Below are 279,438 nucleotides of genomic sequence, written 5' to 3' on the forward strand. Positions count from 1 at the left end.
GTAACCCAGTTCACAACTAACAGTTGGTCTGACCCCCTTGCCATGAAAGGCCTGACCCTGGGGAGCCTTTGACACAAGTTTAGTTTCTTGCCAGGTACTGGTGCTATTTGACAGTTAGTCTCACCTTACTTGCTCTTTTGAATAAATGTAGCCCATGCTGCGCCTTGCATGAAGTGGGCACTGAGTAAATACTGACTGAATGTGGCTTATCGTTCATCATTTGGTCTGTTTGGAGCTCAGTTTCCTCTATGTAAAATGAGAGTATTAGCAAATGTGTGCTCATGTATCTTCCAGTTTGATCATTCTACGAGTCTCTCTGGATAGCCATTTTAAATTATCTCCCATCTCCAAGGCTGTTTCTAAGCAACAGAATAGTACCTCCCTGGAATCCTTGCCTGACCTCTTCAGTCCACAAATATGTTTCTTATTCAACCTGCAATAATATGCATTATCTGTGATATATATTTATTTATTAAGGGTGATACCTCTTATTAAATATTGTTATTTAGCTTTTCATATATGTGGGTTCTGTCCTCGCAATTAGAGTGTAAGTTTCCAAAGCCAGATATTATATAAAATGTGTTTTGTAAATATTTGTTGAATAAATAAATATCACATCAAGGCATAATCTTAATTTTATCTAGAGGGAATGCTGGGCTTAAGGGAAATAGACAAATCAAGACAAATAACAAGTTTGTGGGTGGGGAAACTTTGTGTATGAGGCCATTCTTCAATGTAGGGAATCCTGCAAGTGGAACGGGTTTGGAGGAGGAAAGAGAGGAGATGAGTTTAGTGAAATGCTGCATTCTAGACCTCCTTCCTGGAGATTCTTAAAGAACATTAGCCAAGAAAAGATTTTGAGATGTGAAATCCCGCCCAAAGGAACCTATTTTACTATGTTTAGCTCAGAGCTCCCCAAATAATTAAACATAGTGTCAACCTAAAGAAAGAAACTGAGGCAAAATTAATACAGGTAGAGAACTTATTAATATAGGTAGAGGGCAAATGTTGAGGACGGTAGCCCAGGAAATACTGGGAAGTGCTCTGGAAAACAAAGGAGAAGCTCAAGTATTTAAAGAAAAATGGACAAATCAGGAGAGGGGGTGATTACATAAGGTGTCTGTCAGGCATTCTCATTGGTTTATAGAAATAACATTGATTAGTGATTGGCTATACATCATTGAACTATAGGGTATGAGTTATGGTGTTTTGCTGGCACATTCCAGTGCCTCTGTGGGCCTGATCATTTAAAGGGGCTTGCATTCCTCAGATAAAAAGTTTCCTTTCTTTCTCAATAGTTTTGGAAATCCTGACACATATAACATAAGAGGAGAAGCAGAGCTAGGAAGAACTCTGCAGAACAGCTAACTTTAAGGAATTGCTGGAAGAATTTGAAAAGGAGCACCCAAGAGGTGGGAGGAAGTTGTAACCACCGGACTTTAGTTCTGGTTCAGTCCTTCCACAGATAGCAGGAAAACCCAGTCCCATCTCTTACCATATGTATATAGTAACATATATATAGTAAGTACACATATATGTATTTTTCATTTACAAAGGTGAGCACAGTAACCCATCTCTTACTATAGAACAGCAAGGGAATCTGTGGGCCATGTCTTGGAATATGGAGAGCTCTTCAGAAGAAAGAGTATATTCAGTGTATTCAAGCACGTCCAGTGAAAGGGGACCATGTCACCCTCACGCTCTCTTCTCAGAGAAACCACCTCTTTAGCTAAAAGGAAGCCCATATAATTGATAACACCCTCAACTCCAAGCACAGGAGAATAATCCAACATCCACTCCTGTAACTATAAAAAATTGTCTTAAATTGGATGAGATACAGACAAAGACAATACAAAACTTTAACAACAGAAAAATAAATGTTCTGTTCGGAGTTAGTTACCTCATTCATTCCCTATCTTCTGGGACTAGATTCAAAATTCCCTCTAATGTTTTGCTTCAATCTCAATAGTATTAGATTTTTAAAATTTCCGTATTTGTGCAGGGAAAGCTGAGAGAGGGTGAGAAAGGTGAGCAAGGGAAAATTCAAGGCAGGAGTTTACATGGTGCTCATGCTGGTGGATGGTGTAATGGCATGGCCACTTTGGAAAAGTTTGACAATTCTTCAAAAAATTGAACATGGAATTACCTATATGACCTAGCAATTTCACTCCTAGGTGCACCTTTAAGAGAAATGAAAATGTATGTCCACAAAAAAACTTGTCCACAAATGTTTACAGCAGCATTATTTACAATAGCCCAAAGGTAGAAGGAACCCAAATGTTCATCAACTGATGAATGGATAAACAAAATGTGGTACATCCATACGATGGAATATTATTGGGCCACAAAAAGGAATGAAGTGTTGATTCATACAGCACATGGATGAACCTTGAAAATGTTACACTAAGTGAAAGCCAGACGCAAAAGGCTACATATTGTTTGATTCCATTTATGTGAATCGTCTAGAATAGGCAAATCCATAGAGCCAGAAAGTAGAGTAGGGATTGCTTAGGGCAGGAGGAAGGGAGAAGGGTGAGTGTTAATGGGTATGGAATTTTTTTGGGGGGTGACAAAAATGCTCTAAAATTAAATAGTGGTGATAGATGCTCTGTGAATATACTAAAACTAATGAGTTGTACACTTTAAAAGGGTGAATTTTATAGTGTGTGAATTATGTCTCAATAAAGCCGTATATAAAATAAAAGAAAATGCAAGAGGGATACTTTTTTTCCAAATATTTTCCAAATAATATAAAAGCAGCAATTTGTCATTTTCTAGTTCTTCAGTCCTAAAAACGTTCATTATCAGCCGTTGACCATCATAGCTGTGAGGCAGCTGAGAGACCGTCAGTCTTATCCTCCATTTCTTTTTTCCAGAATAATTTTAAGTGGCAAAATTAATCTATTTCCAATTGAGATTTCTTTTTCTGCTAGTGCAAATAACATCCAACTATTGGCTTCTGACGTACTTGTACTAGCAGCTTTGTCTTAACATTTGCCCAACATGACATAGTAATGTTTGTTTATCTAGTCTATCTGCACATTTCTTAGGTCACTTTTCTAAAAGTCAGGTCTGTTGAGGTATAATTTACATTCAACCAAATTCACCTCGGGAAGGTTTCTAGTTCTATGAGTATTGGTGAACATTTATAGCCACGTGACCACAAACCTTACTTGAGATATAGATAATTTCCATTACCTTAAAATGTCCCCTCACACCCCTTAGTAGTCAACCTCCCCCCCCACATCACCTGAGCTGATTTCTGTCCTTAGGGCACTTTTCAATTCCTATTCTGTAATCTCATGATTCATCCAGAGATAAACCTCTCGAGCAGGTGGGAACCTGGTTTATATCCCTGCAGTACCCAGTGTGCTACCTGGCACCTAAAAGGGGGTCAGTGAACAGGTGCTGAATACATAAATGGATCTCTTGCTTTTTAGATTTTGCCAAATCATAGCAAACATCTGATTTCCAGGAAATGCCATTTGAAAAGGGCTACTTATGGTGGGAAAAGCCTTCTCCTAGAGTCTTAATTTATACAATCTTTTTAAAAATGAACCACAGTGATTTACAACTTCAGAGATTTTGCTGAGCACGTCAAACATTTCCCTAGACTCAACTAGCAGGTGCGCCTCTAACCTCTCTCAGCCTGGACAAATAGACAGAAATAGACGCTGGGACCACATGCAGGTGCTTTTCTCTCCCGCCTCTGCTCCCTATCTCTGATCCCTCCACCTGCACATACCATGGCCCCAGCGTCTCACCCAGAGCTTCCCTGAACAAGTTCTGTGAGATTCCAGAGCAAGTTCATGAACAACTCCAGGGGTGGAATCAACATCTGCTTGAACTTTCCTCATCATGCAGGTGTGGCCGTGTGTAAACCCACCTACATCTGGCTCATCAGTACAGCTTAGATCCCATTGGTCGTCCTCTATAATATCTCAATGTGAATCAGAAAATGAACATTCTCAGAGTGATTACAAGAGGCAGCAACCAAAATGCCCCCTTGCCCTGCCAGTTCTATGAAATGGCCTCGTCCTCAGAGAAAATTGCCCTTTCTTGAAAAGTGTGGATACTTTCTTCTAGACTGTCCTATTATTCCCAAGTAGATGGGTGCCTATGAACTCTCTGGGGGCTTGCAGCCCCCTGCTGTGCCTTCTGCCCAGCGGGCAAAGTCCAAACAGCACAGGCACTGCAAAAAAAAAAAAAAAAAAAAAAAAAAGCTTATTTTGCCTTTAGGGATGTAGCACCTTGCTTCCAAGATGAAGACTTGATGCCGGCATCAAATTGCATCCAAACAAAACCTCATTCCCTGTCTTCCTCTTTTGTCACCACACTTGTGCCCTGTGGCTTCCCCGGAGGGGCTCTGGTAGGAGACAATTGCTCAGTGTAAACCTGCACCAGGGGCCAAATGTTTCAAGGTGTGAACTCCTTGGTACAAAGGTGGGTTCTGTTATGTGCTGCTAAATAAACAAAACACCAAAAAGATTTTAATTTTGGATACATGGAGTAATTGTGTAGTTGATAACCGTGTGGACAAACCATTACTCAACCAAAGGGATCTAAAGAAATTCTTTCTACAGTAAGGATGACAGGATTGGGGATGGATAAGCTTCAGAAAAAGAAAAAAAGGAGAAAGAAAACAAGTGGAGTCTAAGTAGAGGAGGGCTTGTATTCTTCATGAAGGTCTTCTAAACCTGTGGCTATCAAACTTTTGTTTCAGTACTACCATGGTAAAACAAACAAACAAAAAACCATATTTTACTTTATCACGCGCGCACACACAGATGAATAATGGAAATCAATTTAAAATAAATTAGAAAAGAAAACGTTGTACAGCTAGCTATAAGAGGACACTGTGTTTCTGTCCTAGTCTGTGTGTGCACTGAGGGGGCTGCTTCCGGCCCTGCAGAAGCCCACCCTCGGGCTGCGTCTCCCTCCCGCACGGTGGGTCGGCGCCCCGGGCGCGCCAGGCCGGAGCCCCGCAGGTCGCCGCTCCTCCCGGCTGGCGCGGAGGAGGTGGGGGCAGGCGCGGGCGCCAGCGGGGTGGGGAGGGCGAGGGCGGCGGCTCCCGCGGCGGCGACGGCTGGGACACGGAGCGGGATGGACGCGCAGGAGTGCGGGGCGGCCGCGGCGCCCGAGCCCCCCGCCCGCGGCTGCGTGGCCGCCTGGGGGGACATGGTCCAGCGGAACCTGCGGTGAGTAGCGCCCGGCCCACTCCCAACAGGGTCACCCCCCCACTCCCGCTGGCCAGGGATGGCGCGGGGACGGCCGTCGCGGGGACGCAGACAGGCCGTGGCCCCCTTCTGCCCAGCTGGAGGCTGGGCACTTTGGCTACCGGGGGACTTCGGCAGCCCCCAGAGCCCTCCGGACTCCGGGGCTCTTTGGTTGGCCTTGTCCTCTGCCTCAACCTCGGCCAGACTCCCGGCTTTGATTTTTTCCGGGAACTTACAACTTTGGTAGGGGCTTCTGAACCAGAGATTCCAGAAAGATGGTTCAGGTTCCTGTACCAATCTCTCTTATCCAATCATTTTACTAATGTAAATGATTCTTGTAATAGTGACTACTAATAATTACAACATGTTGTAATGTTGGATGGCATCTTCTTGGGTCAAGGGCTTATCTGTGCGGGTGGAAAAGGAGCAAAAGTCCCTGCTGAGCTCCCTGCGTGTGACCTCCGCAGCCTGTGTGTAAGGAGCACACACCTCCACTGTGCTAGATGTCTAGTACCTGGACACCGTACTTGGCATTGCCTGTGCCATGTTCTCACGTTATTTAAACCTGAAATGTCTGTATATTGAGGGTGCTTTTTGGGTTTTGTTTTTTACCTTCTTCCTCCCATGAATCCTTTGTTTAAACAGTAATTTTAAGTTACCTGAATCGGTCAGAAACATATTGCCAGTCCTGTTTATACTGAAGCCAGGAGAGCCTAGACCCAGGACACTTGGGTATTTTGTTTTGTTTTGTTGATGTGGGAAGGTATTGACATTTTTGTTCACCTTTTTCTCTCTATTCCTTTTGTTTAATTTGTGCTGGTTACAGAATATTCAAGAATCACATCTAGACACAGAAGACCTCACTTCGGAACGCCCAGAGAGAGGAGGACAAACAGGGATCTTTTCTCTTCTATTCCTTTCTGTTCTCCGAGCAGTAGCGCAGAGCCCACGCCTCCCTGTTGTGTGTAGCATCTGCACACCAGGCAGAATGTGCTGATTGACTGCACTTGCCAAACCTCACATTCACAGGACTTCCCTCCCAGATGTGGTTCTGGGGACGTGGGCATCTACCACTTCTCTCTTTCGTGTTCTCTATAGAGTCGATGGCTGATTATTTAACATTTATTTGGCAGTGCAAGGCATTTATTAGATAGAGAATCAAAGCTGCAGCTTACACTCTTAGAGAACAACCCACTTTGTTGATAACGGAGTGGGAGATGGGGAGTTGGAGACCATCTATTACTTGCCTTACTAATTAGTAAACAAACAAACAAAAAAACCAGTCTGAATAGAGGCTTCCCAGAAGAGCAAAACACTTGTGAGCAGATTATTGATCTCATGTAAGATGTGCTGAGGCTGAGGCATAGACCCATTTCCAGCGTCCGGAGTCCTTTTGTTTCCTGGGACCAGGTTAGTTTTGATGAGCAAACCCTCATGGAGAGCTTGTTATGTGCCTGGCACTGCTCATGACACTGGATCCATTGTGATATGTTGTGGGACTCAAGGTGAACATTTAATCATATATTTTCAGTGATTATTAATGCCTTGGGAATCTATTTATTTATGGTACAAAAACTTCACCAGATAGAGGTAGTGCTCAAGGTGGGTGGGCCCAGGAGAGTAAGTCTCCACTTGCAACTGGTTTTCTTTAAATTAAAAAAATAGAAAACATGCCCAGGAAAGAAATTGGGGGAAACTAAAGGGGTCTGTTTTCCTCCTTATTTCCCCCTATTTCACTCCAAGTTGTCACAATCCTAGACAGTGCTTAGACAACCTCCTGATAAGTGTATTCATTCTTTCCAGTTTTGGTTCTTTACTATTCCATTAATAGGTCTTGGGCACACAGCGGTAATGTGGAACTCACATTAATTCATTTTCAATTGTTAAGTCAAAAAAGATAGTGGAGCCCTCCCTCTTTCCCCCAAAGCTACTAATAAATGTTGCTTCCTTGTCCCTTACAAAAGAAATACACTTTTTTTTTTTCCAGTTTTCAACCTGTGGGTCAACAAATATTTCCTGAGCTCAGCCCTGTGCTAGACAGAGTGGAATGTAAAAGAAGCAGTATATGCCATGATGTCCTTGTCACCTGGGGCCTGGCATAGAGTGGGGAAGACAGGACTAATAACGGGAAAGCTATCAGAGAGAAATTCAGGGTCAAACCAAAGTGAAATTATGATTATACAATTATAATTGTATAATTTGTGGGGTGGGGGTGAAAAGGGAGGAAAGGTCACTGTGGGAATGTTTTTCCAGAAAGGCTGTGACAAAAAAGAGATACTTGAGTGGGTGTGAAGGAAGGGAAGGATTTGGTTGGGAGGGTGTCACCTGGTGCTTGGTGATCAACACATGTTGGCTGAATGAATTGGCACATAGGTTGGATGTGCAACATGTCTTAATATTTGGAATAATTATCTTGCTAAATGTAATTAGATTTGGGCTTCTGAAAATTGATTTGCAGATATCTCTGAGCATGAATGATTCGCCTTGTAGCAACTCAGACTCCACCAAGTTTCACCAGCAAGAATCATGCGGTTGGGCTCTGTGGTCCCTGTGGGACACTGTGCAGTTACAGCCGCAGCTGATCAAAGGGCAGGCAGAGGAACACCAAAGCACCAAGGTGGCCATTTGATGTGGCTGGCCGTTAGCGAGGACTGGGTTGAAATTGCATCCTCCGCTCAAATAAGGTCTATTAGCTACTGGTGACTTTTGATCCCCTACTGATATAGGGGAAGTCAAATTGACAACCCCCTAGTTAAAAGAAGTGGCTTTGCATTATTGATGCTCCAAAGGATCTGGTCACTCTGTTCTCTTCCCGCAGCGCTTCCCACAGAAGTGCCTCGAGCTATTTGAGAGAAGGGTTCTGTATGAATTATTCCTTAAAAACAGAAACATATTTCCCTGTGTTGCCTCTGCTTCCCAAGCAGACCTTCAAAAGATAACTTAGCGGGAGACGACCCTGCCTACCTTCAAAGGACAGCTTAGCGGGAGGCTGACAGGCGGGGTAGCAGTGGGCGCGGGGAGTCCGGAGAAAAGACGCAGGAACCAGCTGGAAGGAGGCAGCGCAATTCAGACTTGTGTTCAGCTCTGTCCGTTCTGGCTTCATCTGTGGCTCAAAGTGGCTTCTCTGGGTTTTGATTTCTTTCTTACCTCTAAAATCAGAACAACAATGTTCTCTCCTTCCTGCTGCCTTCCTGGGGTTTACTTTAAAGTAATATGAAACAATCATTTTCATTTCTTTGTTGCTGATTTTGTGAGTAGGCAATTGCCCACGTAGGTTGTACTGGAAGAGTCATCCATTACCCTTAGCTCACATATCTTTTCCACTTCTTGCAGAACTGCTGGAAACTCATCAGAGATTCATTATCTTCTCCCTTCATGTCACTTCCAAATATATATGTATATATATATATGCGCTCTGATTTTTAAGTTATTAACACTTGAGGGAGAATTCATATTTTGGGGGGGGGGTCTTTCACTGGTGACTTTGTTATCAAAGAGCTCCTGAGCACACTCAGCAGGAAGGGAGAAGGAGGGCAAGGAAGGGACCCCGACAGGGCAAGGGTGTAGAAGTGGATCTTAAAACAAGACTCTGTGAGAGCAGCATTTTGCCAGAGGCCAGCCTTGTTGCTGGGGTTCATTTTTGCTTTCATGGGGGGCAGACAGAACTCACCAGCACTGCGACAACTCATTGGAGATCACTGTAGGGTCCTGGGGTCAGACAGACCTGGGTACATGTGGCTCTGCCATTCATTGGCTTGTGACCTTGGAGAGGTTACTTAACTTTCCAGTCTCCCCATTTGCAAAGCAAAGGTAATAATTATCTTCCAGAATGCCTTCAGTCTAGCAGAGAAATCACACAGGGGAAACAATTCATCAAAAGTAACTTCTAGCCCTCCAACCTGATGGTTTGATTACATTGAGCAGCCTGAACATGGACCACTCACGCTAGGGAAAGGAATTTATTTAACAGATGATGTGGACAAAAACTGGAAGCAGGAGATGATGACATTGACGTATATTCCTTGTCTCTCAAAGGTAGGAGACACTCGACCTTCATGAGAGATATGGCTCGAGACAGAGGTGGCATTAGTGACCCCTCATGGACAAATCATCACTTGTCTGCTGATGGCTCCCGCTTTGGGTGGTTTGTGGCACAGGGAACAGGATAAGCAAGCCGTGCGCACCCCCATCCCACTCCCTGACCAGGCTCAGTCCTGCCCTGCACAGGTCTCTCTCCTGCAGGGATCTCTCCTCAGAAGTGGGGGGTCTTCTCCCCGGCTCATTTCTTCCTGAGACCCAGCCAAAAGAGAGGGGACCTGATGATTATTTGCTCACTGCCTTAGACTAATAATAATAGCTAACATTATGTGCGGAATTTTGATGCAGTTAAAAACTGTGGCAACTGTTTTGAAAGTGTCTGAATTCTGTTTGCTGATGGCTTTGGGGTCCAGCCTCGGCCTCCTCTGGGGCTACACTAAGGGAACGAGCCCAGCTCTGGTGCATCTGTCGTCCCTTCCCCTCCCGTCCCTGTCGGGCTCTGGCTTTTTCAGTGACTGGTTGGGGTCCAGCCTTGCTGCTTTCCTTGCCTGGTTCCCTCTCAGTGCCCAGTACTGACCAGCTCTGTGGATAATTGCATGTAATTGTGTAAAGGATTTTGCTTAAATGCCAAGTTACCTGGAATTCTCAGCATTAGTCACTGAAATTTGATTGGGACCTCAAGGGAAAAAAACAACTAAGACAAAACTTGGACTGATTTTGAAAACCTTATTTGTTTCCCAATGTCTTGCAGATCTCTTCCACACTCCTGTTCAACACTCGGAAGAAAAATTGCTGCTCTGTATGACAGTTTTACTAGTAAATCGTTAAAAGAACACATTTTCCCTCCTCTGATGGAGATGCTAATTTATTTTAATTTTTGTAAGTATATACCTTCCATGAACTTGCCCATGTAATTTTTCCCAAATAAAGAACTCACTGCCCTTAAAGTTGTGACATAATGAAAAAGACATGTCAGTTATACAATTGTGGCTAGACTTAAATGGTCTGAAACCTATTTAATATTGACTTTGAAGTTGAGCATGAATCCTTGCAAACTGTTGGGAAGAGAGACAGACACATGGCCTCATGGGTGGGGTTTCTATTCCGGGGCTGTTTTCAAATTAGCTGTTAATATGGATACCTAATGGCTTACTGTAGTCTCTTCCTCTTCTTACCTGATCTCTTAAAGGAAAAATGAGAGAAAGAGAGAGAGAGAGAGAGAGACAGAGAGAGAGAAAGAAGTGCTGATATAAGGAATCTATTTTCCTGGGTTTTTCCACTCTGGGCTGCTGGTGTGACAGTCCTATTAATAGTTCTTACCTGCTTGCCTCCTGGTGTAAATCGATCCTAGACATTTCGTGGCTTATGACTAATGATAAGGTTTCACGTAAGTATCAGAATACTCATTATTTTCTTCTAGGCCCTCTTACCTTTTTAGGGAAACTGTCTTCTTTGCTTTTAGCTTGAGACAAGGATAAGGATTGAATAAACTCTATTCCTCTATAATGGGCTACCACATTGGTGCTATTTTAAAATCTAGCTTTATGTTTTGTTTTTGTTTTTGCAATTCTTCTGCTGGCTAGTCCTAGTTGATAAAATGCTCTGCGAGGAGTTTAGTGTAGTAGCTTGCAACATAGAAACCTGTTTACCTACAAAGGCTTATTCCTTTTTTTTTTTTTATTGTGATTAAAAGACATGGAATTTGATTCTGGGAGTTGATAATGATTTCTACTTTTCAGTCAAAGCCCCATTCCTTGTGGATTTAAAGAAACCAGAGTCAAAGATTCCTCACACAGTAAACTTCTACATCAGAGCTGAACCTGGGGTGATGCTGGGAGTCTGGTGAGTGCATTGATTGGACGCCGGGTTGCTCAGTGGGGCAGGTTTTCTTGTCAGAAGGGCACAGAGGAGCAGAGCTGTGCTATCTGCCTGTGGAGAGGTTGGTGCTCCTGCAGGCATCTGGAAGTTGTTCCAGACACTATCCCCTTGTATTGAAATTTGACCTGCTTGATTTTGTTTTCCAGGAATTTTACTTTGGAGCGTGCAGTCTTTCAGATATCGCCCTTTGCTTCTGGCCCCGCCCACCTGTCCTGCCTTCTTCCGCAGCACCCTTTGCCATCCTGTCCTCTCCTCCAGACTCCCTGGCCCTCCTGGGACATGCTCCGTCTGCAACGGTTCCTTCTATTTCTTGGCTTCCTCCTGTCCCTCTTTTTGCCTGGCTAACCACCTCCTCACTCATCTTGGGGTCTCACTTTAACTGGTAATTTTCGGGGAAGACTTTCCTTACTCTTCCACCCCATTTTAGGTATGTGTTCTCATGGCCACTTGTGCATGTCCATTTTGAAATTTATTCCCACTGTAATTAAATAAATGTTTGTGTGATTATTTGGTTAATGTTTGTCTTCCTTACAAGACTATAGCTTCCACAGGTGATAGACTTTGTTGCTGAGTTTTCATGGCATAGCATGAAGCTTGGCACATAGAGGGCACTCAAAAATATTTGTCGAATGAAGTCACGAGCATTCTAGTTGTCTTTTTTTCCTATGCTAATCTCCATATTTTCTTCTGTCTGGTTCTATACTGCTACTTGTTTTCGATTGCCAGGTTTCGATTGCCCCATTTTATATTTCATCTCCCTGAGTTTAAATCTTTGATCATAAAATGTTTAGGAACCATTGTGGGTACACATAATTTCTTCCTGCTCTGCAAGGTACAGGTCAGCTAAGAGTGTTGGAATTTAGAAATCTCTTTATTCTTTGCCTTTGTGCCATCGCTCCTCGGTTCAGTGAGTCAGCTGTCCTCATCCAGACCCGCTCATCCAGAGGGTGGTGGTGACTGTATTCTTGGGACAGAGCCCTGAGGATGATGGCAGACTTTCTGCCCCTAAATGATGGAGAGGACTGCAGGTTTTTCACCTCTTGGCTAGTTCACCAAGTCCCACTGTAACATGTCATATGGCAATATTTGCATTTTCAGAGTCATTCGCTGGTTTAACAAGATGGAGGAACTGGAGTTCACATGGGTGTTTAAAATCACAAGGTCATTTGGTTTCTTTTCTTTCTTTTTTTTTGAGTTAAAACAACAACAAACATTTATTATCTATCACATAGTTTCTATGGGTAAGGAATTCAGGAGAGCTTAGCTGAGTTGTTCTGGCTCAGGGTCTCTCATGAGGTTGTAGTCAAGGTATCAGCCAGGGCTGCAGTCATCTGAAGGCTTGACTGGGGCTGGAGCATTCGCTCCTCCGGCGGCTCACACGCACGGCTAGCGAGTCGGTGCTGGCTGTCCGCAGGAGGCCTCAGTTCCTCACCACGTGGATCTCTCCATAGGGCTGCTCAAGTGTCCTCATGCATGGTAGTGAGCCACTGTGAACATGGAAGTGACATGCCTCTCACCTGGTTTCTTTAGTAAAATAGCTTAGTTTTATGTTCAAGTTCTTTTCCCCTACATAAACTCATTTTCCTTCAAATTCTTTCCTACTTGTCTCTTCAGCCAAACCAATGACAGATGGCAAATGTCTATTATCTTTTACATGTTTCCAACTCTTTGTTGTTGTTGTTGTTGTTGTTTGTTTTGGTCATTTCAATGGACTGCACCTAAGAACTGCAGTCTTGGAAAATTAATAGGTACAGAAGTCAGAAGAACTAAAACAGTAAATGGTTAAAAGGGGTTGTCTCTGTGCACGGGGAGATGGTGTAGGGCGGTAATGGCTCTCATCATAAGATGTTTTGTGGTATTAGATTTTTATTTGTACCGTATGCATATATTACACAGATAAAAAAGTATATATATATATACGCACACAGACACAAAACATAAGAAGGGTTTCTGACTTTGGCAAGGATGAATTCCTCTCCCTGCACATGTTTGTTTAAACCCTCCCTTGCTCTTCAGGCACGTGGTCCCCAGCTGCCGGGGGGAAGATGCCAAGGGAAAGGACCGTTGCTGGTATGAAGCAGCCCTTCGCGATGGGAACCCAATTATTGTTTATCTTCATGGCAGTGCACAGCACAGGTCAGTGGCTCTGCTTGGATTTTTTTTTTTTGCGAGAGATTCAGAGCATTTCATCCCCATGGGGGAGTGAAGGAGGCAGGGCTCAGTTTTGAGCTCTGCAGACATGCCTTCACCTACTTCTCTTCCTTTGTCGAAATCTGAGGGTGTTCTGGCAATAGGCTTTCTTAAAATGATTATTCTCTATGTAGAATAATGTGGATCCTTAACTGAGAAGGGGAAAGGAATAACTCTTCCAAAATCTGGATATTGATTTCAAAGATGGTGATGGTTCCTCAGTCTCTGAGAGTGTGGGAAATGGATTGAACCCATAGATGACAGGAAGGGGAACAGGATGCATTATGGGGAACAGAGAGCAATTGCCACGTCAGTGGTGAGCCCTTTATTTAGAATTAGTTCTGTTAACCAAAAGTATGACTCCCTAAGAGAGATCACCTGGCATTCTGACCACAGGTACTGGGGACCATCTGACTAATTCTAGTCTAGAATATTCGTGCCTCAGCCCACTCTGTGTAGTCCCAACCTGCTTTGTAACAAAGAATGTCTCCCAGAAGTCTGGCTGTCCTTGGATGCGCTGTCAGCCTTTCCCGGCCTGTGTAATTACGCTGGGTGATGATGACCAGCGATGACTGCGCCTCTCAGCTTGGCGGAGGGGCGACGTGCCTCAGAATTCCACAGATCTCCCTCTCTGGAGGGACGCATGCCAGTGTCTCTCCCCCCACCCCCACTGTCCTTTCCTGTCAGGTGATGGCTTTCTCAAGACTCTCTTCTCGAGGGACTGTCTTGATGTGTCCATTTTGGAATCACAATTAACGAGATGTCCTGTGACGTTCAACATTTTTCAGCATTGTTTAACATTGTTCTCATTGTGTAAACTCGGGTGTGGTGTTACAATGTACTTAGTTCAAGGATCGAGGATTGTGTGGACCACTCAGCACATTTGCCCCTCTGTATAAATCTGCAATTGCCCTCAGTTATTCCAGATTTCCTGGCTCTGGGGTTAGCCACAGCTGCTTCTTGTCCTCTGCCCAGAAGTGTCAGCTTGCTGTCAGCAGCACTGAGCTGAAAGTACTGAGTACTGAGCAGTACTCCTCAAATGGGAGGTTACAGGGAACCTTGGTGCTGCATCAGGAACAGTGGTTCTAGGCCAGGCGCCGTGGCTCACACCTGCAATCCTAGCACTCTGGGAGGCCGAGGCGGGTGGATCGCTCGAGGTCAGGAGTTCGAGACCAGCCTGAGCAAGAGCGAGACACCGTCTCTACTAAAAATAGAAAGAAATTATCTGGCCAACTAAAATATATATAGGAAAAAAAAAAATTAGCCAGGCATGGTGGTGCATGTCAGTAGTCCCAGCTATTCGGGAGGCTGAGGCAGTAGGATCGCTTGAGCCCAGGAGTTTGAGGTTGCTGTGAGCTAGGCTGACGCCATGGCACTCACTCTAGCCCGGGCAACAAAGCAAGACTCTGTCTCAAAAAAAAAAAAAAAAAAAAAAAAATAGAAAAATTAGCTGGCTGCTGCGGTGCGTGCCTGTAATCCCAGCTACTTGGGAGGCTGAGCTTGAGCCCAGGAGTTTGAGGTTGCAGTGAGCTATGATGACACCACTGCACTTTACCCAGGGCGACAGAGCAAGACTGTCTCAAAAACGAAAACAAGAAAACCACAGTGGTTCTAGACTTGAGATCCATGGAAGCCCCAGAGGGTCCAATGAACTCCCTCTCCAAAACTTTACATAAAATTTGCAGCAAGAATACTTTCTTTCTGGTAAATGGGTCCATAGCTTTAATTAGATGTTCAAAAGGCTCCATGATCCACTAAAGTTTAAGAAACTTGGCTCTAAGACAAATTCAAATGGATTTTAAGAATTCTCTGCCTTTTTAATTATCTTTGACTCTTTTATTAATGTGGTTAATAGAGAGTAGACAGCATGATCATTTGGGGAAAAAAGTGTTTCTTGCACTTCACAGCAGAGTGAAGGATGCAGGCAGAATCTTAGTTTAGTGCAACTTGACCACATCATCCCTTGTTTTGAAAAACCACTTTCTGAAACTTATTTTCCTTTAGTTTCTAAAAGTATACTTAGAAACAAGTTTTGCTGTGTAGAAGTGCAAGGAGTTGGATTATTAGTTCATCAAATGCTTACGTTGAGAAGCACTAAAAGACTGGACCTCCAGTATTCACTTAGAGGAATGCCACAGCAGCGGGGAGCCGCCGATCGTTCACCCTGACATCCGCTGGCTCTGACACCGAAAAACATTTCCCTTTCTCCTAGTTATTTATGTCTCTCACCTAACAAGAAAGGCGTGAGAGCAGATGCCAGCAGCATGAGAGTGATTTTTTTATTGAATTTGTCATCGTAATTCTTAATTCTTGTTTGTTTGTTTTTCAAATCTCCTCTACAGGGCGGCTTCTCACAGACTTAGGCTGGCAAAGGTATGTCTAAAGAGGCCTCAAAGCACCAATTTTATAAGTCCTCATTAATTCTGTGTGACAGTCACAAGATTTTCCTCAGGCTCTCAGTGTGGTTATCTCCTGAGAGGTCCCCAGTGCACTGGTCATGTGGATTGTGGTGTCTGGGGCTCAAAGTCGCACAAGTGGACGTCTCTTCCTGTGTTGGCCATGGGAGATCAAAACGGATGTGAACTTCTCAAAATATCTTCGTGAACTTATTACCTCCATTGCCAGATGGAGGTGAAAACCCTTTTCTTTGCTTTTTCTGAGGGCTGGGGGATGGATTGAGAGTATATAAATGTGAAATGATCATTCCTTTTAAAAGAAGCATCCTTTTTAGTGGGATAGGAAAAAAGACGCAGAATGTCTGCCTCTGAAAGTTATTCAACCCCTGGCTTCAGCCCCATAGGAGGCTTCGTAGAGTAGCACGGTGGCCACGCTTGGGGCTCCCCTCACTGCCCTGCTGCATGACTCCAGTTTGTGGGGTCGTGCAGGGACAGCCCCTGCATTTCTAGGTGTGAGGAAGGTGGCAGGCTTTCCACTTAGCCATACCTGCCTCAGGACAGGTGAGGCAAGCTGCCTGTTTCCCCGTTGCCACACTCCAGTTAGGTAATCTCGGTTGCAGGTGGCCGGCTGCTTTTCCAGTTGCTGACCCTGGGACTTGGTCTCTCTTCCCACACTCTGGCTCCCACCTCAGAGTTCTTTCCTGATACAACAACATTAGCAGGGCCTAGAATCCTGTCAGGCCCAATGTCCCCAGTACTTTCTTCATCCTCCCTCCCCTTTGTGTGCAGGAAGCTCCTCTCCTGTCCTCCTCCCCTCTTCACTGCCTCCGCAGAGCCAACTCTTGCAGGGTAGTGGTGGGCTCGGTGCAGTGCTGCCTGGGGAGGACCATGTCGATTCATTTTTAGGTTTGCTTTCCGCTCTGCACCCTGATCTTTGCACTTCCCACGTGGAACGTGGTGAAGCTGATGTTCGTGAGAATGTGTCTTTTCTTCCCCTCCCACTCAGAGCTGAATGGCATGCCCTCATTTTCCTGGAAAGGAGCAGGGCTGTAGGTGTGAAAAACAACCAGACAATCCGGATGGGTGGGAAGGACAGCGGCTGGTAGGGCAGGACACCCCCCCAGGTGATCATGGGCATGACGTGTGCCATCATCATTGCCCAACAGGACCAAACTGCCTGAGCCCTTCCTTTCCTCCAGGAGAGGTGATTTCCTTAAAAAAATAAATCTTTATTCTTAAATTCTCGTTCATTCACACATTCATCACTGCAAGCAGCTAGTATAGCTATTTTCATTTATTTGCATTCCTACCTAGTCTTTATCTTTAAAGTTTTTGTTACTATGATTATACTTATAATTTTATGTTGTGCTCTTTTACTTAATACTGTTTTATAAACATTCTTCCATATTTTTACGTAGTCATCTTAGTTAAAACAATTTGACAGCTCTAAACTTCTCCATTGTATTTGTAAACAATTGCTTATTTAGCTATTCTGCTGCTGTCGGATGTAAGATTTTTTTTTTCTTCCCGAATTAATTTTAAATATTATTTTTACAGAAAACTGTAAGCATCTAGGTTTTTCTTCTTTTGTAATTTTTTCCCTAAATATTAATTCTTTGCAGTAGGGTTTGTTGCTGTTGTTCGTACTGTCAAGTGGTCCTTCAATATGTGCCACGACACACGGATATTCCCGTCTCCCAGGATGCTTAGCTGTCACGCCTTGGCTAATTTTTTTGGAGGGAATGTAGTTTGAATGGATATTTAAAAGTTCTATTTACTTGCTCATTATTAGTCTCCATTTGTATTTATAAGTTCCTAATGAGGTTTAGCATGCACATCTATACTGTAGTAGAGCAAGCACAGTATGTGGATGGAGGCAGACCCACGTATGGATGTTGGTTCTGCCTCTAGCCAACTGGGTGACCTTGAACAAGTTGTCTAGACTCTTCAAGGCTCAGTTTCTTTATCTGTAAAATGGGGATAATATCTATTTTATAGTACTGTTGTGAGGATTAAATAAATTTTTAAAAGTGCCTGTACAGTAAAATTTTGTTCCATTTTATCTCTTTTCTTTTTGTCCATCATTGTGTTTCATTTCATGGGAAATTATGTTTTCATATTCTTTCCTCCTTTACCTACTAGAGGCTTGGGAGTGGCTTCATATATTAAAGTTATCTCTTAATTTTTGATTGAAATTAACTCTTTGTCTATTGATATTTCGTATAAATAGCCTCCCATTATTTGATCGCCTCCACTACAACTGTGTAGAGTTCTTATTCTCAAGGGAATTCTTAAAAAAAGACATTTACTATGTAGTCAGATATTTAGTATGTCATCTCATGTGATCTTCCAACAACCCTAGTAACTATTATTGTTTTTCACTTTTCAGAATAATATTTACATATGTAAATGTTAAATAACTTGGCCAAGAGCCGGGGATGACCAGGCTGTGTGCCCAGCTCTGCCCTGCTGCTTTCCATCTTTCTCACCGAGCCTGAGCTTCTCCAGTTTGAAGTCAGACACTGGATTTCAAAAATATGTCTTTTCCCCACCTGTGAAACCATCAAAACTAGGGATGGACATGTGGAGGAGGAGCCTTTTCTGTTTACATCTTCTAATCAAAGTGATAACAGCTCCTTTGTTATCTAGGTGCTGAGCGATGGTGGCTTTCATGTCTTGTGTGTTGACTACAGAGGTATGTGTTAAGAACAGTCCACAAAGATTTTTCAATAAGCAGGAGGCTTTCGATAACCCCTCATTCTGGAGGCAGTGGTACTGTGTTTGCCTTTTCTTGCTGCCAGGATTTGGGGACTCTACAGGGAAGCCCACAGAGGAGGGACTGACTGTGGATGCTATTTCTATCTATGAGTGGACCAAGGCAAGAAGTGGCACCACCCCTGTGTGTCTCTGGGGCCACTCTCTGGGTACAGGGTAAGTGAGATCTGAATATGGGTCCTTAGATGGGTCTTTGGGGCCTTAGTGTCACAGCAAAGGCAGCAGTGAGTAGTGGGAGGAGCACTGAGCCAGGGGACAGGGACTCTTCTCTGGTCTTTCTCATACTCCGGAAGTGGCTAGAGATCTTGCCATGTCAGTATGCCAGTCTATAGAACAAGAGAGGGTCCTTTCAGCTCTATGGCTGTCTAGGACATTGAAGTTCATTCTGGAACTCTCTGAGAGTGTTACAGAAAAGGATTCTTAATTTAGGGTCTGTGGAACCCCTTGAAATCCTGTGCACAATTTTATGTCTATATGCATTTTCTAACCAGAGAGCCTAGAGCTTTTATCAGATGCTTATACAGGATGTTGCATTTTGTACTATTCACTTGACTGTTAAGTCATTGCTTCATATTAATTTTCATTGCTTTACAGAGTTGCAACAAATGCTGCAAGAGTATTAGAAGAGAAAGGTAATATAAAATGCTTAAATGATATAATTTCTTGGCTTAAGGTGGAAAGATAAAAACAATTAACAGATTATTTTATACACTTTGAGCACAAGGATACCTAAAGCATCCCAACTTTAGATAGCTTCTAACAGTGTAACAAATTTTCTTTTGCCTCTCCATTTAATATATTAATAAAATAACACCTGCTTTTTTAGGTTGTGAAATTGAAAATACATACTAAGGAAAGAGTTAAAATTGCCTCTGAAAGAGCCCTCCTTGTGAAGTGATATTAATTTAAATTACAGGAGAGGAAAATAATACCTTATGAAATATTAGGCAGGACTTGCTTTCTGCAGCCCTTCTTATATAAGATTTATGTGGGGATTTCTCAAAGTGATCTGCTGACGGCTTATATCAGAATCTACTGGGCATGCTTGTTAAAAACACAGCTTTCCTGGATTCTAGCTGGTTGGATGAATTAGAATCTATGTGAACAGGGACAGTCATTTTTTTTTTAAGATCAAAATTTAGAATTTACCCCATATATAGAGATGCTAGATAAATAAAAATATTCATTATCCTATTCTATACACTTTAACAATTCCAAAGCCAATTATCTGCTTTTTTCGGTTTTGTTGCTCTCTTTTTGTATGTCTAGTTATTTTTTATTAAATGCTAGGCATTACTTATGGAAAATTATAGAGATGATATGAGGCTTGGGGTGATGTTATCTTTTTCCAGATATAATTTACTTTTTTCCTGAAAGGGAGTTATTATGGCAGGAACATACCACCTTAACCCAATCAGAGACAGAGCTGATTTGAAGCTGAGCTTTCAGTCTTTATGAGGGCTGGTCTGTTTCTAGTTCTCTATACTTCTAAAGTGTAGTCCTTTAAGATGACAACCAAAAGCCTGAGAAATGTACTAGAGTCCTTTTCCTTTTCAGATCCTGAATTCTAATTTTTGTCCTTTTGATTCTGTGAAAATACTGAAGGCTTTGTCTAGTTTCTAATCCACTCAGCCACTACTGTTGCTTTCAGAGCTTCAACTGCTTTGAGGGGAAATTCGACTCGAACTCCCTGGGTTTCTCTCTTTTGGTATAAGCTCTGCAAATTCTCACTGATCAGTAGCCCTCATATACCTTCAAACATACACAAATGCATACCCCACTCTCACATACATTTTCCAGTTGTTCCCAGAGCGAGTATTTGCCCAAACAACCTAGGCAGCCTTTGGCACATTCTTCACGATGGACTGCAGAACGCTCTTCCTATGGTACTTTGCTTTCTTAAATTATCTAAGCCATGAAGACCTGGTTGTGTTCTTAGAAGAAGATGGTGGTTTTTCACTATCATGTGCATAGAAATCTCTGGGGACTGGGGGGAACTTGTTAAAATGCACATTCTCAGTCCCTAACCCTAAGATTCTGACTAATAAGTATGTGGGGGGGGGGGGTTCATGAATTTACATTTTTTTTTTTGAGACAGGGTCTTGCTCTGTTTTTATGGCTAGAGTTCAGTGGCAGCATCATAGCTCACTGCAACCTCCAATGCCTGGGCTCAAATGATTCTCCTGCCTCAGCCTCCTGAGTAGTTGGGACTTCAGGCACGTGCCACCATGCCTGGCTAATTTTTAAATTTTTTGTAGAGACAGGGTCTCGCTATGTTTTTGCTCAGGCTGGTCTTGGATTCCTGGCCTCAAGCGATCCTTGCACCTTGGCCTCCCAAAGTGCTAGGATTATAGGTGTGAGCCACCCTACCCCGCCAGGAATTTACATTATTAATAAGCTTCATAAATAATTTTGATGCAGGTAGTTCATGTATAAGACCTTGAGGACCCCTTATCTAGGGAAAGTGGTATTTGAATAAAGGAGATATTGATTTTTTTTAATTTTATTATTTTCAAGGATGCCCAGTTGATGCTATTGTCTTGGAAGCTCCATTTACCAACATGTGGACTGCAAGTATCAATTATCCCTTGTTAAAGGTGAGCCTCTGTTTCATCTTCACAAGGTATCAAAATGTAAGCTATTTCCACACATGTATGTTTACTAATTATCTTACTTTTCATAACTAGTTTTCTATGTTTCTAAATTATTCTAACCTGAGATAGTTTATTAACCAGTTCATAAAAGGGGATGCAAGGCTTTTGGATTTGGTGGTTCTTTTATTTTCTTCTAACAGATTGAGTGGCTTATTAAGAGTGAAACCTCTTTTTAACTGTGCCTCTTATTTTTTGTAATTTTTTAATAGACAGACTTGCCTTAGGTTTATTATTATTCCCTTTTAAAGTGAAAACAAACCTTTCATACATGATTTTTAGCCCTAAGAATGTCAGTCATATATCTTTCATGACTATCATAAGAAAGTTTCTAGAGAATTCAAGGAAGCTGCCAAATGCTTTTACACAGTATCCCAGATAAAGAAGACAATCTTGCCAAGAAAATAAAGTGTAAAGAATTGGGCCACAAGATGTAGTCTTAAAAATCTGTTGTGTAGATTATGCTAATTTTACAATTTTATTCCATGCCTGATGTTCAATTGCTGATAGTTGTACATCCCTATAAATGTTAGCAAATGAGAGAGAGAGAGAGAGAGAGAGAGAGAGGGAGACAGGTGTCTTAGAGGTGATAGATGACCCCAATTTTAAAATTATTTCATGCTCTAAGGCATCTTAGGGGTACGTTAACTATCAACTTTGGGAATATTTTGTGCAACAGACCCTCACAGAACTTTCTGAAATTTGCTTAACTATTTTCAGGGAAAATTAGCTTTGCTGACCTTTCCCCTTTGCAGATCTATTTTAAGGAATAAAATCTGAAATTCAGTCATACTAAGATGAAAACGACAGATAATAGTTTAAAGTGTATACCAGGAATATTTGCATGATAGATTCATTCCATGTTTAGCAAATATTTATGTTTATTGAGTATCTATTACGTTCCAGGAACTTTTCTAGGTTCTGAGGATAACACAGGGAATAAGAAAGTTGTGGGTCCTCCTCCTATGAAGTTTATATACTTGGTTGTGAAACAGAAGATAAGTACATAATAAAAAAAAAAATCCAATAGTGAGAAGTGCTGTGACAGCAATAAAATAATGTGAGAGGGAATGACTGGCTGGTTACAGAAAACTTCTCTGGGCCAGGCGCGGTGGCTCACGCCTGTAATCCTAGCACTCTGGGAGGCCGAGGCGGGTGGATCGCTCGAGGTCAGGAGTTCGGGACCAGCCTGAGCAAGAGTGAGACCCCGTCTCTACTAAAAATAGAAAGAAATGATCTGGCCAACTAAAAATATATATATATAAAAAAAATTAGCCGGGCATGGTGGTGCATGCCTGTAGTCCCAGCTACTCGGGAGGCTGAGACAGTAGGATCCCTTAAGCCCAGGAGTTTGAGGTTGCTGTGAGCTAGGCTGACTCCACGGCACTCACTCTAGCCCGGGCAACAAAGTGAGACTCTGTCTCAGGAAAAAAAAAAAAAGAAAGAAAAAGAAAACTTCTCTGAAGAAACATCACTGAGCTGAGACCTGCATGAGAGGAAAAGAGCCACATCGGAACATCTGGAGGTCGCAGGCCTTGGGAAAGCAAAGGCCTGGCCCTTGAGGTGGGATCAGGCCTGGCATGTTCCAGGACTCAAAGGCAGCAGGACCTACAGGTGGACAGGAAAGGGCTTAGGGACAGGGGATAAGGCTGGAGACAGAGGCTGCCACTGGATTCTGTAGGGCCTCAATAGCTAAAGTGACATGTTTGGGTTCAATCCAAGTGCCTTTGGAGAATGCTAAGCAAAAGAGTGACATGATCTGATTTGCACGTTAAAAACGATCACTCTGGTTTCCTGTGGGAACTGGATTACAGAAGGGTGAGGATGGAAGCAGGGAGCTATTTGGGATTGCTGGCACAATAAATGCACAAGAAGGCTGGCTTAGGCTGGCTGATCATGGAGATGAGAGAAATGGATGGGTTTGGGATACCGTTTGGAGGTAGGGTCCAAGTTTGTGAGAAAGGTGCTAAGTTGCTCAGGGTTTCTCTCCTGTATTCCTTATTTTCAGTTGAAATGGATGTTTTTGGGGCATATAAACTAATTTATGTGTTGACTTAAAAGCAAATTTACCTACCATTCTATTTACTGGAATTTGCTATTAAAGAAGAAATTTAGCATATTTAGAATGAGTGTTGCTATATTTCGAGTCCTGTGGTCATTAAAACCTAATGTGTCTTTGAAAGCATTGTAATATTAAATCATATTCAAGAGTTTATAATGTTCAAATTCTCTAAAATCAATTATCTCTGTGTTGCATGCTTTCATCAGAATTTTAGACTAATCAGAATATCTATCCCCCAACTAAAGTAATTAGTTATGTTCACAGTCGAAGCAATTTTTAGATTTTGCATACCACTGCTCCTTTATGAGTATGGAGAAGTAAGAGTTAATGGTGCCATTTGTATTTTAAAACAAGACAGGAAGTAAAACCAAAATGTTAACAGTGATTATCTATGATGTCAGAATTATGTGTGACTTGTTTCTTCTATGTTTCTTGTTTTTTCCCCCAAATTCCCTACGTGCATTACTTTTTAAGATCATAAAAGTTCTTTTTTAAGTTTATTATACTTACAAAGTCACTATTCTCTATGTTACTATGGGTCACAGTGGGAGACTATAACAAGTGAAATAGCCATGGGGCAAGTATTAATTTTTTTTTCTTTTTTAAAAATAGATTTACCAGAAACTTCCAGGATTTTTACGCATACTTATGGATGCCCTGAGAAAAGACAAAATAGTCTTCCCGAATGATGAAAAGTAAGCTAGTGATGAAAAGATGTGCATTATTACTGTATCTATAGGATTCTAGGGGTAAATTTGATGTGACTTACTGGATGGTGAGATGAGAAGTCTGAATATCATTCTTATTCTTCTTAGAATATCATTCTATGGTTCTTAGATGGGCAATGGGATTTGGGGTAAGGTATCTATGAATTTTTAGTATTTACTATTTTCCTCATGCCTTATTTGATGACTTCACCAATTCAGGACTCTCTCTGAACTCACATACAGCGTTGTATATTTATGGCCTATCAAGATCTTTTAAAGGTCCTCTAGGGTCAAATCTAACATTTCTTGGGGGATCTGACTTCTAGGCCAATTTCCCATATAACAAAAACCCATCTACCATCCAGCCCACTAGCTTGCCAGCAAATATGGCGACTAGAATTTGGCTAGTTAGTCTCTCACGGTTGGAGAATTTAAGAATGCTTCCAAACAGGCAGTTGTTGAAATATTTTTTTCTATTTCAACACACTTGGGGAAATCAAACTTTCTCAGGAGTAACAGGAAGTCACTGTGGCAGGGATGGATGGATATCAACATTTGGGGGGACAGGGAAGTATGTTGGAGAAAGTCATTGGAGAGAGAGACAAGTCATTCTTCAAGACATAGCCCTTTTGAATTACCAAACTAGGAGGTTGAACAGGAAGCTAATCAAACCTGTTAATTGCATGTCCATCCTCTACATTTATGGGGAAAAGTAAATAAATTGCTACAAAAAGGTGTCTTTGATTCTGTGGTAGTTTTGTTATCCTGCGTTTTTTTAATTATTTTGTTATCTTTTATAGTCTTTTAATTAAAATAGTCTAGATATTACAAGATAAGGTGCAATAAGGAAGAATATAAGGTGCTTCTAACACTTTACAAATTCAGTGTTTCAGTGTTTTTCTTCTTCAGTATTTCCATAAATCATATAGAAGTAAATTAATTAAACACTCAGTTAAATTGTATGAATAATCTCAGCACTTTGGGAGGCTGAGGCAGGAGGATCCCTGGAGGCCAGGAGTTCAAGACCAGCCTGGGCAACATGATGAAACCCCATCTCTACAAAAAAATTTAAAAATTAGCTGGGTGTGGTGGTGCGTACCTCTAGTCCCAGCTACTCAGGAGGCTGAGGCAGGAGGATCATTTGAGCCTGGTAGTTTGAGGCTGCAATGAGGTTGCACCACTGCACTCTAGCCTGGGCGACAGAGTAAGACCCTGTCTCTTAAAAAAAAAAAATTATATGAATAAATAGAAGAGAGGGAAACTTTGCCTGGAGAGAAAAAAATAACTATGTGAAGTTTTTAAATATATGATGATGTTATTTCCTAGAAGGAAGGAAAGAGCTTTCGCTTAGAAGAGGATAAATCTCAATGTATAATTCTTGAATTGACTGCTTTTCTTCTACTTGTCCCTAGTGTTAAATTCCTGTCTTCTCCCCTTCTCATCTTACATGGAGAAGATGACGGTACAGTGCCTTTGGAGTGTGGAAAAAAGGTAAACTAAGAGCTCAGTGCTGACTGAAACATACTATACTTATTTCTCCATTTTTTTCATTCAGCCAAACTTTGATTAGAGCCTAAAGGAAGGTCTCTGACATTATAGGAGATTCTCTACACCCCTAAAAAGTCTGCTGTTGTTTTATACAATGAGCATCGTGTTCTTGGCTACTAAGCTCAAAGTAGTGTTTGCGGCAGAGCCTGGTTCCTCCTCTGGGGTGTGTGGCTCTAGAAATGTAGAGAAGGTCCCAAGCTGCTGTGGGAACCTCCACGCTGTCTCTATTGTAGTGGCTCTAAAACCGGGGGAGTAGTTCTTTTTCTTTTAAATAAACCTCCACTAGAGTGGGTCCATAGCAAGTCCTTGCCCCCTTGCCATGAGATATGGGCAGGAAAGGGTGATATTTTTTCAGTATTCTATATTAGCTGCTGCCTTCAGTCCTTAGCTGTACAGGAAGCCAGTTGGGTAGGTGGAGAGTCCCCATGTCTCTGACTTAATGGGACAAACTCCCCAAGTTGGCTGTTTCAGTACATTTTTAGGACAACTGGACTAGAACATCCATAGCTTTGAATTGTCAGCCTTTGAGTCTCTGCCTTTCTGCCCTTGCAGCTCTATGAAATTGCATACAACGCATACAGAAACAAAGAGAGGGTCAAGATGGTTATCTTTCCTCCTGGCTTCAAACACAACCTCCTTTGTAAAAACCCCACACTATTAATAACTGTGAGGTAAGAGTTGCTTTGCTAAATGTATCTTCCCCTTAAAGGCAATTAGGGCTGCTCTAGCTAAACTAGACCATGAGGCAGGGAAAGTGCATGAGCTGATTGGGGTCCTTTTTCTGCAGAGACTTCCTGAGCAAGCAGTGGGCATGAGGTTCGAGAGCAGTGGACATCCTCAGTGAAGACTTGGTCCAAACACCTCTTGTGATGTGCACCTTTTAATATAAAATTCTACTGGGCTGTTTGGATGAGCTGAAGTCACTGACATTTCTACAAGTCATTCGCCAATTTAATAAGAGAAAGCGTGGATGCTAGGTGGTATGGAATGTTCTCATTTGGCTTATCATAATCTACTTTGTGAAACATGCTAAAACCTCACTGTGGAGAATCAGAATTTGATAAAATTTGGATCCCACCTAAAATTGTGCAGTTATCAAATATCTTTGGGATATTTGTGAATAAGGTGATTGCTACAGTCTGAATGTGTGTCCATCCCCAAAATTCCTATGTTGAAACCCAGTTGCCAATGTGATGGTGCTAGGAGGTGGCACTGAGCTCTGAGGAATGGGATTAGGGCCCTTAAGAAATGAGCCCAAAGGCGCTCTTTTTTTTTTTTTTTTTTTTTTTAAGACAGAGTCTCACTCTGTTGCCCAGGCTAGAGTGAGTGCTGTGGCGTCAACCTAGCTCACAGCAACCTCAAACTCCTGAGCTCAAGCGATCCTCCTGTCTCAGCCTCCCGAGTAGCTGGGACTACAGGCATGCACCACCATGCCCGGCTAATTTTTTCTATGTATATTTTTAGCTGTCCATATAATTTCTTTCTATTTTTAGTAGAGATGGGGTCTCGCTCTTGCTCAGGCTGGTCTCGAACTCCTGAGCTCAAACGATCCGCCCACCTCGGCCTCCCAGAGTGCTAGGATTACAGGCGTGAGCCACCGCGCCCGGCCCAAAGGCGCTCTTTACCCCTCCCACCATTCCAAGACACAATGACGAGTTGCCATCTACGAACCAGAAAGTGACCCTCACAAGACACTGAATCTGCCAGCACCTTGATCTTGGATGTCTCAGCCTCCAGAACTGTGAGAAATAAATTTCTGTTGTTTATATGCTGCCCAGTTCATGGCATTTTGTTTTAGTAGCCCAGACAGACTAAAACATTGGTCTTTAGTTTGGACTTAGGCAGCAGTGTAAGAAAGTTGTTCCCATGTAGTTAAATAATTCGTATTTTAGTTTAGTTCATTTAAATGGCATTAAAAAGTTCCAAGCAGTTTTCTAGCTTTCTGATTAGTTTTGGGGTAAGTCCTAGCAGTAGCAGTAGCATCAGTAGGTCCGCTTTAAATTAAGTTTTGGCAATTATGTAGCCCTTGAAAATTGACACTTTATTTTTAGCCCTAATACAGTCATACATTTTCCCTCCCCATTCCCAGAGATACTTAACTAGATTATTGGCTAACAAAACAAAATCAATGAATGTAGTAAAAATGTTCAAGTTCAGTAAAAAGCTATGTTTTCTAGAGACGTTTTATAATTCAATTTTCATTGACTTTGTTCACCCCATTGCTAGATTCATTGGATAAGGAAATCTTTATATCTGAAGGCTCCATGTTCCAGATGTCCCGGGCATATTCCTTAATTGTTCGGTCACTGGAGAATTTCCCCGAGGCAGCTATGTTTTTCAGTACCATCGTGTTCCAGGCCTTTGGATTCTGTAAACAACATATGAATATACAGCCCAGGGCTCGAGTGCCCAGCAAGCTTTATGAAAAACATCAGGCCAAGCACATCCAGGCACATTTCATGAGGAAAATTATAGGGATAAATTGTAGTGAATTATAAATACACTTGTAACTTTGTTGAGAGGTAGGTAGGATAGGCTATACTTTTCTCATATTTAGAGTATATTTCTCTTAGGAATGAAAAAATAAGTATTTTTCACTTTAAGAGAAACCATGGATGCAAATTCCCTAATTGGTAATTCCTGCTGTAGTTAACTATGTTTTGGTATGTAAGCCACATTTCCCATTCTTTATTACAAATGAAGATACCTCCCTTTAACCACAATAATATGAATAAATACTAGAGACTAACATTCATTGTCTGCTAGATGCCATGGCAAGAGACTTAGCCTGTGGCTCACAGAGTATTAGAAACACTGCTCTAGAATGTTGGCTGTAATGCAGGCAAACAATCCAATGAGAGGCTTTACTGATCTACTTAAGCTTTTTTTGTTCTTTCTAAAGGTACGTGCCCCAGTAGGTTTACACTGAATCCCAAATACTCCATTGGGCTTTCAAAACAGGGTCAACTAAGGTTTTATCCTTAATAAAAATGTCATATCAAAGTCTTATAATTCCTATATAAAAGAATGTGATAAGCTATTTATTTTATAGCCTCATGATTTTGTAAAGAACTCTATAAGTTTATTGGAAATGACTAGAATATTATTCAAAGCTCTTAGCAATGCATTATAAGCATTTAAAAGAAGGCTCAAACTGCTACCATTCCTCAAGGTACTGCAAAATAGAGTCTGAAATTAGTTTATTCAGACTTTGGAAACTTACTATAATGACAGAAGGATAAAAGCTTCCTCTTTTCATTTTCTTTAACTATTTAAATGGGTAACAAATAGACTTCCTAGCCATGTGGGTCATGTTTACTAAACTTTACAATTATTGTTAAGAGTAAAAAACTGCAATGTGCACTAATGAACTAGAAAGATTGAATCAAATGCTGGGCTTCGAGATGAGCATCCTTTAGATTTGGGCCATAATCTTAATAGAGGAGACTCACTTTACAAAATTGACATTTGCATTTGTCCGTGTCCTTGTTCACATTTTTCTTTTCTTCCCTGTTTTACTTATATTTCTTGAGGTGGCTATTCTCTTTCCTCTTTTTTTTTTTTTTTTTAATTCAAGTATGAACTCTCTCCTCTTTCTACACATTTATATTCTATTTCATATAGCCCCACTCCATGAGTAGTGCAGGAGAGGTACTTATTTTGCAATTTTCAAAGAATAGGAGGCCAGTCCTTATCCCAGCAAACCAAGGCTCAGCCTTCCAATTATCATAGCAGGTTTCTCAGATACTGGCGGTGACCCCGCCACTGCTGGTGAGACTCCCTCGGTGGGGGCTGGCATCTGTGCTCCGACGAAGCTGCCTTGGTGATTCTGCTGTGCACCTCTGGTTAAGAACCCTGGCATTAAACAGGCTTCTTGAGAGGGGTGGGGGGGGAACCGTGGCTTTGTTCATGCTGTGTTCTCAGTGTCCAGAATGCTTCCTGGCATAAAGAAGACCCCGGAGGCCTCTCTGAGGCATTCTATCCTTAGCTTCTGGGACATGCCTGCTACATGGTAGATGCTCAATAATATTGAATTATGTGATTTTTTTTTTAACTTGGATATTAAAAAATTCACAAGTGCTGCTGAAATGTTAAATCCCAACCTTTGCCTAAACCTGGGAAAAGTCAAGTTTTGATCTGACTAACCAGGACATTTGCCTTACCTTTTTTAAATTGGTTAATGGAGCCCTGCTATTTAGATTTAATTTTTAAAAAACCCCAACTTTTAATTAACCATAGTAAACTGGTTTCCTTTAAAAATATAAACTTATAAACTTTAAACTTAACTTTACTTATAAACTTACTCACCATATACAGCTGACTGACTTTTTCTTGACACTTGACATAGGCTTCGTAGTCTGCAAAGACTTTAAACCTTTTTTTTTGTGATTGGAAGGGGAAAAAAATAAAAACTTCATTATCAGGTGCATGCTAAGATTCCATTCAAAATTCTCTTTTGCTTAATCAGGCACGGCTGGTTTACCAAACTCATATTTCTGTTTTTAAGAATTTTAACCAGTCCTCAACCTTTTGTGGTTCTTCCCACATGTAAGAATGCCATATTTGGCTGCATTTGAAAATTGGGTATATCAGTGGAAGGAAAATACCGGATTTGTGGGCATTATCCTTAAACCTTACTGGCATCGTTGGTAGAGAATATCTAACTGTTTTTCTTAATCCCAGATTACTAGATCAGATCACAGATCTATGCTGATCTGCAGGGGTGGGTCGGAGTTGGTTTTCATGGTCCAAACAGCACCATCTTCTTGCGGGAACTCACCTGTCATGATAAAAGAGCATGTTGATGATGTCTTTGAAGAGGTCAGGCTGCTTGGGAGAAAAAAAGCCCTTGTCAATTTGATCAATGACCAGCTTCAGCTCTGGAAGTGCTTCGTAATATTCTTTTGCCTCGTACCTGCAGGGTAGGGGTGGGTGGGTGATAAGAATAAGGCTCTGTTAGTGTGTGATTAACAACACTCTAGACACAGTGTTAGCTGTGAAAAATGCACTAAGAAATACTAGCATTTTAAGAAGTCATTCTAGATTTCACTATGGGTATAAATGATTTTTGACTAGATCCTAAAGTCCACCCGCCATTTGATTACATTCCTTGTAACTAAAGACACTAAGAACAGTAGACAATGAACATTCTAGTCAAAGAGCAATAGTCTAATGTGGTAGAATACACCAAAGTCCATTTCATAGCAGATTTTATGGCTCTAAATAAGCATTGTGTTAACTGACCAGTTGCTTTTTGGACCCATAGATTCTCAAAATTTGTTGCTATGGAGTGCAATTTACTTCCTAGGATCAGGAAGTACATTCAACACCCTCCAGATGTTGTGATCCTTGTGGCTCCTTTGCGGAGTACTCTTTCTTTATTTCTTGCTTGAACTTGGCTTAATAAACCTATCTAGATACTAAGTGGAAAAAGATGTGCCTAAGTGCTTCTGTACATCCATATCTATTTTCTATCACATTTTAGTGCATCTCTTTGAGGTCTTAAAGGAGCAGTAGATCATGGTTTACATTATAGGCAAATACTTCCAACTAGAAACTGGTTCATCTTTTGATCAAAGTAAAAGTCACAGATACGGAGACCTGAATAGCTCACTGAGGCCAGCTCTGCCATCTCTGATCACAAACAGCAACTACTCCATGTGCCTGTCTGTGCCCAAGTGCCCTTTACTTTTACTTGCTGGGTTTACTGATACTAATCTGTGGACAGATCCTCACGGGACCTGTTCTGCCCCCACCTCTCATGTGACTCAACCTCAGTGGGATACCTGCCCGGGCAGGAAGCCCTCTGGGGTCACACGCCCGCCTGGAGTGACCTGCCTAACAAAGAGGAGCTGCTGTCTCACCCTTTCTTGTCCAAAGCAGCCACATCATCTACCCTCATGCCAAAGATGAACAGGTTCTCTTCCCCGGCTTCCTCTGCCATTTCCACGTTGGCCCCGTCCATGGTCCCAATGGTCAGGGCCCCATTTAGCATGAACTTCATATTGCCTGTCCCTGAGGCTTCGGTGCCTGCAGTGGAAATCTGCTCTGACAGATCTGTGGCTGGGATGACTGCAAGGAAGGCAAGTTGAAATTAGTGATCCTGTCTCTCTTGATCTGCTTGTATTGTACGGGAGCATTTATCTAGCTGGGCTGTTTTGATCATTAAAATAATATATGCACACCAAATATTCAAATATATGCACACCAAAACATTCAAATGGTGTCGAAGGCAGACCTTATTCTTTCCCCTAGATTCAGGCAAGCACTTTTGTCTTGTATGCTTATACTAATCTTTTCTTGATCTGTAAAGGTTTTATCTATTGACTCTGTGCTATAAATGTTGACACTACATTTCTCTTCTCCTCTTTCTTCTTTCTAACTTTTGTGGTTTTATTTTTATGTCTTCTGCTTTGTAATTTTTTTTATTTCAAAGTATTAGGAGGTACAAGTGTTCTGTATAATGTTTAAGTGAGGGCTTTTGGTGTGCCTGTCACCAGGATAATGTTCTTTGTACCCAACAGGTAAATTTTTATCCCTTACCCCCTCCATCCTCCCACCTTCTTGGTTTCACATGTCCTTTTTATTGCTTTGTGCTGTGTATACCTACTTTATAAATTATATTAAAACTTCTCTTTCCTGGCCAGGCATGGTGGCTCATGCCTGTAATCCTAGCACTTTGGGGAGTTGAGGCAGGAGAATTGCTTGAGGTCAGGAGTTTGAGACTAACCTGAGCAACATAGAGAAACCCCATCTCTACAAAAAAAATACAAAAATCAGCCTGGTGTGGTGGTGCACACCTACAGTCCCAACTACTTGGGAGGCTGAGGCAGGAGGATCATTTTGAGATTGCTGTGAGCTATGATCATGCCACTGCCCTCATATGCCCAGGTAACAAAGGGAGACCCTGTCTCCAAAAAACTCAAACAAACAAATCCCCCAAAACTCTTTCTTGATCCAGGAAATTCAGAGCTTCTCTCCTAACTCCTCATTTGCAACCTGAGATTAGATTGTTTGAACTCTATCCACTTCTCATCTCCCTCCTTCCACTTTCTCTAGCAAGAAAGAATCGAGGTGTGCCTGGGGCTAGACATCAAGTCTCTGACCTTTCAGGCTGATTTGCACACGAATTAGAGATGCTGGAAGGGCCTCCTTTAGCTACAAAGGTCAGGACCAGTCTCTGCTTTACTCTGAGAGCTTATTTGTGGATTAGAGGTACCTTCATTTGCATCCCCAGGAACCTAGCTCTTTTCTCTTTATGCAGACAGTTCTTAAACAGTCACATCAGGGGACCCAAAACACCACAAAAAGAGAAGTTCCTTTTCTATATCTTCTATTTGGGAAGTGGGTGAATACACAGTTGGCATCTGCATGTACAGTGGTTTGTGAGCCTGTGTCGCAGATAAGTAAAGATCTCAGTGGTAGAGAAAGAGGACATTGGCTTCTTGACCATCTGGCTGTCCCCATGTGGGAACTTCATGCTTGATCACAGAGTGCCCATGTGAGGCACATCTAAGCCTCGTGCTGTGCTTTGGCAGCCTGACATCTGCCCTCATTTCTTGTTGCAACACGTACAAATGACAGCCCTTCCTCCCATGCAGTGACCAGAGGAATACCTGGGGACTGGGGAATTGGTGTTCTCTTGTAAACCCGGGGCTGGGAACAGAAGACCTTTCCTCTCTTTTGTAGAGCAGGATCTGTACCACACCAAAACCTTAGGGCTGCCTCTCTAGCACCCAGCTCTCACTGGCTGGGAGGAAAAGGCACTTGCAAATGCAATTCTGTGATACTGACTCCAGGGACATCAATCTCGTTGCCATTTGCGTCACTTTAAAAGCTCTTGCCTGAGGCCCTTATTCTGCCCCAAAGTGACACCTTCTATCCTAAATTACAAACTCCTCAAGGTCAGCCAACCCATTTTCCGCACCATGTAATCTCTAGAATTTGCCTTGGTCCCTGCAAGTTTTGCAATGAGGACAGTACCTTTTTCAGCAAGAGACACTCTGTAGTTCTCCAAGAAGATGACTTTCAACTTGCTTCCAACCATGGGGTCATTGTTCACCACATCTGCCACGGAGGTGATCAGCTTTATGATCATTTTGGCCATGTGATACCCTGGGGCAGCCTTGGGGAAGAAGGTCAGACACATTGGAAGAAGGCGGCCGTGGTGGAGTGGGGAAATGGCAAGAGATTAGAGCCCTCAAGTCCCCACTGAATAGAATCAACTTACTTTACCACCAATTATAACTGTCCTTGGCACAAATAACTTCTTAGGGTCTTTCTTAATGCCTGAAAAAAATGGAGAAGTGGATGGAACAGAAGACAGTTGACAGCTAGGGTGGCAAGACCCATGCCGAGACTGCTGCTTCCACCTCCAAGGAGGCTTGTTAGTGGCTGCAGGGCTGACTCACGGTTGTACATCGTGATCACGTGCAGACAGTTCAAGAGCTGCCGCTTGTACTCATGTATCCTCTTCACCTGGACGTCAAACATGGAGGATGGGTTGATCTTCACTTTGTACTCCTTCTCCAGGAACTGAGAAAACTTCAGCTTATTCTCCTGTTGAGACAGTGCACAGTGCCAGGGCCCTTTTGACTTAAAATCAGTGGATGTCTGTTTTTAAAAACTAGAGTAAAAACCCTCAAGGCAAGTGCCAGGGAAGGGAGCCACACCTGGAAGCCTCACCTGTTTCACATTAGCCAGTTCCCGGAGAAAGACGTCATCACGCAGGAAGCTGTGGAGCTTCGTCAGCTGGCTCAAGTCTTTCACGTAGTCTTCCCCGATTTTCTTTCAATTTAAAGGAAGAGGTGACTTTAATTCAGGGTTGGGGATCAAGTCCAAATGAGCAGGATGTCGTGAGTGGCGCTCACTCACCTACATGTACCACATGTATAGTTCATGTACCACACAGTACGTAGGACGATTTCACCCAAAGAAGAGGCTATAAATTCTATGTGGGAAGAAGACTTTTGCTGGCATCTTAAATGTAGTTTCAGTGGTACTGAAGTGTTAAAAACAGGAAATCTACTTAAAAGAGTAACCAAGAACCCAAGTTCTATTAGTTTTTTATAGGAGCTTTATTATCTTCTTTTACTAAATAGAGACACCACCTTCTATCTGGGTGTCATGTGAATACGGTGAGCCACAACCAGCTACATAATTTGCAGGACGTGTTGCTCAGAAATTAAGAATCTCAAGATGGCTGCAGCAGGGAATTAAACCCGGCGTGGAGCCCTGTGCAACTGCACACCCCTCACTGGGGAAGGCCTGCTGCAGCTCGGGCTTGCAAACTGTAAGTGCACTCATATGTCTCTTACATTCTAGCCAGGCCTCCCTCCTCTCAGCACTTCCCAGTTACCTCTGCTATGAGCTCTGCAAGCCCAGGGTTGCAGAGTAAGAGCCAGCGCCTTGGAGTGATCCCATTGGTTTTGTTCTGAAACTTGTCAGGTTCTAGCTCACTGAAGTCCTTGAACCTGGAGATGGAAGAGACACATCACTGAATTTGGCTGAAATGGCAGGGTCCTGCACACTGGAGAAGTTCAGAGTTATATTCAGGAAGCCAGATATAGGCTTAGAAACATTAAATAAAGGTAGAGGGAGGGGCTGACAGTGGCTATGGCTGTCATTCTACATAGAAATTCATTTGCAATTCAAAATAATTACAAGAAAAATCCCAAATCTAATCACTTCCATCTGATTTCCTGGTACCAGCATATAAACCAAAATTTTCAGTAGAATAGTTTTTTTTGGTAGGGGGTAGGGGAGGGTCCTAAGTCTAGAATTAGGATGGTTCAGAGATGAAGGCATTTTTTTTTCTTTTCTTTTCTTTCCTTTTTTTTTTTTTTTAAGAGAAATGTTCTTTGTATAGAAGAAAATACTTTTAAACATTTCAGCAGGCCCTTTTCTCTTCCCTAAATGCAAGCTTGCAATTACTAGCATCATTCCATTAGTGGACCAGCGTCAGACCCACTGCCAGAGCAGCGGAGGCTCACACTTTCGTCTTCACGATGTCTGAGTGGATTCTAGCCACACCGTTCACAGCGTGGGAGCCCACGATGCAGAGATGGGCCATGTTGATCTTTTTGCCTCCTTCTTCTTCTATCAGAGACATCCTTCTCATACGGTCGACGTCTTTAGGAAACAAGGCCACAATTCTCTAGACAAAGGAAGAGAAAGACCTTGCTGGTCACTCAAGTTTAAAGCAACACTGGAATCATGCTGTTCATTCCCCAAGCAAAATCTTTGGTAGAGTGAATATAAAGCTTCCCTGCCATGGCGAGCGGCTGAGTTATCCCTAGGGAGACGCCATCCCTCCATTTCTGCACTTTCAAAAAGATGTTTCTAACAGAGCCCCACTCAGACTTGAGTACTTTTGATATATCAATGATTGAAAGATGTTTGTGCCTCAACTTTGGTAAGGGGAACATTGTAGCTACCCTTAAGGCCTTGAGACCTCATTCTCATAAGGGGTAAGAATCTCTGGAAATGACTTACATCTAGATGCTTCTGATTTATCTCATAAATGATTTGCAAATGTCGAGGAAGCAACTTTTCCACCAGGTCCACAGGCCAGCGCTCCAGGGCTTCTGGGAGCACCGTGTGGTTGGTGTAGGCGAAGGTCTTCTGGGTGATCTCCCACGCCTGGGGGGAAGGGAGGGGTCAGGTGTACACCCATAACATAGGGCCACACATTTCCTCAGTCCCAGGTTCTGCAACTGGGTAACTCTAAGTGTACACACAGACACACTTGAGTCTACTGGGTGCCCGAATGGTCTGGATAATGGGGAATATTTTTTTGGGGGGGAAGATAAGCTATTTGTAAAACTGTCCAATAAAACTTAAGGCAGCATTCTGATAAATCTCTACCATCCTTACATGTATTTTATTTATTAAATACACAAAGGTTGAGGAATAAAAATTTAAGTGATACTCTCAGCAGATACAAATTATATTTAAAATGCTGACTTCCAAAGTTATAGGGACACTTTCAATTAGCCGTCTTCTGAGGTTAGAGAATTTCATTTTGAATCTTTTAGACACAAAAATGGTAAACACAATATAAGCCTTACTACAGCTACCGATCTGCATCCCATTAGGAATATATTCATTTATTCATTTTACAGTCTTAATCCCTGTAAAGCACTAAGGATGGAGAAATGTCAGCATTAAGGCAAAATATACTTTTAACTATTGGAAGTTAGCAACAGTAACTTACGTTGAATAACTATTCTAGAAAAGGAGCTTTTGGCAAAGAGCCAAGAAGATATTCTGGCTAACTAAAGGAAGACGTCAAACACTCCAGACCTTGGACCAGGGCAGTTTTTCAATATCCACAAAAATCCTCAGCAGCTCAGGGATGGCGAGTGCAGGGTGAGTGTCATTCAGCTGGATGGCCACCTGGTGGGGAAAAGACATCAATGTGAAGGTCACTAGTGACCCAGGGCCTGGCTTCCTCGTCCTCACACATGTCTGCGGAAAGCACCAAATAATATGCCCACCTTTTATGAAACACTTGACACATATTCTTCCTACTCAACCTTTCCAGCATTGAGAGAGAGGCACACACATTTGACAGGCAACCCTGGTCCCTCGGTGGGTCCCACCTGTGCCCACAGACGAAATACTTGCCTGATCTGGGAAGGCATCGAACGCAGTTTCCGCACTCTTGGTGGAGCCAAACTTAGAGGCTTTGAAACGTCGGATGACATCTTGCAAGGTTGCAGCCACCACAAAGTATTCCTGCTTCAGTCTGAGCTCCTTCCCTTCAAAAAACTTCAAGCCAGAGAGACCGAATGAAAGTGGTTCGTTCACATTGTAGGTGTGGCCAAAATGTGACCGGTGTCTGCTGCCCTGGGAACGTTAAGACTAAAGCCCATTGGACATCTAGTGAGAGATGGAAGTTTGAATGCCAAACCATGGATTTTTGCTCTTTCCTGAAACCCTATTAAAATGGCAGCAAAGGAGTTTTAAAAAGGGATACAGATGAAGGGTAAAGAAGCTGGGGGAGAGACAATAGCATCGACCTTTTAAGATGAAAAACAGATGGATGCCTGGTAATGGAGCCATGAGACCCAAGGAAGCCAAATCCTGATCTGGCAGTGGAAAAGAGCCAAAATTTTAGGGGTTCCATTTATACATTGGAACCCCTAAAGGCTCAAGAATTGGTAGCACCAAGTGCCTTTGGAAGCAGGGATGAAAATATGGGGAAAAGTTAGTTGAGAGCCTGAAAGGTTAGTTGAACTGCCTGAGCAGTTCACCTCAGACCTCATCTCCAATTCCCGCAGTTGAGCAGTTTCCTTTCCCGACTCAGGCAGAAGCTGGAGTATATTCTCTGGAGATGGTAAAACCGGGGTCTCTGGACTGGGGGCAGCAGGTACAGTTGAGGACAGGGGTGCCATCCCACATTGAAAATGTGGGGGGAGGGGCTAAGTGAAAATTTATGTGATGAGAGTTGAGACCATCGGCTGCCTTCTCCCAACCAAATTTCAGAACATAGGCAGTCAGTATTAATTCCACCAGAATTAATTAATTATGACTGTTAATGAATTCAATCAGAACTATATTGTACTTCTCAGTAACACTGAAAACCAGAAGACAATGAAAAAATCTGAGTGTTCTGTATCCAGGCAAACTATTAATGTGAGGATGGAATAAAGACACTTTCTGACATGTAAGGTCTCAAAAAAATTAGATGAGCACAGCGGTCCTTGGAATCATAGGGAAAGAAGATCCCAAGATAATAGTGGAGCAGCAGACCCAAAGAGCAGCCAATCCAGGAGAGATCCAGAAGTGACTGTCCCAGATACTGAGTTGGTGGTAGGCTGGGGACTCCTGAGGAGTGCGGCTGGCACCACATCCCTGACATTCCTCCGACCGCTGCAGTCGCATTCCTGGTGGGCAGTGGATCGAAACACACCAGCAGAACCACGACTGGCCGAGCATGCCCCACCTGGCCTAGGGACAGGAGCACGGCCATGCCGAGGTGTGCAGGGTGGAGACCTTCGATGCCATGAAGGCAGCTGACACTTCCCAGTTCCCCCCACATGGATTTGTTGTAGACCAGCCCAACTATCTCAATGTCACCAAGACATTGAGTCATCACTCCTTGATTTTATAGATCAGGAGGCTGCCCTGTCTTTACCTGGTCCTAGAATTGAAAAATTGTATCTTCTATAAAAATGTGAGTCTTTGGAGCAAAGTCTTACTGAAACAAACAAACATGAGCGCAGTGGACTGCATATAGAATATCTGGGGTTCTAAACTCCCTAATACTTAAAAGTATAGTCACTAACCTTTGTGTTTCTTGTTTCTTTAGCCTGATAGGAAGATATCAGGGGTTTCCTGGGTCACAGATGATATAAAGCAGACTCTGTTCAAAAGCTGCCAACCCTGATGTGGGGTCTTTGCTTAACATGAGATACCTGATGGGACCTTGTCATGCAACATTAAGTTTGCTTACCTTCTATCAAGACTAAGTGGCTAAACTTCAATGGAAATATGAGCATTTCCAGTTAAACATGCTTCTAAAAACAGCATTTTCTCCTGGGATTTGACTACCAAAAGTGGACATTTAAATCAAGTAAAAGATATTTATGGAAAAAAAAGGACTGAGTTAACAGAATACCTAATGTGTTTGCATATATTGAGAGGAAATTTATATAATTGGTGTAGAGTGTAGAATAAATCAGGGAATATTAGAAAGCCAAGCAAGCAAACAAATAAACAATTATTAACTCCAAGAAAAACAAAACATTTTAAGGAAAGCAAAGTAATCATTGGTAATCACATATATGCACAGATTTGCTGTCTGCAGCATTTACATGGTCATAGCAATGTGAACACTGATTAAGGAGCTAGTGGAAATCATGACGTAATTGTGTTGCGAGAATTGGGGGTGTGAAGTATGTGTTTGCGTCATGGCAATGGGAGTGTACGTGAGACTGTGAGCTATGTTTTTATCTACAATGCTGGGGAGTCAACAAACAATTGCAAAAATGGAAAAATCAAAGAGTAGCAATAATTGTATGTTATTCAGAAATATGGAGGTAAGTATCTAGAAAATCAATTACATGCATGTATAACTTTGATAAAAAGTAAAAGTTATTTATAGAAAACTGTCTGGATTGATACTATAGGTTGAACATTCCCAATCTGAAAATCCAAAATCTGAAATGCTCCAAAATCCAAAACTTTTTGAGGATTGACATGACACCCGAAATGGAATATTTCAGACATGATCTCAGGCTGCAATAAAAACACAGTCAAAACTTTCTTTCATGCATAGAATTTTAAAAAATATTGTATAAAATTACCTTCAGGCTATGTGAATAATACATATATGAAACAGATGAATTTTGTGTTTAGAATTGGGTCCCATCTCCTAAAGCTATCATTAGGTATACGCAAATATTCCAAAATCTGAAACACTCCTGGTCCCAAGCATTTCAGATAAGGGATACTCAACCTGGACCAATGGAATTTATAGGTGGTGGAATTAGGAATGGTTCTTATTTTCTTCTTGGTACTTTTTATATTGCTGATTTTTTTCCTAATGGTATGTATCTTTACAAAAATTATAACGAAGTCACTATTCTAAAAAAAAAAAAAATAAAGAGCACTATGAATCCATCTATAATGAATTTAAACATTTATTGACCCACGAAATTTTTAAGATTTTAGAAATAAAGAGATTAATTAACACAATCTTTGACCTCAAGAAGTTCAAATTAGTAGTGAGAGGGAGAGGTGTAACCAAGGCTTTAAATATAATACGATCATTTAAAAAAAAAGTAAGTTAAGATATATACACAGCACTTTGGGAACCTGGGTAATCAGAAATTCTTCATATGAGCCCTAAAAGATGAGCAGGGATCTGCCAGATGAACACAGAGGGCCCGGGTATTCCCTGCAGGCACAGGAGGCTGTGCAAGCGGGGGAGAGGGGAGAACAGGGTAAATAATCCTGCACAGCTGAGGCCTCGCTGTTGGGGCAGGATCACAGAAGACGAGTCAGAGGACTGGTGACCACATCAATGAAGAACTTAGGTAACATATCTAAGATTCTGTCCTTCACTTACAGGCGATCAAAAGCCTTTCAAGAGTGTTAAGCAGGGAACAGACATCTCACTAGTTGCAGAGTGAGGACAGGTGCAAGATTCTTGGAAGAGACTAATGTCTGGATTAGGGCTAGGGCCAGGCTTAAGAAAGGGAATGAACTTGTAATTACAGTATAAGCATGATTTATCAACTCATTATTTTTAAAAAACAAAACAAAAATGAAAACAGGATCTTGAGAGCTACCTTTTACTCAACAAATCTAGTCAACTTTTTACCCTGTGCTAACTTAGTATGTTTTGTCAATTACTGCAGATGATTATATCCCAGTAAAGTTAGGTTTGGTCCTTACTAAAGATAGAAGGATAAATTTCAAGCCCCCTTCGGTTTATACAGTGCTGCAGGCCTGGGTGTGGCTAGGCAGTGCAGTCCCAGACTTGGAAGGATTCTTACTTTGACCATGAAATAGAATAACCTTTTGCTTTGGGGCTAGAGATTTACCTGAAATGTACTGAAGTCTCAATCTTTTCCCCAAAGGAAAAGTAACCTATACCATTAGGTCCCTGAAAATGCTGCGGCAAATCCACATAATCCTCCTCCCTTGCGAGGGATTTTGGTTTAACACCAAGTGGACATCTGGTCTTCATGATCACTTCTGTCTTGGTCCTCATGATTCTTTTTTTTCTACCATCTTTGCAAAGCAGGGTACTTGGCTGCTTTTGAGAATACTTTAAAAAAAAATTATTACAGCTTCAAGGAAAGGATTTTACCCACAGAGAAGTTACAGTTATGTATATTTAAACCAACTAAGAATCCAGTTCCAAGTTTGGTATTTTTCTTAAACTAAGCTATTTTTAGAATAAAGTTAGGATAATCACTTGTAAGAAAAAGTTTAAAGATATGAGTGGCATAAGAAACAGGTGTTTGTTCATGGGTCTGCCTCAAGATCTGTGACCCCACCTAGCCCAGGGGGCAGGGGGCCAGAAAGAGCCCTGTCAGCAAGGGGAGAGGCCAGGCAGGAAATCTCCGGGGGCCTCTGACTGCAGATGAAATTTCTATCTGGAAAGGAAGTAGTGCTTCCGCAGTGATTCACCTCATCTTTTATATCCAGCTTTGGTTTTGAAATACACCTACAGAGCTTCTCCATTAGTGATGAGGTCACCAGTCAAGGGCAAAGTACCAGTTCTGATTTCATGAATTGTACAAATTTGTTTTCCTTACTTGGTTGGGAGGGAAAATCTAGATGATTCTGCATGTGAAGAAAAAAATCAATTTTACATATGTGTTTTACAGGGTTAGTTAATAGGCTCTTGGGAAATAAGTTGTTTCTGTTGCCACTGAGAAAGCAAGCTTGATCACTCACATTGTCATTGGGATAGAGGACCCGGGAGATGTTCTCGGCCAGGTTTCGGTCCAGCACAGCCTGAATGTAGTCTCCAACATTAACTGAGGAGAATGTTAGACAAACAGTAAATCAACAAGCCAGATGTTGTTGGAAGCCCCTTGGTCTCACCTGATGTTTGCTGCATGCCATATGGGATTCCTAAAATTCCTAAAAATCCCAAAGGATTTCAATGAACCTTCATGTTGGGCTTTACATGAGAGTCTAAAAGGGCTGAAGGATTGTTTTCAAAATATCCTCCCTACTTACTAAGTACAATGCCTGCTTAGTCACTGAAGAGTTCAGATCAGAAGCTCAACGCTTTTTTTCAAGCTCAATTTGGTTCTAACTGGCAAACAAAAAGATTAAACCCATGCATAAAGAAACATGCCGAACTCACAGTCTCTGAGGTTAAAGTCATTCGGTGCCCGAGCAGACCAGAGGCGCATGGTGTTGACAGTGTTATTCATATACCCAGGCACTGGGGTGTCATATGGCAGAGCCAGGACCACCTGTGGGATTAAACAGAAGCAGCTGCTCACTGTTTCCCAAGTGTGATGATGTAGGTCGAACAATAGGCTGGGAGTCTGCAATGGAATTCTATCCCAGCCCCACCACCAGCTCAAACTGTGTGAGGCCTAAACCCAGAAGAAGGTACTAGGGCTGCAGAGGGTATTAGAAACCATGTGATTCCTTCCACAACTGAAACAATCTGATGGCTGGAACCATCTAGAATGATGGTCCTTTAGGGCATTTCCATGTTGGTTTCCCAAGTAACTCTTGCCCTGATATAGATGCAGTGGAAAGGATGATGTCGTATTGGTATTAGAAAAAGTTTATCTTTCATGTTTCAGATCAAGCCATCATTCTACTAATAATAAAATATGATGTGCCAACAAAGTGACAGATGTGAATCTGTATCCACCCCTCCCCCCCAAAAAATCACAATTAGGATAAGTTTTGTGTAGGTGTTTCAGTGATCTGATTTTCAAATATGATGAAAATCAATGGAACAGAAAATTTATGAAGGTAAAACATCACATATATTTAAAATGTTATGCTAAATTTTTAAAATTTGCATAAAGAGTTATTTTAGTGATTCCTACAGTGATCTGCCAAACTGGCTGATAATTAGCTGAGTCGGGTCTGAGGGGTAAGCTTTGGAACATCTAGTTCAATCTTAGTGACAGTCACTGAAATAGAGAAGAACAGGAAGATGACTGTGTTTCACAGTGCACTTAAAATCTTTGGGATGCTGGGTGTGGTATGGCTCACGCCTGTAATTCTACCACTGTGGGAGGCTGAGGTGGGAGGATTGCTTGAGGTCAGGAGTTCGAGACCAGCCTGAGCAAGAGTGAGACCCCGTCTCTACTAAAAATAGAAAAAAATCAGCCAGGCAGGAGGCTGAAGCAGCAGGATTGCTTGAGCCCAGGAGTTGGAGGTTGCAGTGAGTTGCAGATGGCGACCCCACTGCACTCTAGCCCAGGCAACAGAGCAAGACTCTGTCTCAAGGGAAAAAAAATTATGGGAGAAATGACTCATTTCTATTCTCTGCCTCATCAGACTCAAGGGCTAGGGAAGAAGAACGACAGCAAAATTGAATTGGAGGATGCTAGATATCATTTAGTGCAACCCATTCATTTTGGACATGAGGGGGTTAAAGCTGATAGAAGTGACTTGCCCAAGGTCACAGTCATGGCAGGGCTGGAACCTAAACACATATATCTTTCATTTGGCCTGCTGAATTACAAAGGAATGAAGCATTATAGCCCTTATCAATCACATATACTCAGTCATGTTTTCATGATCACTGTGACCTCAAAGTAATCAATCACCCTTATTTAAATATCTTTCATTAAGAAATAAAGATCCCTGGAGATTTTTAAAGGAAGTTGTGATCAATCAGGGAAAGTCATTTACAGAGTGAGATTGAGTCTGGGTTCAAACAAGAGTTTGACCCTGCTGACCCTTGAAACATAACTGAGGCAGCCTGGGAAGTGCACAGCTCAGCTTTCCTGCCTGAGAACTTGCTCCCTTGGGGCTCACACCAAGGCAGGTGCTCTCTTTGGGATGCTCCAGGTGACTGGAGTGCTGGGGCCAGGACTCCTCTATGGGCAGGCTGTAGTCAAGGGCCCCGTGGGCCTGGCCACTTGCTTAGAGCTACTCTGCAGTCCGAGGCTCTCCCTGAGAGTCTGTTCCCCTTCTCCTTTCACAGGTGGCACACCTGTGTCACAGTCTGAAGACTTCCACCTCCTCCCGCTCCCTTTCCCCTTCATCTTCCATAGTCATTCCCCCAAGATGCCACTTGTACTTCTCCTTCTCTCTGGAGTCTGCTTCCCAGAGAACCTGAACTGACTCAAGACTGTGTCATTTCAGTTTACTGTATGCCGTCCCATGCATGCACAGAGCATGCCTGGCCTCATGCTCTCTGGCCTCACTATCTGCTAATCTGGAGTCGACGTGGGTGATGGCTTCAATCCATGAAGCTGCGTGGCCTGGGTCAGCTCACTTATGTTACCTCTGCCCCATAATCTTGCTTCTGTGGGCACAGAAATGCACACTCCTCTAACTGAATTTCTGGATACGTTATGAAAATATCTAGGGGTGATTTGTAAATATAAGTTAGCTTAGCAGTAGGACCCACAGTGTAAACAGAATGCTTCCAGGATCAATCATGTAAATTGCATACTCTCAGATAGACCAGAAGGCACTGATGGAGTTTTAGGCACCGAAATCTATACAAAATACTTTCTAGTTTAGTATCAAATACATGTGTGAATTCTTTGGGTGTATTAATGACTAATTTGTTTGCAGCTTCTCTGATGATATTTATAACCAAGTACAAACTTCGATTGTGGTCTATTGTTTAACCAAAATAGGGGCGGGGAAGCCACTAAAATAAGAACTTATCTTTAAATCACAGCATTAGTTTACTCTTTATTCCATTATACTTCAATTACCTATTTTGGCTTCTAAGCCATTATTTTGTCTGCTAAATAAATCTATGTTCAGATGGGAAAGTTTTTAAAATGTCTTATTTTTCTGAACTGTGAATCACTCTACATGGATTAGCAAAATAAACCAGCAGTTATTAATAAAAAACAAATCAGCTATAGCATGGGTCTTGGCTCTCCTAAGGTAAAATGAAACATTTATTCATACAGAATAATCCACAAACCAACCAAGTTTAGCATTACAACCCTGAATTTTACTCCCAATTTTCATATATAAGAACACATATAAAATGGCCTTTAACATTTCTTTAAGTTTTTAAAGAATGGCCAGTGATAAATCTTTTCCAGCCTGAGATCATATTTATTAAACAAATAACTCAAGTGGCACCTCCAATGACTGGGCAGTGCAGTCCAGTATTTTAATAGAGGTTATTGATCAGGAAGTATGAACACAGCAAAGTACCCACCAGCACTGGCAGTGCCCTCGTTCAATGGCAGGGTAATACCCAAATTTAGTGGCAGGAAAAATACACGCCCATGAAGTAAGTACACTTGAATTGACACCAGCATGATTTTTGTAGAAGTGATCTGGCACAATATTGTAATATTTTGCATTATTTTTCTGACTTCACAATGAATAAGAACTTTGGTAATCCTTTGAATAAATACTTCAGCATTAAAATATTTACTCCTGAGAAGTTGTAAGTAAATGTATATATGTGGTCGTGGAGTGAGGAATTTCAACTTATTCAATTTTGCTATTAATGATGTTATATAAAACCAGAGAGCTAAGCATGCTGGGTATTATAGAACTGATAATTCTCTTATAAAGCTGATTACAAAATGATCCTGGTAAGTCACTTGACCTTGGGGAAGCTACCTCTCTCCTGGCCTCAGCTCCTTTGTCTCCAAAATAAGTGGGTTGCGTTAAGAGGAGTAACAGATTTATTCATAAAAATATACTCTATTATTTAATACACAATATGCTATACTCAATATCATATACACATTATACTATATGCTATTATTCATTGTGTTATACTATACAAAATGTTTGCCATGAAGACACTGTGAATACCTGGGTGTCAATCCACTTGGTCCCAGTCTTGGTGTGTTCGACTTTTCCATAGAAGTGCACGGGCAGCATGAATTCAGGGCGGGCCTTCTCCCAAGGGTTTCCATGCCTGAGCCAGTCATCTGCCTCTTCTACCTGCAAAAAGGATATAGTATTGCTTAGAATTTATTTTCAAGAGATGTGGACCTAGCCCTTCAATTATATCAAATTAAAAATATCTTTTACTGAAATAACTCAAACAATACTGTTTTGGCAAAATAGAATGTTGGTTCTGTCAATCTCAATTCATCTTTGTTACTGTCTTACAGCCTAAATCAACAATACTTGCCAATATAGCTCTAAAAGTTTTATATGTGTTACTGTATTTAATCTTCACAGCAACTGTATAGGAAGGAACTATGATTTCTCCCTTTTTAAAGATGAGAAATTGTAACTTCTCAAAGTCACACAGATAGTAAATGGTAGAGCTAAGATTTGACCTTAGGTTTCTATGTTCTAGTCAAGATTCTTGTGCCTAGAATACACAGTCAGTTAAGAAATGCTATTTTATAGAACACTCCCTTAATAAAGCTTATTTCAGTATAGGTACAGAACACTACTACATTTTGTAGTCTTTGATTACCTTAATCCTTATGTAATTTTGATTTGATAATGAACTAAAAATTATGATTCATTTTGAAAATAACATATACTAAGAGGTAAGGATCTTATTTTATTGACAATTTCAACATTTTCCCAGGTATTTATTTCAATTTATAACAAAATATTTCTTATACAAATTTAAAAATCACAGTTTCTATTAAGGGTATCTTGGACATCGAGTGAATTTTGGTTTGCAACTAACAAACAAAAACACCAAAACAACAACAACAACAACAACAACAAAACACATTTGGGGGGATGTATTTTTAAAGTAAATATATTAGTGAAACCTTTAAAATGTTACATATACAGTCATGTGTTGCTTAATGACAGGGATATGTTCTGAGAAATGCTTCATTAGGTGATTTCATCCAGTGAACATCACATAGTGTGCTCACACACACCCAGGTGGTATAGGCTTCTGCACACCTAGGCTATAGGGTATGGCCTCTCACCCCTAGGCTACAACCCTGTACAGCATGTTACCGTGCTGCATGCTGTAGGCAACAGTAGCATAATGGTTAGTATTTGTGTATCTAAGTATATTTAAACATACAAAAGGTACAGTAAAAATACAGTATAAAAGATTAAAAAATGTACATCTGTATAGGGCAGCTCCATTATAAACTCATGGGACCACCACCAATGTTTATGTGGTCTGCTGTTGACTGAAACGTCATTATGTGGTGCATGACTGTATGTTAAAAGGTGGAATTGTCTTCTGGCAAGAAGGTGTGTTTGGGGAATAAAGTACCCTTGTCAATGAGATTATTCCAAATGCGGTTATTTAACCTATTTGATGCCTTACTCTCACCTCTTAGAAAACTCAGCTTTGGACTTAGAAGATATTTCTTAAGAATTATGATACAATGCCGGGCACCTCATGATCACCTAAACTTGAGTGCAATGCCTGCTCCAGGCACAGTGTGAAGAGAGGGGAATAAACACAGCTACTGTCTTTGAAGATTTTAGACAAAACGTTAATGCCAATAGCTAGGCAAGCAAATACACGCTTATTTACTCAAACATCCATCATGATTTTGTATCAAGAAAGCCAGTAATCTCTAGCACTCTGGGAGGCCAAGGCGGGAGAATTGCTTGAGCTCAGGAGTTCGAGACCAGCCTGAGCAAGAGTGGCACCCTGTCTCTACTAAAAATAGAAAAAAATAGCTGGCTGTGGTGGCTCACATCTGTAGTCCTAGCTACTCAGGAGACTGAGGCAGGAGGATCTCTTGAGCCCAGGAGGTTGAGATTGCTGTGAGTCAGGCTGATGCCATGGCACTCTAGCCTGGGCAACAGAGTGAGACTCTGTCTCCAAAAAAAAAAAAAAAAGAAAAAGAAAAAGAAAAAGAAAAAAAGCCAGTAACTGCCCATTAACTACCAGCATAATGATGAATGAAAAGGGGACATCTTTAGGTAGAAGAGCTGGGAGTTAGAGAGCCGCTGGAGCAGGAGGAGGTATCCCAGGCAGGATAAAGCCCAGGGAAGGCTGGAGATAGACTTGGGCTGATCAGCAAATCACATGCGGCAGGTTCTCAGTAGGTCTGGGGAGGGGTGTGAAATTCTGCAATTCCAACAAGTTCCCAGGGGCTCTGGGCTGCTGCTGGGCCCTAGACCATACTAAGCGCAGCCAGGAGCTACAAGCTGATACAAAGGCAATGGCTGTAATTCAGAATTAAAAACTCAACTTCTGCTATCCCGGGCATGAAGAAGAACAAAAGATAAAGTCAAATTTTAACAAGGAAATGGTGGAAGTTTATCAATTGATCAGCTTGTTAAGGGTCCACTAACTGGTGTTAATAACTAGAAACTCTATAACAAATAAAACAACGTTATCAACAAAGGATCAAAGCATCTTGACTTACAAAATACTTCATGCTGCACTTAGGCAAGGGCAGATTTTGGGTTTTAAAATACTAGTCAACGTGAACACTGCTTCCTGTAACAGGAAAGAACTGCAGGCCTGTTTGCCTCACCCAGCTCTCAGGGCTGTTGTGACATGCACCTGAGGGAATTGCACGCAACAGGAAGACAAGGAGGCAGAAACAGTCTTCCTTTGGAAAATCATGTGCGTGGGAGAACGGAAAGCACATTTTCTGCTGAGAAATGAGCCAGGATCGTATGCCGTTCTGCCCTCAAGAAGCTGGGAATGCTCACGGAGACAGGACAGGCTCTGAACCCCACTGCTGCTCACTTCCTGACCCCGATGGAAGTAAAGGCTGCATCTGCCCTTTTGAGGGTACGCTCTTAAGTGGCAAGGATGGCTTAATTTTTCCCTGCCAAATAATGGTTGGTTTTAATATTATCAGGCTAACAAGTGGTTGTAGGAGACCCTATTTGCTTGCTCTTCATGGCATCTCTTACTTATTTGGCAAAGAATCAGTAAATAATTACATCAATTTTACAAGGCTTGTTTTTTTTTTTTTTTTTTTGAGACAGAGTCTCACTCTGTTGCCCGGGCTAGAGTGCCATGGCATCAGCCTAGCTCACAGCAACCTCAAACTCCTGGGCTCAAGCGATCCTACTGATCCTACTGCCTCAGCCTCCCGAGTAGCTGGGACTACAGGCATGCACCGCCATGCCCGGCTAACTTTTCTATATAGATTTTTAGTTGTCCATCTAATTTCTTTCTATTTTTAGTAGAGATGGGGTCTCACTCTTGCTCAGGCTGGTCTCGAACTCCTGAGCTCAAACAATTCACCCGCCTCGGCCTCCCAGAGTGCTTAGGATTACAGGCGTGAGCCACCGCGCCTGGCCTACAAGGCTTGTTTTTAAGGTGGATTGAGAAACATGTATTTCATAACCACAAGTTGGTCTGAGCAGATCTGAGGACAAAGAGAGAACTGCCCTGTCCAGCCTCTGCTAAATCCACAGAAGCTGCGAGATGGGGAGAAACCTCCTTTCCACCTTGCTTTCCCCAGTGAACTGACAATTTGTCCTGTGAATTCAGATTTCCATGCAGCCAGGGTTCCCAGAATGCACTACTATGCTGAGCCGTATGGGGATGGAGGAAGGAAAGAGAACTTTCACCTATATCCAAGTGGGCTGTCTGATTTGCTTCATCCCAGAGGACACACAGGACTGAAAGCAAGCGTGGCTCTGTGGAGTAAAAGAGCCATCCTGGGTCGGGGGTGGCAGCAGGACTTGATAGCTCCCTCACAGGGGTGGGGAACCTGTGGCCTTCTGATTGCAAGATTGTTCTATTTTAAGCACCAAAGAGGCAAGAAAAGCTTCATCTTTCTCTGCTGCACCGCTTTTAATAAAAAGATTGTTTCTATAAAATTTGGATTCAGTCAAAAGGCCAGACTGAAAGATCTAGAAGGCCACATGTGGCCCCCAGGCCGCAGGTTCAGCCAGCAATGCAGCAGAGGTCAGCTCAAGGGGCTCCGTCAGTGACTGAATTCTAAGAAATGCTTTTCCCCTCAACTGTGGGATACAGAGTACATGGAGAACCAGTGGACAAACATCAGGAGAGTCAATAAACTTTGCTTTCCGATGATGCAAATAATTGGAAAATGCTTCTGGGGCACACCAAGAATTCAACAATGATAATCAGAAACTCGCTGGGTAACATGAACTGTGTGTGACTGGCTATCACACATTTCTAAGAAGAGAGGGATTCTAGTGACTTCTAAGAAGACAGACTCTAGCAGACACCGATTCAACTCTGAGATACATACTGTGAATGCCTTTCTCCCCAGAACTTTGGTGTGACTGTGAAACTTTTGTGTGAGGTTGTTGCAATCACCTTTTCTCCTCTTCCTCCCAGAGGTCAGTCATTTTCACAGAGGACTATGACTGATAAGGTTTCAACAACCCCCATTAGAGTTCATGGTAAGTCTAGAATTTTAACAATATATTATTTTCCTCAGGGGCGTTCACAATGAACACTTTATGACTGCAGATTTTCCTCGAAGAGGCTAAAAAATTAAAAGCCCATCAATCTTTACAAATCTTCCCAGCTCGTGGAATTTTCATCTGCCTTCTCCAAATCTGCCTTTGCGAGAGCAGAGACGCACGTGTGTGGGGAATGTGACCACACTCTGGAGAGGCACGCTGCTTTCTTGGCAGGTGCTTTTTGTTTTTTACGGAAACGGTTTCTTTTTATGGTAAGATATATGTCAATGTTATGTTTGCCCTCTGAAATCCCATCCCAGTAAACAATGGCGGGGGGAAGTAAAATTCTGTGCCCTTCTGATTTCCATTTCAAGTCACAATGAAAGAAGTATTGATGGTTAATAAGGCTAGCTTTGGAATATTTTGAATTAGCAAAACCTAGTTGGTCTCTCTTTATTCTTTTAGAACACTGGAAATATATACCTCCTTGGTCTAATAAAAGAGAAAGGGATGGTTTTCTGGAATAAAGGCCATTAAAAGGAGCAAAAATCGGTATCATAATAGAGACCTTTCAGAAAATTTTGGGAAAAATGTACTTGAGAAAAAAAAATTTTTTTGAGATTGATTTGCTGAGTTTCTTTCAAATCTTTCACCAAATAGTAGTTAAAAGATAAGAAAAAAAAAATCCTTAAACATCATCGGGTATTGTGAGTACCACACAGTATACTTTCAAAGACTTAAAATAGATACCATGTGTTGTTTGGTCAGGTTGTGTCAAAACGCCCAGTCATGATCGTGTTGGAAGTGCCTGCTAAGCTAGGCTCTCGGCATGGAACTCTGCATTACTTGATTGGGAAAGAGAACCAATTATTTATTTTTATAACTTTTTATGATCATCAAATACACATTTCTTATGGAATATGAGACATGCAGAAGAATAAAAGAAAGTAAAAGTGATCTGTAATCTGATCTCCCAGAAATAATTACTATTGAAGCTTTGTTGTATTTTTTCTAGCACTTTTCCTTTATCTTTCTGGCTTCCTTTGCATAGTTGAGGTCATACTGTCCACATAATTCTAGCTCCTATTTTTTTTTTTTCAACTAACAAAAATGAATTCCTATTTTATTAAAATTAATAAACAATATTAGTGGCTACATTGATATTTTATTATAGAATACCACAATTTATTAAATTGTCCTCCTTTTCTTAGGCAAAATTAGCATTTTATTGAGTGCCTATTTGTGTGCCAGATATTTTAGAATTATTATTTTCATAATAATTCTATGATGTTGGTATCTCCACTTTGCAGATGAGAAAACTGAGGTTCAGAGACGTTAGGTAACTCAATTGAGGCAATTAGTTGAAATTCAGTCTCAAATTAGAAAGTAGGGCCCAGTCTTTTCTTCTACACCATGTTGCCTCCCAGTTTTTTATTTATTTGGGAGAGCTGAAGATACACAGCACTGGTCCTTAGAAAAATTTAGAAGTTTGGCTTTCACTATGTTCCTAAAATTCTCCTTCTGAGCCTTTTTCCTGGTGTATTCTCTCACCATACCAAATGTTTTAGTTCTTTCTTTTCTTGGCCCAGAGAGTGTCCAAATACTGGGGGCATGGAGCAGGGGGACTGTAAAGAAAGGGCAAAGGTGACACTAAACTTATTCTCATTGGGCCATCTTCTACTCCTCTGGCACCCCGGCATTGGTTCCAATCCCCAATCCAATCCCTGAGCACCAGGTTGTGGGACCCATCTTGTAAGTGTGGGAAGGGCTCAGAGAATTCAGGCTTTTTGGAAATTGAAGACTGATCTTTTTGTCAATGATGCATGTATGGGACAAAGATAGGAAAAGAATAAACCTAAATCACATAGTACCAGGGAAAACTGTCCACACTAGGGCTGACTGTAGACTCAAAGAGCTACCAGAGATAAAAGAAATAAAAGTACCTAAGAATCTGGTTTGGTTGTATAAAAGTAAAACTAGTGTCATTTGGATGGATTTGTGTAAATTTCTATGGAGTACTGTAATTATACATATTAAATATGTGTCAGATTTATTTGATGTAACAGTTAACAAGATTGTCTGATTTCATCTTATAAAAAAAATGAGGACACTCAGCTTCCGTATCTTGTAAGACAGGCATGTTAAAGAAGGCAAGACTGAGCACAGAAGAGAATACTCAATGTGGACCTGGAAGTCTGGGGGTGCAGACACACATTGCCAGCAGTGTGATCGGAGGTAACTTCACTTCTTAGGAGATTCTTTTTTCTCACCTACAAAATGGCAACATGCTTCCTACCATCAAGAGTTCTTAGGGGAGATCCTGAGTTAAAGATATGCTCCTTCATTGTGAATGCTGCAGAGAAGACAATGTCACACACTGCAGGTGGTCCACATTCCAGAGGTCGGTGGGCACCCCTGTGAGTCAGGAACTGTGTTCAGTGCTATGGATCTGGTGGTGGGTGATACCGGCAGGCTCTCTGCTCTTAGGGAACTTGCATTCCAAAGGGAGAAGGCTGACAGTACTCACTGATATCAACCAAATGCCAGGGGAATCAGTAAAGCTCTATGTGAAATGTCCATAAATTATAAATCATCCAGAGCACTATGACAGAGAAGAACTTTAATGGTAAAATTTTAAAAGATGGCTCACATACCTGCCATCCATCTCGGATCTTCTGATTGAAGATTCCATATTCGTATCGGATGCCATATCCATAGGCTGCAAGTCCCAGGGTTGCCATGGAATCCAAAAAGCAGGCTAAATTAAATAGAGCAGAGGCAAAAGGCAGGGTCATTCAGCTTAGTCAAAATTTCCAGTCTCTCCCTGAAAACTATGGCAGCCACAAAACATTTTTCTATGAGAAACCATATTTATATTTTAAAGCACAGAGATTGCTGCACAATGGATAGTGATTTTTTTTAAAAATAACATTCTTCCAATTATAAAATACCACATAAAAGTTAGAAAATACAAAAATGTATAAGGAAGGAAATAAATATCTGTTACCTTACCATCTCACACAGCCCCTGTGTACATGCTGGCATTTTGTTTGAGAACAGATAAGAAAGCCGACTTGCATAAGATATGTTGCTTATTATCCCCCCACTGCCCTTTCTAAGGGGAGCTGTCTCCATGGCCCCTGCTTAAAAAGACAGCCCCAGGAGAGTATAACTTACATACGACCCATTCCTTTCTAGCACATGACTGAATAGCTTGGTATCCATGGTCCACTCTTTCTTCTTGGCTAATGGAATTCCACTGTTCAGGTATCAGGTGACCACTTGCTTCAGGGAGGCTGGACCAGGAAGTGAATCTTGTTTGATTGTTCTAATACTCCAAACCAATCACAGTAATTCTATTTCCTTCACTCACGATTGGTTTTGGCATGGGCATACAATGACATTTAATCCAATAAGAGGTGCTAGGAAATTGGCTGGGTGCAGAAGACTTCTAGGAAAGAGTTTCTCTGCTGCCACCATCTTTTCTCCATGAGGGGAAACCAAAAGGATCACAGAGACCTAATCGTGCTGCTGAATAAACTAGGCTCAGAATGGCCCAACCTCTGAAGTCTTATTCTATGACAACACATGTCCTTATTGGTTTGATTTTTTTCTTTTTTTTTTTTGGTGCTAGTTTTCTGTTACTTGATGACACAGCATCTAATCCAGAACAGCCAACCTAGAGGCTACATGGGGATCTAGCTTGTGGCTGGTGCAAACTAAGGGGTTACTCTAATCAGATAGTCCCTCTCAGGCATTTGAACTGACAAATACACAGAGAATGAGGAAATATATAGTAGGAATTAAAACTGAAAATAAGATCGAAAGCAGTAGACAAAACAGGAAGGAACCGAGTTAGGTTCCTGGTGCAACCCTGAAATAGAGATCCTCAAACACAAATGGCTGAGGCCCCTGAGTTATTCTACTCTCCCCAGTCTCTGTGCCCATGTGGCCTGGCTTGACACCAGTCCTGCTCTCTGAGTTGTGGCTCTTGGGCTTTTCCTGAGCTCTGATCAGATTATCTTAGAGCCTGCCCAGAATGGGGTCCCAACCTAGATGAGATCATCTAACAAGAATTCTCAGCTCCATTCATCAAGTCACTACTGGGTCTTACTCATCAGCTGAAGGGGCAAGGTCATTAGTGTCACACACAGAGTGGGGTAAACCTAGCCGACAAATACTGAGGGTCTCTGGTTTCACATAAAAGTAAGGCAGGGTCGTTCTCATTCTTAGATGTAGATTCCATTGGCACTGCTTGTCTTCCTTTAGCCCCATGGAAAGCCTACTAAATTGTCTGATGATTAACTTCCCAAGAAGACGGCAAGTGTCCCACAGGCAGTGTTTTGTTTTGTTTTGTTTATTACTAATGGCAATGTTAAAGCCCACTGCAACTAAAGTAGCAAGGATTCAGAAAAATGAAACAGAGGCAAATGGTTTTCTAGTAACTTGAAAGTGTGTACAAAATCAAGATTTTGAACCATTTCTAAAAGAAGAAATAGATAATTATTTTCATAAAGTACAATCTGATACATGTGGCAGCACATTTTTATTATTAAATTTAAATTTAACAAGTAATACATTAATATATTCTTCTTTAAAAAATTGAAATGTTACAGACAGACCAAAAAAAAATTAAAATGCTAAACATCGCCTTTGATTACCGCTCCAGTTCTGCACTCCTCCCTAGAGGGGGTCATTTAGAGCCATTTAGTATTTAAAATTTCACTCAAATATATTTAATTTTTTAAAACATAAATGGTACCACACTATATGGCTTTAATGTAATTCGATTTTTTTTTTTTTTTTAAATTAGAGATCTATCCATGGAAGTACATATAGGTCAATTTCATTCTTTGGCAATTAGATTACTTTTAATATTTTGCTTACACAAACAACACTGTAACAATTTTTTTTCACGTCTCCTTATGTACATGTCTGAGTGCATCCTTAGGCTAGATACCAAGAAGTGAAATTGTTTGGTTATATGGATGTATATTTTTAAATTAACGGAGCTAGCATTATATTTTTAGTGTTTTCCTCTATATTTGCTGAAAAACCAATCCCTGGATAGAACAAAAAACTCAAGTTGCATCTAAACACAAAAAGGATATTAATTAACTAAATCATACCATAATATTAGTGTATCATTGCCCACTAGTCAATGCAAAAGCAAGCCGTCAAGTGCATAAAGCAAGATAATGTTTGAACAACTTAGGTCAGACCACACAAAGTGTGTGAGCTGAGCAGCTGTGAACAAATAATGGTGAAGTAAAGGGGCCACTTTGGAAACCCTTAAGTGCACAGGAAGGATCTGGTTAACTTTGAGTTTTAAGCAACATCCCCAAGGGTTTTAAGCAATGTCTCTTTTGTTCAAGTTCCCTTCTCTAGTGTGTGTCTAGAATTGACCAAACCACAGCGAAAACTCAGAACAAATACATCTACAACAAGGTTATACCTTGCACTTCTTCTAGGAGGCCTGTCTAGTTCTTGTAAGCGTGGTCATGCCTGGCATCTGAGAAGACATCAGTTGGCCAGCTAATATAACACACTCACAATGTCACTTACCAGCAAGCCTCCCAAGACCTCCATTGCCAAGTCCAGCATCTTCTTCAATTTCTTCTAACTCCTCCATATCCAATCCAAGCTGGCATGGAAAGGAAAACAATATTGTAAGCAGATACAAATGCAGGTCATTTCAGATGTGATAGCCATTTTCTATAGCTCTAGGTCAGGTACTCAGGTTTATCTGTGTACTCAATCTAGTACCACCTCCCTAGTGGCTTGTGCTGGCATTAGGCGCTGACTGCAGATACTGGCAGCTGGGGGTACCAACTATACGAGACGGTGCAGTCACAGCATGGAGAAGAGTGTGGGCTCTAAATGTCCACTACTGACTCTGTTACTTCCTCGCTGCATGACCCAGGGCAAGCTATTAAATCTCTCTATGCCTCACGTCTCTTATTTGAAAAATGTGGAGGATGACAGTACCTCCCTCAATGAGGGTTGTAGTGAATAAAATGAGATTATAAAAACAAAGTGTGCAGAACTATTCTTGGGCAGATATTCCTCCAGAAATGTTAGCTATTATTATTTAAAAATTTTTTTGTGTGTGTTTTAGAACTAGTCTAGTACCAAGTTGACCTTAACTGGACTGAGGGATTTTGAAAATGACCAAAAAGTATAAGGTCAGATTTAGTCAGATAAACTAAAGTTCATCTTTTCATGACCACAGCATATTTACTCAGTAGGGTCAAAAGTTGTTGGCCCAAAATCAGTTAGTGAATCATTCTGCCCCTGAGACCTGGGGCCTGACTACAGTCAGGGAAACCTCAGTCCTGTGGTCCAGCTGGATGGCGCTAAAATCCTCTGCTTCTCTCTAGGCTGGAGAAGAGGCTGTGGGAGGCCAAGCAGCATCTGTGACCTTGAGGCTGGATGGGCTGGATGGAAAGGGCCGGCCAGCCCCTTGCCCCAGAGCGCCGGAGATCACACAGCAGAGTCCCCCAGCACCCCCGCTGGACCCCTCACAGAGTTCTGCAGCCCTGGAGGTCACTTTGGATTGCTCATCTTACAATGGGGAAACTGCTGGTCAGCTAAATCGCATGACCTGCTCCATGTTGACTAGATGCTAAACCAGCCCATGCGTGGTGTGGCTGAAGGGTGGTTTGTTGTGAAATGACTGGGTTCTTATCTCAAAATCAGGCGACCTATGAACCTGGATATTTTTTAAAATGGAAACATAAAGCATGAATTTGAAAACACAAGTGTAAGAGGTAATGGTGCTTGACACGGATGCCCCAGTTCCCATGGAGCCACTTATTTGGATCCCTACCTTTATGCCAAAAGTTGCTTTCCCATGTAGATCTTCATAACTAAATCTCATGAGAGTTTAAAACTGGTTTTGCTTCTGCTCACTGTTGAAGGGGCTTTCAGATTTGCTCTCTGGTGGCTACAGCTTACTGGGGTCCTTGCGTAAGCCAACTGCTAGCGCTAACATTCACGGTTTTTTAAACTCTAAAAATGTAAGTTTAAAGTGTAATTATAAACTTTGAGCAGGGAGACACAGGTCACTTCATCCCATCTGGTTATATGCTACTCCAAGGGAGGTATATTATTTTCAGCTGACATTAGGGGAAGAAAAGAAAAGGGACGTGGAACAGAGTTGCAAGGGCTCTTTCACAGGAAAAACCCTAACTGATCCACATGAAGGACGCACGAGGGGACAATCCCATGTCAAGGGAAAGGAACAGTCTGAACAGGGTCTCGTGTAGAAAGACATAGGAGCCCAAAGTAAAGCTTGTGATTCTGATAGCAGGAGACTCAAGTACTTTTCAGTTCTTGTTCAGATGCTAATTTCTAAAACGTAATTTGTTGGGGAATGCTGTCAAAGACTTTGATTGGAAAAGACAATTATCATGAGTCACAACCAGTTCTCTAACTTCTTTTTCTGGTTGTTTCTCTTAAACCAGAGATAACCAGTCATGTATATTTCCAATAGGTTGCAATAACCACATCTATAGAGGCAATTTTTCACTATTATTTTATTGTGCTACGTCCCTGAGGTTCCTGAAATGAACTTGAAATTTAAAGGGAGAGGATGAGACAAATATGGGAACAGTGTACCTGGTAAATGGCCTCATCACAAGCATTTTGCAGGCCAAGGTTGATCATGGTGTTCTGTAATGTCCGGCCCATGTAAAATTCCAAAGAGAGATAATAAACCCTCTGAAATAAAGAAAAGAGGGGTCATGTTTCCTCTATGAGGGCAAATTTACTTGTCAACACAAAAACACAGAATCACGTTAGGCCACCAATAAGAAACAAATAAACAAGGCTACTTTATCACAGGTTCAAATCAGACTCCCATTGATTCATGAAGGGCTAAATAGAAAAAAGTGTTACTGACAACTGGCTTTGGGAGAAACATTTTATATACTATTTTCGGCAGTATCTTGGTTCAGTATCTTTTACCTCCAGGGAGAAAAAAGCAAACCCATCCAACTTACTAGATACAATGTTTTGTATTTTCTTCTCCATCCCGTTCACGAGCCTCATGAATAAAGCATATGTTTTGGACAAACAGAAGTGAGACTGCCAGAGCTCACCATTTATTCATAAAATATTTATAGGACACCTCGGTGGGTGTGGGTCAGGTAGGTTGACTATGACCATCCATCTCAAGTCATCCAGAAACATAAAGATTAACTCCCACACACTCCATGGCTAGAAAATATTCCTCCTTGACTGATTACTGCAAGTAGTTTTATAATTAATTTTAGAATTAAAATTATTCTAGAAAGTCTATTTACTGGCAACAGTTTTTTCTGAAGAAGAAGACTACCTATGGTTAATTGGTATTTGTTCTTGTTGAAATAGGAAATTTCCGTATTGACTTAGAAACAGTTTGCTTTTGACATGGTAAAATCCAGCTAAATACCATCAGAGTTGAAAGTGAGAGGTACAAAGGTCAGACTTTCCTAAAACCTTTTTACATACAAAGTTCACTAATTTTATTGAAAAATAGGACCAGTGAGTAGCTTCACCATTTCCTTTTACGGTATCTTACTTTCCATTTCAGTTACCCTTTTCTTCTCTATCAGACACAAAACAAAATGACAAAATTTTGTAAATGCACCAATATAGTCACTTCAAATTTTAGGGACCTTTCCCCATTTCCATAAGATAAGAAGGACCAAAAAGAAACATATTTGGCCAATCCACAAATGTAAAAAATTATCAATATTATTCAGTATAATAAAGCTCTCCTATAATATTTAACATATTAGTCACATATATAAAATATTATTTGAAAATGTCAATTTAGATATTTTACTCATCCCCACTCTTTTATGAAACAATTAAATCTTAAGTCTTCACATGGATAAACATTTATGTCATAACGGGGCATCTAACACTTTTCCAGAGCACATCATCTTCATTTTTATTCAGGTTGTTTGAATGTTTATAATGCCATTATTAGAACCCTCACCAGCCTATTAAAGCCTTTGTCTGATTGGAAAAAGGTACATTTCCCGGGACAGACATAGGCCAAACAGGGGCAGGGCCCCAGTTGCACCCATGGCTGGTGCTGTCATATATGACCACTGCTGTCACGGGAAATAGTATCTCAAGCCACAAATATCTATTTGCATAATATTAGCATAGTATTTTTTTCATTCTTCCCTATGTGTATTTTCATTATCTCTATAATTTAACCATGATGTATTGCCTTTTTCTTTTTAGTGATCTATAAAAAGCCTGTTTATAAATATATATAGTATATATCCAACACTTGGTCTTCCTTAAAAAATTTTGGTTGCTCAGAATTAAATAAATGAGAGAGCACCTCTTTGCATGACAGACTTTATAAGGACAGGAATTTAAGGTGATTTCCTATTTTTTCGCAAATAAATAAGGCAGAACCTCATTTTATATTTAGGTATATATAAGACTTTGAAAAATAGATCACTGCCATACTCTTAGTTAATGGTCTCTAAATATTTATAACCTATGCCTAATAGTAAAATATTTGAGCATTGCCAATATATCTTATAAATTATACAAATATATTGCTACTATTTTATGTATATTATACAAAAAGTGTACATTTTCAAAAGGCTTGTAGAGATAAAGAAGATATAACAATAACAGATATTTTAAAAATATTTTTTATTTTACTCTCAGCATTAATCAGAGGACCTGGGTACTTCTGGAAAGCCATATGGAACAGGTGTTAATAAAACTGAGACTTGCAGGGCAGGCAAGAGTGGGGCATAGAAACACGTGGTGGAAAGGGGATTGTAAGTGAAGCAGGGGCGCAGAAGTGGGGATTAGTTTGATGGGAGAGCAAGGTAGGTACAGGAGGGCAATGGAAGATAAGATGGGAGGAACAGGTTCACTTGGACTGAGAAGGGATTTTAAATGCTGAATTTGGGACTACGGCAGGCAATGGGAGCCCATGACAACTGAGCACAGAACAAGATGTGTTGCTTTAGGAAGCTTAATTGGACTACAGTACATAGAATGAGATGGGATAGCACACTCAAATACCTGCAGGAGCCAGGCAGAGAAGCTAAGTGTGTAATGAAGGCCATGTAAAACAATGAGGAGTACTGGGCCAAGAACAGGATTATGTAAGTCCTGCCCAAGGCCCTGAAAACCACACCACTTAAAGATGTTCTATTGGCCAAGAAAATATGTCTGCTACCCATAGGCATTCTCAGGCTGCAGTTTTACCACTTCTGGAAGCAAGGTAACCACTTAGAAGTCTGCTGCAACAGACTGGCAGCCAGGTCCTCAATGAGGCAGAAAGCGAGAATGGAGGAGAATAGGTCATTTCGAGGGAAGCTGCAGAAATAGAATTTGGCAACCTATTGAATGGGCAATACAGGAGGAAATCAAAGGTGGGACTAAAGTTTTGGGTTTATGTGACTGTCAAGATGGCAATGGCATTAAAATTAGAAACACAGAAGATAGGACGGGATTGGAAAGAATAATGACTTGAGTTTTTAACATGCTGAGTTTGAGGAAATAGGAGACCTAGGTATGTTCACTAAGCACCTGGAAATCTAGGAATGGAGTTTGAAAAGGATTTCAGACTAGAGATCCGGATTTGGGATTCATCTGCACAGTTACTAGAGGAAAGGGAGGTGGGAAGGAAGTTTGGGCACACCTACTGGCTCCCCTTCCTGCTCTATGAGGGCAGGAACCATCCTCTTTAGATGAACAACTGTCAAGGATACTTTATTAACATGTGTGGAAACAAAACATGCTCACTGTTGTACTCCCAGTGTATCACTGTTAAAATACTTGGCTTACACCTGTGCTCAAGCAGGAAGGGAAAGTCCTGAGTAGAAACTAGCCAGATAACTAGGAAAACTGTAAAGTATCAGGTAAGCCACTGGAGGAGAAACATACAAGGCTCTGTGGTGCTCTTGGGTGCTAAATGCTACAGAGGTAGAGGTGTGTGTGTGTGTGTGTGTGTGTGTGTTTCTAAAGTACGCTCATTATCCCACTCTGCAGCTTAAAATTAAAAAATTTTTTTTTTCTTTTTGAGACAGGGTCTAGCTCTGTTGCCCAGGCTGGAGTGCAGTGGCCTGATCATAGCTCACTGCAGCCTTGAACTCCTCGGCTCAAGCGATCCTCCCACCTCAGCCTCCCAAAGTGCTGGGATTACAGACATGAGCCACTGCACCCAGCAAAAATAATTTTTTTTTTTTTTTGAGACAGCTTCTCACTTGTTGCCCAGGCTAGAGAGCAGTGGCATGATCATAGCTCACTGCAGCTTCAAATTCGTGGGCTCACGTGCTCCTCCTGCCTCACCCTCCAAGTAGCTGGGACTACAGGCACACTCCACCATGTCCAGCTAATTTTTTTCTTTTTTCTCTTTTTGTTTCTTTCTTCTTCTTCTTCTTCTTTTTTTTTTTTTTTGGTAAAGATGGGGTCTCACTCTTGCTCAGGATGTCTTGAACTCCTGGCCTCAAGTGATCCACCTCAGCCTCCCAAAGTGCTAGGATTACAGGTGTGAGCCACCATGCCTGGCTAAAAATAATTTTTAATTCAAGATACAATTATGGTGTACTTAGTAGCATTCCTTTGTGCAAATAAAAAAAGATACAGTAAATATATGTATACACTAAGAGTTTTCTAAGGATACATTTAGATTTCTAAGGGTACATTTTAGCCTTAGCTATCTGGGGGTAGAGGCATAGGCCTCTGGGGCCACGGTGGGTTATTTTCCATTTGAAAAGCTTTGTTACAGCGGCCATTTCTTCCTAGGAGAATTTACCTTCTTCTACTCTCTTAAAAATTCCTACAGGAGTTCTTGGGCACGGGGATTATGGACCATTTTTTTTCTTCACACTTGCATATTTACAAAAACCCTAATAAATGTTTATATGAATTTCCCCATTGCCTCCAGGATCTTTCGCCCTTTCCAGTATGACTCCACCTGGCCTTTCCTGTTTTCTCTCCCAAGACAGACTCACACCTGGCCTCACTCCAGCTGCCAGAGCTGCTGTCTCTCACCCTCACTCTGCACACAATCCCTCTCCCTGCCATGTCCTCCCCAGTCCTTCCCATCTGCCTCTTGCCCCCTTCCCTCTGTGGGCCCAAAACTACCCTAAGGAGCTCTTCTTTCCTGGCCGCATGCCAGGATGGAGGTGGATGGAGGTGGTCCCTAAACAGCCTTCCTCAGTGCTCAGGGGTAGGTCTCCTAGGGACAGAAGGTCTTGGGGAGGTTTGGGGGGGTTATGCCTCTGGGGGGGGGGGGAGTAGGAGTCCAGGGCACTGCCTGGTCTACGCCTTCATCCCGCAGGAATTAAGGAAGTGCAGGAGCTCCACACCTCAGCCATCAGAACCGGGTGGGCAGAGCTCTGTGCTTGGGGCAGCACCCTCCCCCTCCCCCTGCACCACACTTATGCAGTCCCTCCGCAGAGCCTGGAACTTACTGCCACTCGACAACTCTATATTGGTCTCCTTTCCCTAAACACCAAGCTCCACCGAGGCAGGACTTCTGCCTGTTTTGCTCAGGGATGAATGTCAGTAGCTGAGAACGGTGCCTGACATACAGGACACGAAGCTCCTGTTACCTCTTGATTAAATGCTGAGAGTGGATGCTCCAAAAAAGTTTGTGGTCAGGCGAGGGAGGCAAGGCTTTTGCTCCCCAGGCAGCCCCTAGTGGCCGACGGCACAGTAGTTTGGGTGGGGCGCTGGTGGGTAGCACCGCGGAGACGGGAGCGGGGTGTCAGTGGGGTGGCCGGGTCTGTCCCCGGGGCTGCCACCCACAGCCCATACATGTTTCCCCTGGACTGCGGGGCTTCGGAGAAGGACGGGGTGCGAGGGGCCACGAGGGGGGTCCCCCACCCTCACCCCGCCCCGCCCGCCCCCCGCCGGCACCTTGGGGCACTTGTCGTAGTAGTACTGCTGCGTGCGGATCCAGCGCCCCACCAGGTGGTCGCGCACCGTGTGGGCCAGCGCGAAGAAGTAGTCGCGGGGGGTGGCCACGTTGCGGTCCTTGACCAGCGTGAAGTGCAGGTGCCGGTTGAAGCCCTTTTTCAGCTCGGCCACGTTCTCCACGCCCACGATGCCGCGGATGCTGATCTGCCGCCGCTTCTCCTGGTCGGTCAAGGGCTTGGCCATGGCTGCGGGCGAAGGGCGGCGAGGCCAGGGACAGCGGGACAGCCGCGCCCGCAGCGCTTTTAAGGCGCAGGAAAGTTTGGCGTCCGCCCCTCGGCCGGCACCGCCCCCGCCACGCTCCCCCCGGGCCCGGCCGCACGGGGGGGGGGCCAGGGGCAGGGCCGGGGGCAGGGCCGGGGCAGGGGGGATGGGCCGGGCCGGGGTGGGGCGGGACCCCTGCCCGCGGGGCTGCGCCGGGGCGGCCGGGGGCACTGCTGGCCGGGGATCCGGCTGCGCCCCCTTGGTCGTTTACTGGGGGGCCTCGGGCAGGTCACGTCGCCACCGGGAGGCTCCTTCCGGATCCGCAGAGTCCGGGAAGGCGGCGTTTGTCCCGCCCCCACGCTGCAGTCCTCGGCCGCGGGCCGTCTGTGTTTGGAAGCAAGTTCTTGGCAAACTGTTGTGTTACCGAAGTTTATTTGCCATGTTTTATTGTTACTATTCCTCACCTGGAACCGTAAGCATCGGAAGGTCGTGAGGGGTCAGAACGCTTTTTCTCCGGCTGACCCAGCTCCCCGGCCAGTCCGTGCATGTCCCCATCCTGGATCCTCGGGGCGCCCCGCTGCTTTCCTTTGTTTTGTGAGGACTCGGGTTCGGGCTTTTTGACTCCTAGACCCAGGCGAGCTCTGCCCGGAGCCCCCTGCCGCTTCCCTGCAGCGGTAGGTTAGTAAGAACCAGAGAGTCTGAGCCCGCAGGGGCTTTTACCTCAAGCCCCTTCTTTAAATTATGTTTTACCCGAAGAGGATGAGGGGAGAAAAGAGAAGCGTGTGTGTAAAATGGAAAATGAAGGGATTACTCACTGGGCCAGTTGCCTTGTTTGCAAAAAACAAACCAGTCTGTGGTAATCTGCAGGACAGGCTGATCTTTGCACCGTTCGCCTTCAGTTTGGGTGATGTTTGTTGGTTTATGTGTGCATGATTTTTTAAACCTTGGCAAAGTCCAAAACATGGCATTTTAGGATGTCAGAGGGTTTTCTTTTCTTCCTCAATAAGTAGCATTAATATATTATTTTAGGAATGACCCATTGCCAGAATTAAGTTTTCTGGAAAAATCTTAGTACAACTGGTATTAATATACTTTAATTTTTTTTTCCCCCTAGAGACCGGGTCTTGCCCTGTTGCCCAGGCTGGAGTGCAGTGACACAATTGTAGCTCACAATCAAACTCCTGGGCTCAAGTGACCCTCCCACCTCCGCCACCCAAAGTGTTGGGATTACAGGTGTGAGCCACCTCACGGCCCTACTTTACTTTTAATCTTAGTAATAAATCAAAGCTGATTATTTTGTTTTGTTTTTTCTCCTTTTTTAAAATTTTAATAGGATTAGGTGTACAAGTTGAATGTTATTACATGACTATGTTACATAGTGGTGAAGTCTGGGCTTTTAGTGTAGCGGTCACCTGAGTAGTGTACATCATACCCCATTGGTAATTTTCCTCCCACACCCCCTCCTGACCTCCTCCTTTTGACTATGTGTCCTCATGTAGCCATAGTTTAGCTCTTACTTATAAGTGAGAACATGCAGCATTTATTTTTCTCTTCCCAGCTTATTTCACTTAGGATAATGGCCTCCAGTTCCATCCAAGTTGCTGCAAAAAACATTATTTCATTCTTTCTTGTCACTGAGTAGTACTCCATGATGTGTGTGGTATATGTATATATATCACATTTTCTTTATCCACTCATTAGTTGATTGGCACTTAGGTTGATTCCATATCTTTGAAAAGCTGATTATTTTGAGTTGATGCATTGGTTGGAGGCAGGATTATTTGATTCAGACCAAATGCAGCCCTCACCAAAAAAAAAAAAAAAAAAAAAAAAATGAAATTTCGGCTCTCATAGGTCTGGCAAAATTTCCAGACCCCATGTCTTCCTAGCTTCTGGGGTTTGTACACTGGCCTTTGGGGCAGAGCTGTGACTGAGTTGGGCCTTATGCAATACCTGCAATCTTGATGACTTGCACAGGAAAGCATTTATAGGAGAAATGAGGATGAGGGTTTGGATCTTGATGAGGCCAGAAATATCCTGGATTAAGAGTGGGAGTAGAGCCCTGTCAAAATGATTGATCTTAAAGATAAATACAGCCCCTGTGGTTAAGTTTGAGGTTAAGGCTGAAAGAGAAGGTCTTTTGACAATTATATAGTTTAAAAAAAAAATGTGTTTCTTGGGTGGGCAGAGTGGTGCCTGCCTGTCATCCCATCTGCTCAGGAGGCTGAGACAGGAGGATCACTTGAGCCCAGGAGTTCCAGGTTGTGGTGATCTGTGATAAGGCCAATGCACTCCAGCCTGGGCAACAGAGTGAGATCCTGTCTCAAAAAAAAAAAAAAACAAAACTTTTTTTTATCAGCTTTGTATACCCTCAGGATTGTTACAGCATTAGCCTGTTTTGAGTTACTCACACATCGGTGTGAAATGGTTCAATCAGCTCTAACTGCTGGATGAAAAATAGGGTGGAGCTGGGAAGAGGGAAGGCCAGGTCTGTGTGGATCTCCCTCCCCAAAGGTCTCTGAGCAGCAGAAGGCAAAGTACTGTGTGGGCACTTGGGTGGGGAGTGAGGAATTAGGGGGTGCATAAGAGGAGATCTAAGACCCTAAAAGCAAACTCACTCTGTTTCTTAATTTTGCTTAAGTCAGTGTCAAGGAGGTGGATGCTAGATCCCCTGTCTACTTAGGTGTACTAAATTCTTGCTGGAATCCCAGGGTAATGATGAACTAATGAACATACTATTTTCTCGATACAGTATCCAGTCAGTGAGCCTGCACCCCTGAGGTGAACATCTCTGTAAGGAGAAAAACTGTGAACTATTGAGTGTTCAAACTGTAGAATTATGGAAAGGGACCATCCCACCCCATGTTGAAGAGAACATGATGGTACCAGATGATTTAGGGGTACTCCACAGATCCAGCCTTCCATGACAACAAATCACATTGCCAGACAGTTCTTCCCTTTTCACTTCTCTTTTAGTCTTTCTGGGAGGTCTTTGCTAGTCTGTCTTTTAACAGAATGCAGGTCTCGACTCTATACCTTCTTTAAGTTTTAGCATCTAGCTAGAATTTAATAACATTGTCTTCCGATTATGGTAAAGAACACTTTTAAAGTTAACATTCTGATATGAGCTTTGCTTTTTAAATTTTAAGTTAAATTGAATTTATTTAAAGAAAAACAGTATAGTTTGGGTGGTACATGGGCATGGCAAAAGAGTGTGGTATAGGTGTAACTGAAGTTTGGGAAACTTGGTGGAGTCGCAGGTTCCTTTTAAATCTTAACTTTTCATTCTGTACTAGTCTAAGACACTTGGCCCTCAAGAGGTTAAGTTACTTGAAAAAGAAAAAAAACCTTTCCCTTAGCCTCTCCCTGACCAGAAACACCAAAAACTGTGGGTCCCTGAAAAAGTGTCCAATTTAAGTTGCTCCCATGTTTATACCAGCCTTACCCACAATGACCTGCATTATCCTGTTTCTCATCTGCTGCTCCCCTGTGGCTGCTGTAATGAAGTGGCATTTGTGAACAGCTGAACAAACTGTCCAGACCTCACAGAATAAGTATAAGTTGCCCACTGTCAGAAAAGAATCATGCGGAAGTGTGTGAGTTTGGGTCTTCAGAGAAGCAAATGCTAAGACAGGATTCAACATGCAAGGGTGTTATGAGGGCAAATGCTTGCCAGAGAGAAAAATGGGGAGGGAGCCAGATTCGCCTGGGAGAGTATCAGACTGTGATGCAAGTATGACCAAGAGCCAAGGACGGACGGGGGCCAGGGTAGAAGGGCGTATCCCAGGCTGCCCGGCCATCCCAAGAAGATCCAGCAGGCCCCTGGGCAGCTGTGGAGCCTGTCAGCTGTCAGGAGTCCCTGGTGGTCTTCCCAGCAATTGGTGTGGGCCCCCACTGGGAGGCATGACCTCTGCAAGGCTACCTGGAGCCCTGGGTCAGTTATGCTCCCTGCAGTTGGGGGTCTGCCAGGCCATTCTGGTGACCACCGCAGAAAGAGGATAAACAAAGCTAGGTGAATATCCGCTACAATTCAGGCTTATTGTGGTGGCAGACAACTTTCAGATTCATCAGAACTGCAGCTAGCATTCTCCAAGGGCTCTAGCAGGGTTCTTAATGTGCATTACCTCATTTCATCTTCTCACCAGCTCTATGAGGAAAGTTCTATTTTTCTTCTCATTTCACAGATGAGGAAACTGAGGCTTAAAGAAGTTAAGTAGCTTGCTCAAGATCACTTCACCAGCAAGTGATAGAAGAGGTTTTCTTATCTTTGAATATTGTATCCCCTTCCCTGAAATAGGGTTTTTGATCTGTAAACCTAAATTCTGACTGCATGTCAGCTACTCTACTCATCCCATACACTTGGTCTGTTTTGTGCTGTTCCTTGGCTTTTTGGCCTACTCTGAGTGAGATTTGCAGTCCAGGGAAATGCCAGAGGACAAAAGTGGCCCCACAAACAGGTCATTTACCCTCTGAAGAGGGGTGATGTAAAAGGTGAGCTGAATTTTATGCTCAATGAGTGAATTTAGGTATCCTTTACTTGGTATATTTAATGTATGAATCTATCAACCGAAGTTACTACCCAGGCTCTGCTGTTTTAAATATTTAGAAAGATGACTGAGAACCTGGATGTATTATGCTTTTGAATGCCCTTAGTATCTGCAGACAGTGTGGCTGACTGCATTGCCATCTCTATAATTGGCCGTGACTGTGACCATTGGCTTGTTACCTGAGTACACTTGTCTTGTCTTGAAACAAGCGGATGTTCTTGGCACCTTCCGGTCCTGTCACATTTGATTTGCTCACTGATGTAGTAGTTTGGCTCGTTAGGTGTGGTCCAGTGGGAGTTCCTGAAAAGCTGGAAACATTTACAACCCCTCTTCTTCCTGTCTCTGATCACTGACAGTCTTAATATGCCTATTATGGAATAAGCTGAGACCAGAGAATCACTCAGTGCCTTGACCTCAACTTCTGCACAGTAAGGATAAGGCTATCTCTGTCCTTCCCACTCCACAAGATGGCTAAGCTCAAAAAACACGAGTGGAGAAATGCTAGGAAATGTTAAAAGCATCATTAAGATGTAAACGTCTGGGTTGGGATTATATTTTAAAATATTAACCAATTTTTTTTTTTTTTTTTTTGAGACAGAGTCTCACTCTGTTGCCCAGGCTAGACCATGGTGTCAGCCTAGCTCATAGCAACCTCAAACTCCTGGGCTCAAGGAATCCTACTGCCTCAGCCTCCCGAGTAGCTGGGACTACAGGCATGCACCACCATGCCTGGCTAATTTTTTTTCTCTATATATTTTTAGCTGTCCAGATCATTTCTTTTCTATTTTTAGTAGAGACGGGGTCTCACTCTTGCTCAGGCTGGTCTTGAACTCCTGACCTCGAGCGATCCTCCTGCCTCGGCCTCCCAGAGTGCTAGGATTACAGGCATGAGCCACCGCGCCTGGCCCCAATGTTTTCATTTTCTCCTGATAGTTTGCTTTTTCTCTATCTCCCCTGGGGAGCTACTCTGGCACTCAAAATGCTTTTCATCTCTGAGGAAGTCATGAGCCTTCCTTCAAGTTAACATTTAGGAGACACATTAAGAGTGAGGGCCAAGGGTCTGAGGAGAGTGGGGCAGTAGTGAGAAGATGACATGGGGGTGGGGGGCGGAGTAGAGATGTCACTGGTCTTGGAGCCAGGGGCCTGGAGCTTGCTTCCCCGAGGAGGCAGCAGAAACCCTGGGCAACTTGAGGATTTGAGAGAAGCCCAGGACTTTAATTTACCTCCTGGGAAGAGCCAAGGTTGATTGCAAGACTCCGGGGAAGAAGTGGTTTCTTGAAGGATCTTGGCAGGGTTTGGGCAAGTTCACAAAGGCTCCCATCCCCAGGGAGGCTCAGGGCAGCCATTGGCTGAAGACTGGGTGCTCAAGACTGATTCAGAGAAAACAGAAGGGGAGCGGTATCAAGGCCAGAGGCTTCCCACCCCCACCCCTGCCACCGGTGCCTTAGCACTAGGGAACCTCTGGTGAGTGGTCCCCAACTGACTGACTAATTGAGATTAAATTTTCCTTGTGGAGGAGTAAGAGCTCATGTTAGAAATTAAACTGATAAAAAATTATAAAGCTGCACTTCTTGCACACTGAGTTTATATACTGTTTGTATTTGCTTTACCCTCTGGTATGACTACTAATGCAATAAGACGTGTCTCAGGAAAAAATCTTTCAACTTTGTGTGAGAATTAATGAGGAGAGTTATTTGGAAAATTTTGAAAAGAGAGATGAAGAGATCCTGACCAAGAAAAGGAAGTGAAAATTGTGCTAAGCACAAGGTTTCAGCAGATATTTGTGATGCAACATGCACAAGGGACAGTCTCCTTGTCATCTTGTCTCAGGGCCTTTGTTATGCAAACCCCCAGTGGAGACCACATTTTGGCTTGTCCTTTCTACATGATTGATTAATTGCTGGCATTAACCATACAAAATGTATAGGCTCCTATACAAATATTGGTTTTTAGAATTTTCTTTCATTAAGAGGGTAAACCTCAGAAAGCACAAACCCCAGGCTCTCAAATGCCAAATACTTTAACTTCTCGGGCTATTTAATTATCCATCTTTAAAGCTCCAACTAGTAAGGTGCTTAGACACTAAAGGGTAGCATTTACTAGCTTAAAAGTTACAGAGAGAAAATAGCTTCCCTTTCGCTTACTATTTTCAAGGATAGAGTCTGGAGGTCTGGATGATATACTGAAAGCTGATCCTACAAATAAGTGCAGGGATTTTCTTTTTGTATTTTTTGTTGTCTTAGAAGGATTACAGTTCATTAAAGCATAGTTTTGCATAGCATAACCTACCTCTGATTTTCAAATTCAATGTTTCTAGTTTATTGATTTATTAGGAAAATATTTGCTAAGCACTTACTATGAGTCCAGCATTGTGCTGGGCACTTGGGATACATCAGTGAACCAAACTGACTATAGAGTAACCACACACATTGTTTCCCCAATACCCTGTTTTTTAGGAACTGCTTCCTTCTCTTTATTTCCCTCTTACTGCCTTATACTTAAGTATAATTCCAAATGCTTATTGTGGGAGTTGTCATTTTACAACCTGACCTAGGTTTTACAACCATGACTATAGAACACTCGTATGGTCACGTCCAGATGAAAGAAGGATCTGAGGTATTGGCCAACTTGGAACGTCAGCTAAGCAATCATTGAGCACACACTGTATATAAGGTACTGTGCTCACCAGTAATGTACAAAAAATAGAGGCCATAATGGTGTGAAAAATGGTCTCTGCCTTACCAAGAACCTTTAAGCTAGGTCAAGGCACCACATTCACATGAAGATACAAGACAGACAAGTAGCCCAAACCTTAAGTGATATCTGAGGTCACAGGAAGGAAAGAGCATCTTGTATTTGTCTAGAAGCGAAATGGTAACAGATGTTTCTCTTTCTTCCGGGAAGTTCTGTTTCCTTCTACACCCTCTTGAATGATAGTGTCTCAATCATTGAATCATAACATGTTTCCAGCTTAAGATGGAAACATGAAGTTTCACCTCATTTTAGAATCTTCATGTCTTTTATATTTTAGAACAAGATTCTGTGTGCGAACTGCAGTGACAGGCTGATGCCAGCAGGTGGAGGAATTTGCCGTTTGAATTCCCCATCACTGGCTAGCGAATAGTTCAGGATGTGACTGCAATTTTAATCACCGCTTTATGTCTCTTTCTTTGTTCCAGACATTGATGCACCAAAATACTTTCAAAAATGGCTTATAATCTGAAGAAGATAAGTAAAAACTGATTATTTTTATCACTCTAGATCCTAAAGAGATGGCATTTTCTCCCTTTTGAAATCTTAGATGTAAATAGATTGAAATCTAAAGAAATAATTTATTCTAATACAGTGCATTGGAGAAATTTTAAAAATTATTTGAAAAGCATAAGATTTTAACATTCTCATGCTATATTTAGAGAACACTCAAAGTTTGATGTACTAGTGGCTTGGGCCTCCCAGTCAACCATATGAGTTTTATAGGATTAGAATTGCAAAGTCAAGGGAGCTCGGCTGGGGTCTAGCGCAGGGTTTCAGGCCTGCCTGCCTGGGCACATCTGTGAACTGGTGAGACAGGCCTGAGTGAACTCAGTGTGCCTGGGGGAGGTGGAGTCATCTGGGAAAGACATCAGGTCATGCTCATTGCTGGGATTTAGATAGATGTGGGCATGTCTAGCAAGCTGTGGGTGGCTGTCGAGGTCTGAGGAGCTTCCTGGGTGAGAACTCGCCCTAGGGGAGAAGGATCTTGATTTTCTTGACCCAGAAAGAAGGCTTAATTGTCAGAGGGGAGCAGTAAGTCTGATTATGGCATTGTAACAGTTTCTGGATTCTGTTCCCTGGTCCAGCTACCTAGAAGCATGTGTACCATAAGCACATAGAGGGCCGTCAGCAAACACTGAAAGAATTTTCTCACTAAGCTTTATAAAAAATACTCAGACCCCAGAAACCTTGTTTAACTTTCCAGCAGGACCAGGTGAGTCATTCTCTTGTATCTACTTCTGCACAGCTTAGAGGAGGGTCTGGATGAACTGTGGTGTCTGCTAGGGCAGGGCATTGCCAGCAGGGTTGGGAGCATGTGGGGACACCTTCTGGAGACTCTCAGAAATACAGGCCATGGTATGCTGGCATGGGAGGTATGTAAGACAAGAGGGAGCAAGAACCAGTGACATTTGTGTGGGAGTTAATGGAATGTCCTCTGATTCAATGGCTCATGGGAACTGGTGAAATATGCATGACATAGATATAAAATGTGTGTGTGTGCGCGCGTGTGTGTGTGTATAAAAAGCCAGGTTCTTAAAGTTACCGAACATTTACTAAAAGAACTTTGATAAACAATGTCTTTTTTTTTTTTTTTTAATATACAGTCTCTTTGTAAACCCCCCTTTTTTTGCAGGGGGAGTAATATTTTTCCAGCAGTAAACATACAGACAGGTGTATAAATCTTAAATTTGTGTTGCAATGCATTTTTCCAAATGAATAACTCACATTCTGTAGCTCTGTGGTCCCCAACTGCCAGGCTGCAGCCTGGTACTGGGCCATGCATCCCCACCTGAGCTCTGCACCCCCAGCCCCCTGCAGTCTGTGGAAAATTGTCTTCCATGAAACTTAAGAACCAGGGGGATGCATAGCAGGAGGTTAGCGAGTGAGCGAAGCTTCATCTGTATTTATGGCTGCTCCCCGTTGCTCGCATCACCGCCTGAGCTCCACCTCCTGCCCCCCCCTACCGACCGTCTGTGTGGAAAAATTGTCTTCCATGAAACTGGTCCCTGGTGCCCAAAAGGTTGGGGACTGCTGTGGTAGCTAGACTGAGCTACAGAACCCTATGAGCAGCTCAGAGGCCCAGCCTGGGCCCCCTTCCTATCATCTTCTCTCTGAAGGGTAATTTCTACTACTGCAGATTACTTTTGCCTGTTTGAAACTTTGTATAAATGGAACTATACGGTATATCTCTATTTGTCTGACTTCAGATACTCAACATACTTCTGTAAATTTCATTTAGGTTCTTGCCAAACTGTGTATGTTTTCATCGTTGTGTAGTATTATATTATATGAATGTAGCACAATTTTATTTATCCATTCTACTGCTGTTGGACATTGGAGTCACATCCAGTTTTTGGTTACTATGGACACAGCTGCCATAAACATTGCTGTGCATGTTTTATTGCACACAAGTCCTCATATCTTTGGGGTATATAATTGCTAGATCTGACATATAAGCTTTAATGAGAATTTTTCTTCCTTATATGGGAACTGTAGTTTGGTTACAGATGTACAGTTCTTTTGAAGTAAAGGGATTGAAACAATGAAGAAAGTGAATTTGACTAGAAGGCTAGAAAGAAGAGTTGACATTACTTAGAGTAGCTGGGTACTGATAATTTTAGAATTTGTCAATGTTGATTCCTCATTAGTTATCATAAATCATAATAAATGGTAACAATGTAAACTATTGCATTGCTCATGCCAAATTTAAAAACTTGTAAGATAGTTTTCCACTGCTACCTAGAATATTTTTAGAATGCCTTGTCCTGCGAGCTAATTTTTAATATTAACTCCAGAAAGATATGTTTAGGAAAGTAAATTTTAATATTTTAAGAAATGATGTCTATCAGTGCAGATGGTTAAAAGTTGGTTGCAGCAATTACAGTTTGCAGCGTTTACCACTAGAAGCCAGGAAACATCAGTGAATCTTCTAATTTTTTATTTTTAGTTAATAAGCTGACAAATCAGTTTTAAGTGTTGACTATCATGTCTCACGAGTTTAAGCTATGAAGATCGAATGAAAGGGAACAGTGCTAAGTTTGAGTCCCAAGAGACACATGCTTTGTGATATGGTCCTTACCCAGAATGTCTGTGGCCAAAAGTATCCCTAAGGTCAAAGTTATCCTGTGGATTGTGGTCCAACCCTGCAGATCCTGCATCTAATCTACAGGAGCATCTAATCTACTTAGATTTGTTGGAAACTAACATTCATTTTTCCTAGTTTTGTAATTATAAAAATAGAATGTGTTTATTCTAGAAAAATTGGAAAGCATAGAAAAATATAAAAGATAAAAATCACATGGAATAACATCATCCTTTGTGAATATTTTGGAGTATTTTCTTTCAGTTTTTAAATTACCCATTTTTTCTTTACACAGCTAACTTGTTCAACACATATATTTTTGAGAACTTCTTATGTACTGATGGCAAAACTGAATAGAACCAGAAATTCCATAATCCCTTACAGAGTCTCTAAGACTAGAGCTTACACAACAGAATCCTGAACAACTCCAAGGTCAGCGGTAGAGGTTGGGGTGGTGGACGAGATCTCTTGGTCACTGGGTGGAAAAAGAGCTAATGTAGAAGCCCTGAGACAGCTGTCCTTAGAAAGACCTGCTTATAGGGTTGGCTCATGGCCAGCGTCTGGGAGCTTGACTTTCAGGAGTTTTCTCCCATTCTCTAATTGACAAGAATGGTTTACTCTGCCTGGACTGTTTGTACAAACAATATCGCTTATGCTGAATACTTGCTTTCCTTCTGGGAATCTGGAATTTTGGTATGTGCTAGACAGAGGGTTCCTATATGACCAGTCCCCATTAAAAACCTTAGGCACTGAATCTAATGAGCTTCCTTAGTTGACAGTACTTTGCATGTGTTGCCAGAAGTCATTGCTGGAGGAATTAAGTATGTCCTGTGTGACTCCACTGAGAGAGGACTCTGGAAGCAAAGCTTGTGCCTGGTTTCCTCTGGACTTTGTCCCATGTGCTATTTTCCTTTGCTGATTTTGCTTTGTGTCCTTTCACTGCAATAAACTGAAACTGTGAATGTAACTAATTCTGAGTCTTGTGAGTCCTTCTAGCAAATCCCCAAACATGAGGATGGTCTTGGGGGACCCCCAACACAATGACCCACTAGGAAATTATGTTACCAGATGAATCATTACCTCTATTTTCACAGTAGCTCTTTGGATAAAGCTGGGAATACAACTCTTTTAGTGGTTCTTCTTAAACGTGAGGCTTTAGGACTGTAGGTTTGGGCTGGAGAAATGATGTAATGTCCCAGGTAATTTATAGCCACAGGTGAGTCAGGGAGACTTTACCTGACTTTACCTATTCAGTCCATATCCTCCTCTGGCCTGAGCAATCCTAGTGCAGGCGGACAGTCTGGAAAAAAATGGCAACTACCAACATAGTTCAATATACCCTCAACACAAACGTAGCCAAATGTTCGTGGAAAACCAACAGCATAACAGACATGTATCCAGTAGACAGAATTGACCTACTGCAAAGGAAAAAGGGTCAATACAGGAGACAACAGAAAACTTAAAAATAAGTACAAATATGTAATAAAATTCAGACATTTTTATTTACAGAATTATCGTCACTGAAAGTGTTACATATGTTAGAAGGAATATGAGAGAAATGTGTTGCTTGGGTGCTGGTTTATTCACAGTGCGTCCTGCCTGTTTTGGTTTACTCTCCAATCCCAAATCACTTGGTCTCCATCATACGGGTGCTTCTCACTTAAGATTGACACTGGTTTATTTAAGTTAAGGAAGCTTCTTTAAAGACTTGGAAGGGAGGGTTGCAATGAAAGATACAAGATTCTCAGAAAACAGGAAATATTTTAAAATTGGAGCTCAGACATCATTGTACTCAAGGACCGTTAGACAAACACTGTCAGAGAGAATTCCTTACTGGCCGTTTGTGTCTGTGAGTCCTGTTCTGCTTTCGTGTTCCTGGAGACCACTCTTTTGGATCAGAATGGCTTTCCCCATCTCCTCTTGTCTTCAGATCCCACCCCCCCACCCGCAATCTCTAGGCTTGCCAGGAGAAAAGGGAAGTCTCTTAAAATTAAACAAGCAAAGCAACATCCACCCCCAAACCGTATCTGCACAAAATTGAAACACTCAGATTACTGCACAGAAAAACTTAGCATCACATTGTCTCTGTCGCCCCTGCTGGGCTGGGCTGGGGTTGTCCTTTTGCATTATCAGAGGTTCCATTAAAGGATTATAACAAAAAAAAAAAAAAAAAAAAAAAGAGGAAGAAGAAGAAAAAAAAGCAATTTTCTCTGACAGCAGTTTTCTACAGCGTCCTATATGCAGCAATGGGTGGAGCTTTAAAAATGACTGTCCTTCTAGTCAGCCTCCTAATTCTCTCCCTTTTGTTCTGCTACACTGGGAAAGATAATTTTTGTTCTCAGGAATGTGAGCAGAATACTGTGTGCATGGCTGGCCTCTGAAGGTCTTGCATCTCAGCCCTCCCCAATAGCAGCATCACCTCCCAGCCACAGCATACCCACTGTGTCCAGCTGTGGTGTCACCAAGAGGGACAGTCCAGATTGGGTACGAAAAGGAGGTGGGGTGTCCTCTTGGCTGCAGAGAAGTCTTCACATAGCTGCCTGGGTATTATTTTGTGCGGACCTGTGTTTCTGAGCTGCTGGGGTGACCCGAACTTCTTTTTCTCGCCTTCCTAGGTGACCATGCCTCTCTGTCCCAGAGGGCGGAGCCTTTTTATTCCAACAGGTTCACTTTGCATCTTGGCCACACTTATGTTTTGTGCCCTCTTTATGCCAACATGGCTCTAAATTTTTTTTAGGCACTGTCAAAGGGTTGACAGAATTTCTAATGCAGTTGAAACTTTTACATGTTAACAAGCTTTTATGGATTTCTTAGTGGGAAGTTGTAAGAAACTGTATTAGAGATTATCATCCTCATCAGAAATAACCCAGACACTGAAGACGGGGAGATTGGTTGAGGGAAATGGAAAAGAGATTGTGCTGAGCATGGCTCTGGGGGCGTCGGGTAAGGGGTAGCTGGGGGAGGCGTCCCACACTTTGGACACTGTATTCTTGGTGAGCATAGGCACAGAAAGGAAATGAGAGGGTACCAAAGAGACATCTTGCTGACTTGGAAATTTTGCCTGAGGTTGGCCTTGTTCTCTGTTCCCTGGGACACTAGGTGGGGAATAAGGCCCTAGAGAGGTGAGTGTCGTCATACTATCTTGGTGATCCTCTGAGCACGCCATGGCCAGTTTACAGGAAGACCAGTTCTTTATCAGAATTCTTCGGGTCCTGGGCATTAACCATTTTAATTTATTCCAGGAGATGGGAGAAGACCTATTTCCCTCTCCTCCCACGCCACTCTGATCTCAGTTAACGTTATCTTCTTTGGGTCATATATGCCAGTCTATTGAGCAGATGGAGTGGAGAAGCCTTGCACAATAGTGTGCGTTAAAGGTGTGTGTGTGTGAGTAGTGTGGTTGGTTTGTTCACATGCACATGGAACAGCTTACAGGGAACAAAGTGTGCATGGGAATGATATTGAAGAAGACATGGTCTCTGCCCCCAGAGAACTCATAGTCACATAAAGTACTGTTATGCAAAACTCAAGACCTGAAAATTCTTTAAATCTATTTTTGAGAAGCTACAAAATACACATAAAATTGGAGTTTTAATGTGTTACTCCAAATCCCAAGTAGAACAGTTTTGCATGTGAGGGAGGAAGAGAGTTGAGGAGTCCACTGGGGATGTGTGTGGCTTAGTGCTTGTCTGCTATTTGCAGAGTAGAGCAGAATGGTTAAAAGTGAAGGCCCCAGAGCTGACATGTGGGGGTTCAAATCACAGCTCTGTCACTTATCCACTGCCTGACCCTGGGAAGATACACAAACTTTATTTGCTATAGTTTCCTCATTTTTAAAATGGAGGATAATTGTAATGCCAACCCCATGAGGTTGTTGCCTAGATTAAATGAGTTGATAAACACGAGTGCTTAGAACAGTGCCTGGCACACTGTGAGCACTGAAATAACAGTAGCAGTTACTATTGTTGCCTGCCCCATGAAGTATTGGTGGGAACTGTACTCAAGAATTATAAATCTTTTAACGTTACTCAAGGCCAAAACGCTCCTCCACATCCTCACTGCAAACATAACAGCAATGCATATTTAATTATATACTGACCATTCTCCATTGCAAGGATAAACTTAAGAGCTTAAACAAGAGGAATTCCAATGAGGTCCTGCATTAGACACTTATTTTCTAACTTAATCTTCACAGCCACCTTATGGTGTAGGTATTGTTGTCTTTGGTTTATGACAAACTAAAGCTATTGAGGTGTCTAGTAAGTGGTTGTAAGGTGTCTAGTAAGGTGTCTAGTAAGCTGGTGTCTAGTAAGTGGTTGACCTGGGCCGGGAACTGGGTTTTTGTGACCCCAGAGTTCATGTTGAGACAGAGTTTTAGATCAGTAAGACTCAAAGAATGAAATTGGGTTGTTAACTGTTGTGTGTGTGTGTGTGTGTGTGTGTGTGTGTGTTTACCAGCTCTGTGGGTCTTTGTGTCATGAGAAAAAATTCCCCAGCTCAGTTTCAAGTAGCTTACAGGCAGCGATTTCTTGTGTTCATTGCTTGGAAAAGATGTATTGAATAAAATTGGCTGTGGTCCCAGTTTTTACTGAGTTGTATAAGCTCTGTTGTTTTTTGAGCTAAATCACTTGTGAGCATTTGGTATTCTGAGACATAAAGTCAATACTGAAGAGAACTTCCCCCCTCACTGTTTATTCTCTGCTGAGACTGTAAATGTCTCCTTGCTTTCTGCCGTTTCTAAAACATTTGCTTTTGTAAAAAAGAACACATCCCAGAAGTTAAAGGCACAGACTTAAGCTGCATTTGTTCATTCATTCAAACTCTATATAGATACGAAGGCACTTCAAAAGGTTCATGGAAAATGTGTATTAAGAAAAAAACTATCCATGGATTTCCATTTGTTTTTTGGCACCCAAATAAACTCATACTAACTTGTTATAACATGTCTGAATAGAATCTAGTTTGAGGCACTAAGGATAAGACACCAGTTTGAAAAGAGCTCCTATCAGAGCAACATGAATTCTGCTAAAATTGAAGCAAGAACAAACATTAAATTTATGGTGAAGCTTGGATGGAAGAATGAGGAAATCACTGATGCTTTATGAAAATTTAGGGGGATACTACCCCAAAGAAATCAGCAGTTTACAAATGGATAACTTGCTTTAAGAATGGACAAAATGATGTTGAAGAGGAAGCCTGTAGCTGCAGACCATTCACATTGATTTGCAAGGAAAAACTTAATCTTGTTTGTGCCCTAATTGAAGAGGATGGGCGATTAACAGCAGAAATAATAGCCAGCACCATAGACATCTCAATTTGTTCAGCTTAGACAATTCTGACTGAAAAATTAAAGTTGAGCAAACTTTCCGCTGGATGGGCGCCAAAACCATTGCACTCACATCAGCTGAGGACAAGAGCAGAGCTTTCAATGGCAATTTTAAACAAGTAGAATCAAGATTCTGAAGCATTTCTTTGAGGGATTCTAAAAGGCTATGGAACACGACTTTACCAGTAAGATCCTGAAGACAAATCACAATCGAAGCAATGGCTACTGAGAGGTGGAAGTGGTCCAGTCACAGCAAAAGTCAAGAGCAAAGGTCATGGCAACATTTTTTTGGAATGCTCAGGGCATTTTGCTTGTTGACTTTTTGGAGGCCCAAAGAAAAATAACATCTGCTTATTATGAGAGTGTGTTGAGAAAGTTAGCCGAATCTTTAGCAGAAAAAATGCCCAGGAAATCTTCACCAGAGGGTCCTTCTCCACCATGACAATGCTCCTGCTCATTCCTCTCATCAAACAAGGGCAATTTTGTGAGAGTTTCCATGGAATATCATTAGGCATCCACTGTACAGTCTTGATTTGGCTCCACCTGACTTGTTTTTGTTTCCTAACCTTAAGAAATCTTTAAGGAGCACCCATTTTTCTTTAGTTAATAATGTAAAAAAGACTGCATTGACATGGTTAAATTCCCAAGACCCTTAAGTCTTTAGGGATGAACTAAATGGGTGGTATCATCACTTACAAAAGTGTCTTGACCTTGATGGAGCTGATGTTGAGAAATAAAGTTTATATTTTTAATTTCTATCTTTTAATTCCATTTTCCATAAACTTTTTGAAGTTCCCTTGCATAACCTGTAACTTCACTTTGCTTAAAACCCACCAGTGGCTTCCTGCTACCCTTGGAATAAGTCCAAATACTTCATCATGGTGTGGAGGACATTGCTTATTTTGCTGCCCAACATCCATCCCCACTTTTCTTTTTTTTTTTTTTGAGACAGAGTCTCACTCTGTTGCCCAGGCTAGAGTGAGTGCCGTGGCATCAGCCTAGCTCACAGCAACCTCAAACTCCTGAGCTCAAGCGATCCTCCTGTCTCAGCCTCCCGAGTAGCTGGGACTACAGGCATGCACCACCATGCCTGGCTAATTTTTTCTATATATATTTTTAGCTGTCCATATAATTTCTTTCTATTTTTAGTAGAGATGGGGTCTCGCTCTTGCTCAGGCTGGTCTTGAACTCCTGAGCTCAAACGATCCGCCCACCTCGGCCTCCCAGAGTGCTAGGATTACAGGCGTGAGCCACCGCGCCCGGCCCATCCCCACTTTTCTTGAAATAGCATTCAGATTGGAGTGCTCAGTGGCTGGGATTCCAGCTCATGCTGTCCTGCTCTCCCTCAGCTAAGGGACTGACACAGGGCCCAAGCAAAATCAGACACTCATTCTGGAATCAGATCTTCAGCAGAGAGACAAAAAGATGAGAAAGAGCTGAGTTTTTATGCTCCCTTGCGGTGCTCTGAGAAGACCAGAGGTTCATCAGTTTCTGGTACCTCGATCCCCAGAGCTGCGCTGGTTCCCATCTTTCTAAGCTAGCCCATGTCATTCTCACACATTCCCTCTGTGCCTTTAGGTCAGCGAGAGTTAGGTTTGCTGGTGCTTGTGTAACCAGACTCCTAACTGGGGTACCCACCTGCAGGAGCCTCTGTGGTCTGGCCCTGCGGGTTCCCCATGGGGCAGGCAGAGCTCTCCTCCCTCCTCCCTCTACCCTCCTCCCTCGCACTGCACCAAAGCCTTGCTGGCTCTGCAGCTCCTTGGGCTTACCCAGCCTGTTCCTGCCTCAAGGGCTTTACCCCTGCCCTCCCCCTTGGCTTCTTCAGCCCAAATATCACCTCTTCAGAGAGGCAATTTTTGACCACAACATCATTTTCTATCTCCTTAGCCTATTGGATTTCCTGTGTAGTATTTATTACTGGTTAAAATTACCTTGATTTTAATTTGTTTATGTATTTATTTGCATTTCCCTATTAGCATATCAGCTCTATTTTATTCACTGGTATCCCTAGTAATAGTAATGTTTTAATGGTGGTTAGCACTTAATAGGTACTCATTAAATATTTATTTATTTATTTATTTTTTATTTCATCTTATGGGGGATACAGAATTTCAGGTTACATACGTTGCCCATGTACCGCCTGTCCCCCCAAGTCAAAGCTCCAGGCGTGTCCGTTCCCCAGATCATTAAATATTTATTAAATGAATGAGTGTGTTGTAGGTGGTACATTCTATGTGTAGCAAGCACAGTATCATATAACTTACTGGTTGAGAGCATGGGCCCTGGAGTTAGATTATTTGGGTTCATCCTCGCTCTAGTACTTGCCTGCTGTGTGACCTTGGGCAATTTACTTTACCTCTTTGTATTTCTGTTTCCTCACTTCTCAAATGGTAATAGTAAATATGCATAAGTAAGATGAGGATTAAGTAAAATGATTCACTAAAAACGCTTAGGACATTGCCTGGAAAACAATAAGATTCAATATATGGCAACTTATTAAGTTCAGTTATCTTTGGGTATTCATGGGAGATTGGTTCCAGAATCCTCCAGAGATATTGAAATCCATGGACGGTCAAGTCCCTGATATAAAATGACATGGTATTTGCATACAACCTGCTACCGTATACTTTAAATGATCTTTACATTACATATAACATCTAATACAATGTAGATGCTATGTAAATAGTTGTTATATCTTTAAAATTTGTATTTTTATTGTTGTATTGTTTTTTTTTAAAAATTTCGATCTGTGGTTGGTTGAATCCACCCATGTGGAGCTGGTGGATATGTATGGTGACTGAATTTCTCAACCGTAAGAAGCTCTTGTTAGAGATTGTAAGATGCACCACTGACTTACTATTAGTTCTTTTGAAGAAAACCAAAGCCAAATACAACATTAAATGTACACAACTTTTAAAAACCTAACACACAATAGCATGCATTTCTCCCCCAAATACATGCTACTTTCCTCTTTGGACTAACAAACACAGCTGGGGGCTAAAATGCCTCTCTACGAAGTATGGCTATTGGCAGTTACATGTGCTGTGATGGTAACCCCTGCATGTGATCTGGACCTTGTTAGCATCTTTGTGATGCTATAGAATAATTTAAAGAACACAGTGGGATTATGTGTGTTTTTCCATTTCCTTTTTGGCTATTTTCTTTGTATTGTTGCTGTTAATTGAATTATGAATAACTGGAAGAAAAGAGCTTTTCTGGGAGGTAGCTGGAAGCTTTTGACAGATTTGGACATCTGAATGATAGTCCTTCTTGTTCATTGGTCCCAACAACTTTTCCTAGATTTGAAAAATCTGTCATCTGTTCCTAGCATCTTGGCAATTTTATTAACATATTATCCAGTGTATGACTATTATTTCAATTGTATATCATTCAGTTTATGATTATTTTGTGCATATACAATATATTTTTTCTTTTCTATGCTGCATTATAATGGAATACTTTCAAAGACCTTTTAAGTGATAATTATGATGTGAATTTAAGTTTACCAGCTATCAATGCAAATGCAAATAACAGAAGTAACAGACTGATGAAGTGATGTCCCCCATCTTTTCAGTTTTCCAAACTCGCAGGCATCACAACTGTTCTGAGTATATGCCACCCACTTATTCCTCACATCTCGACTTTCATCCCTGAGTCCATGTTAGAATCACCTGGGGAACTTACAGAATTCCAGATTCTCAGGCTGCATCCCAGACCATTTAAATTAGTCTAGCATCAGTATTTTAAAAGTTCCCCCAGATGATTTCAGGGTACAAGGGAGGTTGAGAACCACCCCTCTACCTGTGGCTGGTGAGTTTCTTTTGAGATATGTTGTAAGATGTGTCTGGACTTGAAACTTATTAAAGCATAAAAACAAAAATAAAAAAAAAAAACGCTTGCATCTGAGAAATAAGAAAATATTGGATTATTGTTATTGTTATTATATTAGTCTAGCCCCAGGAAGATTCATGAAAAATGTCATATCAATCAGATCAATTTTGTGGGAGAACCAATGTTCCTTAGTTATTCTCTTTTTATAGTGTCTTTGAAAGTTTTTACTTGGAATGTACCCCAGTTATTATTAATTTTTTTTAGCTATTGCTAGACAACTGGCAAGATGCTTAAGGATGAAGCCTGATGCCTGAGACCTCTGAGGAAAAATAAAGCGGAAAAAAAAAAAAAGGAAACAAAAGAAAAAGCACTATGTGTAATGCATGTGAATCTACTTGTCACCAAGTGTACCCCTGCATCCTGTTCTCTCTGAGGCCTCTGATTTGGCATCCCAATTCCCCCTGAACTCAGTGTTTCATCTGACCCCTTGGGATTCTCGCTTTCTCCATCTCAAGGCATGGAGGGCAGATGCTCAGATTCTCTTAACATCAAGGAAAAGTGTCCCTTTAGCTAGGATGATGGACAGCTAACTTACGCCCAGAATATGTGTTAATGTTTGGTCTGAATTGAAATCTTAAGGGCATGGAATTTGATAGTGGCATGGAGTTTTGGCTGGACCTCAGAAGTTTTTAAGACTGATTTCTCTCTCATAAGGATATTTGTACTTTTTCTGCTGGTATACCATATCTAAGCACGTCACTCTACCTAGATAAAGTTTGCATATTCTGCAAAGCCTGTTATTTCTACCAAAATGACAACAATAAAACCAACCTCTTGAGAAGCTGCAATTAACCTTTACCTGCTCATCATGTTAAGCCTGCCCAACCAATAAGGCTGGAGACTTATTTCTTCACATCTGACAGCCACAATGCCCACCAAGCAATTAAGGGATATATTGAGATCACATGTGAAATCAGCATTACAGTAGGAACAATTAGGATCCTCATTTACTGCAGATGACTTGCTCATTATAAACTCATTAACTACTAGGTTGAAAACAGTCCAGAAACAGAGTGTAGAGTAGTTCATATTTAATACCTCCATCTTTCCTTAACAGTAGTTTGTTAAATGGCATCCGAACAATAAATCAAATTCAAGAAATCTTTCATACTGGAAGTGGGTTTAGACAAGATAAAGATGGGTCCAGCTAATTAAAGAAGAAAACACATGACTATGATACATGGGCAGGGATAACAAAGGAGCATTTAAAATGTAGAATATAAGTTGGAGAAGAGTTTTAGAAAATTGAGAAGCCTATAGCATAAAATATTTAACAATGACTTAAGCTTCCTTGAGAAAGATCAGATGAATATTTGCATGCTCTTCTGTTTATTAAGTTTTTTTATTTATTTATTTTTAATAAATTAATTAATTTTTTTGAGACAGGGTCTCTCTCTGTCTCCCAGGCTGGAGAATAATGGCACAATCCTAGCTCACTGTAACCTTGAACTCCTGGGCTTCAAGTTGCCCTCCTGCCTCAGCCTCCTGAGTTGCTGGGACTACAGGCATATGCCACCATGCCCCACTAATTTTTAAACCTTTTCATTAGAGACAGGGTCTTGCTATGTTGCTGAGACCCTGTCTGGTCTCAAACTCCTGGCCTCAAGCAATCTTCCTGCCTCAGCCTCCCAAAGTGCTAGGATTACAGGTGTGAGCTGCCAAGCCCTGCCAGGTTTTTAATATCTTATGTTTAACACCTTAATATCTGGCATGTGATAAGATTAAGAATATAATTTTGTTTCCCAAATAACCAGTTTTTGAATACTATTTTTTTACCATTTTAAAATAATCTTCATTTCCTCCTTCGTGATTCTCTGTTCAGTATGTATTAAAATCTGTTTTTGAGTTATCCTGTAGTTGATCATAGTAGAACTATACTATTCTAATAAATGTTGCTTTTTAATTGATTTTAATGTGTCATACAAGTCAAATTACTGCTTTTTCTCAGACTTTCCTTACCTTTACTCTTCCATTAATTTTTGCAGGAGAATTTAACAAATATTTTGTCAGGTTCCAAAGAAAGGTATTGTTTCCCAAGGAGAGGACAGTAAAAATCATTACTAATACTCAATTGGGATCTTGTTAATCATCAACAGATTGCACACAGATTAATAATACCTAATACTTTGTAGTACTCATGTATGCCACTGTTTGAGGATTTTACATTCTATTATTTGATTTTACTGCTCAAAACTGTCTCACACATCTCCACTTCAGAGACGTAGAAACTGTGGGTGGCTTTTCAACACTTGCCCTGGGACACACAGCTGCCGCGCCTTAGAACCAGGACCAGAGCTGAGGCAGTCAGGGCCAGCGCTGGGCTGTCAGTTACTGTGCTACTTTACTCTCAGGGTTGTCCCAGAGGCTACTTAACAATGAATACTTACCATCTAGCATGTCTTCAATCTTTATGGCACGAAGCACTTTAATTAATATATGCTTTCTCTCACTTTATGCTTCTTTTTGTGCAGAACATATACAAAAACAGACAGGAAGAGGAAGTAAATGAAAGCCCTACTATTTATTAAGGGAGAGTGTGGGGGGAGAGGAAGGTCAGAGTCAGGAGGTGGGATCCCAGGTCCTGGACACCCTGCCCTGCGCTTTGGGCTTTATCTCAGAGGACGTGGCTGTAGAAGCATCTGGACGGGTTTGGGGAAATAGGAACAGACTGTGGTGAGTAGTTTGGGGGAGGCTGCAGGCAGAGTCCTCATGAGACTCAGGGTCCTGTCTGACGTGGCCCCACAGTGACCTCGTTGCAGCACGGCCTTGGCACAGGGCTCCTGGTGGCCTCCATGCACTGTGCTCCTGTTCAGGAGAGCCTTCAGGTGTGTAATGGAAACCTTCTCTCTCTTTTTTTTTGTATTGAGAGATAATTCACATGCCATATCATTCACCTCTTGAAATATACATTTCAGTGGTTTTAGTATATTCACAAATTATGCAGCCATCACCACTATCTTAATTCTGTAATGGAAATTTCATAAAATGTTGGTCATATTTTTCCCCAGATAAATGCCCCACATACATATTTCTGTAGCTTTTCTTTTTTTTTTTTTTTTTTTGAGACAGAGTCTCACTTTGTTGCCCAGGCTAGAGTGAGTGCCGTGGCGTCAGCCTAGCTCACAGCAACCTCAAACTCCCGGGCTCAAGGGATCCTCCTGTCTCAGCCTCCCAAGTAGTTGGGACTACAGGCATGCACCACCATGCCCGGCTAATTTTTTCTATAAATATATTTTAGCTGTCCATAGAATTTCTTTCTATTTTTAGTAGAGATGGGGTCTCGCTCTTGCTCAGGCTGGTCTCGAACTCCTGAGCTGAAGCCATCCGCCCACCTTGGCCTCCCATAGTGCTAGGATTACAGGCGTGAGCCACCATGCCCGGCCGTCTGTAGCTTTTCTTAGCACAGCTGTGGCAGAGACGGAGTAAATCAAAAGGTCCTGACTGATGTTTCTGTACATTTAATTGGTGCTTCTGTTGTTCACTCATATTCAGTTCCCTAAATTCTGTGTTTATCCGAAAAGCTAGTTCTACAAATAAATGCAAGATTTAGGTAGCCTCAGTTATGCCTGATGTATTATAGCAGATCCAATCTTCCCTAAACAGCAGTCTCGGGGAAGTAGCTGGCGCATATATTTGAGGGATATATACAGGTGTCTTGAGTGTGTTCCCATAAATTATCAGGCAGTATGACCTGAGAACATATTTAATTAGGATAGTTCCCTTGATTCATAATCAGAAATCCTGATTCAACAGCAAGCCCCCGTCTCTTATCAACAAGTTGAATAAATGGGCACAAGAGTAATGTCCACATTACATGCAGGAAAAAAAAAGGGATCTCATTTCCAGAAAGTAGGATGATTTCTTGCAAATCACTTAATCCCCCTCCTATGAGGAAATGCTGGGGATCAGAAGTTCCATTAACCTCAGTATCACAAGAAGGGTGGAAAATGGGTAATGTGTTCCATTAGGTAGTGAACAGAAGAGAAGAAAACTGGGAGAAGAGAGATGGGACCAACGGGGAAGAAGGAAAAACAAGAAGCATCCCAGTAGGGGGCACGGAGAGAGGAAGGTGCAGAAACTGGAACAGACAGAGAGCAGTGGCTGCTGCCAGCCAAGTGCTGCCCCCTCTGTGGGATGGCAACCCAGATCACAGACTTTTAGGTCAGGCTTTTCTTCTAATAAAAAACACAGTTTCGGCCGGGCGCGGTGGCTCACGCCTGTAATCCTAGCACTCTGGGAGGCCGAGGCGGGTGGATCGCTCAAGGTCAGGAGTTCGAGACCAGCCTGAGCAATGAGCGAGACCTCGTCTCTACTAAAAATAGAAAGAAATTATCTGGCCAACTAAAATATATATAGAAAAAAAAATTAGCCGGGCATGGTGGCACATGCCTGTAGTCCCAGCTACTCGGGAGGCTGAGGCAGTAGGATTGCTTAAGCCCAGGCGTTTGAGGTTGCTGTGAGCTAGGTTGACGCCACGGCACTCACTCTAGCCTGGGCAACAAAGCGACACTCTGTCTCAAAAAAAAAAAAAAAAAAAACCAAAAAACACAGTTTCTTTTAAAAGGCTAATAATAATGTTAGGGAGATCAATAATGTGGTAATTATTTTAAAACAACTGTCTTGTTGAACCATTCAAAGAAATGTTAAAGGATCCAGGTTTGAAAAAGTGAAACTATATTTTCTAGTACATGTTTGTGGCTTAAATAAGGCCTCAATGCTTGGGGGCAGACCCTAAAGCATCTAAACTATGGAAATTTCACATCGAATTAGGGTTGAGGAGATAAGTAAAACCAGGAGACAGTGCCATGTTCCGAAGGAAACTCACGAAGACCACGGCTTGCAAAAGCTCATGGGCGACTTTCCAGTTACACTTTGCTGAAGAAATATTGCTCTGGCAAAGGTGAATTGTCGCCCCAAATAGGTAATAACTAAAATTCTAAAGAGACATTTTGTTCGCTCATAAAAATCATTTATTGGCACACCCGAAATGACAATTTTTCTAGTACAGTAGCTGTATGCATCTATAATTGCAATTCAGTGTAAACTACATGTTACAAGTCACTAGAAATCTAATTAGCAGGATGAATTTAATAAAGAACAAGAGTAACTGTGAGTCTACAGCGGCCCAGCCATCGAGTCTCATTGGAGAGTAAATCAAATATCAAACTGGTGTTGCCCTGCAACAGAGTTTGCCTGTAGCCAAGAAAAACCAAAATAGACATAAACAGGATAGCACCCATTCAATAAATTAGGTACACCTAACTAGAAAAACTGATTGTAACTGATAGAAATAATCTAAATAAAGAACAAAAGTAAATCAATTAGCTATTTACATGTATTACTTTTTGCCAAAACTTTAATTTGTTAGCTTTCCCATCCTATCTCTTCTATGTGTTATTCTTGTTTTTTCATGGTCAATGTCTTGGCTCACTGGAAAATATTTAGACAACTAATAAGACCTTCTTTCCAGGTCCTACCTTTCCTAAAACTTCATGTCAAACTGAAGAATCTGAAGCGTAACTTCTGTAAGTCGATCTCTACATAGAAGCCATATGTGTTATTACTCTATCAGTCATGGTAATGACATACATGTCCATGTTTTCCCAACCATCATGTGGACCACTCCAGAAAGTCAGGCTGTGACTGGCAGCAGAGTGGATGGATTTTCCATTTGTAACAGGCACAGTCTATACGGAGATAAGCATGTTTATCCTGAGAATGTGGACGCTGTGGACTGCAACTCACTATCCCCCGTTACCGAGAACGGGTCCTCTGACCTCTAACCGTGTGTTTTTAAGGCTTAGTATCATTGCAGCATTAACAAATAAGAATGCTGACATGATTTCTACCAAAGAAGGGCTCTGTGATGTGGGCAGCAGGTTCCATAATTAAAGTAGCGCAGTTGAAAAGGCATTGAGTTGGTACAGTTCTGGTGCTATGGCCAGAATGTGTGGGTTTTTAGCATCATTCTATAATAGGAAACCTGAAAGATCTTGCAAAGAGCCTCTTTGACCCTTGCCTATTTCCTTTCTACTACCTATAACAATTTGTAATTATTTTCTTTTTGCTTCGTTCTCCTACTAGAATATAAACTCCAGAAGGGCAGAGACTATGCCTGTCTGTTCACCACTGTTTCCCCACAGTGTCTAGAACACAGTGTTCTAGTGTCTAGAACAGTGCCTGGTCCTGGTAGGTTCTCAGCTAAAAGCTTGTATTAAATAAATGAACCAAATCATTACGTCCCCTGGTTTGCCTATGTCTAGAGACTTTCGCATTTATACAGTGGCCAGGGTTTCTGGCTTGTCTGAATTATAGAACCATCCTAATGATCCTACCCTGCCGTGAACCTGTGTAGCTGATAGTTTTGTGCTTCAGTGGTAGTAAAACTTCTCAATACTAGATTCACTCTGCCCACCTCCCAAAGAGTAGCTATGCAGAGCTGACACTGCATGGGAGGAACAGGGCAAGAACATTCTAGGAGGTGAGCTGCAAGCTCCAAGTTCAGCTCATTACCTCCTCCTATAACTTTGCTGTTTGCCAGAAAGCTTAAGAAAAAAGTTAGCAAGAGAATTTTCTCTTGGCAGTGACAGTTCAGTAAGTCACCAATAACCTGATCAGAAAAGAAACAAAAGATAAGTCACCTACATAAAAAATTAAGTTAAATAAAAGCAAAATCTGGGAGTGGGAAGGAAGTGACGTGGTGGGCGGTCTCGGTCCTCTGTTGGTTAGAATTGCTGGACGTGGAAGTGGACGCAGGCGTGACAGCAGAGGAGGGCTCGGAAGGAAAGGGGGCAAAGCTGTGGGTGTGACGACGGTAGAGGACCAGCTTTTCTCTCCTCCTCCGCCCTCTCTGCCAGCTCTGCCTCCCACCGCAGCTGGCTGAGCCCCTTGCTGGGGCTCCCAGGCGGAGGTAGGAACAGGCAGCTGGCACCTCCAGGGCACATCCTTAGGCTATTGACGCTCTGCTGGAGTAGAAGTCGGGGACTGGGAGCCCGGTGTGAAGCGTCACCTGGGGAACGAGACTGTGAGTCCTGCGAGGAACTCCGTATCCCCCCCCAGCCCCCAAACACAGCACACAGTGGGTATGTTCCTAACTCACAAAGGGATCTGCACACTTCTCTTTAACATCTATGCTAGCAGACATTAAAGAGGATTCTAGCAGAATTCTGCCTGTGGTAAGAGCCTGGCCACCATGGTGGGCTCCCAAATCATGGTGACACTTGATTATATGGTTCTCAGCCACTTGCCTCTTTTAAAGGATTCGGGGGAGATTGTGTTCCTTACGACTGAAGACACAGGCATTGATTTGCAGGTAGGGACACCTGCTGGCCACACCGCCGTGACCTCTGCCAAAGCCATGGACAGAGAACAGATTAGCAGAGACAGCCCTCCCCTTATTACTTGCCTCCTAGTTATTCCAACTAGGGCAAGCCTTTCTTTCTGGGTTGCACAGATGATTGCCAGCGATGAAGAAACACGGCACTTATGCTTTCACCAATTTCTGTTCAACCTCAGACCTCCATGGACAGCTGCGTGGACAAGACTAGAACCATTTCACGCAGTGCTGTCATTTCCCCCGTCTCGTCCCTATCTGCCCCTGCCCAAGTCTTTATCCACAGATACTCAGAATGTCCTGAAAGTCCCAGAAGAGCATCTAGTACAATAGTCTTTGAAAGGGAAATGGCTAAATTGTGGAAACGTTGAATGCAATTTTTCTGAGATTAATTTCTATGGCAATCATGTTTTTTTTCTTTTCTTTTCACCTAATGTAGAGGCTGAAGTCTGAAAGATTAGATTCCAGCCTCCCAGGAAACCCCATCTACTTGCAGGAAGAGTGAAGAGCAGGCGTCACTGGGTTGCAATTACTGTTATTGCACATGTTGATAGATAACAATATATATATTTTTAATAGCTTCCAAGACTGTGGTTCTGGATAGGGCAAAAGTCATCTGCAGTGTTTTGATTCTCGAGCCCTATCTTAAGGCAACTACCTGCTGAATGAGGCTCACAGTGGTTAATGAGAGGCCCAGCACAGGAGGGAAGTGAAATCTAAGTCCTAACAGTGGCTAGCAGGGCTCTGATTACCCACCCCCTACCCTAGCCCCCTGACTTCACCCTTCCTTGCCCATGCGAGGCCCCTCATGCCTTAGAAACTTTGCATAGGCTGTTCCTTCTGCCCGGAAACTTCTGCACAGCTCCCTTCCTCCCCGTCTTTAAGGCTCAGTTCACCTGTGGCTGCAATAAGGCCTGTGTACACTGCCCATCCTATTCAAGACTGCAACTGCCCTCCCCATCCCCAGCACTCCTGGCCCTCTTGCCCTACCCTTGGTCTTTTCCCCATGGTACCAACCACCTTCTGACATACTACATAATTAATGTAGTAATGGTGCTTAATGTTTACTGTCTGTCTCCTGTAATTAGGACGTAAGCTCTATGATGGTAAGATTATCTGTTTTTTTTCCTCCACTGATACATCCCAAATTACAATAGTGCCTGGCATGTTAAAGGCATTCAATAGATATTTGTTGAATGAATGAATGAGAAGAATCTGTCGTTTTATATCCACGATAAATCACAAGTAACTAACTTGTAGGTAGAGACTATCTTTTCTACCCCTTCCCATCTAACAGAGCTGAACAAGAGTGCAGAGAAGATGCTCAAATTTTCTGAGAGCGATACAATACTATCATTTCGATCTTACACCTTCACTTCTTCTCAGGCACTCCTGGAGCTTTGTGTAAGTCATTTCATTTGTTTTCATGGCAGTTGACTAAAGGCTTTCCTTTCTACTTAGGGATGAAACTAGAGCTAGAGGGAGGGTCATTAGCAAACCATGAACAGAATTCCAGTTTCTCACGTGCTGTTAACTAGACTGTGTCCAAAGAAAGAAGGGAACCGTACCAGCTGTCACCGTGGCTCCCTTTCTCTCCTCCCTTCCTCCTTGTCTGAGTCTGGGCCTCACACCGTCAGCTTGATTTAACGCCCGTGGGCTGCCTTGGACGCAGCGGTCAGCGGAAGCCGTTTCACAGGCTGGGGTGCGGCGCTTACCTGCACGTTCCTGTTCAGGCTGACTGCGGGGAAGAACATGCCCTCCACGTTCTCAAATGCTATGGGGCCTTGCTGCTCATCGTTGATAAAAAATGTCAAGGTTTTCCTATTGAAGTCGAGGAGGACCCCAACGGTGGCCCCTTTTGTGATCCCTCCCTCAGTTCTGTGGGAAAAGAAAAAAATCGGGTTTCACTTGCTTGTTGTCATTCTAGAAGCTCTTTTTTCTGTATGGTTAAACCAGCGTTTTGCAAACCTGTTTGTAATTATTGCCCCCCTCCAAGCTTTTTAAACATTTTTTCCCTTTCCACCCCTTTCAGATAAAATTGTAATGTCACAGATATACTGTATGCCTGGTAACGTACTGTTTGTATATCTGCATTTTATATACATAAAGAGTAAGATATTTTGCCCCCCGCTCCCAATTTTCACTCCCTTGGAGGAGATATGGGCCCCTGTGGAGAATGCACGGGTTGCTCTGCTGTTGCTGAGAGTGAACTCATTCGTATAGGATCTCTACCACCGAGTCGCAGTGGGAAACTAAACAGTAAGGACCAGGGGAGAAAATAGCCTTTGGGCTATCCGAGCTCTGACTGTAGGAATGTTGCACACTTTGCACAAAGGGTGTGAATTAAACATCATTAAATACAGAATGACTTAATTTGAAAGTCAAAATAAAGAAGCACTTAGGTTGAACCTAAAACATATGCATGAGAAATTAAGAGTTTGGGCCTTATGTTACCCATTAAATAGAAAAACTCATTCCAGAAAGATGGTTATTTTTTGGCATGCTGCACTGGAATTAAGAAGTTAGAGTCTCTCTTTAAAATGACATCAAAGAAGAGGGTTCTTCCCTGCAAAGTGAAATAATTATACTATAGGATATGTAGTGATTTTAAGGATACCGAATGCAAATGTCGTTTTACAAAGAACTGTGTCTTATGCTTCAGTTGATGATTTTGCAAAATACCATTAAAACATGGATAATCAGATTTGTCTTTCCTTTTTGAGATCTAGCAATATTGAACTTCATCCTCATCTCAGCAGAGCACAGAAAGTGTCATTCGTTTCCTCTCGCATGCAGGATACAGATTGTACAGTCATTAAAAGACAGGTTTACAAATTGCATCTTGTTAATTCACAGCTTTAACAATGACAGCACAAGTGACATGCAGTCGGCATGCAAGCAGATGTGTTCAGCTTTAAAAATGTGTTTCACTGCATAACGTGATGGTTGTGTTATTATTCCCTCCTTCACTCCAAAATAAAGACGCTAAAAGGGAAAAGGTAAGTGTGGTATGTGGGTGATGGCATCAGGAATCTAGTGACAGAGAGTTCCCCAAGATGTCAATCACTGAAGGTAAGTGCTTATCTACATCCTGTAGGATTTGATATCAAGTTGAAATGGTGTGTGTGTTCACTTCAAGTGACAGCGAAAAATACACACCTGGATGGAGAATGTACAGAAAATATCGAAGAGAACAGGAGGCCCTCGGAGGCTAGAGAGGGTCGGTGATGAGCATACGGAAACAGCTGAAATGGCGGAGTCCTGGCTTGCTTTCCCTTTCAGCTGATTGAACACAACTGCATTTTTTTTTTATAGACATCAATGAAAGTGTATTTTGGGGAACTTTGAGAATAAAGTGGACCAGGATCCAAGATAGACACTTCTCTGCCTAGGACATTTGTGAAAAATATACTTGAAGATGAGAACACAACTAAATGAAAAAGGAAATCCAGGGAAAAAATTATAGTATGTGTTAAATTCTAATTGTCTGTATTTTGGTGGTAGAGGAAACCCTTAAGGAGATTATTATATTCTCTTTCCTCGGCAATGGGGTGCTCTCAGTTCATATGACAATAAGAGAGTCCTTCAAGTGTGAAGCTATCCAGGTTGGCATCCATAAGATTTAATGAATCATAATGAGAAGAACAATGGCTTCTCTGTTTTCAGGTGCCTTCAATGTGAGGCATTTTCACATATGTCATTTAATCTTCAGAACACGCTTGCGTGGAAAAATATTACTACATGAATTTGGAAAGATTTGGAAACTGAGGTTCAGAAAAATGAAGTAATAAGTCCAAAGGCACTTTTCTGGAAAGTTGTAGGTTTGGGTTTTAGAACCTCGGATTGCTTTCCTCTAATGGATATGCATGAGATCTCTCAGTTTCCAGCCATGGGCAGAATACAGCAAGGAAGGGCCTGGGCAAGTGCTCACATTTCTATCTTTATGCAAAAAGTAAACCACCAGGAGGGACGCACCTAAGAGCAATAGAGCACTTGTGCTACTTGCTCAAGACCACCTGCCTGACTTCCTTAATGTTGTCTATGTATTAACGATGGGTCTCTGAACCGGGCCGTCACTCCTGACCAGAAGCCAACGTGAAGAAGGCTTGGTTCGGGGGCTGCAGGGTACCTGTTGGTGTGCGAGTTGTTGTGCATGAACCAGCTCCGGTTATTGTCCACATACATTGCCCAAGCTTTGTCGTCCTTTCCTAACATCACATCCTTCATCACGTCGATGCGAGCCACGCCAAAGGCAGGATCCGGGTGGTTGTCATAGCGGTCTACCGTTAACTCCCAGTAGTGGACGCCCTTGGAGAAGCCAGTCTTCCCCAGCACCACCCGGTCGTCATAGCTACTGCAGGTGACCGTCAGGTTGTCATTGGAGAAGATGATGTCTGAGTGCGCTGAGCCAGGGTCGAAAGCAAACCAGGCCACTGGGAACAGAAGGGAATCGGGTTATTAAGACAGACCCCAGAGGCTCAGCATCGTCACACACTCCTGGGCGGGTAAGGAGCGTTGTGTAGTGTTTTCATGCTGCCATGCGGGAAGGAGGCGTCCAGGGCCACAGCAGACAAGGGCACGTCCTGGGAGTTGGTACTCTCTGCACCGGAAGCAGACGGAGGACACACGACCGATTCAGCAGGGGTTACCTGGCTCAGACTGCACTCCCAACCAGGTGATCCGGGAGTGAAGTGGCATCGATTTTGGAAGGTGCAAGTCCCTTCACCTGGTGACTGGCAGGACAGTGCACCAGAGACATAAAGGGAGAGGGGATGTGCTAAGATGCCTGTGTAACCCCTGAGGCGGGGAGGCTAGGAGCTAGAGTCCTAGATGGAGGAGGGATAAAACACACGGAGTGAAATCAGGAAGTATCCCTTCGGCAGAAGTGCTAAAATCTAGTCGCTCTGAAAAGTTCCTCAGCTCTAGTGAAAGCTCACAAGCTTCGAAACTATAAGCAACATAAACTAATTTTTATGAGTGTGACTTGGACGTAGGACGTAAGTTAAGTTCATAACTTAAAAGCACAGTTTTGTGTGTTACTCCTAAAACTAACATGTAAGATATTTTGCTGAAGCAGTAGGTATTTTGGACATTAGGTGCAGATAGAACGATGTCTTTGCACACACTGTTATGCCCCAAGTTCTAAATGCCACCTGCAAATAATACACTTGAGAGATGTAACTGCTGATTTATTGAACCTGTGAGCCACCTCACATGCACTGTGGTCTTTGCTATTTGTAACAGAATAAGGTTATTCCATACCTGCCAACAGCTTTTTAATGTCAACTGTTGTCATTCCAAGTGAAAGGCATGGGGGAGAGAGACAGGAAGCAGAATTGACATGGATAAGAAAACATGTCTCTTGTGATAGACTAGTACTCAAAAGGGCTTCATTTAAAATGCCACATACACTACAACAGTCGCTCTGACTTCTACCCTTACCCACATTTAGTGCTTATAAAGAGTGCTTTGCATTGGTGGATAGGAAAACTGGGGAAAAAGTAAGCTCTGAGGTATAACCTTAAAAGATACAGACGTTTCTATTTTTCTAAGAACTTGAGAAAGTGTTATAATGGGGTTAGAATGACAATTAGACAATTTTATTGACAGAAAATAAGCTGCTGCCATTTATTTTGTGAAGTAAATTGAGCATACCAATCACACAAAAAGATAACAATTACAACAGGTATACTTGCCTAATTGAGAGTAAGGTGCAGATTGTGTCTCAAAATTGCATCCTATAAAGAGATACTACACATCAAAGCTATGAAACAACAACCAGGTTGATAAAAATTATTTGTACACACTTTAAAAAGCACCAGCTGAATACAGTCACCAGAGGCCTGATTCATGAAAAAACGAAGCCCTTTTGATTGTTAGTTTACTTTGCTGGGTAAAAATTGCTTCTCTGCTTTTTCAAAATGAAAAGCGCATCTTTTTACCATTTCATAAATCCTCCTCCAATGGATTCTAAAATCTGCAGCATAAGTTTTTATCATCATTCTCAGTTCAATCTTTTCCTCTAAAGTTTCCATATTAAGAAAGCTGACTTTTAAAACTGAGAAAAATTTACCCAATGGAAATGGAGAAATCACTGGATCGTGATAAAACTCTGTATTGCTGTTGTATGCACTTCTAACTCTGGTTATGCCGAAAGGTCTTTGCTGTGACTTGAGCCCAACATAAAGAAAACATATATAACTAAATGTGTAATGTAATCAGATGTTAATAAATACACCTGATATCATTAAGAATGCCAATTTGAATGTAGTAAAATTACCCCCTCTCCTAGATTGTTTTACTACCTCAATCCTTCTCACCTGAGGGAAAGGGTGTGGGCTCAGAGATAATTGGAATCACCTGTGGAACTTTTCTTCCCTTCCCTAAGGTCTGTGTGCCCCCAGGAGCAGGTCTGCCCCACCCCAGGAGAAGCTACATGGGTGGAGGAAGGAAGGCTGCCTAGCCTTAAAAAGTTCAAAGCTCTGTGATCTACAATTTCCAGAGGCGTTGGGGGCTGATCTAGAAAACGTGGTTTTGACAAGCACTAAGAGATAAAGAAAAAAATCATTTAATTTTTTTTCAATTTAGTAAGGCCCTCATATGCTAATTTCTAAAACACATGAAGGATAATGCACTGACTCAAAAGAATTTTGCAAGAATTAAAAAAAGCAACTTACCATAAAAAGGGACTGGGGTAAAATCAAAATTTAAAGATTATGACCTTACTTGTGGTTAGTTTATTTACTAGTTGGGTTTGAATTCACATGCAAAAGAATCAGTTTCTGCCAACTCGTGGCTGATTTTTATGTTTAATTTCTATCGGTTGTCACTTCAATTTCTATCCATAGGTTAAAGCACAGTGAATGTGGAACACCAGAGTTTTAAAACTGACCCTCACATCCAGCTTTTCAAAGAAATTTGTAGAATCCGAATAGGGCTTTTAAAATTTTTAAATGAATCATGCCTCTTGCAAATTGTTTTTCAAAACAAATATTCTGAAATCTTTTTACACTACTTTAAACACACTGTCATATATTTAAGATTCAACGATACAACTAGAACAATGCTGTTGAATACACCCATCAAATATTCCAAAACCCACATTTCATTTTATTCTTGAGACAATATACATTACAAAGACTATAACAGTATTTCAGTACATTAGACACAAGGGAAAAGAGTTTCATAACAAAGCATGTTGGAAAGCTAGTGCACAGAAAAACAATAAGAAACATAAAAGCACAAAGAAAAATGTCATTTTAAAGAGAGCTTGAAGTCCCTGCATCCTTTTTGCACTGTCATGCTGTGGCCTTCTTCATTCCAGGATATGGGATGAGCAAAAAGGATAAAATAAAGAGCAAAAGAAACCTCTGGAAATGTGAAATGTGCATCATGTGTATCCATGATTACAATATAGTCCTGAAGAGATCAAATAGGTCTGCATCTTAGATATTTTAGGATTTTAATTTTCTAGACAGGGTTCACTGCAAAGTTAGCACAAGTTTAGCTTCCTTGAAGTCAGCTGTAAACCCTGTCACAACAGGCTTGGCTTGGAAAACTTCCAGGAGGCCAGACTTTCTGATTGCTTGGATCTTTGGGCGTTAGGAGTTAAGGTTTCTAATTCGGCTAGCAGTGGTCCCTCCCCTTAGCTAGAAAAACACTCCGCCATGAGCCCGACTGTCCTACCAGTGAGCACAGGCTCTTGCAGAAAATGCTTTTACTTTTTGCTCTCTGGTTTGCCTGCTTTGTAGAATAGGATATATTCTGCTGTTGGTATGTTTTTACTTTTATTTTGTCAATAAAGATCTCTTGAGTCTATGTTTAATCAGACCACTCCAGGCTGGATGCACTGATCCAGTCTCCCAGACACAGCTGGTTTCCTGGATACAGAAGGGCTGCAAACCTCCAAATTACTGCCATGGCCTCCACCCAGCCAGTGCCTGTGCCGTGCCGTGCCACTGCATGTGATGACAGAGCGAATTATCCACGGTGGTACCAGCTTGTGCAAAAAGAACAACTTCACTCATCACTTTCCAATACCATTACACATAGACCACAGCTCCATGGTTGCTCCTTACACCACACAAACAGGAATGCCACAGAGCTCCATCATCCAAATGCTCCTCATACTGGAAGCAGGCCACAGACACAGAGACTAGCTCATCCCCTGTACCACAGCACATGAACAGCGAGAACAAAACACGAATTTCAAAGCTGCCTTCAAGGCACAGAGATCAAGAGGAAAGGTCTGAGGAGCTCAGCTCACCCGGTGCATTGAGAGACTGCAAAGAGGAATGCAAGCTCAGCTGGTGGGGTGAGGATCGGTAATCAAAGTAGGATCTCCCCGGGAAGCTGGGTTGTAGATTAAGGGTGGAGGAGAAAGGACTCATTCTACGAAGCGGCAATCTTTCCGAAGGCACTGGAAAAGGGAGGGTCTGTTCTTCTGAATCTGTGTCTAAATGTAAGATCAATGCAAACTAGAGATCAGAAATCTGCTACCTGCTGGTGCACGGTTCCCCAAGACCTGCCTTAACAATGCATTTATACAAAGCCTCATCTTTCCACAGGGTGCCACCTACAGGCATCTACAACACCGATGTGCCTGGGGGCTGGGAGGGAATTCTTGGCAGGTCAGGACCCAAGACCAGAGGATACCGCCAACATCACAGGCAATTGTTTTCATTTCCCCCCAATTTTTAGGAGTAGGAAAATGATTTTGAAAGGTTTCCTTTTAATTAAATGAAATATTTTTAGACTTGAATTTAGTAACTTTCGAGGTCAATTTTACCCATGATGGCTGAGAGGAAATTAATATTTTACCCCTTTCAGCTATCCTGGATGTTACTATCTATTCAACAATGGCCTCTTACAGGGTTTCTATGTAGGAGATGTTGCATCTGTTCCTGATGCATTGCTAGGTGTATGGTATGATTTTCTCTACGGGCACATTTAAGGCATGATCTTTCATTAGGAGAGGAAGCATGTGGCCCAAAGAAGATAGGGCTGGACAAATCCTCAGGGAGGGAGCCTTACCTTTGTTTCTGAATAATGATTAGACTCTAGGGACATCATTTGGCCATCTTTGGTTCTCTAATAGTTGGATAGTGGGCAGTGTTGAGGTGCACTGGTAACAAAGTGTCTTTGTTTCTTTTCAGATAGTAAGGTCTGCTATGAAGACCATTATTATATCAGAGTAAGGGATTATCAATTACTTAATCTGGTTTTACAAAAGGGCTTGTGAATGAGTTTCTCTAAATTACTCAAATCACTCCTTTTCCTTTTGTCAAACAGTAGTTGGCTCTATGCAGTGGTGTGGTCCGGTTGGAGATGGATCTTTCCCCCATTGAAGCCTTTTAGAAATTCAGCTTAATAGTAATAATTTAGGAAATACAGATGGCAGGAAGGTAATATTCCATATCCAAAACCACCAAGGAGATTTCGTCTCGTTGAAAAAATACTTTTGGTGGCCTGAGGTGTTCCTGTGAATATATTTCTGGTTTAAGTCTGTTAGCAGCTCTTCTTTGTTGAGCACACCCTTCTCCTATCAAAATGCCACTCTGTGCACATTCAGGCAAAAATAACTGGAGTGTGTGTGTGCAGAATAGGATTCTATTTGAAGAGCTCAGAACAGGGGCAGTGGCAAGTTTTAATTTAATACTGCCAAGAGTCAGCCTCATTTTCATTTCTGAACTTACAATATTGAAGTTAGCTTTTCAGGCTTTAGATTTTGTCTCTGGGGGAAGATTATTATTATTTTTTTTTTTTTTTTAAAGGAAAGTACAAACCCTATCTCAGAGAAAAGGAATTGCTATTCATGGAGTTAAGACTTTGTGTTCCCAAGAATAATACATTCAATTTTTCTTTCTTTCATTTTATTTATTTATTTTGAGAGAGGATCTTGCTCTTTTGCCCTGGCTAGAGTGCAGTGGCATTATCATAGCTCACTGCCACCTCAAACTCCTGGGCTAGATCCATCCTCCTGCCTCAGCCTCCTGAGGCATTAGCCACCATGCCTCGCTAATTTGTCTATTTTTTTTGGAGATGGGGGTCTCACTACATTGCCCAGGCTGGTCTTGAACTCCTGGCCTCAAGTGATCCTCCCACCTTGGTCTCCTGGAGTGCTAAGATTACAGGCATAAGCCACTGTCCTCGGCCCAAGTTTTCTTGTACCTAAACTTTGTATGGTTTGGATGGCTTGATATGGTATGATCATTTCTTTGTTCAGACATAATAAACCAAAAATTGTGTTATCATCTTAACGGGAAATTAGCCCTTTAGTGTAATGAAAGATTTGAAACACAATAACACAGTGCCCCCACAAACTGACATGGGCTTATCGTAGGGAGAGAGGGCATTTACAACTATATTTATGTCAGTAAAAGATTTTTTGTTAAAAAGAATTTGCTTGGAAATGCATTTTTCTCCAAGCGTGACAATTCATTATATTGAAGATACTTGATACTTTAAAAGTTAAGGGACAGGACATGTATGTTAAGATGAATTTCAGAGTATTGAACCCCCAGGCAATGATCTGAACACCAGTGAAGAATGTGTACTGGGTACAGACCTTGCGGAGTGTATCCAGTTCCACTATGAGTCATACTCACCTTTTCTATTCTCAGCACCAAGAAGAACTTAGAGTTGGTGATGGCACCCCTTGGTGAGGTGGGGATTGAGGGTAGCTACGGCTATTCATGGGATTAAGAACTTGACCCTAAAGTGGTTAATGTTTTTCCTGTCTTTTCATGTGGATCCATGGTGTATTGAGGACCCAATTTCCCTTGACTCCTCTCTCCCTTGAACTATACCCTCTACTCAGGCAAGCTTATCTCATATACATGTTATTGAACGATTCCATTTTTGGTTTTGAGGGTTTTTTTTCCCCCACCTAGGTCCTCCCATCCCTACCAGCTGGGCTCTTACCGCATTTTCTCTAGGCAGCTCCTAAAAAGAAAACAAAAAACAAAAAACAAAAAAAACATTCCTACCTTGCCATGAGAACTTTCCAAATGAATTACGAGAGAGAGAGACAGAGAACACTTTCCACCTGATCCCAGCCCAAATAAACAAGCAATTCTCCCTTTATTCCCTTCCCCATGGGCACACAGTGGTCAGTTGCCTATAAGTCATCTATGCCATTTCATATTATCTTAGATTTCAGGAGACTTAAAGGGAAGACATTTAACTGAATAACATCAGAGAAGCAATCATCAAGCTTCCCTTTGAAGTCCCCTGGGGACTTCCAGGCAGCTCCCTCCAGTTTGTAGTTCTTGCTTATATTGGTCTGGACGTACCTCGTTGGGAACTCTTCTCACCCACTGTAGCATCACCTTCTGGGGCCACAGGGAACAGATCACTAGTTCTTCAAGTATTTGAGTCTAGCCAACAATCCATTTTAAATCTTCCCTTTTCTGAGCTAAAGAGAGTCTATTTCTGACCATTTCTCTATGTATAGATTTCAAATCCTTCACTGTCCTGGTCATGCCCCTCTGCACATGTTCAAAGGCATGAGTCAAAAACAGTATGACAATATTGAGAACAGTATTGCCAGGCCCTGGTTTAACCAAATCAGACTTAACTCACATGGAATGTACACAAAACTATGCAAGTGTGTGTTCTGTATTATACTCATGGGATGCAGGAAGGTGTACATACCATTTCCTCATCTCCCCCTCGAAATACAACTATTGAGATATGGAGAAGGCTTCTTAGCCATTAATGTTCTATTAGTCAAGACAAAGAGGAATGAGGTTATCATTTTTTTCTTTAGAATACGTGATACAAAGCTATTGTTTAGGTCACAGCTAATGTTCAGGATGATGATAATTATTAATGTTTAACTTATAGATCATTAGTGAAAGACAAGTAGCTCCTTAAGAGATTTTTAATACCTCATCATGTTTCATCATATGCACTGGTCCTGTCTGGTTGAAGAGCTTTGCTGAGTGAAAGCAGCTTAGCAGGAAAGAGCAATGGAAAATAGTATGTCAGTGGCTGAAGGTGCTAACTCCAGGCATAACTATGACTCTAGGATGGAACTGTGTTTATAACAGCAATGCGTCAAGACGTGTTTTCTGTCAACTCTGTCAATGACCCTTATTTTCCTCTTGCTCTTTCCTGGACTTCTTTCCCTTCCCACCTGGGATTGGCTGGATTCTGGAGCTGGGGGTTAGATAGTGGCAGAGGCCTCTGCTTGAGAAAAGCAATCAAAAATTGCCAAAGTAAAGACTGGCTGGAGACCATTTGTATTATTGACTGGCTTTTGGGTTCAAGGAGAAAAAAAGAATATTTAGGTGGTGTACTCCTACTGGGCCATTATATATTTCTTTACATTTTTCATTAGTTAACAATAATTGAACACCTATTGTGTGCCAGACATTGTATTAAAATTGAGCAGTTGGGAAACACGAAGTTGGCAGGAGAGCTGACCATAAGAAAAATAATAATTTAGAGAAAATCTGTGTCATACATTATTGATTGGTTTTTATATTTCTAGGAGTGGAATTTCTTGATTGATTCCATATATAGAGTACTAGAGATTTTTGTAGATGTTGCCGAATATTTTGAAAATGCAAAGTATAGTCTTTGAGGTGTTATTTTTGGAAATCAAAGAGGAAAAGTAAACTGACAGTGGTTCCCTATGACAGTGTATACTAATCCAGCTTCCTTTGTGTCATGCTAGAAGTCCTGGTTGTCCTCCTGTCTGGTTGTGAACAAATTCCTAACTTAAGCAGCCCTTGAGCCCTGGTCCAACAAGATGGGTGTGTTTTAGAGTACAGGAAAGCCAGATATGTCACTAAGAATTGCAGGAGCAGTATAAAAGACGAGTTTCACTTCAACTAGAAACCAGCTGTAAAATAATCTGCTTTTTTGGGGAAGATTTTAAAAGAGACAAAGAAATGAATGAGGAAGGAGGCTGAGTTTTCTTAAATGATCTAATAAGCAGCCAAAGTCACAATTATGCTCGACTGGTACATAATTTATAACAAGAGGTGGTATTTTAAGCTTTCTTAAGTGTGGCATTAATTGCAGTTAAGAAATGAAGAACAAATGTTTTGAAAACCTCCTTTTAAAAGAATGAAACAGCCCTTGCCACCCTAGGATGGCTGCATACTTCATGGCCAAGCCCTGCTCTCCAATTTAGATTGCTATGGCATTATTTGTAAGGAAGTATCATCAGAAAAACGGGAAATTCCTATATTTTAAAGAGATACACGAAGATTCTAAAGGACTAACCTGCTCCCCAGAGTGTCAACTGCAGAGCACACTCCCCAGAACCAAAAACAGGGCTCTGGATCCAATTCAGTCCTATAGAAAAATTCCAGAAATTCCCTGGGATATCATGCATAGTGTCAAAATTAAAAGGAACAGAGAATCTCTCTTTCCTGGGGTCTGAAACCTATCATTATGCCTCTCACCTTGGATTTTGTAAATTTGGTCAGCTATGATTTTCCTACCTTGAGGATTTCATCCTGGAAATGTATATTCTTCTAATTATTTTTGGAGAGGCCAAGATATTCTGGGTCGGGAAAAGCAAAGTAGAGGCATAGAAAAAACATCTGCAGTGGATCATATACTTTTCCTTATAGGATCCTTTATCAACTATTTTCTATTAGTGTTGAATTTTCAGTATCATAGGCGAAAGGTTAAGACCCATTAAGACCCTTGGAGGAGGTAGGGGACATCTAATGTCACTTCCATAGCATTTTCTGAAGCAGCTTTCAACAGTAATTTTGAAGAGAAAAGCCACAAAAGTACTAACTGTAAAGAACTTAGAGGTCATCTGTTCTAAGTTCACAGTGTTAGAGCTAAGCAAATTGAAGTCCAGAGAGGATAAGGGACACTACCAGCTATCACTACCAGCTGTGGAAGGACAGGATAGAGACTTAGGATCAATTCCTGGTGGATAAAATTTGGGGCTGACAAGGCTACTGCAGCTCTTTGAGACCTGGAAATGTACAAAAGATCAGGTTTGTGCTACAGGCTTTGAAGCACACTCAGTGTTCTCAGGGGTGACCAAGGTTTGTGCAGATGACCTAAGTCACCCTGAACTTATTGAGGATGAATCTTTTGTCCTCTAAATAGGGTAGTTCAGTGGACTATGGTGGTTAAGGACTGTCCCCCTTTGGAAGTTTGGCCTCAGGGGTAGGTGGGCTGAGTTGTTCCCTGTAGTTGTTCTTCTGAGAGGTTCTTTTTCCCTTATAAGGTTACAACTTCTCTGAGGGTCTCAGTGCTTCAGGGTTTAAAAGTACAGTGCTTATGCTAGACTGAAATCCCTATGAAATATCTGCAGAGAGACTCTGGACAGATGCATCTGAGGCCATCTGGCATTCAGACAAATGGAAGCCTAAGTCTGTATTCTGCCTGCACCATGTAATCTTTTCTGGGCAGTGTCCTTTGGTGCCTGGAAGAAGGAGCTACCACACTGGAAGGGGCAGTGGGATGCTGGGAGGCTAATGAGGGAAAAAGAGATTTCAATCCTTATGAATAGCACTGTCTATGCCCACTTTTTAGAAAGCAATTTCCAAGATGTAATTTCAAGAATCCACCCCATTTATTGTCATTAGATAAAATAATCCTGAACAATGTTGGGTAGATGGCTACCAGGACCTTCAACTTAGGATGCTTGAGAGCTCCACGGAGCCCAAGCAGGGCTCCGAGTGCTAGACGTCATTTGGTAGTGGCTTTCAAGGGCCTCAAGGATGTGGCTCTGACTTTCCCTTTCTTTCCCAGGCAGTGACATATCATCACTGGTGACATCCACTGGTAGCAACTGGGGAAGGGCCTGTCTACATGAGCAGCTCACCTGGGGTGAGAGGGAGCTGGAGGAAACACAGAGACATGGAAAAGGACATAGGATATGAGGAGGGACTTGAATATTATGGTGGAAATGAGAGCTACTTGCACATCCCCTTCTTAAAGCAGGAATGCTATTCTTTTCAACAACACTCTGACATGACTATTTGAAAATACTAAAGTCTTATTTCTGGCTGGGGTTTCTGGCTGAGCACATGAGACAGCTACACAGGCTGCATCATTCTGACAAGATGTTTCCAGACACCTAGCAGACAGACTTAGGATGGTTTTCCTCCTCTTTCTCTCCTTTGGGTCGAGTGCAAATAGCACTTTTCTAACGTTGGCACCACAGCAGATGGTGCTGGGCACGGAAGGCTCGACATGCTGGGTCTGACATGTTACTTAAGATCTCAGAAGCTCAGTTTTCCACATGTAAAGTAGGATGATAATAATAATAATACTTATAGAGTGTGGTAGACAGGACAATGGCCCGTTCAAAAATGCCCACATCCTAATCCCTAGAACTGGTGAATATGCTGCCTTACACGGCAAAAGGGACTTTGCAGACATGGTTAAATGAAGGATCTTGAGATGAAGAGAGTCTCCCGGATTATCCGAGAGGGCCCAAGGCAATCACAAGGGTCCTTATAAGAGGAAGGCAGGAAGGGACAGTCAGAAATAGACTGGAAGATGCTATGTTGCTGGCTTTTAAGACAGAGGAAGGTGTCGTAAGTCAAGGAATGTAGGTGGCTTCTAGAAGCTGGAAAAGGCAAGAAAACAAATTCTCACCTGAAAGAACACAGTCCTGCTGACACCTTACTTTTAACCCAATGAAACCCATTGAAGATTCTGACCTTGAGAACCGTAAGGTGACAAATTTGTGTTGTTTTAAGCCACAAAGTTTGTGATAATTTGTTATAGAAGCAGTAGAAAACGAATACATAGGAGAAATCTAGAATGTGAGAATGGTGCAGCAACGGAACAGGGGAGAGGTTCAGACATCAGCCCTGGGCAAAGAGGTGGAGTCTATAACTGTTCTAGGGTGAACAGAAAAAAAAAAAAAAAAAAAAATCTCTGTTTTTTGTCTGCAGGCCCTTCTAGTGAGACATGGAATGGGTAGTTTTTACATAATTCCTCCACTGGATTTTAGTATCCTAGAAATATTTCCTGGCTTTCAGGTTGCTGTTAGTTTTCACAGAATCTTGATGAATAATGAAGAAAGTTCTCAGCAGCTTGACACAAGTGAGAAATATCATATTAGGTTTTTGACTTATTTCATACTGTGATTCCATAAAACTCTCTGAGATATACCCAATACCACAGAGAAATTCCAAGGATTCCAGAGAATATACTGACTTTTACACCTTTTAGAGGGAAATCTTCCTAAAATGTATTATATACTTTCCGACATTCTTTTTTTTTTTAGTTGGCAGCTTTCATCTTCAAGATTTCTGACTTTCTTACTCAGAACATTTGCCATGAATGCTGTCTTTTGAATTTTTTTTTGGGGGGGGTGGTCTTTTCTTAGTTTTTCCTGTTCCTTCCTTGTTTAATGCTGCCAACAGCCTCAACTCACTTCTATAACAATTCCTCTGTTCTCTCTTCTGATGTGATGCTTTTAGTCTGTTGTGGTCTTAGCAAAAGGGTCAGTGAGATCAGTGGAATTGTGGGTAAACTAAGAGTAAATGAGAACTGAGTGAGACCAACGGTTCTGCTCTGAGGACAGTACAGGAGCTTCTACACCTGGACATTGTGTGTGTGTGTGTGTGTGTGTGTGTGTGTGTGTTTTCTTGCCAATCAGAAGTCATTGTTCTTACTTCCTGGTTTTAAGATGGTAATCTAGATTGTAGGGTGGATATCTTAGTTCTAGAGAGGTGATCTGAGTAAGGTGCCATGCAGTTTAGGAAGGAGGAGTACAGCCTGTAAGTTCTAGGGCAGGGGCTGTGCCCAGCCTGGTACCTGACATACTTGAGGTGCTCAATTAATGTTTTGAATGACTAAGTTTTCCTTTCTGTGGTCAGCTCAAGGCAGATTTCTGAAGTTTTTGCCTCGCATACAGTTACTCCATGTCTGGATCTCAACCTCTCTCCCTTCTCTGGGACGTGTCCCCACACCTCACTCCCCACCGCCCCACCTTTAGATCATGTTCATTTTCCCTGCCATATGTTGTAACTTATTGCATGCAGTTATTAGATGTAAAACAATCAGAATATTACTTCTATGAAAATATAAATTTAAAAAACTGCTTTGGAAATATTTTTGTTTTTAGAAAAGGCTGCTCTTTAGTCAAAATTAAACTCTAAAAAGTAGAATTAAGGTGATATAATAAATTGGAGTGGTTCATACATTCCTGGTGTAAAGATCTATTTGGAAAGCAATTTGGAAACATAGATCCTGGGCCTTAAATAGGTTCATCCTCTTTGGTCCAGTAATTTCACTTCTAAGAATCTGTCCAAGGAAAAGAATCTTTTTGCACGAAGATTTGTGTTATAGAGTGTTTTCTATGTAGAGGTTGCGGCTCCCTGTGTTCTGACTCCCCTGAGGGACGGTGGGCAGTAGCTCCGTCTCTGCGGGGAAGACTGCCTGAGGCAAGCCTGGCTCTGACATGAATGAGGGCAGTCAAAGGACCTTCTTTTTCAGCCAGTTAATATTCTCAGTATGTTATTTGAAACCCAGAAATATTACATTTGCTCTATTTCATGTTCTTTCCAGATTAAAAAAAAAAGGCACAGTCTGTTTAGATAGGAAGAGGGAAACTAGAGAAAAATAAACAGAACATTCCCTATTCTGTTCTCAGCCTTGTCTAATTTTTTTTTTTTTTTTTTTTTTTTTTACAGTATAGTCTGTCTCACACACATAGCATGAGCCTCAGAACTCCATGGATTAAGAAGGCCTTGTTACAGAAGGTTTTCAACAGATAATCTTTTGCAGATAGTTTCAAAGACTGGCATAGCTATGACAGCTATTAAATGAATTACTTTAAAGATATACAGAACCAAGTTTTGGGGCCTTATTTCATTAAAATTCTTCATTGATTACTGTTGTATTTCTTAAGTCAGGGTAGTTTAGATCTGTGATTGGCCTTTTCTGATGGCTGTCATAGATACATCCCCAGGAACTTGCTTTCAGGGAACTAACCAAACTTGAATTCATATCATAATGCATTTTCCTTCCCTCCCTCCCTCTCTCTCTTTTTTTTTTTTTAGAGATGGGGTCTTGCTGTGTTGCCCATGCTGGTCTTTGGCCTCCTGAGTAGCTGGGACTATAGGCACATGCCACCACACCTTGCTCCTTTTCTTTTCTCTTAATAACATATTCTTTATAATTTCCACTGAATTAAATTGTTTTTCATTATTTTCCTGACCAAGTCTCCTATAAAAATTATAATTTTCTGCTGATCCTCTTCCCTTTTTTCACAGTGTTTGTCATGATTTTAAGTATGTAACTATTTACATGTTTATTTCTCTAAGGCCTGTCTAGCCTGTAAACTCCAGGACAGCAGGGGTCACATCTGTTTAATACTCTATACCCACAGTGTAGCACACAGTGGACACTTATCAAGCATTTTTCAATAAATGATAGATACATTTGCTTTTGAGAAAAAAACACTCAGAATTCATAATAATGTAGACATTTGACCTTCCCTGTTACCTTTAGGTCAGCAGAAGTTTTTGTGACAGTTCACACAGTATAGTGATTAGTGATTTAAACCTCAGACTAAATGCATGTTAGATTTCCAAGTTAGATCTGTTATCACATACGAAATTGTACCACTCTGTGATATAGATTTTTTGTTTTGAACTTTGGAAAGGGGTTAACTCTTGCTAAGAGGAATATGAAATATATTTAAAAGCCAAAACGAACCACCCCACCACCCCCAATACCAGCAAGAAAAAAAATATCTCTAAAGCAAACCTTTCCAGGAACTGTAGGAAACAAGATTAATAAAGTGTAGGTGCAGTGAATGTATCAAAACTCTGTTAATAGCATTTTTCTCACTGATTTCTAAAAAACAAAAAAAGATATAATTATTTAATTCTATAGGCTTTCTCTATCATTACAAATTGATCAAAGCTTTTCTTTTTTAAAAAATAAACTATTCACTATATTTTTTCTTGCTCTCTAAATCTTGTCTCACTGTTTGAATGAATTAGAATGAGGGAGAAACAAATAGAACAAACCAAAGTTATGGAGAAAGTATGTGTGTGAACTTTATTTCATCATGAGAAAATCACTTCTGTGCAGTAACAGAGAATACTGATATCTACATGATGATAGGTTTTCTTTGTATTCATATACATACCTTATATTTGTACACAATATATAAAATTCATGGAGGAAATTAATTTCTACAGTACAGTTTCTTTGTTGGAAGAGAACTTGTTCCGTTTGTTTCATCTAGAAAATGACCCCCAGTTCTGTGACTGTGGTACCAAGGATCGCAGTTCCAATCCTGTAATTTATTAAATTAGACACCATAATCTTGTGAACATTAAAAGAAACTGAGAAACTACATCCTCCTGCAGGATGAAACGAGAGACATAAGTGCTCAGGCTGCTATGCTAATAACTGAGTTTAGCAGAATAGTATGATTCCCACGATGTATTATGAATAGAAATAGTTTTCCCGCAGGTCTGATGACACGTGTTAGCAACATTGCTGCAATTTCTCTCTGCTCTGCTGGCATGCACTTCACTCTTCAGTCAGCCCACCTGTACACACATGGGAAATGAGGCCATCACCAGCAAAGGCCTTTTGCATTGCATCTAGGAAGAGTTCTCGGAGGGCTTTAGCATTTAGCACGGCATTTTGGGAAAAGTGGCAACTGCTCTCAAACTGATAGGTCATCCCAGAGAGAAGTTGCTAAAATGATGATTCTGGGGGAAGTTCTAACTACCAACCACATCACTGTACTCTACATGGGAATAGGTCATGTGGGCAACATGACCTAGAGAACAAATCCTTCTCTTAGATTAGCACCACTCACACACTTACAACTGCTCCCCAAAGCACTGTTTTCACAGCTAGGGGCCTCTCACCCTTGCTGTGGGATTCGAAGTTGTGCTTGATTTTAACCATGTGAACCATTTTTAGGGTGACTGGCATATGCTGAGGTTTGTGGGAAGTAGGAAAAACTGCCAACGACAGTGCTTTTAGATAACATCTTGAACTTAAACAAAATCAACATAATTCGTTTTGCAGAGGGAAATTATGGAGAATGCCATGGGAGCGGGGTGACTTTTATGATTAAAATGACACCCCAAGCTCTCAAAATGCTTTGGCACTAGCCACAAATGCCTCTTGGTAGGTTTAATTTTTCATGTGTTGCGCTTGCTTTTAAAATGAAAATGTTAAAAGCCTCAGAGGTTATACTTGGCCATCCAATTCAAGCCTTGCTTCTGAGATGGATTACTTGTGTTTGATGACCAAAATATTTAAAATGTAGCCAAGAAGCAAAAAAAGTTTTGTAGAGATTAACCTTGTACAGTACCCCCAGGCAGCCTAAGTCAGACTAGAGGGACTGGCAAAGATGAAAATGGCAGGTAATGTGGAGTTGCTGGTCTCTTCCTGTTTGGTGCCCACAGGAAGTCTCAGTCCTGGTGCCAGCGGCTGGGCTTTAGGCATGAAATGGAGGTGGGCCAAGCTGGCTGAGCCGGGAGTGGCTAATAGGCCCTCTGGGAACAGCTCTAGCACCCCACACCTATTTGAAACACATTCGGTCATAAAAATCCACAGCTGGAAAGAACCTAGGTCCTGCCCTCGGGAACAAGCAAGCACCACAAAGTAATTTAGAACCATCTGGGCAACAAGGGCACATGATGTGTATTAGTGGAGAATGGGAGCCTGTTCTAGAGCCTAGATACACTCGTCTCGCACACCGGGGCACATTCAGGCCTTCACTTTTCAGCTTCTTCAACTGCAGCTTATTTAGAGCATTATCAAAGGAACCCGACGGCCCAAGCCATTTGAACTGCCGATGTGGAATCTTTGGTTTGCTCACATCCACATACCACAGGCTCTCTAAAGGCCGGAGCGGCTCTATGCAGAATGTAGAGCAAGTCATGGAAAGACTTCAGGAATGTGGGAAGTGGTGGGGTTACCTCCGGGCTTGTCAGCCATTTTAGACGCCGCGCAGTTCTCGCTCTGAGGGATACTGCTGAAGGGCCTTACCCTCGGACGTCTGGAGGACCAGGGTCTTGCTGTACGGGCTGACTCCTGTTTTGTTGAAGGCCTTGACTCGAGCATTGTATGTGCTATTGAAGTGAAGCCCGTCCACGGTGCACATCGTCTCCTTCCCCACATACACTTCCTGAGGGGCAGCAAATAAGAGGACATCACTTAACATGAGGCCCTGTGAGGGGTGGGGGAGGCAGCATTGCTGAGCGGTTAGGAGCAAGAGCTTTGACATCGGTCTGATCTGGATTTGAATCCTGCAAGATACTGGGCCGCTTAATTTACCTTTTTTAGCCTCAGTTTCCTAATCTGTAAAATGGGGATAATAAGGCCCACCTTATGAGGTTCGTGTGAGGATTGCATGAACAGATTGATTAGCATAGTGCCTTGTATTTAGCACAGGCCCAGCAGCTTGCTGGATGGTAGTTATTAGCAGATAGGGCTTTAAAAGTTACAACTGGGTGCTTATGGTTAGGATTATGCTTATTAATATTAACTTGGCATTTATACAGCATATTATACCTACTGAGCTCTTTATGCACCAGTGTGGTTTGTAAAAAATGTTTGAAAAAAAATGAGGGTGGTCTCTATGCTGTATTTATAACTTCACTGATACCTTCAGGAACTGTCACACAGACTAAACTCAAAGCCATAGGAGTATAGGTTTTCATTACAGTACAGGGTGGGGAGGGATGGGGGAGGGAGGAAGAATGACATTTCAAAGACTTAAAATAAATCCTGGCATAACGCATCTTTAGCATAGGTTAGGCATTTGCCTCCCTCTTCTGCTGTACACTTTGCAAAATTATGCTGGTGTCATGAATAAAAATAATGTGCATTTAAAGCTCAGTCTTAAAATGACAACTCGCCAGTGGGTTACTAAGAAGACCGGGGTCTTGGATTGCCCATCAGTTCATTACTACTTCAGTGGTAACCAAAATCCCCTCTCATTTAGTGCTTCTCAAACTTTAAGAGCATGTGAATGAAGATCTTGTTAAAATGCAGTTTCTGATCCAGTAGGTTTCTGGGGTAGGAGCTGAGATTTTGCATTTTTAACAACTTCCCAGGTGAAGCCAATGCTGGTTGGCGGGGGAGACCATACTTTCAGTAGCAAGGCAAGGAAAAGCTGCAGGCACAGAGGTGCAAGTGGACCCTTGGGCTGGGACCTTTGTGGAGTGGTCCTGTGTTCTCACAGTAGCCTGTGGAATAAGAGAAGGAACCAGATGAGAGAGCCCTGGGTTGACTGGAAGGGATCCTTCTTTAATGTTACTGGGGCTCAAGGGGGAAGGTGGTGCCAGATGGTGCTAAGATTCTGAGTCTGATATCTAAGCAAGGACAACTGGGGTATAGAAGAGACAGAGCTATGTTTTCAAAGAAAATGATGGGTTTGTTTTGATTCATGTTCAGTTTAAGGCAGTTTCAGGAGGTAGAAGTGGAAATGTTTAGGCCACAGGTGGAAATCCGGGCCTGACTCGCAGAGGGAAGTCTGGGTGAGGGATAGACTTGGGGGGGTCAGCATGCATCTGGGTGGGGAGGCAGGAGAAGCAGGGGACCTCAAAATGGGAAGATAAGGGGCCATGTTCAGGCATCTTCGCGACTGCTGGCAGGTAGCAACTGGGAGGAAGAAGTTGGGGAAACCATGAGAATTACTTTCCCAGGAAAAAAAAATAACAAAGGGAAAAGAAAGGTACTAAAACAAGAACCACGGGTTGCAGAAAAGGCAAAGAGATGAGAAACTGACAGACAGGATTTTTTACACACAAGTGCAGACACCCACATAAATACACACAGTGCAAAAGACATGAATTGAAATGGAACCTGAGACCCTTATCCTGGAAAGGAAGAAACTTGGTTCTGTCATGCCAGTAAATCAATATATATGTAAATAAGGCTTCTGTATCAAAAGAGAGAACCTATGTCCTTGAGAATTATAGAAGACATGGTCCTGCTCTCAAGTATTTAAACCTAGTGGAAGATCAAAAACACATTCAAGAAAAGGAGGTCTTGACAGGCTTTGCTCTCAAAAGCTGGTCACCCACGTTTGGTCATTGATGGCCAGAAGGTAGCCTAATCCTCAGAGGCCTGGGGTTCTTTGTCGACAGGGGCTCCATCTTCATCAGTGCAGGGATTGGCCTCAGTACCCAGAAGGTTCTGGCATCAGAGCTCACAGTCAAGATGGGGGTCAAGGGAGAGGCTAGATGAAAATGGGGCTGTGTGTGTGTGAGACAGAAGCAGTCACACAGAGACAGGCAGCCACACACGGATCATCAACTTGTAGGCACCATGGCCACGTCTTACCAAAAGGCTAGGCCAGCCTACTTTTAGAGGGGATCATGAACTTCTCAATGGGGTTAGAGGCCCCTTGCTTTGAGGAGCTAATAATCTGCTGGCACCAGTTCTGTCTAATGAAAAGCTGAGGAAAAAAACCATAGAACTGGGGAAACGTTTGCTAGAAAATCTTCTTAGAATAGGGAAGCTACAACAGGAGAGCATGCTGACTAAGAAGAATGCCAGTCAAAGACATTAGAAGCTGTGGGTTGCAGAAATAAATCTTAGACAATGGTTAACTGTATTATTAGCAATAAACAATAATGGTAATAATAATAATTGCTAATAGTGCAGGCTTACTAGGTTCTAGGCAACATGCTAAGAATTTTATACAGATTATCTAATGGATTCTTAGCAACAAGGCATGATACATGCTAATGTTGTCATCCTGCTGTTTTACAAATGAGGACCTGAAGACTCAAAGAGGTGAGAAATAGGCACAAGTCACACAGCTCCACGGGGGAGACCAGATTTGAATGTAGGCAGTCCACCTCCAGACCTGCAGTACTGCATGTACTGTCTCTGAAAAAGGACAGGACAGTTTTGGAGACTCCTTCCTCCATCTTTGATGGTACAGGGAGAAAGCAGGCCTCAGTTGAAGGGCAGGCAGGCAGGCCCTGCCAGGATGGCCTGTCCCCAGGAGAGATGGGGAAGCCAGCCAGGCCTGGGACTCGCTGGCAGGTCCTTTGAGGGATGCATTTTGGTTTTGGTTAACAAGTAGAAGGTTCTCTACTGACCCGGAACTGACCACCATTGCCGTCATCCAGCTCCAGAATGTATCCTTCAGCGGGCACCGTGGACAGAGGTGGCTGTTTCCAGGACAGTGTAGCGCTGTTGTTGTGGGTGCAACATTCCTCCAGCTGTAGGATGGGCGTTGCTGGGACTGGAGAGGAAGCTAAACAGAAATTAGTGTAACCCTGGCTTCTGCTGAGTTGCAAATATTTCCATGTCTTTGAATGACAAACGTGCCCCTGACAAACACATGGTTGGAAGTGGCCTGCCTGGGGTGCATGGGGGACCTGGACTGGAATGGGACTGGCTCCTGAACTGCTGTGATGCCTTTTTCTAAGCTCACAGTGGTGCTTTCCACACTAATCATGGCAGTGGAAGGGAGACAGGCACATTCACAGAACTGCTCTGTTCTCGCCTCCCTGAGGACAGGAGACATCATCCCTAAGAGAAATGCTTGCCCAGCCCACTAAAGCCTATTTAATTCATAATGTGGCCAACGCTGTGCTAATAATTTTATCATAAAATTTATTCTGAGATTTAAAACCCAGTTTATAAGCTAGAGATTACCTATTCTGAGATATAGCTCTGGAACCACTATATTTCTAGTATTCTATCATTTTTTTTAAACCAGTGATTCTACTCTACATCTTGTACACATAAGTAGCTATAGCAGTGGATTTTTGAAAATTTGGTAACAAGTGACACAAAGTGTTCTCTCAGTTTCAAAACTTCTGAGGAACCTGCATCATGCTCCCAAGGCAGCTGCACCTTGAAAACAACAGGAGGCCGAGTGTACTTTTCCTCCAGAACAGCCGGCTCTGAGCCTGGGAACGTATGGGGGGCAGGGACAGGAGGCTCAAGGTGTCCTCACGGCCCTGCGAGAATCTGCTGTGGTGTTACCAGTCCCAACACCCCCTCCCCACATTTTATACTGAAACTTTTTTGTATTACTTACAATTGCAAATTTGCTGAGACTTCAGACACACAGACATAGAATAATCCCAGTTCCTAACATCCAAACTCAATATATGTAGCTGGGAACAATGTTTTTACCAACTGTTTAAAAATTTTTTTTAGCACCAAAACATTATTATAATTATTATTATTGCACTTCAATAACAGAGAGAACTGCTTGGACCACATCCAGGGACATTTAGACGAACACATGTTAACTGTGGAACACCTGGTGTGCTGTACCAAAACTGGACTCTGTGTCTCATGCACTGAATTAAATCTGCTCCTTTTCAGTCACCTCAACCAGGAAGAGGTTTAATTTAACAGCGGTTTAGGAAATTGGTGGATAAGCTAGAAAACAAAAGCAGTGACTATAATGTAAGAGCTATGAAGGTGAAGCAGGCCAATTCTCTCATACTTAAGGATAGACCGTGAGACATTATAATAAAACCATGTCTGAGCTATGAAATCAAATATTAATATAATTGAATCATAATTTCTGACTAGTTAATTGGAGGTGATCAGTTTAGGAAGGGAAATCATGTTTTAAGTTTCATTGACGGAGGGTTTGGATGGAATCTTGGAAAACAAGGGCTAGCACAGCCTCACAGGTTCCAGAACATCTGGATTTGGAGGAAGGGAGATAAATCCATTGCCTTATTCAGTAAATAAACCATCGACCTGGATAGAAAGAGAAGGAGACAGGAGACACCACTCCTCCTCCTGATTCTCAGGAGCATCTGCACATGAACAGGCATCACCTCGGAGTTGTAACTGGAGGGTTAACTTTAAGTCATTTTAGGTATTAGGGACTTACTCTGTTGTTTCAAATTTGTTTTCCTGCTAAAAATAATACATTTTTAACATTTACTGTGGAAGTAAAATGTGGCAAATTTAGGCAAACCATTCTTCAAAGGGCTTCTAGAAACATGAGTGATATTTCCTGGGATATGTTCTTAACTGTCCTTATTAGCTAGAGCCTCCCATGAAAACTATTCCTTGGATTCTCTTATCTCATTAGCTCCACAGTAGTCTTTCTTTTTCCCTTTGCTCATGTTTCAAGCAAGTCTACATTTCATCAATTACAAAATCAAAGAATAAGATCACAAGATAGTTTCAACTTAAATCATACAAGTGCTCACAATATCTCTGATAAGAAAGTCAAATTTCCCGTGTAGACACAGGTATAATTAAAAGATTAACTGAAATACATGATGTCATGTGTAATTAAAACATTAGAACTTCATTTATGAGTCCTTAGTGGATACACTGTAAAAGACCAAAAGGATAAAAAAAAGAGTCTAACTTCTCAATAATCTTCAGATCTTAATATTGTCCCAGATTTAAACAAACAAGCAAATGAACAAAAAACCAGGGGCGGGGGTGGGGAGAGAAAAAAAGAGAGAACTAACCCAGAGATATCTGCATGTGTCTACATCCATTCCTCAATGTTCTGAGAACTATTTTTTCTTTCTCCTCATTTACCCCCAAAGATGTTGCATATAAAAAGTAAATGTGACAAAATTGCAGCCTCATTAGCAGAGACTTAGGCTGACATTTTAGAAAAATAGATTTTTATAGTGGGTGTGTTATGTTATCCTATCTCACTTTATTAGGTATAGAATAAATGGTCTACTAGAAATCTAAAGTACTTTCAAATTAATCTACCTTTTATGATTTGGAAATGGAAAGCATTACAGTTCCTGGACTGAAGTCTAAGAAAGAGCATTTTATTTTATTGAAACTCCTGTCCTTGGGGCTGCCACAGCTATTGGATCTTTACACTCATTATCACTATGGGACATCTTTTGATGTTTCCTTAAGAACTAGTGTCACTGACCCAATCAGAATTCTAGCATGTAGCATTGTTTTAGCCTGTAAAATCAAGCTTGAGGCTGAAAATTCTCCTTTTAGATACAAGCAGGCAGCTGTTCTTATTGACTGCCTTGAAGAGGTCTGGTGGAGCTGTGGTTCAAAATTAAATTTTGCAACAGTGGCTTCTTACACCAACATTTCCAAATGTCTTCCATTTTTAAAGCCACTCTATTCCAAATTCTCTCTTACATTTTCCTTATTTGTTTAATTTTTTTTTTCTGTAATTTTTCAGATGGTGAACACTCACAACCATCCAGAATTCCTCTGTGCAAGTACATGGGAGTGTGGGGAGGACAGGCAGGAAAGGAAGCTGGGCTCCCAGCCTCAACAGCAAACACAAATCCTAGGTGATGCGTTTGGAGTGCTTACTGCATGCCAGACAGTGTGGTGAGAGGTTTATGTGGATTAACTCATTTAATCTGCACAAAAACCCCACAAGGAAGGTACTGTTATTATCTCTATCTTGCAGATGAGAAACTGAAACACAGGAAGGTTTCATGGCTAGTAAGTGGCAGAGCTGGGATCTGAAACCAAACAGCCTGGCCCAGGCTAAGGGGCCTTGGCCTTGCATTCTGCTGCCTCTCCAGTCCCATGTTTAGCAATAGCATACTGGAGGAATGTCTCCACGCCTCATTCTCAAAGTTTCTTTCTGTTTCTTACAATGTGAACGATAAACATTCCCAAGAATTGCTGGTAGATATTAATGAAATATTTCACCTTCAGTGCTATGGTGGTTGGGAATGCAATTTTACTGAGTCATCTCTGAAGCCTCATTTGTAGGCTGTCATTCCTCTTTATGGTGGCTAAACAATACAAATGGCATCTGAGGAAAGTTTAGACTTTAGTGGACTATAAGCCTTTTCTGGAAAGCTGTCACTGGTACACTGTTATGGATACATGTGAATGCATGTTTTGAGGACATGCATTTCAGGTTCCCAAACTATCAAGCATGAACAGATTACATGGCAAGCGTGTATGCTCATCCCATCCCTGCCAACCCTCTGGCAGCTTTTCTCTATAATTTACAGAAGAGTCTGTTCAGATCACACTGTCCTTGCCCTGTGACCTTGGTGCATACTCAGGGCTCTTACATTCAACATGAGTCATTAAAGATAAGTGTGGCTGGGAGCTGTGGCTCATGCCTATAGTCCTAGCTACTTGGAGGCTCAGGCTTGGGGGATCACTTGGGCCTAGGAATTCGAGGCTGCAGTAAGCTATGATCATGTCACTGCACTACAGCCTGGGTGACAGAGCTAGACTCTGTCTCTTAAAAAAAAAAAAAAAAAAAAATGCATCCTTTGGGGAGGAGAGGCACTTACTGGGATTAACAGCCAATGGTCTATGTGCTAAAAAGGCTTGGTAGAATGTTAGGTCACTGTTTAGTCCTGGTTCAGCATGAAAACACTGGCATTTCATTTCAGCACCATAACTTATGAATCTTCGGATACTTTGTGTACTTAGACAATTCTGGCAGAGTATTTTTTTTGGGAGGATGTAGGTATCCGAAATCTATTCTTAACCAATCAGTGGAACGCTTGGCAGACTAGGAAAAGACTCTTAAAATTTCCTTCCCATGACCTGGGAAAGAGTTGAGGATAACAACTTAAAATTAAGAAAAAAAAAATGTTCTTATGACTCTCTAATAAAAATAAAAGACAAAACTTAATATGTTATTTTCTATAAAAGTCTAAAAGATCAAACCCCAATAGTTGGAAATAGGGTGAGATGGTTTTCTAATCAAAATACAACCAGAAAACATGTCATTACAATTTGGGGATATTTGAATGAAGAAAATACCAGTGTTTTCCAGATAGATCTTAGTCATTTGGGAAAAATGTGCAATCAGAAAGAACAGACCAGCTAAATCCTTAGCTAATAAGAATAACTTTAGGCAGTGCATTCTTGCTGAACAGTAGCTAGCCTGACTGGAAATGTGTAAAAACCAGTACCAGATCTACCTTCTTTGGTATCAACAACAACAAAGGCATCTGTGATGAGATTTCAAAACCAGAGTGATGCTAAAATTCTGAGTCAAGAAGTAAAGAGATATTTTAGTTATCATTTTGAGTCATAATTTTAAATGCATACTTTCAAAGCATTTTAACTTTTAACTGTAATCCACTTAGCACAATTAAAAAACACATATTGAATTACATGTATTGTTAGTTTCACAATGGCCCAATTACTTTAACATCACTCCAAATGCTACTTCATTGTGGCCATTTGCATGTCGATTTTCAGGGCCAGTTTCTTGAGATATTTTTACTGGCAAGTTGTGAAAGTGCAGTTTATTAAGAAGATCTTTAAAAAATGAAAAGACTCACACTACATCAGTAACAGTTGTAGATATGTTAACAGATTTTACAGAGACCAGTAGAAGTCTTAACTACAACAAATCAAGTTCTGTTATGTCGCGACCTTTGTCTTTTTCTTTCCAACACAAGCATTTGACAGATAAAAATTATTCAGATTCTAAAAAGGACTGGGCTCTCACTGAATTAATGAAACTCAAGAGCACAAAGCAAAGCATATAAATGAACTAGGCAGAGTGATAATAACCAGAAGTAAATTAAATTACCTGTTAAAAAGAAAAGGAAAATAGAATACTATAATCCAGTATTATACCAAATGGCCTATTATATTAACTTCATAAATAATCGTTCTGGCTTTTGTGTGGTTCCAGGTGAATTTCGGCTGTGAGAGTGTTCCGCGTTTTGGCCTTCAGAGTACTTGGCATTCTCTGCTGTGTGTGCAGACTTGAATGGACTGGACAAACGGCCTTGTCCACTCTGACTTTTGTGTGCAGTCCTGAGTGGCCCAGTGACAGTGCTTTAGAAATGTGGTCTGTGATGCAGAGCACGTGAACCTGCAGTTCCCACACCCGAGGACGGCCCGCTCACTCCAACACAATCTCCACCCTCCTGCCAACTGGCCTGGCTTCCACCGTGGGCAGATGGACTTGACTCGGAAGGGCAGCAAATGGGGGTGTTGACAGCTGATTAGAGCGTTTGAAAGCCCTGAGGCTTTTACCCTCTAACTGCCCCCTCCTCCTGCTCCCTCACTGAGGCTAATTGGGTTGGTGCATTTTTTCCTCTTTTACCAAAAGCTTTTATATTCCTCTTCTGTGACATATTTTTTCCTCCAAGCTACATGTGACATACCTTTCGGTGATTTTATCTCCTTGAAAGAATTAGGGACAGAGAGAGGCTGATCTAGGGGAATTTGAATGTATCTGGGGCTCTCTATTTTACTAGGGATGGGTTTATTGTAGAAGGCTACCATGCTGGTATTAAAGAAAAAAATTTTAAACAGCAAGAAAAAATTGCCACAACAAAAAATTAGATTTATTAAGTTTAAGAGAAGAATTCAATTATTCCTTGAAGAAGCTGCTTAGAAATGGCACTAGCTTAGAAATGGTGCTGCTTAGAAATGGCACTAGTTTTACAGCATAAACTGGAAGTTGCAGGACGGGGTTCTGGAGCCCCTCTCTGTAGGTTTGAATCCTGGTTCCGCCACTCACTAGCTGTGTGAGCTCAGGCAAGAAACCCAGGCTTCCTGTGCCCCGGTTTCTTCAGGTAACTACTAGGGCTGTGAGAATAAAATGAATTAATACATGTAAAACACTTAGGAGAATGTCTGGCTCGGTTAGCTACATGCTAATTATGCTCAATAAATGCTAAACATTTTTGTTACTGTAACAAAGCATATTTATTTATAATATATACACTGCTTCAAAAATTGATTAAGGCATCTTCCCAAAGCAATACATATTAACCAACAAAAAAAGAGAAAATTGAAAATGAAAGAGCAAATATCCATTAAAAGGATGAGAGAAGTATATGTACCGAGTACAGGGGTGAATTTATCTGCATTATGTGAGCCTTAAGTGGATAGCCCTAAACTTGCTGGGTTATATGATTCTCTTTGTCTCATAAAAGGAAGGTAGATTTTTCTTAAGAAACAAAATGTCTAAAGCACTGAATGCTAAGAGTCATTTATTACGTGGATGCTTACATTGGGAGTTGTGAAGAGCAAATAATCAATTTCTTTGTTTTTTAAAAAAGATCAGAAAATGGCAAAATTAGATGGAGAACAGATCAGTGGTTTTCAAAGATATGGGGTGGTGGAGGGGAGAGGTAGGGCTGTATAGGGAGATGTTCGTGTTGAAGGAATAGATCTGTATCCTGATTGCAGTGGTGCTTATATGAGTCTACATATGTGATAAAAAGTGGCATAGAACTATACATACAACTGTGCCAATAACAACTTCCTGGTTTTGATATTATGTTGTAACTATGCAAGATGTAACCACTGAAGGAAACTGGGTGAAGGGTAGCCAGGACCTCTCCTTACTATTTTTCAACTTCCTGTGAATCTATATTTCAAAACAAAAAAAGAAATATTCTTCAAATGGATATTACATTGCCATAAAAATTTTGTTGCATGGTTGGCTTGAGTTGTTATTTTCCTTTGAAAGAGTTATTTTGTCTAAAATACTTCAAGTCCTTGTACTTCCCTTTAGTTTCCCAAAAGTCTCAAAGAGACCTTGCTATATACCATAATCATATAAACCAATTTTAAAGTTTATTTCAAATTTTCATTTTCCTTCCAGCCTCTCACTTTCTCACCAGTATTGGCAGACCGGCTGTGATTCTCTCAAATTTCCACTGATGCAAGCTCCAACCATTTGCTCACTATCTCTACCCATGTGGAAGCAGTCATTTCAATTCTGGAGTCCCTTGGGTTACATCAATATTTCTGGGTTACTTTTTGCACCAAGATTTTATTTATGTACAGTGATGTTCTCTCTCTCCCTACCTCTTTTTATGCCAGCTATTCTCTGGTGCTGAGCATGTGAAATCTCTCTCAAAGAGGCAAGTATTGAATTTATCTGACTTGGTGAAAGGTAGTTCACAGCTACAAGGAGATGTTTTCATTATATGCTAAGATAGCAGCCACTCCAGATTTTTGTAACATTAGCCAGAGAGGTACTCATCCTGCCTCAAGCATGAGTACCCACTTGGGATGTTGCTCTCTGACTCAGGGGACGCGAGCACGTACCTTTCACCTGCACGAAGTCGAGCTGGTGGATGGATTGCAGCAGAGGGCTGTTGTCCAGGCTCAAGTCAAAGTCCGTGGTCATCCTGGGCGTGAGTGTGCCTTTCCCCCACTGATCCTCAGTCAGGTGCACTCTCCTTATGAGGGCGTCAGAAATCTAATCACATCAAAGACCACAGCCTAAGAAATACAACACCACACTCGAAACACAACACTGCTCCTCAGCTCTCTGGGAGCGTTACCCCCAAACCACCCTGGGACTCACACCCTGCCTGTCTTAGTGCCGTTGGTGAGGGGGACACTGTTATGACTAGAGTGACCTGTGATTTATCCAGCAAATCTGAACACTTTTGTGAGTCGGAAGAGGGCACTATAAATAATTAGCCGGTATTAATTGATCTAATAGACAAACCTGGATATATGATCATGCATTTATGACTGATCCGCTAAAAGCCAACAACTTTAAAGAATGATTTATTGGAGATTAGTTAATTCGTATTAGAACCAGCATCTCTAAGCTTCTAGTTTGAGGTATGGGTAGCCTATCAAGACTTGGAAATGAGTTTTATAAAATAGTTTACAGAGGCTGCACATGGTATTTCTTACATTTTAAGCATATAATCTTCAGGTGACTATAGCTGTATTCTTTGGTAGAGAGCTCTTTCATTTATTTCTTTTTCTTTTTTTTTGAGACAAGGTTGCCTGAGCTAGAGTACCATGCTCAAGCAATTCTCCTGTCTCAGCCTTCTGAGCAGCTGGAACTACAGACATATACCACTACACCTGGCTAATTTTTCTATTTTTTGTAGAGACAGGGTCTTACTATGTTGCTCAGACTGGTCTCCAATTCCTGGCCTCAAGTAATCCTCTCGCTTCGGCCTCCTAAAGTGCTAGGGTTACAGGTGTGAGACACTGAGTCCAGCCTCATTTCTTATATTCAATCTCCCTCTGTCATTCTTGACCAGTTTAAAAGAATGTGAGTTGGAAGAGATCTACATGTTCCTTAACAAAAGGTTCCTTATCATTGGGATCAAAACTTAAGTAACATCCAGCTTATATCATAGCATCTCACTAAAACAATTGAAGCTGAAGAATGTAAAAAAAACTTCACTGTATTTGAGAAAACACTGACTTACTGGCCAGTAGGAGGTATCAAGAAGGTAGAAACTTTGACACTTAGACATTTCCAGCTGACAAAACTGTAAGGACACAATTCTTAGGCAAGGCAATAACTCCACTTTGGAAAAACTTTCAGGAAATTATGTTTTCATGATTAAACACAAGAACAAAGACAAACCAATAAAAGCCCATGCACTTCTCAGTCTTGTAGTACATAGTGGCAGACACCTCCAGGAAGTCAGTGGAGTTTACTTAGCAGGCATCCTGGCACACATTGCGTGTGAAGGTGGGTTCTGTTACTGAGGGACCCATGCCCAGCCAGGGCCATTGGAGGCCTGGCCTAAGCGTCCTAGGCTTACTCCCACAGGACATTCGGAATCTGAAGCAGAAACCGGTTAACACTTACCTGCAAAAAGCCACTAGGATCATTTTCCTTAATCACCTCCAAGCAGTACTCCATGAGACCCGTGGTCTGGCGCAGTTTCACTGTGCAGTGAGAGATCTGATCCCGAACCACCTAGGATTGAGGAGAGAACCGAATGGTCCAAAATGGCAGAGGGTGGAAGAGAAGCAAACTGGGGCTGTGGAAAGCTTCCTCAAACCAGAATCCAACAGAAAGGGACTAGGTTTATGAGAACATTCTGTGGCAATGTCTGCTGTAGACAATGGCTCTAGAAGACAGATTGGAATAGGCCCTTCAAGGAAATTGGTAACAACAGGACCCATCAGAAAGGGACAGATGTTGGAACCCTGCAGACCTGCTGACCTTGGTGCATCAAGGTGCACCTGCCAGAGGTTCCACTGGCCCCATGCTCTTCTAGGAAGCTGACTCTGTGTGAGCTCCCCAGTGTGTGGTTGCCACTCTGCTTTGTGACACTGCCACCACCTTCTCACACCCTCTGCCTGACTCTTCTAAAGAGCAGATGTCACCATCTACCCTCAGTTTCTGTCTCTGCCCCTCCGCATGGCCCCAGGGGCATCCATTCTGCTTCTCTTTCCTTGGGTGGCTGGGTGGGGTAGCTGGCGAGCCAAGGGGGAGCTTGGGAGAGACCACAAGATAATTAAGAGTAAGCTGGAGAAAGGAGGTGGATGCAGAATTAAGTTTCATGAATAACTCACTTATGTGTCCACACACAGAGTGGAATAACAGACACTGGACACTTGAAAGGGTGGGAGAGGGTGAGGGATGAACAATGACTTAATGGGTGCAATGCACACTATTCGGGTGATGGTTACACTATAAGCCCAGTCCTCACAACTATGCACACTATCCATGTAACAAAACTGCACTTGTACCCCCTAAATCTATAAAAATAAAAAAGTAAAAAAAAGAATAACTCACTTAGAATCACTGTGCCATTTGGGAGAGCAGTAGAAAAGACTGCTCTATTTGCCAAGCTGTGAGTCTGCTTTAACCTAGATAGGCACCTCTCCTAGCATGCATTTTCTGCCTCTGGGAAGTTGTCTTTGCCGAGTGATAAACGCATGACATTCCTTGAAAAGTTTCTTTCTTCAGAGATGTTCTTCTTCTGTGCCCTCTGCTCAGTGACCCAAATCTTGAATTTTGTTGTGTTCTTTTTCCCAGAGATGAGGTCTTGCCATGGTGCCCAAGCTGGTGTCCAATTGCTGGGCTCAAGCGATCCTCTTGCTTTAGCCTTCTGAATCCAGCTTTGAGTGATTTTTGAAGCACAGAATTGAAGAAGGGTTTTCCAGGAACCTTAATTACTTACATCCTCAATATTTATACTACCTTGCAAAAGCCTCAAAAATACACAACATTTTGGGTTTTATGGATAAAACTAAGTGGGATTTTAATAATTATTTTAAAAACTTTTCCTTGTTCCTTTTCATTTTTTATTATAAATTTATTTTTCATTAAAGAGTATTTCATCCACTTTCCAAAACAACTGGGAAACAGATGGAAAAAAAAAGGAAATAATCTCACTATCCTAATGTAAAATTTTAAAGCATTTGATTTGCATTTCTCTAATGACTAGTGATGTTGAGCATCTTTTCATATGTTTATTGACCATTAGTATATCTTCTTTGGAGATCAAGTCTTTATCCATTTTTTAAATCAGGTTATTTTGTTGTTGTTGTTGAGTTGTAGGAGTTCTTTATATATTCTGGATATTAATCCCTTATCAGACATATGATTTGCAAATATTTCCTCTTGTTCCATGGATTGCTTTTTCACTCCTTTTCACTTCTTGTTTCCTTCAGGGCACAAATATTTTTGATTTTTATGAAGTCCAACTTATCTATATTTTCATTTGTTTCCTGTGCTTTTGGTGTCATATCCAAGAAATGATTACCAAATCCAATGTACTGAAGCTATGTTTTCTTCTAAAAAAGTTTTAGGTTTCACATTTAGTACTTTGATTTATTTGGAGTTAATTTTTGTATATGATATTAGATTAAGAGTCTAACTAATTTTTGTACATGGTGTTAGGTAAATGTCTACTAATTTTTTGATATGTGAATATCCAGTTTTCCCCACACTGTTTGTTAAAATGACTATCCTTTCCCCATTGAATGGTCTTGGCAACCCTGTAGAAAATCATTTAACCATATATGTGAGAGTTTATTTCTGGACTCTATTCTATTCCAGTGGTCTGTATGTCTTTATGCCAGTACCACACCGTTTTGATTATTGTAGTTTTGCCATAAGTTTTAAAATCAGGAAGTATGAGACCTCCAACTTTGTTCTTCTTTTTCAAGATTATTTTGGCTATTTGAGTGTTCTAATTTTCTGAGAGATGATTTATTATTGCTTTTTAACTTTTAATAATTAAAAGGAAAAATAAATGGTTGGACTTAAAATCTCCTTATTGTAATTGGTAAAATAAATCAACTTTGATATGAAAATTATTTTTGTAATTTTTTGGGGGGGATCAAATTTAAAATTCACTGGTTGATTTATTTTCTTCTGACATTCAGCATGCTTTTGAAAACCATCACCACCATCTGTTGGTCTGGGTTCAAGGAATGCAAATTATTTCATTTTTTATTCAGAAAATAACAGGGAGATTGGGTTTCTGCTTTTGGAGGAAAAAACCTCCACAAATAAAACATCTAAAACTCCCAGACAGTTGATCTACAGCTAATGTACTATTCCCCTCTACTCTGTGAGTTCCCAGAAGACGTTTTTAGATTTTGGTAGCCAGTATATTGATGCTGCTAGGTAGCAGAAACCTCAGCAGTCATCATTTCATTACCCAAATGGCATCTGCCCTTTGACTACTGGTACTAAAAGTATGAATAATAAGCACAGACCAGATTTCAGCACTATAGCCCAAAGTGAGTTTGCTTCTGAGACAAAATAGACTGAATTGTTGTGTTTACTTTCCAGAGGCTTCAGCTCAATGATACATAAATGTACTGAAATAAAGACATTACTCAGTCCTCATAAAATTCTGTTTGCTTCTATAAATGTCCTTCTCAAGCAAGGTTTATTTGGTGCTGAAGGAGGTGTCTGAGTGTTGGGGCTCTCTGTCTACTCTTAAGAAGATTGATTGTTACACTGCCAAAAGGTGAGTTTCAGCAGGGGTTTGCCACTGGTTCCTATATTCTATGACTCAAGTTTCTTGGAAGGACTCAATATCCCTCAGTTCCTGGCTCTCAACTCCCACTGTTGCTATAATTCATTTAGTCCATCTTTTTACATTTTAATCAACCCTTCCACAATGATCACAATAGCCTGCGATAAAATCACTGCTAAACATTAACCTATGAGTTCCCAGAGCAGCATTTTGGAGGAGTTGTAATTGATTTATAGTTTCTGAATTAATTTGGCAAGATGTCTCACCTTATGGAAATCAGCCAGGTAATTAGATCTTTTAAGAGTATAAATATTTTTTCCACTACTTGAGTGTCTTTATCAACTGTCTTATTTGCTGCCTCCTTCAACCTGTGTTTTTCATACCACTTTTTATCATTGTTTATTTCTACATTGTGTTTTTTTTTTATGCAAAACAGTTCCTAGGAAGCCAGGTCACATCACTTTTTTCTTTGAGTGACACATTTCTGTGCTTTGGCTCTGATGCACAAGAGAACCCCTTGGCACCAGGTTTGTGGCTGGCTGGACTTAACAGTTCCTTTTCTTAGGAACTGTGCAAGTTGCAGGAATCACACGAATAGGGGCTGGGAGAACAATATTCCTGCTTTCATTTGCACGAAAGCCTAAACCAGCTCTCACAGGACAGTGAATTAATCTGTAGTCCACAGTTTCAGAGAAGGCATTTAAAATTTTATCAGCAGAGCCACCATCTGTTCTGGATGGCAAGTGCCTATCAATCATTTGAACAGTTCTATTTTGTTAAGCGGCAAATTTACAAAGGTTATTTCTTGGATTAGGATATGACATTGACACCACTTGTTAAAGGAGAGTCTGAGTAACTGTTGGGTCCCTTTGAATGCTCAGACTTTCTCAGTAGCATAGAGTAGCCCAGGAGAGTGTATACAATACAAATGTAAAATTCTGTTCTGCCCTGTCCACAACTATGTTCCCATGACTACCAGGCCACTCTCTTTCTTCCAGTCAGTTCATGGGACACAACCAGCAGCAAGACCTGAGGTTAATTAAAGGGAATTTCAATTTTTATCCAACTTTGACCTTGACACCTTTTTCCTACCTCCATTCATTTTTATGTGGCTTTTTAAAAATTTTTCTTTATTTATTCTTTTTAATAAATACCTTTTCTCACAATTCTCTCATCATAGGTTCTGAGGGGATATAATTACGGAATTGTTACTCTAGTAAATATTAATATTCCTATTTAAAAAAATTCTTTCTTAAATATTGGTTGGGCACTGAGGCTCACACCTGTAATCCTAGCACTTCGGGAGGCTGAGCTAGGAGGATTGCTTGAGCCCAGGAGTTCAAGGTTAAAGTGAGCTATGATCATGCCACTGTACTCTAGCCTAGGCAACATAGCAAGACCCTGTCTCTCTCTCTATATATATACACACATATATACACACACACATATAAACATATCTATCTATATATATGTGTGTTTATATATATACATATGTGTATATAAACACATATACACATATGCCTTCCCATCACAGTTTAAAACAATTTTCCTTAAGCATAAGGTAATCCTTTAACTCTTTTTGTTTTTCTATTTAAGGTCCGAGTACAGTTGTTGCTCAGTATCCATGGAGGATTGGTTCCAGGACTCTGCAAATACCAAAATCCATGGATGCTTAAGTCTGTGATGTAAAATGATGTTGTATTTTCATATAACCTAAGCACATCCTCCTGTATACTTTAAATCATCTCTAGATTACTTATAATAACTAATACAATGTAAATGCTATATAAATAGTTTTTATATTGTTCAGAGAATAATTACAAGAAAAAAAAGTCTGTACATGTTCAGTACAGATACTTTTTTTCCCCAAATATTTTCGATCCATCATTGGTATAATTCATGGATGCAGAACCCACAGACATGGAGGGCTGACTGTACCTCTAAGATGCAAGCCTGAAGAATTGTTCTCTATGGGTACTTTTGGTTGGGGTGGGGGGTTGTTTCTATGTGTCCCATCATCTCCTGAAGCACAGTGACCCACTGATGCTTTGAATTGACTCACGTGTGAGTTAAAGGTGTAGTGCATTGGCTGTTAGATTCGTCTGGTAAAATAAAAAATTCTCCTGTTTTTTCCTAAAGTAAAATGTTAGCTACCATATTGTTGTTACATTCACTGAGACTTAGAGGCATTTAAATTAAGGAAGAATATTTAAAATTTCTTCCATGCCACCATTTTCCCACATGGTTTCAGGCAAATATTTTTCTCATTCTCTTGATACCACCCTCTCTGTACTAATGTTATAAACTTACCCACACTGGTAACTAATCATTCAAAGACAAGTCTGAGGCTTTGAGTTTTTAATCAAGAAAAGGATCATTTAGCCCTATTAAATAAATAAAACATGCACCTGTTTTGAGGAAGACTTGAGATTTTAACAGTAAAGCTGTGAACCTTCTATTCCAGAAGTGTGAATGTCACCAACAGCCTTATCAATAAACATTGATTGGAATATGCAAAGCATGCTCTTAGTGTACAGAATACTTATCCTTGCATGAGAAGTTAATGAGGGAAGAAATACAAGGCATTTAAAGAGACAAGCATATTTATTGGTGCAGCCCCACCCACACAGGAGAACATTTACCATTGATGGTGGGTCCCAATAAAAGTGATGCAATATGGTGTTTTGTGGGATGTGAGGTGCAGTAGGTAGAGTGGAGTACTCCGCCATCTTCAAAGTATGAGTTAGGTGCCTTTTGCAGGTAAGGAGTGTCACCCATATTCGGGTTTAGGCAAAGGGCCTCAAAGAAGTTCTGAGACTGCCCTTCATGGTCATTGCCAAAGTGAGTAGGAGAGTTTTCAAGGATGTGTCCCCTAACATAGGGGAATCCCAGCTGTGTGTGGTAGCTTCCTGGTGATTCCACGGGCCCTGGGCACCCAATCCCATACAGACTATTTGTGACTTGCTCCTACAGGGTGGGAAGCAGAGGACCACACAATTTTCCAAATGAAATTCCAAAAGGAATTCCTTATTAATTATGGGCTTGTAATCAATCATAATTGTGGCTGAGAGATGAGAGTTGGCCCCTACAGACTTCTGCTGAGGGCGGTTGAAGGTTTCAAGTTGTTCTAGCGTGCCTACGTTTTCCAAATGTCTTCATTGTAATGGACTAACTGCACTCTTTGCCATTAGTTTTATTTGGATTGAGCAGGTTATTGGCTTGAATTTGTTGCTTTTTCTTTCTAGTAATGGCTATAGCTAGTCAATTCACATCTAATTATTTTTAAATTCCTCCCTCCCTTCCTTCTTTCCTTCTTTCGTTCCTCCCTCCCTTCCTTTCATTTTCTCTCCTTCTCATCTGAATCAAAAAATTTTTTGCCTGTTATGAAGCAATGGCAAAATAGCTAAAGTAAGCAGTTCACAAGCCAATAATATTCACAATGTAAATTTGCACTTTTAAGGATATGGCCCTATAATTAATTTTTTGCAAACATAATGGGATCATAACAGGCAATACCGGGGAAATAACAAAAATCATGATGAAAATAATAGTAATGATTCTAACAAAACCCCGTGGTACACTAGGACACAAAAATCAAGCGTTCTAGGTAATTATAATTGGCACATGAAAGCTCTCTGTAAATATGAAGGCTCTACAACACAGGGAGCTTCATCATTATTCCTCAGCATCCTTGCTGGGTCATTTTGTTGGTATGTTAAATTTATCAACCACACATAGAAATTAAAGATTAGATATTTTTCCAGAATGATTTTGAATAACTATCACATTTTTTTCTTTCAAAGGACCTTAGAATTGAAAGGTAACCAAGAAGATATATATCACCTCGTACTATTCAATGTATGAATGCTTTCTAAAATAGTAGAGAAAGAACACCTTTAAGATGACTTCAGAATTACTTCAAATTCTGAATGTTACATAGGCACAAATAATCTCAGATATTTCTTTGGCTTACCAAAAGAAAATGAAAAGTTTCTGAAGAAAAGCATAGATCTCACTAATGACAGATTTTAAGTTAAGTGTTGTCACAAATTCCCTGTGATGATCATAGATAGTGAGGAAAGTTTAGGGCTTTACTCAGGTAGGAAAGACCTTGGAAGGATGTTAACACATCGTAGAGACAAAGACAAAAAACCCTGGGGATCCAGTTTACTCTGCCGATTGTTGGAATATTGCCCAGGTAGTTCCAGATATGAGTTAGGAATATTTCCTGGAAGCTCAGAAACACTTTTTCCATCCAGTACCTTTCTGACATTTGCTTTAGTTCACCACATCCTGAAAACAGATATTTGGCTCCCAGCATTTTTTCAAACCACAGCATAGTATTACCTATAAATTACATTTCAAACAGTTTTCCTAAAATATGACCACATCTGCACGTGTGTCAAAGCCTTTTTGCTTTCTTACCTTTTAAAAATAGCTCACCCAACTTTGTGAACTATTTCATAGAATGTTCAATTATAAACTGAGGCCACTAAAGAATCTCTCAGATTCAGAGATAACACCACCAGTGTGTGGGCTAATCCTACACCATGAGCTATTGTATTACGGAATACAAGCCCCTGGAAACACTTCTTCAGTGTATTGAATGGAACCATATTTCCCATTATTCTCTCTCAATGATAACAACAACAATAATAGCTAATATGGATTGAGGACTGCGCCAAGCACTTCACAACGTCCTGTGAGGTACCACTCTGGCCTTATTTTACACACAGATGAAATCAACTGAGCCACAGACTTGCCCAAGGTTGGAGACTTAGTAAGTGATAAAGTGTGTCCTCTTACTCTGGTCTCTATGATGCAGAATCTGGGCTCTTCACCAGTCAGCTCTGTCTTGCCTCAGAACCAGAGCTGTTACATCTGTTCAAGCAATCAGTGCTTTCAGAGAGGGACATGAGCAGATTATAAAGACTGTGTAAATACACACTTGCTTTCCAGCATCCCCAGCCTTTTGGATTGCTCAAGGAGAGAAGTTGCCAGGAAAATGCACACACAACTCCCCTCTTTGTCAGCAAAAAGCAGGCCCCCAGAGAACTCGGCCAAAGGGAAGCGGAAGAACATAAGATTATGCCCGCGGGACAGTGAATGATGGCTTAGCCAACAAAGACAGAAAGAAGTACTGTGCTTGGCAAGTGATGTTTATAAAAGGCCAGTCTTTTCTCATAAATCTAAGTAGCAACAAAAGTGACAAGAGAGGGAAAAGGCAGGGGAAGAGAAGAGGGAGGGAGCCGTGGAGGCCTGTATCAGTGTCATGGCGGCAGCAGCATTGGTGGCTGTTTTTAGAAGCAGTGACGGACACAATCAGCTTAAAACAGCAGAGAAACAAATCGCTCAGGACAGAAAACAGAACAGCTTTGCTGCCGTGAGGGACAACCAGCCACCTGTCTCTGGTTTCTGCAGTCCTTTCAGGTCTGGGGCAGGGAACTCCAGGCTGGGCAGGGTGCAGTGAGGACAGGCAGCTGCCTCTGCTCAGCAGTCCCCAGCGCATCCACGTGCCCTGGCAGGGCAGCCCAGCCAGTGCAGGTGGATGGAAAAAGGACAAAGTCATGGGTCATGGTGTCCGGTGGTTCCTTAAGGCCTCTCCTGTGCAATCTACATCTGCATCCACAGCACAGTCCCTAACTGATTTTCACACAGTCCTGTCCTGCAGAGGTAGCGGGAGGGCACTGGGGCTTTTCATGCCTTCTGCCGTCTTTGACAGGGATAAATGACGCATTCTCATTCGTTGATTCCCTCTTCCATCCGGAATGCTGCCCTGATTGCTGTCTCTCCTGTATAGAAAACCTGGAGTTGCAATAATGGTCACCTACCACAAGCTGTCCACCATGCTTTGTTTTAAAACTGCCAGAAAAGTATTTCCAATTTTTTTTTTTAAAAGACAGGGTTTTGATATGTTGCTCAGGCTGGAGTGCAGTGGTGCAGGTGATCATCACTCACTGTAACCTTGAACTTCTGGCTTCAAGTGATCCTCCCTCCTCAGCCTCCCAAAGTGCTGGGATTACAGGCATGCGCCATCACACCGAGTCCATTTGTAATGTTTAAAAAAAAAGATTTCCATTAAGAAAAAGTTACAATTTTATGTCTAAGTACTTAAATAGTTGTTCCACTATTTAGCAAGGGAGACCCTAGCCATCCAGTTCATTTCCCAAAGACATCTGCAGTTTTATTGTACACAGTTCTATGTGATTCAAGTGATATTTTGAGGACTGCTATAACAATAAAATTCTGGGTTTCTGAAGGGTGCTGAAATTGAAGGGCCATAGTGACAATCTTTTAGTCATGTTAGAGCCAGCGACAGAAACAAAACATCCATTGGTCCTCAGGCCTAAATGGAAGGAGCAAGACCACAGTTCACACTATGCTGATTGCTGTCTTCTCCCCTGACGGCTTAGCTGATTCCTGCAGGCAAGAATGTAAGCAAAGAGGCCAGTAACACACACCTCCTGCAGTTTGGGCTATTTGGATGCCAGCTCTTTTATGAGGTGCTCTGTGACCCTTTCAGCTGCGAGTAATTTTGCCCTCCTCACAAATTCTATGGCAGTGGGCACCTTTCTCCTGGAAGCTCGCTCTCTACCCATGTTGGAGTCATTTGTGGGCGTGGCTTATCTCTTCCACTGAACTGAAAGCTCCACAGGGCAGGATTCTTACCCCCATGTCCCATTCTCTCCCAGTACCCCTACCCAGCACTCTGAGCCTACGGCCAGACATCATTCTCCCTCCACCCCAGTCCCAGGCCAACACTGCACACCCACCCACCACCCACTGGCAGCCACCCTGAGGCTTCCTGATGTGCTGCCCGGCTGATTGCCCCCTGCTGGACTCCCTTCTGCCTCGCTGGTCTAGTCCACCCACCCTGCTCTCACACCTTGCGGCCCTGCTCCAGAGGGCAATGGATGGGATATCACATGTCTCCAGGAGGACCAGCCCCGCCAACAGGGTCCTATACTTGTAGCCAGTTGATCCTGCTGTGTGGTGACAAAAGCCCGTACAGCTGTCCAACTGTAAAGTTCCCTTGAGAAGTTATGACACATCTTATTTGTTTTCTGTTTCCCAATTCAAAAATGCACTTTTGCCTCTGTATGGCCTCCCTACCTAAAATTTCAACCCCGATCCCCGGAACTCACCATCCCCTTTTCCTGCCTTTTTAATTTTATTTTTGGCATTTTTTACTAACATACTGAACATTTTACTCATTGTTATGGTTTGAATATCCCCTCCAAATGCACTTTGGAATTTAATTGCCATCGAAACAGTTATTAAGAGGAGTATTTAAGAGGTGATCTGGCCATGGGGGCTCTGCCCTCACAGGATTAATGCTGTATCTTGGGAGTGGGTTAGTCATTGTGGGGGTGGGATCCTGACAAAAGCATGAAGTTCAGCCCCTGTCCCCTCTCTGTTTCCCACGCTCACTTGCCCTTCTGCCTTCCACCACGGGGCGACGCAGCACGAAGGCCCTCACCAGATGCCAGTGCCATGTTCCCGGACTTCACAGCCTCCAGAATCATGAGCCAGTAATCTTCTATTGTTTATAATTACCTGGTCCATGGTATTTTGTTATCGCAACATAAAATGAATGAAGCTACCTATCTTGCTTACTGTTTATCCCTCCTGGTAGAATATAAGCCTATGAAGGCAGGCATTTTTATTTATTTATTATTTCTGCACCCATAGCAGTTTCTGGCCCAGAGGAGTCACTCAACAAACATTGGTTAGGTAAATGAAGGAGTAAGTGGTGAATGAAGGGATGTGCCGGCTCCTTTCTGGCCAGGCCACTGGCTGCTCACGCCTGTGTGTGTCCTGCCATCCTGCCCAGGGGAGGAACTTCCGCCAGCCTGCCCATCAGGGCCCCTGGAGCCAGGCTCCTTGGCTTTCTGCTCTCCCCACGGTGCAGCACTCACCTTCAGCTTATGCTCATGCTCCTTGTTGACACGGGCCAGCAGCTGGGCTTTCCTTCTGTTCAGAGCATCGATGAGGGCGTCACACTGGGCCACCAGGCAGGCTTCAAACTCCACACTGTTCTCCTGTGTGATAGAGCACATTTCTCAGCTGCAAGGTGCTGGGTGTCTTGGGCTGCCAGAGAGAACAGGCCTCCCCCCACCCCCCCGCCCCATGTGTGTGTGGGGTAGAAATCCCTGCTGAAGGGAATGAAAAGGAACTCTGTCCACAATGCATATTTGGTATTTTTTAAATAACTGGATAAAGTTTATTCTACAGTGGTAGCGTTTTGCTTTAAATTTAGATTGAAAAGGACAAATAATTTATCACTTAAGTTTATTTTTATCAAAAGGGAATCATCTCTACAATTTAAATTATATTAAGTAAAATAAAGCTTTAGTTTGTAGAGTCGGACATGAATCCTTTCGAGGGACACGTGTGCCTGGTGAAAGTTGGCATTCAGAAAGGCAGCCAGGAGGCAGTGGGGCATTGTCAAGGCACGAGAGCCAGGAATCAGTAAATCCAAGAGAAGAAAGAAGAAAGAGGATGGCAGTGGTCGTCAATATTAAACAGTAATCCAATAATAACAGAAGTTAATAAGATATAAGAATAATGGGCAAAAGTACTTGCCCCTTTCATTAAGGAAAGCCAATAGTGAACTGCGGAGACAGTTAGGAACCATCAATGCTTCTAATAGTCATCAACCTGCCATAAAAATCAGACATGAACCAACAGCTTGTGCAGCAAAGGCAACTACGTACTAAATGAATCATAGCTTCTCCATGATGTTTAAATGAAATGCTGACTATAACACTTTTATTTGATTTAAATCTATACATGCCATAGATATTTCTCTTAATCAGTTCTCTCACTGAGTTATAAACATTTATTAAAGATAATCCTTTCAATGAGGTACATATATTATTTTGATTCTTAAACTATAATCTGAAAAAAAATGTAATTTACAGCAAATGAAAGCTAAATACTCACATATGTATTAACAGCACTTAAAAAAAAGCACCCTATTGAGTAAACTATAAAATTTGGGGGCTGGCAAGGAAGGAACACCTTAGCCTATCAAATTTTAATTTATTCCCAAAGTCATAAAGAACTGCGTCTCTTTATATAATAATTAACTGATAGGTATTTGATAACTGTTCTCAAATTCAAGGTCTTCGTATAAGGTATGCATTAGTAATTGCTTGAGCAATGGCTTCTACACATGTAAATTTCAGTAGAGGGGAAAACTTGTCCTTACAGGCTCTGTCACTGATTTCGAGCAGAAAGAAAGCTTTGCTCTGATGAAGAGGCCAGGGCAGAGACAAGCCTGGGGCTGCACATTTCATGCCAGCAAAAGCAAAGAAAGGACTGATTGATAAACTCTTGCTTTGGAAAACACAAGGAAGTATACAAAACGGTTAGGTTGTTAGGGAATCAAAAGTTTTAACATAGGCATGCATGCCAAAAAAAAAAAAAAAAAAAAAAAGGGCAAAGAAATCAGTGTGTAATGCTTTGAAAGGACAGCTTACATTTAAAAATCCATTTCTGCCTTGACATGGGTTAAATATTAACTTAGAAAGCCAATTTATTGTAGGCCAGAGCTAAGGTTATTTCTGTGAGGCAAACCTCAAAACATAAGAATGCCAAACAGTGCAGAGGGTCATTACTTTAGCATCTCATGCAGTTTATGTCCTTTCCCCTTCAGCTATAGCGGAGAATTCATAAGCACTCAAATGTCGGTTGACCTACTGGTCATTGTGTCCAGATGAAGCGATGTGAAATTATAATCCCTAGGGGAGCATGGTTGAAAAATATTTAAGTATGTAAGTGGAGGAGAAGCATTATCATGGATCAAGAAGGAAGAAAGGAAGGACAAAAGGAAAGGAAAGAAGAAAAGAAGAAAGGAAAGAAAGAAGGAAGAAAGAAAAAAAAAAGAGAAAATGTGACTTGTTACCATTAAATAAGATATACTTGTCACAAAGTGCTTTGGAAACCTATAGGGTTTAAAAAACTTTGCAATAATGACCCTGAATTCACAAAGAAATAGGCCTCTTTCTGAATATTCAGTAGTAGAGAATTAGGACCTCAGTGTGGAAGACAGCAACCACTTGGAAAACCAGGCTGTGTTTCCAGCTGGTTGGCAAAAGGTAACCACCTCAAGAAGGGATATGTTTGAAGTTGATCTGGATTTATGTTTGTATGTATAGAAGAGATATAGCATTAAAAAAAATAAATACGAATTTTTCCACAACACATAAAAATACAAGAAAAGAAACAAACTCCCCCACTACACAGTTACACATTAACCCATGGGGTTTCCTGTGTGTCCCAGGTGATGCCAATACCTGAATCTGCTGGACCATGTTGCGAAGCTGTACCAGAAACTCCTTGGCCTCTTTGGCCCTGTCGGACAGTCCGTTCAGCGCCTGGGAGAGCTGGCTCTGCAAAGACAAAGAAAGGAACCATGGAGCTATAATCACAGGAAGCCGCAACGAAGCCACACAGGATTGTTTTCAGCAAGACCCCAAGTCAGAGAGTCATCAGCCTCCTCAGATTCCTCTTGTTGAGGCTGGGCCGTTTAGCTGACATTTGTACATGTGGATTCTGGTAACAGTGGTATCCAAACTCCTTGGGCTCCAGAGTGGTTTCTCCTCTGAAGTGGTGATTCTAGCCAGGGCAGCCAAAGGCCCTCACCAGCTGATACCTACCTAGAATTTCCTCATTTCATTAATTAATTAATAATTTATTTAATATCTATTATTTACTTAGGACTAACAAAACAGAACAATGAGTCAGATAATCTGATTATTATCAACTTAACTTAGCCCAAAAGGCTACTGGTCTGGGATTGGAGCAGAAAGAATGAAGAGAGTGAGAACAGGATGAAGGAAGGATTAGGTTCCACTTCCCAGCTTCTCCCAAGTACAGCCCTGCTGCCCTAACTCCTCTCCACACTAACCTCCTAAGCCAAGGTTTGCTCTCTCTCTGACCTCCACGCCACCCCATCCTTGTGCGGGTGCGATTCTGCTGGGGAGATAAGGTGTGCAGCTAGGCACTGCTGTCCCAACCTCCCGCCTGCTGGGGTGGCCATGGCACACACTGCTGATCTATGAGATCCAAGTGGAAACATGCTGGGGACGCGAAGGGTCTGAAGAAGCTTTGCCTTTCTGCTGATGTGGGACTGGTGGTGGCTGGTACAGCCTTTCCCCTTTGGCCCCCTGACTTTACGATGGATGGGATGTCTTCTGACTCACATGAGGAGAAGGCCCTCAGGATATGGGTGGAGGGGTGGGAAGAGAGGGAACCTGGGTTCTGATGGCATCTTTGAGCAGCTGAGCCAGCACCTACCACTAGGCTTCTTGTTAGTACCTGTTCTGGAACTTTCCATGGCTTGCAGCCATTATCATTATACTTGATACAAAACTTCTTCTCATAGCAGACCAGGCTTACCCTTCCATCCCTCACAGACAGAGACAGACTCCCCTTTCCGCACTGCCTTCTTTGGAAACTAAAGCCCATTCTCCTCCTTGCCAACACAGTGCTTCATCTACCCTTTCCTTTTAGTAAGAGGAAGGAATCCTAAAATTATATTTTTGGTCTTGTGACTGTTTTTCTTTTATATTTGCCTTATTAAATACAAAGTTGAGCACTGACTCTCTTTAAAAATATGCATGCCAAATGCTTGGTGGAAACAATGCGGGATGGCAGAAAGAACACAGGCTTTGAAAGGGTTCAGATTCTGGCTCTGTCCCTTGAGAAAGTTACCTCTGCCTGAATTACTCCAGTGGAAAAAATGGGAAGAATAACAATGCTTGGTAGTTGGATTATTGTGAGAGTTGACTGCATGAACCCATGTGAAAGCTCCTGCTAGTAAATGGTAGTGGTTAAGGGAATTATTCTGAATTCATAAATGCTGCCAGTTACTGGCTGTACAACCCTTTGTAATAAATAGTTTTACCTCATCCATAAAATAAGAATAATACTATTCTTGGGTGTTGTGGGCATTGCATGAGATACTACACCTAACACCTAGAACCCTGCTGGTGCATAGTGCCTGATGCATGCTTAATAAATGTTGGCTGTCACTGACTCATTCTCTTTCTTCATTCCTGCTCACAACACCTGCTGACTGCAGGGATTCGTAGGACAGATTCCTGGAACAGGATCATATTCTCTGTTGGAGAATATCCTTGATCACTTGTACCTTGCTCTATGTACTCAGACTCCAGGAGGCTGGACCAACACAACTGAGTAAGAAAAAGCACAAAGTGAGCCTACAGTTGCAAAAGGCCTACTCAATTCTTTATGATCAAGTTCTAGCTGGAACATTATTTGGGGTAAAAGCTTCTCCTCAAGAACTATTTCCAGGAGCCCAGGGGATAAAGGCGAAGGAAAAGGGTCTCATTTGGAAGAGCAGGCAGTAAAATAAGAGAAACATTTTAAAGGAGACTTTTTTTTTCATTGTTACTTTCGAACTCATATCTTTTTTTTTTCTGAATGAGTAAAAATCTGCTAGGCTGCCACAGTTTTCTTCCTCTTTTTATTATAACCTATTCTTAGTAACCACACAGAGGTTTGAATACAGAAGCCAAATTCCTCTGGCTACAGAGAAGTGAAGCTACCTGATTTCCTGTACTCCAAACCTTGCAATTAATTCAGTCTGTATTATGTAAGTCAGAGATCAGGTACTGCTATATACTTAGAAAAAAATTAGTCAGTAGTGACAAAGAGTGCCGGGCTCATTCAGGATTTTATATGGCAAAGCAATAAATGAAGTGCAAAAATCAATTTATTTCCAGATTTCCTCTCTTTGTATCTACATTCAGTCCTAAGAATGCCTTCTACCTGACCAGTGATTATTCTGGTATTTGATAAACAACTGCATTAGAAGATAAAGATCTAGAAACCTTTCTCTTAAGCTTTATCAACTTGTAGAAATTGTGTAGGAGACAATAAAAAACGCTGGAAAAGTATTTATTCCTAGAAAGTGCTCTTATTGTAAGAATTTATCTGTGCATTGCTTTTATAAGGTAGTCTTTTGATCACATTTATAAGCTATATCTAATGTAGAAGAACATTATTATTGATTTTGTTTCCCAGAAGCATTTAAATTCCTGCTGTGTGCTAACAGAGATGTTCTATATTCAGGACCACAGAGCAGCCCTGTAAATTTATGACCAGAACACTGAAGATGCAAATGTGTTGTGTTTGTTTTCAGCACAGCATCTCTGGCTGTACATGCAGTCATTAGAAGGAGAAAGGTATGGTTCTAAAAGCTGTTTAAAATGCCTAAGCAATGGCATTCAGATTTCTTGGATATTTGTTTTCTAATTTACTGAAAAGGTGTCATGATCTGAAAGCGAATGAGATGGGAAAATGATGCAGCCGCCCAGCACTGACAGCTCTTCCTTGAGTTGTTCTCGCATGCTGGGAACAACCAAGGTCTCCCAGAAAGATGGCAAGCTGTTCCTCCTTCCCTCCTTGCCTGGCTTTCCCCTCCGCCTTCCACCCTCACCTCAGCACCCCTTGTCTCCCTAGGAGAGATCAGGAGCTCAACCTGGAAGCGACTGTGGCAGATGTTTCAGAACCTATTTCTGGCGCTCAGCAAACAGGTAACGGAATTGAATCCAGCCTCACCAACCCCGACTTGCCCGAGCTTCCGCCCAAGCTGCTGGGCATGCCCAGACCAAACACAGCATCTCCTTTCCTTTCCCCACCATAAATATCATTGACGTGTCATTTTTCCCTCAATTTACTGTGAATGTTGGATGGAGACAAATTGGGACGGATGAAAGGAAGCGTTCTGGCTGTCTGGGATCTGAAGTTACAGGCCCCGGTTGGGTCAAAAGGGTCAGCCAAAGAATTGGTACACAACAGATGAGGTGGCAAACAAGCCAAGGCAGCTTGATGGCCCAGAAAACGACCTTGCTGCCTCCCCGTGCATCGCCCAGCCGGGCACCAAAGCCAACTCCACCTCCTTGCCGGGTTCCAAGGTAAACACAAAACATGACAGGAAAGTGGCCACTGATGCAACGGGATTCTGAAGGAAGCCCCAAAGCCCCATCCGACTCCCCAGGAGAATGATAGTTTCCCTGATAAAATACTGATTTTTGAGTCATACATAATACGTTACTGACATTGTACAATTAAAAAGTAAAAGAAATTCTAATAGTTACAGTGTATTGGTCATTTCTCATGAGCCAGGAACTCTGATGGGTGCTTTCAATGTAGATCCTATTTAATCCCAATCACCACTCTGCTGTTTGCAGAGGCACAGAAAAGATATACACCTGCGTGAGGTTTTACTGAACTCAGAGAGCCAGAACACAAACCCTTGTCTGTTACCAAAGTCATGCTCTTTGTTCCAGCCTCCCAAAGAAAGAGAATTCTTCTCTCACCCTTGCAGAAAGGCACAAAACAACCCATAGTGAGAGCGTGTAAAACCAGAGAAGGTGAGCCGATGAGGGGATTATGATCGATCATGAAGGGATTTGATTATACTTAACAGTGGACAATATGTCAACTCCAGCATGACTAGTTAACCTACAAAATGTTCAACTTCTTTTTTCTTGCGTAAAGTTTTTTGGTGAATTTGAAAAAGACCCCTGTCAGAGGGAAGTCTCATGGCAGAGGGGAAGATGCTTTGGACTGAGGTCCAATGCCAGCTTTATCAACTTCCACCCTAAGCAGAGATTGGGCTGAGTGGGGAAATGAGGTAATGGAATGAGAACTCACTGAGTGACTAGTGATTTGGGGAACCATCACGCTGAGCTGCCCAAGGGGTCTGATTTTCCTTCTAGGCAAAATTTCTGTTCTTCCTACTTGCACCTTTCCTGCCCGCATGAAGGGATCTCTTCTCTGGTTTCTCTGGTGATGGAAGATCCTGAATCTACCCCAACCCTAGCTCATGATAGTCACATGGGCAGGAATCCTCAGAGGCCAGCCTTCCCGGAGATGCCAACCTGGCTCTAGGCCCAGCAAAAAAAACAGGGTTGTGATCTGCAAAATGTGCAGCGGGGCCTGGGAATTGAAGCACACAGCCTAGGGACAACAGGTGTATGTGTATGAGTGTGAGTGAGTATATGCATGTGAGTGTGTGAAAGTGTGCGTGTGTGTGTGTGTGTGAGAATGTATGTGTGTGTGTAAGAATGTATGTATGTGACTGTGTGTGTGTATGTGACTGTGTGTGTATGAGATATCTCATCAGTGGAGTATGGGGAGGCTCTTGGCTTGGGAGAGGCTGGTGTCAGAGGGGACTTATGGATAGGGAACTGGTCCATTAAACTGTGGCTTATTGCTAACTGCTTTTGAGAGAGATTCTCTCCTTGACCAAGCTCTAGCCAGGCTCCTCTGAGCCCTCTTCTTGACTAGGCCTCAGCCTTGGCCTGTAAAGACTTGAACAAACACTAACACAGTTTCTAACAGTTCAAGGCTGAATCCCTAAGATGAGCCTAGACCCCCTTTAAAGTGCCTGCCTGAGAAAATTCAAGGCTGCTAAAGGAATTTAATGTTTGTTCCATCCAACACCTAAAGATAGAAGCTCTATCTCCCAGTCTCTGTGGGAAGGTAGGAGCTTAACTTTAATAAGCACCAGCTAGCAAACCTAGATGGGTTTCCTATAGACCAGTCCCTCCTTCCTGATTTTTGTAATTTTGCACTCCTCTGACTCTAAATCCCCGCTCCCCTTTCCTTACTCCCTGCATTTAATGTGCCCAGTCACCTCTGTGCCAATTGACAATGAGTTCAGTGCATGCTGGGCTCTTTTCCTCATTGCAATAGTGTATTATTGATTAAATAATACACTATTGTGTATTGAATTGTGCATTAAAGGACGGATTAAAATCTGTTCTTACCATTTTAACTAGCGTCTGTCTTTGACAGTTGCTAGCACTGACTCTGACCCAGGGAGAGCTGGGCACTCCCCAGGCAATGAGCTGACCCTCTGGCAGGTGCAGGTTAACTTGAAGGCTGTGTGAGGAGGCACACCACTAGTGGTACACGGTCCCCTGCCTGAGTCGGCACATCTCTCTTATCTTAAACAAATCTCACCATTTTTGTTGTGAAGCTGACTTTATGAGCTGTGCAGAGGGTAGAAAGGGGAGAGCTCTATGCATGTTTAACCTAACACACTGTTATATATAATCCCCTTTCCTTTTCCTCATTGCTGGACCTGGACACGCAAGCACACAAACATTCACACCAGAAGCTAAAGCATAATGCCATTTACCTCCTTTTTTTTTTTTTTTTATAACAATTTAAATCCAAACATGCTGTTTCATTCACTCTTTAAACCATAAAAATGTATCAGAAATGACATTATTCTGTCAGATTGTATCAACTGAATCAGATAGAAAGGGCAACAGGGACCAATATGGTATCGGAGTTAAGAGGACAGACTTTAAAGTCAGATGAACTTAGGTTTAAATTCTAGTATCTTATTAACTGTGTGATCATGGACATGTTACCTAATTGTAGCGAATACTGTGGTACCCTACCCAGAATCCTCTCTTAAAGGCTATGCATCTGTTTCCCAGCTGCTGGGATTATCAGCTGCATTGATTACACTAGGAATTGCTCTTGGCCACAGGGAACTGTCTTGCTGAAGGCCACGCCCACTTCTGGGGGTGTCCCACGGCCAGGGAATTGCTGGGGCTTCCATGCCTCAATTTCGGGACAACCCTGAAGAGCCATCCCAGTTCCAGAACTCCCCGCAGGATTGGCTGAGGCCACTGCATGCCACTTTCTGCCTCTGTTCAGTCCTGGCTTCCTCACTTCCTTACAGGTGTATCTACCAAGGGCACTTAACAACTAACCACCCCTATTCAACTCTCTCAGAGTCTGGGTCCAGGGAACCCAGTCTGCAACATGGGGATAACAGTACTTGCACCATATGACTACGATGAGGATTATGTGACATCATGTATATAAAGTTCTTCTACTCAATGCCTAGCATGTTATAAAAATTCAATAAATAGTACAGGTTGAGTATCCCTAATCCGAAATCCAAAGTGCTCTAAAATCTGAAACTTTTAGAAAACCAACAAGATGCTCAAAGGAAATGCTCCAATGAACATTTGGATTTTGGGTTTTCAGATTAGAGATGCTCAACTGGTAAGTATAATGAAATATTCCAGAATCGAAAATCCAAAATCCAAAATACTTCTGGTCCCAAGCATTTCAGATAAGAGATACTCAACTGATATTATTTTTATGACATGAATAATGTTAAAATATGTATACACAAATCATCAAAACACTGCTGTCATACCACATGTCCTGACTGGGGGTTGGTCAATTATAATTATTCAAATAGTGGGGTGGATTGTAGTATTGTTCACAACTATTTGCACCCTCCCCACTTTTGTCAAGTGACTTGCAGTGCCTCCTGTAGATGGAGCAGGTGTCCCTGCCCCATTGTCATCCTTGGCCACATGACTTCCCTTAGCCTAAAGAGGCATTGTGATTCTCTGCTAGCTCTTTTGCTGTTCCTCTTTGTCACACGAATCAGTGAGGATAAACAGGCTCTCAAAAAACCAAAAACCAAAAACAAATTTTTATTGGTAGTGTTTGCCCATTTCTGTGGTGTAAACACATAGTTGATTTTAGGCTACCAGAGATATGCTGCATGGCCTTCTTCCATCAAACGTAAGATATTTCTATGCTTGAGACACAAAGTTCTCAATCTGGAGATGCACAGCAACGTGGCAAGTTTTTTTCCTGCAATGAGATAGAAAAGCTGCTTTTCACCTCAGGGCACAGCAAAAAGAAATTGTCCCGTCACCCAGTGTTCATAGTTTCTTGGGAGAAAATTGATTTGCCAAGTCTCCGAGGCTTTCACTTAGAGTGCTGGGAGCGGTGGAAGAATTCCTGCAGCAATTGTTGTGATTGAAGGCATGAAACTTTAATAAAGTGGCAGGGATACAGGCTGTGAAGTCACCATCACTCTGCCCAAGGCTCTGTCAGAGAGCATGCCTTTCTGTGGATATTCTAAACCCTGAAATGTGTGTTGTTAGGCAGTTACCAAGTATTCACAACGGAGGATCAAAAATATGCCTTCCTTGGGCTGAGCCTTTGTGTAAATATTAGATTTTACATCCCAGAGTTGGACTACAGAATAGATCTCCTTTTTACACAGGCTACCTTCTCTTTTTTGGAGGGCACTAACCAGCAGTCTCTGAGTTCTTTCCAGAAAGCTGTTTTCTCTACAGATCCCTCTGGCTGCCTTCATGTCCACATTGGGCCACCATGTTCTTCCAGGTGGTATAGCATTTTCCTTTGTCTGATACTACCAGGGAATAGTTTTAAGATAAGCAAAACATATTTGAGATCCATGATTTTTCAGTTCTCTAGGTAGAAAATTTCAATTCTACAAATAAAGATTTTTCACTAAATAATTAAAAACATGCTATTAGGACTGTATGTGATAGAGTGAAAAATCAGAGAAATATTTTTCATATAGAAATGGTTTTACTGTGCTCTTTTAGAGACTCCGATATTAGTGCTGAAACAGGATAGACTTCTTATTCATCTCCTAAGTTTCCAGTTAGATCTACATAGTGGGAACAGACAAAAGCAGAACATGCCCATTTCAGAGAAATCAGAAAATAAAAGACTTTAAAAAGAAGAGAAAAATTCCTCAATTGCACCAGAAGATACACTATGAATAGCCTTGATAATAAACTCTTGATGTTTCTCCTTTGAAACCCTGTATACATTTATATGCAGATATGCATGTCTTTATATTATTTATATCAACAAAATTGGGGTCATGTTATGTATTCATTGCTGTCTTGAAATCTGCCCTTTTCAATTAATATGCTACAAATATTTTCCCATCTGACTAAATACACTACAGTCCCCCTTTTAATAGCCAATAATACATGGATAACACTTTCTATGTGCTAGGTATTTCTTGCCAAGCTTTATACATATTAATGCATCTTTTTTTTCTCAACCTGGCAAGATGGGTCCTATTATTGTTCAAATTGTTTATAGGTGATAAAATAGGACAAGGAGGGTTAAGTGGTCCAAAGTCACAAATCTGTTAAAAAGCAGAAAAGGGATTCAAACACAGGCAGCCTGGGGCCAGAATCCACGCTATTAACTGCCAAACTGCAGTGTAATTCACTGTATAGGTCTCTGTGATCATTTAATTAATTTCCTATTTTAGAATATTTATTAATAGTTTGATTCCGTCTTGTTACAAAGAGCTGGAATAAAATTCATGTAGTAAATATTTGAACACATTCTTGATTATTCCTGTTTCCAGAAGTGAAATTTCTTGATCAACAAATTTTCAAATTTAGAAGGGTTTTTAAAATCCTGTTACCAAAATGCCCCTCTGAGTGGTTGTACAATTTACACCCACACTGAAGGTGGTAAGAGTGATTTTTTCCTGTATCACTGTAAATATTATCATTTGCATTTATATAATCTGGTAGGCAAAGAATGGAATCTCTTTTTTTAAATTTTACATTTTAAAATTATCAGTGGAGTGGTGCAGGGAGCTTTTTTCAAAAGCTTCTTATTACTCTATTCCTAGTTAAGGTGTGAGTTGTCATTGGTATTATTTGTAAAACAATTAGGAGCGGTCCTGACACATACAGTGCTACCTAAGTGCTTATTACACAAATTTAGTTTTTTTCCATTGCTGATGACTAACTGTTGTCAAGGCCAGCTTTGCCACCAAGAATGCCTTAGGGGCCCCAAACTAGAAAACAATCTGGAAAATTCCAGTGGCCTGTTGGAGAGGAAGTTAAAAGTCATGGATTAGTAGTGGTAGATTATGGTCAGGGTGTCTGGTTCATAGAATCTCCATTCTTTAGAATTTGGAGCCACTATTTTGTGGACAGATACACGTACATGATAGTTTCCAGTAAACACTCAATGGACATAAGAGAAGGCTTCTATTAGAAGAGATATATAATATAAAGAGATATACATAATATAAACTTTGTGATACATTCATAAACATAAGTAAACTTGTTAATTGGTTTAATCAGATAACCTGTATTCTTGCTTAGTATTTGTCTACTTGATCTATTATATTCTAAAATAAGCAAATGATTACATTTTTCACAAGAATTGTGTTTTGATCATATTCTCCCTTATTTCCAGGAGTTTTTGCTTTATATAATCTATTGCTTTTTTTAAAAAATATTTTTGTATATATATATAGAGAGAGAGAGAGAGAGAGAGAGAGAGTCTCTGTCACCGAGACTGGAGTGCAGTGGCCGGATCACAGCTCACTGCAACCTCAAACTCCTGGCCTTAAGCAATCTTCCTGCCTCAACCTCCCAAAGTGCTGGGATTACATGCATGAGCCACCGTGCCCCGCCCTTTGTTGTTTGTTATATCTTCTTTGTGCATTTATTAAACCTTTTACTATTAGATAATATCCTTCTACGCTTGGACTCCATTTCATCTGATACTATTATACAGCCCTCCCTTAGTATCCATGGCAGAACGGTTCCGGGACCTCCTACAGATACCAAAATCCATGGATGCTCAAATTCCTGACATAAAATGGTATATTAATAGCATCTGTGTATAATCTATGCACATCCTCCCATATGCTTTAAATCATCTCTAGATTACTTATAATAACTAATATAATGTAAAAGCTATATAAGTATTAATAACAGTAATACTATATTGTTTAGGGAATAATGAATGACAAGGAAAAAAGTCTGTACATGTTCAGTACAGGTGCAATTTTTTTCCAAATATTTTCGATCCACAGTTGGTCGAATACATGGATGTGGAACCCAGGGGTATGGAGGGCTGACTGTATATCCTCTTCTCCCCACCCTCTCTCTCTTTGTGGCATAAATTTGCCCATCCTTGATTTTAAAACTAGATTTATTTTTAGTTTAATTTATAGTTTTTTTCCTTCTAGGGAAATTTGGGCTATCTACATTTATTATAGTAATTAATATAATTGGCTTTATTCCATCCACATTGTATATTTTCTAGTTGTAATAAACAAATTTGTTTCCTTTTTAACTTTCATGGATTTGTCACATTTATTTTAATAGTTTAATCCCACTCACCAATCAATTTGGATATTTTGCTACGCTTCTCCATTTTGCAAGCTGTTACCTTCCCATTTTTCATCACATATAAATCAAGATCTGTCCATTACTAAAGCAAAATGAAATAACTTTGACTTCCCACAACCCCACTACATCCCTTCAAATGCTTTATTAATGTTACTATCTCTTGGAAATTAAGAAACACCACTCTAAATAATTCCTGGATCAAATAGGAAATTAAACTAAATTTATAAATTATCTAGATATTAATGAAGAGAGCCACTTTATAAAAGTGTATTCCTTTTTTATATGATTCTGGAGGTTAGCTAGGAAACCCAAGCACTCTTTATATAACATTGTTCCCACTAGAAACACTCAAGCGCTTACATCCGGGATGGCTCTGGCAGATTGTTCGTAAGTTCTGAAACTTCAGTAACTTCAGAGTGTCTTTATTCCAGCATTAAGTTATAAACTGCATGGGAAGATACAGGGTCTCTTTGGCTGTTTTTTAAAAAAAATTTTTTTATAACATCAAAGAATAGCTCACCGCTAAGCAACCCCTGTATCTAAGATTAAAGCACAAGTTTCCTTTAAATTTTACTGGACAGCAAATACAACCAGCAGCGTTACCATCCATTCCTTAGCCTGCAGGCCATCTTGGGAGGGATAAAAGCCACACTTGTCTTACCTGCACCATCAAGCAGCATTGATAAATGTTCACTTCAAGGGAGCACCTGTGGCTCAGCAGGCTCACTGAGAAGGGCTTAGCCAACAGAATGAGGGTGACCAGGCTCAATTCCAGGCATTGACTCTGTTTCCTGAGGCAGTAGGCAGAATAATGACCCCCAAAATGTCCATGTCCTAATCCCTAGAACCAGTGAATATGTCACCTTACATGACAAAAGGGATTTTGCAGATATGATTAAATTTATAGACCTTGAGAAGGAGAGGTTATCCTGGATTAACTGGGTGGGCCCTATTTAAGCACATGAGTCCTTAAAAGCTGAGGACCTTTCTAGGTTATAGTCAATGAGAGAGAGCTGTGGCTACAAAAGGAGGATCAGAGAGAAGTCACATTGCTGGCTTTGAAGATGGAGGAAGGAGCCAAGGTAGCCTCTGAAAGCTGGAAAGGGCAAGGAAACGGATTCTCCTCTAGAGCATCCAGAAGGGAACTCAGCCCTGTTTGTTGGCTTCTGACCTACAGAACTATAACCTAAAAAATCTGTGTTATTTTAAATCGCTAAGTTTTTGGAGTATTTCATGGCAAAATAAAAACCCAATACACCTGAGAAGGCTGTCAGTTGAGAGCTGGACGCTTATTACTACCTTTGGCAATGGTCAGATTGCTTCACCTTATATTTTGTAAATCTGTTCAGAATATGCATTTCCTGCTCTCCCTTTGAGTTGGAGGCCTTAGATAAAAAGCAAAATGGCCACAAAGAATAAAAAGAACCCGGCCCATTGCAACTTGTGGACACATTTCAAGGTTGAGTTGAGAAACAAGAATTGGCTATTCAGCTCTTTTCATCCACTTGTATTTGAGGCATCTGATCTCCTAATAAACTAGAAATTCTGTGAGATTGAGCTGGCTCAACAGCCCCTCTGGCTAATCACTACAGGTGAGGCTTCCCCATCAGTCTGGAATCAGCCACTGAATTGCAATGACTTCTCAAAAGTAGGGATGGGGGTAAATTTTAGGGCCCTTCCGAATGAGTAAGTGGCTATTGTTCAGTTCAGAAGCTTAAACGGATGTGTTTGGATATTAAAGTGGTCCTTTCCAACTTAACTGTTCTGATCATCAGCTAATGTCTTCCTTAAATCTCAGCTTATTTGAACTTTTACTTTATCTCAGAAAAGTTATATATTTTTTCAAAGGCACGGGTCATTAGAAAAGACTGGGAAATGTCCATCACAAGATCTGAATTTTAATTCTGACCTTAGGAGGCTACTACAGCATTGGTGCAGAGATTAGCAGGCTTCTTTAAAAACAAAGGACACACAAAGGAGAGACCATCACACGTCTCCTGGACTGACAGTGTGGAGTTCTGGAGAAGATATGGAGCAGCCGGAGCCCCACACATTGCTAGTGGGAGTTAAAATGTTAAAATCGCTTGGGAAAACTGGTGCTTTCTAATAAAGTTAAACATATACCTACCCTCCATGACAGCATATGTCCACAAAAGACTTGCATACAATGCTCATAGCAGCTTTATTTATAATAGCCTCAAGCTGGAAACAGCCCAGATGTCTACCGACAGTAGCATGGATAAATAGTGTATATTCATGCAATGGAAGACTGCTCAGCAATTAAAAAGTGCAAGCTAATGGTATATGCAAAGTAGAAATGTATTTTAAAACATTACGTTAAGCGAAAGAAGCCACACACACAAAAAGTACACATTGTAAAGTTCAAGAACAGTTCCATGATGATAGAAGTCAGGAAAGTAGTGACTTTTGGAGGCAGAGATTGGCTGGAAAGTGTCATGAGGGAACTTTCTGAAGAATGGAAATGGTCTATGTCTTTATCTGGTGTGATTGCATGACGAAAATGTAAGTTTATTAAACTGTACACTTTAGATTTGCATACTTTACTATAGATAAAGTATGTTTTTTTAAAAAACGGACTTTTCTTCTGAGGATAAACACCCCTTATATAATCTGTTTATTAAGATCCCATGCTGTATAAGAAAAAAACTTTCGTTCAGATGGTCTTATTTTTTTTTCAATTGGATCTCTGAATTCAAATAAATATCCACAAAACCCTCAAGCCACTTATAAATGACCAGTAGAAATATTTCACTCAATTTTCTTTAATACCTGATATTGAGGCTAGGAGCCCTCCACTCAAAGGCCATTGTTGCCTTTGATGAAGACTCTACCATCTCTCACATCCTTCCCCTGGTTACGCTGTCAGCTTTTCTTCTGCTGTGGATACCCAGCAGCACCTGAAATCTAGTCACGTGGCAACTGCTAACTGGTCTGTGTGCCCTCCCACAATGACGTAATTTTATTTATGCTCCTCAGAGGGAAAAGGAATGATTGGAGCCACCTCTGCCTGTGCCTTTGTCCACCCTGAGAAGGGTCCTGTCCTTTAGGAAGGCACAACTACCGTACCTGTAATACCCATGTGCCCTTTCTAGTCAACCCGTTGGTGCCATACGTTTGTAAGAAGAGCTTGTGTGCAGATGTGCTTGGTTCCTGTACTTTGCCTATGCACTTGAGAGGCATGCGATCTTTTCATGTTTATGATGAACAACAAATTTTTTCTCTGATAGTCCTAATATTACATTTATAAAGCCTGAATATAAGGAAATTAAATTACTCTCAACTCCACCTCTCACTACCATTGCCTCAATTATTCTGAAAACAAACTAAAACATAATCTTATTCTAATAATTGACCATCTTCACTGGCCAAAGACAAACTCTTTGGGATATCTGAAATAGCTTTGACAATAGAATTAGATTTTTGCCTCTCAGTAGTGAAAGGTTTATTAGGATCCAGTATTTATAGGTCACTTTCCATCTACAATAAAATTAATAGTGATCATCAATATTATCCAGAAAAATTGATTTAAGTCATGTCTGATTTCTATTCGCCCTTCCCCTCAGCATCTTTGTCAATCCGTTTCTCTGCAAGTGAATTGTAGCTCCAGCCCTATTGAAAATAGGAACGGTTTCCATGGCAACAGTTTTCTCTCTGCTAGTTGGAATCTAAGATTTGACTCCCACAGAAATAAATCTAGCCGTGGGAATTGGTTGATTTTGTAAACGACTAAATAACTGTGCAACCCTCATTTCCCGAGAAAAGCCGGTGATAAGCTTGCACGAGCAAGGGTAGGTTATGCAAGGTGACTTCTGAGGCTGCTGCTAACATCACACACACAGAACAAAGTGCAGGGAAATGCCTGCTTTGAGCTGCGGCTCCCTCTGCTCCTCACCCATCAAGTGTGGGCTGCACAGCCTGGCCCTCTTCTAAATGTCAATGACGTTTTAATCCAAGGTGGAGGGAATAGATTTTAAAGCACCTCATAGCAAATGACAAGTGTTAACCCCCAAATGTCTTTCCTCTTATTTCCAGCAACTATTAGTTCCTTGAAAAGATGAGATTCCCAGAGCAGTTCTTAAGGCATCCAGTATTGGTATAAATTTCTCATTATCTATTTCTCTGTTAAGATTAGGTGCTGCTATTGTACAAGAGTACTCTTTTCTCTTTACCATCATTTCTTCTTCTTAGTAATCTGTCTTATTTTATTACTTAAAAATATATAGAAATGTTTTCAGTTTTTTTCAAAAAAATGTAAAAACCTAACATAATGTTAAATGTTTCAAATAATGTTTTATAAACATGTTTTCTTAACAACATTTATACAAATCATAATGGTTAATTCCTGCTGATAAGAAAAAACAGCTATAAATCTAGTGGTATATTAACACACTGAATTCCATGTAATCTGGTATCCCTGACTCTCTTAACCCAGGGTTTTCCTCTTAACAGGGGGACTCACTGCTGGAGGAGGAATTTCTGTGGGAGGGAAGTGGTGTCCCCAGCACAGACCTGAGAGGAGAATGAGTACACAACTTAGAATAAGGATGCATACATTCAACACTATGCTGAAGGCCCTCTACAAACTATAAAATTGACAGCTAAATCAACCCCCACCCAGCGTGATGATGCATTATGCTAAGTGAGCTGGTTTTTAAAAGGCACTGCAAGTATGGCTTTGACCTGGCCTGTCATTGTCCCGACCCAGCAGAAGATAATTATGGACAAATCTGGTAAAATCTGCACCTCTGTTTTGCGCACTTCCTTTGTCCCTTCAGCTGGTCCCCTGGTGCCACTCTCCTCCTTCTTTCTCCTCTCAAAGCTTAGGAAGGATCTGAAGCCTGTCACTTAAGAATGATTGGCCAAATACCCCATTATCCTTTCACTGAAATTCATTCACATTAAATTTTTATCTAAACCAAAGATTTCCCTTTTAAATGTTTTATTTCTAGTTGTCAGATGAAAGACTTTGTAGTTAAAGGAATTTTTGGTGATATTGAGAAGAGTGGGAACAATTTTGGTCAGGAAAGAGGACCTTGAAATTACATTAATTTTACCCTGCTGGCTACAAAGGCAAATCTGATATTATCTTTTTTAGCATGAAGTCTCTCTCCTCCCCAACCTAGCATTGGACATCTTCCTCCCTGGGGTAAGAACATCCCCCTGAGGGCAGGGGAGGCCAAGTCCTATTGACAGCTGAGGGTGGAGGAAGTGGTGTCCCTTCAACATGAACTTTTCCCAGGACCCTGAGCCTAACCTGTTCTGGTACAGACCTGCCTGCTGGAAGTTCCTCTTATCTGGACCTCTTCTCAATCTTCTCTGGGTGAACACAGGGCTTGTCGCCTCCTTGGCCTCCCTTAACCTTAGGTGCCCCCTCTTCTAGGCATATATAAATATATACATACATACATATATACATACACACACACACACACACATATATACATATTCCCGGCATAAATGCAATTATGTATTCTAAGCTAGTAGCTAATAATGTTAATGGCATGACCTGCTTATAAGAGATCCTAAAATGCATACACTGTATCTCCTATAGTATTTCTTCCTCTGAATTTCTGACTAAGAATGTTATTACTGGAGTGTATCAATTTTATGACAACTGTCTTCCTGAATGTCTTATATTCAGAATATCACCTTCTGCCCATTTCTATTATATATTTAAAAGGATAGAACTCAGGCATGCTAATGGCTAACTGATTTGAGTTAAATATGGAGAGAGGAGGGGAAGGAAGACAGGGAAAGAAGAAACCAGAGTGTGTAGAATACATGTTCTCATAAGCAGAGGACAGCTGAGACACGGAGCTGGGGGAGGGGCATCCAAAGGGTGAAGGCAGGGGACAGTAGGAACAACGGAGAGAAGAGAAGGGTCAAGAGATCCACAGAGGGAAGATGGAGAACAAGTTAGAATCAAATACTAGGCCATCTGGGGTAGCGCTGAAATGCCTGCTGACCCCATAAACACACTTGAGCAATTCCATCTGTGGCCCAGAAAGCTAGGTGGTGTGTCTTCAACTGGGGCTAACCCTGAGGGACTAGAGGAGAAAGATGTCCTCATTTAAGTACCCAAAAAGTAACATTTTTCTCCCTGATTAATATCTGGATACAAGATGCCATTTCTTACATTTTTTTCACACAAGACTCTGTTCTTAATGCTAGAACAACAAATATACAGCTACACCAAATTAAAATCCCCAATTGTTTTGTAGTGCAGAGGTTTTCAGGGTTAAATGGTTTCCTGGCAGCTTAGGAAAACCCATTGCATGGACAGTCTTGGCCTCGTGAGTGTTGACCCGTACATGATGCAGTGGCTGTGCTGAACACCATGTAGCTCTGGCCCCGAAGACCAGTCCTGAGAATTCTCATCTTATAGACCTTACGGAAAGGAACCACATTCCTTGTGACAGCCTAGGAAAAGAGCCACTGACCCTTTTTCCGAGTGAGCATAGTATCGGGATGCTGAGTATGTGTTCCCTCACACTTCCTTCTTGATAGCATACTGTTAAGGAAGTTCATGCATTGTTTGTTGGGTCAGCCATCAAATCCTTCCATTGAGTGTGGTGTCCTCAGCGAAAGTCATTGGTTAGTTACTAGGGACATAAAGACCAACATGACCCAGACTCTGCCCTCAAGAAGCTGGTGATTCAGGAGAGGAGGCAGGCATGTAAACAAACACAAAAGTGTGGCTGCGCTATGCTAGGTGTGTGCATACAGTGCCGTGGAGTCAATGGAAGGAAATGCTGTGTTCTACCTCGTGGTGGTGTGGTTTAAGAAAGACCTCAGAAGGGAGGTGAAGCTCAAGAATTGCAGCATGCCCAGAAGGGGAAACATGGCAGGCAGAGGCATGGAGGTGTCTGATGGCCTGGGTTGGTGAGGACTGTGAGCAGTTCAGCAGGGCTGGAGCAAGGCCACGAAGAAACATGGCTCCAGAGGTATCTGGATGCTTTCTGTCTCCTACAGTCAGTACTGCCATCACTCAACAACTTGTTGCTAAAATCCTTAAAATAGCAAGCAAAGGCATTATTCTTGGTTTTATTCTGCTGCCTTTCAGAAAAGGTCAGAACTATCATTTCATTAGCAGTACCATTTACCTTGTATCCAGTAATATGAAAGGCAAGACTGCCTTTAAAATCCATGATAGAATCCTACTGATGCTGAATTTTTACACCTTTGACATAGCATCATTAAGACAGCACTCCTCTATTTCAAAAAGCCTCAAAGACTTTTGAGTTTGGCATGCACGATCAACAAATTCAAAAGCAAATGGCTGGGTTAGATTCTGAATCCACAAATTAAAATTCATCCCATCTCAGCCTTTCATTTACATGAACATAGTTTAGTGTAAGCACCATTGTGGGCTTTTCTTATTCCTTTATCTAGATGGAAAAGATTATACCAGGTCTCACTGTGACTTGCAGTAATGTGAATGCTTCCTAGCAGTTAGGATCTATGCATGCAGTGGAGTCCTGCCCTTCCTAACCCTCTCGGGCACATTTATTACGGTGCTGCCACGGTGGGTCAGAGCAACTCAGGGATGGCCTTCAGAAAGAGTTACCATCCATTTGTTCCCTCCTTCAATTATTCAACAAACATATGTGTCTAAGTGTAATAATACATAATATAAACATATATATTTATATCATTATTTATAACAATCCAGGCAGGGGAATGAGTTTGGTATGTGTGAGAAATAGCCAAAAAATGTGTGGCTGGAGGGGGTAGGTGGGTGAAGAGTGGTAGGAAGGGAGTTCAGAGTGAAGAGCTAGATCATCTGAAGTTTTGTAGGTAAGTTTTGTAGGTAAGGGATTTTGGAAGTAATTGATGTGAAGCCATTGGACAGTCGTTAGCGGGGGACTGATACGATCTGATTTATCAGTTACATTAAAGAGCTATTATAACCATATGACCTCAGGAAACCCTCCTCATGAAAGTCTATTTTCCAAAGATGGCCATACCTATGTATTAGAAAGGATAACCCTTTCTAAATGTGTTTCTAACAATGTGACCCACCAACGGGAGGAGTCTATGTTCTCTTTCCTTGAATCTGGGCAGGGGCTTGGGAGTGTCCCACCCAATGGAGTATGACAGAAACAATCCTCTGTGCCTTCTAAGGCCAGGTCATAACAAGGACACAGCTTCTGCCTGGCACTCTCCCTTTCTCTCTACCTCTGTTACTCCCTGTCTCTTTTCTCCTGTTTTTCCTCCTTGTATGCTCATCACTGGAACTCAGCCAGCAGCGATTTGCCAGCATGTCAGTGAGAGACCTTGGAAATGGATTCCCCATCTCTACTCAAGCCTTCAGATGACTGTAGCATCAGCTCACATCTGACTGCAACCTCATGGGAGACCCTGAGCAGAACCGCCATGCCAAGCCGTCCCTGATTCCCTACCACAGAAACCACGAGACATAAGGAATTGTCTTTAGTAACTAAGTAGTGTCGGAGAGCTAGACCATGTAAGGCTGTGTAGGTCATGGTAAGGGTCTTAAATTTAATTCTAAGTTTGTCGGAAAGTCACTGGAGAGTTTTCATAAGAAATTCATAAGTTCTGATTTACCAGATATAAAAAATATTATCATATCCATATAACCACAGGAAACCCTCCTTATCCTTGAAAATGTTGTGTATCTTTTCTCTTTCCTTCTGTCTCACCCATTCTATCCTTGGTCTCTCTTTAATCTTTGTCTCTCTAGCTCTTTCTCTCCCTTCTCTCTTGTTCCCTTCCTTTCTTACAGTTATTCTTCATTCCTTCCCTCCTTGGCCGGCCTGGAGGCCCCCCCTGGACTCATGATTCTCTTAGCCAAAACTACCACTGTGAAGAAAGGATTGAAGAGGAATTTAGGCTGGGTGGAGTGAGAGCAGGCAGGTCTTACCTGGTAAGCCTCTATTGCACACTAAAGACGGGAGATGGAAGATTTTTACACAAAGCACCCAGGAAGAGATGCATTCATATAACTTCACTAGTGTGGGTGTAATTAGCAGAGGAGTATAATGCAAATAGTTAAATCATCCTAAATTGAGGCTGTTAGTGAGCTATACATGTGAGTTCCCCAAAGGAAAAGATGGAATAATCAAACCATCCATACTCAGGGTCTTTTATATGACAGGCACAATGATCCAGCTACTGAATTTCATTAATATCCTTATCTGGCCTAGCACTAAATTAATTCACTCAACGTATATTTTTCCAAAATCATCAATATGGTTTAAAAAAAAGACCCATAAATGTTGTAAAGCCAACTACCAACTCCCTAACACTTGAGGAGACCCCTTAAAAATAACAAAAGCACCAAAGTCTGTGAACATAATTAGGAATTACTTTTTAGTTAATAACACCTCTTCAAAACATTTTTATTAATACCTCCTATTGTGTGTCTGCTGGCATTCCTCTTCTCCTGGGAACTAAACTGGATCATCAACAGCCCCAGCCCTTGAAGTTATTTATTTTTAGCCATTGTTGCTTTTAGAAACATTTAATTTATATTTTATATTTAATCCCTACGGATTTGATTTGGAATGGGAAGGAGACAGTGATTCCGACTGCCTGAAGCAGCATAGTCGATCTGACATATCTCTTCAATGATATGAGCCTTTGATTTTTAAAGTAGAAATTTTGATGTAGGCTCAGAGGTTGCCAAGATGGTGTAACATCCAGTTTAGCGGCTGCTGCTATGCACTCGCACTTCATTAATTAAGCAGATTCCTCTTCAGCCCCCATTTTTGACTCCAGATACAGACATCATTGCCCATAAATCATTAAGTGTTGAGAGCTAGAATTCAGGAAGTCACATTACATTACTGGTGTACCATATAAGCCTCATACCTCAATGCTAGCACTGAGGAAGAAAACTTGTCATTTTACTATTTGTAGAGTAAAAAAAAAAGAAGACTCAGAAATAATCTGTCTTATCCAGAGCCCTTTTATTTCATATTTATGAAATGTTTTATTAATGATAATAAAGTGAGCTTTATTTTAGACCCTCTCACAGCATTTATCAGACCCTTAAGAGTCCCAGGATGAGTCAGGTTTTCAAATTCCCATTTTCTCCCAAGGTCCTGAGAGAAATTCTCTGCTTCTTTCTAGTACTTTCTTTTAAAGAGCTGAGTCTTTATGGAGGTGGAATTTCTGATGGATGGGGAAGCTATGCACAGTGCACACTGATAATAAGAGATACTTCAGTTCAAATGCAGAAAAGTTCATTCAACACTTGTAGTTCACCCCTCACACTCTTTGGGAATGTCTCAGACATACAAGCTCAACTGCAAAATTGATCAGAACAGGTATTCTTATGAATGGGAAAGATTACAAACTACTGCCCAAAGGTAAAGACTAATTGATTAGTGTAAAAAAATATATATTACAGGTAAGAGTGAATCTATGAGGCTTCTGCTGTCCTAAAAGCTTTAATAAAGGATGTTATCAATTTAATCAGCTCCCATCTCTAAAGACAGATAAGTGTCCAACATGAACTTTAAAAATTGAAGCCAGACAAAGTGGCTCAAGCCTATAATTCCAGCACTTTGGGAGGCTGAGGCAGGAGGATTGCTTGAGTCCAGGAGTTTGAGACCAGCCTGGGCAACATAGCAAGACTCCATCTCTAAAAAAATAAAAGAATTAGTGGCAGATGCCTATAGTTCCAGCGACTCAGGAGGCTGAGGCAGGAGGATCACTTGAGCCCAGGAGTTCAAGGCTACAGTGAGCTATGATCACACCATTGCACTTCAGCCTGTGTGACAGAGCAAGACCCTGTCTCTTAAAAAAATTTAAGAATAAAAATAGAATTGATTATCTTAAAATTTAGTACTTGAAGTCTAGCAACTATTACAGAATTAATCTTTCTCTAGAAGTCATTTTTACATCATTTTGAGAGCATGATTTATGACTCACACAGAAGAAAAAGGATTGGATCTTATATTCATTTGGTTTATTATTTGAAGTTATGATACTGTTATTTCATTAAATCCAAAAGCCATCAATTGTAGGATGCACCATTATTTTATGCTCCAATAAGAAAGAAAAGCATGGCCAATTAAACTATGAAACAATGTTTTCTTATCACATTGATTACAAGACATATCCTGATTGCAGAGATTATAAAATGTGGGAAAAAAAGTGTGTTAGGTAGATTAATGGCCCTCCAAACACTTCTACATCCTAATCCTCGGAACCCATAAATACATTGGGTTACATGGCAAAAGGGAACTCAGGTTGTAGATGGAATTAAGACTGCTCATCAGCAAACAGGAGGTCATCCTGGATTATAATCACAATGTAGTCACAAGGGTCCAAGAGTAGAAGAGGGAGGCAGAAGAGAATCAGGAGGAGATGTGACTATGAATTAAGCTCAGAGAGAAACAAGTTTGCTGGCTTTGGAGACGGAAGAAGAGGCTATGAGCCAAGGAACACGGGGTGCCCTCGAGAAGCTGGAAATGGCAGGGAAATGGATTCTCTCCTACAGACTTGCAAAGGGAAAGCAGTCTTGCTGACACCTTGATTTTAGCCCAAAAGGACCTGCGTCAGACCTCTAACCTACAGAGCTGTAAAAGGCAATCAGTTTGTGCTTGTTCGAGCTACTGAATTTGTATAATTAATTAAGGCAGGGATAAGAAAACTAATACAATTACATTTTAGAATCCATGCATACAACATAACTTGCACAAATTTGAAGCTACAATATGTATATTTTACTAGACACATAAATTCATGAGATTTATTAAGCTATTATTCATAAATAAACATTTTGGACAATCTTGAAAAGCTTAATAATGCACTCCTCTGCTGTAGGGGAAAACCTTCATTAGGATGTATAAATTCAGATAATTGTGTCCAAAAGCAAACTTCATACTCAATATTCCACTTATGTCTCTGATGTTCAGTTCACTTCTATTTATTGCTGTTGCGGGAAAGCAAACCTTTACAATGGGACAACAATCATGCCTATGGATTAATAATCTTTGATTCAAATAAGAAATTAGAATATTCTTAAAGTTTTTAAGCCTTTCTTACCAGATCAAAAATTAATTTGTAATCAGTGATTCTTTATCCTGCAAGGCAATAAAAAGTATTAATTTGTATTTGTTTTTCAAGTTTAAAAAAAGGTCAAATTCATTGTGTTAGCCTTGGATCCAGCACATTAGACATCAAGTCTACAAAAATGTATAGTTTGCAACTGTACTACTAAATCCAAGGCTGAATTTCTAAAAGCAAAATAAACTAAAAGCAAACTCATCATGAAATAATCCCCCATACCAGATATGCTATACTCTAGATCCCAGATCTCATAATCTCACATATAAAACCTGACATTCAACAAATGAGTCCAGCATTTTCCAGGCAGTTTGGAAATGTCACTTCACATGTGAACAGTGAGCTATCCATCAGAGGGCACACACTCCGAATACAAAATAAATGACCCAGGCAATTGGTTTGCATCAACAGCTCAGCAAATCATCTAAGAAAACTATTATTTGCTATTCTTAGGCCATTATCCTTCCTCCAAGTTTCACAGTTCCAGGATCTTATCACATTGATTGCACCTGGTCCAAGATCTTGATTTTTTTTTTTTTCTGTCAGTTTTTTCTATTTCTTTGTTTCCTCTATCATTGCCAGCTTGTCATATATAATACAATTTGCTGGAGCCTGTCCCTTCCCTTCCTTCAAATCAAAGGTCAGTGTTTCCAGCTTCTGGGATCAAGAAGCAAATATTTATTAAGGTGAAATAGAGATTGAAGGCATTATTTTGTACCTGTTAATATTCATTTGGCTTGGCTTAGCTTCCTCCCATCAGATAAGAGAATGGATAAATGAACCCATTTCCTATTCATTAACAAAATCATTCTGGAGCCTTCTCTCTTTTTGGAGCATTCATTGATTAGGCCCTTTGGGTACCCAGCATAGGGCCTCAGACATATTGTGCCTGCATGGCTGCTGATGCAGAATTAGAACTATAAGCTCTCTAATTCTTATTTTCATCACCATAAAACCCCACAACCCTTTGGTAGAAATTGCTGCTCACATTTTCAATGGGAAGCAAATTACTTGAGTGGCCATGACAGCAAATGACTGAGCTAATGAATTGTTCTATTACTGCTATTAGGCTGATTATTAGAAGTGCTGCTATTTTTACAGAATTAAAATGTTTGTCTTCTAAAATAATCCGAAGTAATTTACAGATATTTCCTTAATTGTCTTCAAGAAGGTTATAATGGAAGTAATATTACATCCTCTTATAGATGAAGGGATTTTTTTTTTCTTTCTGGAAGTTACCATAATTAGTATAATTAAAACTTGAGTTTTATAGTAATATTCTATATGCTAAAATAAAATACACTAAATTTAAAATACTTTTTTGTCATATTCAAAAATCTCCCTTAAATTTTTTTATTTTCAAATTCTGCTTGCCAACTGTTTATGTATGGCCTACTCAAAATATGATACACATAGAAATATTACCATACATCAGAAATTTCAGAAGGTATGAAAATCATGTTTTATTTTCTTCTCTATTTTTATTCTAAAATCAAAATCATGGCCAATTAATCTGAATTTATTCATCATTCTTCTAGTAATGTAGCCTATTGACTGGAAAAATAAGCCAAGCTTATAAAATCCATATGTTTTCATTTGTTTGAGACTAAAACATTCATACAAGAAATAAGAGGCAAGTGGAAAAAGATGTCTACAGAGCCAAGTTGACACACAAGTTTATCCACTATAGACCAATTAAAGATAATGTATTCAAAGGATAGACCTTCAAGCTCTGATTCCAAGCCAATTTACTCTGATTTTAAATTAAATTCTAACAAACTTGATTATTTGGTTTCTAAGTCTACGACTAATTGAAAGTAGTGCTTCTACAAATACAGTCCAGCAAGAGCAACAGCTGATAGCCTATCAGTGAAGAGATTGAAAAACAAGTGAAAAACTGAAGAAAAATCCCATGGTAAGCTCGGGACCTAACCTACTACAAGTCAACTTCCCACAGTAAACCTGAGGGTGTCTCTGCATTACAGCTCAGCACAGTCGTGGAATACAGAACCAAAACTGAAGTCCAGTCCAGACATAACCACTTACTGTCTTAATGCCCTTGAGCTAGTTACTCAGGTGATGTGAGCCTCACATCTACAGAATGGAGTCCTTTCTGCCTGCCTACCCTAACAACGTTATTGGTTGGGAAGACCAAATAAGATCATGTATATATTAGCTAGGTTATTGATTCAGCTGCATGTGAGTTCTCTTCACCCAGAATAAAGACTGCATTTCTTAGCCTCTCTTCAGCTGGTATGGGCCTAGAACTAACTTCTGACCATGGGATGGAGGAGGGGAATGGTACTCCATCCTCTGGGACATACCCTCCCTTCGCCTTTTCCCATCGTGGTGGTGAGAACACAGGTGCACAATGAAGATGATGGCAACAAGCCCAAACGTGGCTAGATCTCCTGGGATGGCTTCAATAGAACAGATACACTCAGCTTTACATGAAAGAAATAAATTTCTATTTTCTTTAAGCCCCTTCAATTCAGCTGCATATGGTATGACTCTATCCCACTAATTCAAAATGACAAATGGCCTGAAGAATATGGATGGGACTTGTTATGAGATATTTGAAGAATATTACTAATTCTTAAACTTAATGTGTTACATTTTTAGCTCTTCACAGACAAGCAAGAAATCTCATGCGATGTTTTACATTTTTCTTTGGAGATTGTAGTAGGAAACGAGGATCGTGGAATTTTTGGGCTGATCATAGAGTTCTCTAAGTTCTCTAAAGCAGGTTAGAATCTGTAAAGGAAGGACCGATGACATGGAGACTTAGTCTGCCAGGCCTACGACTAGCCCAATGTCAGCACAACCTTCCCCCTCTCCCCCACCCCACCATGGTCCTGGGAAATTAGCTCTTTCCTCCAAGGAGAGAAACAGTGGCACAGAAGGTCAGAGAGCAAAGGAAGGGCAGAGATTTTTTCATTTCCCCTAAACAACACTTCTACAACTTTCACTCCTGTTACTATGGTTACCACATGACTTATGAATTAGTTTCTACAGAAACTGCAATTGTGGAAGCCGATAAGCATAGCATTTACCCAGGTGCCTTCATTAATAATATGAAATGCGGGCCATGTGTTAAAAATGCAGATGATGGAGTAGTCTTTTCTTTTAACATTTACTTTTCCCCCTATTTGTTCACCAATATTCAAATTGGAGGCATATTATTGGGAGCACAATGAAGAGAATGAAAAAAAAAATACTGCCCTATTCGCCTACTAGGGATATCTAACCATCAGAGAATCTTCTCTAGAATATTGGTTACTAGCAAGGCTCTAAAACGAGGTTCCAAATAATGCATTAAGTGGAAAATATGAAGTAAATTCTGTAAAATAAGTCTTTCACCCTAATTTTAAGATTTTTGTAGGTCTTGCCAAGATGGCCAAAAAGATTTTTGTTATATCTTTCATTCCAAAAGTAGAATTCCATCAAATTGGAGTACACAGATGAATCACCTCCTGCCTAGAATGCTTCAGAATTTGTAATGGGCTTTCTAGCTTTGCTTCTTCCAAGTACAGTTCCACAAACTGTACTTGGCTTCTAGGATAATATTCCTAGACTCTAAGACTTTAAGTATTCTTACTTTGTCTTTGGTCAGTTCTCACCCCCTTAGCCTACCCTTCAAAGCCTTGTATCAGCCCATCTTCCTATTACCATCTAGCCAACCTTAGTCTCTCAGTACTCCTTAGGTAAGCATCCTAACATTCTCTGCATATATCATAATTTTCTTATTTTATTATATTGTATTTTATTTTGGAGACAGAGTCCTGCTCTTGTCACCGGGGCTAGAGTGCAGTGGCATCATTATAGCTCACTGCAAACTCAAACTCCTGAGCTCAAGCGATCCTCCTGCCTCAGCCTCCCAAGTAGCTGGAATTACAGGTGTGTACCACCACACATGGCTCATTTTTCTTCTTCTTCTTCTTTTTTTTTTTTAAGTAGAGACAGGGTCTTGCTCTTTCTCCAGCTGGTCTTGAACTCCTGAGCTCAAATGATCCTCTCTCCTCAGCCTCCCAGAGTGCTAGGATTACAGGCGTGAGCTACCACCCCACCCTGTTTTTATTTTTATAGAACCATACACTATGTATTTTGTGTCAGCTGCTTTCACTCAACATAATGTGTCTGAGATTCATTCATATTGTCACCTGTACTGTGAGACCATTCCTTCGTATTGCTGAGTAGTTAGTATTCCGTTAAGTTGATATTTTACAATTTGTTTAACCATACTACTATTCATAGACATTTGGGTTGTTTCCACTGTCAGGCTATTATGAATATGACTGCTATGAACATTCTTGTATGAGACTTTTGTGAACGTATATTTTTATTTCTCTTGGGTAAATTCCTGACAGTGGTATTTTTGATTCATAGTATAGGTGTATGTTTAACTTTATGAGAAATTGTCAGTTTTCCAAAAATCATTTTATTCTCCTGCTAGCATGGTAGAAAGTTCTAGTTGCCTCATACCTTTATAACAGTTGGTATTGTCAGTCTTTTTCATTTTAATAAGTTATATAAAATGATATCTTATTGTAGTCCTAATTCACATTTACTGAGTGCCTGTTCATGTGCTTAACAGTATTCCTATATTTTTTTGTAAAGTGTCTGCTCAAGTCTTTTGTCATTTTTAAAATTGGATTGTTTACTTTTATTACAAGAACATATGTACTGAATTTAAGTCCTTTGATACATGTCATATTTTTTTCCTAGTCTGTGTCTTGATGGCTTTATTTCTGTAAACATTTTTTAGACATTAACAAAGCTAATTTATACATTTTTTTCTTTTATGGTTATCACTTTCTGTGTCCTAAGAAATTTTTGCTCGTTCCAAACTGAAAATATATTCTCCTATGTTTTCTTCTAGAAGTTTTGTGGTTCTAACTTACAGGTTTTGGCCCATGATCCAATAAAAATTAATATTTGTATATAAATTAATATAGGAGTTGAGGTTCTTTTTTAGCTTTTATTATTTACTTATTTTTGCATATACTATACAGTTGTTTTAGTATCATTTATCCTACTCAGGGCTCTGTTAGCTTTTTGGATCTATGATTAGTAGAGAGGTTTGACTGCACAATAAATGTAATGTGCTAGAATCATCCCAAAACCATCCCCCAACCCCATCCATGGAAAAATTGTCTTTCATGAAACTGTTCCCTGGTACCAAAAAGGTGGGGGACTGCTGGTATAGATGGTCTAACTGCTGATTTGAGATGGAAAGTTAGAGTTATACTGATAAGAGTTTTTTACATCAAAGCTGCTGTAGAGACCTGGGGCTAGAATTCACTTGTGGGCATTGGATTCTAACACAATGTTCAAATGAGCAGCTACCACATTGTCCTGGCAGGGAAAACAGTTTGATTAAATAGTAATCAATTCAGCTTAGTGTGGCTCCTTTAAGCAGCTCTGCCTTCCAGAACAACACACAGGGTCCACTTGAGGGGGGCGCTCTGACATTTATAAGTTAGTTTACACAATTCTGAAATGACCCAAAGATTTTGATTAAGCTAAAGGTAAAGAATTTTGAAACTTCCCTGATTTTTCTAAGCCTGTATTCCAAGCTTCCAACACAAGGCCTGTGCCATTAACTTCGCCATCACTTTTTGATTCTTTTCATTTGGTGTGCAAGCAGGCCTGAATCTCTTTCTTTAAAAGAAGGAAAGAAAAAGCAAGGAAGGAAGACAACTTCCCTTTTCACCATATCTCCTCTAGTTACTGCTCCGTGTCTTTGCTCTTGATGGCAAAACTCCTTTAAAGGTCTGACCAAACCCAGTCTTCATTTATCATTCTCTCCTCAACTGATTCCCATTGGACTTTTGGTCCCCACTGCTCCGCAACCACTCTTGAAAAGGTTCTCACTTATCTCTATCTTGGCAAACCCAATGGTCAGCGCTTTGTCTTTGTCTTATACAACCTCTCAGCAGTCTTTGACACAGAGAACATTCTGCTCTTCCCAAAACTCCTTTGCTAGGTCCTGGAACACCACATTCCTGATTTTCCTTCTGTATCCCTGGCTGTTGCTTCTCAGTGTCTTTACTGGGTCCCCACTTGGCTTAACCTCTACACTCTTTCTTTCATTCTCTCATCTCATCTCATCTCATCTCATGGCTTTAAATCATGTATATGAACTATTAAAAGACAAAACCATAACAAATGTAGTGTAAAGATCTTAATTGGCTTTTATTCACGATTCTAGAATTGGGTAGCCCTCCCAATCAGAACAGGTTCAAAGAACTCCAGTCTGCCTGCCGTGTGCTCAGACAGCATTTATGGACAGAAAACGGAAATGAGGTTCAGAAAACTGAAGTCAGCTACAGAGATAGCTCAACTGGGTACAGCTCAGCATTTGCCTTATTTGAACATGGTTTGAACAGTTGGCCGCCAGCAACTGACTGAAGCACAGCTGCTGTGATTGGCTGAGACTTTATTTGTTACAAAAGGATACTCTTAAATTAGGCTTTCAGTTAGTTTACATACTAAATTAGGTTGCAGTTCGTTACGTAAGGACTTATACATGGAGGCGTCCTTAGGACAAATTTAGTTTAATTTAACACGACTGATGACTTCCAAATTTATCTCCCAAATCTGACTTCTTCCTTGAGCTGTGGACCAGGGTATTAGATTTTGTACTCTACATCTTCACCTACATGTGTATGAGCACCTCAAACTTAACGTGGACAAAAAGGAACTATTCATTCCCTCCCCTCCCATGTTAAACTGGTTCCTTCCCCAATATTCTCCATTTCAATAAATGGTGCTATTATTTAGCCAGTTGCTGAGGTCCCTTCCTACTAGTCATCCATGATTCTTCTCTTTTGTACTCTAAGTATATTCCAAATCTGACCATTTCTCACCACCTACACTTCTAAACCCTACTCCAAGCCACCATCATCTTTCTCCTGGACCACCACCACAACCTCCTAACTTCTACAGTCTGTCCTTACCCTAGCAGTCAGAGCAGTCTTTTGAAAATGCAAATCAGATTACATCATTCTCCTGTTTAAGACACTCCCATGGCTTCCTACTGCAATTCAAATAACATCTAAACCTTTTGCCAGTACCTACATAATTGGGCTGCTATCTACCTCTCTGATCTTACCTCTTATCAAGTCTCCCAGTTCCCACTAGCTATAGCCCACTGGGCTTCTTTCTGTCCGGTTCATTCCTGCCTGAGGATCTTTGCATTTGCTGTTAGCCCTTCCTGCAGATCTTCATCTGGCTGCCCTTCTCGTCATCATTCAGGTTTCAGCTCTGTGTTCCTTCTCAGAGAGGCTTTCCCTGACCACCCAGGACAAAGCAACTTCCTTACTCACCACCTCCTTCCAATCACTCTCCATTCCATTCTACCATTTTATTTTCTTCAAAGTACCAGCCCTTACCTGAAAATGTACTATTTATTTTATTTCGTATTATGTCTGTTTCTTCCAACAGAATATAAGCCCCATGACAGCAGAGAGAGTCTTGTGTATTGTTGTTTCCCAAATTCCTAAAAGTTACCAACACATGGCAGGCATTCAGTTGATACTTGCTGAATAAATAATTAAAGTCTTCTAACTTTAACATGCATCAAAATCCCTGAAGGGCTTGTCAAAACACAGGTTGCTGGACCCCACCCCTAGAATTTCTGATTCACAGGTCTGGAATAGTGTCCAAGGTTTTGCATATACATATATGTGTGTATATATATACTCACACAAATATATATGTATATAAATACATATACATATATATTTATATTTTAGAGACAGAGTCTTGTTCTGTCGCCCAGCAGGCTGGAGTGCAGTGGCATGATTATAGCTCACAGCAACCTCCAACTCCTGGGATCAAGCCATTCTCCTGCTCAGCCTCCCGAGTAGCTGGGACTACAGGCATATGCCATCAGGCCCTAATTTTTCTTATTTTTTGTAGACATGAGGTCTCGCTATGTTGCCCAGGCTGGTCTTGAACTCCTGGCCTCAAGTGATCCTCCCACCTCAGCCTCCCAAAGTGCTGGGATTACAGGTGTGAGCCACCATGCCCGGCTGACTTTGTATTTTTTCCAATTCCACTTCCCAGGTGATGGTCTGGAGACTACATCTTGAGAACTGCTGAACTGTATTTACTGATTGCCAACTATCTTCTTAGCACTATGCTAGGACTGTGGGGACAAAAAAGAAGTAAACACTTGTGTCTGACCCACAATAAACTCACACTCTAGGTAAAAAAAATAAGATGTATATATGTGTATGCACAAGAAAAGTCAGTATATAAGAAGTGCAAAATAGGCAGCACAAATTATAAGATCTATAAGATCTCTCAGGGGGAAATCTTATAAGGTACAATAAGATCTCTTATTGTATCTACAGTAAGAATAAATATACATATTTATTAAGAGCTTTCTGTGTGCCTGCAATGTGCCAAGTACTTTGCATGGAAAATATCAATTAATTCTCACCACAACATTATGCATATTATTTTTATCCCCATTTCACAAATGACAAAAATGAGGCTCAGAGTGGTTAAGGAACTTCTTAAAAATTTTAACCCCAGTTTGTATATCTTGGAGCCCAAGCTCCTAGCTGTTTACTGTTCTGCCACCATGGGTGGGGTAGGGCTTGAGAAGAATAAGAAGGATGGAAAGTTGGGTAGACTTAGGAAAGGAGATGTGATGAGGCTAGCCCAAGCTGCAGAGGCAAAGTTTAATCCAGGAACCACTTGGCACTCTAGAGCACCCATTTTTTCCTACTGCTATGTTGTCTTTCTGTAAAGCCCCTGCAGAAGTTGTTGGATGCTTAGCAATGATGTCTGTTAAATGAAGCATTAATTATTTAATAACATTTTTGAGTAAGGATTAGGGTGGTATGAGGTTAACAACATGATAAAAAAATAGTCTTGAAATATCAATTTGGCAATGATTGTCTGATGGAATACAGAAGAGAGACACCAGTGTGGGGTGTCCATTTAGGAGACTATTTTAATAGTTTAGGTGAGAGGACATAGGGGACTAAGGTAAGGGTTTTAGTAATAAAGGGAGAACTGAATGTAAGAACTTGTTGGCTCTGGAAATGGAACAGATATGAGAAAGGGAAATATCTATGCATTTGGAAGATTTGAGCCTGGATAATTGGGAGAGTGGCAGCCTCAGGAACAGAGAAAGGTAAGTCCTACGGTGCACTCAGATGGCGCATCTGTGTTAATCCAGGACAGTGGTTCTCAACTGGAGGTGATTCTCCCTGCAGAGGACATTTGGCAATGTCTAGAGAAACTTTTGGTTGTCACAAGTCAGAGTTGAGTGCTGGGGTGGAGGGATGAACACACTACTGGCATCTATGGGCCGAGGCCAGGGATGCCATTCACCACCCTACAATGCATAGGGTGGCACCACATCAAAGAATTACCCATTCCAAAATGGCAACAGTACTGAGACTGAGAAACGCTGCTCTAGACTGCAGTGTGAAATTGTAAACCCCAGGCAGTCAGGGCAAGGCAGGCTTGGTGAAGAGATACGTTTAGTTTGTTCCACGGCATTGTTGGTGTTTTTAATTTAAATCAACACATAAAATCAGGAGAGATCATCTTAAAATGATCCCGATGTCGGGCTTCTCTTGGAAAATCTGCCAACCCTGGGCCCACGTTTCTCCAAGGCAACAGGGACTGCAACTGACCCCAGATTCTCGGTTTGCCAGCCTCTCAACCCCATTTCCTGAGTCTCTGCAATTACTGACACCAAGCCTCCGCTGCCATTTATCTTTGTGCTTGCACTATTACCTTTCTCAGGACGGAAAAATAAAGCTGATCCTTATTATTTGTGAATTCTGTATTTACAAGTTTGCCTACTTGCTAAAATTTATTTGTAACCCCCAAATCTATACTCACAGCACTTTGGTGATCACTCATGGACAGAGCAGCAGTGAAAAGCGAGCTGTCCAATGCCTGCATTCCCAGCTGAGGTCGATCAGGGTGATGCTCTGCATTGTTGTGTCAGCTCTCAAACAGTAAACCGGTGTCCTTCTCATGCTATATTTAGTGTCATGTTTTTTTGCATTTTGGTGTCTTTTTGTTAGTAATTTTGCTGTTTAAATGCCCCCCAAACACACTGCTTAAATGCTGTCTAGTGTTCCTAAGTGCAAGAAGGCTGTGATGTGCCTTGTGGAGAAAATACATTCTTTAATGAGCTTTGTTCAGGCATGAGTTACAGTGCTATTGCCTAGGAATTCAATGTTAATGAATGAATATATATTACATAACATATCTTTAAACAGAAACACATGTAATACAAGGTTATACATTGGTTGACAAAAACGTTGTTACCAGAGGCTCACAGAAACCTAACTCTGTCTTTCCCCTAGGAGCAATATTTATTATAGCATTTGTTAATCCAGTGTTCTTGGTCACTTTATAAAACATAACTCATAAGGTTGAGTATCCTGTATCTGAGGTGCTTGGGAGCAGAAGTGTTTCGGGTTTGTGATTTTTTTTTTTTTTTTGGATTTTGAAATATTTGCATTGTACTTACCTGTTGAGCATCTCTGATTCAAAAATCCGAAATCTGAAATGTGTCAATAAGCATTTCTTCTGAGCATCATGTGGGTGCTCAGAAAGTTTCAGATCATGGAGCATTTCAAATTTCATACTTTTGGATTAGAAATACTCAGCCTATACTAGGAATCACGAAGATTGGCTATATGACTTTTTCAAAGGCGGATTAACCAAAGATAGACTAAGGGCCACATGTTATTTTAAAAATGAGACAGTCGATTTCTTTCTGAAGGTAAAAACTATTCCTATTATTCCTGTGGACTAAATATACAAACCTTGTTTGTATATCTGGCCCTTGTAGGCATATGACTCACATTCTTAGACTTTCTTTCCTTCCCTCCCCTCCCCTCTCCTCTCCTTTTGTTTCCTTCCTTTCTCTTTTTTTCTCTCACTTTCCTTTCTCTCTTTTTCATTCTTCCTTCCTTCCTTCCTTTCTTGCTTTCTTTCTGATAGGAAGTGTCCAGAACCAGAAAATGATGAATGAGAGATCCTGGGAAACGGAATACATTTACACTCTAGGGCTTCGGTAGACTGATGGGGAAGACAGAATAGGAATCCTATTGTCTAACAAAGTGATGGCAAATTGACTTCAGTTTAAACGCCAGCTCTGATAGATTGGTATTTGTTGCTCAGTGTGCTGTGTTAAGAATTCTCAGCTGCATTTGGGTTAGACCTGGACTGGGTGGGAAAGGTGCCATGACCAACAGTGATGGTCGCCTTGGGCCCAGAAAGAGGAGGCACAAGGTGCTACACATTTGCCAGTCCTAGTCACAGTGAGGGGACACTGTGAATGTGCAGCACGAGGGAAGCAGAATGCATGGAAAGGGAACTTTCCCTTCTTCCCAGTTTTGCTCTGGCTGCCCATGCTGTATGCAGAGAAAAGACACCCACGGCAGGACCGGGCCAGGACCTGGGCTTCGGAGAAATCTGCCAGGGCCTTCAGGAGGTTCTGGGAATATCCCCAGTTCTTTCTGGAACATTTCAGGAAATTTCTTTCTTCTTCCTCATGGGGAGACTTAACTATTTCTCTGCAAATAGTAATTGTACTACTTTATCTTATTATTTTATTACATAAGAAAAAATAACGAAGGAAGGTAAAGCAATTATGCTTCTATGAAAAACCAGTTTGTTATATTTGACCCACATCCAGCCATCCAACGAGAGTTCCTTAACCTCTAAAATGGTAAACTATTCTTTAAAGTTGTCTGTTTTCTTGCATAGGATCAGTTATGGATTAACAGATTGCAGCCAGGTATCTAAACATGGATTTTTAAAAAATAAGACAGCTCACAGGAGGAATTCAATTTTTAGTGGACAAGGTTTTTTTAAAAAGACTTATGGATAAGAAACAAGGTTTTTCTACTGAGATAATACAAAGCAAAAAGAATCGCCCCTGAAAACTTTCTAAAATTCATATTTAATATGAAATCTAAATTACTTTTTTGAGATTACTGAGGTTCAATTTATTACTTTTTTTACTTAGAGACTATTTGAATAGCTCTTACTTTCATTTAAGAACTGCTCTCTGTTGAAAATCTATTTGCATTTGCACTGTTTGCACTTAAGAACCTTTCTCCCTAAATTGCTTTGTAATATTTCTAAGTGAAGCTCTGAAATATGCACAATATCTGATAAAGATTTGGGAGGGAGCAATGTACAGGGTAGATGATCTGCACCGAGAAAAAAATCACAAGGGAAAGCAGAAGTGGTAAACTTTTTCTAATTAATACTCTTGCTCACAAGACAATATCACAAGGAAAAAGCAGTTTGTTTCAGAATTAGGTTTTTTTTGTTTTGTTTTGTTTTTCTTTTTAGTATTTGTAGGTAAAGAAGAAATTTAAAAGACAGTGAGTTTTTCAGAAAGGTAGACGACTCAATAGAAAAGTGGGCAAATGACTTACAGGTTAGCAGACACCACACAAAAGAAGATATTCAAATGACCAGAAAATATGAAAACATGCTTAATACTGTTGGCTATCATAACACTGTGATACCAGTATACACCCACTAGGATTGCTAAAATAAAAGGACACGTAATAATAAGTGCTGGTGAGAATGAGGAGCACTTCTGGCAGGGATATACGAAAGCACCACCATCTGGTAACACTGTTTTGCAGCATGTACCAATGCTGAGTACTTGGGTCCCCCATCACCCCGCAAGTCCCCTCCTAAACACCCAACAGAAATGTTTACATTTGTGTGCGCACACACACACACACACACACACACACAAAAGGTACTATAATGTTTATAGCTGCACTACTCCTAATATCCCAAACCTGGAAACTACCCAAAGGCTCACCAATGATAGAATGGATAAATTGGGGAATATTCATGAAAATGGAACACTATACAACAATGAGAATGATCAAAGCTATGTGAAACAATATGAATGAATCCAACAAATATATAGTTGAGCAAAAGAAGTCATGCATAAGATGTATGCTGTACGATTACATTTATATAAAGTACAAAAAACCAGGTAGAGTTAACATGCTGTTAGAAGTCAGGATACTGGTTGTCCTTGGCAGGGGCATGTGAAGGGGCTGTGAACTGGCAGGGAGCATGAGGAGGACTTCTGGGGGCTGAGGATATTCTGTTTCTTGATTTAGTGCTAATTACACAGGTGTGATCAGTTTGTGGAAACACACTGAGCTGCACATTCATAATTTCTACACTAAAAATTTCAGTACCATATCTTTTTTTTGTTTTTTGTTTTGCAGCTGCAGGCTTAAGTAATTTTAGAAATAATTTTAGGAAATTTGCAATCTGGCAATTCCTCCCATCGAATGTAAAGCTAAAGAACTAACTACAAGTAGTGGTGCTCTGGGGCTGGCGGGGACTGATCCTTCCAAACTCCAAGGTCAGCACCTCAGGTAGGTGGCTTGAAGTCACCCACCGCAGAAGTACAAATCAGGGCTTTCTGCATTCACCAGCACACCACTGAATATTAGCAGTGACGACAACAAAACAACCCCTGAATAACAGCAATGACAACTACAAAACCAAACATCTGCATTTAAAAAAAAAATCTAATAATCACTTCAAATGGAAGAATTTGTCATCGAAAATGAATAACACATTCTTCCCCTTAGACGTTTAGCTCCAAACCAGCTCTTGCCCTGAGATAACGAATTCCAGGCCAGGTTCCCATCTCAACTCAAGGAGGGAGATGGCATAAGCATATTTACCCATCTTGTTTTCACCTTTAATCTCTCTCAATCAAATCCTACTTCTCATTCTCCCCTTTTTGTTCCCTGCAAGGAAATGATCTGCAGATGAGGTGATCACAGACCCAGCAGCGGCTATTCGCCGGGGTCAGGGAGGCAGAGCACAAAGCCAGTCAGCCTGTGCTCTCCAGTCTTTACTCTGCCCTGTGCTGTCCTGCCTCCCTCTCACATGGGCCAAACAGGGCTGTGCACCCCCAGCACTTCCAAGGCCTGGGTAAAATGAGGGGAATGGAAGATGCTGCAGCAACATGATTCCTCTTCCTTTGATCCCAAAATGTTGAGGCCCCAACTGAGAAACATGAAACATGAGGAAATTTAAAGTGTTTCTTCACAAAGGCACCAGCAGCAGGCAGCAGACAGTTTTATCCAAAGAGACTTGTCAGGAACCGAGCCAGAGAAACATCAATAAATCTAGACCACAATTAAAGTGCCACTAACTGGGGCCTTAGTTCTCATTTAATTCTGCACCCTCATTTTACACACGAGAAGCTAGAGGTGCTAAGGAGTTAAGTGGGTCACCCGAGGAGATAGACACAGGACCTGAACAGGAGCCTCGAAGTCTGCATCTCTGGCTTTTTCTACTCTACTTGGCCACCACTATTCTGCATTTCTTGATAGACCCTCACCCCCACACCTACTCCATGTCAGTGTTTCTGAAATTGGGGTGTATCTTATGATTCTTTTTTTGTAATTCTTTTTCTTGTTCATTGTTTTTTCCTAGAAAAAAATTTCAAAGCCTGTTCTTAACATGTTGGTGTCCTGTAATTTAGGCCATGTGGATTCGCAACATGTATTTAGATTTGAAAAATATACACCAAAGATTTCTTTATAATGAAAATATCTCTAGCACATTTAAAATCTGACTTAGTTTACACAAACTTTCTGGGAATACATACCCACACGGGGCTGCATTTCAGAAGCATTCCTTAGCAGCTTGTTGCCTATCCATCTTTTTCCATTTTTGCTGCTCTTCTTGAAGTCATGGGCCGAATTCTTTGCAAACACCCAGAGGTGAGTGTGAGTCAGGGAGGCTTGAAGTAAACCCTGAGGGAGAAAAAAATGGCAGTGGGGATTTCTGAGCTGCCCTAACTCTCAGGACTTCCAAGGAGGGTGGTGGATCTGATCTATCTGAATTTCTCACTGCTCTTGTCCACCTTCTGACTAACCCAACTTCTACCTTCCTTTGGTGCAAAACCCATTGAATACAAAAAAATCTGTCAAGCGTTCTCTTGTTAGAGAACATACAATCTAAAAGGAGATTACACTATGAATTCAACAAATGTTTCATTAAATAAACTTTTATTTATTGTTTATTTTATTTTTCTCTTCTGCACTGCTGTATTCCTAATGCCTACAAGAGTACTGGGGCACCAATACAAATGGTTGAATGACCTACAAATAATAAAATCTATTTTTACTGAAGACCTGCCAATGCCAGGCACTTTTCAAAGGCAATCTCACTGAGCCTACTCTACAGCTCTAGGAGGTGCTATGTTGCCTGTTTCACAGATGAGGAAACTGAGGCACAGATGAGTTAAATATCTTACCAAAGACACATTCAAGTAAATGAGGAAAGTGACGTTTTCAGGCTCCAAAGCCTGGGTTCTTTCTCAGAATGTACTAATCCCTTTTTTTCAAAGAATGAAAGGTGCTCAAGGTCAGGAGTGACTCTATGGGACTGTCACAACCTCCTGCTAGAGAGTTTGTCTCCCAGACCTCCCTTTCCTCTCCATTCCTTCACCTTCTGCCTGCTCTGTGGAAGGTACTGTGTCTTTGGCTACTTCATGTCCCTCATTCCCAGGGGAGGGACCCACAAGTGAAGGGAACCAGCCAGAAGCATTTCAGCTGTTCTTTCTATGCATTTGTAGCCCTCTACCTATAATTTGCTATACACAATTATAGCAAAAACTTGGATTTATTACAAAAGGCTTTCTCATACATTCATTCTCTCATCCAGTCCTCATCACCATGCTGGGTCTAGGCAGGAATTACTAGCACCATTTAACAGATACCAATAGCTCACATTAATCACAATTTATTCTGCCCAGGCTCTGTTTCAAGGGCTTTGTGGCTACCATTCCTTTCATCCTCACAATAATCCTTGGAGGTTGGTCCTATTATCTCCATTTTACAGACGAGAAAACTGAAGCACAGAGAGGTCAAGTAACTCACCCAAGTTCACACACAGCTAACCACTGTCCCTCCCCCACACACTACAGGTCCATATTCTTAACCCCTCTCCGTTGTGTTGCCTGAATAGTAGTAGATGCTGGAATAGAACCCAGCTTTCCCAGCCCTATACCAGTAAACAGCCAAACACCACGTGGGCAGTCCCCACTATGGTTTGATTATGAAAAGGCCTCTTCAGCTGGGCTCTAGTCCTTCAGCCCTAACTCTCATTTTAGTGCTTGCTATAAAAGGGCTTAACGAGAGACTAGTTTTTGCATTTCTGTCATGCTCATTCTATTTCCTGTTTCTCCTATTTTTCTCGTCTGTTATTTCTGCTGTGTATCTTATATTCTCCAAGCTTATGAATAGTGTCAAAACGCTTGTCATCCTTAGCACTCAGTCAATAAGCACTGAATTGGCCACTGCATAATGGCATACATATTCAACTGCTTTTAAGAGCTAGGAGAATGGAATCTCATGTTTCCTGTAGGTGACACGGTGGCTGAGATAGGGTACTTTGAGGTTTGAGGTAAGGCAATCATGAGCTGTCAAACTGAATTCCCAGCCCTCAGTCTCAGCTTCAACATGCACACAGCCCTCCTAACCCAATTCTAAAGTGCATCCCTGTTAAATTACAGTTCATGGTGGAAAAGATGCTGACATGAAATCACATCTCAAAGCATAGTTCACACAACAAATCCTGTTCCAGTATCAGCTGTTCCATGACCTTGGTTTCAATGCATTATAGGAACAAGTTACTTTCAGAGGGATCGGGGAATTAAAATGATCACACATCATCACCTGTGTAACCATTATCCATTCTGCTTTCTGGGCATATAAAAGCACTTTGCTTATGTAATCAAACTAGAAATCTTCCTCAGGGGGTGAACTTCTCAACTGAGCAGCCAAATACACCTGGAGACATGTATCTGCCAGTCAGTGGTCTTCTGCTGCATCACCAGTATCCTGAACTCGAGTCAACAGCAGTGAGGGCCTCACTCAGGCAGTGTCAGGCCTTGAGGATGGGACTCTGAATGCAGATCATCTAAATCCCCTGACATGGCTGGAAATATTAAAGAACAGTAAAACAGGAAGGAATGTAGTGGGTGTACTGGGAATAGTGTATCCCTGATAAATATGATTTAATCCCTCAGGAAAATCATGAGATATGAACAAATACTAAATGAATTAATTTTCAAATCCAATATTTAGGCAAATTTTATACTAGTCTTTTCAGATACATTAATTAAAGAATTTCTCTAAAAACACTCTGGAATTCACAATAGCCAAGATATGGAAACAACCTAAGTATACATCAAGAGAAGAATTAATACAGAAAATGTGGTATATATTTCAGTACACACACACACACACACACACACACACCCCAGAATATTATTCAGCCTTAAAAAAGGAGAGCCTGCCATTTGCCACAAAATGGATAGACTTAGAGGACATTATGCTAAGTGAAATAAGCCAGGAACAGAAAGAGAAATATTACATGATCTCATTTATGTGGAATCTAAAAAGAAAGTCTAATATACAGAGACAGAGAATAAAGCAGTGGTTACTGTGGGTAGGTGCTGGGGAGATGTAGATCAAATGATACAAAGTAGCATATATATAGGACAAACAAGTCTAGAGATCTAATGTACAACCTGAGGACTGTAGTTAATACAATTGTATTAAAGATTTTTGTTAAATAAGTAGATTTTAGCGCCTCTTGTCACACAAAAAAGTAAATATGTGAGATGATTGACATGTTCATTTGCTTCACTGTAGTAACCATTTTACTACCTATATGTATCCCATAACATCATGTGGTAAATCTCAAATATACACAATAAAATTTATTTTGAAAATAAAATAAAAATAATCTTGGTTAATTTTTGATGGCTATTTCACAATAACCTTTTGTTCATACAGAGTTTCAGAAAACTTATAATCAACAATAACCCAAAAGCCATCATAACATGCAAATTAAATAGTGTAAATGGTAAATGGATGACTTTGTTCTCATAAAAGTAAATAGAAGACTTAAGGGAGCAAAATTATAATATAATATACTTGAACTATTTGGTTTCACTCAGAAGAGGGTAATTGGCTGGTCTTTGGCTAGCCTCCAAATTGGATAATAATCTCCTACTTACTAATTCATTCCTTCCCTGTTTTGCAAATGAAATTTATAAATTATTCTTTACTTCCTTCGACCTTACATAAGCAGAACTTTCAGGTTCTACTAAATATCTGTCATAGTTCATTCTGTGGTGGCTACATGTCAATGGCTTCTGTGTTTACATTTAGCTAAATCACTTTATGGCATGTTTCAAAAGAAAAGAGTTATGTGAGTACATTTTTATACATCCCAGATGTATATGCTGTAATCTTATTTTAACATTACAGGTTATTGGCCAAAGTACATTACAATAATCTACCGTTGGGATCAGTGCCAGCTTTAAAGCTACTACGAGGTATCACGAGGTATGATTTGAGGAGCTGTTAGCACTGGGACCTTCAGTGGGAATGAAGCCAGTGTGGGAAAGCCAACATCAGGCTGGAGGGAGAGGATGCACACACCCGATGGGCTAGGCAGAGAGACTTCCTGATCAAAGATCTAGAGCCGGATGAGCAGACTGGATGCACACTGGTCAGAACAAGCCATGAAGATGACCAGGAAGGAAAGTACATACCGTGGAACCAAAGCTGGGCTTGCAGAGAGGTAAACAGAAACCAGAGGATTCACAGGAGACCACAGGGAGAGGAAAGGGGAGGATCGGAGAGTGCTAGTGGTCAGTAAGGTGCCAAGAAAGTAGCAAGTAGTGCAAAAGAATGGTGAGAAGAGCATTTCGCCTCAGCCCAGAAACTTCTTTTGTGCTTTTTGCTAGGGCAGGCACCAACCAGACAGCCACACCAAGGGCATAGCCATGCTGCAGCGAGGTAGTGCCTTCTGTGTGAGGGGCATAGCAAGACCTAATATTAATATTTACAAGTTTTTTCTTTTCTATATTCATGCTCTTGAAAAGAGTAAACAAGGGTAATATAAACTTTGATAGTTGTAAACATGGAATATAGAAAAAAGCCTGTGATTATGGGTGTCTGAGGGCACGGGAAACCCCTCAAAGGGAGAACAGGTTTTTCAATTGAGCTTTATTGAACAAAGGCATACAACACACATACATGGAGAAACAACTAAAAATGGGTCCTTGGATGTTCATAATTCTTAATGTAAATTCTAAAGAAAATCAATTTTTTTGATAATATGTTCTGTATGACTTTGGTAATTTAACAGTCTTGGATTTTTCTTTTTTTAAAATGTTTTTTTATCGAGGTAAAACATACTTACATATTTTACCATCTTTACCATTTTTAAGTATACAGTTCAGTGGTAATAAATACATTTATGTTCTTTCCCCTTCCTTCATCGCTGGGATTTCTTTTTCTGACTTTGGAGAAGGCTGGACAAATGATCTCTGAGATCCAGTGTCCCAATTCTATCAGTTTATAACTTCCAAATATAGGGTAAAACCCCACCCTTTTGATACCCTAAAGTGACTTTTTTGAATACCACAATGTTAAATATTAAGTAAGGGAAACCTTACCCCTGGAACTTTATGGTATTGTACTGAAGTGAACTCCATTACCAAAGTCAGAAGTGGAACTCGGGGTAAGGAGGAGGAGGAACAGCTGCCATATCCAGGGACCTTGAAAATTAAATTAGTTCCTCTTCCTGCTTTTGGACTCTTCCATGTTTCCTGTTTGTCAAAGCCAATCCAGATGGACATTACCCAAGCTCTTTCTCAGAACTGGCTTATTAGGGATAATTGGGTAAGGAATTTTCAGTAGGTCCTGATGTGCCAGTCCTGGTAACTTTCTCCTTACACTCATCTCTGTGTCTGCTTTTTTTCCCATTGTGAGTGTCTGAGAGATGAGAGGCTCACATCTCCATCTCTTCCATTTTAAAAGTGAGTAAGTATCCAGCATATATAAAGAACTCTTACAACTCAACAATAAATGACAAATAACCCAATTAAAAATGGGCAATGGATATGAATAGACATTTCTCTTAAAAAAAAAAAAAGACATAAAACAGCCAATAAAGCACATGAAAAGATTCTCAACATCACTAGTCATTAGGGAAATGCAAATTAAAACCACAATGAGACATCACTTCATATCCACTAGAATGGCTATAATCAAAAAGACAGACAATAACAAGTATTGGTAAGGACAGGGAGAAATTGGAATCCTTTACTGGTGGGAGTGTAATATGGTGCAGCATCTTTGGAAAACAGACAGTTCTTCAAAATGTTACACATGGAGTTAGCATATGACTCAACAACTCCACTCCTAGGTATATATGTCAGTGATTCTCCAATTCTCTGACACCAGCAGGTGTCCTATAATTCAATTCTATTCTGACACAAACTACCTGGAGTTAAGACGCCACAGGTTTAAGGGATGATTCCTACAAGACAGCCCTCATTTCAGATGCCAGTTGCAAGTTTCTGGTCCCCAGGCCACCTGCACTTCTGTCTGACTTGATTATAACTTCGTTGGGGTGTGGGGAAGCCCTTCTCAGGTTCATTTGCTAGAATGACTCATAGAACTCAGAAAAACATTTTACTTTTTTTTATTTGCTCTTTACAGGTTTATTATAGAGGATACAACTCGGGAACAGCCAAATGGAAGAGACTCAAAGGGCAAAGTGTGGGGGCAGGAGTAGAGCTTCCATACTTTTTCTGAGTGTGGCACCTCCCAGCACCTCCATGTGTTCACTAACCTGAAAGCTCTCTCAATCTTATTGTTCAAAAGTTTTTATAGAACTCAATCTCCAGCCTTTCTCCCCTCTCTGGTCAGAGGTCAAGGGATAGGGCTGAAAGTTCCAACCCTCTAATCTCACCTTTGGTCTTTCTGGTGACCATTCCCCACCCTAAAGCTATCTGGGGGACCCATCCTGAGTCGCCTCATTAGCACAAACTCTAGTCTGGTCAAAAGACACTTCTATCACTCAGGAAATCCCAAGCATTGTAGGAGCTCTGGGCCAGGAACCAAGGACAAAAGATCAAGTATATTTTTTATTATACCATAATACTCAAGATAATTAAAAACATATGACCACAAAAAAACTTGTACATGAATGAATGGTCATAGCAGCATTTTTCATAATAGCCCAAAAGTGGAAGCAACTAGAATGTCTATCAACTGATGAATGGATAAACAAAAAGTGGTATGTTCAACATAATGGAACATTATTTGATCATAATGGTGGTTATAGCGGTTAAGGCACAGAACCTGGAGTCTCTGACTCTTTAAGGGGAAAACTTGTCTCTGGCACTTATTAATTATGACTTTGGGCTTCTTTGTTTCTTAGTCTTAGTTTCCTCATCTGTAACATGAGGATAATAATAGTACCTGCTTTATAGAGTTGTTGTGGCAATTCTATCAGTTAATATATAGAAATTACTTAGATCAGGGCCTAGAACATTGTGTACTTAGAATATAATAAGTGGTCAAAGATTATTAAAGAAAATTTTACTAAGATTCCTTTGAAGTCTCACTTCCTTCTCTGACATTCTAGGACTTGATGTTTTTCTTCATTAAGTGAATCTTTGTTTAGTTTTCTAATGCCTATTGTTTGGAAATATGTGTGGGTTTTAAGTATTTTATTTGAGATCATTAGTTTTAAAATACTTTGCATCAACATTCTTTACCAGTCTGTGGAGTTAAGATGCTTGTATTCTTTGGTTCCTATTCAAATGTAAGAGGAGGAAATCTGTGCATTACAAAATGGAGAGAGATGATGAATTCAGATCTGGGCGTGCTGAGTGTGAAATAGCTGTGGTACATCCAAGTGGAGATGCCAGAGAGCTTTAGATTTTGGGTTCAATGAAAAATGATTGATTAATGGATAAATACGAGCTCAATTACAAAAAATGTGAACTTTTGACACCGTGAAACACATTTTAACCAAAATAATATTTAGTGTGGTGCAATGGAAAAGAGTGTGGGCTTGAGAGTTAAACAGGTTCAAGCCTGCCTTTGTCAAGCTCTGTGATTCTAGGCAATCACTTAACCCCTCTGAAATAATAACAGCAATCTCAAAATATTGTGTTAGTATCATATCAAACAATGAATGTCAAGTAAATAAGAAGTGAAGTTATCCTCAATGCTAAAGCATTAATTTTCTTTTTAGCTTGATGGTTTTTAAAAATGTATGTGAAATATTCATGTGCTAATTTGCCAATTAATACCACCAAGTTTAGTAATATGTTTTGTATCCACACAGCAGGAGCTTATTATCAATTCGAAATTTTCCACATTTTTAAAAAAATGTGTAATGATCAGAGCAATCAGAAATCCATGTCCCACTGTAGGTGTACATGTGCTATATGTCACCATGAGGCAATGGTAGTCATATTCTGTATCCTTGCTTATTGAGCTTGGTGAAGCCAGCCTGGAAATTCAGTACTCGTACAAGTTCCTATATTCCATATTTCTTGGTCCTAAGAGGAGAGAGTGGAGAAAATTCTATTACTGTATTCAGTATTACTGAATAATGTTTTAGTTCCACCAATGATATGTTCACTTACATAATAGCAGAAAGTAGCATGTAAACAACATGCTTTTTCACACTGCATTGATTGCCTGCTGAAAGCTATTTATATTTCCTTGCTAAGTCTTGGCTAGATGATTGATGGTCAATAAAATCAATAGTAACTTCTTGTTAAAAGCACCATGGATTTATCTGTGTCATGTAAGACTTGCATGGAATTCCAATTTTACATTTGATTTTATACGACTAATGCCCTTGGGATAACATTTCCTAGGGGGCAGGAGGGAGGATGGAATTATAAGCAACACCATTTTATCGGTTTCATGAATTGATGTGTCTTGGTGATGGCATAAATGTCTTCAGCAGTACGAGGTAATGAATTATACATATCTGTAGTTGAATCAGCTGATGTAAAGAAACTAAAGTATAGACAATCAAAAGAAGTAGATTATGTTAAAGAATCATTTTTATTTGGCTTTTTGGGTGAGTTGTGCTTAGAGTTGAGCCTGTATATATTTGATCGTCCAAGATTTTGCTCCCTACAAAATCACAAAGCCTGTTATGAAGATCTGTTTTAGGTAGAAACTGTTTAATTCCCCATATTCTCATTTACTCCTCTGTAACTGCTTTGTTCAGAAAATTGATAATGACCGATACACAGCGCAGGTTAGGAGTGTTATCCTTAGGCTTTTCTGGTACATGGGGGTGAGTGATGAGAATTTGGTGTCAGTTTCTTCTTAAAATGCAGGCTGTAAGTGAAGAGTAAAGAGGGATGAACCAAGCTCTCGATTAAGCTGAACTGATGCTGTCCAGCTGGAAGGTCAGTGTCACATGAATAAATCGGCAGTAGATAGGAATTAACCATCTATGTGTACCGTGTGTACTAGCTCCTGACAGAACGTGGCTAGCGCCACACAGAAGAACAGTGTTTAGTATTCTATTTCCAAAGCCAACTCTTTAAGGAACAGTTTCTTCTTTGATCAGAGCTGTTAGTATAAAACATGCAGTTCTGTTTCTGTACCAGGTTTATGAGGAATTGTGTTATCTGGCAGTGCCTAAATCCATTCTTAAACTATAGCTTTTTCCAGTTCACATATTCCTTTTTTATTTATGGTGAAAGGTGGACCAGCTATCCATTCTTAAACTGGAGGGTACATATTTTCTTTAAACCACATAGGCAAAAGGTACAAGAAAAAAACTGAAAGTAAACATAAGACTATACACCTGCTTACAAGCTAGACATACTTCTATGTTTTCAAAAATGGACTTATAAATGTTTTAGATCTGCAGAAATATTAAGATACTTAAAATATCTATGTACCATTTTTATTTTTAAAATCTACTTATTCTTTTATGTTATTTTTGTGTGTAAATTTTAAGGTGCATTATTTTGTAAGAAGTGGGACAATGACTCCATGGCTGAGCTGATACAAGCTCACTGCCTGTCATTAGTTCCAACAGGGAGGCAGGATAGACCCCTTACAAGGTCATCTGGCCTGCACCGCTGATGATCTGGTCTGTGGAATACTCAACATACTCGTCTCTCCTTTCCTCCCGCCCTGTATTTTCTTTAAATTTATTTTGTCACAAGGAAACTTAGGAGAAAAAGGAATCTTAATTTATCAGTAATTTTCATACATGAGAATTAAAGGACTCCAGCTATTTATTAAGTCATTGTAGTTTACAAGGTCGTAAAACTGTGCTTTATAGGTCATATATTTCCTGGTCTTATCAAGAAAGTAGGACAGAATGGCAGCTAAATACCATGAGCTCCAGAGTCAGACAGCCTGGATTCCAATCCTTGGCGCTGCCACTTACAACTGGTGTGACTTTATAATCTTTCTGTGTCCCAGTTTTCTCATAGGAAGATGTGTGAGTTATAAAGATTAAATGAGAAAATGCTGTGAAGAGCTTAGAACAGTGTCTGCCACACAGTAAGTGCTCAGTATACTTTAGCAAAAAGCATGAAATACAGCTTTTCAAATGTAATGATTACTGTCAGGCTAATATGAGAAATCTAAAATATTGGGCTATATTGCTAATTATTAATTTTCCTCTTATTGATTATTTTCTTTATTAAACCAACCTTTATCTAACCTTTACTAAGTCCAGAAATGGGGTAAAAAGAAGATATTTAAGAAAAAGTCTATGACATTGAGTTATTAGGGTCCAGTGGAAGATCCTAGCATAAGTAATTATAATACAGTGGGAGGATGTTCAGTGTGAGAACACAGGTTTGGGAGCTATGGAGGGGGGTGAGGTGTATAGAAGACAGGGCTGGAAGGACAGTTTGGATCAATCGACTGAGGCGACTGAGATGACCAGATTTGTTTCGGACAATCAGGTACATGAGGAGTGGAAACCATGGAGTGGATGAGTTTCTAGAAACAGGCATGTTGAGGAGGAGAGAGAAGTCAATGATGTTTATTTATTCATGACTAGAAACTCTAGAAAAGTTTTCTTCCTTCTTCAGCTTAAAATGAATCAGTCAAAATGAAGAAAACTCCCTCTCTACAGTTAAAAAGCCCAAGAACGCCTGTGATGAAACCCAGCTGGGGTGAGGGATGCTGCTGGTGCAGGTTGAGACTCCTGTCGGGGAAGCGGCCTCCGGTTCTTGGTTGGTCAGCAGCCTGGACTGGTCGGAGGCCGGCGAGGCTGGCTCATTGGAGCCGGGCTTGGCAAGTTAGTCGGGTGATCTGAAGGTCTGGATTAAGAAAATGGTAGTGGGCAAGCCGGGTGGACATGGAGAGAAGGAGGAGCTCAGTGGGGAAGCTGGAAGGCCAGATGGTGTCAAGGAGAAGGTAGATGGGATTGCGACTAGACCTATGGCCACCATGCTTGTACTTGAAAGCAGGAAAGTTAAAAAGATGGCAAAGCCCGGGACAAACAAAAGTCAAATGATGTTGTGGTGATTTTCCTAATGCAGATGAGTAAACAGGGAATAACTGTTGTCAAATGCATTTTGCTTGAGTTTTCCTGAGTACTCTCACTTGGAGATATTTCTCAGTTTAGGGCAGGGGTTGAGTTTAGGGTTGGGGATGAAACTGCGGTAAGAACACCCTAGGGAAGTGTTTCTGGCTTTGAGATGCCTCCTAGGATGAATTAGATATGCTGCTGACAAAACCTAGATCTGGTCTATGGTAGTCTGGATGTACTGCCAGTGGCCCTTTTATAGATAACTCTTCTCCTAAGGTTAGAAACTGGAGACAGGCATTATTTTATGGAATAGAAAAAAGAAATAAAAAATAAAGAAACTGACCCCAAATGTCAATATGAAAATATTAGCAAAGCCTGGAATGTAATAGGCAAAGTACTACTCATTTAACTTTCACAAACTGTTGTGCTATGTTGTCTTAGGAGCAAGGCTAGAATTGTAACATTTTGTCTTTTTTTGCTTTATCAAAAGTATTTTTAAAACAATCTATTTCTATCTACCACAGTTTAATGAAAAACTCAATTAAACCACTCATTTGGCATCACGTATGCAAAGCCTAAATGTAGTCAAAAGTAGATCAAAGTAGTTTTTTAAAAATTATATTACATTAGTATTCCTCATGCCTAAAATCATTTTTCAGAGTTAAATTACCTGTAATAGAAAGGGAGGCAACATGTGTTCAAGTCCGTATCTATAAATACTACAAAACTTATGTTAACTGTTTTTACATCTTTAACTTCAATGTTTAAAGAATAACATAAATTTGCTTTAAGAATTAACATAAGATTTAAGGATAGGCTTACCGCAGACATTCGCCCACCAGCTGGAATTTTAGGGTATTTTACTCTGCATAGATAAGAAATTAATAACAATTAACTCCTTGCTAACTTATTCATTAATCATTGCCTGGACTAGTGTTCCCCAAAGCTGTGTGGCACTCAAAAAGAATTTCCAAAGTTGACTAAGTTTGGAAAATGCTAGGTTGAATCAAGTAGCTTTCTTTGCTGTAGGTATCAGTATATTGATATAATAACGTACAATGTGAACTTTCAGGAGTGTCCTTAGAGTGGAGAGTCTCAAACATATTTAACTATGGACAATTTGTGGGGACACAGTTTGAGAAATTCTGATCTAAAGTATGAGTCAAAAAAAAATGAATTCTGGATTTCTCATACATATCTTCAGAGGTTTCTTGCCTTTGAAAACAACAAAATTGATTCTTGGCAGCAGTTTGATTTCAGAATCTCCCTGTCCAGTCTAATGCTCTTAAAAGTGTCTTCACTGCATCCCTGTCTGGTCCAATACTCTTAAAAGTGCCTTTACCATATATGAGTAATTTAGAGTTGGTTTTTAAAAAATGCCCTTAGGCCTCTTTGTAAGCAGCCTCACAATAAATATGGTTGAAGAAACCAGCCAAGAGGCTAGTAAAGGCTGTCTACCCATACTGAATGGGTAGACAACATTAAATATTCTATGATTTCTGCTTCATTGAATCAAAACTGCCTCTCCATTTGTATTTATGGCATCAGAATGCAACCTTTTTTTTCTTTTTTGAGACAGGGTCTCACTCTGCTACTCAGGCTGGAGTGAGTGCAGCAGTACAATCAAAGCTCACTACAGCCTCAACCTCCTAGGTGATCCTCGTGCCTCAGTTTCCCAAACAGCTAGGACCATAGGTGTGCACTGGCCATGCCCAGCTAATTTTTTATTTTTTGTAGAGATGGGGTATTGCTATGTTATCCAAGCTGGTCTCAAACTCCTGGCCTCAAGCAATCCTCCCACCTCAACCTCCCAAAGTGCTGGGACTACAGGTGTGAGCCACCATGCCCAGCCAAGAATTCAGCCTTCTAAGCATAGTATTCTAAAGACAATATCTAGAATTAATAAGAATGAGAATTGTCAAAGACAAACGTTTATATGTGTTAATTTATGTGCTTTTGCAAGCAAGGACTTCTCTGTTGAAAGTGGCAGGAAACAAAGGCAAACTAGCTAAAGAAAGAAAAAGGACTCTCAGTGGACATAGACATGGGTAAGAAATTAGATGCTGTTGTTGTAATTCACTGAGATTTAAAGATTGTTTGTTAGGGCAGAAAACTTAGTCCAAGCTGACTAATATAGATAGTGAACTTAGTTTCTAGCTTTCCAGTTCCACTCTCCTTGTGAGTTGATTTTATTTCAATTCCCATGAAATCCTCTGAGACTACCTAAGTGGGTTTCTGGCCTGTATAACCAACAATCCCTGCTAAAACTGATAAAAAAATGATATTTATCTAGAACTATTTTGTCTTAAACATTTATTACACAATGGGTTCTACCCTCCCCTATGCCAACCTTAATTTATAGGCATATACACACTTTGAAAAGTCCATTAACTTGTTTAGGTGAGGGAAGTGCAATTTACTGTACTGATGGTAAGGACAATTTTTTGCCTGGACATTATTCATAGTACCCAATAACAGATGGCTGTATAATTTTCTCTTACTGTATGCAAACTGTGATTTGACCTGAAATCCCAATTAATAACATCTTTTCATAGCATATACAGGAAAAACAATTTCTAATACTTCAGAGTGGTAACAATATCTTTATTGGACAATCTGAAAAAAACTGAGTCATATCAGCTATCATTTTAGCTTTGTTATGGAAAAACAAAATGCTATTGCTTAATACATAAACTTTTGTGTAGTATTCTTATTTCTTGAGCTTAACTCAACTGAGTATTCTCTCTGGACCCATGAGGATGTGGCTCCCTCTTTTAGGCCACCTTCCAGAGTAGTCTTGGACTACACTCTACGCTCTGAAAGGAAGAAGCAAAGTACCCTAAATTGGGAGGTGAGGTTTTTATGCAGTAATTGTTGACCAGTGAGACACTGACTTCTATTTTACACAAATGGTTTATAGTTGTGCCAAACTGAAATTAGTAAATTATAAACATTATTTTCTCAAAATCCTTTCACAGATACTGTTTTAACTCCTTTACATCCTTGTGGGTGGGAAGCACACAGAGGTTCTGAGACTTGCTCAAAGTCTCCTGCAAGTAAGTGGCAGCATCAGTTCTGGAACCTGGATCTCCTGACCCCTAGTTCTTTCCATTACACCTTAGTACAAAGAGGAACAACTGTCTTCTCTGTAACATTCTCTTTAAAATCTGTAAAAATGTTTACATTGCACACAGAATGTTTTCATTGTACCAGAAGTAAAAGAAATTTTAAAACATGAACATATGCTACCTGTTACATTTACCACAGGAACATATAAATTATAATGCATTTACTGCTGATATATGGTCAACTGAATATCATTTTAGTAGCATTATATAACACATTTCGCTACACAAGTATTTAATGAGATGCCACCATAAAAGCTAAGCAGATATTTTTTCCAGAATACTTTGGAAATAAAACTATATAAACTGACAATTTTTTAAAGATGTTATTTAAATTGCAAATCTCCATTAAAAAAAAAAGATAAGAGAGAAATAACATTTGATACAAGATTCAGAATGAATAGTGTTTAGGATAGAAAGGAAAAGAATATCTTTGCTCATTAGCACAAACACAAAAGAATGGTTACAAATATATTACTGATTCAGTGATTGGTAAAACACATCAGGAATTCAAGGATAATGTTAGGATTTAGGAATGTGAACTGCTTAAAATTAAAAAGAAATAACAGTGGCTCCAATTGCCCATTTTAAATTGTCTATAAAATCATTTTTTTGCATTGCAATTATTTTACCAACCTAAGTTGAATAAAGGACTATAGCCAGTGATGATACTAAATAAAAACTGCTACCAGATATTTGACTCATAAGACCACTTCACGTAATGTTATTTTTTACGGATCTTGGAGGCCACAAATATCTGAAAAACATTTTAATTTGGTCAATTGACAACTAATGAATTTCAACCAGTTGTTTTTAAAACCACTTAAAAAATAAACTTCAGCCATTTTGTCTTGAATGTGTAAGATGATGACATATGCCTGTGGGAAATACTTATTCACAGGATATTCTTAGTAGAAATGACTAATATGGTAGAATATGAATGAAAACTATTCAGGTCTAGTAATAACCTGTGTTGATAACTAACTGCCCAACTTTGGGAGACATGCTTAGTTTAATTCTTTGCTCACTGGTTTTTGAAGGACATAGAAATTCCAGCCCAAGAGCTTTTATGGAGATAGTGGTATCATTAACTAAAACACAGACTATATGAGAAAATTAGCAGTAACACATTAACTTTCTTATTAAGGAAATAAGATGGGGGAGTAATGTTTGTTGTTCATCTAACAGATGACAAATGAATGCTAAAATCTGTCATCCTTCTGCCTTACTTATTCTTGGTAGTTTAATAATCCTTATATTGACTGAACAAAAATATGCCAACTTACTGTTTTGAAAAAAATGTGCAGAAAGTCAGAGAATAGATGGTCTTTTAGCCTATTTATCTTATGTCTCAAGGGTTTTAACAGTATTCTTCTTTAGCAGAGATATCCAGATTTTAACCCAGTCAGCACCACAGTGTGTACTCAACAACTTCTATTACCAATAAAACAAATGGTTTAACATTTCAAATCTACGTGGGGCTTGACAGAGATTTAAAGGTTCTTTTTGGTCTTAATGGATCAAGTATTGGCTTTTCTTCACAGAAAAATAAAGCTGTGGTTTGACCATGCTAATTAGCTTGTGGCTCTAAATTCTTTTTCCAGACAGGGTGGTTAATTTCCTAGTTCCAATGATACTTTTAGGGCAATTCAACATAGGCTACAGTTAGCAATTTAAGAGTGAAATCATAATATGAAGAAAAAAATTGTCTGTGAACTAAAGTTTTGAAAACTTTCAAAAGTAAATGTCATTTTTAAAAGCTGAAAGTGTTTTAAAAACAGTGGTGTGTGCCTAGTGGGTTCAAATTTGTGCTAAATGCAATTTCCATCAGTACAAACATGGTTTAATTGGTTATATGTGAGAATACAATGACTGTAAACATAGATCACAATCAATTGGGTAAGGAGCTGAGAAAACCTCCACTGATTGCTGCAAATGGTGACATTTTATTTTTTTCTGGCTCTAAATAAAATATCAGTGTTTCAGCCTTAACCTCAGGGTTGGCCACACTCAAAGGGTAGCCTTTCTATTCTCGAAGGAATGCTGTGAACTCACAGTGGGGCCGCAGCTGAGGCAAGAACACCCTCTTCAGTCCTACCTCATTCTTGGGCATGCATCACAGTGATGTAAAGACAACCTCCCTCCAATAATCCTGAACCCCTATCGTGCCCTCCACACCCCCAACTAAAAGGATCATTTAAAAAGTCAAAGTCAAATTTATGCACCTCTCCTGGAGTGCTTTCCTCCCTTCTAAACAGTATAGGCATAATATTATAAAGATCTCTTTCCTCATGAGGTTTATTTTCTAGTGTGTGTGTATTTGTAGGGGGAGCAATAGATAAAATACAAAAATAACATGATAAGTAAAATATACAGCATGCCAGATAGTGATAAGAAGTATTACTGAGAAAAATAAAGCTGGGAGGGAAGTGGGGGGTGTCTGTCTAGGTGGGTGGCACTGCAAAGGTGACATCTGAGCAAAGACCTGAAGGAGGCAAGTGAGTGAGCCATTCTGATCCAGGGGACTGGGGAAGGAGAGTCTCAGGCTGAGGAGGCACCAAATGCAAAGGCCCTGGGGTGGAAAGGTACGTGGTGTTGGCTGAAGAACAGCAAAAGGCACAGTGTGGCTGGAGCAGAGGGAGTGAGTGGGAGGAGGCCAAACCGGAACAGGCCATGTAGGTCCTGCTATTCTACCGACTGTCTGAGAAGCATAGGGAATCACTGGAGGGTTCTCAGCAGAGGAATGGCACAACCTGACATGTAAAGCACTCTTCTCTTCTTAAATAGCCATGGTGGAAGCATCATCGAAAGAGACCAGAAAGATAAATATGGTAACAGGTGTCCCAAAGTTTGCACATACAACTACTGAAAGAGGAAAAGGGTTGAATCCTGGAGGCGCGGCGTGTGGTAGTTGGAAGAAGGGGGTTTCCCAGGGAGACATCCGCCTGACTTTCAGGCCGCGACCGCGCAGAAAACTCGGTCCTTGGCACACCAATCCCAGGTCCCCCTCCCAGGAGGGTCAGGGCCCGAGCCTGCACACCACATTGCTATGGCAACTGTAGGCTCCCCTCTCCTCTCTGCTTCCTAAGCGGTGGGCACCCGGACAGCGCGTTGCCTTCAGCTGGAGAGACACATCTGACCCAGCGCGCGCTCATCAGCATTCCGCCCGCTGCGTCTCCCCCGCCCCCGCGGTGCCACACAGCTCCCGCCTATCCAGCAACTACAGCCTCCTGCTGTCAGTGAGACCCCACCGCCCCCACACCATACCCTGCCCGGGGGCTCACAGCCCACCTTGCCCTGGACCGTGCCTAGCGGCCCTGGGCACTGACACGGCTGTGCCTAGCTACGCAGGGCTTTCCTTACACTGACTGTGGCCACAGGCTGCAGACCCTCCGCGGAGAGGGGGCGCCCTGCACCCGGCTCGCAGGCAGTGCGTCCCGGTAGACTCGCTCTTAAGGCATCCCTGCAACAACTCTCTAGGGACATTCAACTCCCCTGTGAGCCGTTTTACGATCCCCTCACGCCTCCTGCAATGCACCAGACCCGGGAGGTAAACATCGAAGGCACCTGCATTGCGCCCCCGCTGGGATGCGCTGTGCGCAAAAGAGGAGACTGTCTGCGGCCAAACCAGAGAGCATCGGAGGCGCAGGGACTTAGGAGTGGGTCTTCTTAGGACTCACCTTGTGCAGTTTCCACATGGCTCCCAGAGCCTTGACTTCGTGGCTGGAATGTTTGCCCTCCTCCAAACACTGGTAGCACACGGGCATCTTGCACTGCACGCAGTACATGCTGTGGTTCTCCAGCTCGTGGTCTGTGCAGGTGGAGACCTTCCGCGGGCTCAGTCTCCGGCTCACGCGGCCCTGAGCTGGGGGCACCAGGCGGTGCTTGGCTAGGGGTCCCCGTGGCGGGTGGCAGCGCAGGCGGCACGGATCGCAGTAGAAGACATCGCACTGTTCGCACATGACCGTGGCCTCCTTGGGCACCTTCTCGCAGAGCTGGCACTTGAGGGCCGCGGCTTTGCTCTGCTGGTAGCGGTCAATCACCCCTTCCAGGACACGGTTCTTGGGGAAGCCGCGGAGCCCCCGGTCATCCAAGATGAGACTGCGGTGGCACTGGGGGCAGGTGATACAGGAGTTGCGGGGTATCGGGGCCAGGGCCGGTGACAGGTGGGTGGCGGGTGGCGGCATAGCTGGGGGAAACACGCGGACGCCGTTGGGGGACTTCTGGCACGGGGTAGTGGGGGCGCTGGCGAAACCCCCGTAGGAGCCATAGCCGCTGTCCGCCTCGCTGTACAGGCTCATCTTGTCCAGGTCCAGATAGTCATAGTCGGAGACCCCAGAGCCCGAGGCCCGACGGCTCTGAGGGGACTCAGATTCCGGGGTCTGCACCAGGATGTTGCGGGCGCACGCCTGACATAAATTGTGAGAGCAGGGCAGGATGATGGGCTCCCGATAGAAGGAGCCACAGACGGGGCATTTTAACTCCTCTTCCATCTCTTCCATGGGGACCGGTCGGGGAGCGAGGCAGCGGCGGCTGCAGCGGGTGCCGGAGCTGGAGAGCTGGCCCACGGGTCTGTCTTGTCCAGCACCTTGGCCAGCGGCAGCGGCGGCTGCTGTGGTGGCTGCTGTGGTGGCGGCTGCTGTAGTGGCGGCTTCCCGCGTCGTCTTGGCGCCGACACCCAGCGAGGCGCTCTCTCTGAGAGCCGCGGAGTCGCCGAGCTGCGCGCCAGCTCAGGACCGCCCCCTCCTCTCCTCCTAGTCCCGCCCCAGCCCGTGAGCCGCGGCCCATTGGGCGGCGGGCGAGAGAGCGAAGCTCTTATTGGCCAAACGCCCTGTCCGTCTTCTCTCCTCCGCAGGCCACAGGGGGTTTGCTGGCGTCTGGGGTTGAGGGGTGTCTTTGCTCCCGGCTGCATGATCTCGGGAGGGGGCTGGCGTGCGGAGGCTAGGGGACCGGGAAGGAGGAATTAGGCGGGATGACTCATCCTTCGCCCCACTTCCTTCCGACCTCCGGTGCAGTCACCCAGGAGCAGGGGGCGTGAGAAACCCCTCCCTGCGGCGAGTGGGCTGGCGGAGGGGGCTGGGGCTTCTCGGCAACATTTGCGTTTGGCTTACAGCTCTGATCTCCGCGCCCACCTACCATCGGCTGCTGCTGCGCAGCGCGCAGGACGCCCCTTCTTCCGTTGCTGGCAGCCTCGGCAGGCGCCTCACCCAGACCTGAGTTTCTGTGCCGCACTTGGGCTTCTCCCACCTCCAGAAAGCCGCTGAAGCCGTCCCCTGGCCCGCCGCCCCCGATCCCGGGAATCTGACGGCGCTGCTGAGTCGTGACAAGACTCTCTGCTTTGCACCCTCAGTCCCTCCTTTCTAAAAGAGGATTAATAATATCGATTTCCTAGTGTTGCCATGAGATTTAACTAGGTAACTGATGTAAAGGCTCAGCATTAGTCAAAATCTACGCCCCCTTCATTTCACGCTTTAAATTCAAGCTGGGCCCAGAGGCGTCTAGGCTTTGGTGTGAACGTGCTTCTGTCCCTCTGCCTCCTCCTGCCTCCCAAAGCTGTGCTCTCACCCTGCTCTCAGCACCTGTCTGAGCTTTAACCAGATCTTTGGTTCAATCGAGGCAGGAACAGTTAGTCTGTTTCTGGGTGCCCACAGTTTAGTAACTAGCTCTGTAAATGAATCACTGTGCCACTGCGGAGTCTCAATGTTTGACTCCAAACAGCATTATTCAGTGCCGCGTGCCCTGAGCATCTGCCACAGCTTACAGCAGGGTGTGTTTTTCCTCCAGTGACGTAGGTGGTAATGATGGTGGTGGTGGTTCTAGTGTTAGTCCATATAAAGGGAGGAAGGGAGAGAGGGAGGAAGGAAGGGAGGAGAAAGGAATGGAAGGAGGAAGGGAGGGAGGGAAAAGAAAAGAAAAGGAAAACCTTTAAGTGACTTTCTGAGGTAGTAACATTTCATATAGTACATGGCTAGCTTTTGCTGAATGATTCATGAAGTAAATGACAAAAAGTCTTCGCAAGTTCTAAGAAATCTTGCAATTTTCCATCTCTCAGAAAAGAGATAATTGATTATATGCAGCTGCATTTACAATTTAAAACCGCTTTATTACCCAGAAAGAAAATGGACATTTTAGAACCCTGCCCTTATAGAAATAGTCCAATAAACTAAGTTATCTTTCCAACACCTTCTTTAGTTGCAGTGAGAACAGTAGTTGATCATTGTTATTTAAAGCCATGTTGATCATAAATGCTATGTGATTTATTTTAAACCTGACTTTTAACTGGTTCAGACCAGAGCATCCAAAGAGGTATATGTACTCTTGTTTACAGGCATAGAATTTCTTTATTTTTTATTTTTTATTTATTTATTTATTTATTTTTTTTGAGACAGAGTCTCACTCTGTTGCCCAGGCTAGAGTGAGTGCTGTGGCGTCAGCCTAGCTCACAGCAACCTCAAACTCCTGAGCTCAAGCGATCCTCCTGTCTCAGCCTCCCGAGTAGCTGGGACTACAGGCATGCGCCACCATGCCCGGCTAATTTTTTCTATATATATTTTTAGCTGTCCATATAACTTCTTTCTATTTTTAGTAGAGATGGGGTCTCGCTCTTGCTCAGGCTGGTCTCGAACTCCTGAGCTCAAACGATCCGCCCACCTCGGCCTCCCAGAGTGCTAGGATTACAGGCGTGAGCCACCGCGCCCGGCCTACAGGCATAGAATTTCTTCAAGTGTGGTTGGGACATTATCTGTACTTGCAGGACGTATCTGTACTTGCAGGATATATCTAATTTATGGGTCTCAAGAGAATTTACTTTTAACAAGTAGTTAATTATTGAGAAATTGTTAGAAAGGCATGTCCTTCCACAGTTTTTGTATGCATTTGGCCACAAGTCACAGTAGGCTTGGGTCAGCAATGTGAGCAGCTTTTTATGAGTTTGAACTTTGCTTATCACAGTATACCATCTAAGAGGTCTGCTTATTAGCAGAAAGCTTATGCCTAGTTCAAAGTAAAAATAGCATTAGCGGATGTCTGACTGTAATATAATCTTGAGTTTACAAAGAGAACTATACAGATTTATAATACAGTCAATATAGAAAGATTTCATCTATTATGAAGTGTCTTGACATGATTTAATTGTTACATCGATTTGGTTAGGAATAAGCTAAAACAGTCAATCCTAGGAGAGCTCTTAGAATCACTCTCATTTGTTGAGAGTTCACCCTGTTTCCGGCAGTGGGTTAATTTGTTTATATACATTACTTGGTTCAATCCCTATAATTACAAGAAGAGCTAGATACAATTATCCCCAAGTTACAGATGAGTAGACTGAGGGTAAGCAAAAAGAGGTAAGTACTCAAGGTCAAATATTGGTGAAGCTGGGATTAGAATACAACCACTTGTAAATTTGTTTCTTTGTTCATGCGTTCATTCAACAAATACTGAGTTCTACTCCCTGTCAGGCTCTGTGTGTAATAAATACCCAAAATGCTTTTTGTTAACTTCTATGATATTCTGTTTACCTTGACTGAGAGTTTATTATTTTTCTTGAATTCATTTCTCTAAAATATTTTTGTGGCTTTTGAAGATTTTCCTGTCATGTTGCACTATGTGGCCGTAATGTACTTTAAAGTCCTCCAATGAGTCATGTTTAAAGGGGAGTGAAGATCGGATTGTAATTGATGATACTGTAGAAATGCTATACCATTGGGGGAAAAGCTTCTGTATCCCAGCTGGTGATCTGTGCATGCCCTGAAGCACAAGGACTGATAGCCCTGTAATTCATCATTCCTGGGGTGACTGCAGATGTTCTCATTTGTATAAAGTGCTTGATTATCCACTGAAACTTACTATTCACCCAAATGATGTTCTTTAGCAATGAGGTGAGCAAATTTAAAATGTAGTGGCAGCTTTTCTATTTTTTTTTTAAAAAAGATAAATGTTTCTCAATGAAAAATTGAGTTGCTTTCCTATTTGCTTTGGACTGCAATGCTTGATTATTAACAAAACAGTCTCTTTGAGTCTAATGAATGAACACAGAGAAGAAAGCATTCTCTCTCTTATTTCCTCTCCACATTCTCTCCTACAGCCCCTAGTTGAAGGGGGGAAAAAAATCAATGAAAGGAGCCGAGCATAGGCTCTGACTCTTTAAGATTCTCTGAAACATAACAAAAAATATTTTATTAAAGTATTTGATTAAGGGTATTGCTGAATGTGATTTATAAAAATTGCATCATTTGAAAAGTGATGGATGTGATGTTTCTATTTTCAAAAGAAATTCTGAGGAGACTTCTTTTTATAAGGTACTTTTCCCCATTAATATTTAATTTTATACTTAGAATATTTTGTTTCATCCTTTAATAACATACATTTATTTATTTTTGATGTCCTTTGATTTTTTTTTTTTTTTTTTTTTTTGAGACAGGGTCTCATCTCACTCTGTTGCCTGGGCTAGAGTGCAGTGGCATTATCGTAGCTCACTGCAACCTCAAACTCCTGGGCTCAAGTGATTCTCCTGCCTCAGCCTCCTGAGTAGCTGGGACTACAGGTGGGCACCACCATGCCTGGATAATTTTTTAGTTTTTGTAGAGACAGGGTCTTGCTATGGCCCAGGCTGGTCTCAAACTCCTGGCTTCAAGCAGTTCTCCCACCTCAGCTGCCCAAAATGTTAGGATTACAGGTGTGAGCCACCATTGCTTGGCCTCTTTGGTATTTTCAGTTATGTGATTAATATAGTGAATTAGGAACTTTTTGCCTACCTAGTACTACTGGAAGATGACCTTATTCAAATTCTGTAGTATTTCTAACTGTAAGTAATATATTGCTAAGGCTTTAGGAAGGGTAGACAGGAAAATACAAGAAAATGAAGGTTTAATGAATCCTATATTGAGGTAAGGGAGTTGGAGGATAAATCCAGGAGACCTAACTTGTGAATAATAGAATCTCAGAATGAGGAAATAACACAGTTGGAAGAAAAAACACAATTGAAAAAAATAATTTCCCTGTACTAAAAAAGACATGAGATTACATATTGAAAGGACTTTGGAATTATAGATGACACTGATGGAAAAAAACCCAATTACATATAGATATAATTCTTAAACTCAGAAGAAAAAAAGAACATTTTACAAGCTCCCAGACATAAAGAACAACTTAATCATAAAGAAAAAAGAACCAGATGGGAATCAGATTTCTTTCTGCAACCTTAAAGGTGAAAAGAATGTGAAATAAATTCTATAGCCTACTAAAAGAAGCCACCCATTTTGTGCTACTGTAACAGAATACCACAGACTGGGTAATTTGTAATGAACAGAAATGTACTGACTCATGGTTTTCGAGGCTGGGAAAACCACGATCAAGGCACTGGCATCTGGTGAGGGCTTTCTTGTTGCATCATCCCATGGCAAAAGGGCAGAGAGAGGGCAAGAGGGGCAGAATTTGTCCTTTTATAAGAAAACCACTCCACAATAACAAACTCATTAATCCATCCATGAGAGTGGTGCCCCGGTGACCCAAACACCTCTTGTAGGTCCCACCTCCTAACACCTCTGCATTGGGGACGGAGTTTCCAACACATGGAACGTTGGAGGACACATTCATACCATAGTACATTGTTAAACTTCCACTGATAGTGTCATGGTGGAACTAGTTATATTGCACCCATACCAGGGAATATGATGGATCCATTTAAAAAGAATGAAATTCGTTAGCATTTGATTTAGAGGTATTTCCATTAAATATTATTGATTGAAAAAAGTAAGATACATAGGAGTGTACACAAGATAATTTTGCTTTTGGCAGGCTGACAATGCCCCTCCTTAAAGCACCTCTATGTACATATAGAAGCTTATTAAAGCATGCTCACCAAGTTGTAAACCATGGTTACCTGGAAAGGTCAGGGGATGGATTATAGGTGGAGATGGAGAGGGAAGGTAGAAGCTATTAAAAATACACCAGTTTTACTTCCCCAGTGTATAGGAGATCCTACTTTTGTAAGCTAAGTTTATGAATGGCTATGTGTTTCAGACACACATCTATTTTAAAAGAGAAAGGCACAGATTGATAGATATTGACATATAGGGTTACCCTAAAATCCTGTCAAATGAAAAAGTGCAAGTTGCAGGCTAATGTGTATATTATGATTCTCTTTTCTTAAAAAGCAACCAACCAACCCACCCACCCGTACGTATAAAAATATTCACTTGAATTTATAAGTATGAACACGGAGAAAGAGGGCATCAGGATACCATGTCATTAGCACTGCATCTGAGTTGGGATTGGGGAAGGAATAAAAAGGGAAATGATTGGCTTTATCTTTATATATCATTGTAATAGATTATTTTACTTTTTCTAACAAAGGTGTGATATAAATGTATTATAATTTGAAAAACATCTAATAGATAATTTTTAATAGAATGTTGAACTAATTTCTGAAGGAGTGTGAGCACTTCTACTTTGGGATTCCAATTCTCCTACCTGATCTTCATTGTTACATGCTGGAATTCTGAAGCATCTCTTATGTTTCAAATCTCAATTTTTGAAATTCTACTTTATGCTTTTATAGTGTTAATCTTATTTTATATCATTTACTCTGTCCTTATTAGAAATCACAGCTGCCTGCCAATACAGTCTCATTGCCTTTGTTCCTTATAATGTTTTCTGGGGCTGTCTTCCTGGTGAATTGCTCTACATTTTTTTAAGTTTTTAAATATTTTTCCCTGGCCTTTAAGGTGAAGATGCTAGAAAAATAAATTTGTTGGTAGAATCTCTTTTCTTTAGGTGTTCACTAAGTGCTGCCCCAGTCTCCTCTATAGTGTTTAAGTCTTAAAGTCAGAAGTTATTCACACCCCAATTTCTCTTAAAGGTAGCTGTTACTGCTTTTGGGAATGCTAGCAGATGCTGAGTATAGGAATTCTTTCTTAGGATTTTGAAATTGGGAAACTGAAAGATTGAGTATCTTAGTTGAAGGGCTAGGTAAAAAGGTAATGAGCTGTACTAGAAGCCAGATTAGCCAATATGGTTTATATGGAAGCTCAAGGACATGTTTGGTGTGGTAGATATTACTAGTGCTTAGCAATATCTAGGTCTGTCTTCCTTCCTGGGCATGTGAGAGACTACACACCCCCACCCTTTGTTATTAGGCAAGACCTTGTGACCAGTTCTGGCCAAAGAAATGTGTGCAGAAGTGATGCGTGTTACTTCCAAACTGAGTCAGTAAAAAGCTCCTGCACAATGTTATGGGAGAATTAATTGAGATTTTATTTAACCATAAGATCAAAGAAAGATGGTGGGATTGCTGAATCTCCACATGGAAAGCAGTTATCAGAATCATTGAGTCAAAAAAAAAAAAAAAAAAAGAATCACTGAGTCACTGCTTGGAGAACAAGAGGAGAAAAATTAACTTTTATTGTATTAAGACAGAGATATGAGGGTTGTGTGTTACTGTAACATAGCACAGTCTAATCTTCCTAATACAGTAGTAAAAAGAGATGAATGAAAGAAATGGGCAAAGAGGAGCCATGAGTGTGGCCCTTGAGAGAGACAAAGCAGCTGCATTGCTTCTCAATGGTTTATTAGTTTCAGTTCCCCTTAGGCCTCACATTACTTTGGTTTCTCTACTTGTATGCCCATGAATCTATTGGTATCTTTACAATAAATTTAACTTTTCTTGGTTAGCTTAAGTTTGCTCTTTTTCCTTGCAGTCAAAAGACCAAAATCAAATTATTCAGTTAGTCATATTTTAACCACTTAACCTATTTGGATCTCCATTGTAGCAGACGCTGTTCATGCCCCATCTATTTTTTCCTTAGCATATACCTCTTCATACTGAAGGCCATTTAATGCAAAAGTCTTTGAAGAATTTTCCTGGCTAAAGGAGCAAGCTCAGCCCATATACTGGGCAAGTCAGGAGTTCCAGGGAGTTAATGCCCTTGGAAATAGCCCAAGCAATGGTGCTGGGTAGGTGAGGATTTGGGTGGATAAATACCAATATTCCTTATCTCTCAGGTGAGATAATTTTGAGGTATGTTTCACATTGTCTCCCAGAGTTCCCCAGTGGGATGAACTCAAAGTGGCTTGCCTAAAGTGCAACAAGTTGTCTACAGTAGCTTTATTTATTGAAGGGTGAGCCCTTTATTGGCTACCTTCTCATGTTTTCTTATCTCACTTCTTAATGTTGTTTAGGATTACCTTCAAGTGAAATATTTTCACTTAATGTCTCAAGGTATACTTCTTGGAGAAATCCAAACCAAGATAATCAATGATTGTGTGCATTTAAGTAGGCCATAAAGAGAAGTTTCATCTCGTGGAGCTGTCATTTTTCCTCCATTTTTAGTGATGTTCTACCCATTCTGGCTTTTATATTACCTATTTTGCTTTCATGATGATATCACTACACTTTGATCCTATTTTTCAGAGAGTGCTGATGTCTTCCGTTTTCCTCTTATCTGATAGAAGCCTAAATGCCCATTTGTAATTTCACACTTTCTATTCTGCTCACTCTGATATATGCATTCTTATGCTTCTTTTAACTGATATTTCCCATTTTTACACCTGTCTTGGTCATAGATATCTGTATGTTAGAGATCTTTATAGAATGGAGACATGGATTGTGGCTATGAGACTCCATTGGCATGGCTTTACCCTTGGTGTGAAAAATTGAAGGTACAAATTAATATATAATTCACACATTTATGTTTGGCCTATAAAAACTTGGCTATCAATATCAACAACAAAAAAGTTCTTAGAACTAGTAAGTGATTATAATAAGGTTGCAGGATACAAGGTTAATATACAAAAGTCAATTGCTTTCCTATATACCAGCAATGAACAATTGAACTGGAATTTGAAATTAAAAACACACCACCATTTACATTAGCAGCAAAAAATAAAAAAAGTGGAAGAAGAGAAGAAATACTTAGATATAAATCAAGCAAAACATGTATAAGATCTGTATGAGGAAAACTAAAAAACTCTAATTAATGAAAGAATATTGAAATAAATGGAGAAATGTTCCATGTTCATGGATAGTAAGACTCAATGTCATTAAGAAGTCCTTTCTTCCCAACTTGATCTATAGTTTCAATGCAATTACAATCAAAATCTGAGCAGGTTGTTTTGTGGATATCAACAAATTGATTCTAAAGTTTATATGGAAAGGCACAAGACACAGAATAGACAACACAGCATTGAAGAAGAAGAACAAAGTTGACAAACTGACACTACTGACTTCAAGACCTACTACAAGGCTACGGTAATCAAAATAGTATGGTATTGGCAAATGAATAGACAAATAGATCAGTGGAACATAATAGAGAGTCTAGAAATAGACCCACACAAATAGAGTCAACTGATTTTTGACAAAGAAGCAAAGGCAATTCAATGAAGAAAGAATAGTCTTTTCAATAATCGGTGCTAGAACAACTGGATATCCACATGCAAAAAAAATGAATATAAAGACAGACTTACACCTTTCACAAAAATTAATTTAAAATGTATCATAGATCTAAATGTAAAATCCAGAACTCTAACATTTCTAGAAGACAGTATAGAAGAAAATGTCGGTGACCTTGGGTTTGGTCATGAGTTTTTAGAAACAACACCAAAAGCATGACCCATTAAAAAAATTGGTAAGTTGGAATTCACTAAAATTAAAAACTTCTCCTTGAAAGACACTGTTAAGAGAATGAAAAGACAAATCACAAACTGGAAGGAAATATTTGTAAAACTTATATCCAATAAACAATGGACATCCAAAATATATAAAGAACTTTTAAAACTCAACAATTGGTAAACAACTCAAGTAAAAATGGAAAAAAGATCTTAATGTACACCTCATCAAAGAGAATATATAAATGACAAATAAGCATATGAAAAGATGCTTAACAACATGCCATTAAGGAATTGTAAAATAAAACAACAGTAAGATGCCACTATACACCCATTATAATGGATAAAATCTAAAACACTGACAACTCCAAATGCTGACAAGGATGTGGAGGAACACAGGAACTCTCACTCATTGCTGGTGATAATGCAAAAATGCTACAGCTATTTTTGCAGTTTGGCCATTTCTTACAAAGCTTAACAAAATCTTCCATATGATCTAGCAGTCATGCTCCCTGGTGTTTACTCAAATGAGTTGAAAACTTATGTCCATACAAAAACCTGCATAGAAATTGTCTTAGTCCATTTTGGCAGCTCCTGAAAAGCTAGAACATTGTATGCACATTTCACTCTTGTCTTCTGTTTCCTTCCTGAGGAGAAGCCTCATATTGGGCATTTTTTCTGATTGTGTTGAGCTGTGTCAACTTGGGTGAGGGACGATTGCAGGTAGAAGGCAATGGCTTTTGTTTCAACTCAGCTCTTCTCAGCCTCATGCTCACCTGGGATACTGCAACTTCTTAACTAGTTTCTAGAGTTCCAATAAAGATATTTTGGTCCATACATTGTTGTTAAGCTGGTGTCTCTATGGGAGAGTTAGGACTGGAGCCTCCTAATCCATCATATTGCTGATGTCACTCTTCCATTTTTAAGTAGAATTCATTTTATTTGTATCTCTGCCCCATAGAATATAATTGTTTTCTTTTAATCTTTAAAAAACTTTCTGGAAATCACAGGATATATAACAAGGGTTCCTGTGTTCATTCGGGGCTATATAATATATAGAAAATATCCAATTCATTATCTAACCTGTTACAACCTGGGAAGCAATCAAGGAAGGCATCTTAGTTTTACAAGTGCAAAAATTAGGATATAAAGAAATCTCATGACTTCTCCAAAGTTACATAATAATGAGAAGAGCCAGGTCTTTAAGCCCAGACTTCTGACATATAGTCCAGTTCTTATTCCACTATACTGATCTAGCAGAAAAGCAAGAATGAAATTATTATTTTTTAATTTTTGAAAAATATTCATGAGGGAAAGAACAAGGTAAGAGAATTTGTAAAGATCCTGAACTTGAATGTAAAGATCTTAAATGGACTGATTCTTTCAACTGACTGTTCCTTGAAGACAAAAAGCACAGATTGGTAGGTCTATAATAAAATTAGATTTCTCGGGATCATGTGAGCTCTGTGATCTTGTTCAGGTCCTGTACCTTTTGGGTCCTAAGTTTCCAAGTCTTAAGAATGCCTAGATGGTTTTCAGGTCCCTTAAAACTTCGCCAAACTCTGACTTTAGTACACACATTATATTTCCGGGAAGAAGGAGAAAGAGGAAGAGGAGGAGGAAGAAGAAGAAATGAAAGAGGAGAAGGAGGATGGAAGAGGAGAAGGAGGAAGAATAGAATCTGCTCTTATTCTCTAAAAACAAAAAATGTTTCAGATTATTTTCCCCCCAACCTAATGAGAATGAGGATGGGCTCTGAGGTCTACTTAGTACTTAAAACATCCTGTACATGTTTTTGCCATAGATGAAAGGTCAGAACCACTTGCTAAGTGATATCTAAAGAGGACAGAACAGAGCTAGAGCTCGAGCTCATTCAGAAAAGGAAAATTGCTAAGATACATCTGTAGTATTACTAGGCATTTCAGTATTAATTTCTGTTCTGTGCTATAAATTTTTTTTTTTTTTTTTTGAGACAGAGTCTTGCTTTGTTGCCTGGGCTAGAGTGAGTGCCGTGACATCAGCCTAGCTCACAGCAACCTCAAACTCCTGGGCTTAAACGATCCTACTGCCTCAGCCTCCTGAGTAGCTGGGACTACAGGCATGCACCACCATGCCCGGCTAATTTTTTCTATATATATTATAGTTGGCCAGATAATTTCTTTCTATTTATAGTAGAGACGGGGTCTCACTCTTGCTCAGGCTGGTCTCAAACTCCTGATATCAAACAATCCACCCACCTCAGCCTCCCAGAGTGCTAGGATTACAAGCGTGAGCCACCGCGCCCGGCCTGTGCTATAAATTCTTATTCAATTTATCAAGCAGAAGATATCTATTTATGCTTTAAAATAAAAACCAAGTTTAATGTAAGTATTTGTGAAAGAATTAGTAAATATTAGCTTGATAATGTAAGCAGAGAAAAAACAGTATTTTTTGTATGGTACCTAATTTTTCACTAACACTCTCATGTATTTAATCTCATTTGGTCCTCATAACCCTGGCGAGTAAGTGACTTTAAAGAAATGGAGGCTCTGTAAGGTGACATAGTGTGCCCAGGACAGTGGTGGAGTAGAACTTAGGTTCTTCATAGGAGCAGCCAAGTCAACTTTGTAAGAGAATATTTTGTTGCCATATTTTTTGGAAATGGCATTCTACTATGTAACAATTTTCTCAGCTTCAGCAATATTTATTGAGTAGTTACATAGTAAAATGAGACACCAAATTTTATGAGATGGCCAGTACTTATTGCTTTATATTTCTCTTCTTTAATGCTGCTAATGGACACTGTATTAGAGTGCCTTATGTAAATTTTTGGATAGTTTCATTGTTGATTTTTGAGCCCTAGCTTGTCTGATTTTACAGACCTTCTGATTTTGCTTCTGATGACAACCTGAATGAGAATGATCATTTGTCTTGCCCCAAATCCACAATTTAAATCTTTTTGAATTGCTTACAATCACCCCTCAATTAATTACCTATTAAATTATTTTATACCACTTCACAAATTTGGATGGTTCTTCACTGCAACCTCCAATTCTCCTGGAATAATTCCTTGTGCAGTGTAGGTGATAATTAATTATTTATGGATCAAATGAACATCCTCTTTTATATTTTTGCAGACTCAAATTAACTGTAACATGGGGGCTTTTGTGTGAGTGGCACGTTTCTTTGTGGTTTTGAAAATACCCGATTCTCTAAAACAGCAGTTCAAAAAATCCGAGTAAAGATAATTATGGGCTTAATTTTAAACAACGACACACTTCAATTTTTAAAAATTTGTTGCTTTGAATACACTTGAGGGAGCCATCCCTGCCCTTTCAGAGTTAATATTTTATTAGAAAGAGTAAGACAAAAGCCATTCATGATCAGAGTGCAAGACCATGAGTGTGAGGAAAGGGGTCCAGAGTGTCACGGGACTCAGAAGAGGGAAGCAGCACATGTGGATGAGGTCTGAAGCCTTCACGGTGGGATTTCAAAAGAAGTAGCTAGGGAAGGGGAGACTGTATTTAGCAGGGTGAGCAGTAAGCAGGGAAACTAGAGTTTGGGGTCTTTGAACATATAATTGTAGTAAAGGGGAGTCAGTCTCAGTCCTGAGTTATTGTTTTGGTCATATAAGACATGAGAACACAGGGATGGAAGAAGCAGCTAGACTTTTTCCAAAGGGGAAAAAACACACCTGTGAGTCTTAGCATCCTCTAAAAGACTCGGAATAACTCCTTGCTAACTAGTGAAAATCTGATATTCTCCTCTAAATAGGAAAAAGGCTCTTGAGCAATATACTTTTTAGTGACAAAAATAATATACTTTTTTTGTTTTAAAAAATAAACAATTTAAAACCAAGAATTGAAATGCTTTCACTTTTGCAGTACTGTGTCTCTTAGCGTAGAGGGCAGCTGAGGCAGGACCACGTGGCATCTGTTCAGGTTACTCGCATATTGCAGTCTTCTCTCTTTGAGCTTCTCCATTCCAGCTTCCATGTGTAGGGAAAAAAGCATGAATATTGGGATATGGCAGATCTGGATGTAAACCACTTACTAGCCACATGAACATGGGCATTAATTCCATCAGGATTTTGTTTTGTTCGCTACTTTATTCCCAGCAATTAGAACAGTGCCTAACATAATGAGTACTTCATAAATATTTGTTAAATGGTATTTTGTGAACCTCAATTTTCTCATGAATAAAGTGGGAAATATAATATCCAATTCAAAGAGTTGTATTGAGGAATTAAATAAGAAAATATTAGGAAAAGCATCTAACACAGTACCTTTTACATACTTTTTTTTCATCCTCAGATAAAGATTATACTCTACTATCTATTTCCCAGAGTCCTTGAAAAACAGATTACACTTTACTATATGTTTTAGTAATTAGTTTCTTGTTTGTTTTTGTGCCTATACATCTGGCTTTTAAAAATATGTGATTTAATATCTGTAGATTATTGTAGAAAATGTATGTAGATTATATGTAGAAAATGTGACTTCACATTGTCTTTGATGCTTTTTGCTAGCTCAGCTGCAGCCTGCCCTGAGTGAAATGGAGATAGAGCACAGAATGAATGGTGAGATGAATCAGTAACTCTCTCTTCTTTGTCTCTCTGGGAACACTAGTGGGTTCACCTGTTTTCAATGATTTGACCAATTTAGTTTTAAAAGTGAAAACAGGACAGTTGAACTGCACTTTATCCATGGATGCAGCTCAAGTTAGAAATAAGTCAGGCTAGCTCCCTTTATTTAACAAAGGTAAATTTCCTATACTGATAGTTCTGTAGAATTTTATAAAAATTCAATCCAATAAAATTTGTGCCAAGAACTATGCTAGCCAGGTATGGTGGCATGCACCTGTAGTCCAAGATACTCAGGGGGCTGAGGTGAGAGAATCCTTGAGCTAGGAGTTTGAATCCAGACTGAGCAACATGGCAAGACCCCCCCACTCCAAATAAAATAATAAAATAAAATATATTTTTTAAAAAAGAACTATGCTAGATGCTAGAGATACAAAGGTGAGTAAGAAACTTCATTCCGTTTTTAGATTCAGAAGATTTGCAAGTAACTAAGAAGATATTACAAGGCTTTACCTTAATTAGATGGCCAGGCTTCTGAGAATAGCTTAGACATGACATGAAAAGTGATGTCTCTTAAGACCATAGCTGGTAGACCTATGAGCCACAGAGGTTAGCTCAACCTCAAAAAAATAAACTCGCCAACCACTCTCATACATTAGATGGCCAGTGCAACCTCTGGCCCTAGAGAAAGGGAAAGGTGCTCCTCCATGCGCATTGCAAGACCCACCTCCATACCTGTTCAGAGATGATTGGCAATGGGCTGACAAAGGAACAATCCATTCTTTAGCAATGAATCCTCATCAGTCAGAGCTTTTGGTCCCCGGTCTAGACAGTCCAAAGAGTTGATGGTACCTTTCCTAAAGTCTGGCTTATTCAGTTCTTAATAATCACTAGAATAAACAATAATTTTCAAGGATAGTACAGCCTAGGGCTAAACTTAGTTTAAAATTTTTCTTCTAGTTATACTAAGGGCAGACAAAGACCCAATGGGTGTACACGGGCAAACCAAGCTTACCTGTGACTAGCTAAGGAGCCTAGGGAATGAGGTCACCTGAATAGTCAGGAAAGCTTCTTGTTGATTGAAGGATCCAATACAAAGGAAATCAAGTGTGGTCCTGTCTTCTGTCCTCATGATTTACTATGAGATGTAAATGTCAGGAGGCTAAGCCAAATAAACCAATTGAGTTGTCAGTTATGAAAAGTGGAAAACAAATACCGACATCTTTACTGGGTTTCGTGATCTCTGAGCAGAAATATATATGCAATAAAGGTTCACTTATACCACTTATAAAAACCACAAGTCAGCCTTTACTTTTTTCTGCTAGACAATAGGGAGGTGTCAGGGTAACAGGAGCTAAGGGAACAAGTAATGGTTGTCACATCTGATGGCAATGTTGAGGAATGGTTTTCTGCAAGTCTCATGTAAATAACCATTTACAACAGAGAATTTAACTTCGATTTAAAGGAAATTACTTTGTTTACATTCTTCTTGAAGAGGTCATTAATTATAAAAGCAGTCTAGAAAAATCCAACCTTCATCTAATTCCCTTGAGGGGAGGGTGGAGATGTTGAATTACCAGGCTAATGATATACTCTTAACAGCCATGCTCCAAGAACTCCCAGATGCCTGATATGAGAATGGGAGCCAGTTGTACCCTGCTTTCAGCCCTCTGCTCAGGATTTCTTGGGTCTGTGGCACAATACTGCCAGCGGTATTGCACAGTGAAACAGTGAATTCTTGAGAAGAAGAGGCGTAGTGGGCTGTGGGTACCAAAGAGTGGAGGAAAAGGCCTGGCAAGAAGAACAAAGGGGACAGAATAGAAGGTACAGCTGCAGGATGGCAACATTATGGACTCAAGATAAATGAACACTGGAGCCATCTCTTGCCAGAGTTGGGATAGAGACAAAGAGGAGACAGCTCATTGCTGCTGGGAAGGAATAGCCAGGTATAGACTGTCTGCGCACGTCAGAAACGCGGCTTAGAAGGAAAGCTACCTCCAGTTTTATGTTTCGATGTTGGTACCTGGCTGGTTCAATCTCAGCTTTATGTCCATTTATTGATAAAATCATGGGAAAAGACTTGAAATATACAGAGGATGTTAATGTGCTCACTTCTAAAATTCCAGAGCCCAGAGGCCCAAAGCTGTTGTGTTCCTGCTTCCTGGAGGGGAAACAAGGCAACACGACATATTTATGTTGACTGGGTAGAGTGCCTTATAAGTAATTAGCTCTGAGTGATCTGTTTCATAACGTTTTTGTAAAACTGTGGGGTAGGAGAAATGGTGTAAGTTTTAGTGATGTCTTCTCTTCCCATGTTGAAAGTTTTGGTTGCTAGAGAAGCCATTCATATAATACTAAAAATAATTTAAATGTTGAAATTCAGAATGTTTATTTGAAATGTAATGTGCCTGACCTGAAGGCACACTTATTAGATAACTGTTGTGCAAGTTAACACATTTACCTGAAAACCTATGTTTAAGAACTTTTCCTAGAAAATTAATTAGAAACAAGCTGCTTCCTTATTAGTATTAATGGTTTTATAAGCTATTGGTTTAACCATAGTCACTCACAGTTCTGTAAGTTTAAAATTTATTTCATTTGTTGGTGTAGGCATTTTCTCACAGAGTAGACTCTTCTTTGCCTATTTTATTGTAAGATGAACTTTGCTTCCATTTTTCCACTATTCTCATCTACATTTTGGATACCAAGACCACACCCATAGCTTCTGATGGCACCTATATGGGAATTAAGGGCCCCTTACGAGTGAGAAGCCACTAGTGCAGTGTGATCCGTTAATAAATATCTTTTGAGTATCTACTGTTTAAGGATAAGGGATGCTGCAGAAGCACTGATTTCATCCATTTGTATCCAGTTAAAATTCCAGTATAATAGTAATAGTACTAGTAATAATAGTACTTTATGAAGCGCTAAGTGCCAGGTACCCTGCAGGCACTATGCTAACCAATAATGTACCTCATTTCATTTAATCCTCACAACAACCCCATTAGGTAGGTGTTATCTCCATTTACATTTGAGGAAACTGTAGCTCAGACTGTTAACTGTCTGAGGTTTCACAGTTTCTAAGTGGAAGAGTTGAGATTCTAAGTTTGACTGACTCCAGTCAGTACCAGTTTGCTAGGGCTGCCATAACAAAGTTCCACATGCTGGATGGTTTAAACAACAGAGATGTATTTCCTGACAGTTCTGGAGGCTGGAAGTCCATGATCAAAGTATTAGCAGGGTTGGTTTCTTCCAAGGCCTCTGTGCTTGGCTTGTAGATGGCTCTCTTCTCCCTATGTCTTCACATGGGCTTCCCTCTGTGCCTGTTTGTGTCCTAATCTCCTCTTGTTTAGAAGGACAGCAGTCATAGTGGATCAGAGCTCACCCCGGTGAACTCATTTAACTTTAATTACCTCTTTAAAAACCTTATCTCCAAACATAGCCACATTCTGAGGTACTGAGGATTAGGGATTCAAGGTATGGATTTTGGGATAACACAATTTATCCCATAACAGTCCTTAAAAGATGAGGTCTATGTATTGTCTAGAAGAGGAATTGTCAAGCCAGCTATACATTTCCACTATGGTTTGAATTAGTTTTTCCCCAACTAATTTCCTGCAGGAAGATTTTGATGATGAAACTGATAGAGAAAGTTGGGGGTTGGGTCCTTTAGGGCTGCAGTCCCCAACCCCAGGGGACCGGATTGCAGAGCTCTGCCACTGTCCTCCACTCTCTCCCTTCCCCCGTCCATGAAAAATTGTCTTCAATGAAACTAGTCCCTGGTGCCAAAAAGGCTGGGGACCACTGCTTTAGGGAATGAAGAAAAGCCACCACAAGTGGAAACAAGGCAGGCCAGCATCTCCTAATCTGCTGTTTTGGGTAGCACCAAACTTCTATAAGTAAATTAAACACAGCATGATTTTCTATTTTTTGTTTCTGTATTTCATCTTTCTAGTTTCTTCTCATTTTTATTCTGAAAGCGTTATTGCTATCCACCCAAACCAGCAGGCTCCTCAGCTCTTAGAAAAGCTCCTTAACAAATCCCATTGTCACTTCTGAAACAGAGCCAAAAAGAAAAAAAAAAAAAAAAGTAATAATCTGCTAGATTCTCTATCATTTAAAAATAAGTTATTAAAAATTATAGACCTCTGTTAATATAGACTGGAATTCAGAAATTATTAGGGAATGTTTGGAATGTTTAGTAAGAATTCACAGGAAGCCAATCAACATCATGGATGGTTTTTCCTGGTGAACTCCCAATTTCCATCAGAGCTGTTTCATCTAAAGGAGTGGCTCAGAAAGTAAATCAGAGCCTTCCAAGAGTTCTTATTTCTATAACCTCTTAGGAGCCAAAGTCAATGAAGAAAGCAGGACCTTCCTTCCACCCTTACATCTATCAAGAGCCAGATTCTCTCATTGCTTTTTCTTTTCATATGCCATGAGTTTGTCCATGGATGCATCCTGCTGAATTTGCCGCTTGTCCAGAGGCAAAAAAAATTAACTATGATTTTACTTTTGAACACTAAGCTCAATGTTAATAATCCTGCTTGACAGCCCGTTATGTGCCTTCTGAGTCAGGAAGGGCTAATAGGTTTCAGTTTGCACGCCAACTCCAAATGATTGATTGGTAGTGACTATCTAGATGAGGGCAATATTGAGAAGGTTGTGAGGCCGATTTTTTTTTTTTTAAGAAAAAAAATGCCATAATCAGTTAGTGAGGTCTACCGTGGGAGAGGGAGTAGAGGCACAAGAATAAATTATCTTTCATCAGTAATAAATTCAGCGCTACAATTTATAGCAAGCTTACGTTGTGCCAGGCACTGAGTTAAACCTTGTATGTGCATTATTTCAGTGAATCTTCACAACTCTGCAGGATAGGTGCTAAATATCTCCATTGTAAGGATAACAAACTTGGGCACAGTGGGCTTAACTAACCAGCTCAAGGTCACCTAGCTAGTAAGAGCCAGAGCAGGGATTTGAACTCTCACAGTCAAGATATATATTCTTGGAAACAATTCACTGAGTGTGTGGATTAGGATTTGAGCTGAGGCTGCTACAGCTGAGGCTGTAGCGCTCCAATCACTTTGAGACTGAAGGACAGCACTGAGGACCCAGGAGCACCACTTCCTTAGCTGTGCCCTCAATACAGCCTTCCCGGCTTGGCAATGGCAGGCTTATCTTCCTGTAATCGAGTCCACAAATACTCAATAAGCGCTTACACTGTGCCAAGCATCTGGGGTTGCAGCAGTGAGTAAAACAGAGTTCCCTGTCCTCGAGGAGCTTATACTCAAGTTGAGAGAGGCAGACAACAAACACATACACAAACAAGATATCTTCAGGGCCAGATAAATGCTGAGCAGTTGCTTAAAGGGGGTCACTGGGTGGGACTGAATAGGAGGAATTACTTTAGCCAGGGATGAAGATGTCTCTGAGAAAGGGAAATGAAAGATGGGAAGGAGGCAGCTTTGGGAAAGTGTGGGACAAGCATTCAAGACAGAAGGAGGAGCAAATGCAAAGACCCTGCCATATAAGGACCTTGCCGCGTTTGCAGGAAAAGGCTCGGTTATTTGTCATTCTATCCTTGGTATTCTCAAGACTAAAGACACGGCCATGCTTCATTGATGGTCTGGGGTTTGGCACCCTGCACAAAACCACTGGTGGCGGAGACAGAGGCAAGTGATTTTCCCTCTGTTTTCTCTTTTCTCCCTTCTACCCTCTAAATGCCTCACAACAATAAGTCAGTATGGAGTCACACGTGCCCCAACATTCAGCACTGTGGAGAATTGAATTAATTTGCATAGAGAAGAATATGAACTTATAGCATGTCTTATAGAAAATGCCTATTGATTATATATATCAAACTAGTATTAGGGAGAATATTTTCATTAACACAATTTAGAGAGTTTATTTTTGTACGGTAGAGAATAGGTTAGAAAATTCAAGAAAAAGGAAAGTCATTTTCACTAGTCTTGATGCACCAGTCATATATTTCCCATAAAGTAGACTCTCTTTGTTGTAACCACATGACCCTTTGGAACAGCTGTGGAGGGGAGGACATCTCAGATTAAGGAATTCTGTGACATAACAGGGTTTTTTTTTTTTTTTGAGTCTTTTCAAACATTGATTTACATCAGTTTATGTATTGTTTTAAACTAAAAGAATGTACATGCATTTCATGATGTACATTCTATAAATAGGACAATTATTAGCTAAAAGCCTAAATTAACCTTTGAAAAATGGCTTAACAAAGCTTCCTTCCTCCTGGGAAAAACCTTTGTCATTACCGTCCCACACGTCTCTGCTTAGTTAACCTTATTTGAAAAGCATTTATCAAGACACAGCTATGTACTCAGAAAGTGCTAGATTCTATGGGAGATAAAATTACAAGCAGAGAAATTATTTTTTCTACCCTTGAGAAACTTGCATTTAGTTGGCGATAAATATTTGAAAGAGCTAAGGAACAAAGCTAGAGCATTCAGAAAAAGGGATAGTAACTAAGATCGCATAGAACACCGTAGATCTTCACATGCTTTTCTTTGTTTCACTTGCACATTGGTCTTTTGAGATAGTTATTGATATTTCCCATTTTACAGATGAGGAAACTGAAGCTTAGAGAGGTCAAATACCCAAGACAATGAGTAAAGGGTGGGGACAGGACACTGCAGTAAGAACATGGGCTCTGGGATCAGACACACTGAGTTTTTCATTTTGGCTCCAACTCTTATTAGTTTCGTGAGCTTAGGCAGGTTTTTTACCTCCTCTAAACCTCAGTTTCCCCATTTGTAAGGACAATAGTGGTATTGACTTCCTCCAGGTGTTGTATTAAGTGAGAAATGTATTGAAGATGCTTAGCACAGGCCTGGGACCACAATATGCACTCAATGAATGCAGCCCTTGTTATGAGGAAGTGACAGAGCTGGGATTGGATCCCAGCATCTCTGCCATTCAAATACAAGGCCCAGTGTGTCATGTGGATTCTAGCGGCTCTCTGCTTAGGTAAAAAGCATGTCTCGGTCACTTACTTACAAGTATAACCATGGGCAAATTACTTAACGACTCTGTGTCTCTGTCCCCTCATTTGTGAAATGGGGCTAATATAGTGGTTACCTCATAGGCTGATGTAAAGATAAAGTGCTTTATTACATACGCAGCACTTAGAACAGTGCTTAGCCAACATTAAGCTCCCTAAAGAAATTCATCATCAAGGAGGAAAGTTGGGGGTGGAGTGTTAGGACGGCTTTTTCCAAGCAGCACTTGTCACTTACATCCTGATGGAACAAATGCCAACAGGAGCTGAATCGGCACATGCTGCTTATCACCTACCTCGCACAGTTGGGGGAGGCATCGTGGCTAGATTTGCAAACCTACCTCCACCGCCTCTCTTGCACCTGTCAAAACTTCAGGGGCTGCTCAGCAACACATAAAAAATCCAATTTGCAATAAAATCATTTTTTTTTCCATATACATCTGTCTATACTTGAAGGAGTCAAAACAGATTTGAGAATTCACAATCCCACATAGAGGGTATGAACTTGTCAGCTTGTTCTGTCAACAGGCTTGATGTCTGAGCATTGTTGTCATTGCAGAACTGCTTGTTATCTGCCAAGCTTGATTGTTTCTCTCTCAAGTGGGAATCGGAAGGTTCTTAACAGGAGGAGAAAGCTTTATCAAGCCCCAGATACAATGAAAAGCTACAGTCCTTGACTTTGTAAAGTGGAAGGTTTCCCTCTATGTGCTCTTAGCTACATTTTGTTCCATGGCCCTAAGAAGATTCCCCTTTTCCCTCTTCCCCTCCCCTTCACTTTTTATTCCCTTTCTCCCATTCCACGGCTCAGTCCCTCTAATGGGATCAGGAATAAGGTCAGCTTTGTTTGCCACTCCACAAACATTTGTCAAATTAAGTTGCCATTTACAGTTTGTTTATCAGGTGTGTTCATACATGACCCTGTTTAGTCCTTAAACAAACCCCCTGAGGATTTGAACATAGGCTTGCTGATGACAGACCAGGAATTTAAACCACAATGCTTTCTCTGAGCATGTGCAAAGAGCTTGCCTTTCCTGCCAGTGAGCGAAGGAAGCCTTGGTTTTTGTAATAAGAGACTGAATTTCAATTGTGTTACTTACATTTCGGACAACTAAAAACGGTCAAATATAAGCAAGTTGTAGATTACATTAAAAAGAAGAGAAAATAATCCTAGATCTAGAAATTAAATTAGATGAATCTTGTTGACTTACAGGTGTCATTTAAATACAAATAGGTTTTATTAAAATCTGTGTAAGAAGTGAATAGGTCACTGGCTTTGGAGTTAGATTCACATGGGACAAAATTCTGATTCCATATATGGCCTGGGGAAAGTTATTTAATTTCTTTAAGAGCCTTAATTTCCTCAACTGTAAAACAGATATGATAATTTCTCAATTATAGAGTAGTCATGAAGGCTAAGTAAGCTAACATATATAAAGCACTTGGCTTATAAATAGTACTAAATTAGGCCGGGTGCGGTGGCTCATGCCTGTAATCCTAGCATTCTGGGAGGCCAAGGTGAGCGGATCGTTTGAGTTCAGGAGTTCGAGACCAGCCTGAGCAAGAGTGAGACCCCGTCTCTACTAAAAATAGAAAAAAATGATCTGGACAGCTAAAAATATACATAGAAAAAAAAATTAGCCGGGCATGGTGGTGCATGCCTGTAGTCCCAGCTACTCTGGACGCTGAGGCAGAAGGATTGCTTAAGCCCAGGAGTTTGAGGTTGCTGTGAGCTAGGCTGATGCCACAGCCCTCTAGCCTGGGCAACAGAGTGAGACTTTGTCTGAAAAAAAAAAAAAAAAATAGTACTAAATTAGTTTATATTTCCCTCCTTTTGAATTGAACCTCTCTTTAGTGGAAACAGAAAGAGGCATTTTTCAACAACTCAAGAACCACAGCATGAATGAAATTTTATTATAAAAGAAACAACAGTCTCTTACCATGTCCTCCCCAGACAAGTAAAAAAAAGGGAACAACAACAACAAAAAATCCCCAAAACTACTTAAAAATTTAAAACAAGGAAGACTAATGAGGCAAAAATATATATATTTAATAGTGGCATCCTGCTATTAAGCAAGGTGATTTTTGATTTTTGGCTGCCATTACAGCCTTTTAAAATTAATTTTTTGGAAAAACATTGCCAAATAACAAAATAAATTGAGTAAAATTAATAGAATTTTCAGCTTCTTAGAGGAAGCACCTTTGGTATAGAGTGTAACTGCCAGAAGTGAGTATATGTTTTGAATACTGGTAATGACCTTAGGAGATCCAGGTTGAACTTAGAAAAAGAAACTTGTTCTTAGGTCATTTTTGCTCTGGAGGGTTCCAGTTTCCTGTCCAACTGATGGAGCTCAGTGCCAAGCTCAACTGTTTATCTTAGAAAAAAATAATGCAGATGTGGGCACCCTTTGTTGCTTCGTGAAATATAAAAAGATCATACAAGCCATTCATTGGTATCCTAAGTATCATAAAAAGTTACCTGGGAATGTTGCTTTTTCCATAGACTGGCTTTGGGAGTAGTTATCCTGAAAACAGCTCTCTTTAAGTTGTTTAATTGTAGGCAAAGGTGTAATGAAAATGGCAATTAATTTCCTGGTAGAAACAGAACCAAACTTTAAAACAAAGATACATTTAATGAGGGCTTAGAAACTATTTTTCTTTCTTTAGAGTACTGTTTAGCTCTTCTTCTTGGCAACTTCTGCCAAGTCAATTTTAGCAATAACATATGGAGAAATGATAATCAAGTTCCATCCATTAGGTAAATGTGATTTACCCTTTGGTACTTAACCAAATGGCTTGGTGATTTTCACAAAGAGAGATGTTTTGTTTGTGTTACATGACTAATGGTACAATTTGTTTTACATTACCAAAAAAGGAGAGTGATTGACTTAAGAACTTGTTTGGAAAAGATTTCTGAAGAAGCATTCTATCTTCCAAGAATGGGTACCTGAAACATGGATGAAGGGCCTAATCAATCCTCCTTTATTTTGGAAAATTAAAGACTTTTTTTTTTTTTTGAGACAGAGTGCTGTGGCGTCAGCCTAGCTCACAGCAACCTCACACTCCTGGGCTCAAGCGATCCTCCTGCCTCAGCCTCCCGAGTAGCTGGGACTACAGGCAAGTGCCACTATGCCCGGCTAATTTTTTTTCTATATATATTTTTAGCTGTCCAGATCATTTCTTTCTATTTTTAGTAGAGACGGGGTCTCACTCTTGCTCAGGCTGGTCTTGAACTCCTGAACTCAAACGATCCGCCCGCCTTGGCCTCCCAGAGTGCTAGGATTACAGGCGTGAGCCATCGCGCCCAGCCGAGACTGTTTTTTAAAAAAGAACAGAATACAAGGAAAGGTTAGTTTTTAGAAAAGGCACTAAGCAGAAAGAAAAGCTGATGGATTTAAAAGTTAGGAATTTAAAATATTAATATTTGCATCTTCTCCTTTTGTAGTATCTATCTTCCATAGGCTTTTAAAGTGTAATAGTGAGGGAATTATTGGCTCATATGGCAATATCCTTTCTAGGATAATACCCAAGAGAACTGAAAGCAGGAACTCCAACAGATACTTGTACAACTATGTTCACAGCGGCATTATTCACGATAACCAAAAGGTAAAAACAACCCAAATGTCCACTCATAGATAAATACATAAACAAAATGTGGCATATATTAATACATACAATGGAATATTATTCAGCCTTAAAAAGGAATAAAATTCTAACATATGCTACAACGTGAATGAACCTTGACGATATTAAGCTATGTGAAGTAAACCAGTCACAAAGGGACAAATATTGCACGATTCTTCTTATATGCAGTACCTAGAGTGGTTAAATTCATAGAGACAGGAAGTAGAATGATGGTTGCCAGGGGCCACAGGGAGGGAGGAATGGGGAGCTATTATTTCATGGGTACAGAGTTTCAGTTTGGAATGATGAAAAAGTTCTGGGACTGGATAATGGGAATAGTTGTACAACATTGTTAGTGTACTTAATAATAACACCACTGAACTACATGCTTATAAATGGTCAAAATGGTAAATTTTAAGTTATGCATATTTTACCACAATAAAAAAAAAGTAACTTGCTCTCTTCTGGGTGAGAGAAGGGTGGAATTTATCTAAAGAATGAACCCACCTCTGAGGATCTAATCACTTATCTCAGGGAATGGTTGACATTTGCAAGCAGAGCCTAACTTCTTTCCTCTGCAAATTTACATAAAGAGGAATTGCATTAGCCAGGGTTCTCCAGAGAAATAGAACCAATAGGACACACACACACACACACACACACACTCACATGCAGAGATTTATTAGAGAAATTGGTCCACATGAGTATAAAGGTTGAGAACTCCCACGATCTGCTGTCTGCAACCTGGAGACTGAGAAAAGCCAGTGGTGTAATTCAGTCTGAGTCCAAAGGCCTGAGAACCAGAGGAGATGATGTTGTAAATCCAGTCCCAGGGCTGAAGAAGACGAGATGAGCTGGCTGGCCCAGCTGAAGCAGTGAGGTAGGGAAAAAAGGGTGAATGCTCCCTTCTTCCGCCTTTTGTTCTATTCATGCCCTCAATGGATTGGGTGATGCCCACCTACAAGGGGAAGGGCAATCTACTTTACTGAGTTTACCAATTCAAATGCTAACAGCATCTGGAAACACCCTTGAGACACATCCAGGAATAATGTTTAATCTGAGCAACCCATGGCCTGCTCAAGTTGACACATAAAATGAACCATCACAGGAATAAAGAGAAAAAGACATACCCTCTTGTTACCTTTCTGAAACAAATTCAGAGTCAAGGAACATTCTCTTATGGCATCTGGATTAGCTCTTTGTATTTCCAGGTAGTATTTCCACTATGGTAATGGAATCAGTTTTGCTATTGAACAATCACTCTGCAGTTAGAGACTGCTAAAAGTCACAGTACAACCAGAAATTTCAGCCAACTGGGCTAAGCATACATCAGAGATGGCTCACTCCTGCATTTCTTGCACAAGCTGGGAAGAGCAAGCCACATCTTCTTTGTTGCAGACAACCTTGAAGACCTGGGTCAGGGCACTCAACCAACTCGCCTCCCCAGAATTTCACCAGATAGTCTTAATGCAGACTGATGGAGGGAGTCAGAAAACAGACCGAATCTGTCTTCATTCAGCATGTGTTAGACACAGACAGCATATGGTTGCCTTATAAACTCTTGAGACAGATCTGCTTCTGGAAACCTTTCATTGTCCTGTTGCTGTTGCCATGGCAACTGCTAGGGCTTTTGGTTCTGTCTCAGCCCTTCCTCCAGCACTTAACCACTGAGGTGTGACTTCTGTTTAGTATGCAGGAGAGCCCAGTTTCGTAGACTGCACTGCAGTTTATGAGTAGCATAAGGGGAATTGCGTCCTCTTTTTGCTGCTCAGAGCACAGCTACTATTTCGGTCGGAAGCTCTCTTTCTGTGGGTGCTGCTCAGAGGATCTGGGTTTTTCCCTTCGGGCTGGGTGATTATGTAACCTGGAGGTGTGATGGGACCTGCTCCTCTTCCATTGTGTGACTCCTACAGCGGAAAAATAATTACAGTCATGGCAGTGAGTAAGTAAGGAGAAAGCAAAGAATTCAATGATGTGCAACTACTTGCTGCTGTGGTGTCATATGACAGATAGTCTGGTTTTAGGGGAGAGGCTCTCGAAGGGATGGTTGGTATCTTTACAGTGTTTCAGGATAGAAGCAACAGCCAACACTGAGCAATATCAAAGAACAATTTAGAAAATGTTGCTTTCAATTTCCAATTACGTTAACATAATTGTCTAGGTTAGTGGATTAAATACAATAGACAAGCTAACAAGTTGATTTGTAAAACCTTTCTAGACTTTGTTTTAATACAAGACAATTTCAGGTCATTGAGGTATGTGATTATGACATTTTTCCACACTGGGGGACTTTTGTTCACTAACTTTTCTTTATAAAAAGAAATAATTTTGTGGGAAATAAGGAATAAGTCCTTATATTTAAAATGACTCCTTTCTTCATATTTTACTTATTTACATAATTAAAATTCATAGAAGTATGGAAAAGGCACTGGGTCCAGGGCTGGTCAGATCTTAATATAGTAAAAAGAAATTAGTTTTCTGTGCAATAACGGTTTAGGAATTTTTAATTCATGGCCCTTATCACTTTGCTGTGCTTCATCTTTTTGCATTGCTTATCACAGTGTATTAACGGGTATTCATTAAATCCCTATGAGCAAAATCCAGTCAAAGATTGATATCATCGCTGTCTTACCTACTTTGTGAGAGGAAAGAAATGAAGATGGATTGCGTTTATTCTTTCCTTCCTAGAGGAATTTGGCTAGAATAATAATTCACTTGCCTAAAACTGGCTGGAAAACATGGGAAGGAGGAGGAAACGAGACAGGAAGGGAAGAATAAGGCATATATATTTTTAAATTTTAATTATATTCCAACCCACTGGAGATTGGAAAGCAGGGCTCTTGGTTTCATCTTGACTTTCCATCACGTTGCTTCCGTTGGCAACTATGCAAATGAATTCATAATATTTAACACATGCTAACTCACGTGCCCCTTCTGTTTTCTTCACACCACATTGCAGATCTGCTTGTTTGTGTTCTCTCGGTCTCTCTGAAGCATTTGCCTCAGATGCCATAACACCAATGAGGCCTTTGCTCAGAATGGTGGAGGGTGCAGCCCAGAAGCACAGACATCTCTCAACAGGGACATGCTAGAGTCCCTGTTCCCAGCCCAGAGGTCTCTTCACCTGTTATACAATAGATCTTCCATCACGTGACCCCTGGGAACAAGGGCTAATGCCCCTTAAGGCAGTCCCCATTATTTACCATCAGTGTATCAAACTTCTAAAGTTACCATTGCTCTTCCTGGTTGGCCTTCCTCTTTGAATTTAACTTTTTGTTGTTGCTACTTTTCAGTTAGCCTTTATTAAAGAGGTCTTTTTTTGTTATAGTCTGTATTTGAGTAGAATATCTCTGTTTTGAAATTGACGTTCAATTTCACACGTTTCCTAAAACATTCATTTACACAGAAAAACTATGTATGGATGCATACGCATATGTAGCAGGAAGAGCATTTGCTATTTTGAGGCTTGACAGAGAAATTAAGGAGGTGCAAGGAGAGAAGGGAGAGAAGTCTGTTCAGGAAGAGTGGAGAGAAAGAAGTCAGGCCTGTCAGGGATGGCTGGTGACTTCAGAAACAGTGATGTCTGAGATATATATAATTAGTCACCTGGTTCAAAAATCAAAACTTGAAATCTTCCTCCTCCCCTTGTCCCCAATTCATCCAGACCACCTCTCCTGCATTTCCTGCCCTAATAATTGTTGTTACTATTTTCTCAGGAAGATTTCCAGTTTCTCTGTGCATACACAGGAAATATAAATAAATTTATTTATTTATTTGTTCATTCAATATATTACCAAATGTCTCAGGCACAAAGATTTCCTGCCCCCCAGAAGATTACATCCTAGCTGGAAGAGACAGATGATAAACAACAGATGTAAAAATTTGAAAACAATATTTTCCATTAGATTAGTGGGGCTAAGGAAGAGGAAAGCGGAAAATGTAAGGAAGGAGAGTCAGGATGGGGAGGTGGGTTGCTGTTCTCAACATGGTGGTCAGAGGAGGCCTCATCGAGAGGGTCATATCTGAGCAATGACTTCAGCTGGGAAATGACCATGGGGCGGGGGTGCAGGAAGTTCAACCCCATTCATAGTGAGGAAAATGGTTGTCACCTGTGTTTCCTATGTACACAGTGGCATTCTAAATTACACTGGGGGGCCTGGCACTCACTGCCACACAGAAGTGGATACACATGTTCTTCTCCATTGACCTTGCTCAGGAGAACAATCTCTCTTTCTTTGTATCTCACCAGTGTCAGCAAGGGGAACCCCCGTGCATCATGTTTGCAATATATAAATTTCTTCCTCTAGGAAAAAACCAGAAGAAGTTGCTGTAGTTCCATTCTGGTGGCCACATTTATGAGTTGAAGGCAGAACAAGAGCCTGAAGGAACAGCGCTGCTCCTTTGTTTCCAGCAGTGGCAGAGGGTGGCGGGGAGCGTCACACATACTCTTCTCATTTACTGAGCACTTACTGTCCACCAGGCACACTGCTAAGGATATGATCTCATTTGACCCTTACAACAGCCCTATGTTATTGTGGGATAGGTATTTTTATTTTATTCTGACAGATTAGAATTTATTAATATTATGGATAAAAATTTTAGACTCAGGTTATGGAAAGTGACCAAGATCACATAGATCTTAAGTTCCCAGTTCTGAAACCTGTGGTTCTGGAGTGGGATGAGCTCTTTGTACTCCTTGCCTTTCAAAGCAAATATCAGGCAGAGGGGATGATCTATGTTCTGTCATTCAAGTTCAGAGAAGCTTGGCAGTGGCTTTAAGCAGTGCAAGTAAACATGTGAGCTATCTCCTCGCAGATCATTCTCTGATTACTTAGGGAATGCATGATATTTGGCATTTGGCTTGACTTTCTTTACCCCTTCTGTAATGAAATACCATATCAAACCTACTCCTCTAAGGCCATTAAATATCCTCATTGGCTGTCAGATCTCTAAGCCTACCTGCAGATTGCGAAGGCAGTTTTAAAATTAATTATAAGACTCCCATGTGAAACTCACAGAGTCATTGGTTTGTCACTCTTTATTATAAAATTGTGCAGTTGTCTATTGTCATTTGAAAGTTAACAATACCTCAGCACAGTTTTAACAACGTATCACATAGCTTCCAGAACACTGTTTGTCAGGTTACAAAATTCCTTGGCTTGTTGCTGACAGAGTTTACAGGAGAAGAAGCAAATTTGTAGTTGAGCAGATCTATTTTAGGACAAAAGGGAGTGGATCTTACACAAATGTTTACATTTTAAAATTATATCTCTGATGTTCTTCTCTCAATCTGAATTCTAAGTACTCACTAAAAGTAAGAAACATACCATTCTTTATGGGGAAAAAACCCATTTCTGTGCTATTGCCAGAGTGAGTTGCTGGAGCTGGATTTTCAATTCTGTAATTAAAACATCAACATTTAGTCCTTCAAAGTGTGGTCATATTGATATTCTTCTATTATTCTGTTTGATTCTCAGAAAGTAAGAACAAGGCTAGGGGCAGTGTCTCATGCCTATAATCCTAGCACTCTGGGAGGCCGAGGTGGGAGAATTTCTTGAGGTCAGGAATTCAAGACCAACCTGAGCAAGAGCAAGACCCTGTCTCTACAAAAAACGGAAAAAATTAGCCGGGTGAGGTGGTGCACGCCTGCAGTCCCAGCTACTCAGGAGGCTGAGGCAGGAGGATTGCTTGAGCCCAGGAGTTTGAGGTTGCTGTGAGCTAGGCTGATGCCACGGCACTCTAGCCAGGGCAACAGAGCAAGACTCTGTCTCAAAAATAAAAAAGAAAGTAAGAATTAAAATAAACTTTAAGTTTGTACCCCTGATGAAGAATTGATCCAAACACTTCTTTCTGCCATTGAAGTTGAAATGTGCCTTCGGCATTTTAGTTATTGAAATGTCAGCCTTGGAAGTATTACATTTTGTGGAAATTAAATGTCTGGGAAGTTGGTCAGTTAAGATCCTTTTATTTGTGACTGATTTATTTATCAAATACATATGTGACTTCAAAGACATGATTTTTTTTTTATTTCATCTTATTGTTATGGGGAATACAGAATTGCAGGTTACATATGTTGCCCATGTACCGCCTTTCCCCCCAAGTCAGAGCTCCAGGCGTGTCTGTTCCCCAGATAGTGCGCGTTGCACCCATCATGTAGGTATATATCCCTCCCTTCCCCACCCCCCCTTCCCGAGTCAGCACCTTCAAGTGTTACCATTCCCCAAACGGTGCGCAATGCACTCATTGTGTAGGCATACCCCCATCCCCTCCCCCCACCCCCCACCTCAGTCTGATATCCGATTGGTGTCGTTCCCAGATGTGTATTTAGGTGATGTTCAGGGAAACCAATTTTCTGGTGAGTACATGTGATGCTTGTTTTTCCATTCTTGGGATACTTCACTTAATATAATGGGTTCCAACTCTCTCCAGGAGAACCATAGAGATGTCAAAGACATGATTTTAAGAGATCTATTAATTTGTTATTTCTCAATATACTTCATATGCACTTTTCATTTTAAGATGCTTTAATCCTAAGTGATGCTGACATAGAAATGATATAGGGGAGACAGAGATAGAAAGTAAATTTCTGCCATTCTGGTGTGTTTTTAAAATTATTTGGAAGCAGTATGCAGAAACATTCTCTAGGTAGTTGTTAGCTTTCAGCCTGCATTTTCTAACAATCTCCAATTTGACATCCAAAAACACTTTTTTATAGGGGGAAAACACAAATCATAAATGTAGATATCTACTTGGCACTTTCTGGAAATTCTTATAAGCTGCCACACAGTTCTACCCTGGAGTACAGGAAACAAAACAACTGAAAGCACTCCTGTGGTTGCAAAGGCAAAAAATGTCTTTGTATGTTTTGCTGTTATCATCATCATTATGATCACTGACTCTGAGTTTAGGAACACTTTGCTTTCCATTGGGTTTAGGTGTATCTTTGGCCACCTGCACATAGTAGATGCTTGATAACCACTTTTTGAATGGATGAAATGTCTGTTTATGGCTGCAGCAGGGAAAGAGTTGGAAGATCTTAAACATTTCAGAGCTGTTGCGTGAGTCAGCTCTGCAACACCCATGCTAAAGAGACTCAGAGTTCATCTTTTCCCAAGTTGTTTCCTGCATGAATCGTTCTGAAGTTCTTCCAGACACAGTGGGACTCCCAAATGCCTGTGATGTAAGGCCTCCGTGATGTGTGAATGTGTAGGAAGTGTTTTTGAGATTTTCTTTCCCAATCATCTTGCTTTTTGGCAAATGACACAATTAAGGTGCAATATGGAGGTGGACATTTTCTAAATTATAAAATAAAGGAGGCTAGTGGGTGAGTGCAGAGGCAATGATATTCATAGAGAAGATAAAAATTTGAGAATTAGAAAAGGCAAAAATCTTTTCACAATTTATAAAGAGCCATGAAATTTTATACTAATGAAAGAATGAAGAAACTAAAAACATGCACCCAGCATTCTGAAGGAAGGGGTGACCAGAAAGGCAAAGATCATTTTATTTTTGAACTCAAACTTTTATATGCTCTTCCACCAACCTAATCTCCCATTTTTAGATTTTTAAACACACACAAACACATGCACACAACTACATGTGAAAAGTATAATCTTGTAAGCAAATGTGATTTATAAAACAAAATCAGTGCATGAAGTATCTTCTGAATATAAAAATATATTAGAAAAGTCCAGCTTGTAGAAGATTTCCTATGGCAACATGGGGCAGTTCAGTCCCAAGTCACCTTACCAGGGAGCATGAGCACTATGACTTTAACAGCAACAGGGTTTTGACCCTCAGCCTTGAAGATCAACACTTGGTTTTGCTGGCACACTAAGAGTGGATCCATCTCTCCAGGGCTCACTTACTAGAGACTGAAGAGAAAAATCAAATGACCAGTTCTTTCCTACAGTTCCATGACACATAAAACTGTCACATAAGCAGGAGTCCTCATATCCACATGCCTAGCACATTCTGTCCCTATAGAAGACCAAGAAAAGAAGTCAGGCCAGAACCAGAAAATTGTATAATCGACATGGACTCAGAATACAGAAAGTGAGAGCAGTTGATTAGCTGAAGGCATCAGGCCTGGGGTGGCCAACACAGATGCTTCCAGGGGCCAGGCGGGTTAGGAGAACTGAGTGACAGTACCCCATGGGGGTAAGGGACAGGCAGAGAGCAGTCTGCAAGGGACAGCGCTTATCAATTCTGATTGTTGCCACATGGGAATGTAGGTTTATTCAAGAAAAGTAATAAATGGAGAATGTTATATAAAACCTTTTCATTTAAAAACCATTTCCAGTATGAAAGAAAATAAAGTAACTAAGGCTAAGGCTTTCTAAAGTGGAGTCAGAAGATTGCAACAGGATTGTACTCATAATTGTTAAAGGTCCAGCCACAAAATGTTCCCATAAACGTGAATAAACAATTGAAGTCAGTAGCCACTGGCCTTCAACATCTCTCAGCTGGGAGTACCCTAATTAACTAACCAACCAGAACAGGTTTGTGATTAATTGTTTCTGTCCAGCCAATGAACTGCCTCTGAGAACAACTGTTCGTGGAAATCCCCTATAAAAAAATCTCTCCTGTGTTTGTCTTAGGAGACACTACTTGGAGGTGCTTTGGTTCAGTGTACCTGAATTGCAATTCTTGGTTTCCCAGATAAATGCTATTTCCTTTGATCTCTATGTCAATCCTTTTCTGGTTTACATCGCTAACGTGGGAAGTGGGACCTGGACCGATCTTACCTCCGAGTGGATCTCCGTTCTTTGGAATCAGGCAAAGTACACACAGAAAAAGCCCCTTGTGCTCTCTCCTTCCTCGCGTTGCTTGCACCCTTGCTCACAAGTCCTGTCAGCTCCAATCTCCTTCCCTTTGGTTGAAGTTTACTTCTTTATTTGGGAATTTGGGAGTGGTTGTTCTATCTGTGCCAGCAAAGGCTTTTAGCCTATGTGGTAGTTTTCCCAGTTTGCTAGTTTTCCAACGGTTGGGTTTTCCTAGTTATATTATTATTATAAGTATGGGATTCCTTAATTCTGAATCTTGTAATGATTGTCCCCCTTCTGGGACTCCAACTGGTTATAGGTTCAAAAATTATGAGCCCTCCACCTGCATTTATTGGGAACAATGGATCTTCTACACAAAAGATGCTTTTACAGCTGCTAAAGTGGAGTTCCTTTGATGTAACAAAATTAGGTTTTCTCAGAACTAAATTAGAAGGCTGTGTTCTAAAACAAAACAACCTGAATGGGGTGTACCCCAATTATCAGCTCCCCTTGTTCCTCTTTGTGCATGAAAGGTGTCAACCTAAATGACAGAGAGACTCTCTAAGAAAATGATATTTGTTCAGGAATGGGCATTGCAATGAGAATATGCATGTCATAGAAAACTATGTATGTATTTGAGGAGGTTGGTTGGACCAAAGGGAAGTATTTAAAGGCAAAATGAGGAGGACTACATAAGTTGTTTTGAAACAATAATCCTAGCTACAAGTATCAATAACAAGGGGGCATCAGTCCAAGGTTGGATAGGCAGTTGCTGGGCTGATGTTCTCACAGAAATATTTTCTTGTGTAAACTGCAATAGCCTTTATGCAAGCTGTGTTTTTGCAGTCTTTTGTGATAGTTCTTGTTATCAAGCATTCCTGCATAAGAACCTTCCCTTCATGGCCTTCCCCAGCTCCATGTGTCAGGGTTTTAAAACAAATGACTCCATTTGATTTTGACAATTTTCACACTTCCCCCTTTTGATCAAGATCTTTTTGCAAAAGCATCACTGATCAATCATTCTGTAGTTAGGTTTTAATTGTCCTTTGGTGCTTGGTTGGATCTGTCTCAGTTTGTGCATATGGTCCCACGTCGGAGAAAGTGGTAATGAGAAGTCAGTGTCAAAAACCTTTTAGCCACATTTGAGGAACAAGGTGGGTTTGGCTCTCAGACTAAGTCTAACTGGAGTCCATTGTTAAGTTCAATTTTGTCTGTTCCATAGGCATTGGCTATCACCTTAAAGTGCTGAGCCAGCATTATTCTGTTAGGAGTTGTATTAACACTTCTGCAGAAATGTAACAAGTAATGGGTACAAACTTTTAAAAAGAAAACATAAAGTAAATTAATAGTAATATAAGATCCCAGTAGGTATAATGGCTTTGAGCTATCAACCTAGGCTTAAAGACAATCAGCTGAATAAATCAAATATCCCTGGGGGAATTGGATGAGACCTATTGTAACCATATGACCTGTTTTTTATTTTGTGTATGTGGATCTCAGCTTCCCCAGAGGAGTTTATCCAGTACAGCATGAAGTATTAGCAATAGCACAGACATTTCCTTATTTAACTGATAGATAATGTAGAACAATTTTATCATCCAGCATCCCATGATTGGGTTGAATTAAAGCAGAGAGCAAGCAATGGTTGTATTAGGGATTTGCCAAAGTTACCTACTAGGTGGACTAAAGGATCTCTTGGGTCTCGTTCTGTCAAGTGTCCAGCAGAAGCTACTAATTGGCAAATTTCAATTGCTCCACTATCCTGCCAAGTGAAAAAGGCCTACCTCTTACCGTTAAGAGGGGTAAAAGTCTCACTGTGATATGGAGTCTTATTCTGACATCTTGGAAATCTGTCTACAGTATGAAGCCATTGACTTCTCATCCTGGTTTGCAGTTTGAATATCTCTGGTTATGGCATTGGGTTGTCTGAACTTTCTGTGTGGCCCATATATCAGACAAAAGACACTTCTTAAAATTTATCTAGTCTCAGCTTATAGGGCTTCAGAAACAGAGCAGTTTCCATTTTTAGTAATTTTATGGATGAAAGTTAGATTGGAGGAACCTAGAAGAATTTAGGATCCAGTCTAGTCTACAGGTAGATAACAAAAACTTAACGCATAGGCCTACAACCTAATAATAGGTATAGTATAGTTTTTCTTTGGAAACATAACTTCTCTCTCCACACTCTTCCCAATTTCTACCAAAGATAATCAGACTAAGGCAAATTTGTTTGTAAAATAATTAGTCTCACCAATTTTGGTCTGATTATTTGTAATATGTAAGTGCAGCAAGGATAGCAATTCATTACATAGGAATTTCAGATTTAAAAACTTCTTGAGACTAGGAAGCCAAACCTAGGCAGATTTCATATTTTACCTACTGTCTTGAGGTTCCTGGGCCTGCCAGGAAGTGACAATTTTTACTCACTCACTGTAAGGCTAAGAACCATTGAATCCAGGCATTCCATGTACATTTTCAAATATGACATTCCAGTCAAAGCGTTGGTAAGATAACCAGCGTTTCCAATTGCATCATTTTATAAAGGAAGCAGATTCTTACTGAACTTATACAAACAACTACATTACCATAAAAATAAGAATTCTTATGGTTTACAAATTTTGTAGGGATCAAGCAGAGAGAAAAAGTAAATGCTTGCCCTTTTGTTCATGAAAGTATACTTTACCAAATTACTGTAAACTATAGATAGCTTAAGAGAAAAACTTTTCTTTTTGTTATCTGGAAAACAAAACATTTAAGTAAAGAACCAATAATGTTTCAAATAAAAGTCATAAATTATCTTCATCAGTTATTTAATCTCATGTAATTTTTTGTTTTGTTCGATCTTGATCAGTATTTTCATGAATTCATAAGTTTCTTTGTTAGAGTTCTAGAAATTTTTAGTTTAGTCCATTGATCTTAAAGTTATTAGAAACCTGTATTTAAGAATACTTATTAGTCTTTTCCATGAATCTGATTGAAAATCCTTTTAGAGAAGAATCAAAGTTAGACGATAAAGACTTGGAACAGCCATGGTTAAAAATCTGATAAAAGTTCATTATAATCAGCAATTTGATAAGGAAATCTGGTTATTTCTGTGATATACAACATTTTAACATAACTGAAATTATGTCTGATAAATTAGATTTCCATGAATTTTTATAATTTTTGAAACACATATTATAATAATAACATATCCATAAATTAACTGAAATAAGATTTAGCATCACTTATCATTTGACAATGTTTTACATATAATTCAACATCTCAAGCTTATTTAGTTCAATCTCTCTCTTTTATAGAGCCTTTATAAGGCTCTGAGAAGTTCTGGGCCCCTTTAAAATATCCCAAAGTTAGTTTGAGGTCAAAAAAGACTTAATTTAGAATTTGATCATGGGGAAGCCTGCCAAAGTTGTCAAAAGAGTCAAAACTGTTGATCAAAACAGCATCACAGGTCACTGTGAAATAAGTCATTCATTTAACCAGAGTGATAAAGATTTCTAAAGTAATACAGAAAATGGCATGGATGTTAAAAAATCTTTTCAAAGATTATGAATATATACCATATGATAAAGGAATGTGAACAAAAAAGCTGGTTCCTTCAGCAGGGGAGTACATGACTCTTACTAAAAGCATGTGAAATTGCCTGATTGCATGGAACAATTCAGACACAGCAGAAAAACATGTACATATGTGTAAACATATCTAAACATATATGCAAAAATCATATAGTTTTCCTTTTAGAATTTTAGTCATGATACAGTAAAACATGTTAATATCAGTTTACCAGTTTATAAAAGGATAGTCGGATCCAAATTATATTTTTGAGAAAGTTGAAAATTGAAATGAAAATGGAAGCCATTTACATGGCTAAAATTTATTTGCTCTGATAGGTAATTTTATGAAGGATGTGGACCAAAATTTGGGGTAAAGCAGTTTAAAAAAAACTCTTTAACCCCTTTCCCCCTTTTAGTTTCAAATGAAATTAAGGGTTAAATTTTCAAATGTTTACATTTTGGCTAGGTCTGGCTGAATAAAATCTCCAAGTAGCCTTGAATTTTAGTAACAAATTTATCTTTTGTTGTCTGGTCTGGTTTGCTTGATTATTCACTGTAGGTAGGAAAGCATTTTGGAAAAAGTTATTTGCAGTTTTTCTTTTTGGCTTTCTCTTGCCCCTGCATGGTAGAAAAAGCAATTTTTATGCCAAAAATACCATATATTATTGCTCTGAGCACAAGATTTTTGACCTGTTTGATCTGACAGCCTAACGTTTATAAACATTTATATAGTTCTTTTCTTTCATACTATCAATCCTTCAATTAACTGTTCTACCATCTTAAACAATTGTTAGCCAGGCAAACTTAAATTTACACATCCAAAAGGATGACTCAGGTGTCTAGATTATTGGTTACCATGGAGCCTTTGTAATTTGTAAAGCCATTAATTTGAAAGCCCTTTAAGATTTTCTTTTTATATCTTGCCACAAGCAATGAGTTTATCTTAATACTAGCAGAAAATTCAGCAGATTCAAAGAAGGCAGAAAAAAAAAAATAGAGAACTTAGATGGGTCTACATGTTAACCCTATAGTTGAAGTTTCTTCTTCTTTTTTTAGAGACAGGGTCTCTGTCACCCAGGCTGGAGTGTAGTGGCACAATAAGTTCACTGTAGCCTCAAACTCCGGGGCTCAAGAGATCCACAGCCTATGGAGTAGCTGGAACTACAGGTGAGCGCCACCATGCCTGGCTATAGTTAAAGTTGCTAATTCAGTTCTAACAAAAATAGGCTTGGGGAGTTTGAATGATCTCTACAATGGCCAATGATTTAAAAACATGCATAAGGAAAAGCCATGTAGCCAACTGGTGTCACAAAAAGTTTGGCATGCTTTAATATTTAAGAATCTGATTCTTGTTAATCTCTTAAGAACAAAGAAAATCCTATAAGTCCTGTCAAGGAATGTCAAAACTGTGGACCAGTGTTTTAGATGGTGGTGACTGCCCTACTGGCTTTTAATTAGCCATCCTGTGCTTATCATTTAGAATTTTTTTTTTTCTCTCTGAAGATATGCAGAAACTAGCAAGGGTAAAAAAGTAAAAGGGCAAATCATTTACAGACACTGTAATGAAACCAAAATGAAACCAAAATAAGAGTGCTCACAAAAATTTCAAGCCAGGTGTGCAGACGAAACAAAATATTAAACTAGATGCAAGAAAGAACTAAAGTGAATTTTCCAGAGAAGACTTGCCTCACAGACAGAATGTAAATTCTGCTGAAGCCAGAATGCTTAAACCAGAAAGACACTTGTCTTTTCTGGCAAGCCCTTTCTGGTATAAAGACTTTTATAGTCCCAAGAGGATGCAAGGTCCTTTATTTAAGCTGGCCTTAAAACCAAATCAGATCCTGAATAAAGTCAAAATAACTCACCAAAAAGAGGCAGTCGGAGAATCTGCGAGGAGGTTCCCCCGGGCAGAAAAGGCAACTTCATGGACATGGGAGCACAACGGGCTCAGCCGGTCTGTCCAAGGTGAGCTCACCTTGGGCCTGCTTTTCAACACCACATTTGTCAACCTAAATAACAGAGAAATAGGCTCTTTAAGAGAAAATATTTATTTGGGAATGGACATTGTATTGGGAATGCACATGGCATGGTAAACTATGTAAGTATTCAAGGAGCTTGGGGAAAGGGGAAGTATTTAAAGGCAAAATGAGGAGAATTACATATTGTTTTGAAATGATAATCCTTGGCTACAAATATCAATTACAACGGTAGTGTCTGTCCAAGACTGAATAGGCAGTTGCTGGGTAGATAGCCTTGCAGAAGTATTTTGTGTGTGTGTGAAATTGCAATAGCCTTTGTGCAAAGTTGTGGGTTTTGTGATCTTTTGTGATAGTTCTCGTTATCAAGCATTCATGCATAAGAACCCTCCCTTCATGGCCTTCCCTGGCTCCATTTGTCAGGGTTTTGACACAAGTGACTCAATTTTCATTTTGATAACTTTCACAAATAGAAGGAAATGACTTAGGGGTCCTTACCCAAAAACATGGAGATCAATACAGACCCTTTGGTTACTATGGCCACAATTAGATTCAGTACCTAAGGGACTCTCTCTCTGCCTGAGAGCTGTATCAGCCACCATGGCTTTAACTAAATCTACAGAAGAAAAAGTCACGGACTCTCCTCTCACTATCTATGTTCCTCATGCTGTAGAAGCATTACTCTACTCTCATCATACTCAACATCTTTCTACAAGCAGACTCACTTCTTATGAGATCTTGTAATTGACTTCTCATATTATTCTTTCTTGCTGCAATAATCTTAATTCAGCAACCCCCTCCCAATGAGACATCACATAACTGTCTAAATCTAACTGATCAGCTACCAAAACCTGGAGTTGATTTACAAGAAACCCCTATATCAAATACAGAACTTTCATGGTTTACTGATAGATAATATATGACAGATAATGAAGGAAAATATTATGCTGAATATACTATTACCACCTTTTTTGAAGTAGCTTAAGCAGCCCCACTGCGAACAGCTGCTTTGGCCCAACAAGCAGAATCTTATGCCTTAACCAGGGCTTGTGTTCTGGTGAAACATAAAACTGCAAATATTTACACTGATAGCTGTTATGCCTTTGTGGTTGTTCATGCTTTTGGTATGCTGTGGAAACAAAGGGGATTTTTAACCTCTGGAGGAAATCAAATTAAAAATGAAACTTTTGTCAATAATTTATGTAATTAAATTCAACTTCTCTCTGCCTTGGCCATAATGAAAATTTCTGGGCACTCAAAATTAAAAAAAAAAAAAAATTTCTTTTTGCCTCTAATGAGGCTAAAAGAAACAACTTGGTTGATCATGCAGCAAAAGCAGCTGCCCTGAGTTTCACTAAGACTGAAAATCTTATAGCTAATATTATTTTCCAAAAACTAATTTAAATGATGTTAAAGATTCTCAGTCTTGAGTACCACATAAAGGAAAACTTAGGCTACGTGCAGTGGCTCATACCTGCCATCCCGGTACTTTGGGAGGCCAAGGTAAGAACATTGCTTGAGGCCAAACGTTCAAGACCAGCCTGAGCAACATAGTGAAACCCCATCCGATATGGTTTGGATGTTTGGCCCCTCCAAATCTCATGCTGAAATTTGATCCACAGTGTTCGAGGTGGGGCCTGGTGGTAGGTGTTTGGGTCATGAAGGGCAGACCCCTCGTGAATGGCTTTGTGCCCTTCTGAGATAATGAGTGAGTTCTCATTTTATTAGCTCATGTGACACCTGGTTTTTTTGAATGAGGCTGGCACTATCTCCTCATCCTCTTGCTCCCTCTCTTGCTTCTTCTCTTGCCATGTGACATGCCTACTCCTCCTTCACCTTCTGCCTTGATTGGGAGCTCTCTGAAGCCCTCACCAGAAGCAGATGCTGGTACAATAGTTCTTGTACAGTCTGCAGAACCGTGAGTCAAATAAACCTCTTTTCTTTATAAATTACCCAGTCTCAGGTATCGCTTTATAGCAATGCAAAATGGACAAACACATCTGTCTCTACAAAAAAGTTTTTAAAATTTAGCTGGGTGTGGGTGAATGCCTGTAGTCTTAGCTACTTGGGAGGCAGAGGCAGGAAGATCACTTGAGCCCAGGAATTTGAGCCACAGTGAGCTATGATCACGCCACTGCACTCTAGCCTGGGCAACAGAGTGAGACCCTGGTCTCAGAAGGGAAAAAAAAAAGAAAGAAAGAAAAATTGTGTTGGGCTGATAACGGTTGCATTTTTTGCCCAGCATGAAATGGTGTCAATAATATGGCACAGTGTCAATAACAAACAGGTATTATCAGAATCAATGGGGAATAAAACACCCTATTTGAAATGACACATTAGATGACTCATTTGGCAACTGATAAACTTATAAGTTTTATAAAACAGTGTTGGTGGGGAAATATTTCAAGGGCTGCCAAAGAGGCACAACTGTCTTGTACTATTTGTCCAAAATTCAACCCAGGAAAAGACAATTCAGACAGTTCCAGGTCATTTTGACCTAGCTAATGGACACTGAGGTTTGGCAAACGGATTTTCATCCAGCTACCTCCCTCACAAGGTTATAAATATGTTCTTCTTATGATTTATATGTTTTCCCATTGGGTAGAAGCATTCCTTGCCAATATATACCACCTCAGCTGTTGCAAAACTGTTACTAGACAAGATTATTCCCACATGGGGCATACCTTCAGTGTTACGTAGTGATTGAGGACCTCACTTCACTGGCCATGTCATAAAACAAATTTGTGAAGTCTGGCCCATATTACAACACTTTCATTTTACCTGTCATTCCTAATCTTCTGGATTAGTGGAGAAAACAAATAGCATTACCAAAATTCAATGGGTAAAATTTGTGGAAGCATTGAAATTGTCCTGGCCAGAGGTACTTCCTCTGGTTCTATCGAATCTAAGGTCTGCACTTTTTGGAAAATGTAAGTTGTCACCTTTTGAAATTATCACTCCACAGCTGATGCGTTTTTCCATCTCTGCTTTTGTCATTCAATTGAGTAAAGGAGACATTCTCCAATATTGTAAAGGAATAATTAAGGCTATAGACAAAAATCATACCCTGGTAGAACAATCTGCAGTGTATTCCTGGAACATGAAGACACCAAATATCACAACCTTCAGCCTGGTGATTTTGTCTACTGGAAGAGGCATTTACAAAAGGATTTCCTTCAACCTCGACAGAAAGGTCCATATCAGATATTCCTTACCAATCTCTGTACCACCACACTACAAGGTATTAACTCTTGGATTCATGTTTCTTATTTAAAGAAAGCTTCTATGCCCTGCTGGAACAAAAATTGGAGATTTGATGCTAAAACTGACCCAGAAGTGAAGTAGATGACAGATGAAGGTGACTGCTCACCCAAGATCCCTGTACCAGGCTTGTATATGACTAAATTCCCTGAAATATTTGGCCTCTTTTATGTTGCTTTCTCTATACTCTTGGTTTCTGCCTTTTATTCCCTTGCACAACAGAGTTACCTTGAATTATATCTTGGCTGAGCAAGGAGGTGTTTACATTATAGTCAATACCTCCTGTTACACTTGGATAAATACTTCTAACAAAGTAGAGACCAAGTTGGAAAAATTCATGCACATGTTAATTAGCTAAATAGAGCACAGAAGTGGCTAAAATCCAGCTTTCAACTTTTGTTACTCACAATTGTGGTTATTGTTGCTGTTGTAATATTTAAGTTACTCCTTACCCAGGTTTGCTTAGGAATAACAATTTAAACAAAGTAATGGTTGCTTAGAAACTCAATATAGTCCATTAAGCCTATGACTCAGAAAAGATATTTGATCTGACAACTTTTTGGGGGACCTAAGCAGACTTGAGAGCTCTCCCCTTAAAACCTCCTTGTTATTCAAATGTGACCCGGCCTAGCCTTACACTTCCTTAGACCTTTAGAACCCCCAACAAGGGACATGACTCTTGGAACAGGTCCATCCCAATGATGGGGGACAATATCAGACTCATCAATTGGATCTGCGAGTCTTTCCTGAGAAAGTTCTTAATCAAAAGGGAGAAATGTGAAAGAAGACGCAGTAACTAAGGCTAAGGCTTTCTAAAGTGGAGTCAGGATTACAAAAGGATTGCATTCACACCTGCTAAAGGTTGAACCATAAAATGTTCTAATAGACTTGGATAAACAAATCAGTACGCACCAGACTTCATAATTTCTTAGCTGGGAGTACCCTAATTAACTAACCAAGCAGAACAGGTTTGTGATTTAGTATTTGTGCTCAGACAATGAACTGTTTTCAAAAACAACTGTTTATGCAAATCCCCTATTGTAAAAAAAAAAAAAACAAAAAACTCCCCTGTGCTTGCCTTATGACAGTGATCCCTAACCTTTTTGGCACCAGGGACAGGATTCATGGAAAACAATTTTTCCATGGACCAGGGGTCGGGGGGTGCAGGGAATAGTTTTGGGATGATTCAAGTGCGTTACATTTATTGTGCAAACTTCTCTGCTAATGATAATCTGTGTTTGCAGCCACTCCCCAGCACTAGCGTCACCGACTCAGCTCCACTCAGATCATCAGGTATTAGATTCTTATAAGGATCACACAAAACCTAGATCCCTCACATGCGCAGGTTACAGTAAGGTTCTCGCTCCTATGAGAATCTAATGCTGCCACTGATCTGACAGGAGGCGAAGCTTATACGGTGATGCGAACGATGGGGAGTGGCTGTAAATACAGATGAAGCTTCACTGGCTTGCCCACCACTCCCCTCCTACTGTGCAGCCCAGTTCCTAAGAGGCCACGGACTGGTTCTAGGATGTGGCCTAGGGGTTGGAGACCATATCCTTATGAGACGCTATTCAGGGCTGCCCGGATTCAGTGTACCTGAATTACAATTCTTTGTTTCCCAAATAAATGCCATTTCCTTTGACCTCTGTGTCAATCTTTCTTTTCGTTAACACCAGTTAATTTGATTATTAAAAAGAAAACCTGCAGGAGCCAGACAAATGTCTGTGAATCAGGTTAGGTGTACGGCACTCTAGTTTGTAACCTCTGCCTTGAGTTTCCACAGCCTGTTGCCCCTGACTCACAGGAAAACGGTCTTGCTATGATATTTGAGCAACTCAGAGTCTTTGTTTAAGGCTCCCTGTCACCTGAACAATGTTTAAATGCACACAACCAACACCTGTCTAGTGACACTCATTTGTCTATGTTTCTATGATGGACCAACAGCACTCCCTCCCACACATCCTCACACACCTTTAGATGATACATTCTTTAGGTATCATAATATAGTTAGTCTTTTATAGCCCAATCTTGCTGACCCCACAGCTGTTCATCTCTAAGCAGATTTGCATTCTCAGCTCTGATTATTACATATTGAATTGCATGGTTTAACTCTTTATTTCTCTTACCTTCGAGTTCCAATGAGACAAATCATTGTACCTCCATCAACTGACAACACTGCCTTGTAAAATGTGAGCCATTTTGTCAAAATCATTTATTTTTAGTTCCGCCCCTTTGACCTAAGATAAATTAGTTCCCCTACCTTTCGATAAAAACAATAATCTCCCAGTTGGCCTGTTTAAAATAGAACCCATTAAATGGCCATCTGTATGATATCTGTATTACAGTTTTGAAAAGATAGAGTAATATTGGAGAACTGTTTAGGATGAAATAAACTGCAGAAATGGTTTTTAATGCTTTTTTGTCTAATCACAGCTGGCTCATTAGATATGTTATTTTTAAAATCAGCAGCATGGTCATAGAAACATTTTCTTCTCAATTTGCTATACCACTAGGCATATGGTGCTGATGCCAGCATGAAATTGAGGCAGTGAGGCCTTGAAAAAACCCACAATATTATGTTTTACTTTGGGTACTAACTTGAGAATTGAACAGCTATCCAATACATGAGGGAGGCTCTTCAGAGGCAGATTTTAGGTCTGGACCTTAAAGTCTGCAGAAAGAAATGGAAGGTTCTGTCCTAGAAGGTATACCAATTTGGGTATCAGTTTCTGGACAGCACAAATACTGCATCCAACATAGCCTGTACTTCATGGTCTCCAGCCCTTTATTTTGCTAGTCTGATCTGAGAGAAGCACTGGGATGTTTGGTATTCAGGAACACTTTATCTGACAAATGACACCTGGCCCTGAAGTTTCAGTTTACTTAAACAATTGTCATGTGTAGGGGAAATTTTCTGAGCAGTTAATTGAAGAGGGAGGAAGCTACTTGAGTAATCCGCATATAGAACTTACAGGCCCATCTTTCTTTTGCTTGTGAACTGCTCGTCCAAATCATGTCAAGAAAACAATTTTTTTTTCTCATGGAGATTTCCAAACATGTACAAAAGTAGAGGGAATAGTATAGTGAACCCCCATGTACCCTGCAACCAGATTCACCAATTCTCAATATTTGGCAAATTTGTCTCATTTATACTCCTACCCCCTATGGATTATTTGAAAGTAAATCCTGAATATTATCTCAAAATATTTCAGTGTATATCTTTAAAAAATAATAACTTTTTCTTTTTTTTCTTTTTTTTTTTTTTTTTTTTTTTTGAGACAGAGTCTCGCTTTGTTGCCCAGGCTAGAGTGAGTGCCGTGGCGTCAGCCTAGCTCACAGCAACCTCAAACTCCTGGGCTTAAGCGATCCTACTGCCTCAGCCTCCCAAGTAGCTGGGACTACAGGCATGCGCCACCATGCCCGGCTAATTTTTTCTATATATATTTTAGTTGGCCAGATAATTTCTTTCTATTTTTAGTAGAGACGGGGGTCTCGCTCTTGCTCAGGCTGGTCTCGAACTCCTGACCTTGAGCGATCCACCCGCCTCGGCCTCCCAGAGTGCTAGGATTACAGGTGTGAGCCACCGCGCCCGGCCAGTAATAACTTTTTCTAAAAGAAAAAATACCATTTTATACCTAAAAATAAGCAACAGTAATTCTTTAATATCATCAAAGATCTAGTCAGTGTCCAAATTTTTGATTATCTTACATAAATACTTTTAGAATTGGTTTGTCCAATCAGGATCCAAACAAGGTCCACACATTACATTTGGTTGTCGTGTATCTGAAGTGCTTTTCCTTCTTTTTTTTTCAATTTTTTTTAATTGGGATATAAAACAAAGATATAGAAAACCATACAAGACAATTGCATGACAATGAATTTTTACAAAAGTGGACACCTTTGTAACTACCGCCCAAGTCAAAAATTAAAACTTTGCCTTCCACTTCAGAAGCCCTTCCTGTGTGTCCCCATCCCTATGATGAATACTTTTATAGTAACTGCTGCTTTGAAAATAGTTTTATCACCCAGTTGTGCATCCCTGAACATTATAGTCTTGCCCATTAAAAAAAAAGATGTCTTTTGAGTTTTAATCTAATCATCCCTTTCTTTTTCCTTATATTTTATCCAGGTGCTTTGACCTATAGAGTTTCTTACGGTCTGAATTTTGCTGATTGCACAACTTATGATGTAATTCAACATGTTCTTCTATCCTCTGGTATTTCCTGAGGGAATCAATGAATTGGTTTCCTATCACATTCCAAAGGTGATCTATTCTTTTGTACATATATTATTATGAGCTCATAGATTTATGCATATTTGCTTAGTTTCAATGCATCAAAATTACTATTGTCATTATTGAAGCTCCAATTGTCCCATCTTTGGCCAGTAGGAGCTTCTTTAAGTTGGCTCCTGAACCTTTCTGATGTGACTCTAATAGTCTTTGGTAACTTCCTTGGTATTTTGGTAGACAAGATATTCCAGGCTCATTATCATTTTCTGCTACAGACCTGGAGTCAGCCATTTCTCCTAGCAGCTCTGGTTTCTTTTAGTGAGAAATAGTATTTCAAGACCATAATTTAGGCACTAGAGATGCTCTTGCTACTAGGTTGGGCATTATTTCTAAGCCTTCTCTCTCTATTTGTCTGCCTCACTATATATATTTATTCATATTTATATATGTATATAACCTCCATATGTTACATATAATATATAAAAATATATACTTTTGGAGTCATTTCTAAAATAACTTGCAAACATGACACTCCACTCTAAATGATACTCTCAATGACATTTCACCCCTGTTATTTGCAAGAAACTTAACATTGGCTTGATAATATCATTTTTCATAGAGTCCATATTCAAATCTCCACTGTCCCCAAAATGGTGTATTTGTAAAATCCAAGATGAAATCCAGGCATATATATTACATTTGATTGTTATGCCCTTTTATTTCTCTTTAATCTAGAATAGTCACCGCCACCACCAGCCCACACACACCTTTTCTTTTTTCTTTCCTGACAATGACATTTTGAAGATTGTGAGCTGTTGTCTTGTATAATGTACCACAATTCTGTATTGTCCTTTATGATTAGATTCAAATTAAACATTTTGGCAGAAATACCACACAGGAAATATTGTGTATTTACCCTTGCAGTTCATGAGGAGCAAGCACAGAATATTAATTATTAATTTGTTCTGTTATTAATGAGAAACAAAGTTTAATCCTTGATTAAAGTGTATGTGCCAGATATTCATTGTAAATGTTTTTTCCCCCTTTTTAATTAAAAAACAATCTGTGGGAGGATAACTTGAGATAATCTAACTATCTTATTCTTCAACAAACTTTCAGCCAGTGATTTTAGTATTCTTTGCTAATCCTTGCCTAAATCAATTATTCTATAAAGGCTGCAATATGATTTTCTAATTAAATCATTTCTTCTATGTTAATAGCTTTCATTTTTCAGTAAAGATCTTTTCCTCTTTTCCTATCTCTCTGAGTATCACTGTAGAAATCATGGATTTTTAAATATATATTATTCAATGTGACCAGTGGCACCAACGTCCAGCTGTCTCCTTCAAATAAATATTTTGTCCACTTTAGCTTTCTTGTCACAATCAGAAGGGCATTTTATAAAATATATAGAAATGCATAATGTAAAGTCATACATCATACGTCGGTTTCCAGGACAGTGACCAGCATTTTGTCACTTCTGTTGAAATGAACTATACTCATATGCTCCTGAACCCTGTCCCTTTTTAGTGGAAGTCTGACCAGCCAAAGAGCATTTCAAGTGGTTATTTAATCAAAGAGAGAGGGTGATATGGTGGTCTGGGAATCAGGCACAGCTGGGACCAAATTCTGCTTCTATCCCCTTAATAGCTTTAAGGTCTCAGGAAGTGATTCAACTTTTCTGGGTCTCAGGTTACTAATCAGTAAAAAGAGAGAATAATAAGACCTATCTAATAGGAGTGGTTGTGGTTTATAGATCAGCCAGTTCCTCGCAGGCATTCAGTAAATGACAGCAAATACACAGCCAGCAGGGTTTGAAAAGATGCAATGGCATAAAAATCCAATTTATTTTCCTGTTTTCTCACTTTCTGTCCCAGAAGAAAAGACTCCCCAGGAAGGGAGCCTGTTCAAGGCTGCTGCAGGGTACAAACTTGGGTGAAATCCACCTTGTTTTATCCCATCGATAATTGAAAGAAGGGGTCTTGATTTGTCAGTGAAATATTTTTTCTGTCCACAAGAAATCGCTTGTCTCCTCTTTGGATTTTTCTTTCTTTCTTTTGTTTTTTATTATGGTAAAATATATGTAACACAAAATTTACCATTTTAACCATTTAAAAATATACAGCTCAGTGGTATTAAATACATTCACATTGTTTTACAACCATCACCACCATCATCTCCAGAACCTTTTCATCTTTCCCAGCTGAAACTCTGTACCCATCAAATAATGACTCTCGATTCTCACCTCCCTCCAGTCCCTGGCAACCAACATTCGCCTTCTGTCTCAGTGAATTGACTATCTTAGGTATCTCACATAAGAGGAATCATACAGTATTTGTCTTTTTATGACTGGCTTAGTTCACTTAGCATAATGTCTTCAAGGTTCATACATGGTATAGCATGTGTCTGAATTTCCTTCCAAGTTTTACTGTGGTAAAACACTCATAACATAAATTTTACCATCTTAACCATTTTTTAAGTGCAAAGTTCAGTAGTGCTAAGTGTATTCACATTGCTGTGAAACAGAGCTCCAGAATCTTTCCATTTTGCAAAACTGCAATTCTATATCTACTAAACAACTCTCCTTTTCCCCCTCCACCCAGCCCTGGCAATCACCATTCTACTTTCTGTTCCTATGTATTTGACTACTTTAGATACTTCATATAAGTGGAATCATACAGTCTTTGTCTTTTTATGACTGATTTATTTTACTTAGCATAATGTCTTCAAGTTCTAGCTATGTTGTAACATGTGACAAGATTTCCTTCCTTTTTAAGGCTGGACAATATTCCATTGTATGTATATGTCATATTTTGTTTATCCATTCATCCACCAAAGAACATTTGGGTTATTTCTACCTTCTGCCTTCCGTGAATAATGTTGCTATGAACATGGGTGTCCAAATACCTGTTTCTGGATCCTTTCTTGATGAGTGCCTGTGGCTTTGTTCATTCATTCATCATATACATATTACATGCCTACTATATGCCAGGCACAGTTCTAGGCTTTGAGATATCTCAGTGAGCCAATCAAACAGAAGCCTCTTCCCTCATGATGCTTACACTTCAATGAGGGAAGACATTACATAAAAATAAACAAAAAATTATGTAAGATTATGATTGGTATGTGTCTTGGGAAAAAATAGGGCAGAGCTAGAATGAGATGAATGGGGTTGGGATTTTAAATGGGATACTCAAGATAAGCCTCACTAAGAAGTGACATTTGAGTAGAAATTTGATGGAAATTAGGGTGGAAGGCCCAGAAAGTAAGTACTATTCAGCCATCTAGGAGAAGTAATAAGAGTGTCAATTTAATTTCTTAACCAAAATTAGAAATGTGTAAAGAATTGAGTTTCTAGAGTTATGTCAGTGATGATCTTCTCTCTGGTAGACATCATTTAGTATAATTTGTAAACATAGTACAGCTTGTAGCAGGTGCAAGGCTCTGTGTTTACCTAACTCATTCATTCTCTTCCTGGGCTCACAGGAAGACTAATTTTGCCAGCCTCTTATGTCTACGTGGGATGATGTGACTAGTCTGGATAAAATAATGCAGATAGAATTCATGAAGGTCACAAGGAAAATCTTCTAGTGGTCCTCTACATGCCTTTATTCAGATTCTCCCTCTCTCCCTACCTTCTTCCCTCTCTCTCTTTCTCTTTCCCTCCCCACCTTCCCCCCATCTTTGGCTGGACAGAGGCAGAGGATTCAGGGAAAGAACTCCAAGGCCCTAGGAAACTGAGAAGCCACAGGATGGAAGAAGCCTGGGCCCCTGAGTTACCATATGGAACAGAGTCCCCTGCAGGATTGATTAGATTATGATGTGAGCACAAAGTAATCCTTTTGTGTGGATGTAGGCCATTGAGATTTTGGGCTGCTTGTTAGAGCAATTAGCCTATCCTAACACTTATCCCATCCTAACACATAGTTGAAGCCAGCCAGAAGCTATTCCTTTTCAGTTTACATGTAAAGCAAACATCCTAGGTTGAGCCCAGTGTATACGGCTTCCTAGAAAGGTGCTGTTGCTGCTTGTCTGGGACAACTTTCTGCTGCTACCACCTGAGGTTTGCTGGGTGGTGAGAGAATAAGGACTTCTCTGTTGTGAAAAAGACCCTAGATTCACAGCCTTTTAATGCTGTGAATGCTTCACCTCTCTGCCCAGAACCTCCCATGCACAGAGCCACAAGCCCTATATTCCCCTGAGTTGGAAAAAGCATTTTCTTCCACCTTGCTAGAGAAGAGCCATTTACTGTCCCATCTCTGCCAGTGAATGACAAAAGAACTGAGATGTATGTAAAATGACGCTCATCCTTTTCCAGATCAACCCTCACCTTCTCTCTTCTCTTGTTACCACTGGATTAATAATTAGGATCAGCTCTCAGCATAGTCCAAGCAGTCTCTGCTGCAGCAACAGACAGCCTTCTTCTGAAAGAACTGCAGGGTCTTACTAATATATACTGATAGGAACCTGAGAATATACGTGCGACTGGATCTTGACAGTGTTGGACAGAGAGAAGTGGAATGTGAAGTTCTATAGGGGAGCATTTATTGGCCTAGGAGCACCTTCCCATGAGTCAGGATTTAACTCCCTAGCAAGGACAATTAATACATTTCTGGCCAGGTTCTTTGGTGCTTAGACACGATAAGTTACAATAAATGAGGCAAAACATGGAGAAAAGAGTCAGAAGGGCAAATTAGAACTCATTTATTATATGACACCAGAGAACCTAACAAATACCTATGTTCCCCAGGAAGGTCCAGATGACAGCTCCTTTACTAAGATAATAAGGAATGCACCAGTGAGGGAGGCACTGGCATCACTGAGATGTCAATGGTGGCTGTCCTCTGTAGGTCTAGGTCCATGCCCCCTTAGCCCATCTGATTCCAACACAGATCTTAGGATGGCACACTGGAACTTGTCAGTGGACAGTCCCTGTGAATGGCCAATGCCCTGCCTCACGCATGCATCAGGGCAACTCTCTGCTTTTTGCCTTAGGACGTTCTTCAAAATTTGCTCACCCTGCACAGATGAAATCTGGAAGTATGGGGAAGTTAATGCCTTAGGGGGTTTGTGATAGTTAATTTTATGTGTCAACTTGATTGGGCATTTCCAGAAGAGATTAGCATTTGAATCAGTAGACTGAGTAAGATCTACCCTGACCAATGTGGGTGGGTATCATCCAGCCCACTAGGGGCCCAAATAGAACAGAAATGCCAAGGAAGGGTGAATTCTCTCTGTCTCTCCTTGAGCTGAGACATTTTCTCCTGCCCTTGAACATCACAGCTGCTGGTTCTCAGGCCTTCAGACTTGGACTGAATTACACCACCAGCTTTCCTCGTTCTCCAGCTTACAGACGGCAGATTGTGGGACTTTTCAGCCTCCATAATTATGTGAAGCCAATTCCAATAATAAATCTCTTCATCTACATATATATGATGCAGGGATGAACTTCAATGAATGAGGAACAGAAGTTAATGAATAAATTCCCCAGCCTCTCTGTCCTTCACTGGAACGTGCTGAGGCTCATTCTCCACAGTTCCTTTAAGGATCTGTGGTGGGAATGAGTCCCTGATGCCCACAGCAGTAACAAGTCACCCTGTATTGGCCTTTCTCTTTTCTGTGTCTCTCAGCAACCTCACTCATGTTCCCTGGGGTCCCCTGCCAATTTAACTACCACACCCCAGTCCTTGTCTAGGTTTTGCTTTCAGGGGATCCCAAACTAAGGCTCTTCTGGGTTAGAATTTTAAGATACTAAAATTCAAGTCTGGATAGCATGGTATGCTGGGCACTGGTTATTCCACAAAAATATCCTTATTCAGAAAACATATCCTAGCCCAGCATTAACTGATTAATATTAACATTGTCAAAACTCTACAACTCATTCTCTCTACCCCAAATCCATTTAGAGGAGAGGCAGTATTTTTCCTGTAAGATATTTCCCCAAAGTTCTCATGGAGTCCTTGAGGGCAAAGCCAGGTAAAGCTTTCCATATGTGTGAGCAAACAGCCAGAACTACATTTTATAAAGAGTGGTTGTTATCAAAAGCAGTAAGGGGACGTAATTAGAGGTCTAGTGCAACTGGCAGTAATTGCATTTTATCATGTAAGTATTTTAGCACATATAAGTGCTTAGCTTTAATTCTCCACACTAAATCCCATTAGATGTTTGCACTGCCATTTGCTAAGACTTGCCTTTCCTAAGTTATTGTCATTCTTGTTTATTCTGTAGCTAACTCTTTTTCATTCTGTAAAACATTAGATGGCTCTGTTTCCCCCTTTATCAGAAAGAAATCTTCACGTTTAGGTCCCAGATCTTGAAATATTCTGACAAACCCCAAGCCTTGCTACTTCATTTGAACAGCTTCTGAATCCCATTTCCTCCACATATCTTCTGAGGAGCACAAATTGCACAAACTCCAGCCTCTTCAAATCCAGATTTCCTCAAAGCCCTCCTTTCCCGACTTCCCACGAGAGGCAGCCCTTGGCAGGCACTGAGATTCAGACTGGTTGTTCACATGCCTCTTTGTCCTTTAAGCCTCTCCTCAAAGTGTTGAGGCACTTTAGTTGGAAATTCCTCGACATCAAAAATAATGTCTTTGCAATTCAGTTCCTAGCACAAGGACATGCATGGAGAAACACTTAGTATAAGTCATTTCTATGAAGATCAAGCCAGACGTAAATGCAAGGAACACAGTTATTTGCTTTGAGTTGATATTAGAAGGTTCAGTGAGCAGATTCACATGAGTCTAATAAACTTCATAACACTTATGAGCCAAAAGATATTTAAAAACCTATGGACAGAAAGTTATATGAGATGGAAAGTCACAGAACCAACCATATTCCAATGTAATGTTGAGTGTTCTTTAGGGCATAAAGCATAGTAATATCCTAGATCCATTGCCAGTGGCACTCCTTGTGTCTATACAGCCCTAAAGGGTATCCAAAAAAATGATGGCATTGGATGGAGACATACCCACTAAGTGAATCACAGGATATTAAACATGGACAGGATGACAGGGATTATCTGATTCAATCCCTTGATTTTGCATTTATGGACACTGTCATAAAGAGACTTGCTTAAGGCACCCAGCTAGTTAGTGGAATAGTGAGTCTTCTGACTCCTGGGCCCGTGCCCTTCTACCACACTATGTGGATGTGGGGAGTGCGCCTGTTGAGTCTTCCCAATTTGCAAACTTATCAGGAAGCCAGGAAAGACTTCTAAGGACCTACATAAAGGTAAAAATTCTAAAATGCAAAGTAAAGTTTTATGAATAAAAATATTCACTTTGGGCTATTAATATCTAAATGTAGACTATAAAGGAATAGTTAAGTAAATAATAGGATAATTATACAATATAATAGTGTACAGCCATTAATGATACTCTACAAAAAATTTTCTGATACCATAGAGAAAAGCAGTATACCAAATTTGTGTAGTATTATCTTAACTGTGTTAACACATATGTATCTACATAGAAGGAAACAGACAAAAGCATACTAACATGGTAACTGTGATTATTATATATCTTTGGATGCTAAAACTAGGCAGTGACTTTTTATTTTTATTTTTAAAATAACATTCACATAGTTGCCATAATGCTTTTCTAACAGGAAGAAGAAGCAAGATAAAATATACTAGTAAGAGTAATCAAAGATTATAAATTTTTACATGAAAGACAGTTTTCAATGACTGCATCAATCTTTGAATAGGGATAGATGCATTATCAGGACAAGCCAGACTTTTAATCATAGCAATGTGCTACCTTGGATTTTTGACATGTCAAGCACAAACGATATAATGTCAGAAAGCAACAACTGGTTTTACACTTAATTTGTGACCCTGATGAGAAAGCTATTAAACTTTCATATTTTCTTTTATTCTTTATTATTTTTTTTACTTTAGGTCCAGTGTTATTTTTCCCATTACTTAAAATTCGTTCATAAACTACAGGCTATCTTGATTCTGTTTTGTGTGATGGCATGAAAATCACGGTCATTGTTTTTAGTTTGAGTCTTCTGAGAAGCAGGTGCAAGATTAGCTATGCAAGAGATTGATTGAGGTCATACTGGTGGCAGATAAATAGGGAGAGAGCAGGAGTAGGCAGAAAGACAGAAACAAAGTCCTGACCCCTGTGGAAGCCAGGCCATCAGGTAGTCCTTGAGCCCAAGCATCCATTTAAGTACGGTCTTTGTGCTGCTATAACAGAATATCTGAGACTGTGTAATTTATAAAAAAACAGAAATTTATTTCACCACAGTTCTGGAGGCTGGAAAGTCTAATATTAAGGTGCTGGCATCTGGTGTTTAGGAAGGGCCTTTTTGCCATGTCCTCACATAGTGGAAGAAGGAAGAGAGCAAACCCACTCCTGAAAGCCCTTTTCATAGGGCCCTAATCCGGTCACGAGGGAGGAGCCCCTCATGACCTAATCACCTCCCAGGTGCCCCATCTACCAATAGTATCACTTTGGTGATTAGGTTGCAACATGAATTTTGGAGGGGGAAGCATATTCAAACCACATCAAGGACACTTGTATCTCACAGGAATGGGACTATATTTATGCTTCAACATGTTCAGTCATTAGCTAGGAACAGCCATGGGAATTGTGGCCTCAGTACAAACAATGGTCGTGCATTCAGAAGGGCAGGCGTCAGGATGTAAAGGAGACACCAATCGTGCTCATCACATCAGGATATCTGAGTGGCACAAATTCAGGGTTACCACAGTCATAAAGTGCACACTATAAGATAGATGGGTGGAGAGTTCCCTGAGTCTTTGAAACAGAATGAGTGACCTTGACATTTCCTTCAAGTTCATTGCTATATGCAGCTGTGCCAAGAGGCAATGCCTAAAGCAACGTAGAGTGAAGCACATTTGAATTTGTGGGCTGATAATGCATATCATTTTTAAATTGCCTCACAGACATAGAAATAGTATTGCCTGCATATTTAACTTCTCCGGATGAACTTTGGCTGGGGATAGGCAACTGATCTATTCTAATGTACTTTAGTTTTGTTTTTGCTAATTCCCTATTTCAGGTAACTATAATGAAGATAATAATTTATTATAAATGAGACACCAGTTCAAAACATTGCACAGTATTTCCTTTGGAAGTATTGGCTCAGCAGAGACTATAATTACTGGAAAGCAAAAATGTAAAGCTGTCATACAAACTGAAGTGTTTCTACTGTTTCTCTGAGGCATTTAATCAATTCAGCCAAAGCAATCAACAAAACCAGTTGTTTATGGGTGTACATTCCAAATCACATAATGACTAACTGGGTTTCTTCAGATTTAATTGACTAGATGTTGAACTGCTGTGATAAAATAAATCAGCATGCCCAAATGGCTCTTAAGGTGGCAAGATTGCAGAAAATTCACTAGAGCTAATATTAATGAGTAAACCTCTATCTTCTATCAATTATTTTATACTTGATACAAAAACACTATTGAATTGTAAAATGGTGAAAACAATCAGTAAGCCTGGATAATATAATACATGCTTATTGATTTTTCAAATTTCCTTGCTATAAGTGAGGGGTGACTGTATTTTTGAATTTTGTCTCTGGGATCCTCTTCATCAGGGTACCTTTGCTTTCCAGGGCAGAACAGACCTTGTATGCCCCGCTCAACCTATAAGCTGAATGACTATTTCTTTACTTGATATGTGTTACTCTAGAGAGACAAAAGGAGAACTAGACCATTTCAGTCTGTGATTCATTCTTGAAGTGTGGCTCCGGGACACAGCAGCATCAGCATGCTCTTGGGAACTTTTTAGAAATGCAAATCCACAGGCCCATCCCAGACCTACTGAATCTGGCACTTTGAGGATGAGGCCAGCAATTTGTGTTCTAAAAATCCATTCAGGTGATGCTGATGCACGCGAGAAGGAAGTGTGGCTAACACCATTTCCCATGGTGTGTTCTTCAGAAGGGTATTCTGGGGCATACGAACAAGTGTTATGCAATGAAGGTGTTCCTTGTTTGAATAAGTTTGGGAAATTCTGAGCTAAAAAAAAATAAGTAGAGCCAATGGACCAGGCCTCTTCACAGAGGTTCCGTATAGGACATTTCTCCTTCTACAGGCACCCGGTTAATGTCCCACAAATAGCACATCCCATGCTCTTTCTCTCAAGAGCCTCGTTCTCCATCTCTCAGCCCTTCAGAGAGAGAGAGAGAGAGAAAGAGAGAGAGAGAGTTCTCCTTCTCTCAGGCCAAAGTCCACCTTTCTTTTTTCCACCCCAGGAAGGGGAAAACTCAGTGTGGTTGGATGTCCCATCATCTCCACTAAAAGACAATTATGGTAATTGATGGGCAACATATTAACAAAAGTCTGAGTTATGCAGTCATAAAAATAATTACCCCTTTGGGACAACATTCAATTAAGTCCGTGTGTGTGTGTGTGTGTGTGTGTATGGGGAAAAGACACTTTTCTTCAAGGACACAGTTTTTCTAAAGACATATCCAGTTCCTGTTACTAAACAATCAAACATCTCAGTCTGAAGCATATATATTTGTATCACTTCAGTGGCTCAGGACTTTCCCAAATTTAATATAGAGTTATTTGCTTTACATCTATCTGCAGTGTAAAACCTAACAAGGTTATGCCCACAGAATAGATTCCGGTGTCCACTTTAGCATGCAGAAATTGGTGATGAACTCCCAGGTAGCAGTTTTTCAGTTTGGACAACTTATTCAAACAATAATTCCAGCAACAAGAAGAAACTGCAGGCAGCTTAAATATACTGGTTTGCCACTGATATAGGGGCTACTCAGTACCAGAGTCCAAATTACTTTTTCAATTAAGAAAAAAATGTAATATATTCCAATGCTGTAAAATTTTAGTTTAATTCAATAATGAAAAATGAAGAATCTAAAATAAAAAGTTAATTGTCGGCTCAGTGTTGTACACCAAAGAGCAACGAGGTCAAGCATGCAGAAGAGGGGATTATTCCAGTCTCTACAGAAACAATGTTGCATTTTTTGTTTGCCTTTGCTTGGGTCAAGATATATCCCCACATGAGGAACTATTATACAAACCTCTAATGGTCATATAGGGAAGGAGCTTTCCAAAGCCCAGACTCTAATGAAGGCTGATAAAATCTGGGTGAGATAGAACTTGGAGAATAACTCAAGCATGATGTCAGACTTAAAACCTCTTAAAGGAACATGCCCAATTATGCCAAGTTGCTTGTGCCCAGTTGTAATGAGACCAATTGAGTTCTGAAGAAGAAAGGGCATTAATTTAAGAATTGTTGGCGTGGCAAACAATAGATGACGTCTCATCCCTTTACATCCTATAATAAGTGTGTGTCATCCCAGCCTTTCGTCTAGTTCCTCTGACTCAAATTCATGCATTGTTAAAAACTTATTAAAATGCATTGAATCAGGGCACTGCAGGCAACAAAAATAGAGGCAGTTTTTGATGCCAAGCCAAATAATTTTGGCTTTCTTTCCAATGCACATGTAAACAAACTGGCAGGCATCTTTGCATACGAATGGAAAATTATTCACAAAGGGGGACGATGACTGAGGTTCTGAGAACAGTTACCACTGCAGGGGTTTAATTCACTGACAAATGTTGTCTGTGGAGGGCTGTTCCTTCGCTTAGTGTCATGTCACATTAGCAAACATTTCATTTCATGTTGTCCACCACTAAACACAAAAGTCTTATGGAAATTACCATAATGAAAACCCAAGTCTTTAAAAGGAAAAATATTAACCCTTTCCTATATTCTGTTTCCGCTTTCTCCACAAACAAAGGTGGGAAAAATGTAGGGTTATTGTCCTAAAAGTTTGGTGTCAGACCTTAGAAAATGATCATCAATCGGGCAGTCATATCTATTAGATAAGGGGTGTGAAGCACCAAAACCCCTTATGGGAATTAGGACAACCTGAACCTAGGGAAATGAGAGCAGTACAAATGTAACTGGAATTTAAATGTGATAATACATGCTAATAGTTTTGTTTTGATTAGATGAGGGGTTATAAATTCTAATTAATCCTTACAGCAAGTCAGACATTCAAAGTTTTAGTTGTAGGAGAGACTGTTAGATGCCCCCAAATATCTGTCCTCCCCATTCTGTAGTCATATATGATTTGTAGCTGGGTACATGGCCTTCAAGTTTCTTAACATATCCCAGGCTCCTTTATGAACCAGGTGTAGCCTCTGGCTAATTTCTGACTGCAGAGATTCACGAGAAACTATGTGTGCATCTTTCAGGCTGTGCCCCTAAAGAGTAGGAGCATGTTCTCTACTTCCCCTTTCTCCTTTCTACTGATTGAAATGTGGATGAAAATTTAGATACAAGTAAGGGCCATACCTTAGTGACAAGGACCAAGAAGAGAGGATGCTGGGTCTCAGGTCCTTGGTGTTGCCATAGCAGCCCTGACTACACACATATAACTTTAAAAAATAAACTACTTTTATTTAAAAAAAAAAACCTATTAGATTATCTGTTATAGAAGTTGAATGTCTATTCTAATAAATACAAGGCATGACTGTTAAAAAGGAAAGATATAAGTCTTCTAGTCTAGTCATTTACAGCAACAGTTGATAAATTATGGCCACAGGCCAAATCTGGCCCTATGCTTGTTCTCGTAAACAAAGTTTTACTGAAGCACAGCTATGTTTGTTCATTTATGTATTGTCTCTGGCTGTCCTCCCACTACATCAGATTTGAGGAGTTGTGACAAAGACTGTATGGCCCACAGAGTCTAAAATATTTATTATCTGGTCCATAACAGAAGAAGTGTCCCTGTCATAGAGAGAAAGAAAAAGAAAAACCAGTTTATTCAGTAAAAGTCAGGAAAGAGGGAGAAACAACAGCAAAGAGGAAATAATGGAAAATGAAGACTTTAAAATAAAAAGTCAAGAATATGACTAAATATATTGGTAGTTAAAATAAATGTGAGTGGGCTAAATTCCTTCACTAAATATGTTAACATTTGTCAGGTAAGACAATGAGTCAAGCCTGGAATTGTTAGGAAATTTGGGACATTTAGATAAAACATAAGAGAACTTCAGAGGAGCAACAACAGAAGGGATTTTGTGCAAGTAGAATTTTCCCAGAAAAGGAAGAACTTTCAGGAAATTCAGTGTGCAAAATTCTAGGTGGCTGTTAGTAAACTAAGAGAATCAGTAATCACTGTAGCCAAAAAGCAAGAGACAGAAAAACCAGACTTGCTCCTTGAGTAGCCACAGGGCTGTTGGTGAAGTATTCTCAGGGCAGGGTGGCTATGGAAGAAGGAGAAGTGATGTAAAAGTCAATTGTATTAAAGAACACAGGCCAAGTTCAACTGAATGAAATCAAGTGCTTGGGAATCACCTAATTAGTATATGGTGTCCACTGTGCCATTCTCGTACTTTTAGTAAAAAACTCTGTCCTTAAGTATCTCGGGAGGCTAAGGCAGGAGGATCACTTGAGCCCAGGAGTTTAAGGTTGCAGTGAGCTATGATGACACCACTGCACTCTAGCCTGGGCAACAGAGTGAGACTCTGTCTCAAAAATAAAAAATAAAAAAAAGAATTGCATGTTCTAGGGATAGCCTTAGGTGAAATGAACAAGTAGGTATACTTTGTCTTCAACACCTCTCACTTACTCATTTCGGTCCTTCTTCTCTTTTTGTAGTTACCCTTCTCCCTTCTCCCTACATTTCTTATGATCCTGTAATGGTTAGTGTATGTGTCAACTTGACTGGACTAAGGGATGCCCAGCTAGCTGGTAAAACATTATTTCTGGGTGTGGCTGAGAAGGTGTCACTGGAAGAGATTAGCATTTGAATTGGGAGACCAAGTAAAGAAGATCCTTCCCCACCAATGTGAGTGGGTATCATCCAATCTATTGAGGGCCTGAATAGAACAAAAAGGTAGAGGAAGGGTGAATTCACTCTCTTGTTTTGAGTTGGGACATCCATTTTCTCCTGCCAATGGATGTTGAAGGTCCTATGGTTTTTAGACTCTGGGACTTACACCAACCCTTATTCCCATTCTTAGGCCTTCACACTTGAACTGAATTATATCGCCAGCCTTCCTGGTTCTCCAGCTTGCAGGTGGCAGATCATGGCACATCTGCCATAACTACGTAAGTCAATTCCCAATTCCCATAATAAATCAATTTCTCTCTCTCTCTCTATTTTTTTATATATATATATATATATATACACATACATATATACTGTGTGCGTGTGTGTGTATAGGATATATTAATATATATCCTGATGGTTCTTTTTCTAGAGAACCCAGACGAATACAGACCCCATAGGCTGGCATTCATTGCCACTTGTTCCTATGACAGTCTAGCTTTTTATGTCAAATTCCCTTACAGCCCCTTTCTCTCCAAACTTTCCTGGAGCTAATCTGCTTAAGTAGAGTGAGTTAATGTGTTTAATTAATATTAATGTTAAATGTTTTAATGAATTACATTGGTGGCCTCACTGTGTTTTATTTTGAGGCTATAACTTCAGATTTCTCAAAGGTTAATATAATAAACAGCCATGTGAAGAATGAGTTTCCTCTTTTCCTAAATGTTGAAAAAAGTTCATTCTCTTGTTTCCTACATACAAAAGTCTGTTTTAATTATTTAGTACCAGAAAAATACCTTTTTCCTGACAAACTGATGTCTTTTCTTTTAAGAGGTGACAATCATATAATGAATTATAATAAAAATTTTATTTGATTGGCTTCAGGAAACTTGGAGCTCAATTAATGTTTAAGCATGATAATGATGTCAGTTTAGGTTTGAAACATATTTATTCCTTTCTATGGTCTCTATAATAATGATATAAGAGTAAGGATCTTTTTTAATATGGGTTGCCTCATATTTTCTTACAAATAAGCAGAATATAAAATACAAATTTGACTAAAATATGTTATTCTTCCCAGAGCATGTTTGCAATTTCTCAGAATCACATGGAAGCAAATGACATACCCCCCAAAGCAGTGGTTATAATGATAATCTAAGATATGACACTGCCTTGGGTGGGGATTATTTTGGGCTGGTAGTCTTTTGGTGTCCCTCAAATCACACTCTTAGGTAGTTTCTTTTACAGGCCCACCTTTAGGCCTGGCCTAGGGAGACACTGCTTATGTTGACTGTGTTAGGAAGAGAGAGTTTGGTGAATGCCTTCTGGGAGCTAGGATAGTTGGCTTTAAAGAACTATTCAAGAGAAGGTGAGAAGCATGTCAGTTTGTAATCTAGTCTAGCCTGGAAGGTTATGCAGGAAGACCCCAAGGAAGGGAGGGGATGAAGGGGAACTTATCAACAAACCCCTTTGATATAAATATTCAAACCTAGTTTTCATTGGTCTAAATGCTATTTTTGTGTCTGAAATGATGTCCTGTGGAAAAAAAAAATCAAGGCAACTAGGGCATGCCTTTGCACGCCTGGGATTTTATAATAGTTCTAGTTCTAAGTAAAGGTTCTGTTTCTTTTCTTCATCCCCCCCACAACCTAATTCCCATCTAGTTCCCTCTTAACTTAGAAGAAAACCTTCATTTAAAAAGAACCTTTGCTGTGGATCTCCTTTGCATGATGTAAAATGGCCTCTTTTAGAATTTAATTCTACACAGCTGGACAAGCAAGGGGGGGCGATGCAGGTTGCCACAGAAACTGCTGTTGGTGCTAGGATTCTTTATACTTTGCTCCTAAAAATAAGATGTGAAATGTACTGAGGGTGTGATTAGTGCAGCACAGAAGGGAATTTCTAAAAGGAGAGCCAAGCCTCCCGCCCCCACAGGAACGGGGGTGTTCTTCATAGCTGGAGGACAGGACATAAATCCGGGAGCAGATGCTCAACATGGTTCCTCCCTCAAAAGGTGCAGGGAAAGACAAATGGGAAAAGTGGCTTTTGAAGAGGAAAACAGTCTTCAATCAAGCATAATTCACATAAATTTCAAGGTTCAGATGTCCTGAAATTACCCAGGAAGTAAATAGAATTGTTCTCCCTAACCTATAAAGAAGCCATGGAAATTTAGGAGACTGTATCAGAATATTGTAGTCTAGTGTCCTGCCCAGCACAGGAGGCTGTCACAAACCACCTTTGCCAGATGGTCCCTTGGTCAGCTTGGACATATTCAGTGACCTTCACTTCCTTAGGAAACATCTGACAATTGGAATCTCTCTCTAAATATTGTTGGAGTCTGCCTTTCTAAAACTTCCACTTATTTGCCCTTGTTTAGCTTCTGAAGCACCCAAGAGTCAATTGTCACATTATTTTTTTTATTTAATATGATAATTCTTCATTTAATAACCAAAACAGAGCAATTATCCCAGGGTGTCCACTCACCCTGGAACCTGACCAAACTGACAGTTTCATAGATCTTCAGCTTCAGTGCAAAAGGAAACACCATTAAAGCTTTATCTTGTCATGGTTACATGCAGAAAATTCTTATGTTTTTCCCAAGAAGAGCTGTGTGTGATTCAACATCTACTATGTACCAGGAACTGTGCTAAGTACACACATTATTTTGTTTGATCTGGTTACATAAGCAAAGTACCTTTATCATCCCATTTGATAGAGGAAATTCAGTTCAGTATGAATGGCAGCATCCTCATGGGTGTGTCCACAAAGTATAGTGGTAAGGGTGTAGACTTCAGAGTCAGATGGGGTTGAGCTTGAATACCAGTTCTTCCACTTGTTAAATCTGTGATCTTGCATAAGTTATATAACCTCTCTGAACTTTGGGTTTCTCATCCCTAAAAACTGAGATAATAAAATGTCATGAATTATCAGAAGTAAAGAAAATTATATGCTCAAAATGTCAAATGTATAGTGGGTGCTCAATAAACCCTTGTTCTCTTCTTTCCTTCCCTTGCACTCTTAGGCATTGCACTATTATTGTATAGCAGAGCTGTCAATCAAAAGTCACCTTCGAAACATCTGCAACCAAGCTAAAAAACTACCTGTATAGGTATTAAAGAGTCAATCTGAACAAATAAACCACTAAATGAATAAATCCCTTTGCAAGCAGAATATAGTGAAATGACATGAGCTGCTAACATAAAAGAATTTACCTCCCCAAGGAAGTGATACAGATATTTCATTGACAATTAAAATGGAACAAAAAAATCAAATATGTATATACCATTGAGGAAAAGGTTGAGACAGACTTTGTGCTAGGTCTAAAATTCCCTGCTATGATTACCACCTTCCATCCTTGTATCTTTCCTAGTCTTCACTGCCCCTCACCTCTTCTTTATACCCCTGGAGGGATAGACAGCTAGTTCCTGTGCTCAAAGCCCATTGGTCCTTTTGCCCTCACTTTATTCCTACCCAGCTGGACCTCATGAATAGCTTTTTCAGTGAGACAGACTCCTTTTCTCATAGTTGTCTCCCTCCCTAGGCCCGAACTCTCGATACACAATACCAGCCACTTCCTAGTCCCATGATATTCATTTCAGTGTTAGTAGGATGACAAGGGAAGCCTGGGATGGAAAGGATACCTCCTGACCATCAGAGAAGCCCAACAAATGTTAAGTTCTCAGGGATGACAGGATTGGTTAGGGCCTTATTATTTTTATGTAAGTGTGAAATTTACATAAAATAATATATATGTATAAATAACAAACTTGTATTTTAAAACTCAGGTATAGTTCTGTGGCAGACAGATCAGGGTTTAAGTCCTAATTCTGAAACTTTGAATGTAGTCATGGGTCAGCTGCTTAATCTATTGGGCCTAAGTATTTTCATATTAAAAAAATGGGCCTAATATTAGCTAAAATATATAGGGTGCTTGCTTTCAAACCAGATACTGTTCTAAGCTATACATAAAATGTACGTATTCAGTCCTTGCAACAATTACAGTATTTAGGGTAAAGGACAGAGTTGCTGTGGCAAAGAGCCCCAGGGATGCAGAGGCTTAAAGAATAAGGACGTTGGCCGGGCGCGGTGGCTCACGCCTGTAATCCTAGCACTCTGGGAGGCTGAGGTGGGCGGATCGTTTGAGCTCAGGAGTTCGAGACCAACCTGAGCAAGAGCGAGACCCCATCTCTACTAAAAATAGAAAGAAATTATATGGACAGCTAAAAATATATATAGAAAAAATTAGCCGGGCATGGTGGTGCATGCCTGTAGTCCCAGCTACTCGGGAGGCTGAGACAGGAGGATCCCTTGAGCTCAGGAGTTTGAGGTTGCTGTGAGCTAGGCTGACGCCACGGCACTCACTCTAGCCTGGGCAACAGAGTGAGACTCTGTCTCAAAAAAAAAAAAAAAAAAAAAAGAATAAGGACGTTGATTTCTCCCTTAAACAATCCAATGATGGCAGATGGATTATTCTGCTCCACAGAGTCATGCATGAACCCAGGTTAGCAGGGTGACCCTGCCATCCTCAACATTCAGCTTCACCATCACCATTCATCATCCACAATCACCATTTCCAGACAACTAGGAGGGAAAGAAAGGAAGAATGTAAGTTCAGGATAAGGAATTTTCTTTTAACCAAGTAAAGCCAAGTTTGTATATATTACTTTTGCTTTCAGTCCACTGATTAACACTTTGTCACATAGCCTCATCTATTAATAGTTAGTTCTAAAGGAGGCTGAAAAATATAATCTCTAGTTGACCAGCCATGTGCCCAGAAAAGAGACAATGGATGTGGGAAGACAATCAGAATACTGTACTATAAAACCCTGTAAGATAGGCACACTCTTATTCCCATTTTACAGATAGGAAAACTGAACACACAGAGGTTAAATAAGTTGTCCAAGGAAACACAGTTCACAAGGGTGAGGACAGGATTTTAACCTCAGGCAATATGTCTCCAAAGGGTTTGCTCTTACCTATAACACTCTACTGCCCTCACAAGCCTATTGTATATTGTGGTTATTTACATTTTTTCCTCTCCACCGTACTACAAACACCTTAAGGACATGATCTGGTTCATCTTTAAGTTTCTTATATTGTAGGTTGCATATAAAGTTCTTAGTTGCAAGTGACAGAAATCTAAGCTAGTTTAAGCAGAAAAGAAATGTATCGAATGACAGTAGTAGTAGAAGACTGCTCAGGAGGACCAGACAATCAGCTTTAAAGGTTAGCTCAGAGCAATGTGGAAATCCTCCCACAGGAAGGCCCCTGGGAAATGACCAGATTGAGGCAATACCAGGACTCACTGCTGCCACCCCCACCCCCTAAAGCAAACTGTAGCTTGGAGCTGACCCTTGGCCTTGCCTGCCTCTGGAAGCCCATGTTTCTGCAGTCACTCCCCAGAGTGGCACTGGGTAGCACTGGCCTAGGTGGGCCACCAGGTTCTGAACTGCAGTGCTGCATGAGTGTGTCTGACTGGAGTGGCCTTCCTCACTTGCTGGTGCCTAGTCGCATGAGAGGTGGGAAGGAGTTTCTGGCTCCTGTCAGGAGTCCAGGACTCAAAAAATGGAGAATTTCCTAACACAGGAAGGGTGTTCCAGGGGGCTAAGGCAGCCAAAAATATACTAACCATCTACCACAGCTTGAATACAGTGTCTGGTTCCTCATAACATTCCTAAATCCCTGCTCTTGCCTAAGAAGTGGAGTGCCTGAAATACCGAGATGAGTTTCCTGTAGCTACTTTAGAAGAAATTTTTAGAGTTCAAATAAACCCTCAGAACTTTCCAATTCTAGAGCAGCTTTTAGGCAGTGCTTTAGTAGGACACAGGCAAAGGTAACCTAGCCCATTTAGGTGCTGTAAGAAGTAATTAGCAACTTCAATTATGCTAGAGTCCTTAAATGGACTTCAGTCTCTCCTATGTCTGCCTCACCTCACTAATTTTTTTTTTTTATAAAGTGGTTTCATTTTTCTTCTTATTGTCTTTCCTTAAGGCCCTATTAGTGATAGCTGCCTACTAATGGCAAAGATTCACTTTTCTTGACAGTTGATACTTTACTAATTCACAAATTCATCTAAAAGAAATGTAAGTGAATGAAAGAACACTGAATTAAAGTACGATATATAAAAGCTCTTTGGGAAAAAAATAAGTGATATAAATAGAAATTATTATAATGCACAGTAGAATGTTATAAAATATAGTAAAATGAGATTTATTTATAAAATGAATTCTAATAATCTACTACATTAGTCAAATATTTGGAGATACAGAAAACTTCTAAAATTCGACTGCCTTGTTTGGGTTCCCCAGTGGCAGACAACAATTCAAGTGCAAGTGGTTCATTTGGGAGGAGGAAGAGAATGAGGAAATGAGACAAAGAAGGCAAGGTAGCCAATCCAGGGCATGTTTTCATGCCAGCTATTGATGGGGGAGGCTAAACTTAATCCCAGTGTAGGACCTGTGGAGTTGGTTTAGATCCTACACCTCAGAGCTGTCCCACCTAGAGTGTGGGAGGGATTGAGGGCGACTCCCAGGGAGCATTAGTCTTAGCCCTGCTGACTTTACAAGGTGGGTTCCAGCAGCAAGAGTTCTTGAACTTACACAAGGAAAAAGAGATGCAGGTGGTTGGTAATCAGGCTAGAATCAGCTGGTGAGGCAGGGGCTCTGGGCAGAATTTAAGAGTGTCTGTCACCATGGTTTCTTAACTGGCCCAAACCTCCTAACACTTGATTTACATGAAATGTTGACCTAGCAGTTCATTTCTTTATCTGTTACGATAAGTATATGGATCAGATGTTTTCTGAAGTTTCTGTGATAGTCTTAGGTTTCTGCTTAAACTCCCTGGCTGGAGTTACACACTTGCTTGTTAATACTATTATAATACAAATGGAATGTCTATTGCTTCTGTTATGTATGAAAACTAAGTTCTAGGATATATTTGTGATACATGGTATCAAAATATCTGATTTCTTGGTAGGATCTTTTGGGGGTGTTATTATGACTCCATTCCCATACATTTTATTGTAATAGTTTCTTAAAGCCATGAATAAGAAAAGATGTTATGTATTTACAGAGGCTTATCTCAGAGAAGCTGAATACAAGAATGTGGCAGAAGCATTTTTTTGTAATAAAAAAAAATCACTCTGGGCCTATGGCTTGAATATGAAGCACAGTTCTAAGTGCTTGTCCAGTTATTCCTTCTTTGAAGACAGGACATTAAATTTTCTAAAGTCTTCATCTGACAAGCATCTGATCATGATTTTTGAGATGGGCGATATCTGTGCTTTGGAGCTGGAGCTAGCATGGCCACTTGGTTCTCTTATGGTGGGCTTTGGTTCCATTCTGCTCCTGCTGAGCTGGTGACAATTGTTACCAAAAGCTCAGCACTTGTACCTGAGGCCACATCAGAAGAACAGACAAGTGCCTGAGGCCGCATCAGAAGAACAAGGACAAGTGGTTGAGGAAAAGGAGAGAGGAGTTTCTTAATTTGCCAGCAAATGAGGAGCATGGACACTCCTGTCTTAAAATGCCATTGTCTTACTCATAAGCAGAAATACAGAGTTTTTAAAGGGAGCATTTTCAGCTTCAGGGTATTGTTGAACTATAGTCAACAATTCTTTTTTTTTTTTTTTTTTTGAGACAGAGTCTCACTCTGTTGCCCAGGCTAGAGTGCCATGGTGTCCCCAACTCACAGCAACCTCAAACTCCTGGGCTCAAGCAATCCTCCTGTCTCAGCCTCCCGAGTAGCTGGGACTACAGGTATGTGCCACCATGCCCGGCTAATTTTTCTCTATATATTTTTAGCTGTCCATATAATTTCTTTCTATTTTTAGTAGAGATGGGGTCTCGCTCTTGCTCAGGCTGGTCTCGAACTCCTAAGCTCAAACGATCCCCCGCCTCGGCCTCCCAGAGTGCTAGGAATACAGGCGTGAGCCACCGCGCCCGCCCGGCCAATACAGTCAACAATTCTGATCCCATCTCCAGGGAAGACAATCTCATGACCTCCACCCACCAGGACCTACACCCACCAAGACAATTCCCCTGAACCATCTCCTGTGCTACAAAGAACAAAGGACACTCCCCTACCCCTCCAGACCACTGGCCTGAGGCAGGGATACAGTTTTCAATTCTCAAAAACAGTGGGGGAGGTTTTGAAAAGACAGAAAACATTTTTACCCTTTTTTAGGCCATTCCTTCTGTTATACAATGGCTGTGTCCTCTCCCATGTGGCTCCATCTTCCCTCTGCTATTGGCTTCTTCCTCTCCTCCTCTATCCTCATCCTTTCTTGTTCTCTTTTCTCTTTCTTGTATTTTCTTCTATCTTCTTGGATTTTCCCTCTCGCTCTCCCTCTGCTTCTTCTAGGGTTGGGACACTCTCCTAGTCTGTTTCTCTCATTTTCTACCAGTTAATTTTGGTCTTTATAACATCTAGAACTCCCAGCTCAGTGCTAGCTGGTTTTATCTGGGTTACATTCTCTTTACTGGGTAAAGTGGTTGGGATTGTTCCATGGCTTTAGAAAAATAAGCAGATGAGATATTTTTGACTTCTCTTCTTACCTAGGGTTGCCAGATTTAGCAGATAAAAATATAGGACAACCTACTAAAATTTAATTTAATTTTGTTGAGCTCTACTAAAGATGGCTTAGACTACATGATTTAGGCTCAGGGACTGTGTAAGGCCCCTACCTCCCTCTGGGTGGTGCCAAAATCTGCACAGGGTGAGGAAGACCCCCATGCAGGAGGGCAGACCCAGTATGAGGTATCAAAACCTTAGCAGAATAAGGAGAGATTCATTTGGAAGGAAGACCTCAGGAGAGATACTGGAGTCCAGGTGGGGTGTGGAGGGTGTCCACAAAAGGCAGGAAACAACAGCAGCAACTAAAGATGTTACATACTGGGAAAGTGGTCAAATAAGTAAACTTATTGAGAATAATGGGAACCAGGTTTCCTGCTTTTGGAGAAGGGAGTTATAAATATGAAAAAGGAGAAAACTTGAATGGTGCTCATGATGTTGGATTGGAATCAAAGATATTGGTGTGAACTAATGAATTTCAATAAATATAGAAATATAGATGAAAATGAGTATGTATATACCTCAGCTCAGTCCACTGAGTGGGGATGAGAACAAAAATGTTCTGGGAAAGAGGCATGCGAATGGATCTATTAGAGTGGGAACAGAGTGTGAGATCTTTGTACTGGACATCAATGCCCACCAGAGAGCACCCATTGTGGAAGAAGCACTGAATAACCAAGTGGACAGGATGACTTGGCCAGTAGATGTCAGCCAGCTTTGGTCATCGGCCACCTAGTGCTTACCCAATTGGCTCAAGAACAAAGTAGCCAAAGAGGCAGAGATGGACACTCTGCCTGGGCCCAACAGCCAGTCAAGCCTTTCCTGTTATTGAATGTCTGACCTTCTAGCAACAGAAACCCAAATTGACACCCTGATATGGTACCATCTCTTGAGGAGACATACCAGCCACCTGATGGCAAGGTGATTCCGTTAGACACCTTCTACCCTAAAAAATTCAATCATTCATCCTGATCAGGATTGACACATAATTCAGGTATAGGTTTGCCCTTCTTACCCACAGTGCCACAGCCAGCACCACCAACCAAGGGCTCACAGATTGTTTGATGTCTTCCATAGGATCCTAAAAAACACTACCTTAGACCAAGCAAACCCTTCATGGCAAAGAAGATGTGGCAATGGCCAGATCAACATGAGATCTACTGGTCCTACCATGTGCCTCATCATTCAGAAGCTGCCAGCTTGGCAGAGCTCTGGAAAGGACACTTGAAGGTATGGGTCTTGTGCCAGGTTGTAGGCAGAAACCCTGTGAGGAGGGGTGCTATCCTTCAGGATGTGTATATATTTTCAACACCCAGTTTATGGTACTGTGTCCCAAACAAGTAGACAACATGGGCTGGGGACCCAAGAGGTAGAAGTAGGAGTACTACTTCTCTCCATCATTATCAATGACCCACTTGGGGACTTTGTCCTTCCCTTTCTCCCAACTTTTGGCCCTGTGGGTCTAGAAGTCCTGGTCTTCATCAGAAGGATTTCTAATAGGGTGCATCAAGATACCAATGAAATTTATTTCTATGGCTGCCATCTGGTCACTTAAGGCTCCTTGTGCCAGTAGACTAGCAGGCACACAAAGGAGTCCCCATGCTGCTAGATGTGGTTGACTCTGATTATTATGGGGAGATATACCTGGTACAAAATGGGAGTGGGACTCAGGTGATCTATTGAAGCATCTTGTGGTTCTCCCATGCCCAGTTTTGACTATAAATGGGCAAGTACAGCAACCATAGACTGATAAGGCACAGTAAGCTAGGGCCTGACCCTCCAGTGATGTGAGACTGGGTCACCCACCAAGCCAGCAACCTAGACTAGCAGAAGTACTAGCCAAGGACAAGGAGAATCTAGAAGAGGTGGTAGAGGATGGTGATAATGAGTATGATTATAGCTTGGGGCCAACTGCCACAGCAGAAATCTGCTTTCTTCCCCTAACCTTTCTCTAGTAAGCTTCCCCAGATATTGTGACTAACTAGAAGAGAGGTCTATCTTGATTAATCTCTGTCCTGGAGAAGTTGTGTCTAGATGGAGTGAGTTTGATGTGGGAAGCCAGTGAATCTGAGCACTGCATAGTATAGACTGCAGTAGATGCTGCTAGTGCACCCAGGTAAACTGTACCAGACCTGGGCACATATCTTCCACCCTCAAGTCCCATGCCTAGGATTTTTGGGAGTTATACTCTCCTCCCAAGGGTAGAAAATGATAATCAGGCAGGACAATCCTGCTCCGTGATTTATACCTTAGAGATCCCTCCCAACACACACACACAGACACACAGACACACAGACACGATGGATCAGACCAATGCTAGACTTTACCTGAGACCACATCCATGCTCAGTTCCTTCCCATTCCCTATGCTGCTTCTCTCATCCCTTACAGTTTTCTCCTGAAGAATACTCACTAACAAAACACATGCCCCAAATCCCTATTGCAGGAACCCAACCTAAGACTGTGCCATTGCTACTACTCTGAGAGGCAGAAAGAAGTTTACTTAGATCAATTGGAAGACTAATTCAACATAAGTGGATTTCAGAAGTGAAGAGAATCCCATAGTATATTTAGAAGAAATAAAATAATTTCTCCAAATGGAAATTTTATGATACAGAAATACTGGTTAAAAATAAACACTGGAGAAAAAAGATCTGGGTAGAGTTGATTTCATAAGCCAAACATTAATTAACAATGGCAGTGCTATTGTTAAAACCAGCGGCATACTAAAGAAATTTAATGTCTGAACAGCCAAGAATACATCTTCATTATTTATTTTCTGAATTGGTCAAACTCTTAATATAGTACTACCTCCTATTTGATAAGAGAGTGTGAAGAAACTAGAAATCATGTAGGATATGGCAACAAAATTGATTAAAGTGCAAATAGTACGATTTGCGTGGAAAAGACGTTTTTTGGGGGACAAGTATTTTATCACTGACATTGTTAGGAATTGCTGGTGAATGATAACAAAAAATAGACTGATTTTTAGTCAGTTATATGATTGTTTTAAAATTCTCTATAGACAATACAACTTCCTATTGCCTCTGCCTAGGGGGACTGTTCTCCCTGCTCTTGGAATGACAATGATGCATACATGAGATAAAATACTACGATAAAGTAACAAGAATGTTTTAGAACATTACTATTGATATGTGAGACATGGTCTACGGACTGGTACTGGTTTGCAACAAGGTAAGTACAGAAATCGAGAGTAAACTTTTAGCTGTTTTCTACAGCAATTTAATTTTGCTGATATTCAGTGTCATTTTCTAATAATTCATTTTCATTGTATTTTACAAAAACTGTTGGTCTGTGACAGGAAATTTTAAGAGACTGTCCTTTACCACAGATATTTTGAGAAATATTAGTTTATAAGAGTCCTGTTGATATACTCCAGAGTATCTTGATTAAACAAGATGGTGACATCTCATGAATCTATGAATCTAATAACATACCAAATGTCTGGGCTTGAGGAAAGAATGGGCTAGATGTCACCAAAGCTGATCATATTATAACATAGAATTATTATGTTAGGACAATTTTAAACATCAGATTCTATCCTGGAACAAACTTAATATGGTTCTCCCAGTATAAAGTTTATAACTATTGAGAAGATGAAGACGTGAATATTTAGATGGCTGGTTTCATTTATTTACCTGAAGAAAACAGACTGAAACCAGATAATTCCTTGAGAACAGTGCTCACCTTGAATTCTTTCATAAGGCAGAATATGAACAATTGGAAGGATGCCAGGAATAAAATTAGTAATATATGGATGACTGTGTGCAGAAAAGAGTAGGAGGGATTTGGTGTTCAATCCCAGAGCAGTGATAACTGGGCTAAGGCAGCATATAATGGAAGACATTTCTGACTTAAATAATTAGGGGAAGAATGAAAGCATCAATCTCTTAGTGACAGGGATTTCTTTCTACTCCAATTTTAGTTAAGAATCTTCCTTGGTTTTTCTGTCATTTGAACTCTTCTTAAAGTAGTTAGGCATTTCCTTCTCAAAAATGCCACCAGTCTTGGGATTCAGGTAGCAACTTAGCTCCACAATCTTAACTTTCTCTATGTTAAAAAACAGAGTAGAAAGAAGGAATATTTATCTCACAGGGAATTTTAAATTTGTGATTTTTATAATTTCTACTATAGATATTACAGAGTATAATTATTAGTTATCTTCACTTCATTATTCATCCATTCATTTCATACTTTATGGCGTATTTGGAAATAACTTTTTGGCAAATGAATGGAATAGATGAATAGAAAATAGATTGGAATAAGTTTAGGACTGAGGAATGCAAGATATTCTTGCCTGTGGGGGAAAAGTGATTTTTTTTTTTCCTTTTTGAATCTATTATGTTTGAAAACCAGTCTGAGAAATCCATTGTTCCATTCATTCTAGTAGTCAATTAGGCTAAAAAAAATGTAAATACATCAGTGTCCAAATGCTTTATGCTTAGAATGTCTCTTATGAACACAGGCATGTTTTACTGGCTTTTTAAAAACAGATACCAGAGATATTTCTTAGATAACCATCTCTAAGAACAATATTTTTGATCCAATAGCCCATCATCCAATCTAGAGCTCTGTCTTTAGTCAAATTTCTACTGTCATCCAACAAATATATTATCATATTTTTAATAAAAGTAAAAAAAGACCTCTACGAAGTACCTGTCTAATGACCTTGTTCAACATCAAGTTCCTGGGTATAATCAGTCTTGCCTCCATGAAATTCTTCATATGCCTAGCTTGAATTTTTCCTGTAATCATTTAATGCCTCTTTCTATAGATTTTCAGAGTATAGCCTCTTTCAAGAATGATGTTGGTAAAAGATGACAATGTGTAGGACGTACATTCACAATTATTTGGTGGCTTCCTGACTGAACTGGAAACTTACCCATCCATATACCAAAAAAGGCAAAGCAGGACTGTCCTGACTGAAGCAAGGTGGGACACGTAGGAGGAAACAGAAGGAAATAAAGAAGGCAGAGCTGGCTAAGTCTCTTGGGAGTTTGGTCTCTCTAGAAGGCTTTAAATCTCCCAGGCTTCCTACTCGTAATCTAATATCCCCCCTGTGGTTAATAATTTCTGGCTGTTTTTCTTGTACTATTTCCTGAGGGAACGTTACCCTTAACAACAAATACCCTTAACAACAAATACCCTTGTATCAGAAAAAAGACCAAGTAAAAATGGCAAGTGGGGGAATGTAGAACTTACCAATTCACACATTAATTATCCCTAGTGAGGTGAAGTGTGGGCGAGCTTAATAAAGCTTTTCAAAGCTACATTTCAAATGGCTGATAGATCTCCACAGACCCTGCCAACACATATGCAGCGTAGGCATTATTTTCATTGATCATAACGTACAAAATTTTAAGAAAAAGTTTTAAAAAATATGCAGCATAATCCTAAGATATCTTCCCATTAATTAAGTTAGAACTCTTTCATATATGTAATCTTAATAAAGTGTTCTAATTTAGTGGCATTTATTGGTACAACAAACTAAGACATAATTCTGTAAGACAATGAATTCTAAGATATGCCAATACTGTTGATGATCATCATTAATTAGTTGTCATTTGAAACTCTACAAATAAAACATATGTGGGATTTTTTTTCGCCAATTGCTTTAAAAAAACTATATAGGCTCAAATATTAGTGACAAGGCTATTCATAAGAGAACCTGGAATTCTGAAAGAAGCTCACTCAATTTTGATATGCAAAAGCTTATTTAATCTTTATTTTGTTTTTGAAAATTAAACCTTTGAGTCCAGATTTCTCCTTACACATTTGGATTGAAAGCATTATGTAAATATCTTATTTACATATATTACACTATAATGGCAGACAATAACTCATGCCTGTAATCTAGCACTCTGGGAGACCCAGGCAGGAGGATCACTTGAGGTCAGGAGTTCGAGGCCAGCTTGAGCAAGAGTGAGACCCAGTCTCTATTAAAAATAGCAAAAATTAGCTAGGCATGGTGGTGTGTGCCTATAGTCCCAGCTACTTGGGAGGCTGAGGTAGGAGGGTTGCTGGAGCCCAGGAGTTTGAGTTTGCTGTGAGCTAGGCTGACACCCCAGCACTCTAGCTCAGGTGACAAAGTGAGACTCTGTCACCAAAAAAAAAAAAAAAAGAAAGAAAAAGATTTTCAATGAAAAATTGTTTTATCTGTATAAATTTCTTTTGTTATTTAAGAAAAACCAATGATTGGGCCAGTTCATACATTTATCACATTTGAAGTCTAACACTCTTTTTCCATAATGAGGAAAATCTCATTTTTCCTGGCTAAACCACTTTGCATAGGGTGTACTTTTTGTTTAACCAGAAATTCTGGACTCTGAGGCATGGTAAGCATACTGGTGGTCAGCTGATAATCAGCTCTGTGTGTTCTTTGGTGTCGGTAGTACTTGAGCTCAGCAGCCCTCAGTAAAAGTGGGGAAAAACTTGACCTCTTAGAACCATGGTAGGAACAATGTACACCTCTGCGTGAAATGAATGCCTTCCACACACATCGGGGAGGCCCAGCACCCACCTGCTGCCCTGGTCCAGAAGGAGCCACGCCACAGGCAGGTTAGGAATGGGAGCAGATCTGGCAGTGAAGAGCAGCCTGCTTCCCATCCCCCACTGGGGCTAGTTCCTCATTACCTTTGAAAGGGGTGGCCTTGCAAAAATTAACAGGAAAATATCTAATCCTGCAATTTCCTGGTAACAGTTAAAGATCAATCCTATGAGTTCTCTCACTTATAGGCACCTTGAAGTTCTGTTTTGCACAACTTCTGAAAAGAGCTGAACAGACAGAAAAAAAAGATGTAAATCTTTCTCTTTCAAAATTGCCTTTGAGAATCTGCTTTTTTACAGTCTGAAAAGTTCCTGAGTGAACAGCAGGGTGTGAGCTTCAGGCCTCAGCCATATTTCTCGGGCAGAGTCACATCTCCTGCGATAATCCTATGTCCAAGGAAAGGTGGGGGAGCCAACTCTTGGCCTTTGACATCCTGCCATAATTTCTGTTATCATCCTGCTGCCGAGAAGAAAGAATGGAGTCGATGCAGTAGTACTCTGTTAATTTGGCTACAGGCATAAGCCTTCTTCACCCCCTAAATAAAAATCCTTAATACCTGGTTCTCTGTCAGTATTTGCTACCTCCTTCACTTCTGTGTTGGCCCTTGTCACCCAAGGAAAAGTAAACAAACTTCTTTCTATCCTAATCTTTGTCAGGAGAAATCTTTCTCAAAACTCATGTGCACTAGCTCTCACACCCTAACATTCTTTACTCCTTTTAATAGCATGTGAACATATGCCGCACCAGTGGCCATGTGGACTAGTGGTGGCAGGGAAGAAGGCTGTGGCAAGAGAAAGTGTGGGAGCTGATGAAGGATTGCATCTCCACTTTACCCAGGGAATGTGCTACCATAGGCCTTGTTTGAGATAGGAAAAACCAAACTGTTTCGCCTCCTCTCATATTCACCACTCAATATACTGTCGATACTTCATTTCTGACACCAGATGTGTAGCTTTTTCCCCATACGCCAAACAATTGTCCTGCAGACACCAACAGCGTGTCCTACAATTCAATTCTGACACTACCTACCTGGAGCTAGAGTCAAATCCCACAGGTTAAGGGCTCAGTCTCTCAAGACTCGCCTCACTTCAGATGCCAATCTTAAGCCTTGGTCTCAGGAACTTCTGACCAACCAGCTCTTCGGGGTTCCCCTGACCTCTTATTTGGGTTTGATTAATTTGCTACAGCAGCTCACAGAACTCAGGGCAACAGTTTACTTATGTTTACCAGTTTATTACCAAGGACATTACAAAGGAGAGAGATGAACAACCAGATAGAATAGATGCATATAGCAAGGTATGAGGGAAGAGGTGTGGAGCTTCCATACCCGCTTTGGATGTACCATCCTGTAGGCACCTCCACATATTCAGCAACTAGGAAGCTCTTGGAACCCTGCAGTTCAGGGATTTTTACGGCAGCTTCGTCATGTGGGCATGATTGGTTATTAACTCAATATTCAGCCCCTCTCCCCTCTCTGGAGGATGGGAAGTGGGGCTGAAAGTTCCAACCTTCTAATTATGGCTTGGTCTTTCTGGTGGCCAGTTCCCATCCAGGAGCCCACCAAGAGTCACCTCATTAGAACAAAAGATGCTCCTATCAACCAGGAAGTCACAAGGGATTAGGAGTTCTGTGTAACGAACCAGAAACAAAGACCAAATAATAGAGCAAAAGATGCACCCAACACCCTTATTACTCAGGAAATTTCAAGGGTTTTAGGAAGGATCTCTGTGCCAGGAACTGGGGACAGTGACCAAATATATATATATATTTTCCTTATTATTTCACAGCTCTATACATAAAAATGTTGATGGGTTTAGCATTTCCTACATTAAACATATGATGCAATGTTAGATATATGCATCTCTTGTGGTATCTCAGAAGTTACTACTAGTAAATAGCACCTCCTTAATCTTAGAACCCACTTCTGGATTAGTTAAAATTACCATGTCCTTAAAGATCAATTCAGATGCCTCAATTTTTCTAAACTTAAAAGTTCTATATGGCTGAGAAACAGCCTTTTGGTGGGTGATTTTTTTCTTTGAGATTTTTATTGTTTATTGTTAAACACGTTGAACACATACAAAGACAAAATAACTTTAAGTTCAGGTCAGGGAAGCTACAGTTTATCTATGTTGAGAAAATAAAAATGCTGCAACTTATTTAGTTATGGTCATTTGAGTATGGAGAGCCTGAGATGAGTATTGACCTTAAGGTATCTCACCTATTCAACTCACACTTATGTTTCAATTTATATTGGTCTGGATTTTCTGTCCTGAATTTTAATATTCACTGTTTACAGCTGTTCATTGATTACCTCTCATTTGTTTCCCAAAAGGCATGTTTTCTTCAAATGTGCCTCATAAATCACTCTCACCCATTCTCCCATTCAGGCAGGATATGTTCTTTTCTAAGGATAGATGTGGTGGCACAATTTGTTCTCAATCCAAATGATACAAAATTGGCTGTGAGACACTGATCACATTTCTGCTTTTATCTCTCCCTGCTTTTGTAAAAGATACCTCTTTTGCACACAGCTCAGATTTCTGTTCCCCTTGGTAAGATGAATGTAATATATTTAATTTTTTTTTTTGGTTTTTAGAACTAGTTTTACTTTATCTTATTTTAATAATCCCTGCATTTCATCAGGAGGGGAATCAGAATTTCTGTTAGAATTCCCTAACAAAGGATCAGCTCACAAATCGTTAAAATGTTATCTTCTCATGAATGATCATTTTCTTGAATGTTGATTATCATCATAAGCTGATGCTGTAAGAGGGAGCCCAACTGAGTTGCTGACAGATTGTGGCATTTTATGAAGAGGAGCAGGTCTTTAGCTTGGGGGTTTGGGTTTTAATTTACTCAGGGAGTCACCAATGTGCCAAAATCCGTCATGCAGACTTCACGTAGATGGGACCTCCCCTGGGGCACAACTTCCCTTCCCTCCCACATCCAGGCTCAAGAAGGCCTCTTCCTGTGGAATGTGGCTGCTGTGCCCCTCCCTCCTTCTCCTTCCCCTCCTCTTCCTCCACCCCAACTGCTGCTGCCTGAAGACCTGGACAGATTCTTGTCTTGAGGCTCAGGCTGACCAAACTGGAGCCCAGGAAGCATTTGAATAGATGGGCAAAATATCCCTCACAGCTTGCCAGAACCCCAAGGGTCTGATTACAGCTCCTGCAGCCTTTTTGAGAGGAAAAAGGAAAGCCCCAGACTATGACTTAAGTTTTCAGATGGAACTTGCGATAAATATTCACAAACCAATGATGTTACCAATGATGCTTCTGTTCTCTAGGACTATTAGCACATTATTACAATTCATCTATATAATTCCTGTGAGAACTGCAAGGTCTGACAATGGAAAACACAGAAAACTCTGCTCTGTTTTCATATAAGAATTCCTTCATGGGGAAATTTCTAATTTCACTGAAGATGACCAAGAGCTATCAATTTATTACAAATCCAGTTGATTTTCCTGCTCAGTTTATATTTCCCAGCCTATCTCCTATGTTTATATAGCATGTTCCCTTTGAAAAGGAAAGTTATAATCCAATTATGATGTTTTCCCCAGTGGTTGTAAAGTGTTTCCTTCAGTTTCTGTCAGTTGTATTTTTTTTTAAATATACATCTTTGACTTTATTATTAATCTGAAAATGACAAATAATTCCAGAGGTTAGGTTCACTTTTATATACCACATAGCATCATCATCTCAGGTTTAAGGTCACAGCATGTAAAAATGTTTCTAAATATTCTTGGTTCAGTGTTAGCCTAACCTTGCATAATTGACATTTTCTATTTCTCCCCTGTGGGAAATTATGTTTTCTTTTATTTATTTATTTATTTATTTCAGCTTATTATGGGGGTACAAAAGTTCTGGTTATATATATTTTGCCCATGCCCCCCCCATTGTCAGCTGTATTTTAAGATGGAAAAAATTACTAGTAATTTGCCAGCCTGTCTAAAAGATGTAAGAGTAGTAGCCAGATCATTCAGATAACACATAACATACCTCAAAAAAGTATATAATGGCTACAAATATTTCTATACCTATTCCCCTCAAAAATATGGACAAAAACTTCTAGGAGACAGAAACATCATTTGAAAGAAGCCAAGACAAAGTAATGCATTTTGGATATATACTACATTTATGAAATAGAATATTGACTTCTGGTGATACTATACACTATGTAAGTTTTGGGTTAGGATGGAAGAATCTTTTACTAAATAGATAGTCCGATCTTTGGGAGATGTGCTTTTGGGTAAATATTGTTCAATTGCATTATATTTTGTAGAGGAAGAGATCTTACATTTTGAAAGACTAATGTCATTTGATCTTCTTAGTATAAAAGAGAAATTACAGGTTTTATACCTTTACTCAATAGTAAGTGAATGGAAAGCATAAACTACCATATATGACACACTTTAAGTCTCACAATAGGCTACAAAAGGCAGAATGAACAAGTTATTGACCTATCTTTTTAATTTCAGCTTCATACCATACTGGGTACCATTTTCTGTAAGTATAGTGTTAACGTATTTCATGTGATATATTAATCAGTGACACCCTGATATGTCGGGCAGCCAGCTGTACCCGGCAGGTTCCCATAACCTAGCAGATGGCCTACCATTCAAGCACACTACAACACCTGTTCTTCAAGGGACTCCTAACCCAGGTCTTTTCCCTAAACTCAAAGAGCTTTTTTTCAACTGTGTTTGGAAGTCATTCTGTTTTCTTTTATTACACAAGAAAACAGTTTATATTTCAGATCTCTGTTGGGTGTCAGGGTGGGGCAGAGATAGAGAGAAATGTTTTTGAGCCCACAGTAGCAAATAAATGGAAGTACATATAAGTATAAGGTGGGGGCGAGGGGGAGAGAGAGATTGATTTGTGGCCTGTAAGCAGATGAAACCAGGAGGCAAGATCCACACAGCTGCCCTCTGCTCACTGCACCATCTGCTATGCAGTTATGACAATACCAGGGGCTGCCTAGACAATTAACTTACCCCTGCAGAGGGCCACTCATGAGCAGGATGCTGAACCACCTTTAACCTAAAAAGCAACCACATTGTCCAAGAGGATGGGTTAATGCCAATCCATAGCCTATTTAAAATGATTTGGGCAACAAAATCTTGAGATAAAATATCAATATTTAATTGTTTTTTAACTTTTAAGGAACTAGGTCATTAAAAAAAGTTTTATCTTGGAATTTCATTTCTTTATAACTATCTGAGGGCACAAGTTTGCATATTTAGATAAGTTAGTCCCAGTGCCATAAAAAAAACAGCTGGTTACAGATTCCTGAACTATTTTGATCATAAAGAGCACTAGGAAGTTCAACGGGGATTGTGGCAAAAGTTATATGCATAAGAATCCCTTGGATAGTTCTCTTTAAATTTTAGAATCTATGAATAACTCTGTTTATTAAAAGTATAATTATAAGTACCAGAACTGTAACAAATCAGTATTTGTATACACTCAATTCCAACTCAAAATTCAGATGGTACTGTTAGTTTGAATTAGGGCAAAATGGTAACCTATAATCTAAAATAAAACACAACAAAACTATGGTAAAACTAAATCTCAAAGTTCTTCATTATAAGGCAACTTAATGAGAACTGAATTAGGCCATAGGACAGAAGGATTTCTAATTGTAAAATAAACCAAAGCAGGTGATTAGATTGACAAACAGGATGAATATCTGATTCTGAAAACCAGAACCAGTTTGACAATAATTACTACACAGGAAAGTTCTTGACTAGGCATTTAAAATGCAGGAACAAGGGCAAAGATGAAGAGCTTCCAGAAGTGGCGGAAATGAAAACCTTAGTAAATTTTCATACTCCTTCACAGAATAGTCAATTGCTATTAGTATTTACAGCTGCTTGAGGTTATTTAATCTAATATATTCTCTAGCATTGTGGTACCCAGTATCGGTCCTATCGGTCTGTGGCCTGTTAGGAACTGGGCCACACAGCAGGAGGTGAGCAGCTGTGAGAGAGCAAAGCTTCATCTGTATTTACAGCCACTCCCCATCACTCACATCTCTGCATAAGCTCCACCTCCTGTCAGATCAGCAGCAACATTAGATTCTCACAGAAGGGTGAACCCTACTATAAACTGTGCATGCTCTGAAGCGATCTAGGTTGGATGCTCCTTATGAGAATCTACTGCCTGATGATCTGAGGTGGAGCTGAGCCAGTTATTCTAGCGCTGGGGAGCAACTGCAAATACAGATTATCATTAGCAGAGAGGTTTGACTGCACAATAAATGTAATGTACTTGAATCATCCCAAAACCATTCCCCTCCACAAACATAACCTCCCCCCAAACCCCATGTCTGTGGAAAACTTGTCTTCCATGAAACCAGTCCCTGGTGCCAAAAAGGTAGGGGACTGCTGCTCTAGAACATTTCCTAAAAGCTTTTTAGTGAATCTTAGAAGGGGGTGGTCCAACAGTGCTGGAAAGAAGCAGTTCCTAACTGTAGCTTTGACCTTCTGGAACCAAATGGGGCATACGAAAGCCAGAGTGAGCAGAAGGAAGAATCTGCAAGTGTGTGTCCTGCACAGATGCATCACTCTCCTTGCCTGCCCTTGGGTGACTCTGCAGAGCAGGGATTATTTGAGGGCTACTGTGTGGCAGGCTCACTGCTGGGTGCTGGGGGTCCAGCGCTAAGTCAGACAGATCAAGTTTAGGAGGAAAGAAAGGGGAACTAGAATGAATTCCAGTTACTGTCCTATCTCCCCGTACTCACTGCATCAGGTTTGGAGATTGGGGGAGGAAAAGAAAAAAGAGGAAAAGTAGAACTGAAGGAGAAAAGGAAGAAAGCATATAGATATGAAAGCCGAAATAAACACAACTCATAAATAATAATGGCTAATATATCTTGAGAACTTACTCAAAACAGTACTGTTTTGTTTATATACACACACATTTACATGTTAATATATAATACATATTATATATTACATATTTATATTAATATAACATGTGTGTCTAACATATTTTTTTAAGAATGACAAATCCTAAAAAACACTATGAGCAGTGGTTGAATGGTTAAAAAAAACCCGTGATTTGTAGTATGCCAATTTCCATCATTGCCAATTTCAAGCTACCAACCTGACAGTCCTAAACATGGGAGCTGGGGAGAGATTCACTTTTATACCACAGAGATACAACAGATATAAATAACCTCAAAAACATAGATAACAGTAAAATAATTGTAGTCAAATAACTAAGAAGTGATGAGTTTTGAGTATTTATTGCCTTTGAGTTGATATAATTTATTTATTAAATCATATAATAATTTAATTTTTAATAGGGGCTATGTTTAACAATGGCTTGCAAATTCCTGAAAATTTAACAATTGGCTTTTGCAAACAGTAACAAGCCTTCATACCACTACCTATGCAATAAGTACTATTATTATCCCGACTTTACATTAAAAGGAAACTGAGGACCAGAGAAGTTTAGTAATTTGCCTAAGAGTCCACAGTTGGCTGAGCTGGGATCACGAACTCAGGCTCCAAAGTTTTTCTGCTTCTCTGATGAGGAAATACAGACTTGAAACAGCCCCCAGTGACCCCAAGTTCATCTCTATTTACATTCTAATTACTGGTTGTGGCTATTTTGATAGATCTGGGGGTGGGGGCAGGTAGCTTTAGGGAAGGAGGGATGATTCTCCGGGTTGGACAGATAGAAGGCTGGTTAGAGAGAGACCCAAGAAGCTAAAAAGCACTGCTGCTTCCCTCCTCTGAGTCTGGCAGGAAGCTGCATCTGAACTCAGTCTCAACATGCAGAATTTTGTTGAACATACTTTGAGAGAATAGCAATGTGAATTTACTTTTCTTCTTAAAGTTAGCAGAAGATGTCATTTCTGGCTAAGATAAATGAATTGATAGAAATCTAACAGTCATTGGGCTAAATCCATATTTTCTCCAGAATCCCCATAGAGATTTCTGAGTGGTCATAATTCTAAATGAGAAAGACACAATACTTAGGGGGAAAATGTTATTCAAGCACAGAGTTAGCTATGAGAGTTAACTAAATATTGCTGGTCATAACCACTACTAACACTACATTGACAAACAGCAAAGTACTTTCTGTCATGACTTACAGCAATTCTCATTTAATGTATGTATTTTGAAATAATGGTTATTATTCTAAAATTTAGAACAGAATAATATATATCCTATAGGACAGTGGTCCCCAACCTTTTTGATACCAGGGACTGGTTTCACGGAAGACAGTTTTTCCACAGACTGGGGGTGGGGGCCTTGGATACCTCACATGTGCAGTTTGCAGTGTGGTATGTGCTCCTATGAGGGTCCGATGCCCCAGTGATTTGACAGGAAGTGGGGTGGGGGGGTGGGGAGGTGCTGGGCTCAGGCGGTGATGTGAGCTACTACAGGGAGCTGCTGTGGGTATAGTAGGTGAGGCTTTGCTTGCTCGCCTCCTGCTATGCAGCCGGTTCCTGGCCAGCAGTCAGGGGTCTGGGGGTTGGGGACCACAGCTATAGACTATTAGATAATTTCGAATAGAATATTAACATTAACTTTGATATTATGTATAAGATTTTTCATTATAATTGCACATTTTAATGATCTGTAACTAATAAAAGCAATTTATACAATTAAATTGCTTTTTGCTATGACATTTTGTGATGAACTAATGAATAACTCTAGACTCATAAATAAATGTATTTCAGTGAGTTAATTTTATATTTATAACCTATGGTCCAGGGCTGCATATTTATGAAACTCAAGCAGTGAAAAAAAATCCATATTCATTTTTGACAAAAAATGTAAATCATTTCAAAAATCATTTTAAGTGAATAAATGTATAAAAACATTAATTGCTTGGAAGCTAATTTATTTGGGTTATGAATTTACAAAGATTGTGCTTCCTCTGGTCTCCATGGTAATAACAGTAAAACAAGTTAACAGAAGAGATTTCTCTTAATCTCCATAAAAGGGGTTAAAGCCCTTATTCAAATTTAAACCATCAAATTCAATTTACAGTCAGTTTCAAAGATTAAAAAGTCTATCAATATATGTGAGTGTAATTTTCAATAACAAAACAACCCAATTACCAAATTCAGTGCTAGGCACAAGCGTCCGTCAGAGCTTAAGGATAAAAACATTTTAATCTATTTCAAATATCACTAAACAACTCATTAAGACATTTTCTTAATGAACCTATATAAACTCATTAATTTTCTTGTTCAGTTTTTCCTAGAGCCGATTCTACTGATGAATGTGGGCCACTTATTTACTGGCTGCCAGAGGTAGAGTCCAGGTCATGTTAACAACCGCAGCGGGAAAGGAATTGAGATGAGAGCTTAGAGGTAGAGCTCTCATTGTGGGATCTGGGCAGTGGCCTTGTAACCAGAACCCCTATATAATTTTTTTTTTTTTTTTTTTTTGAGACAGAGTCTTGCTTTGTTGCCCGGGCTAGAGTGAGTGCCATGGCGTCAGTCTAGCTCACAGCAACCTCAAACTCCTGGGCTTAAGCGATCCTCCTGCCTCAGCCTCCCGAGTAGCTGGGACTATAGGCATGCACCACCATGCCCGGCTAATTTTTTCCATATATATATTTTAGTTGGCTAGATAATTTCTTTCTATTTTTAGTAGAGACGGGGTCTCACTCTTGCTCAGGCTGGTCTCGAACTCCTGACCTCAAGCGATCCACCCGCCTCGGCCTCCCAGAGTGCTAGGATTACAGGCGTGAGCCACCGCACCTGGCCGCTCCTATATAATTTTTATAATCTTCTCCCTTAACTAACTACCCAACTCTTTGAGTTGTTTCCCAGAAATGATGGACTCAAACTGGTGACCTCAAGTGATCCTCCTGCCTCAGCCTCCCAAAGTGCTGGGATTATAAGTGTAAGCCAGCACACCTGGCCTAAAATAACAGATTTTCTACAAGACAAAGAAGGTGAGATTCTGAGGGCCCCAGGGGAGACTTCCTGACCCATGATTCACCTACCATCCCCCTTGACCTGCCCCCAATGCAAGTAGCCCCTTATAGGATACACCACGACCTGCCCCAACGCATGTGTCCCCTCCTTTAAAAGCCCATTATATCCCTTAGTCAGGGAGACAGATTTGAGGCAGCTTCTCCTGTTCTCCCATCATATTAAAAATCCTTTCTTCCTTAGCAATTCTTATTGTCTCAATAATTGGATTTTTGCGTGACGAGTAAAGGCACCTAGACTGAAACCCCCTTGTGGTTTTGACAATGGCCTCAGCAGAGTCAGGTAAATCTGAATCCCTGCCTTGTCTACTGCATGTCCATTTTCCCTCTTTCATGTCTGTACACAACCCCTGTCTGCTCTAAAGCCTCCCAGAGCCACATAACATTTGAGACCTGTCAGTAGAAGACCTCAGAATAGTCTACTCTAAAGATTCAAAGATTAGGTATGGTAGTAGGGTAGGGATATGGCTTGAAAATTCTGCAGTCCCTTATGCAAATTACTTATGCATAAGGAAGACATGAAAGAGTTGCTGAAAGGAACTTCTTTCATAGGACTACTAACGTGGGCTTGGCAAGGACTGCCCCATGTTCAACAAAACCTTTTCCTTTACTTGCTGGCCACACAGCTAAATGGCATTTAACTGCCTCCCTTACACATGACTGAGTTATGATGGCTCTACCTGCCCATCTCGAAGGAAGGAGAGAGTTCCCTGAATGCCCACATTGAAGGCTATCATACAGCCCAGAACATCATCATTAGACTTTGCATGAGGGCAAAAAATAAACTTTTGTTGTATTAAGCCACTGTCATTTTGAGATTTGATTGTCACAGTAGCTAGCTTTACTTATCCTAGTACAATGGGGAAGGCGAAGTAGTTTTGTACAATATGAAATTTTTTAACCCTTATGCCTTTGGTAAGGCTGCCCCCTTTTTGTAAAAACAACACTATTATTTTCAATGGAATGATGGCTCTTGGTACTTATTAGGTAACTGAAAAACAGCTATCTTTAGCGGAGAAACAAAAGGTGTTTAGAGGCTCAGAGAAGGAGAGAAAGGTATAGACAAATATATAAAATGTCTGACTTTTAATGATTTTATTGTATAATGATACACATACAAATCATGTAAAACTAGAAATGTAAGCAGTAATTTCTTCCTAAATAATGAATGAATATAAGAGAATATGACCCAACAGTTAGAGGAAATAAATAGGCTAAAATAATATTGTACAGGATAATTATATTCTAAATGCACATTTT

The 279,438-nt window shown here is 40.6% G+C and overlaps 3 protein-coding genes across 28 annotated transcripts; 1 reads left to right on the forward strand and 2 right to left on the reverse strand.

The window, feature by feature from the left end:
* The first annotated feature begins 5,103 nt into the window (after window positions 1-5,103).
* Window positions 5,104-26,289, forward strand: ABHD12B (abhydrolase domain containing 12B). 2 transcript variants are annotated; one of them, XM_069486889.1, is made up of 13 exons: window positions 5,104-5,198; window positions 10,006-10,133; window positions 10,994-11,096; window positions 13,149-13,268; window positions 15,665-15,695; window positions 18,368-18,413; window positions 18,520-18,649; window positions 19,088-19,125; window positions 21,011-21,090; window positions 23,819-23,901; window positions 25,326-25,404; window positions 26,014-26,132; window positions 26,249-26,289. In XM_069486889.1, exons 1-13 carry the CDS (start codon window positions 5,104-5,106, stop codon window positions 26,274-26,276), a joined length of 1,080 nt encoding a protein of 359 aa, XP_069342990.1. In that variant the 3' UTR covers window positions 26,277-26,289. The 2 variants fall into 2 exon arrangements, with proteins under 2 accessions (XP_069342990.1, XP_069343000.1); XM_069486899.1 differs by lacking the exons at window positions 10,006-10,133; window positions 10,994-11,096.
* A 730-nt stretch (window positions 26,290-27,019) lies between these two features.
* On the reverse strand, window positions 27,020-63,585 carry PYGL (glycogen phosphorylase L). 2 transcript variants are annotated; one of them, XM_069486912.1, is made up of 20 exons: window positions 63,298-63,585; window positions 58,024-58,125; window positions 55,969-56,047; window positions 53,058-53,161; window positions 45,928-46,059; window positions 42,296-42,407; window positions 41,878-41,960; window positions 37,090-37,233; window positions 36,766-36,858; window positions 35,956-36,102; window positions 35,454-35,617; window positions 34,820-34,934; window positions 34,147-34,248; window positions 33,873-34,020; window positions 33,692-33,750; window positions 33,445-33,586; window positions 31,326-31,533; window positions 30,242-30,376; window positions 29,770-29,836; window positions 27,021-27,829 (listed from the first exon to the last, which is right to left on the reverse strand). In XM_069486912.1, exons 1-20 carry the CDS (start codon window positions 63,538-63,540, stop codon window positions 27,653-27,655), a joined length of 2,556 nt encoding a protein of 851 aa, XP_069343013.1. In that variant the 5' UTR covers window positions 63,541-63,585; the 3' UTR covers window positions 27,021-27,652. The 2 variants fall into 2 exon arrangements, with proteins under 2 accessions (XP_069343022.1, XP_069343013.1); XM_069486921.1 differs by lacking the exon at window positions 58,024-58,125 and having other exon boundaries at window positions 27,020-27,829.
* Window positions 63,586-88,110: 24,525 nt separating this feature from the next.
* On the reverse strand, window positions 88,111-193,370 carry TRIM9 (tripartite motif containing 9). Of its 24 annotated transcripts, none has more exons than XR_011232346.1 (14): window positions 192,353-193,370; window positions 137,371-137,466; window positions 134,989-135,111; window positions 123,934-124,044; window positions 122,412-122,565; window positions 114,527-114,684; window positions 111,459-111,597; window positions 98,758-98,946; window positions 96,188-96,229; window positions 95,754-95,777; window positions 95,141-95,317; window positions 94,675-94,924; window positions 92,207-92,369; window positions 88,111-90,167 (listed from the first exon to the last, which is right to left on the reverse strand). XR_011232346.1 is itself a non-coding variant. In XM_069464820.1 (13 exons), the coding sequence occupies exons 1-13, from the start codon at window positions 193,172-193,174 to the stop codon at window positions 90,105-90,107; spliced, it is 2,376 nt and encodes a 791-aa protein (XP_069320921.1). In that variant the 5' UTR covers window positions 193,175-193,370; the 3' UTR covers window positions 88,111-90,104. The 24 variants fall into 24 exon arrangements, 21 of the variants coding, with proteins under 21 accessions (XP_069320921.1, XP_069320927.1, XP_069320936.1 ...); XR_011232340.1 differs by having other exon boundaries at window positions 94,621-94,924; XM_069464820.1 differs by lacking the exon at window positions 95,141-95,317 and having other exon boundaries at window positions 94,621-94,924; window positions 114,527-114,672.
* Window positions 193,371-279,438: the final 86,068 nt, after the last annotated feature.

The sequence above is a fragment of the Eulemur rufifrons genome, chromosome 2 (genome assembly GCF_041146395.1).
Source record: "Eulemur rufifrons isolate Redbay chromosome 2, OSU_ERuf_1, whole genome shotgun sequence".
Lineage (NCBI taxonomy): Eukaryota > Metazoa > Chordata > Mammalia > Primates > Lemuridae > Eulemur > Eulemur rufifrons.

Bases quoted from the DNA above. Each gene is read 5' to 3' on its own strand.
- ABHD12B (XM_069486889.1), top strand. From the start codon at position 5,104: ATGGACGCGCAGGAGTGCGGGGCGGCCGCGGCGCCCGAGCCCCCCGCC. The intron at 10,134-10,993 runs GTAAGTATATAC...TCTACTTTTCAG, and splicing joins GCTAATTTATTTTAATTTTT to TCAAAGCCCCATTCCTTGTG. The intron at 18,650-19,087 runs GTAAGTGAGATC...ATTGCTTTACAG, and splicing joins GGCCACTCTCTGGGTACAGG to AGTTGCAACAAATGCTGCAA.
- PYGL (XM_069486912.1), bottom strand. From the start codon at position 63,540: ATGGCCAAGCCCTTGACCGACCAGGAGAAGCGGCGGCAGATCAGCATC. The intron at 37,234-41,877 runs GTGAGTGATCAA...TCTGGCTTGAAG, and splicing joins TCCTCTATCCCAATGACAAT to TTTTTTGAAGGGAAGGAGCT. The intron at 29,837-30,241 runs GTGAGTTCCCGC...ACAAAAAAAAAG, and splicing joins ATGCTCTTTTATCATGACAG to GTTTAAAGTCTTTGCAGACT.
- TRIM9 (XM_069464818.1), bottom strand. From the start codon at position 193,174: ATGGAAGAGATGGAAGAGGAGTTAAAATGCCCCGTCTGTGGCTCCTTC. The intron at 137,467-192,352 runs GTGAGTCCTAAG...TTGTCTTTGCAG, and splicing joins CCATGTGGAAACTGCACAAG to AGCCAGCTCTCCCAGGCGCT. The intron at 94,925-95,753 runs GTATGGAATAAC...TTCTGTTCCCAG, and splicing joins CATTAAAAAGCTGTTGGCAG to TGGCCTGGTTTGCTTTCGAC.